Below are 288,358 nucleotides of genomic sequence, written 5' to 3' on the forward strand. Positions count from 1 at the left end.
GCACCGTGCATCTGCTTAATAGGCATGAATCGTTTTTGTCAGATGCCATCGGCGTTCTCTTGGGTTTCTTACCAGAATGATAAGCTGCACGTAAGCCGGAGTGTCTCATAAAACGTTTCCATTTCAGCTCATTTATAGGGATTATTGGGACAGCACCCATCAGGTCACTTGCATGTTAAGGATGCCCTACTTCAGCTGGGTCAGTTCGTCGGTGACATACAGCACAGGTGTCTGTATTACAACAGGGTCAACAGTTTGTGCCAACAGAGGGGAGAGCGTGGGCCACCTTGTTCAAAATGTCGTAGGTCAGCATGATCAGTGTGAGGCGTAGAACCAAAGAGACCGTTCCCACCTTCCTACCGCTCTAACTTCACACCTCTCGGCTACAGGGATTTATGACAAGTCAGAAGGGGTAGCATGCAAAGCGGTTTTTTCAAACCGTTTGCAGAAAAACTGAGGTTTTTTACTAAGACTTAAACTATGCAGAAGAGACATTTAGAAATGTCAACTAGCCGAGCGTTTTGGGAATGGAAACTTCGATGAACCCCGTGTTAATATGAATTTTCACATGGGCTAAAAAATCACATTTCTAAATAGCCCGAATAATGCAAAATGTAGTTTTGTCCTCAGAACATGCTCTCATAACACCTGCTGCTTGGAATGTTTTGTGTGTTTTTTTTTTTTTAAGGTAATAATGACTTTTAGGCAAGATGACTTTCATGGAGACTGACATCATTACCTTACTGAAAAATTCATTTAAAAAAACAAACATGAGTAAATAAATAATTGCACCATCTTCTGGACAGAAAGGTTCAACAGGAGGAAAGAGGTCAATGATTTCCAGATGTTCCCATAAATTTAATAGAATTCCAATCAATATCCCAACAGAGTATTCTCTGGAGTTCAACAAGTTGAGTCTAAAATTCACGATGAAGAATAAAACTACGAATAGCCGAGACAGCTTTGAGTCAGAAGAAGATGGGCAGATTTCCCTTTCTGAGTATGAAGAATTATTATAAAGCCCTAATACTTAGTGTGGCAATGACATCGGGATGGACAAACAGACCAATGAAACACAATATGGGGCCAGACACAGACCCACATGTACACGTAAACGCTACAAGTGACGCAGATCGGAATGGCAGGTCTGTGGGAAAAGGAGAAAATCCTCAGCAGATAGAACAGGGTCATTTGATGGTCTGACTCCTTCCCTGACCGTACCGTTCCCACACTCCTCGGACCGGCAATAACCACAAACTCTGCCAAGCCCTGGTGAGGACTTCGTGCAGGTGTGATGCTCGTATGGCAGGAGTGTGAACTGGTATCACCTCTCTGGATAATACGGGAAACACCAAGATCCCCCCCACCCCAAAATATTCTGGAGGGGCTGGAAACAGTAACACTTTTAAAGGAAAATAAAAGAGACCACCTGAACGTCTTCCAAGTAGCAACGGGTTCTTCAACAAGAGAATAAGAGCAAGAACCCTAACGGAAAAGGTTGCTATATTGAAGTATATTAAAATAAACACCTCTCTGAACGACAAAGGACAAAGTCAAGTGACGAGAGGAAAACAAAGTGGACCAATTTACAGTGCAGACAACTGACAGGGGATTAACCTCAAGGCGTCATTTTATGAAACGCTTAGAAATCAGCAAGAGGAAGAAGCGGGGGAGGGAGAGAGAATGAGAATGTGTGGTTACGAGCAGACGATTCGCAAGAAAGACAGGAATGGCCAAAGACGCTCGAGGTCACTAGTCATTACAGAAGCGCAAATGGAAACTCTCTGGAGTTACCACGTCTATGCTCGTCGGATTAGCAATGACTAGGAGTTCGGCCAAGGACGGGCAGGGGTGTGGGGCCAGGGTGGCTCCCACATCCCCGGCAGGACTGCAGACTGGGACCCCCTGCGACGCCACTGGTGACATCCAGCAAAGCGGAGAAGAGGCACAGCCCATGACCCACAAGTCCACCTTTAGAGACGGCCCAGAGACACCGCAGCACGTGTGCATAATAAAAACTGTACGAGAATGTTTGGTACAGCAGAAACACTGAGGTCCAAGAGTAGGAGGATGGAGAAGGAAACTGTCTTACATTCAGTGGAATTCATGCAACAGTGAAAAGAAATGAATCAGAGAAACATTAATATGCGTGACTCTCACAAAGAGGATATTGAGCAAAAACAGCAAACTGCACTCTGAGGCGTGCAGCCTGATAACACTCGCTAAAATAGTGAGATCCCATAAAACAGAAGCACGGGTCATTATGATTACATACAAATGCAGTCAGAATATAGAAATACCACCTACAATTGGAGCACGCCAAAGTCAGAACTGTGGTCACCTCTGGGATGCGAGGGAGGGAAACAGAACCAGGGAGGAGATAAAAGGGGTTTCGACTCCACCTGTAAGATTTTATAAAATACATAAATCTGAAGCAAATATGGCAAAACAGTCATATTTGTCAAAGCTGAGTGAGTGGCACACAAACATTTGTTATGATGAATTACCTCAACATTTATTGAAGCTTTCTTTTTTAAATTTTTTTTAATGTTTTTATTTTTACTTTTAAGACAGAGAGAGACAGAGCATGAGCGGGGAAGGGGCAGAGAGAGAGGGAGACACAGAATTTGAAGCGGGCTCCAGGCTCCCAGCTGTCAGCACAGAGCCCGATGCAGGGCTCGAACTCATGAACCGTGAGATCATGACCTGAGCTGAAGCCGGACGCTTAACCAACTGAGCCACCCAGGTGCCCCGTACATGTATCGAAGCTTTAAAAAATATTAGAGACATAAAAATATTAACTCCACCCCAGAGAGCATGATTACAAAATAAACTGACGAGCAATTTTTAAGTGACATAAACTTGATTTCAATATTGTGTTATAAATACATACGTGGGAAGTGCGGTAACGTGGTAACTAGATGTAGTGAGAGAATAAATTTAATGGCTGCCCTCTACTTTCAATTTTTTCTAAGTTTATTTATTTCAAGAGAGAGAAGAGAGCATGAGCCGGGGTAAGGGGTAGAGAGGGGGCGGGGGGGGGGGGAGAGAGGGAATCCCAAGCAGGTTCTGCACTGTCAGCACAGAGCCCAACGTAGGGTTCAAACTCATGAACCATGAGATCATGACCTGGGCCGATATCAAGAGTTGGACGCTTAACCGACTGAGCCACCCATGCATCCCACCTTTCCAAATTTTCTGTAATACACACATATTACTTTAATAACCAGAAAGAGCATTTTTAATTTGAACCTCCAACCCATGTCTTAAAGCAATCCAAAAAGGATTCATGTTACGATGAGCGTTCTCAATGGCACAAGGCTTGTACGTTTTCCAGGCTCCAGATGATGGCTGGATTACACCAGAATATTTCACCACTATTATTTGTACAGTGCATATACAAATAAAATAATAACTGCCTCCTGCCTCCGGCTAGTCCCCTGGAAAATAGATCCTGAAGATAAGTTTATAAGCTGAAGCTTTACTGGTGGACTCCCAGGCTGAGGGGAGGAAGGCACGGAAGGGTGAACACATCGTAGTGCACTGTGTTGCTGGCCAGGATTTCACGACAAGGCACGAGTGGTTGTTCAGACGTGTGGGAGGTCTCTGGGCAGATGTCCAGAGAAAGTCCATCTGGGGGAGGACGGCAGAGGAATTTACCTGCTGGTCACCTCCTGTCTCTCACTGATTAACGTTTGCCCATGGGACATGAACCCCTGGCACTTCCAGGATCAGGTTCCGGATTCCAGTTCCGCCACTGGGGAGAAGCCACCGTCCACACGGCCCAGTGCTTCTCCTGGGTGCAGAGACGGAAGGCGTGGAAGTCTGGATGGGTCTGGTACAATGGGCTCTGGGAGCCACAGTGCACGCGGCTGCCTGCGTGGCGGTGTGGGCCGGGCCTCAAGGGGCAGAGGAGCGGATGTGACTGCACGTGGTGTTGGGGGCGGGGGGAAGTACTGGCCGCAGAGTCTGGGGCTGTGCATCAAGGAGGCACAGGTCCGGGAGTCAGTGGGGTGCTGAGCACATCCAGGAAAGTGCATTCACTGACCCAACACCGCCAACCGGTGGTGCCCCTCGTATACTCTCTCCCTTGACGACCAACTCTCGCGTGCTCAGAACAAGATGCCCCACTGTCTTTCCAAGACAGAAAGTACAAGTTCAATGTGCCTGAAAGCTCTATTCTAAAAAAAAGCAGGAGCATCGGCCTACTCCTGTTTTACAGAGTGGATCCATCGTCCGACCAGCCTTCTGACTTCTTCCTCAATACTGCAAAGAGAATGTTCTGGCATTTCCATCATGTTTACTATAGGCCAACCTCTGGGAACCATCTCAGGTAAGCATTAGACTGGCTCCAAGCTGTCCTTACGAGGATGCTAAATCCCAAGTCCCAGGTAAATGCCCAACATCCAGTCTCTTAGCCAGTGCTTGGTCTAGCTTCCTTATCTACTTCTGCCTAAGCACCCCCAGCTTCTGCTGGTACATTAGCCACTTCCCGCAACTCCTGCGGTGTGTGGACAGATCCTTCCAGGATCAGGGTTTGTAATTCCTAGCGTGGGCTGTCCTGAGCCCCATCTGGTTATCATGGAAGCAACGACATGCAGGGAGATTGTGATACCCATCTCGAGAATACAGTAAAACTTTGGATTGTAACCTGTTCTGCGAGTATCCCATAAGACAAGCAAATACTTCTAATAAATTTTAACTTGTTAAATGAGTGACGTCTTGCAATACGAGCAGTACGTGCTGCCGAACGTCACTCGATCACAACTGAGCCAACGGTTCTTGAAACTCGCTTTGATATACGAGCTCTTTGGATTAGAAGCCGGGTTCTGGACCAAATTATGTCCTCAAACCAAGGTTGTACGGTCATTTTGCATTCTGTCCTCAGGCAAGGGGAAGGCCTGCCAGCTAGGAGGGGTCAGGGCAACGTAGGGTTCAGGATTCTTGGCTTATGTACTCCGTGACCCTATCCCAGCTTTCGGAAGCTCTCTCGTAGACGATCAGAAAAAGTCACCATCTGATTTTGCGGAAGGAAGCCTGTCAAGGTTGCACGCTTCATATCCTTGGCAGCGATGTTATCCTCATAATCAGATCCCGGGCCTGATTTTTCGGTAGGTCTTCCCCGCGGCTGTGTCAGATGAGACTTGTCTCTGAAAGCTGCCTTGGATGCACCCAAGCTGAAAAAATTGCTTTCCTGTCACTTTCCTTTCCAAGGCCACCATGGCCAAGTGCACCCGCCCCCTCTGTAGTCTTTACTGATATCATCGCCCCTGCCCATAACCTTGCCTTCCACCTGCGGTTCATCCTCGTCAATCACAGGCCAGAGCTTGAGTGATGTTGAGGCCACTGCTGGGATCTGTTATCCCAGAGGTGTTCTTATTGGCAAAAGGGTTCCTATTGGTTTTGGATGGGTGGCAATCCTATTCTAAATCCCATCCGGAGGGTCTATTTTCTAGAAGACTCTGGCACCAAGTGTCGAATTTGGGGTTCCAAAGATAACAGAGTCTGAGGCAAAGCTTCTATGCTAGTGTGTGGTTGTGGGATTAAATAACCCAGCAACAGAAAGGAGGGAAAATGGAAATTAAAGCAGGGGAGGAAGGAGAGAAAATACAAGGTGATGTGCTGAGTTGGCCTCTGCTTAAGAAAGCAACGGTGGTAGGGGGCGCCTGGGGGGCTCGGTCAGTTAAGGGTCCAGCTTCGGCTCAGGTCATGATCTCACTGTTTATGAATTCGAGCCCCGCGTCAGGCTCTGTGCTGACAGCTCAGAGCCTGGAGCCCGCTTTGGATTCTGTGTCTCCCTCTCTCTCTGCCCCTCCCCCGCTCACACTCTGTCTCTCGCTCTCAAAAATAAAGAAACATCTAAAAAAAAAAATAACAACACAAGAAGACTTTTCTGTGAGTCCACTGAATAGGACACTTCCAGACGGCAAATGAGCTAGTCCGGGGTGGGGCTGACGTCACAAAACGCCCTGATAAAATTAGTCCCTAGTCCGTCACTGTGGCCCATCTACTATTCTGATGTGGTATTTTCAGCTCGCTGATTAAACAAACGTCCCGTCTTTCCACTGGAGCCACCCAAGGTCATGTCCATGCAAGCAGCCTTTTTTTTTTGTTTGTTTTTAATGTGGTCTTTGAACCTCCAGTAAGCATGACGCCGTCCCACAGCCTTGAAATGAAATGGTGGCAGTCCAAATGCCAGAAGGATGGGGAGTAGCTTCTAGGGAACGGAAGGTTGTGAACAGCCCTGCCAGAGAACGGAAACATTAAAAATAGAATTGGTTTTTGGTGGCAAGATAGAAATGTAAGGTTTTTTTCTCCCCCCTCTCTTTTTTTGCCTTAATTCATTCCATTGAGAAGTCCGGAAACGTGTTCAGCTTGCACTTTATCCTGTTATATATTCAGTCTTTACGTGTCTTTGCCACCAAAGATCTTCAGGCACAAATAGAAATGCAATAATCGTATTTACTCAGCCACACAACCTTTGACTTCTTTGCGTCTAGTGTATTTTGAGAAAGTGAACAAAAGCTTCCCACTTTTGTCTCCCATCTTAGGCTTTGTTTTTGGTAGTGGAGAAAAGCTGAGAGAAAACGCTCCCGTGATTCAAAACAAAACACCCATTTTTTTTTAATGTTTATTTATTTTTGAGAGAGAGACAGAACATGGGCAGGAGTGGGGTGGAGAGAGAGGGAGACAGAATCTGAAGCGGGCTCCAGGCTCCCAGCTGTCAGCACAGAGCCCCACGAGGGGCTCGAACTCTCGAGCAGTGAGATCACGACCTGAGCCGAAGTTGGACGCTTAACCGACTGAGCCACCCTGGCACCCCAAAACACACCTCTCTATATACAGAACCTGATTGTCAGTAGGGGCAAAATAGCGTATTTGAAGAGAAGCTGGCTGGTTCAGATGGGCTGGGGTTGGAAGAAAGGGAAGTTGTTTAGGGTTCCTTCACCACCTTCCCCTAAATGCCCCTGTCCCCTTCGCCTGAGCTCTGCCCTCAGTAATGCCTTCTGGCGTGGGCAGTGGCAGAGGGATAGGTACGTGCTCCACCGGTGACGCAGACCGCTCACAGGGCAGGGGCGCAAGGGGACCTCTTTTGTTCCAACGGAGATGCCAGACACTCACTGGTGACACGTTCACGGGACGGCCACACGTGTAAACACGGTCAAGTACTATTCTCCCAGACACAGTCCTCCCCGTCCTCCTCCGAACGCACCAGATCACGGAGGAACTGCAAAAACTGAAAACGGAAAGACTGCACGTGACTGTGTAGGACGTATTGTAGTATTTTAATAAAAAGGATAGGCACAAGCACCTTGAACAGAAAGTTCCAAAGCTAGCAGGTGAGTCTGAAAGCTATCACGTGGGACTTTCAGAGCCACAGTTATTAAAACCCTATAAACGTATGCTTTCGTGCCAAGCTGGAAAAAAGAAAAAAAAAAAAAACCCAGAACAAAACGCAAACCCTAAAACTAACATTCAGTAACCTTAAATACGAAGACATCAACACCACTGTAGAACTTATTTGTACTTTATTAACAATGTGGCTTACAATTTTTTTCAAGTAAAAAGGGTCTTTTTTTTCATTTAGAATAAAAATTAAAATATAACTCTGATATAGATTCTCATTTATTTACATGAAAACATATATACAGAATTCAATCTTACAGCAAACCAAACAACATGCCCTTTGTCCTGCAAATTTCCAAAGTGAAAACACGAATTTTTCCTTGGGACACACCAGAACGGCACACGAGATATGAATCGAATTTCAGTACAAACTTCTCAAACTGGAATGTAAAACAGCGAAAGAACTTTGGACTTTCACGACTAGGAACAGTTTATGCTTCCAGATAGCATGCTACCTCCCATTCTAAACAACAAATGAGATGATTTTGTTCTCTTCTGTCGTTTCAAAAAAAAAAAAATCGTCTCCAATTCCCCATCGCGAGCAGATTTTTCAGCAAACGTTGGTCCCAGGACGCTCCTTTTCCTTCGGGGTAGCCTTTAGGTCCACCTGCAGCACTGCCCTGGCTTCCGGGCTGGTTCACAAGAGACCTACGTGCTCGCCGGCGCACTGAGAACAGATCAGTAAGATGGAAAGACTACCCGCCCGGGAAACTGCTTGGGTTCTTTTTATCACCTGAACCACAGGTGGCTTTTAAACGAACACCCAAGCAGCGCCACGTGTCAGCAATGACAATGTCTTGGGTAAATTCTGTGGGTCAGATATAGCACGATTCGATTCTATCGCATCCATGTGTGGGGATACCTGTAAGCCAATTCTGGGGATAAAAGCCAGGAGAACCAGATTAAATATTCAACCGAGTTGAAGGGGATAAAGCAATTTCCAGAAGACTTTGAAACGGAAAAGAACGGTAGACGATTAAGAGAATCATGACAACATTGGGCTGCAAACAGAACTTTTCCTTGCGATTAGTTATTGCACCAAAAGACACGGGCCGTTATGTACACGTCTTCAACGACTTCTTCCTTAAAAACTACAGACACCTTAATTTATTACTCTTCCCTTCAAATCATTGCACACTCGATCACAGCGTTCTAAAGACAGTAGAGTACGTGGACCCTCGGGTCGCCACCTTCACCAAAAAATGACAATGATGCTCAAACCACAGCAAAGGTTTCAACGCTACTGTTTTTATAGTTCTATGTACAGCAAAGAAACAGAAATGGGCGTTCTACAAAAGAAGTATGAAAACCCCCAGTGCTTGCAAAACGAAAGGAGAACGGCTCTTTAGAAAGGTGTTTGGTGGAAGATAAAAGGCAGCTCTCAGAACTTGCCTGATAACAACGCTCAAAATTCTGAGAGACAAGTTAGGGCACTCAGACCAAGCTTCAAAGACGGAGCCAAATCAAGTCTCCAGAGATCACGGGAAGGGTCAGAGGGGGCGGCGGCAAAGGCTTGGGTCATTTGAACTTACCGAGGAACCAATCAAAGCAAACACAGGAAACGCTCTTTCGGATACGATCAAATAAGGAAAAGCAACCGCAGTAGCCGTGCAGCTCAAACACTGCGTGCGAGTCAAACTTTGATCAGAGGAACTTACTTTTAAAAGTGACGGGTGAGTTCTCTGTACTATGCAACTTCGTGGTGAAGGAAACTGGTTTCCGGTTTTTGTTGTTGTTTTTTGGTGGTTTTTAATTTTTTTTTTTTTTTTTTTGAAAAGCAAAGAGGTTCATCCACTGTGCCAGCCTGCCCTTTTCAGGTTCACATTGTCGTGGGGGGTGGACAGCTTCCCAGCACAGTCCAAATGCGGTCGGCAAGGCGGGGGGCTGAACAAACTCCATTCGTCTTTGGATGGGACCGCGTGGTGCCTCTCGCCGCGAAAGGCGAGGTGGCATTTCTGCTTCTCAAGTTACACACGCTGTGCAGACTGCAAAGTGTCCGTGTGGCCGGGAGGGGAACACGCTTCTCGGCCCGCTCCAGGAGGTAATGCAGGACCCCGGCACACAGCGGGCGGGCCTTTGGTCCCAAAGTATTACCAAAGAGACAGAGCATCGACTGTAGCATCTGGGGAGGGAGAAGGGAGGGAGGCGTATCGCCCGTTGGGGTTTCAACCAAGCAACGTCAGGCTTGGGGCTGTGGCGGCACGTGGGGAAGAGGTGTAAAATCGGCATTTCCTGCCGTAAGGGGCACGGTAACGACACGGTGTAAAATGTTCCTCGCAAATTGGCCCGCGGTATGAGACAGAAGCTGGTGTGGGTAAATCCTACGGAGAAACGGAAGCCTTAGCATTCCGGAACCGAACCGCTACTGATGTGGGCCACACCCACCACTGGCAATCCCCAGAGCAGCCAAGTTCAGGAGCGCGTGGGCAACGCTCCGGCAAAAGCATCTTCTTGGTCCTAAAATGTTTCCTGGCTCTCGACGGGCCAGCGGGCGGCCCGGACACGACCTTCGTGAAGGTTCCCCCAGGGCTGGGTCTTCTGCCTCTGGCCCCAGCCCCGTCGTCCTTACGGCTCACTCGCAAAACCGTGGTGGGTGAAGCGACTGGTCGCCGCACAGAGGCTGAGGACGAGGAGCGTGTTGGGCCTCTGGCCCCTCGGGGAGCAGGAGGCCCCCCGCAGTGGCGGCCGTGACCTGCCCGGGCCACCAGCGGAAGGACCTTCCAGCTCTGGCGGGGGGGAGGGGGGGGCTCCAGAGACGCCCGGAAGGAGCTGCTTGTTCCCATGTTGCCCTTACTTGAAAGGGCACGAGAAGGTCACATTCGTCCCGAAAGTACAAAGACGCGTTGCAGCCACTACATGCCTTCGTGGTTCCAAGCGCAATGGGAGCAGCTCGGCTTGAAAAGGCCACGGTGAAGGGTCCTAAGCGAGTCAGCGCGGCGAAAACGCCAAACACCTCGCAACGGACACCCTTTCCAGCGGGCGCCCCAGGCTGAGCCACGGTTAAGGCCGCGAGCATGTGGCTGAGAAGGCAGGGGCGGGGGACCGAGAGGAGGGGGACACTTCAGCTCAGGAGAGAGAAGCCTGGCTGCAGGCCGAGCGCCGGTCAGCGCGGACGCTTCCGTCCCGACAACGCGGCCAGCGGCACCGGGTTGGGACGCGGGGGGGCCCTTCCGTCCCGGGGCCCCGGGCAGAGCCACTTGCCAAATGTTTAAAACTTGGTGGCAAAAATCAGCTACGGGGAGACAGTAAAGAGTCACCTGCAAAATATGTTTCCATCTGCATCGGTAGCCAGGACAGAATGTTCGTAACAAAGGTCGGCATCAGTCACCACACTCGGCGAAATCCGACAGAGAATCATGCCTTAAAAACGTAGCCGACATATGACGGCTGAGAAGCCCACCGCATGGGGTCACCCCCGCTGCTGAGACTCTCATCAAGGAGAAAAGATGGAGGGTGGACGGTAAAAAGGAGTAACCGAAGGGCGGGCAGCCTCTGCTCTCGGTGTCGGCCTCCGGACACGTCTAAAGGTTTAGTTTTCCTCACGCACGTTCCGAAAGGCATCTGGACACCTGCTGCAGCGTGTGGGGGTGGGGGGGGGAGGGCAGGGGGGAGCAGTCCATTTGGGTTTGAGTGACCATACTGGGTCCCTCGCGGGCACACACACAGAGGGGGTGCTGGTCACCAAAACCCAGCCAATTCTCAGAGCCAGAGATCTCTCTTCCAGGGACTGAACCGATTGAACGGAAACTGCCCCAGAAATCAGCAACCTCCCAGCCAGGGCGGGCTGCAGGGAGCACTCCACGCTGTGGAGACCACGCTTCTTTTTCACCTACTGTGTGTCTCGTGCCGGCAGATCGGGACTCTCAGCAGGAGCAGGATGGGGACAAGGGGTCCCAGAGTGATCTGGTCACCCAAGATCGCAGTTGGTGGCCAGGCGTGCCAGCGGAAGAAGAGCGGGGCTGGGCCGGGTCACTGCCGGGCTTCCTGTCGGGAACGCCCGCCTCCTGGGACGTCCCAGGGCCGGGCGCATCGGAGGGGCGCTCGAAGCCAGTCTCATCAAGGGATTCAGGACAGGATCCTTCTGAGGGGATGGTTTATTCAAAGCCTCCCGAAGCCTCTTCCCGTTCCTGCCATTAAGCTCTGCCTTCAGTCCCCAGCTCAGCATTTCCCACCAGACTAAAGGAGTCACTCCCCGACGTGGTCGCAATTAAATCAGAACGTTAGCAGCACGTGAAGTTCTACAGAAGGCTGCAAACGGAACCCTCTACAGGCTCCGGATGTCCGTCGCTCAGGGAGAACCACTTCATCGCCTCTCCTTCCTAAAAGGCACCTCTGCCGGGCGATGACGGTCTAGCCCATCCTCCTGTAACCACATCCTGAAACATCGCCTGCAAGTGCGTCTGAGAACTGAGCCGCCACCAAGATCAGACCGCGGGGACATTCATGCCGCGAAAGCCACGTGTGCGTTGCCGTGGAAGAAGCATCCGTAATGACTGCAGAAAACCTCCCAGCCAGGCGCCCTCCTCGGGCACATCCAAAAAAGACATCAGCTACGCCTTGGTTTTCAAAGCAAAGCGGGGCCGTGGTTTAGGAAATGCATCTGCAGGGAGCTGCCTGGATTTGGGCGGGAGAAATGGGAGACGCGGACGTACAAAGAAGCTCTTCGGTGCCCTCCAGCGCCTGACACTGTCCAGAAGCCACCGCTGTGGTAGCGGGCGGGCCTGAAATCGCGGCAACGTCAAACAGGCTGGGGGGTGAAGAGATCCGCCACGCTCCTTGCTTTTCGGCCCTGTCTTGTATACGCACCATCGCGCGTCGCCCAGCAAAGTAAAGCTTCAGTCTCGAAACCTTCCCAGGACGCCGCGTCCCAAGAGAATGGGTCACCTCCCAAGAGGGCAGCGTCAGTTGGCGTACTGGGCGTAGAAGGCCACTTTAACTCTCTCGATCTGGTGGCACAGCTTGATGGCGGGCCCCAGCTTCAACTCCATGCATTCTTGCACCGTGGGAAGAGTCAGCAACAGGAGCGCTTGACCGTCGATGTCCTGCCAGGAAACAAAGCCACGTTAGAGCCGAGACACCGGGCACCAAGGGAAGGTATCTGCCATGGCGGGCTTGGTTCTGGGGGCCCAAGGGCGTGAGGGGTGGCTGGTGGGGGTGAAGAGGCGGAAGAGGAAAACCACTGCAGGATCTCGTCCTTCTCAAGGAGATGGCCCCCTGCTGGGAGAGCACCCCCCCCCCGGGCCCTCCCGTGTTCTGCCATGACTTGACATGAGCACTAGAAAAGAACTCTCTCCGAAAAGAAGCAGCTCTCTCTTTCTTACCCAGGTCTGAACTTTCACCATCGGGATGGGCAAGAAGACGCCGTAGAGGTGAGCGGCCCCCCAGAACAGTTTTCCCTTGAGGAAAACTCAGGTACGTAGATGCACACCATGGCACACGTCTCCGTCTGCACGACCACATCCCCCAGAGTGAGGCGTACAAGGTCCCCCTCCCAGCTTTGTGTTAGTTAGCTCTCTACAGCCATACATGGGGTCTACACAAGGAAGATGTTCATTAGAGCCTGTGAAGTCGTGTTCACCGCAGGAGGAGGGCACCGAGGCTCACCCCAACACTTCACGATCACCCTGACGGACATCTCTGCCCCTACTGTCACAACTGGGTTTATTTATGGAGACGCTGTTTGACTGGGGTACTGAGTTGAAGTGCAATCCCTTCTTCCTATCCGCCAAGGCAGTCTTCATGTTCCAGAAGAAGTAAGAGGCTTCTCATGTTCCAGGGGAAGTAAGACAAAGTAACGACAAAGACCCATGGTAGAAGGAGAGCATAATATGAACTCCGCGCCAAAATTTCTGCCGTCTGGAGAAGCAGTGAACCCAAGGCGCCGTAAGCCACAGAGACTGAACAGTCATGCGACTGCACACGCGCTTGTGAGGTCTCGGACATCGTGGGTCATGAGCTACACAGAAGCTTATTTTCTTAAAATGATGGTGTCTTCAGCGGTCTTAAAAATATCAGAAGCGAAGAAACGGAAAGCGTTGACCTTGGGAAGACCAACATGATCAGTTTCAAAAGCCACCTCCGTGTGCTAATAATCCCTGCGGAGTGCGGAGGCCGTAAAAATTAAGCGTTAATTTTAGAAGTATCAATGCGAGTGCAGCTTCTGATGTCTCAATTACACAAGCCTCCTCTCAACCAAGACTCAAACTGGACCTTATCGAACCCCGAAGTAAACCTATCAGTCTTGAATTTACACTGAAAGTAGGAGATGAAGGAAAGTGTCCGTGAGTTTTTGGTGCTCTATTTATACCACTTTCCCCTTTTTCTATCGTACTCTTGGATGTTACTTTGTCTCTTCAGACGCTACTCTGACTGGAGTTAAGAGCAAACTCAAAGTACCGGAAAGCAGTGTCTTGCTCAAGGTCATGAACTAAATAAACAGTGGTAGCCGCTGACCTGGGACCGGTATAGCCAACTCCGTTTTCAGAGGCAAAGCCACATACATTCCATCAAAACTCGACAGAGAGGGCGTAGGCCTCGGGATACAAAGTCTCGTGAGTATCACGGGCCTCGTAAAAACACACCGTGAGGAGGAACCAGGATGATGTTACAAAACCACGTGAGGTGGCGTAACCATTACGTTCAATGAAGAACAGAACAGAAACTTGTTTCAGGAGATGGGAAGTTTTTTTAGGTGGAAATTAACGCCAAAAAAAGCTGGCTGATATACCTAAGATCACATTGTTAGAGACCAAGTTGGAACTGGGACCCATGGTTTTCGGATATTAAATTCCGGAGGGAAAACTGTGCTCTAAACATGCCCACTTAGTATAATGGCCATCGCTGGACGTACAGATTCAATTATAATTGAAAGTCAGCCCTAAGATGCTTCTGTAACTCTCTACAGACCAAGTCGGTGAAGGTGGCTGCCATATGCACGCACACATTTGAGTGGAGGATGTCACTTATCTATGGACTCAACAAGCAAGTGTTTCCTGAGCACCTACTCAGGGCCAGGCACTCTGACGACCTCTGCGATTACCACATAAACAAAACAAAGACTCCCTTCCAGGAGAGTAGGAATCTCAAGGGAGGCCATTACGTTGAACAGACCACCACAATACAGAGAGATTAAAGCGTGGGCACAGCTATTTGCACTAACGGACGGGGACGTGACCAGCCTTACAGGAGTCAGGAAATGTCTCAGGGATCAGTGATGCCTGAACTTATACCAAAGGGGCCGAGGAGACGCATGAAAAGGAGGAGGGACCCAAGGAAGACCAGTAGTTCGAGGAAGCATGTATTCAGGGAAGGCGCAGCGACGCGGAAGGTAAAGCTGAGATGGGCCCAGAGAAGAAACTGGGACTTCCTCTAAGGTGTGCGACCAGAAGTCGCCAAAGGGTGTTAGGCACAGAGGTCACATTGTAGGATTCGAACACCTGCCCGCTGATTTTGGCCACAACGTATTGGCACGGATTAGCAGGCAGGGAAGCTATGAGGGGCTGAAAGGGAGGCCCCACCTCCTGACACCATCACCTTGGAAGACAGGATTTCAACACATGCGTTTGGTGGCGGGGGGAGGCGGTTTGCAACGTTCAGGTTAAAGCACAGGTGCTGTGAACAGAGCCATGTGGCTCCTATCCCGAGCGACGTGCCGTCCGCCGGGTGAGCCGGGACGCACACTTCCGGTGTTTCTGGACGTGCCTCCACCAGGCTGTCCTCAGCTCCCCAAAGACTCCGCATTCTTTTGTGGAGACCTCACGTGGGAAGAAATAAGGCAGGTGAGGGTCAACTGCAGTGAGCCGCAAATATCCTCAAAATGAAAACTCACAGCTAGCGGGGAGGGCGAGCTGAGGTCTGTAATCCCCAAATAGAACTCTCACGATGGCCCCTCACTTCGCCTGTTCTAAGCCTAGCAGGGCTTCTGCTGACGGAGGGCGGACACCGGGAATGAATGCAGTGCTTACATTAGAGGCCACACTCCAGATTCCTTCCGATACGGCCAAAGCGTTTATCCTGGGGGAGCTACAGCGCCTTTCACCCGCCGGTTCCGTTCTGGAGAGTCGCATCCGCCTCAGTAAACTACTCCTCGAACACCACCCACCTGCCTGTTGGGATAACCGTGCTCGATCCTGAGATCCTAGAATGAACTGTGCCACCACCGTCAGGGTGATCGCCATCGGTCAAATTCGAAGGTCACTGGAAGGGTGAACAAGGACACAAGGCGTCTGCTACGGCATTCAGCACGCGATCCACACGCGAATATTTCCTGCGCGAACAGACATCACAGAATATGCCTGACGTGAAGGTCAGGCTTCGAGATGAGGGCTGACCCTGCCCAATTATTTTACAGAGCTGGACAGAGGACGCGGTCTCTTTCCTGGGACATCTCGTGGGAAAATCTGCCGGTGGGATCACTTACCAGCCACCAGGCACGCCCAAGCCTGCTCTCTCGGGCCCCCGTGAGACCCCCGCACCCACCAGCTGCTACAGGGCCGCGGCCTGAACCGTGTCGCTCCCTGTCCTGCCCTTGTGGGTGCTCTTCTTTGGCTGAACAAACCTCAGGAGCACCCCGTATACATCCCCCGTCTCCTTCCGGAGATGTCGGATCGCCTGGTGCTGTGCAATCCCTCCCCCAGCCTCCCTGCTCTGACCACACCGGTCCCTGCTCTTACTGCTGCTGACCGTTGATGAGCCCATCGGCCCCGGGGGGCCGGAAGCCTCTAGAATCGGGGGCCGTATCGCCTGTTCTCCTGCCCCAGCCGGCAGGCCTCCGGGGCCCGTGCGGCAAGGGGAAGTTGCACAGAGCTGCTCCGGCAGAAGAAAACCAAACGAGAATGATGGGCAAGTTCATAATGATGGCCTCTGGGCCTTTATCGGATCCCGGCCCCTTCCACCCTCACCCCAACACACGTTCGCTCGTCCCGCAGACGGGCAGAGCCAACGGGAGAGTGCTTTCCAGGCCCTCCCTCCTTCTGCCCGGTGTCGTGCCCGAGGAGGAGGAGGAGGAGGAGTTGGTTTGGAGCGCCTGGGTGGCTCAGCTGGTTAAGCACCCGGCTCCTGATTTCAGCTGAGGTCATCCTCTCACGGTTTGTGAGCTCGAGCCCCGAGCGGGGCTCTGTGCTGACAGCGTGGAGCCCGCCTGGGATTCCGTCTCACTCTCTCTCTCCCTCTGCTCCTCCCCTGCTTGCACTTTCACTCTCCCTCAAATTAAATGAATAAACTTAAAAAAAAAAAAGTAATAAATGAGAGGTCTCAGCTTTGAGGCTGCGGTTGAGGGGTGGAGAGTTCACGCTCTGAGTGTGAGCTTCGTAAGCGTGGGCAGCTGGACTGGACGGACCCTCCTACGGGCCGGTGCGCTTGACCCGTGTTCTCTGGTGCCCCGCGCACAGCCCCGGTGCACCGGGCATCGCGGAGCGAGGAGAAACACCCGGCCGAATGCGTCTGCACACACGTGAGTGTGCAGGAGGACCAAGGTCACGGGAGGGCCGGGGTGAGGCGGTCTGACTGATTGCAGAGACCTTGCGCCCTGCGTGTCACCTGGAAGCCGGCTGGTATCTCGGGCGGGGCGGGCGTTCTGTGCAGCCTGTTTGCTCTGAGCCGCCTCGGGGCCTCTGGCTGTCGTCCTCGGTTCTCGTTTTCCATCCTCCCTGACGCCGTGCGACCCGTCTCCTGCCCTGCATGTTCTCATCTTCAGACGGATGCGTGATCAAGCGTTAGAAGGCGCCCCTGCTTTCCGAACACCAAAGCGTCCGGCTGCAAGGGGCTGGATTTAGCCACCCGACCATCAGATGGTCGCGGGAGGGGAAGAGGCCGCGGTGGCGGCTCAGGGGCATCGAAGCTGCGGGGGCCCCCCGACGCTCTCCCGTGCGCAGATGGCCCCACGGCTCGGGGGACGGCGGGGGGACGGAAGCCAGCCCGGGCCCGAGGCTCACCGACCCGGCGTGAGCGCCGGGGAAGGAAGCCCACCCCACATCCCGAGGGCGGCTTCCTGTGTGTTCGTCTGAAAGAAGTGAGCTCTTCCTTGCTGATCGTGTAGTTACGGACTCCGCCGTGGATTTCATTTTTATAGCTCCGCTCTTGCATACTTCCGAGCTGCCGGCAAGTCACTCGTATGTGAAACACGGAAAAGGACCCTAAACAGACTACTGATTTTTGAGAAAGGAGCCCTGGTAAAACACTCAACAGGAAAGAGAAGGCCCAGCACACACAAAATTAAATTTGTTTGGGTACGGAGCAGGTCCTCAGCAGGGACATTCAGGTCTGCGGAACCAGAGAGCAGACAGTATGGTCCAGAAGCCGTCAACGACGCCGAGTTTCTTTCATCGAAGTGAATCACTTGTTGGGGGAGTCTGCTTATTATACGTGTCTCTGCTTCAGAAGAGGTGTATAAAGAGGCAATATTTTATTTAAGAGTTTTGTGGGGTTTTTTTTTCTCTCAGTTACAGACGTGTGGAGTTTTACTGTGTGACGTACATGTTCGCGGCACGAAATTACAGAGCGTAGATGTTTTAAGCTGTTGCCGTAACATTTCAGAATGAAAGGTGGGCCTTCCAGTAATGGGAAGTTTATACTTTGTGTCAGCGGGTTGTGACGGCTTCCGAATGCAGCGATCACCATTCCGCCCTGTGATTTTTCTCCCACGCTGCTGAAGAGCCGCCTGCTGGCTCCTTGGGGCCGTCTAAAAGCTCGTGGCTGGCCACGAGGCCTTGGCTGGCCTGACCCACTGGAGGCCTCACCGAATCATGACCATGGCACTTGGGCTCAAAGATGATAGAACAAATACACAAAAATTCGTAATTACGGGCCTGATCGAACAGAAAAGGACTCGAATCCCACACACTTCAGATAGCACAGAGGGCAACAGCGTATTATGGTGACGGGGGTGGGGGTGGAAGGCCTAATGAGAAATCTGAAATAAGAACAAGGATATTATCAATTAAAAGCTTACCTATTTTTCTGCCTATAAGAGTTAAATAAGTAGGTATGTACGACCAAGCTTTTAACCAACGTAAGAAAAGAAATTGGAGACAGGGCCCTGCCCACTGCCTGGTTCTAGAAGTGCTAACGTACCAGGCATGCTTCATTTCTTAGACATGTTAGCTTGGGAAGACCGGAAACTTCCTGAGATAACCGTAATAAGCTGGGCTCAGAAGGACAATTAAGGATAACTCAGCATCTGTACTATTTGAACCTTTTTCCCAAGTCAGCTTTGTTTTCACTTTCTTGCTTAGTATTAGAAAGCTGTAGGGACACCTGGGTGGCTCAGTCGGGTAAGCGTCTGACTCTTGGTTTCAGCTCAGGTCATCATCCGACGGTTCGTGGGATCGAGCCCTGTATCAGGCTCTTCACGGACAATGTGGAACCTGCTTGGGGTTCTCTCTCTCTCTCTCTCTCTCTCTGCCCCTCCTCTGCTTGTTCCCTGTCTCAAAACAAAAACTTAAAAAAAAAAAAGAAACCTGTAAAGACAATCCCACTCGAGCCTGGTGGCCTCTCACAGTGCTGCTCAGCCGTAACTGAGCAGGGGAGCTCTGTGCTCTGCTCTGCCCACAGCCCAGGTGAAAAGCGTTTCTCAGTCAAAACTGGGCATTTGGGTCTACAGATGAAATAAAGCAAAAAAAAAAAAAAAAAAACCCACAACTGCAGATAATCTAGAATACCACCTTCTACACCTACTTTTTGAATATCTTAAGACCCATAAACAGATGCCCTGTCGATGTACACGGAACGAACACACGAGCAAAGAGATCCACACGTTAAACTTTGGGTCATCAGCACGCGGCACGCACTCCAATGCAATGCCTTGTTCGCGGCGTCACTACGGGCCAACAGCAGCCTGGGAAAACGCTGCATTAGGCAACGCTCTTAGCAGGGGTTCAACCCACTGCTTTATTCTTGTTTTCAGGGTTGAGATGCTCCAAATCGTGCCAGCCCTCGTGGTGGCTGTAACTGTCCCCCTGTTCGTGTGTTTTGAACGAAGGGACACACTCATGGCCCAGATGCCTACATGTGATGCAGCTTTTTCCTCTTTTCTGCTTTTCTGGTCCCTCAGAGAGGAAGTGCTGATAATGTCACACAGCAAGGTGACCCTCCCCTGTGGCCGCCGCTCCCTCCTTCACGTGCACTTGCTGGGTGTCTACAGGGAGACTCTGGTGGTCGACCAGTCGGCAACCTTTGAATGTTTGAAGTGCTACCCTCTCCCAGGAGGAGCTGGGAACCACATTAATTTGCTTTTTACACAGCAGGCCTGGAAGAAAATCTGGGGGATACACTGGGTGCATGCAGAATCAGAGGCCTTTCTTTTCTCTTCCTGATTTAATGCCTGAGTCACTTTCTTTCCAGAGCATCCGTCTGCATAATCTAAAAAAGCACTGGATAGACACATCTTTAATTGATTAGATGGTAAACAGTTATTTTTTTTTTAAATGCCAGGTCCTGAAAGACGGTATTTATACATGGCGAGACAACGTGAGACATGCAGGGAACACGGCGGCATAAGTCGCGGGCTCCACCTGGCGCTTCCGTAGGAGGCCAGGGGGCAGCCTGGTGGCACAGGTCCAGAGGGGCAACCTGTTTCCATACCCATTTAAGGGGCAATGGAACCCAATCCCTCCTTTCCCGAGGCTCACAGCACGTCTTACGTTTCGGCTAATTACGATCGTCTCACCTGCAGAGTCAAAATGCCATTAAAGGATAGATGTTATCCGGGGCGCCTGGGTGGCTCAGTTGGTTTAGCATCCAATTTCGGCTCAGGTCATGATCTCGCGGTTCATGAGTTCGAGCCCTGTGTGAAGCTCTGTGCTGACAGCTCAGAGCCTGGAGCCTGCTTCACATTCTGTGTCTCCTTCTCTCTCTGTCCCCGCCCCCCCGCCCCGCTCATGCTCTCTCTCTCTCTCTCTGTCTCAAAAATAAACATTAAAAAAATTAAAACTAAAGAAAAAAAGGATTGATGCTATCCTTCGTCTTGCAATCATCCATCATCCTTTGGCACAGCACCTAACATACCCTGGGTTGTTGACATTTTTACAAATGCAAGAGTGAAAAAAATATGAAAACATCACGCGAAACACAGCAGGACAAGGGCTCCCACCTCTGGGAAGATGAGCACACATCCTTTCCCTGTTTCTCCCACTAAATGTAACAAAAGCCCGGAATGTTATGAATCAAACGTATGGCAGAGAGAAGGTAGCAGACCAGCAGGGACTTGGGGACCTGAGTTGGGGCACGGTGGGGCGTGCCCTCGTCGTGCGTCTGCCTTCTGCAGCCAAGACCGATTGCTAAAGAAGCTTGCAACCCCCGAAATGCCAATGTGCATGAGGGAAAGGGGCCCCACGGAAGCCTGCTCTTTTCAGCCAAAGGACTGAGGAAAAGGGAGCCTCGGCAGACAGAAACCTTTTAGACAAGAATGGCCTTCCTGGAGGACAGAGAACCCCCGCCTCCAAGAGCAGCAAAGGCCGGGCGAGTGGCCCTGATGTCCAGTCTGCCCAGATGACCCCAGGCCCCCAGCGCCCCCACAAGGGATTATCAGGGAAAACCAAGTGGGGACTTCCTCGACAGCAAGGAGCCCCCCGCAGAGGTGTCAGGGAGGGATCACGTGTGCACCTGGGTTGGCACCTACCTCTTCCCTCACAGTAACAGGGAGGCACCCTCTCCCCTGCCAGAGCCGGGTCCCAGAAAGCCAGCTCAATCGGAAGAGCAAACAAAACGTCACCAATGCAGCAGGAGGGCAAGCGCACCTGTTCCTGAAAGATCTTGGCCAGGGGGGCGCAGTCCGTCAGCTTAATGAACCTCACCACGTCGGTCACCGTCCACTCCAGAGGGTTGCTCTCCAGAACCAGCCTCTCCTCCTCCTCTTGCTTTGTTTCCTGACGGGAGAAGGGGTAAGGAGGTCATTTCATCCCTGCACGGATGCTCAGGAAACCCCGTGGGCCCGAGCCGGACTTTCCTCCTCCCTCTGGCCTCTCCCCGGGCACCCGGATGGCCCACAGAAACTGCCGGTCTCTAGGGACTTTCTTAGCAATTCATCTGGGTTGTGACTTTGCCTCCAATGACTTGTGTGCCTTTAGAGGTTAGACAAACAAACAAACAAAGGCACAGTGGGAGCAGTTGCTGAAAACCAAGTTCATCGGGACATCTTGGGCCTGCTTAGCAAGGATGCGTCTCCGACTGAGGAGAGATGGTGTGGGGCATATGAGAACGCACAGGAGACAGCCAGGTTTTCCCCATTTATTCTGGGGACGATGGTGCGGATGGCCCTCCAGCTTAGCGGGTGTGGGGAAGACCGGATACGCTGATTTCACATTTTACAGCATCACAGAGGCCCCTCCGTGAAGGGAAAGCCTGCTGTTCAGGGGACCTTGAGGACTTATTCTGTCTGTCCTCCTGACGAGAATCCTTCGAGGCTGTGAAACCTTCCAGAGAAAAAGGTGCCACGACTTCCCTCTGAACTCCACTCCAGACGTCACCAGGCCTTGTGCCCGGATGTGGGAACCATGCTGGAGCTGCTGCCACTGCTTTTAGTATTTTAGTTTAAAAATTTCTTTAATGTTTATTTGTTTATTTAGAGAGACACGTGAGCAGGGAAGGGCTAGAGAGAGAGGAGGAGAGAGAATCCCAAGCAGGCTCTGCACGTCCTTCGAGGGGCCCGATGCGGGGTTTGAACTCAGGACTCGTGAGCCGTGAGATCACGACTTGAGCCGAAGTCGGACACTTAACCGACTGAGCCACCCAGGCGCCCCACTTTTGGTATTTTTACAGGGACCCCCGAATCAAGGCCTTGACCTTCAACACGCTGTGGCAGCCCCCCACCCCCCAACAAGCCGGGGGGGGGGGCCCGTGGGTCTCACCTCTGCGGGGTCCTGGCCACCGGCCGCGCCCTGCTCCCCGCCCTCGGCACAGGAGGCGGCCTGTGCCCTCCGGCCCCTTCGCGGCCTCTCCACAGGCGGCCGGCGCTCGGGCTCCGAGCTGCTCCTCAGGGTGACGGCCCTCCGGGGCCGCGTGGAGGGGACGTCGGCGGAAGAGGTGTCTGTCTGGTCGTCGCGGAGCTCGGAGCCGGTTTCCTCGCTCCCCGTGTCCTCGTCCATGGCGTCCGCGTCCTCCTCCTCGCTCTCCTGGGGCCAAGGGCAGGCGCTGAAGGGAGGCTTCTCCCCTCCACCCCCTGGCTGACCCACCCCGCCGTCCCCGCCTCGGTCCCCGTCGCAGCCCCCTCCCAGGCCGCGTGGCTGAGTGGCTGCACCTGCTTTCCGCGAGGAAGAGGCAGGGCTCCCGGTATACTCGGAGCCGCGGCCTTGGCCGTGAGCAGCCGCAGGGGCCGGCCGGGGCCGTGAGCTCCGGCAAACGCAGGGAGGTGCTTTGAGTAGGACGTACCTCCCCCGAGCCGGCGGCAAAGTCCACGGCAGAAGACCTGCGCTTCTTCTGCACAAAGATGGATTTTCGCCGTTTCCTGCGTCTGGCTGGCTTTGGAGGTCCGCTCTCGACGCTGGCTTCCCCAATGGGGGGTTTCACGATCTTCTTCCTCTTCCCGTAATAATAGGCTGCAAGGGGTCAGAGGATCAAAAACGTTTTTTAAAGGTCCCGCATGCGTACGAATGTGGACAGAGACAGTAGAGAGACAACAGGAAGATGGGGAGGAGAGAAAGAAGAGAAGGATCATTCTTTCATTGGGAACAATAAAATCCGACATCTCACGTACACCTCAGGTTTCCCTGTTTCCTCCACAGGAGGAATGTTCCTCCAATGCCCTCATATCCTGAGGGTGTTACTGACAGTCTTGAAAATTCAAACGTTAGAGCCCTAACCCCCCATGTGACTGTATTTGGAGAGGAGACCTTTAAGGAGGAGATTAAGGTAAATGAGGCCAGAAGAAAGGGGTCTTAATCCACAGGACCAGTGTGCTTACAAGAAGAGGAACAGACACTCAGAATGCGCACACAGAGGGAAGGCCACGTGGGGACAGAGACGACAGCCGTTGGCAAGCCCAAAGAGAGAGGCCGCAGCAGAAACTGACCCCGGTCTTGGTGTGTGTCTGCATTAACGCTTAGAGCACCCGTTAGAAAATTATCTACCAACTTTCAATAATGATTGATATATTTTATAAATTCAATGTGCAATCAACTCATTAAAACCACTGTTAAGGATCCAGTTTTCAATTACAATCCCAATCAAGACTCACTGCTGAAAATCTCAAGTGTCTCCCAAGATCACCCCCCATTATTCCATAAAGAACCAAATGCAGACGGGCACCTGGGGGTGGGGGGCTCAATCGGTTAAGCATCCGACTCTTGATCTCAGCTCAGGTCACGATCTCATGGATCATGGGGTCGAACCCTATGACGGGTTCTGTGCTGACAGGGTGGAGCCTGCTTGGGATTCTCTCTCCTCTCTCTCTCTCTCTCTCTCTCTCTCTCTCTCTGTCCCTCCCCCTTTTCTCAAAATTAATACATAAGCATTAAAAAAAAAAAACAAATGCAGAAAAGGAACTTTTATCTATGGTTGGAAGGAGCTAAGAACACCAAAACACACAGCTCCTGGGTTACGGTGAAGCACGTGATCTTTGACGGAGCCGTGGTTTCCATACGTGCCCACGCTGCTGTATTCCTACGGAAAAGTCTGGCCCCGGGCCTCAGTTTCCTCACATGCAACACGAGACCAATGGGACCAAGTGGCGAGATCGCTGCCTCATGGTTACTCCTAGATACCGGTTACAGGTGGGTAAGCATTTGTTCGCACCCAAGAACCCTATGCGCGCAAGACAAGCCTGGTGCAGTCTGGCTTTCTAGAAGCCAGATGCTAGGAATCAGAGCAGTTTTACCAGACATAAACGCAAGTGTGGCACACTTTGGGAGCCGTGAGGTCACACTGGGTGACCACAGACCTTTCTGCTCTCAGTTCTCCCTGAGCCTCAGTTTATCACTTCCCCCTGGAGCATCGGTTCAGCCTATAGCAGGCTTTACTCTAAGTTGCCCCAGCGATCTTAGAATTTTGACGTCCTATCATACCGGACCCAGAAAAATCTGTAAGTCATTTTGGTCGTGCTTAATTTGAGCTGTAGTAACCCGCTTCTTGCCTCGTTCCCCTGATCCAGAAGTGCACAGAAGCCCATTTTTTAAGGTAAACATTCAAGGCCAGGTTTAGCTCTCAGTCAGGTCCTTTCTGATCCGGAAACTTCTGCTAATGAGAAGCCTGCTTCAGGGAGTCCCTCCCCCTTTGCCCCCTCCCGCCAAAGGTAACATGAGGCGTCTCCGGACAGGACGGTGACCTCACCAGGCCCTACAAACATGCCTTCGCCTCCCCATGCACGAGGGTGGAGGCTGTGTGCTCCAAGCGGACGGAGGAGGGCGCTGACTTATAGCAGGGATGGAGTGGACAACAGGATTTAGAATATACACGCACATACAGAGAGAACACTACAAGGAAATTCACACTCAGAGCGGTGTCTCAAGGATGTGCAAATTCCTGGTTCGGACACACAAGCCGATCAGTCCCAACTGGCTGGGGCTCCCGGAGCACTGACCACACTCCAGAGGGCCCGGTGTGGGATCCTGGCAGCTGGAACGTGGGCTGGCGGTGGAACAGAGCTCCAGGCCACCGTGACGGGGATGCAGCCACTCCCGGGTCAGAGATAACCCAGGGGAGACGTTGCAAGAGCAGAAGCGGGGATGCGGGAGTCATCAGAGCTCGAGATAATCCGAGGTGCAGGTGTCTGGGAGCGGCTACAGTGCATGCAGACAAAGGTCAGAGCTGAGGCCTTTCTCCAGCCCTCCTTCCAGCCAGAGCACTTCCAAACCCAGCCGATCGCCTGAAAGTCATGGCACACGCACTCTCACTTCTTCCTGGGCAATGCCTGCCGCTGCGAATTCGTTCTGGGGTCAATCAGCCCGTCCCTGCCTTCCCCTGGGCTGGAGACACGCGAGGACGTACCACGGCGAATCTTAAGTCTTCCGTGGCAATTCCCGTGGAAAAGCACCCCGCAGTGTGTTGTTGTTAAAAAACAAACAAACAAACAAACAAACAAACAAACAAAAAAGACCAACTCCCTTACCCCACGGTTTAAGCCCAGACACCCGTGTTGGTTTCGTAGTTTGTACTTACTGTACTTGGTTTTGGTGTGAATGGAGCAGTTCTCTGGGCAGTTTTCGGAAACCAGCACGGGACTGAACAAATTTGGACAGCACTCCAGCTTGGCACAGACCCGCCGGCAGAAATCCGCTACTTGGTCGGACGTCCGCACGATCTTGGCCACGGCCCTGTAGGTTTTGCCTCTGTATCTGGAAGGAAGAAAGGAAAAGCAACGGCGAGGCCGCACAGTTACTCAGACCTGTTCCGTACGGCGGGTTCCAAAAGCAGCCCCTTTATTTCCTAACAACAAATCGCACGGCGTGTGGGACTTGCGGGCCATTTGTTTTTATGTTTCCTTCCGAGCTCACCACGGCATTTTTAAGGAAGCCCAGCATCGTGCCCAGCGCACGTGACTGAGGGCTGTAACAGAATCCCCTCCACAAAGATGTCTGCTTAGCACCTTCTCTCTGTGGGATACGTGATGGAACGTTCCAGAATGCTTCTGGAATCCAGACATGGTCTCGTGTTGCTCATCGCTTTTGAGGAAAAAGAACTTTATCCTGCCCAAGGAAAACCACAGGCGGTGAAGCCACTGCCCAGAGTAGAGACCGTTTCTTCTAGAAAGCAGGGTGGATGGATTATTCTTCAAAAATGGGCACCAAAGCCCTGGTCCAAATGTTTACGGTAGTGATGACGTAAGTAATGCCTGGCTCTTCCGAGCACTTGGATGCATCACCTGTCAGCACGTTTTTTAAAATATCCCTGGTTCAAAACAAGTATAAACTTCTCAGCTGGCAGCGTCTTAGCTGACGTATCGCGGAACTCAAGAGTCCACCTACACGAAGAAGTCATCAAAACCGTGGGGCCTCTTCAAGGGCGCCCTTCATGCACACCCTAACTTTCAAGCTGAAATCTCGCACAACAATTTCTTTTCCGGGAGAACAGCAGGCTCTCTGGCAGGTGACACTCGCGTTAGTCTTTGGAAACAAGGCCAAAATCCAGAGGCACGAACCACCGAGTAGGCCAATGCTGCCCTTGCACTTGGGATGGACCGAACCTCGCCAAACCTGCAGAGCCCATTTGTGTTTCGGGGTTTCCAAAAGTCTGCCACAAAACAGCGGGAATACCACGCAGTTCATGCAAGCAGCGTGACGTAAGGAGAGCATCGCTTTTGTAATTTGTGAATAAAATACTGCGTTCGGTGGGCACCCGGGGGCTCAGTCGGTTGAGCGTCCGACTTCGGCTCAGGTCACGATCTCGCGGCTCGTGAGTTCGAGCCCCGCGTCGGGCTCTGTGCTGACAGCTCGGAGCCTGGAGCCTGCTTCCGATTCCGTGTCTCCCTCTCTCTGCCCCTCCCCCACTCACACTCTGTCTTTCAAAATGAAATAAATGTGAAAAAAAATTTTTTTTTAAATATTACACTCAAAACCTAGATCTGGTTCCCTGAGAATAATGCAGTGATAGAAATAAACAGGATAAACTGATTCTAGGTTTATTTCAGCTTGGTTTTCTTTCTACGCTTCTGAAGGCCGGGAGAATACTACCCCCTCGCAATATCGTTTCTTTTACAGTATCCATAGCCAAAAAAATTAAATTCTAACTCAAAAAATCTGGCCTTTGTGTTCATTCTCTGGTCTTTCTAATCCCAGCCCTTCTGTACTGATTGCTGTTATATTTCTCTGAAGTGCCAAGCATGGCTTTCCATGTAGGAAGAACTAAAAAGCAATTCTTTGTAGATAAGATCATGCTTTAAATCACACAGCCCTGAACAACTGTTGATCCTTCTAGGCCCTCTCTTGACCCTCGATGTAGGAAGGCAGCCCCAGCCCTGAGGAGGGCTCTGTGAGTCACCTGTGGCTAGTTCTTGCTCATGGCTTTCGTCACGCTTCATAATAAACCCAGCACAGTTCTGTGGACACAGCATACCGCTAAGGTTCTGGGGGAGGCAGAATAAAACTATGCCATGGATGTGACGTCCCTGGAAGTTTTCTCCCACTATGATTTTTAACACTTTTTAAATGTTTATTTATTTTTGAGAGAGAGACAGAGCCCGTGCACGAGCAGGTTCCAGGCTCTGAGCTGTCAGCACAGAGCTCAACGTGGGGCTCGAACCCACGAACTTCGAGATCGTGATCTGAGCTGAAGTCGGATGCTTAACCGACTGAGTCCCCCAGCACCCCTCCCACCACAATTTTGGTAGCCCTAGGGTGCTCTCCTTTAAAGAGCTCAATATCAAGATTCTTGAAGCCTCTTAAAAAAATAAAATGATACATTGGGGCACCTGCTTGGGATCCTCTCCGTCCACCCCCTCTGCCCCTCCCCTGTGCCCGTGCACATGCTGTCTCTCTCTCAAAAATAAATAAACTTCAGAACAGCAAAAAAAAAAAAAAAAGTGAAAATAAGTAAAATGATTTTAAAGTAAAACAAGCAGGACAAATGTGAAAACCGGGGTCCGAATTCACACCGTGTAAGTAGGGCCCAAAGACAGAGGTTCCCAGGCCTCCAAATTCCAAAGCAGAGGCTTCCAGAAACACGTTAGAGGGATGTTAAGGGGACAAGAACAAGTGTCCATGGGAAATGGCGAAGGGGCGGCTTTTTCTTCCCTTCTAGTTCGGGACGACTCCGGGGAAGCAGGCGTGTCCGCAAACCTTTCGCGGTTAGGGAACGCGAATCTAAATTTGCGAAAACAGAATCACAGGATGGTTTGCCAGCAAAGGGATGCTCTCCCCTCCCTGCCCTTCTGGAACAGCTCTATTGAAAAGCCACGACGGAGGGGGGGAGGGGGGGGAGCCGGTGGGGGGGAAGGTGCGCGGGCTGGGGAGGCCAGGTGGGGCCACCGTGTCCTGGCATAGGGCGGACGCCGTGATGCCCCCGCCGCTGGCAGAGCTGCTCACAGCTGGCCCGCACCGCTGGCCCCCAGAGGGTCCCCCCAGCTGCAGGAGCTGCGGCCCTCTCCGCTCCCGGGGAGTGACTGCAGTGGGGCAGAAGCGTCCATCCACTCGGCCCAATGCGGAACCACCACGGGGGCCGTTCTGACTCCAGAGACACCGGGGGCCACGGTCCCTCCCCCGCCCCATCCTGCTCCCTCCCTCTCCCTCAGCCGTGGTCTCGAGGGTCCTCCTTCGTTAAAAGGATCCCGGTCTGCGGCAGGTGGAGAGGGAGAGGCAGGGCGGAGGCAGCCCTGTGCTGGCGGCTGCTGAGCTCTGAGCGGGACGCAGAGGACGTGTGCACGGGGGGACTGGTTCCGTAGCGGGGCCTGAAGGCCGCGAGGGCCAGCTGTGCCCGCTGTGTGTTGGCCGGCGTGCAAATACGGGAAAGCAAAAGGCGAGAGCGAGCCCTGCAGAGCGGGGCGCGAACTCACGAACTGCGAGACCACGACCTGAGCAGAAGCCAAGAGTCGGACACTTAACGGGCTGAGCCGCCCAGGCGCCCCGTCCGGTGGGATTTTTGGGGTGATGTGGAAAACAAGCTGTCTGGACCTCACAGCCCCAGCCCGGACCAAGATCCTGGCTTGTCTGGAGTCGGTCCACACGTGAGGGCGATTGTTCACACGACTCTTTTTTCACAAGGACGCACTCAACACGCAGAGATACCGGCCTACCGAAGACAGAGGCAAAAGGCGGCCCTAAGATGTGACGCGATGGCTGGGGTCTAGTGGGACACCTGCGTTTGTGGGGTGCTGTCGTTTCTATTTCCTCCGAGACTCCGCACCACGTGACCATCCCTCTGATCCTTAGGGCCTCCCGGGACGGACAGACAGGTGCCAGTAGGTCCGAAAGACGTGGAGAGGCAGGAGGGCAGCACGCAGGGCACCAGGGGGGCTCCACCGCCACGTCCTGGCCCCCTCACCAGTCTTGACCGCAGGAGAAAGCGGAGCCCGCTTTGAAGCTCTCCCCGCCACGAAAGGTATAAGAACAGTAGGCCAACGACAGGCCTTCGTGGGGAGACGTGTGAGGAGAGCAGCTCAAGGGCACAGGAGGAAGCTCTCTGCTATAGCCTGGCAGTGCGTGTCTGGAGGGAAGGACACTCGGCCGCATAATTTATTAAATGGCCCAGCAGACCTGTCCTAAACCCAACACAAGGTAAGGTTTTTAAAGCACAGAGTACAAGTTCTGTGAAGAAACAGAGGAGAATACTGAAAGAGACCATCAGGCTAGTAGCGCACAGAAGGGAACTCCTGGCGTTATGATCAATCTTGGAAGGAAGAAGGGAGGGAGGGAGGCAGGTGGGAGGGAGGGGAGGAAGGAGGGAGGGAGGGGAGGAAGGGAGGAAGGAGGAAAAGGAAGAAGGGAGGGCGGAAGGGAGCAAGGAGGGAAAGAAGGAAGGGAGGGAGGAAGGGAGGAAGGAGGAAAAGGAGGAGGGAGGGAGGAAGGAGGGAGGAAAGAAGGAAGGAGAAAAAGGAGGGAGGGAGGGAGGAAGGAAGGAAGGAAGGGAGGAAGGAGGAAAAGGAGGAAGGAAGGAAGGAAGGAAGGAAGGAAGGAAGGAAGGAAGAAAAGGAGGGAGGGAGGCAGGAAGGAAAAAGGAAGTAGAAGATCAGCGGGTCGGAAGTGACGAAGGTGATAAAGGTGGGGAAGGAGGGAGCCACAGGAAGATGTGTGGTGAGCAAAAGTCCACGGAGGAGCTTCGACTCCGTCATTTTTAAGACTCCTTCACCCCGTTCCCTTAGCACCTCCGCATTACTGGAGGGACCCCTGAGGGACACACTTCCTGGCCGTCACCGCGGGGACGCACTCAGAAGCCCGGAGTCCAGAGATTATTTTTAGATAAAGACGTTTGGGATTCAACGGACGCAGAAAGCAGCTTTCTCACAGCTCCCGTTATCTGACTAAAAGCAGACACCTCTGAGAAATGAGGACTACCGTTAAATTCCCTCTTTGGAGTGGCTTCTAACCCCAGGGGAGAGACCAGAGTAAACCTACCGTAAACCCCTTCTCAGGAGTTTCATGACCATGAAGAAGACACAAAGACTGCTTTATGCCTGCGTAAGGCAACATTTTCACAAACTTTCTTTTCCCCCATTCGCTCTCCTAAAAACTCATTTGTCTTTCATAAAGAAACCTATTTGTTCTAACTGCCCCTTCAAGTTACTCATCCCGAAGTACCTTGCCTGCTGTGTGTTCACTGCTCCTTAAGTAAATGGTCTTTCCTCTTGATAATCTGTCTTTTGTCAGTTTAATTTGCAGGCTCCCAGGGACTGAACATAACAGGGTAGAAAAAATGTTTTTCCTCCTTGACATCAATAAGGAAGTATGAATGGCCTTCTGGTATCTTCCTACCCATTAGAGCAGGGATTTATTTCCACATGGGAGTGCAATATGGTAGGGCCCAGAAAGACAGAAACCCAAGGAAGGGTACTAGGAAAAGTCTCTTTCAATAGTCAGGAGTTGAGGAAAACCAAAATGGATTTTGAGTCAACAGGAAATACAGACTGAAAACAACCCACAATCCTGTAATGATCCATGTAAAAATATCAGTACGGTCCAAGGGGGATGACTTCAATTTGTCATGAGTTCTAGTATTCACTTTCAAACGGACCCAGAGTGGGACCTTTTAGCAAACTCTTGGGAGGGAGCGACAGGCGAGTGAGAATAGAAAACGAGGTTCTACTCCGTCAAACTGAATTCACATCCTCGAGTACTGGAGGGGGAATTTAACTCCGCAGAAACAGAAAAGCTTCAGATGTTGTGGGGAAATCACTCTTGTCGTTAGCACCAATAAGATACGATCCTGATCTCCAGAAGACAGCCTCTCCTTCACGGTCACGTCTCGATCGCCAAAACTATGGTCGACACACCGGGTCACTGGTTTTCGGTCTTATGAAACTCAACCCCTCAGACACCTCTCCCTTCTTTCTCGATTCCTGCATTTCAATTAATGAGAACTCTAATCATTACGAGCAACACATTGGGGAGAGGGGTGATTATTTTCAGAAACACCCGATCCAATTCCGAACATCCTCAACTGATCTGTGTTTGAACCAGAAACACCACGCCCATAACCTCATGAACTCAATTAGGCACACGCAGAACTCCAGGCTTACGCTCCACAAACCGGTTCAGCCACCTGCTTCCTGTACTGTTTACGGTATACATTTTCAGGACAGCAAGTGCCCAACGTGAAAATGAACAAATGAGCGAGCTACATTTTTTATTCAGTGAGAAGTTTCTGTTTTGGGAATCCTTTTTCCCACAAATCACTTTATAGCCAAATAGTACATCTTGCTATTCACAAAATATGAGCATGAGTAGAAGACAAAAAAAAAAAGGTGAAATCAAAACATATAAAAATTAGTAATTGCTGATGGAAAAGAAACAAAATACCAATTCCAGAGAGCCAAGCATGACTCACCTCAAAGATGTGACTTTCTTTGCTTCTGCCTAAGTGATAAGGAAGTCTAACTCACTCCAAATTAAAGAGGCCATTTCCTCTTTAAATATTCTGAGTAACTGTAACAGAAGACTGGGAAAATCTATGAAGCCTGCACCTGGATTTTATGAAGATTATCACAAAAGCCACTCAAAGCAGAGTTAACGGTCTTCTCCCCCCAAGAAGATTCTATAACGTGTCGGAAAACATTTAAGTGTCTCTAGATTTAATCCCCCTGAGGCAGAGCCTAAATTCCTCCTCCTGAAATTCAAAATAATGTAGGTCAATTCAGTACACCCGAGTTCATCGGAAAGAGAATTCTCTCCTCCAGGACTGCCGAAACGAGCGATGTTAGAAGCTACTGCTCCTCTGGTACCTCTCAATATGTGCTGCAGACTCACGACAGCACCCCTCACGCGGTGTTCAATACTGCGATATTTTGTTTCCGTAGGAAAGGTACCGCCGTTGGACAAATAGGAAAAAAATCACTAAGGGGCAATGTTCCTTTTCCTCCCACGTACGGGTCAAACCTTTTCAATGGAACCTCCATCCGGTCAAGTAAGTGGGTTTTTTACTCTTCACAAGAGGAAAAACCCAGAAAGCCCAGGGGCGCCTGGGTGGCTCAGTCGGCTAAGCGTCCGGCCTTGGCTCGGGTCATGATCTCGCCGTTCGTGGGTTCGAGCCCCACATCGGGCTCTGTGCTGACAGCTCGGGGCCTGGAGCCTGCTTCGGATTCTGGGACTCGCTCGCTCTCTTCCCCTCCCCCGCTCGTGCTCGGTCTCTCCCTCAAAAATAAATAAACATTAAAAAAAGAGAAAGAGGGGCGCCTGGGTGGCGCAGTCGGTTAAGCGTCCGACTTCAGCCAGGTCACGATCTCGCGGTCCGTGAGTTCGAGCCCCACGTCGGGCTCTGGGCTGATGGCTCAGAGCCTGGAGCCTGTTTCCGATTCTGTGTCTCCCTCTCTCTCTGCCCCTCCCCCGTTCATGCTCTGTCTCTCTCTGTCCCAAAAATAAATAAATGTTGAAAAAAAAAATTAAAAAATTAAAAAAAAAAAAAAAAAAGAGAAAGAAAGCCCAGATGCTAGCAGGCAGCACTCGCAAGCCCCATGCCTGGACGATCTCACGTCCTCTCTTCCTGAAACCTCTCCTTGTAATATTGTCCTTCGAGGACCACCAGAAGACAACCCAGAGCCTGAAATGCGGGTCCCCCCTCCACTGGGTTAATTTATTCGTGACAGAACGCAAAACGGGAAGACGCCAGCGCCCTCTCCTCTCATTTGTACCGAAGGAAACGGCAAAGTTGTCAAGATCTGAAAAGTTGTCGTTTTACGTCAGAAGCATCAGAAGCAACACGGAGCGTCATGACGGAACGCTCCCCCGCACCCCCCTCCGCCCCCCTGTAAATCTGTCCTCATTAGCAGCTGCTCTGAGAGGCTGCCGTGATCCCGGCACAGACAGACACTTTCTCATTATAAGTTGCTATGTAAGATCCGGCTAAGGAAGTCACTGTCGTATCTGATAGAACAGGAACACGCTGCCTTTCCAATCCAGCTGGGCTGACTGTTTTGATTGTATCAGGGCTGGACTTAATAAAACTCTGAAAACCGGCGAAAACACCGCAAAATTAACGCCCCCTGTCATTTTGGTACCTGGGGCAAGTTTCCGGCTTATTTAGGGACAGGGGAGATTTTAATAGGATTTAAGATTTTTGTATTTTTCCTATTTTCTTATCCATCAGGTATATCTGGGATGCACTGAATTTTACAGAAGAGTGTCTCGGGATAAACACTCGTTCGGGTTTTTGGCCACCACTGTTCCTATGAATTAGCCTTACGAGAAAATGTTCTACCTTAGACGGTGTCTCCCTTAGATAAAGCAGAAAGCTATGGAATGTTACACTGGAAAAAAACTTGATTTTCTTCTGCACTACAGGGGAAGCTCATTTAAATATTTCTCGGGAAGGACGAGATATGTGCCTCTTCGTATAAATAAATGTTCTCCCTGTTAACACGTACTTCCTCTAACTTCTGTGAGTTGGCAGAACATCATCAGACCCCAGACGACTTGTGCCGAATCTGAAATTGCAGACGTGCTCAGCACGCCTGGGGGGGCTCAGTCGGTTGAGCGTCAGACTCTTGACTTCGGCTCAGGTCATGATCTCCCAGTTCGGGAGTTCAAGCCCCACGTCGGGCTCTGTGCTGGCAGCACAGAGCCTGCTTGGGATTCTCTCTCTCTGCCCCTCCCCTGCTTGCACTGTCTGTGTCTCTCTCAAATAAGTAAGCAAAACTTAAAAAAGTATCATTTCCCCAATGTCGCACATCTAAACGCTATTTTATTTAGGACACCGTTAGACAAGAAGTCGATCGGGGAATTCTACTCCACTGCAGAGCTAAATGAATATGAAGGGCCAAAAGTCAAAACAATTAAACAAAATTATGTTGACAAACGGATCTTCTTCCGTCTGCCTCCTGAACGGACAACCGTGTTCAACCGTATCTATCCCGTGGGTGCCGTCAATTTCAGAGTTCGAGAAACCTACAGCAAAGCCAAAATATCACCTTTCCCATTAGTCTATCTGCAAATAAAGGAAGTGCCCAACCACATGTCAACCCCCAGGCCACTGGCCAAAACCAATGGTTATCTTTTAACGCGACCAGCAACCAGGCCAAAGAGCACGTGTGTCTGGCGTTAACTCCCCACGGCATCAAACAGGAAGCGCTGTGAGTGAATCACGTACGATAAAGGCAAGGGACATCCTCTCTTTTACAGTTCTTCCCCTTCTGATCAAATCATCTACTGGCCTTAAAACATAGTGAGTTCCGATTCGGAATGCTTAACACGATAAAGTATTAGCTAAACAAATCTCTCCTTTGTTTCTGGAGTCCCCAGGCTTAAGGCGGCTCTGGGCCACAAAAACGCCAGTAAGTCTACGTAGAGGATGACAGCCTTCCATTCGTTCCCATTTCTTTGGGCCGGGTCACAAGGCACAGGGGCAACGCTGGCAAGCGGCAGGCTAACCATCGCCAAGAGCACGGTTTTGCAGAACGGAAAACACATACTTTGCCTTCAGCGTCTCCTCCTGGAAATTCCAGTGTGGATCTTCCACCAGCTGTAGTTCCCGCAATACCCTTCCGGGCTTGTAAGCTGCATTGATGATCATGCTGAGAACCTGTCGGGGGAGAAAAAAAAAGACAGAACCGCAATGAACTTCAGTGGCATCGCTGCTGAAACAAGAGCACCGCGAGGACCGCCCGCCCGAGGAGGAGATGCGGCTGCTGACACGTCCGTTAAGTTGGGTGGAACGTTCTCCGTGGGCTGACACGGATTCGGCTCCGCACCAACGGGATGAAAAGGGTGGTGAAATCCCGTCGCTCGGGCGGGCGTGTGAACCGCCTGCCAGAGAGGACGGCAGACTGTCCTTAGCATTTCTGGTTGTAGAAACACAGCTCTGTTCCCTCCAAAGGGCCGCCAGTTAGCATCAACGGGATTACCCTTCAGTAAGATCAGCTACCGAGAACTTCATTTGGTTTTTGAAAATCAGTTTCGAAGGGAACCAACAAGAGAGAGGCAGCCGATTGGCGCCAACAACCCTGAACAGACTGCAGGGTTGAAGTCTGGAACTCACCTGGTGCTGGCATTTGAAACTCACCTGGTGCTGGCGATTTACGGACATTTCATACGAAGACGACGCTCTCAGAGACGCGAGCGTTTCAAAAGACAGTCTGGGGTATCTAGTACCATCCGATGGCGTATTTCCTCAAACCTCCCCCTTATTCCCAATTCCCAAGTCCACGAAAACACACATGTGGTCGCTGTCTCCCGTGGCACCCCAGAAAGACCGGACGCCGCCCTCTGCGAGCCCCAGCTCTGGGAAGGTAACACGCTCCTGTTTAACCTTGAGTGCCAAGAGCAAGGAATTCGGCTCCCTTGGGGGCATTCCCCTCTCCGTAAGCAGATCCTGGTTAACCATGAACGTTTTATGAGTTCCGGCACATTCAACGGCGGCTGTCACTCGGTCAGGATGCTTACCGGATGTGAAGGTGCAGCACAGCCTATGAGGGACCACAAGACCCACGGGGTTTAGTTCCACAACATGCACCCGGGTGACGACCTGCCGGGTGCCAGCCCCAGGAGCACAGGTAGGTACGGGACGGTCCCCTCCCTCCCTGCCCCCCTTCCAGGGAAGGAACAAGGCAGGCACTGGGCTCACATTGCACGTAGCAGAGCGAAACACCTCTGAGAGGGGGAGGAAAACACCTTGCTGAGATGAGACTCTGGCACCATTGCCAAAGTGCCCACTGTTTACAGAGGAGACAGCACAGTACCCATGAGAGGCTGGAGACAAAGGTATGTCGCTGGGCTTTGCGTGGTCATGGCATTCACGTATGTGACGTGTTCCTGAACACAACTGGCATGGCGGGCACCCTGATTTCATTCTGGGAAACAACGATGCTCTCTCATATGGTAACAGAAGAATCGATCTTAAAATGTGCATTTTTTAAAGTTTATTTTGAGAGAGAGAGAGAGAGAGAGAGAGAGTGCAAGCAGGCAAGGAGCAGAGAGAGAGGGGGACAGAGGATCAGATGCGGGCTCTGTGCTGGCAGCACAGAACCTGATCCGGGGCTCGAACTCATGAACCGTGAGATCACGATCTGAGCTGAAGTCAGACGCTTCAGCGACTGAGCCGCCCAGGTGTCCCTCAAGATATTTTATACCATGCAGTCCTCGTGGCAAGCGTCTTTTCTTAGCCGGGGTCATGCTCTACTCCGAGGGCCCCCTAAGTCCCCGTCAAGAGCACCTGGTTCAGCCAAGGCACTAAAGGGCCAGGACGAGGCCGTACGAGCAGTTTTGGTGTGCTTATGTTTTCGGTATTAGAATAACCGCCTGATTTTACTGTTTGCTGTCAGTACAATTTACAGAGATCGAATTTAAAAAATAAATCCAATTAGAACTGGCTGAAATAATGCACGGACTATTATTTATCAACAGACAATAAAATTTAAACCGATTCCTTCCATTGTGTTTGGTGAGGAAGGCCCAGAGCTACATGTTATTTGCTGCAGAGTGAAATGCATTTTGAGACAGTGAAAAGAAAATGCCTTCCAGAATTCAATTCAGCCCGGGAACGGGCAGCCATTAAATTGTCAAAAGCGTCCAATATTGAATAATTTTCCCACGGCATCTCCAATGCCGCATCATGCACTGCCACATTCAACAGGCTCTCCATAAAACTTTGGGACTGTGAGCGGAATAATTCTGGTGCACATGACATCTTAGGGCATCACAGTTACCTCCAAGAAAATAACTGAGTTGGCGGCTGGTAACACCACGCAGAGTCAGACTGAATTACTGTTCCTGGCAAAACATCGGAACTCAGTGTGCCGTATTATGCCCTTGATCAGGAAGGGTCGTGTGCAAGCTGCCCCCAATTAACTAAGAGGATGTGAGGTGTGAAGTTAATAAACAGTATGCCCAATAAACAGGCAGAAGGGAGTCTGAGTAACTCCAGGAACGCCTCCCGGGATCTCTTGTAGTTCATGAAGTGTCTGTGCAGAACCTACTTTACACGTAAGTCTCAGTCGATGTGCGATCAAATCCCAGCTCCGTCCCGTAGAAGCCATGAGTCCTTTACGCTCACTACTCCTTTTGCTGTTAGTTACAAAAATGTGAACGACAGAAGTAATAACCAGACATATTTTACCAAGTGAAGAACTCTGTTGCTTTGGCCGAAACCGACCTCTCGCTTTATACGGATCCTCTACGGAAGGCTGGCCCCTCCTGGCTGCCCACCACCCTGGGGGGGAGGTGCCCCCTTCGTCCCAGCAGCAAGGCCAGGGAGCCTCCGTGCTCTCCTGGTGGGCAGTCTCTCCCCCAACTCAACCCCCCAACAATGAACCCCAGGCTTGGTCGCTTCAACTTGACAGAAGACCACTCCCCAAAAGAGGCTAGAATTTTCCAGAATTTCCTACCTCCCCCTGGAAGACCAAAAGGAGAATCCCACCATACCCTGAATCTTCGTTCACCTCAGTCACCCGAAACTCAACACTTCCAGAACATTCCTTGCCCCTGGAATCCGATTCCCAAATGGCTCTGCATTTTCCCCTTGTCTGGTCCAATCTCAAGTTCCTCCGTGCACCCTGAACCCACCCCTTCCGCCCTCTGGGTTCATGGTCCACCATCAGCAATGTATCTTACAGCTCACAACACTTTCTAGAATATTCTTGTTCACCGTGTGGTGCTCTGGACTGAACTGTGTCCCTCACCTTCACCCCCATTTACGTGTTGAAACGCTAGCCTCTGCGGGATGGCTTTAGGGATGGAGTCTTTGGGAGGAGAGTAAGGCGTTCCGTGAGGCCATGCGATGTGGGCCCTCATGATGGAGTGTACCCTTGTGAGAGCTCTTGCTCGCTCTCCCTCTCTCCCCCTCCGTGTGAGGACACAGCGAGGAGGCAGCCATGGGCAAAGCAGGCAGAGAGTCCCCGTGAGCACCCACCTCTGCAGGCACCTGGTCCCAGCCTCCAGACCCACGAGGCACACACGTCCGTGGTCTGAGCAGAACCCGGTCGGCAGGCCCATCCTGTAAGACGACAACTCTCTCTTCATCTGTCATCCACCTGCAGCCGCCTCGTTCGTTCTCTGTTCTCTTGTGGAAGCCTCCGGAGCTGTCTGCACTTGCTGGCTCCCCTGTCCCCTTCAGGGCTCTCTGGGGCTCACCCAGGGGCCCTTCCAAGCCCACAACTTGCCCGCATCGCCAAAGAACGGCAATCCTTGGTTGTCTTCTTGGCCCACCCTGTCTGTGGCTCCACACAGCAGGGACGCTTTCTCCTCTACCTCCAAGACTCCGGCCTGTCCAGGCCCTCGTGCATCCCAGCTCGCTTTTCCTGGGTCCTCCTGTGCGTCTCCCGCAAACGACGGTGAGGCTCGGCGCTCAAGTTCTCAGACTGGCTACGTTCACTCCACGGCACACCTGGCTTTAAACGCTCTCCGCGCATCAGCAAACTCGCGGTTCCCAAATTTGTATTTCCACCCTAGACCTTTCCCCAACTCCAGACACATATAACCGTCTCCACTTGGATGTTTCACGGGCATTGTGTTCGAATCAGACAGATTTCATCTGCCCTATAGCTTTTTCTTCTCGGCAACTTTCCTCTTCTGACGGCGACTTTCCAGGCCTCCGTGAGCTCTGCTATTCTCACAGTCCACAACTGTTCACCAAGAAACCCTCCCTGTATCCAGAGTGCGTGGCTTATGGCTTACTGTCCACCCCACTAGATCATGAGCACCAAGAAATCAGCGGCTTCATTTTGTCTGCTGCTGTATCCGTAACAGCTACAATTACACCTGGCAATAGCAGGGGTTCAATCAATCATTTTTGGCGTTTGTTCAATGAATTTCAACATGAGCACTGAAATTAGTTAAAATTCTTCCGTACGTCTAGAAATTAAGGACTAATTCACGGCAAGAATTTACCTGGGGCCGTATAATATATAAAATATATGTGGATGAAGGCTTAGGAAGTAACATTTGCTGCTGAGGCCCTTTCCTAGAAAATCCTGTCCCACAGCGTGATAAGAGAGTTCCAGAGAGGTATCCTACCTTCTTTACAGGCAAGTGATACTGAACAACAAAAAGTGCCTCACTTCTCCTCTGCCAACCTTCCCAGACATTGCCCGGCAATCTGCTAAGTCTTGCTTCACAGGTTATGATCGTGTTACGGCCCACAAGCCTGGTGCATTGTTCTTTATGGGCTGGTGTTCAGCATAAGCATAAAACGATAGCAACGAGGGGGGCCTGGGTGGCTCAGTCGGTTAAGCAGCCGACTTCGGCTCAGGGCACGATCTCGCTGTCCGTGAGTTTGAGCCCTGCATCGGGCTCTGGGCTGACGGCTCAGAGCCTGGAGCCTGTTTCCGATTCTGTGTCTCCCTCTCTCTCTGCCCCTCCCCCGTTCATGCTCTGTCTCTCTCTGTCTCAAAAATAAATAAACGTTAAGAAAAAAATTTAAAAAAAAACAATAGCAACGAAACACCAGAGAGGATCGCCAAGAGGCCTGTCCCCATCTTAGACTTTGTTGACTGACTTGACTAGATGTCACCCAGGCAAGATGCCATCCCCCCCCCCCCCACACACATACCATCTTCTCAACTCAATTATACCGATAAACACACGGCTGCTGTGGAGAAGTTACCTTCGTGCACCGTATGGCATCATTATGTCAACAGTTAAGACTGCTTTGGATTTCTTATTTTCTGGGTTCCTACATGAAGGCTTTAGAGTTTGTAAGTAGAAGTCTGTCATGACGGGTAGCCAAGAAGAAATGCCCAAAGATCTATAACGATGGGCAAATTCAAAGAAGTCATCACAGAGCCCCCCGAATGTGGAAAATAAACACTGTAATCAAAACCCAGAGGCTGAAGGAAATAGCCTAACGGGTCGACCATGTGGCGGAAATATGAACTGCAGGCAACAAGTGAAGCCAAATTCCAAACTGCCAGGCCCCACCGGAAACTTCGGAGTTCCTTTGCAAAGGGGGTACGGGGGGGGGGGGGGTAGGGGCGCTCACGTTGCTATTTGCAGCCCAGCCTCTCTGGCAGGGCCGCGGAGGACGGGCCGGTGCAGTGTGGGGACTGAAGAACTATAGGATTCTTCGGGATCCTCTTGCTCGAACCCATTCCGCATGTCGGGGAAGCAGTGTAGGCAGCACGCGGCCCAGATCCCTCAGTCACGGCGTGTCTCCAAACACGCCTTCTGCTTTAGACGCAACGTTCGGTATTTTTCTTTTAATGCTTATTTACTTATTTTGAGAGAGAGAGAGAGAACACGAGCAGGGGAGGGGCAGAGAGAGGGGGATTTGACTTGACCTGACTGGCTTACATTTGGTGCACTTCCCGGAAGTCTCAAAGTCAGAGACGGCTGTTAGGAAGACGTCCGCCATTCCTGCCAGCCAGGGAGAAGGGGTTTGGGGTATCGGGTCCTGAGCCAGACCACAGGAAGCACAGTGAAAGCGAGACCAGGAGGGACACCCAGGGGGACTCAGAAAAGGGGTCTCTTCCTGTCCTCTTACCGCCCAAGCAACGCACAGCACTGCTGCCAGATTGAAACACCGCACGCCCACTACTCCTACTGCCCTAGAGAACACAGAGCTGGGGTGTGATTCCACCGGCACCAGGCACAGACTTCTGCAGTGTGTGTGCCCCTGGGTAGGTCTGTTAGGGTGAGACAGGCCGAGGCGGGGGAGGGGAAGACAAAGCCCCTCCTCCGTCTTCAGGGAGACTGTCGCCTCACTAAGAAAGGGGCCACGTCTCTTGCTCATCACGACCCCCAGCTCCAAGGACAGTGCCCACCTGGCACAAGGGGATGACTCCCGAGTTCTCAGGGCCCGAAGGAATGAACGAGGATGGCTCCCAGCGCTGGAAGGGTTATCTGGTGTAGCACATGCTCGGTAAATATCTGGTGCGTGTTGCACAGCCGAACACCCCTGTCCCCGAGAGACCCCGGAAGGGCTTAGGGTAGGTGAAAAGAAATACACACGGACCACGGTGGCACCCTGCCGTCTCCCGGTCGCGCTCTTCCGCACGTTCTGAAGCCAGAGAGCAAGGCCACAGAAGCAGACGGAAGGGAAGAGAAATCTCATTCAGTGCAGGTGGATGCCGCAATCTCCTCTGTGACTCTTCTGCAGCCCGGTGGCCGGCCAGCGAGCGGCCCCAGACTCCGGCACCACCGGGCCAGCACTCACGGCCCCCAATCATTTCCACGGTCACTTTCTGCAGCGTTACACTTGTCACAACCTAGTCTCTTAAAAATCCAGGGGGCCTGGGTGGCGCAGTCGGTTAAGCGTCCGACTTCAGCCAGGTCACGATCTCGCGGTCCGTGAGTTCGAGCCCCGCGTCAGGCTCTGGGCTGATGGCTCGGAGCCTGGAGCCTGTTTCCGATTCTGTGTCTCCCTCTCTCTCTGCCCCTCCCCCATTCATGCTCTGTCTCTCTCTGTCCCAAAAATAAATAAACGTTGAAAAAAAAAATTAAAAAAAAAAAAAATCCAGGAAGGCTTGACTGATCATGCCTACACCTTTGCATCCCCTGACCGGCTGTCATAAAGAGCACCAAAGTGACTGTTTTAGATAGACAGTAGACGAACAGACTAGAAAATGATAAACAGGGGCGCCTGGGTGGCTCAGTGGGTTAAGCGTCCGACTTCGGCTCGGGTCGTGATCTCACGGCTTATGAGTTCGAGCCCCGCGTCGGGCTCTGCGCTGACGGCTCAGAGCCTGGAGCCTCTTCAGATTCTGTGTGTGTCTCTCTCTCTCTCTGTGCCCCTCCCCTGCTCACATTCTGTCTCTCCCTGTCTCTCAAAAAGAAATAAAAACATTAAAAAATTAACAAAGAAAAGAAAATGATAAATAGATGATAGATGACATTGATGGATGGATAGATGAAAATGATGGACAGGTGGGTGAATGGATGGATAGGTACATGATAGAGATGATGACGGACAGATACAGGATAGGAAGATGGCTGGATGGGTGGGTGGATGGGTGGATAGACGGGCGGGTGGTTGGATGGCTGGATGGGTGGGTGGATGGGTGGATAGACGGGCGGGTGGTTGGATGGCTGGATGGGTGGGTGGATGGGTGGATAGACGGGCGGGTGGTTGGATGGCTGGATGGGTGGGTGGACGGGTGGGTGGATGGACAGACAGGTAGGCGGGTGGGGTGTCTGTGTGCACACATGTGCGTCTCTACCCCACTCATCAGGAACACCTTCCCTGCCTTGGTAGAGCTCAGTCTTACGTATTTTATCTTACAAGCGTACCCCACTGCATTCTACCTGATCTCGAGGTCAGATCCAGGTCGGGACGAGCACACAGGTTGCAAGGAAAGAAAAAGCCACGGAAGCTTATCACTTCGGAAAGTCTCCTTAGTGTCCAGCATTCTGGATGCTTTCTCCTCAGCCTTCTATTAAGCATGAGGAAGAAGAAAAAAGGGAAGAGAGAGTCAAGGGCCACATCTGTACCTTTTCACAGGAAGCGCACTGATAAATGTTCATCGCTCTTTTTTTTTAATGTTTATTTTTGAGAGAGAGACAGAGAGAGAGAGAGAGAGAAAGAGAGAGAGCATGAGTGGGGGAGGAGCAGAGAGAGAGGGAGACACAGAATCCGAAGCAGCTCCTAGGGTCTAAGCTGTCAGCACAGAGCCTGACGTGGGGCTCAGACCCACAAACCGTGAGATCATGACCTGAGCCCAAGTCAGACACTTAACTGAGTCCCCCAGGCGTCCCTACATGTTCACTAAAGGACTGAACGCACGCACACTGCCAAAACGCGGCACGTGAAGTGTTTTTACGTTGCTGAGCCAACACACATCCCAAAGATATGTGGAAAACATAAAAAAAGATTCCTAGAGATTCCCCACTGGACGGACGTTTCTATCCTTTATTGCTAAAAACAGAGGTTACGTGTGGGCAAGTAATTTAAGCCAAATAACGTTTCAGAAAACCACACGTGCTCCCGAAATGTCTGTAAGCCACCCTGGGATGGCACCTCTACACCCGTGCCTGTGACAGTCATCAAAGAAGCAAGAGAATCTAACTTGTGAGCTGGTGTTCTCAGAGTCACTTCTGCCGGCAGGGCCTGGTCGGTGTCGTCCCGTGTCATCACTTGTCCATTTCAGAAGCCGTGCTTGTCATCGCTGGACACACGGACACGAGTAAATGCACCAGGTGGCCCTCTCTCCTCCTCCTCGTGTGCTCGTGCGGGCTCTCTCCCTCACACACGGACACAAGCACACAGCACCCCCCTTACTACACTGCCCTGCACAGGCCTGGCCACTCAGGAAGGAGATTGCACTTAAAGAAGGAGTAAGCAGAACTTTCCCCAGCACCTTTGCAGCATGCTCGGAGGAGCGGGAGCACGGTGACGCACAACCTCGTAAACCGACCGAGGGCACACAGACCTGCAGCGGACGGGTCTTGGGGACACCCTGGGGTACTTCGGCAGGCGTGGGGGAGGAAGCATCCGGGACAGGAAAGGATGACCCTGGGTGACAACGAGCACACTGAGCATGAAGGTTTGATTTATGACAAACACAGCCCCCCGGGGGGGCTCGTACTTATAGGTCCCACCCCCACGGGTCTGGGCCCAGGGCTCCCACAAGATGGCCCAGGCTGAGGGGCCATCCACAGGCTCGACCCGTCCCCTCCCTGCAAGACCTGCTCTCCTGGGTCCCTCGTGGGGAGGACGGACCTGGCTGGGCCGCTCACCGGCTGTGGCTCCAGCTTCTCGGAGGTAGCTACCCACTCTGCTCCCGCCTTTCTGGAATCGAGACCGGGGGTCTGCGCTGAGTCCTCGAATCCTCACTCGAGTCTGATGCCCAGGAGGTGAGCGGACAGGCGCCGACCCTCCCCCCTCTGGCGGTCCGTGCTCCGGGAGCTGCCTCGTGCCACGTCCACGGCCGCTCCGTCCACACCCGCACGCGTCTGCTCTCTCTGAGCAGCGTGGACGAGGAGAACGGCCACGGCCCGGCCATTTCCCAAAGACGAAAACGCCTGCGACCGCTCACACCGCCGATGGCCCGAAGAGCAAACGCGCTCCGTCTCTGCTCCAGTGACCTCGTTCTCTTTAAGTAAAACGGAATCTGAAACCACGGAGGTTCTGGTGCTAGAAGGAAGCGCATCAGCATGAATATTGGCTTGCTGGAACTTGACAATTTTTCTGGAGCTCACAGAACTGAAGAGCTGGCTTTTTCCCCTTCTTCTTCTCTTCCTGACTCATGCAGTTTCTGAACGTCAGCGAAAAACTGGTTCCGTCATCAGAGAACTGCTCGGCCCGGCTTTCACGTTTGGCTGCTGTCACCTGTCGCAGAACTGATCGGGGGGAACCGCCGTGGACTCCGAAACCTCGTGCGGGACAAACGGCCAGCCCCCCGAGGAGGCCACCGCGTCTGCTAACGGAGCCGGCAGGCGAGCCGGGACCTCGTGTTCATCGCTGGAACGTTCCGTGACAAACGGTTTTGCCGGCAGCTTCAAAGGCTCCCGCCGGGTCACCGTTACTTTTGCCGGCCTCCCTGTTCCTTTCTGATCCGTCCTGAAAATAACAGGCCCAGACACAGGCAGGCCCCACCGTACCAACACCCCGTCACGGGCTGGACGGCGGAGGGTCAATGATCGGTCCAAGCGTGTGATTCGCATCGTGACACAGATCCTGACACGGAATCCCGCTTCGGTGTCTCCTTCGATCCAGTCCAGCATCTGGAGGGATCCGAGGTCAGTGCCACCTGACACATGGCTGACCGGCGGTCCTTCCGTTTATGCACCACCATGGCCTTTCAGGGGCGTCCCCTCCGCCTCAGCACAGTCTTTCTGTAGCGACAAACGTCTCATCTGTGAGACAGGCCCACCTGCCAGGCAGGCTGGGCCCGACCTGCACCGGTCTCTCTCGGGATGCGCCTGCCTGCTGGAGGGGAGCGGCTTCCCACGAAAGCGGGTCCAAACTGCTGAGGACAGCAGGGCCCACGGGGACTCTCGATACAGGTCTGTGCCCAGTGTCCGTCCCTCGAGGTCCTTACACCTGTGCCGGAAGCCCGCTTTCCCGATCTTGCCTGCCTCCGTCCCAGGGCACCACCCCCAGCGCTTCTGGGTGCAGGCTTCCCACTCCTCTGTCCCCACAGACTGCGGGGACATCTGTGTGGCCTCCAAGCACCCGTCCCAGCCCCGTCACGGCACCCGAGATGCCCCCCCACTCCGCCGTCTTCACTCGCCCGCTTGTCTCTCCCACTTGACCGGAAGCACATTTAAGGACAGGAACCCCCTTCCGAACATTTTCTCTGTGACACGCTTCTGAATAAATGACCACGACAGCGGCCTGATCGGAGTTTCTTCACAGCGTTTCTGCTCAGCCACAACCTCCGTCTTCCCTCTACAATGGATTTCTCTTTTCTAAACGTATAAAGTCTCTCGCTGCTGGTTCCGCAGGCGGCCTGGAGAAGCAGACACGCTCTGACTCCACGAAAACTAGCTCGTTCTCTTGAAGTGGAAGGGAGTCCGAAACCACACGGAGGTTCTCGCAGTGAGGAGGCCGGCTCTGGCACAGTGTCACCCGGGGGGATGCGGGGGGGTCCCCGTCCTCCGGAGTAGGAAGTCTACATCCCTCGGGACACCAGAGGTCTCCACGTGCGGACCGCCAGCTACTCCGTCCCGCCTCACGCTTCAGGCCCGCCCGATTTCTCTCTTTCGATCTTTTCAAAATGGGACGTCCTCTTGTACACCTACGGGTTGTCCCCAGCCTGAGGGTCCACGCTCCCGCCACGCGGGACCACCTGCCTTTCCTGGACGCCGCCCCGAACATCCACCCGTGCATCCGAGGCTCTACTCACTCTGCCCAAGCCACATCAAGTGTCACTTGGCATTTCCTTGTCACTGCCTCCCTCCCCTGTGCTCCTGGAGCGCTCCGCTCCCGCCTTGACCGAGCACCCCCTTAACTGCACCTCTAGACTCACACCATCCCCCCCGTCAGGGCCACGAAGCCCAAACAGGCCGAGGGCAGACAGTGCTGCTGTTCTCCCCAGGGCGTCGTGCGGTGCCTGGCTCCAAGAGGCTGCCTAACGCACTTGGATGGAAACACGTTCTTCGTGCTACAGTAGCAATAAAGAAGATAAGTGTGGGGTCCTCTTTCTTAAGACAAAGCACTGATATGCACGAAAAAAGCAGAGATGGCGTTCCAAAATTCCAACCCCTCTCCGCACCGGGTCCACGGCGAGGCCGTAAACACAGACCAGAGAGGAAACCCTCCATCGACGTAATTAGGATGCACCTCTTTATCTGCAGGTGGATTCCCAGAGGCAGGAAGAGAAATGGGAAACAATACCGTCAAGATGATACGTGGCCAGGGCTCCGCCCGGGACACAAACGTCACGCGAGCGCCTGGAGCCCATGGTGCATTCAGCAGGCACCTCTTACATGCAGGCACCCCGCTAAGTACGGCCGAGGGAGGGGAGAGACGTCACCACTCCTGGCTCCGCTGGGGAGTGTCCGTCCTCACGGCACTTCCTTCCGTCCACCAAAGTTTACTCACCTCTCCAGAGAACCTCCGGCCTGCACTCCCAGGCCCTCCCCGCCCCCCAACACAGCCCACCTCCCCTGAGTTCCCGAAGCTCTTGATTCAAACCCACCGCGACGTTTCCCGGCACTCAGGGGAGGAAGGTCTATCCCTCCCGCCGGCCTGTTGAGTCTCTGACTCACCCATCCTCCATCCTCATCTGACCAGCTTGGGCCCAAGGACTCCAGAGCCGGGGCTTGGAAAATGTCACCTCAACGGATTCACATTTCCGTTCTCTCCTTCAGAGAGTCCGCCCACATCTTCGACACCCCGTGGAAATAAGCCAACTCTGACCACTGTCGAACATGCTTTACCTCTTTCAGAACCAGCACGCATTTGCCGGGTCCCACGGACTGAGGTAGCTCTGCGATTCTCCCTTTGTTCAGGTAAGGGCCCGAGAAACACCTGTGGTTGATAAAAAGCTGAGGACAGCAGTATTTCCCGTTAACAGTACCTGCAGGGAAGAGAAACACAGCGGATGCCTTAGGATCCAACAAAAAACCGGCTTCCTCCACTTAGTTGTCAAAATTACCAGAGGCACGTGGCGTCTTGACATCGGAATGTTTTACACCCACACCAGCTTGGAAGTTCTGGTTATATTTTTTCTACCACATACGTGAACTTTTCTGTGTATTATGCAGGATTCGAGACACAGCAAAAGGTGCTACAACCAACACAGTGACAACGAACGTATCACTAGGCAGCTAAGAAAAAAACAATACCGGCTACACAGCTAAGTTCCCCTGGGCTTTCCACCCCAGAACCGCACCCCCTCAACCTTGTGCTCCCCTTCCCCGAGTCTGGCGTTTGTCATTCCCATGCACGTCTATAAACTTTACCACACATACGGGTGTTTGTGTGTCAACACACAATGGCTCGTATTTCGGATATTTTTAAAATGCAGCAAAATCTTGTTTGCGAACATAATTCGTTCTGGAAACGTGCTTGTAATCCAAAGCACTCGTACGTGAAAGCAAATTTCAAGAACCATTGGCTCAGTTGTGATCACGTGACGTTCGGCATCACATACGACTCGTACGGCAAGACATCACTCGTCTATCAAGTCAAAATTTATTAGAAATCTTGGCTCGTCTTGCCCGTCACTTGCAATCCAAGGCTTTACTGTATTCCCTAAGTGGTTTTCTGCAGCATTTGGTTTGTTTAATGTGAAGGTTCTAAGATCCATCCAAGTTGATAAACGTTTATCCAGAAGGTTCATCCATTTTCTGTGCGTGACTCCATTACAGCAATACAGCACAAGCGAGTTTTCCATTCTCTTACTGATGGACGTTGAATCGTTTCCACTCTCTCGGTATTACCGACAGGGCTTCAGTGAACACGGCTGTGAAAATCTGCTCCTGCTTATGGGCAAGAGAGTTTTCCAAGTACGTAACAAGGAGGGGATCTGTTCGGCCCTGGGGTCTGCAGTCTTCCGTTTTATTACACGTGGTCAAATCGATCTCCACGCGGACTATCCCAACTTACACTCCTCTCAGTGCTGTGTAGGAGTTCCTGCTGTCCCACGTCCAAGCCCATACTAGGTATGGCTGCCTCAGTCCCACGTCCAAGCCCACACTAGGTATGGCTGCCTCATTCTGCCGCTCGGATGGATGTGAAATGTGCCTCCCAGAGGATTAAATCTGCATTTCCTTCATTATGCTTTTGACTTAGCCAAGTTGTTGGTCTAGTTGTGTCTCCAAGGGCCACGGGGAAAAGTGGAATAACCACACAGTAAGGTATTACCCTACAGCCTCCAGATGTCCGGAAACGCAGAAAGGGGGTTCGCTGTCAGCCAAGACGCGCCCTCCCCCACGCCGCTCCAAGCTAAACCACGCTAACAGTGGTATTTCTGCCTAACAACGGTTCTGAGTTTGGGATGGTAACTGAATGGTCCAGGAAGGTCTGTCCTAACAGGACTTCAACTAAGAACCAACAGGGAAAGAGCACGAAGTGTTATTTTTGTGAGTAAAAGACAAAAGGAGTAAAATAACAATTACAGATGCTGAAGGAAGAGCTGACATTTTAAAACCATTCTGAAGTTTGAATTCTATACAACAAAATTAGACCAAAGAAAATTATGCCCACAGCTGCACACACGTGGAAGTTTCTTGGTAGGATTACCCTACCCAGACCTCGAGAAAAAAAGTTTTAGTGAGTCTACTCATAAAAATGCTCTCCTCACTACACCCTGGACGGATAGGGTTCCTCCATGGCGTATAGCTTTTAATCCTGGAAGAACTCAGAGTGGGTTTCGTTCTGGCTACAATACAGGATTCTTAATCAGATATATTATTCAATGTACAAACATGTCTATAATCAGCTTTGTTTGTCAAAGGGGAATTCCCATGTGTGTTTTCAAAGGTTATTTAGAAGATGTAGGACTTTACACGTTAAAAGACACGTACTATTCGTGCTCAGGTTTCAAACACAGAGGGTTTTAAGGAACAACTCAAGAGCCCACGGGGACTTAAGTATTAACCGCTAGTAGAAAATGCAGGTGGGATGGCATAAAATGTCAAAAGAAGGAGTGCGTGCTGAGGATATTTTCAACGCTTTTTCTTTCCACGTGACCACTCACAGCATACAACCTTAACTGGCTCCTCATTTCCAAGTAGCACTTGGACTCTTCTCCTGTGGACCGAAAGAATTATCTAGAGCTACTGACCAAGAAACAGAAGAGGCACAGAGAATTTGGTTTAGAAATTGTTTTTTAAAGGTGCGCCCGGGGGGCTCGGTCAGTTATGCACCCGACTTCGGCTCAGATCACGATCTCACAGTTTGTGAGTTCGAGCCCTGCGTCGGGCTCCGTGCTGATAGCTCGGAGCCTGGAACCTGCTTCGGATTCTGTGTCTCCCTCTCTCTCTCTGCCCCTCCCCCACTCACGCTCTGTGTGTCTCTCTCAAAAATAAACAAACATTAAAGAAAAATCAGAAAAAGGAGAAAAATGTTTTAAAGTAGCTGTATGTGAATAAGTAGCAACGGAGACAAGGAAAAAGAACCCAGAGTTGAGGCATTCTTATATTGACCTGAGAATACGTGAAATGTCCCCCTCACAGACTGGGAAGGGTCAGACAGCCGCAAAGGGGCTCACTTACCTGTGGTGTCCAAGGGAGAGAATAAACAAAGGTCATGAGGTATTTTCTCAACAGGCACTGTGGATGGCAATCTGCAGATCAAGAAAACGAAATGATCATGGGTCGCACCCTTTAGAAGACACTAGTCCATTCCAAAGTCCTTTCACAACTGAAAGGGGCTGTTCCAGAAACCCTAGGACACATGCATGTAGCGGCAACACCAATACCCACGGGGAAGATCATTTCACACAAGTCGCTCCCCAGTTCTTACCATAACCCTAAGAAGCCAGTGGAACATCTCCCCCTCGAGTGGACATCACTAGTCAGTGATGTCCTTCTAGGTCGTTCCAGGCTTTGCCTCTTGCTACAGAATTACAATAACATCCTTAATTATGTTCTTAGACCCGAAGAAGTATTAGCTTGCAGAGACTTGAATGCGAATCAGACTTGTCTTCACTGCCTAACTGGGAACTACCACTGTCTGGTGGCCTTTGATCTCTGGCATCTGGGCCGGTGTGGGTCACGGCTACACGAAAAGGATCTTCACACAAAGCCTGTGAATGGATGGGTCTTGAAACGTCAGGTGGGCCTAGCCTACGACAGAGCTTTGTGGTATGGTTCAGGAACCGCTTGCTGAATAAATATTTTCTAAAAAATGTAGCCGGGGGAAAAAGAGGCGTGTCGGGTCTCACAGGGTATCCACGCTGGCTGTGCGGAAGAAACCACACCGTCGAAGAGTGACATGAGCTCAAAGTAAACCATGACGAGACCTCAGTTGGGGCAGCTACAGCACCGGTTCTCAAAGTGGGGTCTCCGGAACCAGCAGACCGGCATCACCTGGGAACTTGTGAGACGTACAGACGGTCAGGCCCCACCGAAGACCCGCTCAGCCGGAAAGTTTGGACACGGGGGTCCGGCAGCGTGTGTGTTTTATCGAGCTGCCCCGGTGACCACGGGTCCACGGACCGCAAACCGGGGAGTTAACGAATTCAGATTTGGGTTCCGTGGTGGGATGGTTGATTATTACTTCCTCTCTATTTCAGCCTCCTCCGGACACACCTGGAGTCGCATTAACCTGATACACTGTGTTTCGAAACGAAGGTACGAGAAATGCCCCCCAAACTGTTACTTGCATTCAAGTGACAATACAGCTATTATTACATCTCATTTTATTTCGACGTGAGCCTGGGGAGATGCAAAAATGCTGGTCTTAAATTCCTTTCCCTCAGTGTATTTTTATGAAGAAAACGGAGCCAGCTGGCAAAGGCAGAGAAGAAACGCGGCTTCCTCGAGCGCACCCTGCTGGGACCGGGCAGAGCTGGCGTCAGGCCGAGGGCCGCCTGGCAGGCCGGCCGCGACCAGGGACGCCCGCGTGCTGCGTGCGGGGCAGGGGCAGCTGTGCGTGACCGTGGGGGCATCGTACATTGCTGTCACCTTTAGGGTGCCAAGTGCTAGCTAAGTCCCTAAGGAAAACAGCGACGCCTCCTGCCCTCCACAAAGACAACGCTGTAGAGTTGATCGCACAGTTCGGGGGAAAACAGAAACAAAAACTTACTGTTTTTCCGGCTGCACGACTGCGATCTTTCTCTTTTTTTGTGCTGGAAAACAGGCAAGACAGGGCAAAAGGACAATCAGCTTTGCTCACCAGTTGGGCAAAAGCTTTCTTTAAAAAATGCCTTCAAGTAAAAACTGTGTCAGTTTTAAAGTAACGGTTTGAACACTGAAAAGTTATTCTATTCATGCCACAATTTTACCTTAGTTTCTTCTAGCATTAGACCGTGACTCATCAGAAATGAAGTCTAAACAGAATTTAGTGCATTTAATCGTACCACTACACTAGCTACGTTATTCTAAAATGTGCTTTTAATAAGAAAGAAAGAGCACACATATCATACTCACCTAATCCACCTGGTAGGACAAATTGTTGCGAGCAAGATTATCCAGAGGGATTGTTTGTTTTTTCCCCACGGAAAGCGTGGGAAGTCCAATAATATTACCATACGGCATACTCCCAAATTAGGATTAGAGGTATGTTTTTGCACTAAAGTATTATTACTGGAAGGAGGATTAGTACCCCGTAAATATGTCTGACGAATATCGACATAACCCAGCCAATAATTATTTTTCAGACAAGAAGATTTACAGTTTATATAACGTATTTGGAGCACCTTACCAAAGATAGACCTAAGACCGTGGCATCACTTAATGCTGGCATAGACAATCCCACATCTTCCAGCATATGTGTAATTTCAAGAAAAAAGTTTTAAGTTTATTTTTTGAGAGTGAGAGAGAGAGAGAGCGAGAGAGCCAGAATCCCAAGCAGGCTCTGAGCTGTCAACGCAGAGCCCAACGTGGGGCTTGATCCCATGAACCTCGAGATCACGATCTGAGCCAAAATCAAGAGTCAGACGCTTCACCACCTGAGCCACTCAGGCACCCCTGAACAGAATTTCTAAAGCTACCGGAGTTTAGATTATTTAGATTTATAGTTTGCCTCTTCAGAACAAATGCGTGACTGAATCCGGTCATGCCTGGCTCTCTGGCCAGTGGAGTCAAGAGTCTGTGGCACTTTAAGTGAGAAGAAAAAATGAGAATGCCTTTGATAATGACAAAGTTATTCTATGCTCAAAATTTTAGGAATAGCTTAAAGTGAGGGCCAAGATACTACCCTCGTTGGATGATTCATCGAGCAATACTGTGTATGGGGGAGAATAATCCCTTAAAATCCACCTGTGTGTAATCTGGGCTACTTACTTTGTGGCACACAGGTAATGTATCATCCCACTTTTTTTGAGCGAGTGAGGGGGGGGGGCACAAGTGGGGTAGGGGCAGAGAGAGGAGACACAGAATCTGAAGCAGGTCCAGGCTCTGAGCTGTCAGCACAGAGCCCCACGTGGGGTTCGAACTCACAAACTGCGAAGTCAGATGCTCAACGGACCGAGCCACCCAGGTGCCCCACTGTCCCACTCTTAATGAATATCGACTAGGACTCAAGTGTCCTTCAAAATCTGACATCAAGGAACAGAACTGATATAGGATGGAAGCTTCCTTTCTAGCAATACTCTGAGCATCTACATACGGGAACCATGTCGTAGGACGTTAGAAAGTAAAGCTAGCATATAAATTAATAAAGGAAATACTAGCAATATCTATTTCGCAAAAATTAAAACCCCTTATCTTTAAGGGCTCATAATTTTAAATAATACTCTTGATAAACATTAGGGTGGAAAAAAATGCCATGATTTATTAGTCTTGAAGATTTTTAAAGGTCCCATTTCAGGATAATGATCTACAACAGCAGATGTTAAAACACACACTGCTATATATATCCAAGAGACAGAACTGTTGTATTTAAGAACACAGAGTTAGTTCTGGGTTAACTATTAATATTGTTTTAATTCGGCATTTTTGTGATCAGAAGGACATTATACTCTTCAAACTACAGTTGAAATCTCACTGGTTGGTTAGTGCTAACAGTAGCTGTTTGTATGTTATGTCAGTAAATTATGATGGTCAATTAGGATTCTTTCAGGGTAAATCTCATGAGAAAAACTAGTTCTCTCTCAGACATGCTGATACAAAAACACAGTATTTAGCTTAAATGTTCTCTAATCAAAATAACGAATTGTATACCAAACTGGCAGTCAAGATTTCTTTCATATTTTATTTATTCTACATATGTTATATATTATTTTATACAACATACATATATTATTGTATTTATTTTGAATTTTATCTCTGCCACTCTGTGACCTTCAACTGCCTTAACATTCTGAATTCGTTTGTCGACCTGTGAGATGCTTGCAAATATTCATCTCACAAAGACACTGAAAGCATACATGAGGCAAAAATATCGGCACTCCACAGAACATCTAACAGCAGCTCTGTGTTTTACAACTTAGCTACACTATTTACAAAACTGTCTATTCATAAAAATAAACAAATAAATAGATAGATAAATAAATAGATAAATAAATAAATAAATAAATAAATATAAAATTTTGAAAAGGGGGTGTCTGGGTGGCTCAGTCGGTTCAGTGCCCAACTCTTGATCTCAGCCCAGGTCATGATCCCAGGGTCATGGGATAGAGCCTAGCACTAGAGCTTAAGATTCTCTCTCTCTTTCTTTCTCTCTTCCTCTGCCCCTCTCCCCTGCTCATGTACTCTCTCCCTAAAAAACAAAACAAAACAAAACAAAAAAAAAACAGGGAGACCTGGGTAGCTCAGTTGGTTGAGCGACCGACTTCAGCTCAGGTCACGATCTCACGGTTTGTGAGTTCGAGCCCCGCGTCGGGTTCTGTGCTGACAGCTCAGAGCCTGGAGCCTGCTTTGGATTCTGTGTCTCCCTCTCTCTCTGCCCTGTCCCCACTCGCACTCTGTCTCAAAAATAAAAACTGAAGAGTCTCATAAACATGGAGAACAAACTGAGGGTTGCTGGAGGGGGGATGGGCGACATGGGTCAGGGGCACTAAGGAATCTACTCCTGAAATCATTGTTGCACTAGATGCTAACTAATTGGGATGTAAATTTAAAAAAAAATAAAAATAAAAATAAAAAATTAAAAAATAAAATTAAAAAATAAATAAATAAACATTAAAAAAACTTTCAAAGAAAATAAAATAAACAAAAGACACACAAAAAAATGGTCTATTTACTCCCCCAAGCTGCAGATGCCGTCCACATCGGACGATACTTACAGACTGTTTTGTGCGGTGTGGTCAAAGGGTACGAATTCGCCTCACACCAGCCCACCGGGAAGATGTCCATGGATTCTACATCAACAATAAACTCCGGAGCAGGAGTCTGTAGGCCTGCATTGGACAAGTCAAGACAACAGGCACAGATGTTACCAGAAAGAGCCAGAAGAAAGGAAAATACAAGCATCCCTGAGATGAGGAAAACATTTCCCGGAACACGGAACAGAAAACTTGGAACAGTCTTAACGACAGATACCGATACCTGGAACAGAGTACAAGGGGTTCAAGTAAAGTAGAGACTCCAAAAGTCTAAGACACTTCCTACTGTAAATGGCGGAGGGAAGGGCGGAGAAAGGAATCTGGGAACAACGGCACTGGAGCCTTTAAACCTAAGGGAATGCACCTGAGCTCGCGGTCGGGGCCACAGCACACGTTTAAGCCAGCAGACACACTTCCTGCTTAGCCAAGGTCAACCTTCAGCCAAGGGAAGTTCGCATCACGGTTAAAAGGAAGTAGTGAGGCACAGCAAGCCGGGTTTTGAGCACTGGAGACAGACGATACAATTTCTCTAGGGAACTCATTCACTGATCAGTTTGACTGGGGTTGCTTGTTTCGAGCTCCTTGGGGGACCGCGGACTGCCGCCACGTTGCACAAAACCGTTTATGCCAGAGTGTGTTTTCCAGTGGGGTCGGCCTGTCACCCCGTTTCATGGTCCTACGAATGCCTCGTGACAAATCAGCACCACAGCTACGAGACTCGGAAAGACGGAACACATCTGCATGTAACATGAGCCAAGGTTTCACGGAGCTCTGGCTACAGGGGTCAATATGGAACCCGGCAAGCTAGTGAGAAGAAGAAACTTCTACACAGACTCAGCAATTCTTTGAGAAAGAAAAAGAAAACACTGAAGGAAGACACTTGTGAACTAAGAATCAAAAGCGAAGAACTCTTAATAGACACGGGCTCACCGGCTCTGAGCACCTACCCTTGCTTTGCTCTGGTGTCTTCACTGAGAATCAAGGCGAAAACCACACAGTAGAACCCCCTCACACATCCGCGTCGCCACACCATATCTGATGAATTTTAAGTCGGATCCCCCCCCAAAACTTAGCTTCATGAAGCGTGATTCCAGCAGATGTAGGACGGTCCCACCCGTTGTAACTCTGACATTCGCTGCACTGGCTCCTACCCCTTACTTCTCATCATAAAGTAGATACTGCAGTAAAGAAGCACGTTATTTGATACACGTGGGGTCCTGATTCAGCGCTAACCCAGCAAACACTCTGACAGCACATTCTTACACACACACACACACACACACACACACACACACGATCATCGCCATTAGTCACGTTCGACGCTCGATCCCTTCTCAAAAAAAGCGGTACTATGATTACCGATCCCAAATGCCCTTTTGCCCAATTCTCCCATAACGTGAAGAATATATGAGTTAAAGGAAGGCAAACAGGTTGACAGAGGTTATTTCTCGACACAGTCGAGTGAATGGAAATCATCTCCGTCTCATAGGGTGACTCAACCACTACTGACCCTACTTGCCAAAGAGACCCTCAAATAAACACGACCACATGCAAGACAGAGAAGTAAAGAAACTTGCCAGGGAGCTTCCAAAGTGGAAGTTATCGTCCCTGTCCCGAAGGGCACACGAGTCTCAGGAGGGTCGAACGAAGAGGGTCACTGAGCTGTTCCCTCATTAACTACAGGGCACGTTCTCACGCTCAGATTCCCTAAAATAGCACGGGTTTCTGAGCTACTCAACACCTGTGCTAAGGGAATGAATTCATCTACGATAGACATTTGTATTTCTGGACTTAACGTTTAGATGCAAACCTGATTTTCGAGGTCAAAGGAGTGCTTCCAAAAGAAGCAGAAGGTGAATTTTATAGCCTATTCCTTCCTGAACTGTGACCTTCATCTTCCAATATTCTGCTGGTTCAAACGTCTCTTGGTATTAATGCTTTAATATATACACTTCTGTAATAGTGTTTACATTAATATATTGATATGGCTGTCTTTACCATACCTTAGAATTCTTTGATCATGCTCTCCATTCAAAACAAATATTTATAAGCTACACTGTGTCAGCTACTAAGCCTTCCAGGAAGTTACCGCCCTGTCTTCCTCGTACTTTGAAATCTAACCCACTAAGGCATCTATTAAATATGAACTGGTGGAAACGTGGATTATTTATCACCCAGAGACGTTTTCCTGACCCTGAAACTTTTCCAACCCTCCTCTGAATGATGGACACCAATTCCTTATTTCTCTTTATCAATCTTATGCAATATCTAGATATATCTGGCTGGACTCGGAATAATCTTTTTAAAAAATAACGTACTATTTTTCAAGAGCAGGGACCCACGAGCTTTTATAAAAAGCAATCCATTAAAAACATTAGGCGATTCTCCTTATTCTGGAGTCTCCAAACCTGCCAATGCAAAAGCTTAGTGGCTCACTTCAGTAGTCTGACCATTTCCCGGGAAACCCTCTTGTGAACAACACAAGGTCAGGTCCAACCCCGGACCTCACTGCAGCTGTATCAGTCGATATGGAGTCCGCTCATTCATTCTTCCCCAGAACTTTCATCTGAAAAACCATCGGGAAGCCTCGATCTCTATCTGCCTAAATAAATTATGGTATATCGTATGATGGGATATTCTGCCATTTGTAAGAAAAGATCGAGAAACCACTTCATACACTTACATGTAGAGACGTGTCCATGTTTTGTTGAATAAAAGAAAAGCACAGGGCAGAACACAACGTGTGTGTATAGTAGGTTATCATCTGTTTAAAAGGGAGAAATAACATATATTTATACGTGCGTACGACAGACCTGGAAGGAAGTACAAAACGCTAACAGTGGCTGTTTTGCTGGGAAAGGAGCTTAGACACTGAGGAATGGGGCAGGAGGGGGAGAGAAACTTTTACGCATTTTGGCCCTTGCGAATGAATCGACTAGTTCACAATCGCAACCTCACTTTCACCACAATAACAACGCAACACAAAACGCTCTGGGAAGAAAGGAGTCACGTGCCTGAAGAGTACTGCCACAGAGGCCGGAGTCATGAAGGACAAGTGACCTTCACAGAAAATAAAACCAGACCGCGATGAATCCACGCTCACAAAGCAAACGTGAGGCGTATAAACTTCTCAGAGCCACTTTGGAGCCTGCGAAGACTTCCGCGATTCGCTATACCCCGCGACCGTGACGTCGGATCCGTGGATGGCCGGCCCCTTCCACGAAGTCCCACTGTCCTTCCTACCGCACGGGCTTCAGGAAGAACGAGCCCCACACCTCAGTTCAAAGGCAGGAAGGGAAGAAAGGCACGAGGTGTTTAAGGAAGGAAGTCAACCTTGCTCAGAACCCTCAGGAAGAGGGGCCGCAGCAAATCGTGACAGGCTCACGCGTGCGATGCAAAGACGGGGCGTCAGAGGGAAGAAAGCTGCTTGGCGATCTGGGAGCCGGCAAGACAGGGGGCCGGAAACCCCGTGTGCTGGCCGCCAGCCTCCTCTCGTCTGCAGGAGCCCCTCTACGAAGCCAGACAGCCACGCCCCCCCCCCCCCCAGCTGTGCAGCCAAATTCCTAAGGAACGAGGGACGGGCAATGCTGTGGATGGCAAGACCAGGATGGGACGGGAAGCAGGCCACCTGGAGGAAAGCGACAGAAAGGGGATCCGGGGTGCGTGTGCGTGTGGAGAGGGACACTCACGGGTCCGCAAACGCTCGCCGCACTGCCCGCGGGCCCGACACTTAGCAGGTGCGCGATCTTCACCAACAACCCAAAGCGACGGGGACTGGGTCTGTCCCCGTTTTCCAGATGGGTAAACCGAGGCACAGAAAAAAGGCCACAGAGGAGAATCTGACCGTAAACAATCGAACGCTGGGGGCCTTAGGAGAAAGCATTTCGGGTGGGCGCTTTTCTTCCTTTGTCCCGTGTTTGTTTCTGGGTTTGGGTTTGGTTTAGTTTGGTCGGTTTAGCGCCTGTCCCGTTCCTATTTGGGCCCCCATATCCCTCCTGCACGGTCCCCACAGTGAGGTGGCCCCTGCCGCCCCCCACAGGCAGACGACGACGGGCTGGGGCCTCTGAAACAGGAAGGCGGCCCGACAGCAGTCCCGTCCATGCTCACGGCAGCTCAAAAGCCCAAGTTAGGTGTGGGTCCTGTAAGCAAAGCCCCTGGAGAGGCGATCCACCAGCCGCCCACCAAAAGCCTTCCCCCCAGCTACACATTTCGCCCAAGACTTGGCCTAAAACAGGCAGTTCTGTCGCCGGCCACCAAGGCCCTGTCTCATCGAGCATCAGCTTTAGGGACAGAACAGACCGGGGAGGATGCAAAGCCTGTGCCCGCAGACCATGCCCACTGTCCGACCGGCCTCTTTAACTTTCGGGAAACCCTGCTCCGGGCCCCTGATCTGCCGACACAGCTTCTCCCAAAATTGTCTCAAGCAGGCCGTCCCTCCTTTTCAAGATTTTAAAACCACCCACGCTGGCTTGAAATATAATTACTTTCACATTTGCATTTTCCCTTGTTTGGTTTTTGCAAGCCTCGGCGAAATGCTTATTAACCACCTGACTCTTCCACAAATTACAGAAAGGCTTAAGGGGCACTTTCCTGCACCTGCTCTCCTATATATGAGAGGTGGCCTCGACGGGAGCTCCTTTAGACCACGCCACACCTTGCCCGTTAGATCTCAGCATCCTTCACAAACCCTAGCACCCAGAACAACCATCTGGGGAGGGTGCCTTTATTTACTTTTTTAAATGTTTGTTTACGTTTGAGAGAAAGACAAAGTGAGAGAGCGCAAGGAGGAGAGAGAAAGAGGGAGACAGGGGAACGGAAGTGGGCTCTGTGCTGATAGCAGAGAGCCCCACGTGGGGCTTGAACCCACAAACCGTGAGATCGCGACCTGAGCTGAAGTCAGACGCTTAACCGACTGAGCCACCCAGGGGCCCCTGGGGAAGGGGATTTTAAAATGCAGATTCCTAGACCCTGCTTGGGATTCAGATACACTAGGTCTGTGGTGGCCCCGGGAATCTGCATTTTAAACTTCTTTTTAATGTTTATTTTATTTTTTAAAGAGAGACACGCAGAGCGAGCTGGGGAGGGGCAGAGAGAGAGAGAGAGAGGGAGGGAGAATCCCAAGCAGGCTGTCAGCACAGAGCCCGATGCGGGGCTCGAACCCACAAACCGTGAGATCATAACCTGAGCCGAAGTCACGGACTGAGCCACCCGGGCGCCCCAGGGATCTGCACTTTAACAGACTCCTCCCGTAGATTGGGAGATGGAAGGAGTTTACTGGAACTGAACCGAGCATAGGGAAACACTGACCAAAGAGTTCTTGAATGTTGGTTTTATCCCACTGGCTCAAAAATTCAGTTGGCAAGATAGAAGTTGTTAAGGGACCGCTGTATCTTAGATCACTTTCTCGTTCGGAAACACGGGTTTTACGGATTCCTCCTTACATATGCAGCGAGCATTTAGCGAGCCAAGTGCACACGAACTCTTGTGCGGACACTGTGCTCTGTGACAGGCAGAGACAGTACGGCCCTGGGTCACAGAGCGCCAGCAACAGCATTAAGTTGTGCACAGACACGGGAGTTCACTGTTCTGATGGACCTCAGGCTCTGTGCAGGGAGGCGGGGCCGAAGTGAGAAGGGGCCGCCTGTCTTCCTGCTCGCCGGCCACCCCTCTTCCTGAGCCGTCACCGTCAGGTGCAAACACGACGAGGAGCACTTCCCTCCGCCAATCTCCACAACCATCCTACGAGGTACAGACCCCCATTCTACACATTTTATGCAGCTGCACCAATAAGAAAGGGGGTTTTAAACTCAGGAAGCACCCGAGGCCACACGTCTAGGAGGCGGATGTGCTCTGGGGAGGCGTGCAGACGCACAGGGTATCAGGAGGAAGGCGATGGCTGTTACGGTGCAAAGCCAAGTCTCAGGGCCCCACGAAGGCAGCAGGGCCCAGGGAACAACGGCAGGAGTAGGGGACGAAGATCCGGACCAAAGAGTGGCGGTGAGCCGCGAAGATGGAGATGCACGGGGACACGGGGCACTGAGGGGACTCCTTGGGCACGGGGGCGGGCACACAGATGTGAGTTACCCTACGCCTGCTGGCTTGGATGGTTTTCTAGTTTCTAACGTGGGTCAGAGGGGAGACTCGAGGAGAAGAGCCAACGGGAGGGGGGACGACAGTGACGCCCGACTCGGGAACGCGGGCATCCACACGGGGGACGCTGTGCAGGCGGGTAAACAGGGCACCGGGGAAAAAGACTGTGCTGAGCTCTGACCTTTACGCGTGAAGGCAGATGAACAAAGCAACGCCTAGAACACTCATCTAAGGAGGAGTCCGTGGAGAAGAGAAACCTGCCTGGCCTGGGGTTCTGGAAAAGATGCAGGGGAAGGCTTTGAAGGAAGGGTCAACGTAGGTCAAATACTGCAAACAGGAAAAGGGACAGAAACAACCTAGAGATGGAGAATCGTAAGCGACTGCAGGGAGCTTCTGTAAACAAACAAAGAAACAAAAAACACAACCAATCAAAGCAAGAGACAGAGAGCATATCTCAACCTTCTGATCAAGAAAGAGACAAAACTGAGCGTGAGGACAACTGGAGGCAGGAAAGGTGATTACTAGTAACAGGAAAGGGCACGATATCTGCCACAGGAGGGGGGAAAATGCACCCCGTCTCCCCACAGATGCTGGGGTGCTGGCCCAACTGTGAGCAGAGTGAACTAGGCATGCCTTGTAATGCTGGTTTTCTTATTTTATCTTTTTAGGTGTTTATTTATTTATTTTGGGTTGAGAGAGCACAAGCAGGGGAGGGGCAGAGACAGAGAGGGAGACAGAGAATCCAAAGCAGCCTCTAGGCTCCGAACTGTCAGCACAGAGCCTGACGTGGGGCTCGAACTCACGAACCGCGAGACCGTGACCTGAGCAGAAGTCGGACACGGCGCTACTTTGTTTAAAAGTGCTGAACTGTTGACCAGCTACCTCCACGAAAAGAATACGCTTTCACCATTTCATTAGGTGATCTAAGATCTTGCACGTTCTATTTGCCACACAGCCAGGTTTTCTTTGGTGATGAGGTAGAGAAAGGGAATGCCGGTTACCGCTAACGGGACCTGGGCACCCATTCCCGCCTTCCTGTCTTCAGGGGATACAGAGCTGGGAAACAAACTCCCAGGCTCCCCTGCACGATGATCCTGAGGACAGAGCACGCTCCACCGATGCTTATCTACTCGTGGGAGGTGCGGAGGGCAGCGTGAGGCCGGGGCGGTCCTCCTGCCGGCAAGCAAAGGCCACGAAGGCTGCAGCAGCCGGCTCCACACTTCTGTTTCTGTTCATGAACTTCAACGGTCCCTGGAGACACTGCAGGGGTGCCACTGTGTCCTCACACGCTTTGCAGCTGAAGCCGGTGGCGGGCCAGCGATTGAGGCTTCCTGCCCTTGGGACTCTAAAGTGCTCTTGAAATGAAGCGTCCCCCAGTGGCCTCCTGACTTCGTGTCTGCAGCTCTCTCAGTGATCGTAGAGGCACCTTGTTTCCAGGCACAATCCCGTCTTGCTTGAAACATTGACTCTCGGGGGCGCCTGGGTGGCTCAGTCGGTTAAGCCTCCGACTTTGACTCAGGTCATGATCTCACGGTTCGTGGGTTCAAGCCCCGCCTCGGGCTCTGTGCTGACAGCTCAGAGCCTGGAGCCTGCTTCTGATTCTGTGTCTCCCTCTCTCTCTCTCTGCCCCTCCCCCACTTGCACTTTTTTTCTCTCTCTCTCTCTCTCTCTAAGAATATATAAACACTTTAAAATTAAAAAAAAAATAAAAGAAAAAAAAGAAACACTGACTCTGTTTCTTGACTGACATCAGGGCGCACAGACTGTCCCTCCAGTGTCTAAGCTCCCGAGTCTGGAAACCTTATTTCCCCTTGGTAATAAGTGAAGCGTTTAGCCTGCCACTGAGCTACTTAACAGAGTGGATTGCACTTTACTGCCCCACACTTCTAGAAAATCTGAATTCTGGGCCTCGACAGGCCCGAGAGGCTCACTTTTTACTGGAGTGGAGCTTCTAGAACCGTGCTGTCCCACAGAGTCTCCTGCAAGGATGCAGACTTCTAGATCCGTGCTGTCCAAATCAGCAGCCGCCAGCCTCCCGTGACCACTGAGCACTTGACTGCAGGTGGTGCTACTGAGGAGCTGAAATTATAACTTGATTTCACTGAAAACAAAGCAGCCACCTGTGTCTAGAAGCCACGCGGGGGACAACGCAGAACTAACATCTATTCGCAGCTCCTGAGACGGTCTCCTGAGGGAATTCTCATCTGGGATCCGTGAAATTCCGAGGAGGTCTATCCACGAGCTGTTCTGAGAGGGTCCATGGATCGTCTGAAATGGCACCCAAAATTGTGTATGTGTGCAAGTGTATCTTCCAGAGTGGCAACGGCTTTCAGGAGAATCTCAAAGGGGTCTGTCCCATCCCAAATGTAAAAATCTGCTCTGGGATGGGGACCATCCTGGGGGTGTCAGCACATTCTCGGTTCCAGTAAGGTCACTTGATTCAAGATAGAGTGAATTTTCCAGGACTCTGGTATAGGAACAACCTAAACCCTCCATTAAATACTTCTTCACTCCCCCCCTGGTCTGAGCCCTCACCCCTATGCCGCATGGAATCAATTTCGCCATGAGGGGCTCAAGTGGGAAACTCCATTACCCTTGCTTAGTATGTTATCCCATCCATTCATTCATTCATTCATTCATTCATCAGATTTGAAAGTGAACAAAGTAAGAAGGCAAGGAAGGCAAGAAGCAAGCCAATTCAGCCTCTGGGCCCCATGCAGATGAGGAGAGGACAGCCTAGGAGCCTTTGAGAGGCTGGAACTGAGGAGAGGCGCCTGGTTCCAAGTCTAGGAATCAGTCAGGCCTCGAATCCCCTTGTCGATTCCACACAGTCGGGTAGACGCCTCCGCCGGGCAGGCGACTGGAGGTTCACATGCTAGAAAACGTGCACCAGAGCGACTTAGAGTCAGAAGCACCAGGTCAGGGAAACGACCAGGCCAGGAAATGGCGTTATGTGAGAGTCCGTGCACTGAGCGTGAAAGGTCTGCCCCTTCCTGCTGTCACCCCCAACCACCCAGGTGACCCGACTCAGGACACTGGCAGTAGCGGGTGTCCGAGTGAGGACCCTGCAAGCCTGGCCCGGTCGGGGACATGCCCCGTGCCAACGCTGAAGGGTGCGTGCCACCTGGAGCCAGTGGCGGAGAGGAAACCAGCAGAGGCAGGCCTGTCGCTCGCCGCAGCCAAGAAGCCGAGAGAAGATTAGACGGCTCAGGCAGTGTCACTGGACAGTTCCAAAGTGCGTGCATTTGTCAAGAGGGGAAAAGGAGAGCTCACATCCGTCCCTGAACCGTCAGAGTGTCTTACGTTTAACTCCCTCCGCCGAAATCCTACACGAGGCCCCGGCTTCAAGAGTCCGCCGGCTGTTCCTGAGGGCGCTCGTCTGCGGAACTCGGGGACCACGGGGCGCGCAGCCCTGCGTGTTCGGTGCTTGCTGATGGGGGATGTGAAGCTCGCGGTGACAGGATGTGAGTCCTGAACGCCAGGAAGCTACTGCCCGAAGCTATACCCGGCGAAGACTTCACAGACTGACACTCACACAGTACGTTCTCCAGGACTGAGTGTGGAAAAATTTCATTTTCTCTAGGTTTCATTTCAGAGGGCAGCAAAAACTAAAGATTAGGAGATGTCGGTAATACCCAAGCTTCCCTGTTCTTAAGATTTTCATACGTCTCCGCAGACCTGAAGACTCTAGGTCGTCTTCGTGTTTCTGTCCTTGTGTGTTTGTTTTTATGACAGATCAGCACCGAAAGCAGCCGGCACCAACTCCCCCAGGACGTCATTCCCTCCCTGCGCTCAAAGCACAACGAACACCAGCCGAGAGAGTCCCCCTGCCTGTTTTTCACGTGCAACAGCGCTCCCCAGGTCAAAACCGGGTTTCAGTGTCCCCTTCCAGAGCTCTCTTCAAACATTTCTGTAGTGGTGGCAACAAAAAGGGCCACATAACTTTGCAGAAATGAAGCCTGCCGGTGGCCGTACCTTTTATGGCATCAGAGGAATGTTAGCGCAAAGGCTAAGAGTCATGTATTCAGGAACATGGAGCTTCCCACATCTCTTCTGAACCGGAGGACAGGACTAATAACGAGGGGGTAAGAGAAGCCAAGGAAGGCACTGCAAAGCTGTAAGCCCTCTCAGGGAGCTAAAGCATCATGAGGACGGGTGAAGACCCTTCTCGTCCCCGAGGGAAGCATCTGGAACGCACGTAGAAGGACCTGGTGTGGGGCGGGGGCAGACGCGTGAATGCAGGGCCGTGACGCTAAGACATCACCACGGACAGCAACCTCTACTGTACGGGTCACGCTTATAACTGTCGACCTGACCGCCTCGAGCAGAGTACTGACTCAGGAGAAACACTGCAACGTCCTCTCTAAATCAAAGAAACCCCATCATCCTTGCGCTCACCGTCCGCGGTTCCGGAGAGCTCCCAATTCTTTCCAAATGTGCACCCAAAGCAATACTACCTTCGTCTCCCATATCTCATCCATGGCCCCCCCTCTTCAACATCGGCTCTTTTATAGACACTTAAAGAACCGACCTCCAGAGACGTCACGTATTAAGTAGAAAATGATCACTTTAATTACCTAAAAGTGGTCAATTAGCCATGTGCTGAAAATACTTCAAATCAACTTAATGCATAAAAATAACTAATGAGTTGTTATGAAGTATTTGATCTGTTTCAAGTGTCAAGTAAACGGTCTATAACCAGAATCACCATCATCATAAAAATAATTTAACAGCCACAAAGTGACCATAGCGAACCTCTAACATGCGTTCCCAGGACAAAGGAAAGAGAACAGTATATACATAAAACTGAGGAATAACAAGAAATAAATGCCATCAAGTTCACTGGCACTTTAAAAGGTAATATTCAGTGGGGGCCCAAAACAAACCCCCCCCAAAAAACCCAAAATACAATCGAGAGCCAAGAGACAAAATGGGATTTTACTTTATTCGATCCAACAAACACAGGATTTCGATCGAGAATTCCACGTGGATAATATGCAACAAACTGTTCATAAAAAATTTTTTTCTCAATGAGTAAGGGCTGGGAAAAAATGGACGATCTACTTATTTTCTGCTCTGCTTCCTAACGCTAACTGATCTCGCTGCTACAGGATAAAAAAGCACTCTGGAGAATAACAGCTGACATGAGCTGCCTCACATTGCTTTGCTATAAAAATGGAAATTTATATCCCAGAGAAAGACAATATTAAGGAGAAAAGCCTGTCAGAAATGTTAACTCTACCCTGTTGCCGCTCACCCCTGTTTTTAAGAATTGGGACTCTGTAGGGTTGGGTGAATTAAGCAACGGAGATGTCAAGGAGAAGGAAACTGACCCCAGGCATATCGTAACGTTCTTTCAACTATAAAAATCAGGACACGCTTTGCCTGCGTGTCTGTGTTAGGTAATTAACAGCTGTAGAGCACTCTGGAACTACAAACCGCTAAATAAATAATGACTGCCAAAGAATTTTAACGATGATGTGCTAAATAATAATGATGAAACACGGGCTTTGAACTTTACCGCGTCTGCTTTCGAACGAATCACGCAAGCAAGGTCCCGATCTCGCAACATGGCTTAGGCCAGTATGAGGTGGCAAGTCTGATGGAGCGATGGGAAGTCACGGAAGGGATCCTGTGTTTCCAAGAGCAGGTGACTCAACTTTACACGTAGTGACGGAAGTAAGGTCGCGTTCTCTTCCCGCGGCTGCAGAAAGAGCCCCGTTCTGCCTGTGTCTGCCTGCACTGTGGCTGATTCCTACCAGAGGCCATTTTACTCGAAGAGCCACCAAGCAATCAACCTTTTGAGAATTTTCTTTTAGTTCAAGTTGATTTTGAAATCCTAAACCACGGTAACATTTTAAACTGTTTTCCTGGGAATTGAGGACACAGGCGACGCTCACCTGCCGTCACTGTTCTCTCCCCTTTTCACTCCCTTGGACTCTACTATTTAGGAGATCGTCAGCCTCAGAACTTCTGGTGCTTTTTAGATGTGCTCTTCCTAAAGAGATAGGAGGAAGATACGAGCACCACTTCCGTGGCCTTCCAAACTTTCCATTCCAGTGGCGGTAGGGGATGCCATGGCAGTTAAAATATGGGCCAAGAGAGCTACCATGATTTTCTCATTCGCGACTAGTCTTGTTTTTCCATATACGTTTAAAATAATTAATGTCATGAGACTGAGATACAAATAAACCCAAAGAATTCAGATCACGGAAAAGTGGGAAAAACCTTACAGATCAGACTCATCTGAATTCATCATCACTGGAAACAAAACATATAAAACGTAGTCTTTCCAAATCTAAAATCTGATCAAGGTTCCGCTTATAAAATAGAATGTTCTGTGAATTATCTGCACAATTATAAACAAACTATAGCTATAAACAACAGTTTAAACATCATTAAACACGTAAGGCTAAATCTTATTACATATTTAGGGAGAAAGTCATCTCTAGTTACTATTTCGAGGTACAACTAAAGATCCATGGAAGAAACCAACGTACAGAGTGTTATTCACAGTAAATTGCAAATATATAATTTTATCCTCATAATAACCAAGACCTCAAATACCAGTTTTAGTGGCTCGTATTAATTTAATTGTGACACTAGCTTTTGTAATCACAGATGCAAAAAGACCACTGTGTTGCAAACATAATTATCACACCAGTGTCTCCTTTCATGAAATCATGAGTCAAGACGAGAGACTCTGAACAAATCTGTGTTTGATGAGTTTGACTCATTTAAGAACACTGAATAATTTAAGATCTGTTTAAGTAAAAGGAAGGCAAAAGGCGTGGTTTCTGAGAAGTACTACGTGCACCCTGCCACTTCCAGACGCGCCCTAAGTTCCCCAGAACGACCGCCAACGGTGCGTACCTTCCAGATGAAGCCACATCAACCGCCCCTTCACGCTGACCACAGAGGCCACGCAGAGCTCTCCTGGGTTCCTGGGGTTGACGGCTTCCAGTTTCATGTTCTTTGTGAAACCCCGACTGAATGACGTCTGAAAGAGAAAAGAGGGACACTCAGCCAGAGGACACCACAGCAGGGGATCGCGCAACAGAGGGGCCCGCGGGGGACGCGCACACGCACGCGATGCACACGGACCTCCTCCATAAAACAAACGTTTCTCCTGCCATTCGCGAGAAAAGAACCATGCCCAGTTTGTTTTCATCCCAGAGCTAGAACTCCGCGGGCAAACAGCAGGCGCCTAATAATATCTGTCCAGTGAGAGGGTGGATATGGTCTCTTTCTAGGCCCATGCATGCCCTTATTTCCACGCGACCACGGACATGCAAATCATTTCTTTTCCTTCCCTATGCTTCTCACTCACATCACGCCTGGGCATATTCGAGGATGTGAGGAGACAGCCTGAGTCTCCATGTGGCCTGAAGAACACCCACTAGTGTTGTTTATAGTGGTCTACTGGTGACGAATCCCCATGGTTTTATCTGAAATAGTCTTTGTGTTACATGTATGCCTTGGGCTTACTTTTATTTACGTTCTAAATTCACTTCTTTTTAAAAGTTTGCACACAGGAGGGGCGCATGGGTGGCTCAGTCGGTTGAGTGTCCCATTCTTAGTTTCAGCTCAGGTCGTGATCTCACAGTGGTGGGATCGAGCCCCACATCGGGCTCTGAGCTTGGGAGTCTCTCTCTCCCTCCCCCTCTCTCTCTCCAAATAAATAAATAAACAAACATTAAAAAATAAAAATAAAAATAAAAATAAAAAGTAAAAATTTACACGTAGGAAAATTCGCTCTTTTTGGTGCCCTGTTCCTGAGGCTCCCGTCCAGTCGTACGGTCATGACGTCAGTCAACACGCAGAGGAGTCCCTTCACCTCCGAAATGCTTTTGCACTGGCCCTTCGGTGATCAGTCCCTCCCAGACTCCCAATTCCTGCACCACGGGCCTGTCTTCTGTTCCCAGAGTTGTGCCTTTTCCATACTATCACAGAAACGGAACCATACACGGTGCAGTCCGGCTTCTTCCACTTAAGCAAAACGCATCTGACATTTCATCCATGCTACCGCACGAACGGAAAGTTCATTCTGTTGTGCTGCTGAGTAGTTTCTGTAGATGTGCCACAGTCCATCCCTTAACCACCTGAAGGACATCCGAGCTGTGTCCAATTGCTGGCGGTCGCGAATAAAGCCGCTGTAAACAGTCAAGCGCAAGTTTCTGTGTGAACAGGGTGTATCAGTCTGCTTGCGATGCCCGAACGCAATACCACAGACTGGGTGGCTTTACCGACAGAAATTCACCTCTCAGTTCCAGAGCCTGCAAGTCGGAGATCAACGTGTCAGTAGGGCCGCTTTCTTCTGAGGACTATCTCTGGCTCGTAGACAGCCACCTTCTCCCTGTATCTCCGAACGTTCCTTCCTCCCCGCATGCTGTCTGCATCCTAACTTCCACTTCTTGTATGGACACCAGTCATTTTGGATTAAGGTCTACCCGTAGGGTTTCATGCTCCCTTAATGGTGTCTTCAGAAACTCTAACTCCAGGGGCGCCTGGGTGGCTCAGTCAGTTAAGCGTCCAACTTCGAATCTTGCGGTTCATGGGTTTGAGCCCCGCATCGGGCTCTGTGCTGACAGCTTGGAGCCTGAAGCCTGCTTCTTCTGGGTCTCTCTCTCTCTCCCTCTCTGCCCCTCCCCGTGCTCATACTCTGTCTCTGTCTCTGTCTCTCACTCAAAAATAAACAAACATTAAAAAACATTCTAACTCTACACACTTCTCACGTTCTAAGGTACTACGGGTTAGGACTTCATCATATGAATTTTGGGGAATACAACGTAGCCTATGACACAGTTTCATTTCTCTAGAAATGGAATTGCTGGACCACATGGGAAACGTACGTTTAACTTTCTAAGAAACCACCAAACTAACCGCCAAATGTTGCGTTCCCATCAGCAGTGTGTGGCGTTCCCGCTGCTAAACATCTTCACCAGCACTTGGTATCGGCACTTTTGCAAATTTTAACCCAATAGGTGTCCAGTGCCAGCTGATCATGGCTTGAACTTGCATCTTCCCTACGACGAATGATGTTGAGCATTTTTTCACGTTTCTTCGTCATTTGTGTATCTTCCTTGGTGAAGTGTCAGGTTTTTTTTAAAAACGTTTATTTATATATTGGGAGGGGAGGGTAGTGTGAGCAGGGGAGGGGCAGAGAGAGAGGGGGCGAGAGAGAATCCCAAGCAGGCTCTGCACTGTCAGTGCAGAGTCCGATGCGGGGCTTGATCTCACGAACCACAAGATCATGACCTGAGCTGAAACCAAGAGTCAGACACTTAACTGACTAAGCCACCAGGCGCCCCGAACTGTCTGTTACCTTCATTCAGGAAATGTTACCTTTGGTGCATGTAGAATTGTGTGTTTTTTCTTTTAGTACCCCACAAACATTGGTTCACTGTCATCTGGCACCCCTTGTCTCTGATGAGAAGTTCGCTATTTACGTTGTTGTTCCTCTATTTGAAACGTATCATTTTTTTCTCTGGATGCTTTCAAGATTTTTCTCTTTACGTTTGGTTGTCAGCAGTTCGACTATGTTGGGTGTCTTTGTATTTATGTTGCTTGGGGCCCACAGAGATTCCAGAACTTTTTCATTTATAATTTCAGCTGCTTTGGTACACTCTGGCCCTTGTTTCTTCAACACAGAGGAGCTCTCCTGCTCTCATTCCCAACAATGAGGAAAATTCTGAGCCACGTGTAGAATGTCAAGTAGCAAAGACCTTTCTTGTTAAGAGTCTGCACAAATACTGGCCAAGGTTTTTTTTTTTTAATATTTTTTTAATGTTTGTTTATTTTTGAGAGAGAATGTGTGAGCTGGGGAAGGACGGGGGGGGAGACACAGAACCCCAACTTTCTACCTTCTCATTCATATTTTCCCTTCTCAAACTTTAGCAAGCATCTGAATCATCTGGAGAACCTTTAAAAAAAAAAAGACAGACTGCTGAGCCTTAGCCCAAAGTTCACGATTCATGTGATCTGCAGTGAGGCTACAGATTTTGTATTTCCAACAGGCTCCCAGGTGGTGCTGGAGGCGGGCCTCCGGACTGCACTTTGGGAACCACTACTTTACGACTCTGAGCTGAGTTTTAACGGGAGTTTTCGAACACACGTCTGCTAATTCCAACATCTGGATCATGCTGGGTTTGGCCTCTACTGATTAGCCTTTCTACAGAAAACGTGTCCGATTTTTCTGCGGCTTCGTGTGCTGACCAATTCGGAAGTCTGGACGTTTTCAGTGTCGTGTCACAGAGACTCTGGATTGTGTTATGTTCTTCCCGAGAGTGCTGGTTTTCTGTGTTAGCAAGCAGTTAACTTGTTTAGACTCAAACTACATGCTCTGTCTCTTGAGAAGGAGCTCAGAGTCTTTTGTCTTTAGCTAGGCTGCATGGAGAAGACACGCTCCGCGGATCAGCCGAAGACTTAGGCAGAGCGTATACACGGAATGTGCGGTTCCCTCTCCTGACTCTTCCCTCTCTGAGACTCCTCTCGCTTTCCAACAGGTGTGGTTGCTCACATTCTGTTATCTGCTTCATCAGGCCAGAAAGACCGTGAGTTTTATATCACTGCTTTTGTCGTCTCCTACGTCGTCCACTGCGGCTGACCTCAGGCCAGAAGTCTGAAAAGAATCACACGGTCACCCCAGAGTGTTCCTTCCTTCCAAGCACCTGCTCCCCTCCAGATCTGCCCGTTTTGTTCACTCCCCACATCCCTCGGCTAGTTGCACAGGAGCCGACAGTTGCTACCTGCCGGAGGGTCAATTCAGCAGGAGCTCAGCCGACACTCCAAGCAAAACTCCCTTCTCGCACTATTTTAAAATAAGCGTTAAGATTTTCCCAAAGCATCCGCTGCTATAAATTTTAATCAGATATTACAATACTGCACGTGTCTATTTTGAAATACATAAATTGAAGTAAACGGGCTCCTGCAAGTACCAAGAGATTACATCCTTACTTGACCCGTGGGAGGAGGCCAAGCTAATTTGCATTCACGTATCTATTTATATACGTTACGTCGCAAGTCAATTATATCTTTACGTAACCAGAACAAAATGACCCAGCATATGCGATAAGAAAGCGATTTGTTCTTCTCCTTTATGTCTCTTTGGAAATAGGAACCAAGGAAAATTCTAGGCAGGCTGTTTTCCTACAAGTCATCCTGCCTATCCGTGCATATTATGTATTGAGCTTTTTGATAATATGACTCGATAGGCTGCCTGAAAAACCTCTAAGTAAGTTAAAATGCATTTGATCCTCCTTAATAAGGGAAAGCTACAACCGCATAACCTATTTTCGTTTCAACTCGCTGCTTGAGGGTAATTTATAAAGATCAATGGCAAACCTGTTACCCGTGAGTTTATTTTACTAAGCATTTCGCTGTGTCAATCCATCTCAGAACCGTCTCTGATTGTTAAACATCCCCGGGGAAATGTCTCCCATGCAGCCACTTCCACACCCCCTCTCCTCTAGTGCACACAAGACGCGTGATTAAAAAATGAATTCACGATAAGCATCCCCTTAAAGAGCACTCGAGGCAAGCTAACAAAATTCAGCAGAGCACCAGGAATGCAACACCTATGCCAACAGGCAGATGACAATCCCGTCGATTACATAAACGCGGAGCCGGGAACAAAGAGGGCATATTTGTAACAAGTGCATTCCTAATGAATACGCCGGCACAGTCATTAAAACAGATTTCATCCTGGTAGCTAAAGCCTGGGAGCTCAGAGGCCACCTGGGGATGTGGCTACTTCCTCTACTAAATCCCATTTGGCGAGCTGCTGGCTGAACGGGAGCAGAGGACAGTGGAACCGTATTTTGCAGAGGAAACGCCTCCTTACGCACGAAACCAGGGGACACGTCAGGATCTTCCTCCCAAGGGTGAAGAGGTAGGGAACGAATATGTCTTTGGTCGGGTAGAAAGCACAACTTCGAAGGGGTCTGGGGACGTGCTAAGTGTCTCCAGGATCCTAACTGCAAGGCAACGAGGCCAGGGCTCTGCGACAGCACTATCACTGTAAAAGGGTTAGTAAGACTGCACCGGACTTGATAAGCCCCGGGAGCTAACCAGCGGCTACCCTCTCGGTGGCACCTCCGAGCGCCTACACGCATGGGGGAGGGGCCCCACCGCACATACCACCGCGCCTCACCACGCAGATCTTCCCGTGCGCCGCAGAAGAACCAGCTTTGTGCAAAAGCAGCATCAGCCGGCAGAAAGTCCCTTTGTTGGTTTCAGGAGCCCCGATTTCCGACTCTGCCACGGACGTGTTTCTGCATTTAGTTTCTGCATTTATGGGGTCAAGCTGACCCAGTGACCGACCTACTTAATTCTTCAAAATCCACCTTGGACTTACGCTCGGTACTGAGCTTCTCGATTGAGCCAGCCCCTTCCGCCTCTCAGCTGTCATGTGCCATGATCCCCGTAGTACGAGTTATCGGTGGGGTAGCAAGGAATCAGCGGCTGGAGGAGGACGCGTCCAGAAAAGGTCTCTGATTTGGGAGCACTCTGCACTGTGATGCCTGCCGTCCCCAACTGGAGGACTGAGTCTTTTTTTTTCTTTAGTATAAAGAATTAACTTTCATAGCTAAATGCACGTTCAACACACTAGGTTGTATACATCGGTGCCTCATTCTGAATACAGACGTAATAATCCATGTGCCTTTTCATAGTTCCCAGGGTTGATCCAGTCTAAATGAGTACTTGATAAGCCACGTGATACAACCAACTCCTATAACAAGTACACCCGTGTGAACACACACACACACACACACACACACACACTGCTATTTGATCTGCTCACTAGACTCAGGGGATGAAGCCAGAGGCTCTCCTGAGGCCCAGGCTCACCGTAGTAAGAAGCCTGTGCTAATCTAGAACACACCGGACCCTTCCATAAGTGAGACATGAACTTATACCGGGCCACCATACACGTAGCAGTGGCTGTGCTCCAACACCCCAGAGTCACCCTAACACACAACCTGAAGGAGGCCTTTGCAAAAACTACGAAAGCCTAGTAAGGATCCTGTGGTCCACGGCAGCACACTCGTCTTGCTCACGAACGGGAAGCAACTTACAAAGTTCACGGTGAACAACATCTAGGAACAAAGCAGTAGCAAGCACCAAGCTCCTTACATTCCTGAAGCCGAAAGGAGGCGCTTCCTCGGTCCCATGCTGCTTGTGATAATCTGCCCAGTCGAAGTCCTGGCCAGAGTAACCTGCACGGGGCGAAAACACAGACAGAACAGCATTAACCAAATAAATAGCTTCAGAGGGTGTCACTAGTTAAATCAGTAAGCAGTGCAAATACAGGACCCCGGAGGGTGAAGTCCCTTCTTGTGCCTGACGGCACATCAGATTTCACGGGGAACGCGTGGAAAAACACAAAGTACGAAATACAGGGCGGGTGTTCCATCGTGACCGCGATGTGGGGTCTGAAACCGCGTGAAGGGTGGCGCTGACCCACATCGGCACCCGCCGGTGGACGGACGTGCTCTGGGGCAGCAGCATCGAGACAGGATGTTATACACAACGCATTCGCACAATGCGTTTTGCGGAAATACACAGTGATACCTCCCTGCACGTGAAGCCTGAGAGTTCCTGTGAACTTCTCGATATCTTTGTGGAAACCGTGAGATTTTATTGGAAAACACTACCTCGGGGGAGGGTTTTTAAAGAGTAACAGAAAGTAAAACAAACAGCAAATGAGGAGTTGAGGTGTTCGTGAGAAAGAAAGCCTCCAGAGGCCGGGGGGGGGCGGGCGGGCAGCCCGTCCTCGGACAGCACCCAGGGAGAGGAAGGAAATGAGCATCGGGAAAGGTGGGCCCCTTTGGGGGAAGCGCTGGGGGGGGGCACCTGTGAGACACGGTGGGGGCGGGGGGTGTTTGGAGAAACAGCCCTTCACTCGTGTTAACAAGCGTAATGAATAGCGATGTTGCCAAAGTGGGTTCTTCTCTTTCTTCATTTCATTTGGCAGGAGGGGACGCAATTCAAGTACATCCATCATGCCCACCATGACAAGCCATGGGAGAAGGTCTTGGGAAGGTCGTGGGAAGAGGAAACAGTTCTAAATCAGAACATAAGCACAGCATTGGGTGTGCGCTCTAACCCAGATAGGGGGACGGCTCTTCCTACGGGTGTTATTTGTGCTTCTTGTGAACCAAGGACGGTGATGAGGACGAACAGCGTTCTACCCATCAGGATTCGTCAGGACGGCGGACAACGTCACCCTAACCCTCACTTGGGCGTTCTCCCTTGATGGGTTTGAAGTGCATGGAAAATAAACCCACGAGGGATTTCTTAACTATGTTCTCAAGCCAAGACCTGCCAAGTCCTGCCAAGTCCTCATTTTCTCTTCCCCGTATCATCGTAAATTCCACACCTGCGAATTCACATCACACGGGGACCCATAGTTACTAAACCCCACGGCTACAAGGAGAGTACAGAAGATCTTCATTGAAGAAAGTCAAGGTACTGTTGCCTCCTACCTCCGTCTGTACCTCCGAGTACAAGATAGTATTCTTTTCATTGAGGAAGCTCAATTTACACAGTTTTCATTAGAAGACGGGATGGGGTTAGCAAAGAAGGACTGGTACTCCTCTGGCCCCCCTCTGGCCCAGGGGCTGATCCTTGAACCCCCCTACCCTGCTGACCATCCATGGCCGAAGCACCCCTTTTCTTCCTACGACCTCCCTGTCATTCTACAAAGGCTGACAACGCCTCATTTCTTTCCAACAAGGGGGCAAAACGTCTTACAGCTCTGAGATGCTGTTACTCCCGGTAGTTAGTTTCAAAGAGATTCTGAAAGTTTTCCTACCTGCCCTTGTCCCCAACACCTCTCTCCAGAGCCAGATGGCTCTTGCATCAGAGGTTTCTGGAAGGAACCAAGCCAACTTTTTTTTTTTCTGAACGCTTATCCACAAAACAGAATAAAACAAAATATGCTTTAAATAAGGTACTGCAAGTTTCTTTACAATGAACAGAACCCTGCACTTTGAGAATAGTTCATCTGGAGCTATTCTGGATCAAATCTTTGCCTTAAACGTGTAAGAACAGAAGAGTTTGCCGAAAGACTACTCAAACTGCCGAGAAGCTACCCAACCATATGAAAGGAGGGCATTTGGGTTTTTAGAGCCGGCTCTACTAGGAACTGGATGAAACCAGGAAGAAGCAAAAAATCTTCCGTGTCTGACTTTCCGTATTCACAAAATAAAGAGGAGACCTTCAAGGCCCCTCCAGCTGTCGCATTCCATAATTCAGAGCCATCGTTAGTGACTAAGTAACTGCTGCTGCTTAAGAATTGTGCCCGTCCTTGTGTGTGGTTAATTCCTTCCTCTTCTCCTCCGAGAAAAGTGCGGCAGGGTTGATGAAGAGAGGTTATGTGACAGGACGCTCCCCAGAGGAGCTCGCCATAGACTAGCTGAAGGCAAGATGGTTCCGAGGCACAAGGACCCCATTTCTCAGGGTTGTGGCAGACTGACTTCGCTAAAGCCAAGATCGCACTGTGTCGCAATGTCTCTTCCCCTCGACCTCTGCTGATTCCTTAGTTCGTTTGGTGAGCTGAGGAAAATCTCATGAAGATCATGGGGGCAAAGAAGAAATGGTGGGGCAGGGGGGAACTACATAAATGAAAAACAAGCCATCTTCTGATAGAACATGGAAATCTGGATATTCTTTATGGTCAACATCTGTTCAGATAAAACCTTCCAACTTACAAGCCACCTCTACTCCCCCTCCAGAGGAATTTAGCTGGGATTTCTATAATCGTGTTCGTAACCGTGAACTTCCCATAGGCTGCAACCCACTCCATCCAACGTCATGCTCTATGGTTTCTCAGACCTACATTCCATGCTTCTGTATCAGTCTTCAAGACTGTCTCTATGGGGAGCCATTTTTAATCTAGCAATTTCAAGATCTAACCAAGTCTGGCCCGGTACCTAAGCAACAATGGATTATTTTGCCCCCACTGTTCCTTGAACATCTGAATAGCCTACACTTCTCCTCCTCCTTCTCATAGGGACCTTTATTCACTTCATCACTTAAAATTCCTTTCCTTCAGGCAGATAATGAGCTCTCTCTTTGTAAGGCAGTTTTGTGACAGCTCAGAAAATATCTGCTACATAAAAACAAATTGCTGTGGCTTGTATAATAGAGACAACAGGGGTCAATTATACTCATTAATCAACAAAGACAGAACAAGAAGTACTAAGGCTTAACTGTAGCTACGAAAACATGTTTTAAACCCAGGAGGGAGGAAAATAGCAGAGGGGAAAAGAAAATAAAAGGAAATCAAAACCCCTTGGGCTGTTAAAATCCTCAACAAGCTGCCACAGGGGACTGTTGAACCATGGCCACTGGAGTTATTTAAAGCTTTTATTAGTGTTTATTCTGAACGAAGTTCCAACTGCTACAGGTCCAAAAGAGAACAGGTCGATGACCCATTTCCTTATGATACAAATTAATTGGCAAAAAACAGCCCCACTTGAAAACATTACTATTGGGACTGCAAGTGGGTAATTCTCTGGGAAAACAATTTGGCAGGAAAATGTTCATGGACTTTGACACAACAATTTCACAACAGTCCTAAAAACTGAAAAAGTGTTACACATTAAGGTACAATGGCATTATTATCGGTGGGACAACCTTACATCCCAAAATAGGAAACGATATATGACTTATCTAAGGTCCACAGAAAATCACACAGGCACGAAACTGCACAGTTTGTGGAAAAAAAAAATTATGAGAACATTATTGCTATAGGTCTAGATGGAAAGACTTCCTGGCACAAGCATATACAGAATTAACAGATTTTTATGAAAGTATCCAAAGAAAAAGACCAGAGGAAATGCAAGGAAAATGTCGTAGTGGTAACGATCCACATAGTTATCTGGATGGTGGGACTCGTGGATGTGTTCTTCTTCCATCTCTTTGTTATTTTCCAAGTGTTCAATAATGATCATATATTATTTTAATAAAAATTACTTGAGGGGCTCTTGGGGGCTCAGTCGGTTGAGCGTCCGACTTCGGCTCAGGTCATGATCTCGCGGTCTGTGAGTTGGAGCCCCGCGTCGGGCTCTGTGCTGACGGCTCGGAACCCGGAGCCTGCTTTGGATTCTGTGTCTCCCCTCTCTCTCTGCCCCTCCCCCACTCATGCTCTATCTCTCTCTCTGTCAAAAATAAAAACATTAAAAAAAATTATTTGAAAGTGCAGACCTTTGCCCTATTTTAAAGGATAGTCAATCAAGGCACTAGTCAATCAATCAAGAGCTAATTCAGCATGTGGAATACGCCATGACTGCCTCCCAGGAGCCAACGTCCAGCTTTTCAACTGCTAACAGAATCCTGATTTTAGCCAGTTCCTGTAGGAAGTTGGGACTCTCCTCAGCACCAGGAAGTGAATCGGGACAACCTCAGAAAATCATGGTGGTCTATTTGCCTTTGCAGCAGGAAGTGAATCGTGACACCCTCCCACCCCGCTAACCACGGTGTTCTCATGCCTTTTGCACCAGGAAGTGAACCACGACATCCCAGAGACCGTCATGGGAGGATGGAGGGAAGGGAAGGATGTAAAAAAAGACACACTTTTGTAATAAAATAGACACAGAGTAAGAGCTGCCCTTCTACAGTAGGTGAATATGGAAAACATACAAACAAGCAAACTTCTACAACCTTCAAAAACAGTATCAGCAAAAGAGTTTCACCTCTGCCGTCTACCTGACTGTCAAAATGAAAAATAAGAATAAAAACCCACCACTGCAAAGACTGTTGGGAAACAGGTGCTTTTATGCATTTCTGGTTGGCATATAATCTCAAAAATCCACCACAGATGCCAATTTCGCAATGTGTCAAAATCTTTAAGAAGGGGTCTCCTCTCCACTCTACCCATTTGTTCATTCACATATGGTATCATTGAAAGCATTTATTAGGTGCATGCTACATGCCAGGCATGGTTCTAGTTCTAAGCATACAGAAAGGACCAAAGACAAAAACCTTTACGCAGGCAAGCTTACGCTGCAGTGGGAGGAGACACATAATACACAAATAGAAAAAAATCAGACAATCAGTGCTATAGGCAAAGGGAGGGCTGAAGTCTTGACGAAACGCTGAAAAACCTAGGAACTGAGGAAGCAAGTCTTGCGGCCACCTCGGGGAAGGGGATGCCAGTGGAAGGGGCCAACAACTGCAAAAGGCCAGAAGCAGGTCCAGAATGCTCTAGAAAGAACAAGGGGGACTGTGGGGTGGGCAGAGTGAGCTGGGGTGTGAACAGAGCAGGAACTCCATTATGAAGTATCCTACAAAAATAACAGGATGCCGTGCAAACATTTTATGCATAAAAGCAGATGAGAACAATACAGACAAACAACAGGGGCGTGTTTCAATCAATTTTTTCAAGTTTATGTATTTATTTTGAGGGTGGGCGGGGAAGGACAAACAGAGAGGGAGAGAGAGAATCCCAAGCACGGATTGATGTGGTGTCCCAAAATCATAACCCAACTGAAATCAGAATCAGATGCTTAACCAACTGAGCCACCCAGGTGTCCCTAAGTCAATTATTTACCTGCCAATCATGGAACTTTCCAGTCATTTAAAGTAGAAGACGTTTTGGCATGTAGGTGGCAAATTCGTGTGTGTAAAATAATTAAACCGATATACAAAGTTACATATTCTAGGAAACAGAAATCTGAGAGAATATATACCAAACGTTGTTTCTTCAGGATAGGAAACTTCTCTCCTTTTGTTTTCAAAATTTTAAAGAATGGATGCGTATTAAAACTATAATTAAAGCATAGTCTTTAACCCAATAAAATGAAGTTCTAATAAGTTAGTAACACTTTCCCCAACAGGGAAATGCATTTCATTCGATGATTTTTGCCTCAGTCTCCAGGTTGCTGGACTCAGGTTCATCGCTGTTAAGATGTGAATGAGACAGGGACCGGTTCCGTGTCACCTGCTCCAGCAGGTCCTGAGGGACACACACACCGTGCGGGAACTGTGACTCCAGGATGGAGGCCGACATGGAGAAGCAGGAAAGAAAGTTCTGGACATGCCCCCCTCCCCCGCAACTGACTGAAGAACACACAGCCCCATAAGGACATCTCCACCTCGGAGCACCTTTAGAGCACTGAGGTGCTCGACATCTGGTGTGAACAGAGGACTCATTTAGCTTTCAGTTCAACGTCTCTTTGAAAGGGAAAACGACATGACCATCGCCAAAGATCGGCACGTACCAGACCTGAGATACAAGAACGCAAGAGGACACAAAAGAAGCCATGTTGTAAGAACAGGTTCCTCATCCTTCCTCAGAAAATCTCATGGACCGTTGGGACAACTTTACTGGACTCTCACTCACGGCACCGGTCTTCCTGAAAGGTGGTCTCCCTCCAGGCTTCTACTGAGTTCCTGGGACTCGCTAAGGCTAAGCGCGTGATGGCCTCCCCTCAGGTGACCCTCGCCGCCATCTTGTCAGGGAAGCGGGATGAACGGGTGAGGAAGCTAGGCCACACTCCTCAGGGGGCACACGCAGCCCCTAGAACCAGTCCGTCTCTTCCTGGGCAAGATTTCTCAATAGTCTCTCCATTCAGTTCCTGGAGAAGTCTTCGTACAGGCTCCCAGGCAAGAAGGCTGACTTCTGGCACACCAGTAACTACGCCAAGTACTTCTTTCCCCTGTGCTGTTCGCTAAAGGGCACGTGCCCTCCCTTGAAGCCTGCCATGTTAGGAGACGTGGACGTGTCCCCGGGAGAGAGTCCAACGTCACATAAATATCGGCTGTCAATGGCAAAGCCATGGTAAGAATCCTCAACCACAAAGTGAGGAGTAAGTAAGCCAGAGAGATGTAAGTTCCCAACAATCGGAAATATTTTCAGATACAAAAAATCACCCAAAGAGTTTTACTCCCCCAGCTCTTTTCAATCAAAAGCAGGTTTTTGCTCAAGAATCAATCAGAGAGCTACAAACGAGAATAAACTTCCAAATCCAGTAACAAGAGGGACCCTCTCAGGTGCCAGATGAACTACGGTAGTAATAAAAAGAATGACACAGCCAAACCCGAAAGAGAAGAGAATCTCCAGATGCCAAAACACCAAGAGGCCCACAGAGGCAGAGCCGGCCAGTCCGGGAACGTCTGGCGCTCACACGGGGCAGAAGGTGACCACGGGCTTGAGAGAGGAGAGCAGCGGGAGCAGAGACCATCATAAAACGCCCGGCCCCGGTCAGCTGCCCAGTCTGCGAGAACGGGTCCGGACGACGTCAGCTCACCGAAAGGGACAAGGAGCAGACACGGCCGCTCCCTGCCCAGCCCAGGGCTCCGCTCAAAGGAGGACAGAGAGGAGTCCCGAGCTCCTCCGAGCCAGGGGCATCTGTGGGGAGGCTGGGCAAATTTACAACGTGTATCGTACAGGCTGACAAATGCACGTGGCATTCGTCCATTCGTTCCTCCCTCCAATAACCAGGGACACAGGCACGTACCAGGCACTGTTTCAGGTGCCGGGGATGCGGAAGTGAGTAACACCGATTTTAAAAATCGGAGGAGATAAAGACGGTAATAAATAAATACTCTAGGACCTGCAAAATTCTTAGAACACTGGGCAGACTCTAATGCAAAACCAGATGGAAGGAATTACTTCACTCTAAGGATGAGGGAACTCGCACAGAAATAACAAGCACCACTGAAACTCAGTTCACCACGAGAAATCACAACCCACAGAAAGAAACAGAAGAGGTTGTAAAGCAAAATGAATGACTAGGGATACAGAGAACCAACACCAGCAAGCTCTAGCGGTCCTGAACCTGAATGCTTCACACACACACACACACACACACACACACACACAAGCGGACAGATCTCCAGTCTCACGATATTTTGATGCACTTTCTAGAAAATCATAGAACAAACAAAAATAGAGAATATGTAACGGTTGAACAGTTCAGTTAATAAGGTTGGTCAAACGGAACACTCGGACGGTAAATGGGAAAGCACTGCTAAAACAGATACTATATAATTATACGAATATCTAAATATGTATTATATGAATATATAATATTCGTCTGCAAATATATAGACATTACCAAAACTGTCTCCAACAGAAGTGGTAACCATGGCTAAACTTAACAACCTTTCACAGAAATAAGTTCATACACAACACAACACAAACTAAAACAGCACCAGCTCCAGATGGTTTTACAAGCTAGTGTTACCAGACCTTCAGCAATCGGCTTACCCGTTATCTTACACTAACTGTTCTGGAGCCACACTGCCTAGGAGAGCGACTGGATAAAAAACAAACAAAAACCAGGGGTATATTCCATTAGACTGGCCACAGCCGATAAAAAAAATCAAATGAATAAAAAAAAAACACCCATTCACAACAGCAAGCGAACAGGAAGTATCTAGGAAAATTACTAGCAAAACAAGTTGTAAAAAGATAACACAATAAAACGTCCATTTTTCTAAATTAATTAATTAAGTCCAATGCACGGTCAGTCAAAATCCAATGGGTTTTTTTCACAGTGTCTTACAAACTGGTTCTAAAATTCACATACGATAACCTGCAAAAAACAACTAAGACAATTTTGAAAAGGAAGAAAAGGTCGAGGGAGTCACCGGATGGATATCGAGACACAGAGTAAAATCGGTTTTTAAAAGTGAGGTATTTATGCAGAGACGGACAAACAGCAATGAAGCATAAGAACTAAGAACAGATAAGGTTCTCAGCCCTCGAAGGGACCGGATGCGTGTTAGTGGGGGCATCACCCATCAGCGAGGAAACTGCACACTATTCAATGAATGATGCTGAGGCAATGGCTGAATCTGAAAATCCAATTCAACCTAAGTGAGAAAATAAAAGCAACCTCTTTTCATCCCTCGTGCCGTGCAAAACTTAACTCCGAGAGTACACTAAAAAGCTAACTACAGAAAATGAAACCGCAGGATTGTCAAAGGAAACATAGAACATCAATAAAACAAAGTTTATCTAAAGCCATAGACAAATCATAATGGAAAAGGCTCGTTTGACCACATTATCGTCTCGTATTCCAATATAACACAAAATACCATTAGAAAGTGAAGCAACGAGCCACAGGCTAGACTATTACATATTGTGACGCGCATGGCGAGAGAAGAAATTCATCCTCAAACATATAAATACTTCTACGATCAAAAGAAAAAGGAGAGCAATATAATAAGCAAAGCAAAGGCAACACAAACTGTGAACAAGCGTATGATGAACCGCTCCACGGCACTAGCAGGTTAGGGACACCAAAATGAAACCGGAGACCCATTTCCCAGGCGTCAGGATGGCACTTGTTCACGCCCCAGCGTATCACAGAATGGTGAGGAGGACGCCAAATAGGATCTCCAGCAACTCCACTCTCTGGGTATATCCCTGGAGAGATCTCTCACTTTGGGCACATGTACAAAGATGCTCTGAGTACCATTCCCAACGCAGAAAAGAGTTAATGCCTCGAATGTCTTTAAACGGGAAATGGATTTCCAGAATTAACGTATATTCATAAAACAGGCAAAATGAGTAAGGAATCTATATGCATCAACACGGAGGAAAATCTGCAAAATGTTACAGGAGGAAAGTTACATAAGGGTGGGCATAGCGGGATACTCTTTACATGCCTATCAAAAAGATCTGCTGCAGGGGCTGCCTGAGGGGGCTCAGGCGGTTGAGCGTCCAACTTCCGCTCAGGGCATGACCTCACGGTTCATAGGTTCGAGCCCCGCGTCCGGCTCTGTGCTCAGAGCCTGGAGTGTGCTTTGGATGAGGAAAGTGGTTATGGGGGGGTGGGGGGAGACGGGTGGGGCGGCTGGAGACCCGACAGAGAGGCAGGGGAGGGAAGGGGAGGAATACAGGCAGAACTTCAACATTCAACGCTTAACAAATACGGACCGAGAGCCGCACTGCTTTAGCCACTGAGGATAAGCAGAGAACGCGACAAAAATCCCTGCCGTCGGTGAACTTTCACATCGCTGGAGAGACACATAAAAACCAGGGCAAAGAAGGAAAATATACAGCAATTGTACCTCCCATGATAATAAGTTCTGTGCAGCAAAGCCATGCAGGGAAGGAGATAAAAACATCGAGGGTAGAGATTTGTAATCGACACTAAACAGGCCAGAGAAGAACGCCCGCCCCAGCCAGGCGGCACCTCAGTCAGATGGAAGGACAGACAACCTAAGCGGGGGTGGGGATGAGGGCCAGGTCCCGGGAATGGCAAGGAGGAAGGCGGGACTGGACAGACTGGAGTGGGGGGCATCTTAGGAGACGAGGCCAGACAGGGAACTAGTGGGCGCTGTAGGCTGGGACCATGAGCTGGAATTTCCACTGACTTGATACTTGAGGTACCAAGGCCGCGGACAGTCCGAACAGAGGAGGGACGTGTGCGATGTCCACCTTAGCACAACCAGCCCGAGCATCTCATCGAAGAACGCGTGCAACGCCGGAGGCCACTGCAGTAACCCAGGAGACGTCTGACGGTGGCCTGGACCAGGGTGGTCGTGATGACACACGGTCAGATCCTGAAAACACTGACGGGATTCGCCGATGCAATAGTTAGGTGAGAAACACAGTCAGCGGTGACTCGGTCTTCTATTATATTCTATGATGCTTTATTTCATTTTTTAAAAATCTGACTCCAATGTGGCCAAATGCCAGCATCTGTTCCCTCAAGGCAGGGGGTCCAGGAGATTATGTGCATTTATTATTTTCTGTACCCTGTGGTACGTCCGAAACATAACAGATTACCGAATGGGGTACGCTCATCGGTCAGTGTCTGAGGTTTGTCTTCAGGAAAAGAGGACACCAGTTAGGGTTCACTACTCTGAGTCTTGATAATAATAAAACAACACCTTCACTTCTTAAATCGTCTTAACGGTTCACGTGCCTACTATTAAGATGGCCAAACAGCGGGGACAGAGAGCTAAAGGAAGTGATTCACTTTTAGCCTCTGCATACCCATTTTACAACCGATTTACAATAAATGCAAAAGCTTAATATTTTCTACTAAGATCCCCCCCGGGTAGGATGTTCACTCCTCTTTTTCTACGACTAATCCTTGATGTTACACGCCAAGGAGGTTAATGAAATAGTTTAAAAATCGTAAGTCATGGTTGATAACCTATATACACACTTTTGCTTCACAGGTTTATTTACTTGTTTCATCACTTTTTATAGCGTCTATAATTGTGAATGGCTGTTTGCTAGTTTTAAACTAATGGAATAAAACTTCCAAGGATCTGTCCTTTGCTTACCAGGAAAGCACTTTCTCTCACAGACATCCTGAAACCTTCCTATCCATTCTAGCTTACACCCTACTTGTCTCTAAAGTCTGGAGACAGATTTTTGTTTTCTGAATTCTTTAACGTTTTATTTTATTTTTTGAGAGACAGAGAGGGACAGAGCACAAACAGGGGAGGGGCGGAGAGAGAGGGAGACACAGAATCTGAAGCAGGCTCCAGGCTCTGAGCTGTCAGCACAGAGTCCGATGTGGGGCTCGAACCCATGAATACGAGACCATGACCTGAGCCGAAGTTGGATCCTCAACCGAATGAGCCACCCAGGCGCCCCATGGAGACAAATTTTTTTTTTAACTTAAGAAACAGATTCAAAACAACCTAAGTATGGGTCTCTGTTCTCTGCAAATCTCCCACACCATCAGATATGTTTTGTTTCATCAGCTCCTTCCCACTGGGGAGTGAGCGGGGATAATATCTTTTGTTTAGGGATCAGGCAGCATGTAATTGTAAGTGGTGTTTACCGTTCGAACGGAAATCTTTTTTTTTTTTTTTTAATTTTTTTTTTCAACGTTTATTTATTTTTGGGACAGAGAGAGACAGAGCATGAACGGGGGAGGGGCAGAGAGAGAGGGAGACACAGAACCGGAAACAGGCTCCGAGCCATCAGCACAGAGCCCGACGCGGGGCTCGAACTCCCGGACCGCGAGATCGTGACCTGGCTGAAGTCGGACGCTTAACCGACTGCGCCACCCAGGCGCCCCGTTCGAACGGAAATCTAAACGACGTAACACATTCGTGAAAGCATACACACAAGAAACCATCTAAAGTCACTTCCCAACATGAGTAATAAATCCGACGTACTGTACATACAAAGTTCAGAACTTGAGTTAAAAGCAACTTTGATAAGAAGAGCACATACGTTCGCAGGTTAATAAAGAGTGGTGTTTGAAAAAATTCTACGGCATGATCCCCGGCCTCGCTGTTGACATTTAAGACCCATAGCAAATTAGCTCACAAGCAAACCATAAAATCACATCTACCAAAAACCCTACCACCGCCCTCTCAATTTTAATGCACTTGAATTACAAAAATAGGTTTTACTATGTGCGTAATATATGCTCAACATATTCTCCCAAAATGGTGAGAGCTCAGCAAATAAATTAGCCAAGACTTTGTTATAATCGCAGGCCCCGGGACAGTTATTCCCTAGAATTCTAATTCTCCAACTGTATTTCTCCAAACATCATGAAATGCAATTATCCAAAGAGGCACACCTACTTTCCAAATAAATACCCAAATTATGCCAACAGTCTCTTTTCTAAAATGCATTTCTAACAGTGTAATATGTTTATAAGAAATATATTTTAAAAAATCTAGAGATAGTGTTAAACATGAAAACCCTGCTTAATGGAATAATCCAGCAGCCAAAATGCATACCCAGATATTTTCCCTTTTTTCACCACGTGAGGAAATACCCGAGTAATTTTTTTTCTTTAAATTCTTCAACAGATCTTATTACTACCTAGGAATTTTATAATTTCCAACCAAGCAGCATTTTAGATATCCAGGAGGAAGTCTTTCTTCAACGACCTGGACCCATCCGCACAAACGCTCAGATCACAGAAGTCAGGAAGGAGTAGAGATCGTGCGTGGGACTGACTGGGAGATTCAACAAGTGACCTGTTGCTAGATGTCACGCAGGAAAGGACTGCGACCTTTCTCTGATCTGCTACCGCTCGATCGTTCGTGGTAAGAAACCTATCATGCTAGAGGATTACAAAGATATCCAGCCTTGTGTCACTGGTTTGACGCGGCAGAGCGCCCGTGGAATCCAGCAGGTGTCCCGTCTGATTGACAGTCCCGATCTGGCCAGGGTCCCCTGCGAGGACCCTCGGGAACTGGCGTCCTCGCCGCCGCGGAGCACAGAATCGGGGAGGGCGTCTCTCCCCGTTAGTCACCACCCGCGTGGCCTCGGACGGGTCACACGGGCTCTGTGACTCCGCCTCGTGCCAGGGCAAGGCCCATTTCCAGGACGCCGTTGGCCCAGGCACTCGGAACGGTTCGGGGAGTGGTCTGCACCAGCCTACCGTGCTCTAACGAGACCACATTCTGCTGCTGCACGACTTTAAGGAGAAGAACCGGCAGCTGACGTGGGGGTACCTTCGCCCGGTGGGGATGAGCACAGGGAGCGTGGGGGGGCGGGGGACAGTGAGCGGTCAGCGGAGCACGGCACAGACGGGCCAGGCAGGTGCAGCTGGGGCAAAGGCTGCCTCTGGGACACGACGACCCCCAGGTATCTGGAACTTAACCTGTGGCTATTCATTAACCTCCCAGCGTGAGGACTGCTAGAAATAATCCAGGCCCTGGGGATCTGGAAAGGGCAGCACAGAACCCCTGCATTTTTTGTGATCTGTTAAATTCCTGCAGGAAGTTTATTCGTCTCATCTCTTCCTGCAATTATTCTATCACCCCCTCTGTTTTCCCTCCCACCCCCTCTCTCTCCATCCAGCTGCTCTCTTCGCTGCAGGAGCGTCAGATCTGCAAGGGGCAGCAAACCACACGTCACCCCACGACACGCGAGGTACTTACCAAGAATGTGGTTCGTGGGTTCCAGTGTGACATGGTTTTAGTGCGACCCGGCTCCCGACTTAATTATTTTAATGTGTTACGGCATCACACTGTTGGCTACCAGACAGTGAGCTTGGGGGAAAATGAACTTCACGGAAATCAAAACGGAGAGAAATGTTTCTTCCGCATGATGCTGCGTTTCTAACGCCACTTCTCGAACACCTTCAAGCGTTCAGCCTCGATCGCTTAGCTGTGCCCTCGATGGCTTAGCTGTGCCCTCTGTCACCACACCCCAGCACCCCCGCACACCACGGCGGATGGGGAGCCACGGCGGACAGAGTGGACTTCTCCGGAAGCCCGAAGTCACGCACCTCGCCACGGGAAGGAGCTGTGACAGAGTCCAGTGTCAAGCCACCTGTGAGGTGCGCTGTTTTCCCACAATCTAAATCGTTTACAACATAAACTTCTCGAGATCATCGGAGGCACGCTTCGGTGACGCCACCTTCCTCAGCCACCCAAACCCTGCACGTTTTCACGGAATACAGACCTTTGGGAGGTGTGAGATTGACTCCATTTTTAAGGCACCATTGTACTGGTAAAATCCCCAAAGAATCCGCATGGCACAGCATTGAGAGTTTACTAGGTTCTGGTCTTAGGTCGTCAATAGTCACTTGGAAAAAGTGGTTGTTAAAAACCTGGAAGAGAAAACAACCACAGAGCCAAGGGTTAATTCCTCGGGATTATCACACGATGCCGGTATGAAACGCTGGCACAGCTTCCAAATGCAACAAATAGGTTTCATCGAAAGGATTCCGACACAGCCCGGCACCTCAGTGGAAATCGCCAAAATGATCCGGTTCAAGAGTCGATCACTGTGGCCGCTTTAATGGAAAGATAAGCGGGTGAGTCGTGTACATACGAAAGCACAAAACGACGTCAGTGACTTTAGAGAAGTAAAGGGACGGTCAGTGCCGGAAGAAAAACACTCATGAAGGAAGACAAACCCAAAAGCCAGGATGGGCCCTGGAAGGTCAGTGGTTTCTCCACGTCCACGGCAGGGACCCACGGCCTCACAGCAGATCATTTAAGAACCCCACTGTCTGGCTTGGAACACTCTTCCTAAGCTAGGATTCCTGGCTCCCTCATGTACAGAATATTTTTCTGGAGACAGCCTAATTAAAATCAAAGCAGAAACGCACACTCACTCTTGTTCTTCTTCAAGTTACTTCTGGTAAATAGCCCTAATTCTGCTGCCTGAGATCTGCGTCTGAAAGGAGACTTTATGGAGCAAAGGATCAAACTTCGCCCTCCCGGCAAGCTCTTCCCTCTGGAGCCCGATTCAAAACCACACCTTCCCTCCCACACTCTGGCCTTCCAGCCTCCTCTGGTCCCTTCCCTGCTGTGTCTTTCTCCTTAGCATTTGACATGTAACTTTCTATTGATTTACTTCCTTCTTCTCTACCATCACCCATTAAAACATAAGCTCTGTAAAAGCAGGGACTTTTGTCCACGTTCCCACTGTCCAGAATAGTGCCTACATTAAATGCCAGTGGGATCTAATCTCACATGCACGTGCACACACACCACACACACACACACACACACACACACACACAGATGTATATATTAAAAACCTGGAATTCTGATGGCAGAATTTGTTAGCACCACTAGACCCTGTGAGCATGGGCACTGAGGAATCTCCAAAACCTATTAAAACGCATATTCGTGTGCACATACTTCAGAAGAAAAGCTGAATCAGTTTCCTCAACTCCATCAGGGTTCATGTCCCACATGGTATAGAAACACTGAGCAATCTGGTCCAAAACCTGTAGGTCTCAGAACTAAAACCTAGAGCAGTTAACCTGCTGGCCCAAGGCTGTGCAGCTCAGAGCCAGCCTTGAAAGAAATAGAACCAAGATTCTTTATCTAAACAATACAATATAATTCACAGACACAGATGACAGTCATTGTCATCAGTGGATCCCCAAACACACAATCTGTAATCTCACCGTCCTGCTAAAGGTTGGGCATTTAAAACACAGTTACTTGCTTCATCTGTTGGCTTTAATGTTATTTATTTATGTCTTTAATAGTTGTGCCATGAAGGAAAGCCCCGAGGAAAATGAAAATGAAGTTTTCATTATCATGAGCAGTTATGTTCTCAAACATAATATTCTAAAGCCTTCTCCGATGTTAAGACAATCATGTCTAATTATATAAATACCTACCACCTTAGAACATCCTGAAATCTCACTACATGCGGGGGGACCTTGAACCTGCCCATCTAAGTCCTAAGAGGTCAAAGCATACAGTCCAATCCACGTGTGTTCTACACCACAGGGCCAAAAAGGGTTTGTGCGGAACAGAAAGACTGAGCGTTTTATCCTTCGTAGAAAGGGTAAGAAGAAACAAAATGAAAAAGAAACTGTAGCCTAAAAAAATCAGAGAACATATCCTCCCCGCCCCCACCCCCAATAAGACTTATTTAGTGTGAAACCAAGCTACTGTCACTGGAAATCTATCCCACAAGACACCGGTATCTGGGCTGAGACTCTCCGTAATTAGTATGTCACATTCTAACGGTACAGATTACGATTATTTGCAGGCATAAAAATGTGAGTCCTCTGTGGAGACACTGAGCACACCGGCATCTCTCTTTCGTTTACTGTATAAATACCAGGGGAAGGGGACACCGTTGCCTCTCAGAATGACGACAGGGTAACATTTATGCAGATAAATGGGCAGCTGGCATTACCACATCAGCTGCTGCTGGGACAAAGGGAAATTCTGGCCAGCGTGCAGCAAGGTAACACTTATCAGTTTTGGGAAAATGTGCAATTACCAGAATGCACGAGGAAAACCCCCAAAGGTCAACTTAAATAAAAAAGCCTTTTAACGGATGGTGTTATGACCGAGAACATAAATCGCAACCCTAGAAACCACCGTGGAAAGCATCACTCTGTATTTTTTTTTCTCACGGGCCAGTTGTTCTCCAAATAAATCAGCAGTGATGTAAAAGTAATTTACGTTCTGAAGAAAACCCATGTAGAAGAAAAGAAACACCGCGATCACAACCGTCTTCCATAATGTGACGTACATCTTATCAAATCGTGAATTAAAAAAAGACCACGCCGAATGACTCTGAAACGCCCACCCCTGTATTAACAAATCCAGGCTTCCTTAGTTTAAGAAATGAAAATGGAATTGACTTTTGAACCGTTAATTAAGTTCCCTCACAAAAGGCCATTAACTAAAACATACACTGGGCAAGAAGGTGGCTTTGGTCTCTCCCGCCATCTGTAAGAGGACACTCAAGGTAGAAACACGTGCCTCAGGTGTGACTTCCACAGGTGACTTCCTCGACGGGGAAGGGACATTACAATCTGAAAAGCCCCTCGGGCCGTAATGACAGTGACTTTACATTAAAAGGCAATTTCGTCTTAAATTCGCGAATCGGAGAAGCAGGCTCCTCCCTTCGTGGATGAAAGCCAGTGACAAAACGCAAGCGGACGGGGTGGGGGGACACACCGGAGATGGGAATCGGCTTTCCGCCTTTTTCTCGGGTGTTCGAACTATAAACACATCACTCTAACGCCTGCCAGCGGGAGAGGACCAGGCTGCCATTGCAACGCTGACGATGCGTGACTCACGAGCATGTTGTGTCAAAGATAACGGGAACCAACAGGGACACTGAGGTGGCCACGGCCAACAGCGCAAGGTGGATCAGAGTCGCGGCAGAGGTCGCTGCTGCAGACCCAGCGGGCGTCTGGACCTTCTTCCCGGCCACTCGGGGACACCAGCGTCTACATTCTGCGCTCCCCGAATCTCTGCTGCAACGGGAGGCAGGTGACTGGCCTCGTTCTCTACGACCAGTGACAGCGGGGCTGGCGAGAAGGTGCCCTCCGCCGGGCGCAGGGGTGCCGCGGCACGCCCCTGCAACCGCGTATTTCATCCGGTCGGCTGTGAACAGCAACACGGGGGCTGAGGTGGAAAGCAAAGCGGGAGGCTCACCTTGGTCACTGATGCGGGACAGATATGGGAGGGCTCGCTCAAATTCACTGTTTCTAGCTTCATCCCGACCGTGAAGAAATGGCTTCTCAGATCTGCGTGATCCTGCAGGGGAAGCGACAGAAAGGCTGAAAAAGCGGCCGTGTTGTGCATGAACTCGGGCACTGTCTGGACGCCCTCCTTAGACATTTTATTGGGCAACTAAAATCGGATTGAAACAATTAACCCTCCCCCGTTGCAAATTTCTCATTATTGCAAGATACTGCGGATTTAATTATTTTCTGTGGGCTAAATTGCTTTTCCGAGGGAAGGAAACAAGCCTTTGTGGCCATGCTTGAATTTACACTAAGCCAAAAAAAAAAAAAGGAAAAGAAAAAGGAAAAGAAAAAAATCACACGGCACTGCTTTGATCTTCCCAGGCGCTAGAACGGAAGCTCGGCCGAGTAATGGGGGCCATCAGTCATCTGAAACACACAGCAGGCACATCTTCAGCAAACGTGGCCTCGTGCTTCTGGAGGTAACTCCCCAGGGCTTCAGGGAGACCCTGTGGGTGACACGGCCTGTCCCCGCGTCCTGTGCCTGAGAGCTCACAGCTTATCAGTTCCTGGTGGTCAGCCGCCCATCTGGGGAATGTGTGCCTGTAGAGGTCCGAACAGCTCTGCCCGCGATCGGAACCCGACTCCGGCTCCATCAGGATGAGCCACAGCCCCTGTTTAATAGGCGGCTGGCAGTTTTAAAACCCGCTCACGGCAACCTTCTGTGTGCGAGACGGAGCTCCCCTGCCTTCTCGAGCAAAGAAATTTCAGTGCCCGCTTTCCCTCCACGGCAACAGAGGAGGCTGGCTGGACTTGGGATGCCAGGATTTATCTGGCCGAGACGCAGGTCACCTCCTAACTCACAGTCCGTGCAAATGGTAGCAGATAAAGAAACGTATCCGCAGCCCGTCCCTGGGGGAAATAATAGCTACAAATAAATCCTACCATTTCTAAATTCATCAACTGGGTGAGAAGCACCAAACCTATCTAGGGATCTACTACTTGCTTCTATCTGAAGACCTTCAGGGGGTTTTTAGTTAATTCAGAGGTGCCATTCCTCGTGCAGCCCCGAGGATCGGGCAGAGCCCCGCGGGGCTGGGGCTGCTCCCCCTGCAAAAGCCGGTCAGTGCCGTCGGTGGAGGGCACGAGACCAGAGAACCGCTTACAAACCCCCGCCAAGCCACTGCTCTACCAACGAAGGTGCAGGCTTTGAACACCCAGAGACCACAAGGACCCCGTCTCCTGTCGTCACCGCAGTCTGCAAAGGTATCCGTACCCGGTGGGGGCTCAAGAAATGCTAGGTCTGGAGGAAGCAAGCAGTGTCACATCTGGCGGCGGCAGGGGTGAGGGGTTGGTCCACAGGCAGGGATGTGTCCAAAGTGCAACGGCGTAGGACAAAAACTCAGTGCATGAACTAGCCCGTCCCCAGCCTTTATCAATTCCTCCAGAACTCAACGATCACGCTGTGCAGAGATTAGATGCATATAAGGAAAAACACAAGGAAACACCCCTCACGTGCAGGAGGTGATTTTTATGTTTTTATGTTGAAAATATGGCGTTTATTTTTAATGGTGGCTGGGAAACTGGCTCAGGGGGGAAAAAACCTCAAAAGACACCGTATAGAGTTAATGCATATTAACACATAATAATGCAGATCGACCACAGTGCCAGGGCAGAGCCAGAAAGCACGGGGGATGACAGAAAAGCAGTAACCCTGAACCACAAAGGACGCGCTGACACCTGAATTACAAGATTAAAAGTTAACATTCCTGTCGGACATCCGTATCACCCCCACCCCCAGCATCTCACTACCAGTAGGAACGCACACACATTAGTGAACTGTGCAGATAAACACTTTTCCCCTTTTAAGTTCAAAAACCCTTTCCCCTTTTGAAAAAAAGGAATTATTCCAAAACCGTAATATAACACAACTTTACCTGAATATAGTCAACAAGTTGAAGCAGTCATTCTTACACGGCTTGACGATACAGAACTTTCCTCAGGAACTAATGACACATTGGTACCTTGAACAATGCGGGGGGACAGGGGAGACAACGTCCTGAACAGTTGAGAACGGGCGCGTAACTTCTGACTCCCCACCAAAACTTAACTAAGAGCCTCACGTTGACCAGGAGAACCCTTACCAATCCCATAAACAATCGATGAGCACATATTTTGTACGTTGTGTGCATGACATATGGTATTCTCGCAACAGAGTAAGCTAGAGAAAAGAAAATGTTAGGAAGAAAATCTTAAGAGAAAATACATTTACGGCACTCTCCTGTATCTATCGGAAAAAAAAAAAATCTGCGTGTAGATGGAGTTCAGGTCAATGCTGTTCAAGGGTCGACTGTTTAATAAATGGCCCAGACGAATATAGTATTTTCACAGACGTTCTGCTTCTCTCTGCTATCAGATGTCCCTCCCTGTTGCACCGTTCCCTCTCATTACTAGAGATGTGACTCACCAATAATAGAACATTTATAACTTGTGGCAGCCTCCACCACCAGATCTGCTCTCTTTGCAATTTCCCTCTATCACCTGTTTTCGCTTCCCCTCTGTTTCTGCTGCGAGGTTCCTGAAGACATTCTGGGCTTCTGGTCTACCTGCCATCTTCAGCCTTTCTTGACTTCAGCTGTGTGCCCACGCTTTGCCCCATATACTTCTGTCCCTACCTCTGCTCTGAGTAGAGGCAGCTTTCTCAGGCAGGGTCAACACGGGACTGCCAGAACCCTTCTACATCCCAGGCTCTCCGTTTGACCTTGACCATGGACTTGAAGTCTTTAGCCAAGTTTACACTCACCCTATATCTACCGGGAGGTCTCTCCATCACAACTCCCGATGCTGAAAAGTCTATGGGACCAGTCACCCTACACTGCTAGATGTCCCTTAACAGGTGCCTTATGTTACACCCAGTTGTCGGGTGGGACCAGGCAATGGCCGCTTTTCCTTAGAAATAAAGCATCAAGGCTTAGGGCAAGAATTTGCTCCTCAGATAACCTTCTCCTTTGGCACCTGCGGCTGGTGTTATAAATGTTCGTCGTTCATGATTTCTGTGTCTACCTCATCCAACCGTATCTCCAGGTAAAGAGGGGATCATTTTGTGCAGATATCACACACTCTGTTCCCTCTTTCCTGGAGTGGCCAAGCGCTGGTCAACCACCGAGTGGTGTCATCCGTAAAAAATACCATTCACATCACAATCACACATGGCCAAACGGGGGACAAAAATAAAATGTTAATGACATTAGTATTTTTTAAAATAATCAAAATGGCGTTCTGTCTCAATGATATGAAAATATTTCTTTAAATGTTTATCTGTTTTTGGGAAAGAGAGAGTGAGCAGGGGAGGGGCAGAAAAAAAAAAAGAGGGGGACAGAGTATCCAAAACCCAATGTGGGGCTGGAACTCACAAACTCTAAGTGAGACCATGACCTGAGCTGAAGTCGGATGCTCAACTGACTGAGCCATACAGGCACCCTGCCATTAAAATATTTTTAAACAATTTAAAAATGATGCTTAGTGAGCAAAGGTTTACAAAGAAGTCTTTCATGGTCATCTAGGGCTTGGATTTCCTACATCGTAAACTATTTTGACTAGCTTTCAATTACATGCAAGCACACAAAATTCTTACTTGGGAAATGCATCTGTTTTTGTCCCAAACTATGTGAAAATCCTTCAACCCTCTCATTTAATATACTGGAAAAGGAACCCAGATATTGTGATGGGTACCTGTATTCGAACACAGATGTTTATATTCTGGTCTCGAATATCCACATCTATCCAGAAGAGCCTCTTAAACTTGAAGTCTAAATTTCAGAAACAAGCCCAGAAATTATACAACACATTTCTGTAGCCACAGCCCTACCCTTCACTTTCTTAAAGTCACTTTTAATCAGTAGCTAATCAGTATTAAAAAAACAAAAACAAAAACAAAAAAAGAGGGATGCCTGGGTGGCTCAGTTGGTTAAGCCTCCGACTTCGGCTCAGGTCATGATCTCACAGTTTGTGAATTCGAGGCCCACATCAGGCTCTGTGCTGACAGCTCAGGGCCCAGAGCCTGCTTTGGATTCTGTGTCTTCCTCTCTCTCTGCCCCTCCCCTGCTCACACTCTGTCTCTCTCTCTCTCTCTCAAAACTGAATAAATGTTAAAAAAAATTTTTTAAAGGAAGGACAAATCTTCCAATGTATACAATCCCACCCATTTCGAAGGTGAGTCAACACAACAAAGTCTTTTACATCCAGAAGCAAAGACACATAAGGATTATGAGTTTGATTAGGACCATATATACACCGCTCTAATGTTTATGTTCTTCATGAACCGTGATGTCATAAACTTTATACTACAAGAGGCAGAACAGTGTCTTCTCAAAGACTGAAACCTCCCGCGGGCCCCTGGAGACCTTGAAACGAACATGACACGAGGCCATGTGTTACGTGCAATACTTCCCCGTCAATGCATAACTCTCTCATTTATGTTCTGCGGTTCACCCAATTAGGACCCCAACAAGCATTTATTGAATTAGGCTGAGGAATGTCCAAAACTAGATGACTTTTTGATATTCATTCCAATTTCAAAGTGTAGCATTCGCTCAATAAGCGTGCATTAGACAATGCCAAAGTACCACACATGCAGAGATGCAGAGCGCACACACACACACACACACACACATATTATCAGAGGGAGAAGGAAAAAGACAAAGAACAGCTATGGAATATCCAGGCTTAGAAGAAGTTCCAGAATAAACATTTTTTCCTGCAGCATATAAAAATCACTACTGCTATGATGATGGCAATCTGAGGGTTTCCAGGAGTGAATCTTAATTTGGAATATGAATATGACTCAGGAGAGTAAAGAAAAAATTATGGGAAAGTGGCTTGGTAAATTTAGCTCAGGAGGCTGGGCCTTAAAATCCCAGATTGAGGCATGTCAGTTTGATCCAAAAAGGCAAAAGAGTCATTGATACTCCTAAAAAATACTGAGTTATTTTTAAGATAATTAAAGAATTCAACGGCAGTAAATTTCCAAAATAAGACAACACAGACCTTCCGAGCTCTGTGTGTATGTGCGTATATAGATACATTCATATTGGTATATGAGGAAAGGTACTGATACTCTCATTGAAAACCAAATTTAATCGCCCCCAGACCATTTACTTGAGGCTGCTAATGCAGTCAGCGTACATGCATTCATTTTCGCAAACACAAGCTAATCATTCTCGGTGTTAAAAAGAGGGAGAGCTCCTGGCCCCTGAAGATGATTCACAAAACCGATTATCTACCGAGAGATAATGGAAAATTCACTGTGGTTTGAGAGATGCATTCTGGCCTCTGCAAAGCTCTAGAGAATCATTCACACCTCACAATTATTGGATCAAGAATGATGTTATTCCTGAAATCAGGAGGGATTACTAAATGCTCAGTACATTCACAAATATGCCTGTCACAGTCAAGAAATACTGTTTATTTAAATGTACTGGAGTCCGCTGAAATTGCTTACAGAAAAACTTTTCATTCGAAGAAATGCTGGTAATGTCACTCCCATTTACACTCATCGCTACACATTTTATTCTCGCCCTAAAGTAGTTTTCTATTGATCAGAGATAAAATGCCATTCATTTCATTGGAGGACTGTCTTACCAGCCTACCTTAACAATCGCTCTTCAGGGAACCTTATTTTCAGCCGCACGACAATGTAACAGAGATTATATATACATCAACTCCTGTTCCCCATCAGTTTCCTTGTCTCTAGAACCCAAGAGCTTCATGCTTTCCTACTAAAGATGCAAGGACTCTACACCGAAAATCATGGTTTGGCACATAATATCAATCAGGGAAACAGGAACAAGGCAATATATTGTAAATGCCCCTAAGCACCTCCTCGTATTATCATTTCCCCCCTCACAAGAGATGATGGGATAGTAGCCATCTTACAGGGAGGAAATTAAGACACAGAGAGGTTAGTTACGTCAGCAAGGGCACAGAGCTAACAAGAGAAGCCACATTCAAATTCAAATGGTCTGACTACATCCACGATTAGCTTCAGGTGATACAACGGATTGGGAAGCAAAGGCCAAACAGGATCTTTTATTTTCTTTATTGTTAATTAAGTAAACAAATAAAAAAAATCCGTTAGAGCCTAGAGGCTCCTAAAATTTTATCTCAAAGACAGATATTGCCAGGTTTTATTTCTGTTCTTGATTTTTTTTTTAATCTTTATTTTTGAGAGAGGCGGAGCACAAGCAGGGGAGGGGCAGAGAGAGAGGGAAACACAAAACCCCAAGCGGTCTGAGCTGTCAGCACAGAGCCCGATGTGGGGTTCGAAGAACCTTGAGATCATGACCTGAGCTGAAGTCGGACGCTTAACCACCCAGGCGCCCCTTTTTTTGGTTTTAAAGTTTATTTATGTATTTTGAGAAAGGGGCAGAGAGAGAGGGAGAAAGAAAATCCCAAACAGGCTTTGCGCTGTCAGCGCACAGTCCGATGTGGGGCTCGATCCCACAAACTGCGAGATCATGACCTAAGCCGAAATCAACAGTCTGACGCTTAAACCGCTTAACCCGCTGAGCCATCCAGGAGCCCCAGACATCTTGCCAGGTTAAAAGGTAACAGCTCTTAATACTGATCATTTCCTTAACCTCCCAATTTTCACTGTTAATTCATCACACTCTTTCAGCGGCTTATGAAAAACGTGTGTCAGAGGCTTCGGACACTAAAAATTGCCCTCGAAATGTTTATATACACTCAGCCTTCATCCAAAATTAGCAAATGATTTTTACTAACTGCTTTCGTGTGTGCTTTAAGCAATGAGGATTGAAGAAGCGTGTGCTGCAAAATGCCTGTGGTGCTTTCCAAGGAAGCCATCCTTCGTCGATGCCTCTTTTATCGCGACATTATCAACGCTAACCCAGACAGGTTGGTCTGATAAACTTGGTTAACCCGGCAAACGTTCCTGGCTGATGAATCTCAATCAGTCAGTAGTATTTTAAATACTACGTGTTACGCGTGAATCTATACAGAATGAAGAGACAGCGGATGAGGTGGTTCCTGACAAAGTGTAACGCTGGGGGTGGGGGGGCGCCTCGGTGACTCGGTCGGTTAAGCGTCTGACTTCGGCTCAGGTCATGATCTCACAGTCTGTGAGTTCGAGCCCCATGTCGGGCTCTGGGCTGACAGCTCGGAGCCTGGAGCCTGTTTCGGATTCTGTGTCTTCCTCTCTCTCTGCCCCTCCCCCGTTCACGCTCTGTCTCTCTCTGTCTCAAAAATAAATAAACGTTAAAAAAAAATTTTTTTTTTTTTAAAAAAGGTGTAACGCTGGGGAAAAAAGAGTGGACAAACCACCAGTGCATTTGGTTGTTTGGATTTATGGTTCGGGCTTATGTCTCATGTTTTTCACCCGACACACTGAGGTCAGAGCATCCCGACCTCGAGCCAGCTCAGAGCCTTCCCCGAGGGGCGGCAGGTCCACGCCGGCCAGCCACCTCTTCCGACGTCAGCCTCTGACACAGTCCCTGCCTGGGAACGATCGCTACGCCTGGAGAAAGGCACGACCTGCTCCCGAAGAATCAAACACAGCTAGTTAAGAAACACCACCGCACGGAGCGGTCTTAGTATTGGCCATCCGTGAGTAAGCACCAGCCCAAACTTCTCTGGCATAGTGATAAAGCTTCAGGGCGAACCCCGGCGCTCTTTATAAAACAGACAAACGATTCTAAGTATTGATCTACGCAAGGAGACGGAGCATACGGGAAGCAGGAGACAGAGGAAAGAGAAGACGCGAAAGACGGAAACTGCCACCCTTTCAGGTCCCACTCGTGGGTCACATTCCTGCTTGAACCTGACTCCTCTCTCTGCAGTTATGTCAGGGGCCTGAAGAGCTGCAGGTTATGTGGGGACCACCGACTCCCTAAAATAGCCGATGCTTCCCCCCCCCACCCCCACTTCGTTAGATAAATACACCACCCGCGAGACAACAATACGAAGAATGCGGCAGCGGGGAGAGCGAGTTCAAACTAATTAACACAATGCAATTAAAATGCACTTGGTGAGGATCTCCACGCAAGAAAAGCGGTAAACTGCTCCCCGTGCGGAAACCAAACTCCTAACCCAAGTCCCGCGGTCAAACGCCACGGGAAATTTTCTAGTGGCGGCAACGTGGGCCTCAATCGTTAATTCTAGGGTGCTTCCTTTTTCGCTTACGTTGGATAGGACATAAAATGGACAAAAAGCAGCCCTGCAGTATGGCCCTGCCACATTTTTTTGAGCATCCACATCTCTTAGTGTATATCGTACCTACACAAAAAATACCGCACGGCGTCATTTTCCCGGTGCCGACATGCCAGCATTTGGGGTCCTCGGGGAACTCAAACATTGCATATGCCCGTTTTCAAAGGCCTGGGTTAATTTACATAATTTCTAAAAATAGGCTTCAGTGAAGTCAAAGGAAGGTTTTAATTAGTATTACATTCAAATTGATATATAATGAACTACGCTTTAATTCCTTTCCTCGTATCAGCATGATACGCCATGCCGGAAGAAAAAAAAAAAGATCCAGTCCAATTTATCATACTGTTCCCCCTTTTTGTTTTACCGGTGATCCGGTGCTCGTGTGTTCATTAGGAAATTACTCTCATTATATTAGTTTCATCTAAAAATGGACAGGAGAATGCCAACATTTATTAAATCAATAGCATTATTACATTTTAATTCCACTGCACTGAATTAAATTTGGCCAATGAAATATTTATGACAAAAATGTAATAAAAAATCTGGGTGCGGAACACTAATAAGCATTTCCATTCTTTACTTACAGCTGTAAGCAGCAGCTTTATCTACTATCCATGCAGTAAATCAAGCTGAAAAATAGTAGTGATGAAACGCAGTATTATATACTTCAACCTGAACCACAGGATTTACACCACGTAACTAGGGCAGACCTGGTTTCTCACGAAGTCCAAAAACTGGCACACTAGGTTGTTTAAAATAAACAAACAAGCAAGCAAACAAAAAAACCAGAACATTAAGGATGCCTTTCACTGGGGCGCCTGGGTGGCTCAGTCGGTTAAGCGGCCGACTCCGGCTCAGGTCACGATCTCACGGTTCATGAGTTCGAGCCCCGCGTCGGGCTCTGTGCTGACAGCTCAGAGCCTGGACCCTGCTTCGGATTCTGTGTCTCCCTCTCTTCCTGCCCCTCCCCTGCTCATGCTGTCTCTCTCCGTCTCTCAAAAAAATAATAAATGTAAAAAAAAAAAAAAATGCCTTTCACTGATTAACATTTAGCACCAGAAGAGCATCTGCAAGAAATTCAACCTCACGTAACAGCAAACCGTGGCTGATTCTGGGTGAAGGTCACCAGTGACGACAGCGTCTCTTCTCACACAGAGTTCATTCTCTCCTGGTAAGCAGGGGCGTCTCTTCCCGTTTCCACAGCAACGCCCGGGACAACCTTAGTGCCCTGGACGGAGGAAGAGTGTGATGGCCACTCTGGGCGGGGGTCCAAGCTTGGCACCCCACTGACGGAATGCGGCTGACAAAAACACTGTGGGAAGCCCCCACATGCAACCAAACCGTTGTCATGGAAATACGACCGTGGCCCTCGATGGTCCCCACTTGGGTAGGCACCACCCTTCAGAGAGAGGAAGGACAGCCAGTCACAAGCAGAACTTTCCCTCAAGGAGGGCTGACTTTGTGTCCCGACTCTTCTAGACCCGGAGAGCAGCTCCTGGAACACGGGGAGGGGGGAGGACCCCCAAATTTTTAAAAATTTTTTTTTACGTCTATTTATTTTTGAGACAGAGAGAGACAGAGCATGAACGGGGGAGGGGCAGAGAGAGAGGGAGACACAGAATCGGAAGCAGGCTCCAGGCTCTGAGCCATCAGCCCAGAGCCCGACGCGGGGCTCAAACTCACAGATCGCAAGATCGTGACCTGAGCTGAAGTCGGACGCTTAACCGACGGAGCCACCCAGGCGCCCCGACCCCCAAATTTTTACGTGCTCGTTTGCCAGGCAGCCTGGCACGGGCCTCGTAACAGTTAAAGTCTCAAGTACCCTCCTCAAATCCCGACTGTTCTCGACTTCTGCTGGTCAACCTGTTTCCCAAAAGTATCTGTTCTCTAGGCTAGGGCTTCTCCACCTCAGCACTGTTGCCATTCGGGGACCAGACAGTTCTTTATTGGGGGTGCCGTCCTGTGCACCACAGGCTGTTCACCTTCATCTCTGACCTCTACCCTCTGGACACTGGCAGCGCCCTCCCAGATGTGACCATCAAGATGCCTCCGGACCCTGCCAAGTGCCCCCTGGCGGGCGAATTCTCCCCGGTCGAGAACCACCAGTTCAGACACAGTCGCGAGAGAAGCCGGGTATGGGGGAGGGGACACCTGCATGTGTGGGCTCCTCCCTCTTCACCTTCCATGAGCCCCCCCAAAGCCCCTTGGTTCTCTCTGCCTCTGTCTCCAACATTAAGCCATCCCGGGAGCTTTTCAGTCTCTCGGTCTGATGAGCCATACAGACCATCCCTCTTGGTTCGGATTCACTCGATGCTGGAAATCCCAACGTGGCATCTATACCAGTCTACACGGCAAATCCAGCATCATTACTTACCCTCCCAAGGCCACCACTCTTAACCTGCTTCCCTTCCTCCACGGCAACACCGGGTTTGTTACTTTTAAGGAGCACGCTATCATCTCACACCCACAGACAAGCGGACCAAGTCACCCAGCGGGTGCTGTTCCCTGAGGAAAGCTTTACCCACTCGGCTGCCTTCACATGCAAAGACCAGGAAGCCCTACTTAAGATGAAATGAACCGTAAGGAAACCCATCCTGTCCCTAGTTAGGGAGCTCCCGGGGATCGGCCACTCGGCCTGGGTTAAGGGAGCAGCAACACCCTCCTACGAGGCCCAGGTTCCTTCCATCCCTCTCAACACTGTGTGAGTCCCAGGACCCTCGGCCAGAGGGGATAAAGTGCAGGGGAAGAAGAGACAGCCACCTCCTCCCCACGTCTCTTCTAGAAACCACGCGGCTGGCTTCCCCGTGGATTGTTGACCCAAACCGGCCATGTGCCTCCTCCCAAGCCAATCACTGTCAAGAAAAATGGGGCCACTCCTCCTGGTCCACACCAGCGGTGGTTCTTCCACACGGGGAGCACCGCCACACTCTGGAGTACCAGCATCTGAAAGACGTGGGGGCACTTGCTAATCGTGACAATAAAGAATCATCCTGCCCCAAGAGCCTCCGTCCAAGGTGACGAGTCACTCGACGCATTCCAGTTCACCTAGGATACTTGACAGGCAATCCTCAATGCCCTCGGGATTTATCTTCTCGTTCTCTGCTGCAATAATACTCACTGGGCTCAGCCTGTAAATACCCTTGTTGACTTCTTAAAGACTGTCCGAAAGCAAAAGGAAAAAATATCTTGGCCCCAGGATTCAGACAGGTCTGTGTTTGCGTCCTGGAGGCACCACGGGGTCCCGGCCCAGGGTAGGACGAGAGATCAGCGTGTCTGAGCCTGGAGTCTCCCCGAGTGCACGGACCAAAGGTGCCCGCCAGCGAGCTGCGAAGACACTGAGTGGGCACGTGGAGAGTGGCCGGTATCGTCCCTCCCACCCTGCGGGGCTCCGTAACCAGAAGCCACCATCAACACGGCAGCCAGCTGTCACGGGAGAATGACAGCGCAGTTCCTGTCAAGTATCCACAGTCTCACTTGCGCTTTTGACCCTGTGCTGTCCGTACCCCACCCTGCCGGGTCTGAAAGGAGTACCGTGTATTCCAGAGATGCTCCAGAGGTGTGCGCGTCCCCGCCCAAGACCGAGGGTTTGTAACGCTTGGGCCTTCCTCGTTCAGCAGCCCCCCGCCCCCCACCGATGGCCCTGCGGCCGGCTCAGAAACAACGGAGGCCCAGGGAACGGACCCATCTGTACAAAATCACAACCGGAATGACTAAATTTTCTGAACTCCTTGCAGACTGGAGTTGAGTATGCATGAATTTTCCTTTAGGAACACGGAGATGCTAGGGGCAAGAATCAGTCCTGCTGGGACCCAGAAATCGCACCAGCAACAACACCGGGACATGCTGATAGACGTTAAGAAGCTTTAAGTCAGGCTTCTACTCTTCCAAACTTATTCGTTCCTTTTTTAAAAAAAAATTTTTTTTTAAGGTTTATTTTATTTCTGAGAGAGAGACAGAGTGTGAGCAGGGGAGAGCCAGAGAGAGAGGCAGACACAGCATCCGAAGCAGGCTCCAGGCTCTGAGCTGTCAGCACAGAGCCCAACGCGGGGCTTGGACCCGCGCACCGTGAGATCATGACCTTGAGTTGAAGTCGGATGCTTACCCGACCGAGCCACCCAGGCACCCCATTCGTTCCTGTTTTTAAATGTGAAACACAACATGGCCTATTCTGGAAAAGTGAATCTGATTTGTTTATCCTACTGGTTCTAAGTGGGGCTGGAGACAACACTGGAGGCAGATTTTCATCTCACCCTTGACTTTGTGCCATCCAGACAAGGAAACTCGGAGTCAGACGGCTGTCCCAGGAAATAAAAGGAAGCCGAAAGATCCCCACACTTTTATTTACACCCACAATACACACGAACCCCTCAGGGCAGGTGTTCAACTTATTGAAAGTTGGGGCTCCGAAGCATGGTGTGCTGGGGCCCTCCTGTTCCAGGGACTGTAAACCCCTGACTGCAAGGACGCCTCCTCCTATCCGACTCCCTTTCTTGAGACACTGCGATTCATACGTGCTGTTCGCAAAAGGCACGTGGAGATGAAAAGTTCAACCTAACCTACAAAGGATCTCTGTGTATATTTAGAGGGGAAAAAAAACAATCCATACGATCTGATTGTGGCTGATTACCAAATCGTCTGCAGAACCAAAACGCAGAAACCACTTCTCACTGATTCTTAACGGGGAGTGGCACGGAAAATCTGAAGAAATGAAACTACGACATGACAGTCGCTTTGAAATGCTTCTGTTTTAGAGATGCGTGCGCCACCCCCGCCCCGTATCCCGCCACCAATTCCCAGAGTCGGTGCTAATATTACCCTGCCCTGCCCGAAAGTGCCGTTAAGCGGCGCGAGCGCGCATCATCGGCGGCGAACAGAAGCCATTTGGGAATGACAACTCACGGAGCAGAGAACGGAAAGTTGACTCGGTTCTTAAGTTCTTCTTGTTTCGAATTAAAAGCGAGCCACTATCTAGCAGACTGCAGGCAGCAGCTCTGGGGCCCTGGTGACGGAGCAACCGTTAGAGCGAACTCTGTCCCGGCCTTGCGATTTTTCCGGTTACAATATTGTTTGACCCAAGTTGCCTTCCTTAGGGCATCTCTCCCAAGACTTTCTCTGACGCTCAGTGGAGCGAGATGGCCCCCATCATCCTCTTCCCGTTGTGTAAGTCTTGGGCTGCGGTTCACGAGCCTGGGGCGCAGGAGGAACGACAGAGAGCAGGCCCTCCTTTCTGTTTCTATACGTCAGACAGGACCGCACTTCTCTGCCATCTAGCACCCCAGAGAGGCTCTGCTTCCAGAATCCCTCTAAGTCTTTAAAGAAATGAGAACGGCAAAGGAGGGATACTGCACAAGGCTTGCAGAAGCCTGTGCCTTCACGCCCAGGGGTGCGGCGAGGGAGCCCCAAGGTAGGACAGCCTGGAACAGGGCGCCCAGCGACGCCCTCGAAAGCGGAGTCAACCGCACTGACAGGATCCCAGGGGGCAAGCCATCATCAGTCTGATAACGAAATGACCCTGCGTCTAAGACAGCCAAAGGGACATTTGGGCTTAACTGGATGAGAACACGTTCGGTATCACGACACTCACTCTGCCGTGTGGGACAAGGGACGTCAAGCCAAAGGAATTAGTGCTGGCCCTACACAGGGGGCTTAAAGCAGATTCTGGGAGAATAAAAGTAACCCACCTGAAGGGCAAACTCAGCCATGAGATTTTGGTTTGTTTTATTGTTGGTGGGTTTTTTTGTTTTTTTGTTTTTTTTTTTGGTTATTGCTGCATTTAGCTGCCGAACAAGAGAAAAAGAAATCAGTCACCATAGAAACCACCACATCACAATCCAACCTAACAGAACAGCTCACTTCCTTTCTTACCCTTTCGGCTGTAGCCGATGGAATGAGAAAGAGAAGCTCTTCTCTCTTTGCCACACTTCATCTTCTCTCTCCGGCCTTTAACCTGGGTCTCAGACGCTAAAATACAGAAAGAGATGCCCTCCGATGGGTTAAATCTACAAGCACACCGACGGGTACATAATTCAAAGCCGAGAAGAGCTCAAGAAGTAACAGGCTGTGGGGACTTCAGTGTATTATGAGCACGGCCTGAACCCTCTTTACAGAGAAGAAATACGTGCGTGGAATGTCTACCTGTCGTCGTTAGGGCGCTTGTGCTGAAAAACAATAATAATCCTTAGGGATCTTCTTTTACCAACTAGCTTTCCCTCAGCGGCTCCTTCCCCTTGTTTGTGAAACACCACGCTCTGGAGAGAGTGAGCCTCACTACAGACACAAGGACAGGCATAGCTTGGGACCGGACCCAACAACACCTAGCTTATTGCTTGGCCGTTACGAAAGCCCTTTATCTACAGATTTCAAGAGCACCCTTGAACCCGAATCAGTTGTAAACAGTTTGGGATTCTTCTAACACACACTTATGTCGAAGAAGACCAAAACATGAGTTGTATGAGGGGCACCAAGAGACTGAGTATTTCCTCCAAGTACTAGCCCAAGTATTCTCTTTTGACGCACCGTGAGTCCTGAGGATGTAAAAGCACGGGTCCCATTAACCTCATTAGCCACAGATACGGATCAAGAATTGGCAAGGATGGAATGGGTCGTGGCTAGAGTGTCTGGGTGTGTATATCCCATCGAAAAACACATCTCTCCTCAGCTTCCAATAAAACGGGAATAACCTGCAAACATCGGCTGTCACCAACCAAACGCCTCTCATCTACGCAGCTACTGTGCGTATTCGAGGAACTTGGGTATGACGCTAGAAAAGGGAAGGCAACAGGCTAGAAATCCAGATGCCCAGAAGGCAGAAGCCACTCACTCAGAGCCAGCGACTGCCCGACAGAAGTGTCCTCTCCAGGACATTCCTCAAGCTCCTTGTATGTCCACGGATCGGTTTCGTGAGTCAATGACACATCAGCCACAGCGCCTTACGATGCATTACTGGAAACATCTGGACAGCTAATGAGCGCCCCACACTGAAAAGGAAACTAACCCACACAACACTGGCGAGGCAATATTAAGTTGACTCCGATCATTTTCTTTTTTTTTTTTTTTTTGACATTTATTTATTTTTGAGAGAGAGAGACACAGCGTGAACAGGGGAGGGGCCGAGGAGGCAGAGTGGCAGGGCAGAGGAGACACAGAATCCAAAGCAGGCTCCAGGCTCTGAGCTGTCAGCACAGAACCCGACGCGGGGCTCGGACTCATGAACTGTGAGGTCATGACCCGAGCTGAAGTCGGATGCTTAAGCGACTGAGCCACCCAGGCACCACGACTCTGATCATTTTCAACGAGAAGGCACAGGGACAATGCAACTTCACCAGCAACGGAATTTCACAGAACGTGACTTTTTTTTTTATGCCGAGACGTTTCCTCAATTTCAATCCATCCCTAGTGTCCTTCCCAGGGCCCTCAACTGCCTCCTCTTAGCCTCAAACTGACAGGGTGTTGTTTCAGCTGCTCACGGAAACACCAGCTCAGCTGCCAATCCACCACCGCAACAGAGCCCCCGGTCCCCTCTCTATACGTGGTCACGGTGTCATTTAGAACCGCTCCCAGGAGATTCGCCTCCCTGACCCAACACTTAATGACCTCTCCTGAGTTTTCATTCCTCTGAGTTGATTCCTGTACTGGACTTCTTCACCAATCCGTTCAAGGATTTTTATGGCACGCTTCCAAAGTGCCAGGCGCTGCTCCAGGCCCCGGGAATGGAGCCGCTATCTGCTCTATGGAGTTTATTACGTTCTAGCGAGGGGAAACGGATCAGATGCAGAAAAAGCAAATTAACAGAGACCATGTGTGGGGATCAGTGCTACGATGGGCAAGAGGAGGAGAAGGTTGGTGCTGGAGAGTATGGCTCCTCCTTGTAAGCAAAGACCTGAATAAAGCGAAGGAAGGTGCCATGCAGGCCTCAGTTTGCGGGGGGGGGGGGGGGGGTCACTTTCCAGGGCGCCAGGGCATTACTGCAAAGGCCTGAGCAGGGGTATCTCAGGTTTGGAGGGACAGCAGGTCTCCATGGCGTGGGGAGGGACCGGCGAGGGCCTCAGGCCGCAGATAGGCTCAGAGAGCCCGCAGGGAGCTGGACCATGCAGGAGCCTGGACGGCCCTCCCTCAGCAGGAGATGCCACCTGGGGGGTTACAAGCAACAGAGCGAAGGGATCTGGATCTTGTTTCAAAAGAATCGCTGGGTGGCTCGGTCGGCTGAGCGTCCGACTTCGGCTCAGGTCACGATCTCGAGGTGTGTGAGTTCCAGCCCCACATCTCGAGGTGTGTGAGTTCCAGTTCCAGCCCCTCGCCGCTGATGGCACAGAACCCGTTTTTGGATCTTCCCTCCCCCGCTCGCTCTCTCCCCAAAATAAGTATTTTCTCAAACATCGCTCTGGCCGCCCTCTGAAGGACAGACCGCAGGGAAGCAATGATTAGCAGCCGGGAATATAGTTCTGAAACTAACACAGCGGTCCAGGAGAGAAGGAGGGCAGACCCAGTCTTGGGGCCGTGGTGGTGGGCCAAGAGAAAAGTGACGACTCTGGGACAAGACTGTGAGGACAGAGCCCGGTTCTGTCGATAGATGGGACGGAGGTGCCCGGAAGAGGATTACTATGCACAGCAGGCCAGAGATCGCAGTCCTTGGAAAGGGCCCGCTTGCGGGGTTTAGCCCTGGGCTGTCGTCTGGAAATACATCACCAACAGCACCCGTCACGGATACAAAGCTCCCCCTACACAGAAGAGTAGACCGCCGTGCCAAGATTATTTGTACAAACGGTACGATTTAAGTTGCCTTCTGGGAGTCTAAGACGGGGCCACACGCTAGGCATGGGATACCCACGGTGGCCAGCCCCCCATTAAGCCCCTGGACACTGGGCCTCTAATGATCCCCTCTTGAAGACAAAAGCACGTGCTGTCACACTTAAGAGTGTCCGGGAGCCACTCCGGAGAGGGCCCTCGGAGGCTTGGGCGTGAGTTTCCAGAGTCCACACCACGTTCTTCTTCCCACTGCCGATGTTGCTTTACACCCTTTTGCTCTCTCTAATTAACAACCCGCGAGCGTACCCACAGCTGAGTCCCGCCATCCTGGTGTTCCCCAAACCCGGGGGCAGAGCGGGGGACCCGACACAGGCATGAGAAAGAGCAAGCCTTCGGGGCCGACGCCAAGGTTCTGGCCTCAAGTCTCAGCGGCTTGCACCTGCTTTCGCTCTCCCGACGATCCCTAAACAGCGCACTTGGAATTTCAACCACACTGAGATTTTGAGCGTTTTTTTAATGTTTTCAGTGCGATGAAAAACAATATTCAAACAAGTTCACTTCTTTAAGGGATAAAAATGGATAAAGGGTTTCAGTGACATTTCAAAGAACACTACCTCCTTACAATTACGAGGCGTGGTCGTGAGTGAAGCAAGGAGGACAGTGTGCATTCCCTGGGCCACACATCTGTATTCCTCTAAGGGAGAAATGCCTTACTTCGATTAACTGGAAAATTAGGGACTTGGCTTCCTACTTGTAGATCTCTTTGATGTATGTGGGAGTTGTCACTGAAGTGTCCACAGCTTAACATTCTCAGATCAGTGGGGTCACAAATGTAGATTACAACTCACGAGCATTGCAGAGAATGAAAAGTAGCAGTAATTAGAGAAGGCTTATGAACATCTGACACATGAAATATCATGTTAATTATAGCTACGCTCTTATTTTCGCATCTCCCTTCGCCCTTTTCTTAAAATTCAGCTGTATTTCCCCAAATCCATGCCTTGGGTACTTAGGAAAACTGAAAACTTAAACGGTACAGAAAGGGGCACCTGGGTGGCTCAGTCGGTTAGGTGTCCGACTTCAGCTCAGGTTAAGATCTCATAGTTCACGGGTTCAGGCCCCGCACTGGGCTCTGTGCTGCCACCTTGGAGCCTGGAGCTTGCTTCAGATTCTGTGTTTCCCTCTCTCTCTCTCTCTCTCTCTCTCTCTCTCTGCCCTTCCCCTGCTCATGGGCTCTCTCTTTTTGTCTCTCTCAAAAATAAACACTGAATTTTTAAAAATGGTGCAGAAAACGCTGGCCATTTTCTTCTGTTCTCATCACTTTGATCGTGGGACTTGTCATAGGTCAATCAGATGATGGGTTGAAAAGTTTGCCTAATAAGTAAAACGGAAAGCTATGAGGCACCAGTCTGACGTGCAGGGCAATCACCTCCACATACTTACCATTTTTCAGGAGTTAAATTGGTAGTAATATATGGACTACTTTGGTAAATCTATTAAGTCTTTCAATAGTGAGTCTAGCTTTCAGGAAAAAAAATGTTTTTCCTTATTTATTGTTCAATGTAATGAATTTTTTATCCCCTTCCCTTCGGTACCCAATTCATTAGGTACTTAAATTTCAAATGAATGTACCTGTTTGCGGATCATCTGTGTTTTCTAAATAAGGGAAATCAGAATTGCCACTAAAATATGGCACCCGAAAGCCATTCTAAGCGTTCCTTCAAATCAAGGGTAAATGACAGCAGGAAGACTAATTCTGTGCTCGTTTTTTACGACGTTGCTGTCCATACTGATATTCGTACGAGATGGGGAATTCTGTACGTTAACACTAGCGGACTGAACTTATAGACATAGGCACACAGATACCAAGGCACGTATGTGAACACATCCCCAGAATGACAATCACCGCCACATAATGAGAGTCATTCCGTCAAAATACCCATTTTGTCTCCAGTGTAACGGCGGTAATGAAAAAAAGAACTGCTTTGAAACACTGCTCGTTTCCAGCCATTAAATGTGCATTGCTTTGACTTCTCTTAACAGTGGAACACGATGGCAATTTTCCTCAACAACAGGCATCTAGGATGACTCATGACTGAATCCAAACATATACACCTTTTACCATAATGAGAAGAATAGAAGTAAGTTTGCCTGCTGAGAAAGTGATGATCAAACAGTGGTAACAGGGGGAAAAACACAAAGTTCTCTTTTTACACCTGCAGGAGAATACTGCTCACCGAAACATCCAAAAACTTAAGAGGGCAAAAAACAAAACAAAACAAAAACTCTCCTGTTTTTGTTAAGGCGAAGCAACGATTAAGACAGTCTGAACCTCAGGCGCCTGGGTGGCTCAGTCAGTTAAGCGTCAGACTTTGGCTCAGGTCACGGTCTCACGGTCCGTGGGTTCGAGCCCTGCATCCGGCTCCGTAATGCTGGTGTGGAGCCTGCTTGGGAGTCTCTCTCTCTCTCTCTCTCTCTCTCTCTCTCTGCCCCCGTCTCTCTTCCCCTCCCCCACTTGCTCTGTCTCTCTCTCAAAATAAATAAACCTAAAAACTGTTTTTTAACAAAAATACACATAATTTCAATTTAACCCATTTTTATTTACGCAACGCCCATTCCGTATGTCCTGCCTGATGGGAGGCCCTGTGAAAAATGGGAAATATTCAGTCTCTACTCTTAAAGTCACTATTCATCATGAACAAGACACTTAGTGCATACAATAATAACTCTCAAGGAGTCCATCAAAATAGTCTGAATTCTCAGCGAAAAACATGAAAGTGACAGAAGAAGGTCACTGTATTTTGAAAAACGTAGAAAAATTATGAAACCCTGGGATCAGGTCAATAGCATTTTTCAGAGAGTAGCTCCTCCAATAAAAGTTTAACGAATTAAAAAACATACTAGGATAATTAATGTTTCTACCTTTTGAGCCTTAGTATTCATAGTCCTGAATAAGAAGTCTGCATATCCAATTAACCAACAATAGTATTAACTCAAAATATTTTTTTTAATTTTTTTTTAAACTTTATTTATTTTTGAGAGAGAAAGACAGCAACCAGGGAGGGGCAGAGAGAGAGAGACAGAGTCAAAGAATCTGAAGCAGGCTCGAGGCTCTGAGCTGTCAGCACAGAGCCCGACGCGGGGCTCAAACCCACAAACTATGAGATCATGACCTGAGTCAAAGTCGGGCACTTAACTGACTGAGCCACCCAGGCGCCCCACCTCAAAATATTTTATTTATTTTTTATTTTTTTATTTACACTTATTTATTTTTGATAGAGTCAGAGCACAAGTGGGGGAGGGGCAGAGATAGAAGGAGACACAGAATCCAAAGCAGGCTCCAGGCTCCGAGCTGTCAGCACAGAGCCCGACACAGGGCTCGAACCCACAAGCCACAAGATCATGACCTGAGGCAAAGTTGGACGCTTAACCCACTGAGCCACCCAGGCGCCCCTTTTTCTTTTTTAATTTTTTTTATTTACTCAACTCAAAATATTTTAAATCCGTGAGTTAAATACGTCTGTCTCTTCAAGAATTTGTTCATCCATTTGACAGTATTTACTGAGTCTGCCTACAGTCTGGTTGAACGGATTCAACACTGAACAAGAAAGACGTGGTCCTTGCCTTCCGGAAGCTTCAGTTAAGCAAAAAGACATGGATGTTACACCAAGAACCACACAAATGGCCAAGTCTAATTGTGAGCTGGGCAACAAGGCAGAAGAGAGGGCACGGAATGTAGGACAAGGACAGAAGCCAAGGGCCCAGGCAAGACTTCTTTAAGACGATTCATATTTGCAGCTGAACCCTTCTGCAGCATCTAACAGACAAAAGGTACGTGAAGAACAGAGAAGAGGCCGGTGGCGGGCACACAGGGGAGGCCCCGCACATGAGCCATGGAGGGAAGCATGGCTGAGTCACCAGCAGGCTCAGCGCCATCTTGGAGGGCTGTCAGGGAGCTTTACCTACAGCCCAAGCCACAAGATGGTTTGTGCGGGGGTGTCAGATTCTGATGGCGGACTAAAACTCCCATTAATTTCCCTAAACCAAAATTCCAGTGAAGAATTTTTAAGACCCAAATCCACTCAGTAGCAGCAAAGTTTTGGAAGGTAACAACACAGATGAGTAAAAAGTGACTGATTTAACACAACCAACAGAACCCATCTCAAGCCTTCAGCAGCAAAGCTGAGAACCAATGCAGGGCAGACAGCAGAATCTTCGAGAGACTCAGCAAATGGTCACACCACATATGCCTAAAACTGGGGGTGGATGGGAACCGATGAGGGAAGAAGCTCCCTCCTCCACTCCCAAAGACCAACCGTGCTCCCCACTCACCTCTGAAGCCGGTGATACAGCTGGCCGCGGGGCTGTGGGTGCAGTGCCGAAAGGCCGGCCCCCCTCTCCCCACTCACCCAACAACACCGACAGCCGGCTTTGAGCCCTGGGCTGGAAGTCGAAGAACCCTGTGGAAAATCAGCTGAAGAGGAAAAACCACTGCACAAAGAAGTAGCCTTCCAGGGTCACCCACACCCACACAGCTCTCCCTCAGCTTTCTAACCCCCTTCTTACTCAAGAGCAGAAGGTCAAGGATTTGCAGCTATCTTTGTAAAGCCTCCAACAAGAAGACAGGAAACAATCCAAAAGCAACATGGAGGAACTAAATTATTCAGGGAGGGGAAAAAAAAAAAACAAACTTCTAAAAGTCAGTAATTTCAACAAGATAAACTCATGTGTCCATGCTGTGAGAACAGGAGGCTATAAACACAGCATTCAGCGAAGACACACCAAACAAGTGCTCGCAGAAACAGGACGGCATAAGCAAGTTTCAGGAAACTTCTCACAGTGGAGCAAACAGACAAGGAAATGAAAAATAGAACTGAAAGGAAAAGAAGCGGGGGGTGGAGGGTAGAGGGAGAAAGAGAGGAGGAGGAGGAGGAGGAAAAAAACCAGTCCAGGAGAACCACATCCACGTGCTCACAGATCAAGGGAGCAAAAGAGAGGTGGGAGACATCATTTTAAAAAAGAAACATCCCCCAATTAAAGGCCTGAGTTCCAGCCAGCATACTGGAAGGAAACAGATGCCCACCAAGGCATTCCTCTGTGAAATGGCAGAAAAGTGGAGGAAAATAGAAGATTCCGGAGAAGGGAGGAAAAAAATGGAGCAAGACGTCCAAATTCTTGAGAAAACTGATAGTGAGGAGCCTAGAATTCTCTACCCAAACAGACCGCCGGTGAAGCATGAGGACAGAACAAAGACATTCTCACTCACTCAGGGAGAAGGGTCCTGTCGGCTGCCATCACGATGACGGCTGCCATGTTGCATTCACCTTCAGAATCTGAGGAGAGAACGTCCAAGCAAGCCAGACCAAGACCGTTGACGGTATCTGGCTCATGCCGACTGCATACGAAACACGCTCCCAGTGCCTGCTCTAGGCCCAGCTGCCTGCAGCCGATGAGACCATTCCATTGAATTCCCAGAGAAGCCGTGTTTGGGCTTCCTCCTGGAACAGCAGTAAGCTACAACGGCAGAAACTACAAACCCACTGGTTCCCGTCCATGTTTCTAAAGGATGTCCGGCACGTGAAGTTCATGCTACAGCCCTGGAAGATGACCCGGCCGAGAGGAACCCTAATTCTCTGACGATCGGCTCGTGCCTTTGCTGACTCAACTCTCTTGTAAGCTGAGGAAAAGCAAAGCCAACTTACCAACCAAACGCCATCCGGCTATTTCCCCCCAGGAAAGGGCCTCTTCTAAAACAGGGAGGCTTAGACCTGCTTCTGACTTTGTCAAGGCAAATCACGTAACAGTTAGGAAAACAGACAGAGGCAGTAACACTGCAAAGAGAAAGCGAGGAAGTGATCCCCACAAAACGAGGCAGAGCCCCGAGAGTGCGTGGGGGAGGGACGCGCCCAAGGGCTCCCGGTGGTGACTTCTCGTATTCTGCGTTCACCCCTGACTCTGAGCTCCTCACAGATGTATGATGTATTTCAAAACAAAATCTAGTTTGAACACAACCCAATTTATACGTTTAAAATATTCCTAAGGCCACCGCGAAGACAGTGGACATCACCTGCACGGGTCGACAGAGGGCCGCAAAGAGACCGTGGAGCCAGAAAGGAAAGGGAAAAGCTGTTCTTCTTTACTGTCATCATCTTTTCCAGGGGAGAATGTTATCAGGAAAGCAAGAAAGGAAGGAAGGAAGGGAGGGAGGGAGGGAGGGAGGGAGGGAGGGAGGCAGAGGTGAGGAAAGAAGTATTTGATCAGTTTAAAAAAAAAAAAAAAAAGAATGCCCAAGATATTGCTTCATTGCCAACAATCACTACTGCTAACAACCAATTCTTTTTTTTTAATTAATTAATAAATTTATTTTGAGAGACAGAGAGCAAGCAGGGGAGGGGCCGAGAGGGAGAGGGAGAATCCCAAGCAGGCTCCACGCTGTCGGCACAGAGCCCGACTCGGGGCTCAAACTCACAAACCACAAGACCACGACCTGAGCCGAAATCAAGAGTCGGACGCTCCAGGGACTGAGCCCCCCAGGCGCCCCCCCCCCAATATCCCGTTCTATTTACGCGGTTCGTCTAGCGCAACAGGATCAAAACGCTGTAAAAGTCATCGCTCAATTAAACTGCGGAACGTAATTCTATCCCTGGTTTCAAAAGCGGTCTTTTAAAGTTAAAACTGGTGTTACAAACCAGGAAAAGCGCGGCTCGAGAAGGCACGTGATCTGCTGTGACGGGTTAAAATCCTGAGCTACGACTTGGGCGTACATAAAATTCAGGAAGCCGATGCCTGCGCCCAGGCCCTAAACTCCTCCTGCCCCTGGCACCTAAACGCCTTCCTCATGTCATTCCCCACATGGGACGTGAAAGGTACTGCAGACAGGTGTCCCCTCGGGACCAGGAAGCCAGTTTCTGCCAGCCGGCTGCGACCACGTTTAGAACCGCCCAAGACTCAGGGTCCGCATAAAAACAGCCGCTGGAGGCCTTCCTCTGGCCCGAATGGGTCATCCCTGCCCACGGCTTCATATTAAGTGGTGGGCATAATTTCAAAGCGTTAAGAACCCGGCGATCCTTTCCCGCTATGATGTCATTCCCCTTCCGTTAGCACCTACAAGGCCTCGCGCCCAGCAGGTACTCGCACAAATTTCTCGGGCCATCCAGAAAACCGAACCACCAAGAGGCGCATCACTGTCGATTCTTTTTGCCCAACAAATACCCAACGAGGCCTGCTGCGTCTTCTTCAGTCCCTTTGGTAAAGGGCGAAGGAGGGCAAAGGAGGTGACGTGACTCTATACCAGCCCATTATGGAGAAAAACAGTAAAGCCACGGCAGTTCCATGAGTGTTTCGTAAGACGAGAATTTGTGAGGATTACAAAGCGTGGTCAAAGCACACAGATAAACACTTGGAACGTCGCGAATGCAGAGCGGCCGAGCTTTTCGAAACTAGCTTTTGCAACCGTGGGGAGCGCTTCGACGTTAAGGAACCTCTCACTCCAGAACTCGCACGGTCTGAGAAAGAATAAACAAGTCGCTACGAACCGACATCTTACCTTAAACACTTCCATCGGCAGAGGAAACTTTGTGGCGTCAATAAGGGATTTTTCCAGAGAACACTTCCACTCAGAGGCCATCTTCAAAGGATAGATTTCTGTATCAACAGCAAACCACAGAAGCGTGTAAGGACTCACATATTCTACTGGGTGGTTCTTCCTGGAATTTTACTTTCCAGGTTTTCAGAGTCACTGGCACACTCAGCAACCGTGAGCACTCACACCCTGCCCCCATAAAAGGCCACCTGCCGAGGGGATTTTCTGACGCTCTGAGCCGCTGCGATCAGACATGAAGAATAAACTTAATAGGGCCCTTCAGGGGACACTGGCGTGCATTCTGTAAGTGATTTAATGGCATAAATCACCCCAGCGCCATCTTCAATCACCTGCTGCCCCAAATTCCATGTGAACACCTGGGAAGTCACATCCGCTGATGAAGAACTTAGGACCCGATAAATTTCTAAACTAGACACGACGCTCGTCTGGCATTTTCGGTTATTACGGCCCATTTTTCACTAAACCTCTAAGCCCGCATCTGCTAAAAAATAGCCCACGTGAGCCAGGAAATTATTAAAAGGTGAATTAAAATTTACCAACCAAGTTTAATATTTACACTTGAAATGTTGCTAACACACCCCACGTGGCCCATATTCCCCCTCCCCCCCCTGCCCCAGGGGGTGGGGGTGGGGGACAGAGGGATTTACGAATGGAGGTTACTCTGGCTGAATGCAAAACTGAAAGAAAAAAAAAAATGTGTTGAGCCCTGTTTCCACCGATTGCTGAAACTGCAGGGGAATTTTATGATCTGATCTCCACGGATTTAAGACCTTATCAAAATAGGATTTGCAGAAGCACTCACTTGAAGGAGATATGTTTATACCTTCCCTATATCAACCCAGGCTACTCCAGACAGACCGTTAGGACATGAATATGAATTTAAGCACAGTTAAAAGGCAACATTAAACCTTTGGGGCTATATTTTTAATTTCTTGCATGTCTGTTTTTCAGCATGCAGCCATATATTTTGGCCCCCACAGCTTCTGAACTCACCTTGAGCCTGAGTGCCTGTGTTTTAGCAGTTTATCGAGTCTTTTCAGGCTACCAGAATTACGAGAGGATAAAGATGCTGCCGGAGGGAGTCAAGTTATCAAGGTTCAGCCCACCGTCATTCACTGTCCGTTACGCAAAGTCACGTCAAGGGCTATGAGTGACCAGACGGGCTCTGCTGTGCACACTGTATAATCCTCCTTAACATTTTATTTATACTCTTCTACCTCTAGGGAATCTTTTTTCCCCAATTTGGCATTTCTATATCGGAACACAAGAAGAAAGTGATTCTCCTTCACAGTATCTGACATACTCGGGCGGACACAGTGGGGCCCCAGAAAATGAACCAACGGTCCCTCCACCATGCACAGGTGAGGAGGGGGGCACAGGGTCCCACAAAGGAGGAAGAGGGACCAGTTCACAGCCTTATAAACTGCCCCACGAGGAGAAGGATTCCCTGAAACGCACCAATGGTTCAGCTCCAGGGGCACTGCATTAAAACCTCGGTGAAAGGGAGACAATTGCCCCAGGAAGCAAAGCCTGACACCACGTGCAGCAGGTCAAGAGCCTCAGGAGGGAAAGGACACACAGGAGCCCAGATTTCCTGAGCAGACAGGAACAAATTCACCGTCCCAGATATCTGGATGCTGGTCAATAGGGAGTTCAACCTTGGCACAGTAGTAAAAAGAGAGCCCAGGTCACGAGAAAGGACGGTGCCGGTCAAAGACAAGACAAGAGGCAAGAGACAAAGACAAGACAAGAGACAAGACGAGAGACAAAGACAAGACGAGAAAAGGCAAGAGAAGCTCCCCTGCGCTGGTGCCTGAACCCCTGCAGTCTGCAACTGAGGCACCTGGGGGCTGGGGAGCCCCAGAGATAGAGAAGAGGGGAAGAGAAGAGGGGTTCATGAAAAGTATGCAAGACCAGAGCAAAAGCCCCACCTGGCCAGGGCTGGACCCAGGCCACCAGAACAGAGCACGGTGATGTGCAGACCCCAGCAGGGATGCTCACAGCCCTTCCCGGCCCTGGCAGGTGTCCCCACACGCTGGCGGGGCACCACTCTGTCCACCACGCCATCTCAGAAGGTGTCCCCCCAAAAAGTCATGTTGAAATCCTTCCCCAAAAGTGATGGTTAGGAGGTGGGGCCTTTGGGAGGTCACAAGGGGGAGAGCCCCCACGAACGGGATTAGTGCCCTTATAAAAGAGACCCCAGAGAGCCTCTTCGCCCCTCCCACCATGTGAGGATGCTGAAGGACGGCTGCCCATGACCCAGGAAGCGGACACCAAATCTGTGGGTGCCCTGATCTCGGACCTGCAGCCTCCAGAACTGGGAGAAATAATAATAAATGCCCAGTCTGTGGTATTTATTCTCCTAGAACAGCCTGGATGGACTAAGAAACCCTGGCTCCATGCGATTTTTGTCTCTGTCCTACAACCTACGATCCTTTGTCTTCTTTCTGAGGATATTAAGCCCTGATATGGAATTTAACCCCATGGCAAGGCACACTTCTCTTAGAAGGTGAAAATCAAATGTGGTTTTTTCCGGAATGCTCAACCACCTGCAAAAGCTAAACACCTCACGGTTCCAATAAACAGAGAACAATATTCCGTGTGTGTGTTTCATTAGGACAGAGAGGCGCTTGGTTACACCAGCAAGTTTATGGACGATAAATAGCGCCATTAAAAGAACATAAACCATTTTCTTAAAATGATTGTGATGCAGGTAATTTAATAGAGTGTATCATGTCGATTTCTGTTTGCGGGGAAGTAATAAGCAATTAAAATCTGGCCTGACCCATCTTTAACTAGAAGCCTAAGTGGAAATGAGGCGCTCGCCCTCTGAGCGTTTGGCCGGCTCTTGCGAGGCGAGGGCTAGAGAAAACAGGAGGGGAGCAGAGGACCACCAGCTCACAGCCTCCGACTGAAGGAAAGCCTGGAGGGGTGACCCCCCCTTTTCATGCACCCTGCAACGACCACCCCTTCCTGTCTCACCAGTGAGCAAAGACTGGTCTATGCTTGCTTCCAGACACTGGGAAGCTGCAGACGGAATGTTGGCGTCTCCCCAAAATTAATACGCTGAAGTTCTAACCCCCAATGGGATGGTGTTTGGAGATGGGGCCTTCAGGAGGTAATCAGGGTTAGATGCGGTCATGAAGGTAGGGTCCTCATGACGGGAGGAGCACCGAGCTCTCTGTCTCTCTCTCTTTCCGTGTGCACATAAAGAAGAGGGTATCCACAGAGGAGGAAGTGGGCTGTCCCCAGAACTCAACCCTACCAACACCCGCATCTCGGACTCACATCCTCCAACACCACGAGAAAATCATCTGTGTCATTTAAGCCCTCCGCGCGTTTTGTGTGGCCGCCTGGGCTAACTAATACGGAAAGCGACAACCATCTTTGGATGGGGAAATAGTTCAGAAATTTCCAGACTCAGGAAGACAAAGAAAAAAAAATGGTTGCCATAAAGGTGGTGAGGGCAAAAAAAAATATGGAAAAACATCGAGAGACAGAGATGCAAAAGGCCTCAGAAGGTTTCTTGTCCTTAGTTTTCGCAACAACACGTAAGACTCTACCTCGCTCTCCGAACATCCAGAAACACGAGAGCGGGGGGGGGGGGGGGCCTCTAAGAGACCACTGACCTCAACAACCTTCTCAAATTTGCTAGAAACCCGAATAGAACCACACAACCCTGATCACAGAACGAGTATCTCGAAAACGTCCACCACTTGCGGTATCTTGTCAACGCTCCACGGCACGGCAAATGTACAACGACCCCCATTTTGCAGAGGAGGAAAGTAGAGGGGCTGCCCAGGGCTCTGTAGCGAGGGACGGAAGTGCAAGAAGAAGCTGGAACTCAGACCCCGGCTCCAAGTCCACGTTCTTCCAGCTCCGCCCGCTTCTTCGAGCTGGAGCCACACGTGAACTCTTCTGGAGGAACGAAAAACACCGTGAACCCCACAGAGCCATATTCCTGCCCACGGAGTGGGTCCTGGAGCCACGCCGGGTGCTCAACAACAGATCCCATCAACAGAGAGCATCTCCCTCATCAGGGAAATGCAAATCAAAACCACACCCAGATACCACCTCACGCCAGTCGGAGTGGCCAAAATGAACAAATCAGGAGACTATAGATGCTGGAGAGGATGCGAAGAAACGGGAACCCTCTTGCACTGTTGGTGGGAATGCAAACTGGTGCAGCCGCTCTGGAAAACAGTGTGGAGGTTCCTCAAAAAATTAAAAATAGACCTACCCTATGACCCAGCAGTAGCACTGCTAGGAATTTACCCAAGGGATACAGGAGTACTGATGCATAGGGGCACTTGTACCCCGATGTTTATAGCAGCACTCTCAACAATAGCCAAATTATGGAAAGAGCCTAAATGTCCATCCACTGATGAATGGATAAAGAAATTGTGGTTTACATACACAATGGAGTACTATGTGGCAATGAGAAAGAATGAAATCTGGCCCTTTGTAGCAACGTGGATGGAACTGGAGAGAGTGATGCTAAGTGAAATAAGCCATACAGAGAGAGACAGATACCGTATGTTTTCACTCGTATATGGATCCTGAGAAACTTAACGGAAACCCATGGGGGAGGGGAAGGAAAAAAAAAAGAGGTTAGAGTGGGAGAGAGCCAAAGCACAAGACTCTTCAAAACTGAGAACAAACTGAGGGTTGATGGGGGGGTGGGAGGGAGGGGAGGGTGGGTGATGGGTATTGAGGAGGGCACCTTTTGGGATGAGCACTGGGTGTTGTATGGAAACCAACTTGACAATAAATTTCAAAAAAAAAAAACAACAACAACAACAACAAAGAGCATCTCTGCTTGATCCGACCCTGTTTTCAAACGCTCCCCTTACTCATCAGGGGCAAAAAGGCTAGCACAGCTCTTGCCATTCTGGGGGAGGTCTCCCCCTCCAGATTGGCGTCCGCAGCCCCAATAATTATTTGGCTCTTGAAAGCTGGACTCGGCTGGTTCCCTCCCTCCCTAGAGACATCCCCAGCTTTTTATTCAGTCAGTTCACCGGACAAATATTCACTGAGCACCCACGATGCGCCAGGCACCGGGGACGCAGCACAGAATCAGACACAGATGTTCGGTTAGAGGGGTACTGAAATGCCCTCATGACGGGACCGTCTGAACGAAGCGAGGGGACGGTCAATGTCACATCTGGAAGAATGGCCCCCCGAGGACAGGACGTGCCTAGCAAGCCTGTGGAACACAGAGGAAGCGGAGGTGCAGGGAGAGCACTCAGAGTGCAGGGCTCCAGGGCTGCGTGGCTGGAGAAGGAGCTCGGGTCTGATCGCAGACTGCCTTCCGTTCAGCACAGAAGGGAAGCCGCTACTGGGAGGATTTCCGGTCCTCTCCCGATAAAGCCTGAACCGCTAAGGACTTCAGGAAGTGGCTGCCCTCTTCCTCGACCCCCTGGCGTTTCATCATTTTCCGTTCCCTCACCCAGTCTTCACCGAAGCTGGATTCAACCTCCTCCGTCAGCACCCACGTGCCCCCCGGACCGCCCTGGGTGTGACACGGTGGGGGGGGGGCTTCTTCCCCTCTTTCTGTCCTCCCCCGACCTGTCTTCTCCAGTTTGAGCCAGAGATGGGAAGACACAGGGAATGTAGCTTTCTCTCTGCTAGACGGTCTACGAGCAGCCCCCTTTCCTAGCGTTTTTGAAAACTATCCAGCCACTTTCTACTACTCCTTACTTCTGCCTTGATTTGTACTGAACGGTTGAGAAATCTCATGCCCTTTAACAAGTAAAAACAGTAAGTAAAACTGAAGGATGGGCCACGCTTCGTGTTGGCGAAGGGGGCAGTTAGTGGGGACACAGCAAGGCAGGCGTGGGGGGGGGGGTCCGCAGGGCTTACTCTCAGGTGCACCCTGAGCCATCTCTCCTCTCCCCTCCGCCCCACACCTCCAAATCCCCTTCCTATTGAACAGTCAACACTTTTCATCTAGCTAAGGGTGTCTGGCGATAAGAACAATAGCTAATATTTTTATGCAAGCCGGAAATTTTCTTCCCACCTATATTTCCGTTAAGGAAAGAGCACGACCGTGTAAGTTTCGAGTCCCTCTGGGTCTTGAAATTGATTTACACAGGCCCAAAGTACTGGGTTCTGTTCGCGTGTATAAGACACGGGTACCCTACATTTATAGCAGCATGATCCACGACGGCCAAAGGATGGAGGCAGCCCAAGTGTCCATCAATAGGTGAACGGATAAAGAAGATGTGGTTTCTATATGCAACGGAGTCTTACTCAGCCGTAAAAAAGGATGAGACCTTGACATTTGCAACAACATAGATGGAGCTGGGCAGTATTATCCTCAGTGAAATAAGCCAGTCAGAGAAAGGCAAACACCATACAATTTCACTCATATGTGGGATTTAAGAAACAAAACAAATGAGCGGGGGGTGGGGGGGAAGGGGAGAGGCGGGGGAAGCCAAGAAACAGACTCTTAACTATAGAGAGCACAGTGCTGGTCACCAGAGGGGAGGCGGGTGGGGGATGGGGGAACTAGGTGATGGGGATCAAGGACACACTTGTGATGAGCACTGGGTGATGCAAGGAACGGATGGATCACGAAACTGTACACCTGAAACTAATATTACGCTGTATGCTAACTAACTGGAATTTAAGTAAACACTTAAAAAAAATAAAATAAAACTCAGCTACTATAATCGCCACCTCGCGTGTTGTTCTGCTGCATGAGGCAAGGGAACCCAGCTTTCATCTTGCATGAAGAACCTCATCTGAAGAACTAAAAGCCACACTTGAGTGTCCTTTTGCCTTTTATTTTCCTCTCCCCATACAAAACCTCTCTTGCCAACAATTTAAATGTCGAGAAAATAAACTTCTTCACGACGAAGGCGTCCTCCAAATTCTTTAAGGACACCCACGAACTCTTCAGTGGAATGGACAATTCGTGTCCAGAAATTCACTAAGACCGGTAAACACAATTTATTCTTGTCTTATAAAGACATTAAATTATCTAAAAGAGACAGAAAGAGAGAGAGAGAGAGAGAGAGAGAGAGAGAGAGAGCTCTCCTGTGCAAGTATCTCCTAAGTTTCTATGGTGACACTTTCCATTATTCTTGCTTTGGAGTATGAGTCCCCAGACTTCACAGCAAAGAACACTGCACAGAACCTAAGAGGCAAGTAATAATCCTTTGCTATAAATGTTCACACTGGCAAATATAGGGATCTCCTAAAATTTATAAAGCAATTAGATACTAAGCTAAGATTTATACACCCGACTTCCCACACAAAGTAAATTTCTCCTGCCAGGTTATGAATCCCAAGGCAAATGTGAGCTTAGATCTTTTCTCAACACTGACAGGCCCTTTGTTTGTCATCAGAGTCCAAAATTACTCAGGGTATAAATGGATTTCCTGGCTGCTTCTCAAAACGTTGACAACAATAATACTAATAAAATACCATGTTATGGGTCTATATGCCTGTCAAACTCAACATAAATGCAAATACATGACATACAGAACCAGGAACTTTTTTTTTTTTTTTTCAATTAAAGCCCTTGAGTGACAGAAGGGAGGAATGTTAACTCCTTCGCTTCACGGACTCAAGACGGGCACCGGCACCTAATATGGCAGGAAAAAAGATCTCCGGCAATTTTAATAAAATACTTGGCTCTCTGCTTCCAGTATATCTGGTGAAACGGACCAGGATGAAAAACAGAAATCTCTGGAAGACAATAATATTTCTACCTTGTCATCTTTAATCCCACGTCCAACATTTTTTTGTTCTGAGGATACCCATTAAAAAAACTGGTAAGGCCAGTATGGGCAGCAGGGGGAACGGGAAGAAATGGGGGGCAAGGGGCCATCGCCCTTCAAACTAGATGACCTTGGACAAGTAGCTTACTCTCAGTCTCAAATTTTCTCTGCTGGAAAAGGAAATATTCACACCAAACATGCAGCACTTTTTTGCAATCAAAACAAATACCACACCAGATGTAAAATCACCTGGCACACACTGAACGTTCAAGAATGGTCAGCTTGTGAACAGTGAGATTCTCGCCCGGTGAGGTACGTATGGAAGCATAATGCACTATTTTGTCCCAGTAAGTCTGCGTAAAGTCATTTGACGGTGCTTTTGAAGCGAATTAATATCCCTGATGTGCCAGGAAAAAACGTATGACGATTTTCTCTTTGCCATTTCCAGGTCAGGACAGATTATATAAACAAGCATTTGGTTTGGATATTTGGATGGATGGATGGATGGATGGATGGATGGATGGATGGACGGACGTGGGTAGATGGATGGATGGCAAATGGGTGGGAGGTTGGGAGGGTGAAGGGTGAATGGATGGATAGGTAGGTAAGTGGATGGACAGATAGATGGACCAATGGATGGAGGGGTATGGATGAGGGGCAGGGTACAGACGAACAGAGGTGGATGAATGAACGAACGGATGAGAGGGTGAATGGATGAGTGGGTGGGTGGGTGGATGGATGGATAGATGGATGGATGAAGGATGGATGGACAGACAGAGATTTTGGAACTTACTTCCAAGACCGTCAAAATTCCTAAAGAAAAAGGGAGAATATGACCAAGCCCCAGTCCACTGGGCCTTTCATTTGCGAACCAGGGATTCCAAAGGAACTAGATGAAACTTCACCGCAGCCTCCGCTGCTTTCCCCTCGTAAAGTATTATTACCTGAGGCCTTGAGTTCCGTTTTCTACAGAAAGTATTCTTAAGTTAAAAGGCTCAAGATGCACGTACACGGACCTGAACAAAGTCTCCAGAGGCGTATCCGGGAAAATACCACACGTTTTTCCCAAGTACTTCCCAGCAGCCTTAGCCTCGGCCCTTACCTGAAGGTGGGTCCATTCTGTACTTATTCTCTTGACACCAACCAACTGGTCGAAGTCTGTAATCCAAGTAAAACAACCACTGGTCATAGGATTCAGTGTCCTCCAATCCCACATAGCGAAGGCGTAATCTTCCTCCAACATTTTCAATCACACTAACTATCCAGTACTGAAAAGGGTTGTGAGAGTCCTGAAGTTCTATTAAGGAATCAACTGTAATGAGGTCTATAGGGCCTTTCCCTCGCAGAGGCTGTTTAAACAGAAGCAAAACTCCTTATTTTAAACTTTATGTTGAGGTTCTCATGGAAACAGATGACAGCAGAAGATAATATTTTCTCACACCATCATCCAAGCTATTGGCAGACAGTCTAGCGTTTCCCTCCTCCCCCCTCCTTTCCGCGCCCACGGCCCCGCCCCTGCCCGCTTCCCCCCCACACACACTTGCACATTTCACCCAGCCCTCTGCCCGACGACACTCGCAAGTTAACAGAACATAACAGTTTGCGCTCTCGTTCTCACCAAACAAATCACCCTTCCCAGATAAAACCGGGTTTGCTCGAAATAAGCATGCTTTTAAGGAGAGTTGCACCCAATTTGCCTCGAGCTGGAAAACATGTGGTAGCGAAATGTCTACTTTTCCCATAGACAGATGTATCCGCTATGGGGCTATCACTTCGTACTGTGACCCAACAGACATTTGTCTTAAAGTGGCTACCACTCTAAGGATTAAGACTCTCTCATACTTGTGTGAAGAGGTGTAGATGGCATGTTTATTCCACGTTTAATGATCGGCTGCATTTGACAATTAATGTGAAGTTATTTCTACACCTGACCCGACAGTTAGTTTAGAGACGATATATAATTACGGCCCCGTATAAGCAACCCTCTCAGCGTAAGTTAGGACGTGAAAAGGGTGTTTGTTCAGTCAGCCGTGAGGGCAAATACATTTAAAAAAAAAAAAAAAAAAAAAAAAAGAATGAACAGAGAAAGACAATTTGTCCTTCTGAAAGGGTGAAGAACCATCATTTTGATTTGTTAACCAAACAATTGAATTAAGAGCCATTAAGATAAGCAAATACATTAGGCAAAATCTTCACAAAACAACACTGGATAACTATATATCACACAGCAGGGCTCCAAAAGTCAATGTCATTGATGAGAAGAGGGAAATTTACGGTTAACGTTAAGAGAATAATGAGTGTCAAAATCCACACCGTATTCCTTGTTATTTACTATGTGTTTCCCCGTTTGGGGCGGGGGGGGGGGGCATTTTTCAAACAGATTTGGTAACTCAGTAATTATTTTTGACAGTGCACTGTCCCTCCTATTATATATGGTAAATATTTAAATGCTTTATCACGAAATTATTGTTAAATGAACCATCAAGGTTGCAGATTAAACTTTTTCCTCAGTACCTTAAAAATACCTTAACCGCACTGAAATATGATTAGCCAATTCTCCCCTTGTTTTCATAAGGGGAAGCTAATTCAATTATTATGTAACACCCGTGTGTTATCATCATGAGGGTATACATCCAAGAACGGAGTAGTCAATGGAACCACTTATCGGTATACCCCAAGACTACACCAGAGCACGTATATTTAGTGGTCACCTCCATAAGATCAGTTATTCCATGGGACTTTAAATTCACTAATATAGGATGGAGACTTAAATGTACAGGAGAGTGGAAAGATATCCTAACGTTGTTATTGAAAGACGTGAGGCAAATTTTCCACTTATTGACTGGAACACAGGTGAAGTGTCTTGAGTGCCATAAGATTAACCAAAGCAACTCATGAAACAAACAGGAAGTGAGGCCATTTGGGTGGAGACATCCGCACATACACATGCACCTGCCGAAGGATATATGCAAAGGCGCTCATGTAACTGTCATGCTTCAGACACAGAATAGCTGAATAACAACAATACATACACCTTCCAGGAGGCTGGCAGGGGCCGTCCGGGAACCAGTCAAATCACGAATGAGGAATTCTGTCCAGTCTGTGTACTTCTCTTTGATTGCTGGCAAGACAAAAGAAGAAAAAAACAACAACAACAACACTTCAACACAGCAGGGGAGTGTCCGAGAAGTGTAACATCGCAGCACTTCCCAGGACACGCGTGTGGTTTTCGATACTTTTCTTAATTTTAAGCACCAGGCTTCAGTTCTAAAACGAAGACAAGAAATCTGTCATCAGCGGGTGACTTCATGACTCCGGTGGGCCTCGATTTTGCTGGGTATCCAGGGGGCTGAAGAATACGGGGCCCTGCTGTCTTAGCATCTATTCAGAAACTTCCGTGGGCAAAAAGAAGATACTGTCGAGCACAAAACTGGGGAGGTTCCAAGAAGAAAGGGATCCGTGAGGGGCAGAAGACTCAGGTGGAAAAACAGCCACAGGCTCTGAAGGACAGGAAAGGTTTCACAGGTGGAGAAGAGGAAGAAGGGATTTTTGGACTGAGAGAAGGAGCTGAGGGGAGGCACAGGGAGGGAGACGTGGAGGAGGAGGCAGCGTCCAGTCCGGGGGGGAGGGGGGGAACGGTGACACACGCCACGCGGCCGCCCAGAAAGCCAGCATGAACACTGAATAAACGGGAAGTCGCTGTATAAACTGAATCTGAAAACAGCATAAAGGCTCGGATGGAAACAGAAGAGGCTAATGGCAGAGAAACCCAAGAGGAAGCTAGTGCAGGTCTCTAAGTACCAAAGTGACGGCGCCCCAAGCAGCGGGGACCACACCCAGGACAAGGAAGGACTTGGCCGAGACATCTCTGAACAAAGGAATAGCAGACGCGGAAGTCAACAATCAACAAGCGCTTAGAACCCGAGACTTAAGGAACACAGCATTCCTGGCCTAGCTCCCAAATCGCAGATGTCCAAAGGCTTCGCCAGGTTACGTCCACACCCAGGAGAGGCCCTGGACCTTCCCCGGGGCATCACAGGATTCACAACGCCAGGAACAGACGGCAGCGAGCCTCAGATCCCCATCCGGCCACTCTGTGGATCCCACGGAGAGCCAGCCGGCCCTGGAGCCCGGCCGAGGATACATTCGCTACTTAGCTTTCGTGAGTTGCTTGTGCTCTGCAAAGGCATGAGACAACCATTTCTTGCTCAAGGGGCGCCTGGGTGGCTCAGTGGGTTGAGTGTCCGCCTTCGGCTCAGGTCATGATCTCCGCGGTCTGTGAGTTCGAGCCCCGCGTCGGGCTCTGTGCTGACAGCTCGGAGCCTGGAGCCTGTTTCGGATTCTGTGTCTCCCTCTATCTGCCCCTCCCCAACTCATGCTCTGTCTCTCAAAAATAAATAAACATTAAAAAAAAAGTTTAACAGTTTCTTGCTCAAACCGAAAGGAACAGAGTCGTAACAGAAGGCAACTAGGGCGTAAAGGTATGGAGGGAAAAGGTTACGTCATGGCCTGAGGGGGACTCTGGACTCCGCGGCTGGCTCTGCCATCACTGGCTGTAACTTTGAGTAAGTTACCCAACGTATCTCATGGTCTTTCCTCGTCAGTATAACGGTGCTAACGACATTTCTGCTCAGGGGATGCTATAAGGAGTAATGGAGAAACATATGTCAATAAAACATAACCTTACCAGGCACGTACCAGGCAATTAATAAATCAGAGCTATTGTTTCATTATAAGTGTATATGAAATTATTAAACACGCTCACCAAATATTTATTGCTTATCCCCACAAATTTCAGATCAAAACCATGAGCATGCTTTGCGTGGCTACCAACAGGAGGGGAAAATGGTAGCACCTGCCACTTCAGTCTCTAACCTGCATCTCGGCCAGGATCCCCCACCTGCACCTGTTCATGATGGTGAGACCAAGAGAACAATCAAAGTGGAAGAATCCAGGCAAAATAAAACGGATCCAGACAAGGCTGAAAAGTCCAGCTTTAAGCCATACAGTGTCCTAACCCTGGCCCTGATTAAACAAACAACAACTCACCCGTTCATCAACTTTCGCCACTAGATTTTTATCTCAAATAAAACACCATCTTCCTTATTTTATACATACACACTCGTAAGGAAATGCAACCATTTGGGGCAAAACCTGTACTGTGTCCTTCTCCATCATTAGAAAGTGCAGCAATCGGGGCGGGGCGCCTGGGTGGCTCAGTCACTTAAGCATCCGACTTCAGCTCAGGTCACGATCTCACAGTTCGTGGGTTTGAGCCCCACGTTGGGCTCTGTGCTGACAGCTTAGAGCCTGGAGCCTGCTTCACATTCTGTGTCTCCCTCTCTTTCTCTCTCCACCCCTCCCCTGCTCACACGCTGTCTCTCTCTCCCTCAAAAATAAATAAACGTTAAAAAAAAAAGTGCAACAATCATTTTTCAGTGCTATACCCATTTCTAACTTAGCCCCTTGCTATATACAAAATGGGTTGTGTCCCCCCAAATTCATATTGAATCCCAACACCCAAGATGACTGCGTTAGAAGGTAGGACCCTCAGGAGGTAACTGGGTTTAGAATAGGATTAGTGCCCTTATAAATGAGAACCCAGAGAGTTTCCTGGCCCCTCCCACCACGTGAAATTACTACAAAAGACACCAACTATGAACCAAGAAGTAGAATCTGTTGCCGGCTTATCTGGGTCTTCCAGCGTCCAGAACTGTGAGAAATACATTTCTGTTGTCTATAAGCCACCCACTGTGTGGTATTTTTGTTACAGCAGCCTGCATGGATGGAGACAGCCCTCCTACACGCCTGCAGTTACTGACAAGACCAACGAGCAGTGGCGTACGGGACAAATGGATTAAAAACTGTATTCACCTTATGTTTTACAAAGCCCTTTAAGTTACTCTGTATCTTTCGATCATCATAACAAGGCTCTGAGGAGGATGTTCTTAAACTAACTTTTTCCCAAGTTCACAGAAAAAAACAAACGTCAGACTCAACCTCAAACTCAAGCACGCAGATGCCGATCTTACTAGGAATCTTTCCGTGAGACTCTGTGATGCACAAAGCTTGTGCACAGGGATAGGTCAGTACTCTAAATTGCAGGCATGATAAGAAATAATATGCAAATGACTGTCTAAACAAAAGTTTCGAGATCAGGACAATATACAAACGCACGCGGTCAAGATGTATTTCCTTACAAAAGAAGGACAAGCAGCGTAGTTGAGTGAAAAATGGTCCTGTACTTGACAGAATTTATGTCCGTATCCACTACAAGAAGAAAGTGCAGTTTTTCATGTAAGGGTTGATTCTGACTTCCACACAATCAAAGTTAACATTTCAGTTAAAATGTTTTAAATATGCCATCACTCTATGAAGACATCATAAGAGGCTGAAATTTAAGGGGGCTGAGTCATCAACAAGAGAACACTAGGGACGGCTCTGAAATTTACACCTTGTGAACCGTCTACTCCAGAAGCCCTACGGCTAGCCGTTAATGTTTCTACACGAGGCTCCGAAGCAATCTTTTATGCGCCACGGAACATCCGGACAAATTACTCTCCGTGAAAAATGTATCTTAGCTGTAAAGATACGCCGACAATTTTTTATTAAAAAGCAGTAAGGAAACAGTTCTCAGGAATACCGTTACTTTTCAAAGAAAACCTGTTTCGGTCAACATTTAGTTCTCCAAATTCTAAATGCTCCAATGGAAAATCTATTCCAGAAAATACTGCCATATATAAAAACACTATGCATACCCGGCTACAATTCTCAGTCAATAGATTTATTTTAAGTAATCTTCAAGTCCGTTAAATTCTAGTACAATAAAAACGGCCCAGAAATTCGTTAGAATTCATTGCAATAGAAATTGATCTGTATTTTCCTATGTGTCCATGTAAGTTTCTAATTAGAAATTTTAAGACTGTAAAAGACTTGCATATTTTCATTTCCTACAGAACATCTCTCTGCAAAGACTCAAAATCAACTAGCATGGACGTAAGAACAATCTTTCTCAAACGGAATAACGAATTTCTGGCCCCACGGTCATTACCTTTTCCTTCAGATGCTCTACACTTTAAAGTTCACAAAACCTACAACCTGCCCCACACCCAATGACATCAAATGTGGACTCTACAGAGAGAAAGAAATGATTAATAAAGTAAGTGGATCAAAGTCTGTCCACAACACTGGAATCATTTCCCCACGTTTTTTAACTTACACAGACACACTCCTAAAAGTTCATAAGAAGACGCTTTATTCATAAGAAGACTAAAATCAGGATCTTTTGACAACCTTCTCATGAACGTGTATTCAAGATTCTATTCAGTTTTAATATTACCTAAACTTAGTATATATAAAATATATATATGAATATGTATATACGTGTGCGTATATACACACACATATAGATTATCCAACACTGCTTTTTTAAAAATCCAAGTTACACCTCATGTTAACACCTCACTCTGGGGAGGAACCCACATCTCACTGAAGGAAACAACCATGAACATGAGTTTCAGAAAAAGAAAACACGTGCGCACACGCACACGGACATCTTTTGTGAAGACATTTAGAGACCGCCCCAGATCCCAGAACGGCGAGTTCCAAATAGGGACATCTGGCCAGCTCAGTCGGTAGAGCATATGACTCTTGATCTCTGGGTCGTGAGTTCAAGCCCCACATTGGGTGTAGAGACTACGTTAAAAAAAAAAAAAAAAAAAGGTGCCAAATAAAAGGCAGAAGATTACCATCATTTTTTTCCCCAGGATTTGGGAAAACACCACACGTGTTGGACTCCCAGGCCCATCAAGCACATGTAAACAGAGAGAATTCAATGATCCATGACTCCTCGAGGAAGCTGCCTGTTGTGGACACTGGCTTGTGGGCACAAGCTGCCCATTCAGGCAGATGCTGAGCACTGAGACCCAGGCTGAAGTCAGATGGACACGCCTCACCTTTCCGTCCGTGTCACCAGCTTCAACACACAGGTCCACAGAGAAGGCAGACCGGCTACCGTCCTACCTTTCCGCTCCCCGGAAAGATGAGAATAACTACCAAGGAGCAGCAGGGCCGCATTCACTCATATATACTCCTTTGTCTTAGGGTTTAAACACACACAGGCTTCTTTTGTTCTTTCTGGCGATTTTCTCAGTTCGCTTTTAACCAAAGCTTCTTTGGATTTCTTTCGTCGGCCATACTTATAATTTGCAATGGCTCTGTCCTGCCCTTTGAGCGTTCCCTTCTTGCAGAGCTTTTCTTGGTTTTTACCCTTTTCAAACCCTCTCGATACAGTAATGAGAGGATTTTCTCCTCCTGTATACCCTGCAACCTCTGATGCGGGGGTGTTCTGTTGTTTCCTTTTCTCCCTCCTTCTCTCTATCAGAGGTTCTCCTGGAGTGCCTGCTGGCCCCTGGTCACGCATCACCCTTGGACCGTGGACCACACAAACCCCTGCAGGTGAGATTTTGTCCCGGAGCAGGGGCTTCTGACTCAGAGTGGGTGTTGCGTATCTCCTGTCATTGAAGCAAACCCCCAAACTAGCCTCTCTGGTTCCCCCGAGACACTTCTGTCCGTTTCTTCAGAGATGAGCCTGGGGGACAGACACGGATTCTGGTCCTCGGTTGTCCCACTAGGGTGGGGACGTAGAGCCTGGGAAGTGTTCTGACTGCAGGCACCCCATTACACCTGGTGAGTCCCAGCCCCACCCAGCGCTGCAGGGACTCCGAGGGCCCCCCGCCAAGGATGTCCAGGGTGGTGGCAGCCCCCACCGAGTTTTGGCCGTCACCAAGCCTTCATCACCTTTCGAGCTGCTAGGAACATTCTGAAATTTCTTTTCTGCACTGGTCTCTCTTCCAATCCTTTCTGTTGTGGGTTTATGCATTTTTTATTCCTTTACTATCATTTTAATGGGGTCTCTGGAGGAAGAAGAGAGAAATAACGGTGTTCAATCCACAGAAACTCCAGGCTCACAACAGAACTGGGGCTTCACAATAAGATGTCAGGCGCCGCCTTGGACTTACCAGGAAACTGTTCTTTAATGCTGACTTCACTAAGGCAAGGAGGCAACAGCAGATCTTGAATTATGAATGGAAGTGCTTCTACTTACTATTAAGAGTAAAAGACTATAAAGTTCTGCCCTTGGAGGTTTTTAAAGGAAAGAATCCACATTAATTTTGCATAAAGGGTTAAATTAAATTGTTCCCACAACCAGAAGAATAGATTAAAATGACTCCACAGGTCAACAGGATTGATAGACTCCTACCGTGTTCAACGGACCACATTACATACAACTGGGCTTCGGACATGCGGATAAAAGTATTCCTGTCTTCAGAAATAAACACGACGTAGATGAAGACATAACTCGTGAAAAATATCGAAACATTATCTTTACACACACACACACACACACACACACACACACACATTCTTTGGTACTCGCCGTCTATGGGTAGGAGGAAAAGTTTCAATTCAACCTTCCAGGGCTCTTTCAGTTGTATAAATATAGTTGAACAATTACAAAATGGAATATCCTTATTTTGCTCTGAAGATCAGGATTTCACAAAGACATAATCTAAGAGCTGTTGGAAGAAACCAACAAGAGAGTCGTGACTGTAGGTCGAAACAGAAACCACGAGTGGTACAAGGCTCAGAATATTCTACATAATTAAAACATGGAACATTTAGGCCATGATAATCATTAAAGCCTTGGACAGTATTGGGGCGCCTGGATGACTCAGCCAGGTAAGCGTCTGACTTGGGCTCAGGTCATGATCTCACGATTCGTGGGTTCGGGCCCCGCGTCGGGCTCTGTGCTGACAGCTTCGAGCCTGGAACCTGCTTCGGGTTCTGTGTCTTCCTCTCTCTCTCTGTCTCTCTCTCTGTCCTTCCCCAGCTCGCACTCTCTCTCTCAAAAATAAACATTAAAAAAATATTAAAAAAAAAAAAACCTTGGCCAGTATTTATGCAGACTCTTAACAAGAAAGGTCTTTGCTACTTAACATTCTACACGTTGCTCAGAATTTTCCTCAATATTGGGAATGAGAGCAGGAGAGCTCCTCTGTGTTGAAATTAGCTTATTACGGGGTCATATGTGACTTCATGGGAGCTACTCCACTGGGCGGCTGTAAGCATTTAATGAGAAAAAGCTTCCTTGCAGTTACGACTCTGGTGGCACAGTATCAGCCCTGGGGAAAAGGGAAGTATTCTTTGATAATGCTGTCCATCATTCCCTCTTTAATGCATTAAAATGTTTATATAACATACTATGTTTTCCTCTAGAAAAACGTATATGAAACATCTCAAAATGGTGGGGTTTTTGTTTTGTTTTGTTTTTTGAGCTAGACCAGGGGTGCAAATGGGGGAGGGGCAGAGGGAGAGAGGAGAGAGAAAGAGAGAGAGAGAGAGAGAAAGAATATCCCATGTGTGGGGCCCAATCCCACAACCCTGGGATCATGACCTGAGCCAAAATCAAGAGTCGATGCTCCACTGACTGAGCCACACAGGCGCCCCTCCAAATGATGTTTTAATTATACATGAACAGATTTCCGGCAATCCAAATTTAACTTTTAATAAACCTGCACATCAGATCATGGATATAAAATGACAACCATGGGGGAAAAAAAAAAAGACACATGGTTGCTATTTTATTAATTTCAAACATTATCATTAGAATAAAATCTTTCTTCCAGAGCATGATGATACTTTTTAGCCTTCTCATCCCTTAATTGCCTCTCCCCACGTTGGATATTAACGCTAATTCATGCTAACGATCGCATCTTCAAACACTGACAAAGTGGTCCCGGAGAAGAGAATCAAAATCTGCCTTATGGAAAGTAGTTCCTAATGTAAACCGATCACCTGCTACCTAGCGGTAACATGCAATCGCTCTTAGTTACACTCTGCAGTCACAGCCTTAACACAATAGGATACGCCATGCGCGAAGACAGGCACTGGCTCAAGTTTGAGAACGAGACCAACAGTGAATAGGTTACACGATGCTTCCGTCATGAATGCCGACGCACGGCTACTTAATTTGTAGTGGACGCCACCGAGAGGGCGACCGATCCCGTGGTCTGCGGGTCGTCCACACCCAAACCAAACCCCTGCTCTCCGTGGCACGCACGAAGGCACATACACGCAAGAAGTCGAGCACGCGTGAGATAATCCTAACACCCAGAATTCCAGCCAGATCTCTTCCCGTCGACACTACAATCCGGCTGAAGCAACAGCTGTGCAACCTCACTTCCCTTGTAGTGACGTTACTCCTACGATGCACTCCGGTCACAGCTCCCTGGAAGATGAATGCATTCTAATCAGCTCTTATGGTATTTTATTCCCCTGTTTCAATGAGGCGAGGACTTCAGGACGTCTCGATGTGCAGCCATGCATTGTTGAGGGGATGGGGGGAACTGCACGATACTAGAGGACAGGCCGTGCCATCCAGGGCGGGGGCAGCAGGGAGCGCCTTGAACCGGCGACACGCAGAGGGAAGGGACGCTTGTCCGAAGGGGCCACCGCCACCGTCATGTTTGTTCTCCTTACTTAACAACCACCCACTTCCAATCCTGTCACCCACGTCATTCACCTACCCCACCGTCCCCATCCCTGCCTCCCTCTGACTCCCCGTCTGTGCCCCTCCGAAACCAAAGACTCAACTCTGCAGCATAAAGAAAACCACTGAGCCCAGCTGCCCCCTGCAAGTTCTCGAATGACCCATCCCACAAAAACCGCCCTTGAACTCTAACCAGTCAATACCCTAATTCCTCTGCTCCCCTCCAAAACCAAACCTCAGCAAAGACCTGACTCTTCACTCACCATTCCATCCATTCAATTTCCGCCCCCACGACGACCAAGCCACCCACTGGACCGCACGGCTGACAACGTCCTCTCTAAAACAAAGTCCTCTCTGGGCTTCTAAGTCATCACTTGGATTTTGTTTTTCTTGCTTCCTTCTCCAGCCACACCTTCTCAGTCCCCTTTCACTTTCAACGATTCAGGATGACTCAGAATCTCGTCCTGGGCTGGCTCGATTTTCTTCTCACTCGGTGGTCCTTCCGTGGACAATTTTTATCCACCCACGTGACTTCAACCACAGCCGTGCCCCAAACCGCCAAATTTATCTCTACAAACCACACCTCTTTTCTTTTTATTAGAGTTTATTTATTTTGAGAGAGAGAAAAAGCACGAGTAGGGGAGGGGCAGAGAGAGAGGGAGACGCAGAATCCAAACCAGGCTCCAGGCTCCGAGCTGTCAGCACAGAGCCCAACATAGGGCTCAAACCCACGAACCGCGAGATCATGACCTGAGCCGAAATCGAGTCGGACCCTTAACTGACTGAGCCACCCAGGCGCCCCCAGACCTCTTTTCTGAGCCTTAGAATCTCAGATTCCACTGCCTGCTTCACAGATTTCCATGGGTTTCTGGAAGGCATCTCATACCTGTCATCCATCAAATCAAGCTTTGATCTTTTAGAGAAATATATTGATTTGTAAGAGCTCTTTATTTATGTCAGATATTAATTCTTTGTTAGATACGGCAGAGCTTTTGACTTTGAATATTATGTTCAACATGAGCCTTTTAAAACAAGGCATGTGGGGCGCCTGGGTGGCGCAGTCGGTTAAGCGTCCGACTTCAGCCAGGTCACGATCTCGCGGTCCGTGAGTTCGAGCCCCGCGTCGGGCTCTGGGCTGATGGCTCAGAGCCTGGAGCCTGTTTCCGATTCTGTGTCTCCCTCTCTCTGCCCCTCGCCCGTTCATGCTCTGTCTCTCTCTGTCCCAAAAATAAATAAACGTTGAAAAAAAAAAAAAAAAAAACAAGGCATGAGATCCTTTCATGCAGCCACTAAATCTTAGAGTAAATTTCAAACTCCCAAACCTGGCCCGATGTCCTGCCTGACTGGCCCTCTCTTCCCCTCGCTCTCCACACTGGTATCCTCTCAACTCTTCCAGTCACCTCATTACTGGCCTCAACACCCTCCTCCGTTGGTGCAAAAACGCCTTCCCCCTCATGTGTCCCCAGCAAACTCCTGCCCTCAACCATAACTCTCTCATGGGTCCTCCCTAACTTCCAGGATCAGCTGTCCTGCCTCCTGGAGTCCCAGAGCCTTTCCATTCACAGCCTGAACACAATGTACAATGACACGTCTGTACTCAATTGCCTAATGACAGTCCCTATCTGCCTGCCCACTCCATCCGCGCTCAACACACCCAGTAACAAATGCATACAGCAGGTGTTTCATAAAATCCGTCACGGGAAGTAAGGGCGGACAGATCCGATGGCTTCGGAAACCGTGTCCGTTTTCCTAATCTCGTGTGGAAATACAACTTGTCGGATTCCGACGAAGAACCACCGTTTCCATGGATATTACACAGACCTTTCACTAAAATACGATTTAACGCCATAGCACGCCACAAGCGTGCACAAATGAGCTGCCGTTTCCTTCATTTGCCTGGCTTGCAACGGCTCACGTGTGATATTAAGTAATCATTTTAGTTTTCAGTTGTGGCACATACAACCCAGAAAGCCAGAGATCCGTCCTTTTAATTAAGCTGGCATCATAAACATCTGAGGAGGTAGGGCAGACATTCGGCATGTCTCTGGAGTTCTTCCGAAGGAGCACACGCTACGGCCCCATCAGGCAGCACTGAACCTGCTCATTCCAGGCAAAGGCATCACCCAGAAGTCAAAAACAGACAAGGTAGTGCGCATCCAGGCCTCAACTGCTTCCCTGAAGTTCCCAACAGCCTCCCAGCGCCACAGACAACCAAGATTTCCAAAGCAAAAGCCAGACAGATAAGAATCATTTATGACATTCTCAAGGTAGAACTCAAATTACTCCACACCGTATCTTTAAGAGCCTAGAAGGCAAAGACATTTCAAACGCAATCACTGTTCCCTGCTTAGAGACTTTTTTATCCAATAAAACGTGGAATTTCTCCGATTCTAGCACATTCTCTCCAATTCTTCTCTAGCTGCCAATATCTCACTCTACAGGCATTTCGCGATCGCTTCAAACGCGTTCCTGCCTTTAAAGAATATTCCTCCAAAGAGTCACTTTTTTTTCTCTCTCTCCACTAAGAAAAAACTTCCTACGGGTCTTTTATTAGCTCATGCTGCAGAGAAAGTGTCGGGACTGAACTGACATATCACAAAGGGCCAGGGCTCCAAGTTCAATGGAATAAGACACTTTTTTGTTAAAGACTTTTTTTCACAGGTATCTCTCTCCCACACATACTTGACTTATTTCTTTCTGTAAAGTTACTTTCTTTGCTGCAGCAAAATAGCTTCCGTTGAAAATTTTCCCAAAGCTTCCCTTAGGTGTAAGCTTTTAAAAGAAAGGGAAAAAAAACAAGCTTGCATAAAATTTACATTAACGTGCCCTCTGCATATATCTCATTACATGAGCCGGGGAATCTTTAGACGATTTGCACAATTGCTATCTGTAATGGTTTTATTTCACGTGTGAACGTGCCTGGGACACAAGTGCCCAGATACCTGGTCAAACATTAGCCTGGATTTTTCTGTGAGGATGATGTGGGATGAGATTTACACTGAAATCAATGGACTCTGAGTGAAACAGACTGCTCTCCCTCATGTGGGTGGGCTTCACCGAATCAGGTGAAGGTTTGAATAGCACAAGAGACTGACCTCTCCAGAGCACGAAAGAATCATGATGAACCGAAAGAACTGAATAAAGAGATAGTTCATGTTCATGGATAGGAAGACTGGATATTGTCAAGATGTCAGTTCTTCTGGAGTTCCTGGGTGGCTCAGTCGGTTGAGCGTCCGACTTCAGCTCAGGGCATGATCTTGCAGTTCGTGAGTTTGAGCCCCGCGTTGGGCTCTGTGCTGACAGCTCAGGGCCTGGAGCCTGCTTTGGATTCTGTGTGTGTGTCTCTCTCTGACCCTACCCGACTTGTGTGCGTGTGCACATGTGCATCCTCTCTCTCCCTCTCTCTCTCTCTGTCTCTCTCTCTCTCTGTCTCTCTGTCTCTCTCTCTCAAAAATAAAGAGGTAAACATTAAAAAACAAAAAAAGGTGTGGGGAGCCTGGGTGGCTCAGTCGGTTGAGCATCCAACTTTGGCTCAGGTCCTGATCTCACGGCTCAGTTTGTGAGTTCGAGCCCCGTGTCGGGCTGTGTGCTGACAGCTCAGAGCCTGGAACCTGCTTCAGAGTTTGCGTCTCCCTCTCTCTCTGCCCCTCCCCTGCTCAGGCTCTGTCTCTCTCTCAAAAAGTAAACATTAAATTTTTTTTTTTTTAAAGATGTCAGTTCTTTCAAGATTGGCTCTACAGATCCCACACGACCCATATATTGGACTGCTAGGAACGTCTCTTAACCAAGACCCCAACAGTGAGGTCAGTTTCCTCATCCCAGACAGGCCCGTTACTACAGTTCCAATTTGACCAGTTACTATATCCCCTAAAGCAAAGATTCTTAACCTGTGCCCATACAATTGAAAACACAACTGTTCCTTTCAAAGGAATCAACGTGGCATCTTTCCCCAACCCAGCAGATAGGAGACCCTGCAACTCTGATTACAAAACAGCTACAGAGAGTTCGCTGTGTACCAAACACTAAGCCAAACGCTTTCGCACGCAGCGCCTCAGGGAGTGCTCCCCAAAAATCCAATGGACGAACTATTCTAGTCCCCGTTCAACCAGTGAGACTCAAAGCGATGAGGCAGGCCTATGATCGGTCACAAATACACCAAAAAATGCATTTCCAACAGACAGACGTCTCTTAATTTACATGATATGTATAAAATGTCAATTTTAGAAAAACCCCTCCAAACATACGTATTGCGTAATCATGAGAATAAAACAGATGCGCAACACAAATTATTTCAGGAATCTAGGACATAAACACAATTACTCAACAAAACTTTAGATTCTGGGTCAGATTCCTCAAAACTCTTTCTGTGGGTCCACTTTAAAAGATTCATAAGGCCGGGTGAGTCAATTTTAAATGATTTAAAACAGAAGTTCCTGGGGCACCTAGGTGGCTCAGTTGGTTAAGCGTCCGACTTCGGCTCAGGTCATGATCTCGTGGTCCGTGAGTTCGAGCCCCACATCGGGCTCTGTGCTGACAGCTCGGAGCCTGGAGGCTGCTTCAGATTCTGTGTCTCCGTCTCTCTCTAGGAGTTAGTATTTTTTCATTAGTATTTTTCAATAGTATTTTTCTGAATACTAATGAAACTCAAACTCTCCTCTACCGACAAGTCCTAGGAAAACACTGAGATACTCTGAATTATCCCAAAGCGGAACGTCTTGGCAAAACAGAGACCTTGGAAAACATGCGCTTAACAACAGGATTGGGGCACCCGGGTGGCTCAGTCAGTTAAGCGTCCAGCCCTTGATTTCAGCTCAGGTCACGATCTCACAGTTCGTCAGTTCAATCCCCACTTCGGGTTCTGAGCCGACAGGGCAGAGCCTGCTTCGGACTCTCTCTCTCCCCCTCTCTTCCACTAGCACTCTGTCTCTGTCTCAAAAATAGATAAGTATTTAAAAAAAAAAGATACTTAAAGAAAGCCAAAACTAAAACTAAAACAGAAGTCCCTGTTTACCCCAACCACCACACCTCATGAAATGTTATTTCCGTTAGAATGAAATATTTAAAAAGAGTAATACTTCGTGAAAACACCTCACTGAAGATTACTTTCTTAATGTACAGATCTGATTAACATGCTAATTACAATAATTAAAGGCATCTTTAATTACCCCTCACTGAGAGTGTGTCAGCGCTGAATGTGAACCGTAACACGAGAAAAGCAACGCAACGATTCTATCTGTAAGCACCTGACTTGAGATCTGACATACTTACGATGCACAACGAAATCCCTCTCACTACAGCAAAGGTGAAGAAGATTCAGAGTATGTTCTTCGAGAGAAGAGGCATGATTCATACCTAATCAGTTAGGTCCAAACGTAAGCGCCAATAGCTTGCAGGCATTCTGTCGGCTGACCCAGCAGTCATGCCTCACCGTAAAACATGGCCCCAGATGTGGGTCAATTCTTTCAATCTGCCATTTTTCTGAATACTAATGAAACTCAAACTCTCCTCTACCGACAAATCCTATGAAAACATTTGAGATACTCTGAATTATCCCAAAACAGAACGTCTTGGCAAAACAGAGACCGTAGAAAACATGCGCTGAACAACAGGATTGGGGCGCCCGGGTGGCTCAGTCGGTTCAGCGTCCAACCCTTGATTTCAGCTCAGGTCATGATCTCACAGTTGGTGAGTTCAAGCCCCATAATCAGGCTCTTTGCCAAGAGGGCAGAGCCTGCTTGGGATTCTCTCTCTCCCTCTCTCTCTGTCTCTCTCCCCCTCCCCGGCTCTGTCGTGCTCTCTCTCTCTCTCTCTCTCTCAAAATAAATAAGCTTTAAAAAATAGGATTTATTATCCAGTTATCATAGAATTAAATGCTTTCCATTACTACATTACATGAGAACATTTTTACCGATGGTACATTTCTTAAGCACGCTAGTGAAAAAATATTAGTGACATAGTTTCTTTTTTTTTTTCTCAAAAAATCAAAACACATTTTGCATGTCTACATTACAATAATCAGTAGTGATCCAAAATTACGGGATGGAATACTGTCTACATTACAGGTCTGCAAGCCGGAGAATAGTCTCAACATAACCTCACTCTTTTACGCGTTTCTTCTCTTAGGGAATTTGTGCTCCGACAACTCCATACGGCGAAATTCGCAGATCGATTTCTCACCTGGCGAAACCAAGGGCAAGGGCCACAACAGATGCCAGGGTCCAACTATCGGGAAGCGACCTAGCCAAGCACCATGAACCAGGTGGGGCCAGCCCCGCAGAGCACAGCGCAGAATGGGAGAGACTGAGTAGGCAGAAGGGGAAGCTCACCAAGGACTTCCGGGTTGCCAGAGGCAGCGGTCGGTTCTCAGTCTTACGCTTACTTGACATTGTGGACAGCGTCCCGAATGTCTCATCACTCCCTCCTCCTTACAAAACGTTCCTCTGTCAGTGGAGTACATGTTTGTGTGCCTCCCCAAACTTCTTAGGTTGAAGTCCCAACCCCCAAGGTGCCAGGATCTGACACCCTTTGGGAGGCGATTAGGTCACAAAGGGACAGCCCTTATGAATGAGATTAGTGCCCTTACGGAGGAGGCCCCGAGGGCTCCCCCACCCGTCTACCCAGCGAGGTGGCCACGAGGGGAAGCTGGCAGTCTGCGGCCCCGCAAGAGGGCCCTCCCCAGAGGCACCCACACCGGCCCCCTCATCTCAGAAGTCCAGCCTCCAGAACTGGGAGGAAGCAAGCCCCGTCGCCTCTAAGCCAGTCTGCGGTGCTTTGCTGCAGCTGTCCCAGCTGATCAGGACACCTGGCTTCCGGGCCATCAAGCCCTCTCGGTGCACCTCGCCGGGCATCACGCCTCCCCTCATCGGCCAACCTCAAAACACTGGCGTGTCCCACAGCACAGTCCTAGGACGTCCTCTCTCCCTCCACCCGCCTCCCCCCCCCCCCACCGACCGCTCTCATCCAGTCTCGCGGCTTCCAACACCATGCGCCGACAGCACCCGGCTCCAGCACCCAACAGCACCGCCCTCTGCGCCCTAGACCCACACGGGCACCTTCCTCCGTGACATCTCCACCGACACCTCGCCTCGACACGGCCAAGCACAAGCGGCTGGTTCCCACCCCCGGCACGCTCTCCCCACACGACGTCCGGACCCCGCGACGAGCGAGCTTCCCCAGGTGCTCAGACCAAAGGCCCTGGAGCCAGCCCTGGCTCTAATGCTCTCTCTCCCGCCTTCCCACCACATCCCCCAACCCCCAGACGCAAGCACCCTGACACGAGCCACCAGCATTTCTCACCTGGATTATTCCTGCTGCCTCCCCAGAGCAGCCAGAATGATCTGCCTAGGACACAGGCCGTTCAAAACCCACTGATGGAGAGAGGCCGGTCTTTACCACGGCCCACTGGGCCCTGCCGGCGCCGGCTCCGATCCTCCCCCGACGCTCTCCCCAGCGCGCACTCCCGCCCCGCTCCGCTGGCCTCCCGGGTGCTCCTCTTACACATCAAGGATGGTCCCGCCTCAGGACGCTTACGCTTACTGTTCCCTCCGCCCAGAACACTCTTCCCCCAGATACGTCCCAGGCTCGGTCCCGCACTTCACGCAGGCCTCTGCTCAGATGGCATTCTATTCGGGAGAACTGAATAAATATGTTATCGTTCATCGCTTCCGAGCAGGGAGCCTGGGTGGCCAGCCAGTTAAACATCCGACCGTGGCTCAGGTCTTGATCTCACGGTTCATGAGTTCTAGCCCCACGTCGGGCTCTGCTCGGAGAGCACGGAGCCTGCTTGGGATTCTCTCTCTTTCCCTCTCTCTCTCTCTCTCTCTCTCAAAATAAATAAATACATTTAAAAAAAATAACTGTTACTAGGAAAGCTTCATTTTTAGGATCATCATTTGATCTCACATAACCGGAAGCAGAGAATTCAGGCAGTTTGTCCAAAGGTAACTCAGGGCGCGTGGGGGGCTCAGCTGGTTAAGCGTCTGACTCTTGATGGCAACTCAGGTCATGATCTCATGTTCGTGAGATCGAGCCACACAGAGCCTGCTTGCGATTCTCCCTCCCTCTCTGCCCCTCCCCCACTCTCGTTTATTTATTAAATAAATAAACTTAAAAAAAAAAAAAGTTGGCGTCTCCGTCATGCCTCCCTCCTTCAAGGGTCCTCACCCCTGCTTCTTTCCGAGGTCGCCCACTGACAGGGGAATCTATCTCAACAGCCCTACGCTACCAAAGCGGCAAAAACACAGTGGTTCCAAATTGCTTTCAGAATCTGGCCCAGGGTGGAGTTCTCAAGAACCAATCTGCTATAGTTATGTGGACTAGAACTTCCACTGAACTTCCACAGGGACTCGGGGGATGGAACACGGGTCGGGGGAGCAGGGGGAGAGCCTGGTCCCAGAGAGACAGCTCCCACTGAGACAAGAGATGGTCTACCCCCAAAACAAGGACTCCAGACACCCTCCCTCTTCTACTCATGCGGGAGAAACACTTCAGTAATGAGCTCAGTTTGTATCAATCTTGACTCACTAGGGATGCTGGGGGAACTGATTACTATTCATTAGCTTAACCACAGCTGAGTAAGAGCTCACAGCTCCAAAGCGGGCAGTGACGTGGAACCCTGACCCTTGGGTGTCACCCGGGTGAAGTTCCCGCACATGACAAGCAGGAGTTGCAATGACTATTCCAAAAACAGAGACACTCAGGCAATTAGCTGGCTCGATTTTTGTAGCTATGACCAAAAAAAAGTCTAATGAAGGTGATTAATTGCAAGGAACATTCCATAATGCTAGAATCGTGAATCAAAACCATAAATCAGCTCGTAATTAAAAGGAAACTGTCCGGAAAGAACCAAAATTATGGCACGGCTCTCCCTCCCCAGTGAAGAAAGAGCTGAGCAGTTTCGGTACCTGAAACAATAGCCGTGCTGGTCTGCAGGCAGGAGCCGCCCTAAACGTAGGAATATTTCAGCATCTATTTCTCCCCACTCTCTGGCAAGACCTTCAGTAACTGAACAGGAAATTTCAAATAAGCCCCTAAGGTTTTGTCTTCTGGGATTTTTAAAACAAACCAACCCCCCAAAAATGCTATGATAGCCTATCGCAAAATATTTCAATTTTGCAAAAGGATCAGAATAGGTATAAAAAAAAAATGCTGCTTCTGTAACTGCCGGTAATTCATTCTGAGAGCTCACTATCAACTCTGGCCTCTTTATTACACAAACAGAATTCGTTTGGATCACTGCATGTGGTAGTTTTTGAAAAAATCAGCTGTAAACAGAGCCTGGACAGGTTCCCCAAATTTTCTTCTATCAATTATGCGAGATCAAATTATGTTTGTAAAAATGGAGTTTTACCAGTAACAGTTATTTTTAAGCAATGAAACATAACAGATATTAACCTACGGTTTTCTTCCTGTTATGGCAGAGACCGTATTAGATGAGATTTATAGCTGTTTAACAACACAAAAACTATCACATCAGCCTTGGAAGCAGTAATTCTTCAACGTATGTGGGGCAAACAATTTATGCCAGATGAGTAGAGAGGAATAAATTTCCTGCTCATTTTGCAACCATTATTCCTTCCACGGGGAGAAGATCGGATAATTTGAGATCTGAAAAGAAGGGAGTAGATAATGCAACAGGACCTTATTTAAACATTTACTCTCACGACAGCCTGGAATTGACTTGTCAAAAACTCAAAAGCTCTTGCTGATTTTTTGTCACTTTACCCAGCAGTTCAATAGCCCTGACACAGTGAACCGCTGAGATTTAAAACCAGCCCCAAATGGCATTCATCTGGAAATGTGTGTGCCTCTTCGAGTAACCTTTCCTAGTTACAACTCTTCCAGTTTTAGACTATTTCTTCACGGATACAAAGAGAAATGGAATCTTTTCATTGCCATCACCTCAGGGTGATTTTTACGAGTGGTGATATAAGCACAGGCCCGGGGAAGAGCTGGACAGGAACCCGTCTCGTCTGGCCACGGTAGGAGTAAGACGGCACGGGAATGCAGAAAGTCAGTATCGTTCCCTTCTTCCCTCATCGCTGTTCCTTCTTCTGCCCGTTCGTGAGGATCCTGCCTGGGCCGACAGAAAGTGCCAGGATATCACAGACCCAAGAGCATCAGCGATATCTGCTGTCACAGAGGAGCAGGGGCCACAGAGAGGCTCTCTGCCGCCGTGGTCCTCGAGCAGGGGCAGGAACAAATCACTCGTTACACGACTTGGTTTTCTTGTGACAGTTACAGGGAGCCCCCAACTCGCACACCAGCTTTTTAATGTTTATTTGTTTTTGAGAGAGAGAGACAGAGTGTGAGCAGGGGAGGGGCAGAGAGAGAGAGGGAGACACAGAATCTGAAGCAGGCTCCAGGCTCTGAGCTGTCAGCGCAGTCGGATGTGGGGCTCGAACTCACGAACTGCGAGAACATGACCTGAGCTGAAGGCAGGCACTTAACCACAGGTGTCCCACAAACCGGTTTTACATCAAGGGTCTATTAATAAATCGCTAACGTGTTCTGAGCAATAGCAAAGTCGCCAAGAGGCCTGGCCTGCCAGGGCAACATAAAAGCCTACATATGTAAAATACACTGAAAAGCTTTTGAACTATGCCTAAATATCATAGAAGTGCCATCTACCATTAAGAACATTTCAATTTTTTAAGTTTCTTTATTTATTTTTAAGAGACAGAGAGAGAGAGAGAGAGAGAGAGAGAGAGACGGAGCAGGGGAGGGGTGGAGAGTGGGGGAGAGAGAGAATTCCAAACAGGCTCCATGCTCTCAGCACGGAGCCTGACACGGGGCTCGATCTCACCAACGATGAGATCATGACCTGAGCTGAGATCAAGAGTCAGACACTTAACCAACTGAGCCACCCAGGCGCCCCCAAGAACACTTTTAATTCCATTTATCTATGTCGAAAAGAAATTCCAGAAAGGAGAGAGTATGGAGAAACCAAAGGCAACAGTTGCTAAGGGCTGCCCGGTTACCAACACACATGATTCTGAGTAGGGTGTGAAAGAAAATAGCCTTTGCTATTATTTACATTTGACGTATTTCATTTGTTTACTCGTCTGTATGTATTGCAGATAAGTTACAACTGATGCATTTCCCAACTGACTTAGAAACCCCGTGTACGTTGATTAAAAATCGGTATTTCATGATGGGCACTAGAACGTTTATTGAAACATACCTGTATCTTAACGTTACGAAGATGCAAAGTGTGACCGATGGGGTCAAAAAGAAGCCACTGAAAGGACCTGAGCCGCCGACAATGTCACAGAGCACGTCTAAGGTGACAGGTAGATAGGGCTCCGGGTCACATCCTTCCCACCACCCGTGTTTTTACCACCCACAAGCCAAGAATGATTTTTATACCTTTAAATGGCTGGAAGAATCAGCAGCGCGTGACATGAAAATTATGTGAAATTCAAACGTGCGTGTCCCATCAATAAGGTGCGGTGTGCTGGACAGGGCCGCGCTCGTTCGGAAGCCTCTGGCTGTTCTCGGGGCGTGACAGTGAGCAGCGTGACGCAGACCAGATGGCCCACGGAGCCTAACTACTGCCTGTAACAGAGACCTTGGGCTGGTTCCTGCGGCGGAGCTCCGGAGGAAGCAGGTAGCAGAGGGGTGGGCGAGCGGCGGTCCAAAAAAGCTTGTGCTTCATTACGTTAAGAAATGCTTTAAAGCAAGTATTATCATAATGAACGATGACCCTCCACTCATACAGGCCAACAGTCGTGACAAACAGAAAAAAAATCCATAAGAAAAGGTCCAAAGAGTGAAGCAGGAAGGGAAAAAGAAAAGGAGGAGGAAGAGAAAATAATGGAAAATTAATGACAGGGAGCCTGGGTGGCTCAGTCGGTTAAGCATCGATCGGACTCTTGGTTTCGGCTCAGGTCACGATCTCACGGTTGCTGAGTCCGAGCCCCACGTGGGCTCTGCCCTGCTTGAGATTCTGTCTCTCCCTCTCTGCCCCTCCCCTACTCATGAGCATGCACGTGAGCGCTCTCTCTCTCTCTCTCTCACTCTCAAAATAAATAAACTTTCATGAGCACGACACGTGAGCTCTCTCTCTCAAAATAAATTAAAAAAATAAATAAAAACAATGACAAAGAAGGGAAAAAGAGAACAACGTGACCACTTGGGGACATCGTGTGCAATGTTCTCAACTGGCAGATGATCATGGAGAGTGTTGTTACCCTAGTTCCAGCTAAAGGAGCCCGCCATTTTTATTGGGGGGGGCGGGGTAAGGGGCCACCAACAGAAATCACCAGCCCTGTCTCCTCATCCAGAAGCCCCCTCCCACTGAGTAGTAAAGACAGCACACTCCAGGGCGACATTTCCTTGTGCTCTCACGAGTTCTACTCAAAATATCCAAGGAAACCTCGCTTGCTACTTCGCCGCAGGTCTGTATCTGCTTTAACACAACATAAAAAGAATGCTTTACATTGTTTATCATCGTTCAAAGCAAAGCTCCAAAAGATGCACCACATCCGTAGCACGGCTTTGAGCATGACTGTCACCCAGGTCTGCCCAGTGAGAGGAATTCGGCAACATAAAAAGAGCCGGCGGCCCTCAGTTAAAGACGAGTCACACATTCAAAAAATAGTCCTAAACATCTATCTGCAGTGGTTTGGGGAAGATAACCCGACTCTTGCACGGAAAATAACTAACAAATGTTTGTTTTTTAAAGTGTGAGTCAAATGGATTAATGAGCTGGCAAAAGGTAAAGAACGCTCAGAACCCAAACATCTGCTGAAAGCAAAAATCTAGATGAAAGCTTGCAGCGGGGAGACCATCACTTCCCGGCAGGGCATTTGCCCGACTCACTGCAACAGCTTTGTGGTGGAACCAGACAGCCGACAGGCACCAAGGCCCATGCGCTGCACAGCGTCCACAGCCGACTCTCCCCCGGAAGCCAAGCCCCAAGGCGCACACCTCCAGGGGCTACATCCTGGGCGGGAGGAGGAACCGGAAATGACCAGAAATAACCACCTCGCGCCAGGGGCCTGCGGGAAGCCATCTTGGGCAAAACCTTGGCGCTGACTTTGATGGCGGGTGTGAGTGGGAGGAAAAGGAAACATCCCCTGAGAATTCATAACCACAAACCAGCCCGTGCAACCCAGTCGTCCAAAACACCCGCAGGCCGAACATTTAATTAAAGTGGGTTATTGTCTGACAGAAGCAAACACAAATCTGTTCCGTCTGCAGCCCAACATTTGAAGACCTCTCAAAGTGTGAGAAGATATGAGCTCACCATCAATCATCACTCAACAGTAACGATCGTTGCTATTATGAGCACTATTGTTACATTGGGTAACATCTCTTAAGAGCTCACTAGGAACCACTCCCCAGAATTTAGGCCACGTATTTATCTGGTGAGTCCTGACAATAATATTATAAGGAAGTACCCCTCATTGCTTCTATTTGACCGATCAGAAAAGGGCCAAAACATACAATGTTCATTAACAAGATAAAAAGAAAAAAATCAGACCTTAAAGATTTCAGATGTTGGTATTACAGCTGAGTCCCGAACAACACAGGTTCAAGATGCACAAGCTCGCTTACACACAGGTATTTTTTCCAGCATATAATGCATAAAACATACAAAATATGTGTTCGTCAACTTTATGTTTATCAGTAAGACTTCTGGCCAACCCTAAGCTATCAGTAGTTAGGCTCTGGGGAGCCTGTATGTATTTTCAACTAAATGGGAAGTCAGTGCCCCTAACTGGGGGTTGGTGCCCCAAACTCTTGTGTCATGCAAGGCACAGGACCCTATAAAAATGACCAAGAACATGTGCAGCAGAGGCTGATGAAAATATGGGAGAAAAATTAACCAATGTGGAGGATATGGTCTATGAGAAATCTGTCTGGAATGCTAAGAAGAAAAGAAAAAGAGGGAATGGGGAAGAGGCAATATCTGAAGATAAAATAATGGAGAATTTTTCAGAACTGATAACAAGTAAGAATCCACAACATCAGTAAACCCAATTAAGCCCAACAAAAATAAATAATACATTTAATAAAAAGTAATAAAAAGAAAACTTTGAGAAACATTATAGTGGAACCACAAAACACCAGAAATAAGGAGAATTTTATAAGGAGCTAGAGGGGAAAAGATTGATTGTCATGAAAAGAATGATAATTAGTCTGACAACCGATGTCTCAGCAACCATTAAAAAGCCAAAGACAACAGAATCACACTGTCAATGTGCTACTAGAAAATACCTGTCCGTTCGGCACTATATACACAGCAGAAATACTTCTTGGTGGTATGAGAGAAACGAAAACATTTTGTGACAAAGAAATACGGAGTTTATCAACAACGGCCCCGCCCCCACCAACTACAGGAAATTCTGAAGAACATACCTTTTTCAAAAGGAAAGGGATCCCAGAAGGAAGATCTAAGATGTAAAACTGAATTACAAGAAAATAAAGTGGTAAAGATAGGAATAAATCTAAATGAACATTGACTACACACAACAATCACACCAAAAATTAAAAAATACCTGGAATGTCAGGATAATGAATAGAACTCTCATATTAAAATGTGAGAAATTAAGGGAAATTTTATAACCTGAAAGCAGTTATGTAAAAAGACAAGGTTGAAAATTAATGAGCTAAGACTCAATCTTAGAAATCAGAAAAATAAGAAATAGATTAAAGCACCCAAAAACAAAACAAAACAGGAACCACAGAGAGCATTCACAAGGCTAAAACTGGTTTTTGAAAGCTAATAAAATTGACAAACGCCTGCAAAGATTGCTTTTTAAAAAACGAAGAATGTCAAGAATAAAAAATGTTACACCTACAAATGACAAAGAACTTAAATAAGGTAATATGACAATATGGGCAACTTCTGCCAACATTCTTAAAATACAGATGAAATGCACAGATTCCTAAAAAAACCAATGTGTGCGCAAAACTGGCTCAAGAAGAAATCGAAAACCAGAATACTTCTATATTCTCTAAAGAAGCTGAGTACCTAGAGAAACTTACCCCTTTGTACTATGTTTCCTCCTTCATTAATCCTGATTTTTGTATACAAAATAATAAATAATAATAGAAAATTTCATCATCCGATATCTTACTCTAGGAATAAATAAAGCCATCAGCTCAACATTTAATGACACTCTTTTTCACAAAGGGGAAAAAAAAAACAAAGGCGTTCTAAAAGTATTGGGAAGAAGCAACTGTATGCGATCCATCGAAAAATCTAAAGAGACTTCATAAATAATCGTTGACCGATCAGCACCTATTATTAACGTATTACAGGTCTGGTCCTGTTCTAGAGAATCACGATCTCATCAGCTGCCTAATATTCGATACACACTTAACTGCAACAGAATTCGGTTCCCTGGGGAATCCAGGAACCTGGATGCAATGTGACCCAGATGCCTGCATGCAATGTGCAGCCACCACTGTTCCCTGAGGTCCACGGCTAGTCCTCAGCAGCTCTGCCCCTCTTCTTAGTGGGTCCCCTGCATCTGGAGGGTTGCATGACTCATTGTACTCGACCTAAAGTGAGGCTGTGCCTCCTCTAGGCTCTTTCTTTCCCTTCCGCCCACAGAATGCAGCGAGGACATGACCTTATGAAAACAGCAGGGCCACCTGACGGAAAATGCCTGGGTCCACGAAGGAAGCACACAGCAAAGGCTGCCTGCCAACCCACACTGGCCTGTGAGGAGAGAAATACAATTACACTGGATCATACCAACTCCCGGACCGCGAGATCACGACCTGGCTGAAGTCGGACGCTTAACCGACTGCGCCACCCAGGCGCCCCAATTCCCTAATATATTTTATAAAAGAAAATAGATTCTCACTTTATTCTCAGATTACAATAATAATTCCTTAAACTTCCTGCAGCTTCTTCCATCCACAGTCATCATTTCAACAAAGGGGACAGGTCTGTAACGATGAAGAACCAACGGTAATTCAGCTAGGAAAATGAGTAAACGCCCAAAGGCCTAAATATGCTGTTGGTAAGAGGAGAGATATTGACAGTTTACACCAGGGTTTCTCAACTTCAGGGATAATGACATTTGGGAACAGATCATTCTTTGTCGTGGGGAACCGTTCTACACAATGTAGGATATTCAGCAGTATCCCCGGACCTTACCAACGAATGCCAATAATACCCAAGAGGTATTGGGTTGTGGCAACAAAAAATTTATGTCCCGCCATCGTGACAATAAAAATTTTCTCCAGGTATTGCCAAATGTTCCCAAGGGGGGGAATCTTCCCCAGTTAAGAATCATTGGTTTCGACAGAGCAACTGGTAAATAGTTTCAATCAAATTTATTTAACGATGTCACTGCTGTCTAGCCAAATACCAGAGGTTCATTTGAGGCACGGAAAGCACATCGTGCTATTCCAGACCAGAGAGAAATTCCCAAGGAGGGACAAGTTCAAGATCTGCTACAAATGCCAGGAGGTGAGAACTCAAATGCCACAAGATGCCTACTCCAACTGCTGGCCATCCTGCGCCCACACCGACGGCGTGCCATTTTGCAGTGCGCCTTACCTTTCCAACTGGAAAGGAGAATATCCTCACTGTCCAGTTTCCCCAAGCAACAAATGGGGTAGAAAGTTACAAAGGGTAATCTACTGGCGTAACATTTTACGCGCTCGATACTGTAATGAGGTAGCCCGCTCGCAATCTGTCCTCATGAAGAAAAAGTGGTGCAAAGGATGGAAAGGAAGGATAACCCAGGAATCGCTGGCATTTAATCTGGGCAGACTCGGTCTTACTTTTTTTTCATAAATGCACCTTCCTTGGATTTATTAAGTTGCTGTGCACTTCCTGACGACATACTACTAACCCTGGAGAGGAAAACGGTAGGCCACAGGCAGCTTTGGTGTAAGAAGGATGTCAGCCTGGGTTACAAAGTGCTCCGTGGCGGGGGAGCAAAAGGTAAACCCCCCTGACACTATCCGTGTGGTTCCTCGCAGGGCGAACATCTCCTTCTTGGCCTACCAAACACTTGAATCACCAAGAATTACATAACTGCCCTCTTTGCCCTTAACAAGAGGAATCCCGAGCTAAACACTTCCAGCCGCTATTACTGTGACATAAAGACGGGCCGTTTATTGTGACATTTCAGCCGGCTACACTCGACTTTGCAAACTCACAGACTCTCCCATCGACGGTGACTCGGAATGTTTCTATTTGCAAATCCACCTGCTGAGAATGGGAAGTGATTTTTAAAAGAGAATTCGACTAATAAATCCATCACATCATCCGCCGTCATCCAAGAGTGACTAACCCACCTGGGTTTATCCTGATTGACTCACAGCTCTGCCAGGAGTAGCTCAGCCACACAGAGCAATAAACGATCTCTCCGCAAGCTGTTATGATTAATCACCACCCTTCAGTTAAAGCCAATATCCCACTCACGTCATGTTGACAACAAGAAAAATCTGGTAATAAGAAATGGCTGTGCTTTATCTGGGCTGCAGATATATAAATTACAATCAGATTATGTAGATAAAATACGGGAGCTAAATTTATCCACAGTAACTACACTTGTCATAGCACTTTTTAATGCCTTTAAAAAAGGATTTATGTTAAGTGCTGGAGTGAGCGGACAGTCCAAGAAAGGCTTTAGCGGCTTACCCATTCAAATTACTTCTTTTCATGGTAGAAATCATTCGCAAAAATCTTTTCATTTCCCTGGCCCAGAATTGGTTTATGAAATCACTTAACGAAAGTTGGACTAACCTGAAGGCATAAACCGTGAAGCAAACTATACTCTTTCCTTCAGGCCGCCGACACATTCACCACAAACATGGGGCGCTGGTCATCTAAAGGAGCTGTGACCACTTTCCAAAGCAGCCAGCCTGCTCCTGGAGCTGGAAACAAGTCCTTGAGGAACTCAGAAGACCGTGGCCCACTCTGTCGTAAGATACAAAGGACAATGGAGCAGCAAAGATTGGGATGAATGGGAGTGTTCAAGCTGGAAGTGAAACAGATCAAATAAAGGAAAGAAGAATGTGGGCACCTGGGAACTCTGCCCTAGGTCCTATATCCTGGACAAGAGGCCAAAAATAGCCTCACACTTCAGCTGTATAGCCTTACATAAATACCCATCGATAATTAGCAAATGAGTACAGAGGAATTGCTGTGATACTTCTGTTCGAAGCTTAACGGTCTGTTGAGTTTATAGCTGGTAGCTGTCTCCATACGGGGCTGTCAGCATATCAAAATGATATTTACTGAACCTCACAGAGTAGAAAGTCAGACTGGGGTTATTTTTTTCCCCATGGCTAATTATAAAGCCCTGAAACGGAGATTTTAATTACTTACTAAACGTGCTACATAACCTAATTTCAGAAGAAGAAAGACAGCATTCAAAGGACTGGAGAGCAAACGGCATAGACACGCCAAAATTCTGGGGTCGGTTCAGGGTTGGCCACATCGAATGGCAGAAAACGGGACGATGAAGAGCATTTGGTCCACCCTGGAGAACTGACCTGCACAGAGCAGTGCATTCTGTCCCCAAAAATAACCCGAAGCCAGTAAACCTGAGAGAATCACCCTGCAATCAACCATTCACACCACAACCCTGCCGAGCGCAGAAACTTTGTGTCTTAGAAGTCATCAAGAAAATGAAATTTTACGAGGCAGGGAGGATAATACAGCTGTTCTCACTGCAGCACCGTGGATGATACAGACAAACTCAGAGGAGACACCACACGCTCACTAAATAAATTAGGCCACCCACCCACAAGGAGCTCGATCTGCAAGGCGTGAAGGTGGCCACGATTCAGCAGAATGAAGCAAGTCTCGGAAGTAAAACCACAGTGCTGAGACTTTGGTTTCTACCTTAAAATATCTCCAGAAACATAGCTGAATCAAAACAGAGCAATATTTAGAAAAATGTACATGTCTCAGCAGCTATTTCTGACAAGTGAGTTCTAAAGCAGAAGAAGAACGTTAATTTTTCCTCTATGTATTTATCGATTGTCTTAATTTTTATTATTTTGTTATTAAAAAAAAATGAGGGTGACCTGGGTGGCTCAGTCAGTTAAGTGTCCGACTCTTGGTTTCAGCTCAGGTCATGATCTCATGGTTCATGGGATCAAGCCCCAAGCTGGGCTCTGTGCTGACAGTGCAGAGCCTGCTTGGGATTCTCTCTCTCTCTCTCTCTCTCTCTCTCTCTCTCTCTCTCTCCCTCTCACTCCACCCCTCCCCCGCTCTCTCTCAGTCTCTCTCAAAAATAAATACATAAACTTTAAAAAATCGGGACGCCCGGGTGGCTCAGTCGGTTAAGCGGCCAACTTCGGCTCGGTCATGATCTCGCAGTCGTGAGTTGGAGCCCCGCATCGGGCTCCGTGCTGACAGCTCAGAGCCTGGACCCTGTTTCAGATTCTGTGTCTCCTTCTCTCTGACCCTCCCCCATTCATGCTCTGTCTCTCTCTGTCTCAAAAATAAATAAACATTAAAAAAATTTTAAAAAAAAAAGAAAAAAAAGAAAAATTCCCCTGAACCCCATTAAAATTACTATGGGATTCAAACAGACATACGACAGAACATTTAGTAAAAGCCTAATACAGAATCGCTGTCTATCCATTAGGTTTTACTCTTTATTCCAAACTAGCATTGACCTTCAACAGAAAAAAAAACAGAGATAGGTCCTTAAGCGAAAGGTAGATACACAGAACTACCCAAAGATACTAACATGGAGCAATTTCTAGCAGTTTTCACTTGCCCGGTTGCAGAATAACTTTAGCTGCCAGCCTGTGTATGGCTAAAGAAAAATCTGCCAAACGCTAACAGCCACAAGTCTGCCCCACTGCATTATCGCCACGTAGTGCAAACGCATGAAGCTTACGCTCCAGGCAACTATACAAACAAAATGAGAGATCCTTCTTAAAAATGTGCACGCCCTACCCGCTGGATTTCTTTAATGATTATAGGATCTCAGGGATTTATGTCTCAAGGACACTTGCTGTAAGATGTGAGTTTATTGTCCCAGCCTTCCTGTGATGAGAGCTCTTTGAAAAGGCAGGGGCATTTTACCTAAATAACGCATAAAGAACCAGACCCAATTCTCCGGCACAGAAGAGTAAAATGTCACGATACATTGTGATGGTTCATCTGACTGGGCCCAGGGTGCCCGTTTGAGCAAACATTATTCTGGGTGTATCTGTGAGGCTGTTTCTACATGAGATTAATGTAAAGCTTTTTTTTTTTTAAGTTTATTTATGTTGAGAGAGACAGAGAGAGAGAGAGAGAGAGAGAGAGAGAGAGACTGTACTAATGGGGTAGGGGCAGAGAGAGAGGGAGAGAATCTCCAGCAGGCTCTGAGCCGTCAGCACAGAGCCCGACTTGGGGCTTGATCCCACGAACCACGAGATCATGACCTGAGCCAAAATCAAGAGTCGGATGCTTAACCAACTGAGCTCCACAGGTGCCCCTACAGGAGGTTCACATTTAAATCAGTGCTTTAGGAATAAAGCAGATTGCCCTCCCCAGTGTGTGGTGGGCTTCATCCAATCAATTAAAGATCTTAATGGAATGAAAGGGCTGAGTAAGAGGAAACCCCCTCTGCCTGGCAGCCAGAAGTGGGATAGACTTGAATTGAAACACCTTCTCTTGAGCTCTTAAGATAATGCAATGAACTATTTGTGTTGTGAAATATTTGTGTTGTGAGCGAGTGACTGAGTGAGGGTGGCTGTGTGCCGAGTCACAGTCAAAAAAGTCTAACAGTCATCAATCTTCTAGATTAGCCATCCATTTGACATTGACTTCTGATAACCCAATGTCCATCTCAACAATCGAAGTAACTGGAAATTTACTGCTCTTATTCCCCTAACTACTAAAAAGTTCTTACTTACATTGTCCCCAAAGTAACTTCTACTCATTGGTCCGAACTGTAGCCTTTAAGGTCATATAGATGCCCAGGCAGTTACGACACCTTCACCTAATCTTTGCATTCTCACACGATTAGATATCCACATTCTGATTATTATGACCTGGCTGTGTGTATTTCGGGGGGGGGGGGTGCTGTTGTTTGGGGTATCTTTGAGGCAACCGTCATCTGGAAGGGAGTATGTCTCATACATGATTCTAAAACCCTCCCGCCCTTCCTCGAAGACTGCTGCCTTAGGACCTATCACTCCTACTGCTAAGAGTACGTAGTGTTTCAACCTTTGTCCTTAATACACAGCCATTCAGCAGAGCTCTGCCGATTCTTCGGAATATGAATGCTGCTCTCCCAGAGAAGTTAGCCATTTCAAACTCCAAGGGGATGAGAACCTGAACACGACTGAATAGCAGTTCCTGGAAGCCTTGTCACCACAAAGCAGCCTCACGCTGCTTAAAGTGGAAGAAACGGCATTCGCTCCCCAGTAATCTGGAAGCACAAGAAATTCCAGAGCCTACGTGCTGTGACTGTGCAGAGTCTCGGCTGACGGACCGGGCAGTCCCAGAGCAGTGCTGTCACCACAGAACATCAGGGCAGAGTTGAAACAAATGTGTGTACGGGGACGGTCTCGTGACCCCAAGTTGAAACAAATGTGTGTACGGGGACGGTCTCGTGACCCCATCGCCAGAAACCAAAATAAAAATGTACGTATCAGCAATCCACTATCAACGGGGGGGGGGGGGGGGGGGGGGTAGAATGTAAAAGATCAGAGTCAGATCCTCGTGGAAACTAACCTGCATAAGAAAAATACTTAATTTACAAATCGAAACTACGCCAAATATTAAGTTCCAAATGCTGTTAAATTCACAAGAAGATGCATGAAGGACCCTGGTGAGAATGAAGCAGAAGACAAAAATGTATCTGTGGCCGAAAAGATACTTGATTTTGGTATAAAATCCCTGAGGATCAACAACTAAGTCAAAGGACACCACAGTGCGATATTATCTTCGTGGAATTTTAAAACAAGCACACTACAGATCTATTTAGGTATTTATAAGTGTTATCTGTGCTTCCCACAATGTTGAAAAAAAATTTTTTTTCCCACTTAGAAATGTCTGAATCCTCTCCCACCAAAAAAAAAAAAAAAAAAAAATGCCTGAACCCTCAACAGCCAAATCGTCAGATTTTAGGCAGGTACTCTGGCTCAGGCATGAATTTTAGGACCTGAATGAGCTAAATATTTACCTTCCATTAGCAAAAGTTTAACACAAAGACTCCGTTAAACATGGTCTTGAGCCATAATACGACACACCAATCGGAGAATGTCTAGTCAATCTTTCTTCTAGTAAATACACAGCGTAGACGCTGAGGGAATCACAGCGAGCAAACCAGCGAATGCTCTCGTTCTCACACTCTCGCATTCTGGGCTGGGCGAGAGGAACTTCAGCTGGCAAATATGCTGTGTGTCAGGCAGTGATAAATGCTAAAAATCTGCCGGGGCGGGCCAGGTTATACTTGTCCACTGTGAGGAAGGGCCCGCCGAGAGAGTGACATTTCAGCAGAGACGTAAAGGCAGTGAGAGTGAGCAATCATCCGGGGGAAGAGTGTTCCAGGCAGAAGGCACAGGCCGTGCGAACGCTCTGGAACGTAAATGGAAACCTGGCGCATTTACAGGATGGTGAGGAAGCCCAATCAACCAAAGCGGAGTCATAAAGATGCGTGGTTAGAAGACAAAATCGGAGGAAGCCGGAAGAAGAGTGCCCCTTGCGGACTCATGAACCGCGTGCACAGAAGACATTTTTAAACCCCACACGTCACTGAAATCTACAGATGGCTTTGGGTAACACAGACATTTTAACAATATCATTCTCCCAATCCATAAACATGGGGTAGCTTTCCATTTGTGTCTCTTTGGTTTCTTCCATCAAGGTCTTGCAGCTGTCGGGGTACAAGGTCGTTCACCTCCTTCGTCAGAGTCATTCCTGAGTGTCTTGTTTTGGACACTATTGTGAATGGGATGGTTTTATTTATTTATTTTTTTTTTCAGACGTTTGGTTGGCGCTGTATAGAAACACAACTGATCTGGGTGTGCTGGTTTCATATCCTGAAACTTTACTGAATCCACAGATTATGTGCAGCAGCTTTTGGGGGGAGTTTTTCGGGTCTTCTATGGATATAATCATATTCTCTATAAACAACAACAGCGTCACTTCTTCTTTTCATATCTGGATGCTTTTTATTTCTTTTTCCTTGCCCGACTGCTCTGGCTAGGACTTCCAATGCCTTTCCTAATCTTAAAAGAAGATTCCATCCTCGCGCTATTGAGTACAATGTTGGCCGTGGGCTTGTCCTCTGTGGCCTTTAATTCAGGTTGAGGTGCATTCCTTCTCCGCCCAATTTGCCGAGTATTTAGGATGCTCTATTCTGCATCTACTGAGATAATTACATGATATTTATCTTTCAACCTATGAATGTGGCATATCATCCATTGATTCGCATACATTGAACCATCCTGGTAACTGTGTGCCACAGAATTTTGAGACAAAGTAATCAACATGTGAATGAAAAATATAAGTCGGCTTGTAAAAAAAAGGTACCAAGCCAAAATCATCAATTTCAGTAGCCCCGATATAAGAACGCAGAACTAAGAACTGTCCAAATAATCGTTCATCAAAATCTAGCAGCAACTATGTCCTCCGTGTCTGTAAATGCGCTATCTTTGCTCGTTCGGGGGGGCTAAATACAAAACGCAAAACTCAACGCCGTTACAATTTGCCAACAGGGGGGTCCCAGAGAGAACTTGCACGGAGGCACGGCTGTTCTTTAGTCAACCTTGACCTTGGGGAAAAGAACATTCTCAATGAAGGGAAACTTGTGCCTGGATGTCTTAAGAAATCCTAAGAGTGACAAGTATCTGGCTTAGGTATGTCCTGAAATTCTGTGTTGTTTATCGTTGGTGGTGTATTTTTTGTAATATATGAAGCGTAGGAATTAGACGAGGTGCCGAGAGAGACAGAGAGAGAGACTAGCGCTTGACAACCCCAAGTTGGCAAGATGAATTGCCCTCATTACTTTAATATGCTATCATACATGTCAGGCAATTTCAACTCACTGAATTTGTTTTCCTTTCCTATCAAACCAGATGCCTAAGTGTAGAGCTGCTGACTCTTAACAATTAATTAATGGCTCACTTTTTTTTTTATACTTCTTCCTCAAAAGACTTGAAATACTTTCCGTAAATATTCTCTGGTGTCTTGCCCCATGGTATAAATGAAACACACTGATGAGCCAGAGGGCTAAAGACACTTGGTCCCCAATTCAGACCACACATCAAGAGAGAACTAGTCTTCAATGATGGAAGAGAAGAGCTTACACTCTGAAACCTTCTTTGCTTGGATTTTTTTTTTCCAGGACAATCTCTCTAAGGAACCATCTCGTTACCAGAAGTCAGAGAAACGATCCCAGAGAAAAGGAGAGGCCGTGACTGCTGGAGCCAGGCCCATCACGATGCGGGGATTTCTTTTCATTGTCACCACCAGATTCGGAAGTGTAAATATCAGCCCCGGTTCTTTGGATGAGGAAACTGAAGCTCCAAGAGTCTGTCCTGAAGTCCACTCGGTCTGGGGTGAGGGGCTGAGGCAGGGTCCAAATCGACATTCTTTACTATGTCATGCTAGTTCCAAATGCCGGTCTTCATCGGGAGGCGACAATCGCGGACTTCGTAAACACAAACTGCCCTGTAATTCGAGTCTGCCATCCCCATTTGCGGGCATAACAGACCCGCCAGGCGCCCACATCCTCTACTGGCTGCAACAGTCCAGAGGATGGGTAAGTTGCCCAAAAGACACTCCTGTTCAAAACTTCACAATACACTCTTCTCCATCAAACTGATTTCCCTCGGGACCCAGCATGTGTTCTTTTTAATTAATGATATGACAAGTTTTATTACAGGATTACTCACATATAAAACAAATTAACAATCTCTCCGGAAGGAAAGGGAAGGGAAGCTCTCGTCTGAAAAGGAAAATGTGTTCCCTCTCCTGTTAAAACCCGAAGTTTGCGTTACAGCGTTTGGAGGCATCACAATAGTGACCGAGGGTAAAACAACGTCTGGCACAAAAGCTGTGATCATAAGGGGCACAGTGGCCGTACGGTCTCTTCTCCTCTTGAGTTGTTTAACCCAAGGGTCTGTCTATCCCTTGGGATAATCACAGTATTCTACCTTCCATATTTTGTTGCCCTGTTCTGTCCACTTCCAAAGATGTCAGCCGCTTGAGGGTAGGGTTTTAGCACTCATCTGGACGCTCTGTGACGCTTGGGACCAAGTCTTCGTCAACTAAAAGAAAAGTGCTTACACTTGCAATGCATTTGTTTGGAAAACGCAAACTGAACTCACTCCCTCAATGAACACTGAACTCTGCGCCACTCCGATCAAAATTCCAATAAGAGTTTTCAGAGAACTTGACAAACACGACCTCCAAACTGAGGTGCAATGTCGAAGAACTATGGACAGCGAGGACTAGTACTTCCCACGCATTTTCGCCTCATGGGCCACGTGGAAGAAGGTCCGACTTGTGCTCACAATGTGCTACAGGCCGCGAGCAAACCGCCCCGCATGCTGACTGCCCTATATGCCCTCAGCGTTCCCAACAGCTGAGTGGATCATCAGCTTGCTTGCAACAAGACTGAGCAGGTGCCTGCTGAGACGGCTACGAAGAGGAAAAGGTCGGGGGCACGCTGGGAAGGACTCTGTCCACAAAGCAGCAGTACTTATAACGGGGGGACGGGTGCAGGGAAAGGAAAACAGACCAATGGAACAGAAGAGGCCTCCTAAAGCCACCTCCATGCACACAGGGAAACTATGACAGAAAGCACTGCACCCCTGGGGAAAGGAGTATGAAATAGTGCATGGTCCCGAGAACACTGGTTACCATCACACAAAGAAGTACCAGAATACCACCTCCCACCTTACCCAGGCATCAATTCTAAACGGACAGACCCTTCACACTTAAGAAATCCTACAAAAAAACATACAAGAACCATTTAGAATGAAGAAAGAAGGCTTACAGAAGACACAAAAAAAAACATAAACAACAAAGGAAATGCCTGGCACATAGACCATTAAAATGGCGGAGAGGGGTCAGTGGAAAATGGTGGAAAGAAACCCTAATGGCCAATGTACGTATGAAGAGACACAAAACCTTTCTAGTAATCAGGGAAACACAGACAAAAACCACAAAAATATAGCATTTCACATCTACCGGACGAGCAAAAATTAAAACTGGGGGGAAAACTGGAATTTTCGCGTGCTGCCATTACCGTGTAACCACAATGGTAATCTTTTCATCATCATCAGAGAAATTCTCACATGGGAACCCGAACACTCGGCCAAGACTATCCTTTGCAGGACTGTTGTTCATCATAGTGAAAATTTGGGGGAAACGAAATGTCTGCCACGAAGAAAACTGATAGGTTGTGGCAGAAGGCATGAAAAGCAAATTGAAGGACTATCTGTATTGACGCCATTTGGTCAAGTCTGAAAACATGTAAGAACATTGTACGTTACTGATGGAGAAATACACATGCAATATAAAACACGTGTGGAAAAATGAGCACCAAATTCAGGAGAGTGGTTATCAGCGAAGAGAAAGGGAATGTATATACGGGGGGGTGGGGGGCACCATTTTTCCATTCTTTTTTCCATCCGAAGTACGTCAAATGTGAGAATCTGACAGAGCTATCTCGGGACTGTGTGGGTCTTTTTTATTTTAATCTCTGTACTTTTTCTGTACCTTCAGTGTGGCCCAAAAACAGTTTTTTAAAAGGAAAGCACAGATTGATGAAAAGATCCCCAAAAAAGAGACAGAGATGTGTACCAAGAACTCTGCATGGGAATGCTATTTCTTTTTAGCGAAAGTATATGCATTGTATTTGGAGATATATATATATCCTGAAAGTCCATCAGGTACGGACCAGTTACATCCATCATAATGCAGACATACAATGGAATTCTATGCAGCTATTTAAAATGTTATATATCCATCCATATTTACTGCCAAAGACATCCATGAAAAACGATTAAAAAGCAATTTACAGAGCAGCAGATCGGCAGGCCCCCAAAAGTGTAAAATTATATGCCTGTGTAAATACGGCATGCACGGGTAGGTGGTCTGGGCATTCACAGATAACCCCAAATGTTATGGAAAGATAACCCCAAAATGTTAATAGTGGCTATCTTTCTATAGTGGTATTTCATGAACGTTTTCGTTTCTTTTCGTCCTTTCCTAAACCGACTGAACGTTTCATGGTTACGTATGAATTATTATTACAGTCACACACACAAAAATATAAAGCTGGTTTTTGTGTGTTTGTGGGGAAAATTCTCTCTACAGCATATTCAGTTGATTAGAAGGTGAAGGTTTGTGGGGTGTCTGGGTGGCTCAGTGGTTGGGCATCCGAACTTCAGCTCAGGTCATGATCTCACGGTCTGTGAGTTCGAGCCCCGCGAACTCAACAGAGTCTGTTGTTGGTGCAGAGCCCGCTTCTGATCCTCTGTCTCCCTCTCTCTCACCCCTCCCCGCTCCCCTTCTCAAAAATAAGTATCTTTCTTTTAAAGTGAAGCTTCGCCAAGCACTGCAGTTCAGTTATCAATGCTATGTTGACAAGCAGCAGGACAGTAAGAGGCGATGGTGGAGAGGAAGCCAGGGGTGTAACAGAGGAGTCCATGCGGGAAGAAACTCCTGTACCCAACAGGCTGAGCTCAGACCTCTGGTCTGGACTCTCGTGGTCGTGGGTTCCTTCTCTCACATTCAATGCCGAGAGCACCCAGAGGCAGGTAACAGCCATGCTCGCTGTCACTAACACCCCCGGAAGCGCCGATTTATATCAGCTAGAAGACAGCCAGACTGTGTGATTCTGTTCAGGCTGCCCTGGCAAAATAGTAGACTGAGCGGTGAAACCCACGGTCATTTATTTCTCCTACTTTCGGAGGCTGGACATCCAGGATCGAGGTGCCCACCAGGGGGTCTCACTGGGCCTCCTCTCTCAGCTTGTAAGAGCCCCCTTGCCGTTGTGTGCTCACACATCTCTTTGAGTAAGAAGAGAGAGCCAGCACACTCTCCGTTGTCTCTTCCCATAGGGACAGGAAGGCTATCGGATCAGGGCCCACGCTTAGGACCTCACTTAACCTCAGTCCCTTCCTTAGAGGCCCCATCTCCAAATGCACCCCTATAAGGGGGTTAGGGCTTCAACCTATGAATTGGGGGGAACACGAACATCCCACCGATCACCTATATTTAAACATAGGGAGTGAATGAAAGAATAAAGTGACACTTGGAGAAGTATAAAGACTCACATTAATTATCTCAAGGTATCAGTGCTTAAGCATTGGCTCTATAATACAGAACCTCCCTTCATATAAACCTCTGCAACACTCCCTTTACTATCCTGAAATGAGGTCCATAGATAACAAATATATTCATGTATAATATTTTTTTAAAAAATTTTAAAAAGCCCTAATTTTGACAAAATAAATGGAAAGCAACTTGCACTAAAATGAAGTATGTTTCAGTGTGTAAGCACTCAGGTACAGTACTTCCAGAAGGTAGAATGTGGCAGTCAAAGCTTTCACCTACTTGCAATAAATCAGCTGGGAGTGAAAAGAACATGGCATTAAATGGAGTACTCCTGGCACTCCTTTCTAGGTGATACCCCAGACAAAGAACAGGTATATTCTTCTGTGTTCTTGTATGCAGAACCACCTGAACACAACCAGCACAAATGTGCACTGATTCCTGTGCGTTGTATGTCACTCAAGCATCACCAGGGCCACCGTAGCCAGGGAAGTCGGCTTCCTAAGGGCGAACAACTCTTGTTAAGGTTCCAGACGACACAACTATAAATGTGCCCCAAGATACGTGCCTGAAACCTTCAGACTATTTCAAAACTGTACAAAGCATACAAAAACAACTGGGGGGCTGAAATCACGTTCCAGGCTCCGTGAATTACAGACAGGTTTTTCCCCTTCACTGGCTAGCAGGACATTCTATGACATGGACTTCGGACTGCCATCCTTAGCCCCGCCCCCTCCGTAAGGGCCCCGCTGATTCCCAAAGGTCCCCAAGCTGTAAGGCAGCACTCCTGGGAATCACTGATCCCTCTCGTTCAGGAACTTCAGCTCCGAATTCTTATCTGAAATCAGCTTCGGCAGCTACGTACAGAACGCTTCTGACATCCCACGTTAAGTATCATTAGCAGTATAAATACCAATGATAAGTCTTCACGCTGTCTCGAGATAAATCTTTCTGCAAATCACACAAGAGTATCAAGTTTACGCTTTAATTTTCTAAGCAGGGCATACTAACTTAATTAGCCCCAATTTTGAATCCTGCGGTGAAATCTCTGTCCAGCGCGCTGAAATCCGAAAATTTCAAATCTCTGGTACTCCATCATCACTTTAAGCCAAGCCTTTGTTTCCTGGTCCCAAAGCAATTTCTCTTTCCCTTCCAAATTTGCTCTTGAAACCAAATCAAATTCCATTTTTTATGCCTGTGGAGGCGGGGACATTCTAATTTCTCCGTGCATTTTTTTTGTATAATATTTCAGGAGACAAGCTTGGGATGTCACCATGCCCTGGCGACTACCATAAAGAGAAGTGTCTCCTTGCTGGGACCCTTTACACCAGTTCTTTTCCTCACCTCTTTCACTTCGGCCACCAGCTGCCACAGGTTTTCCTTGCAGGGAGCTGTTCGCATGCCTCTCTCACATCAACAAAAGAAGTTAGAAGACTTGTTTCTTTCACTTTCCTTTTTTTTTTTTCCAATCATCTGGACCAACTTTGACCTTTATTGGGTACACAGTTCCAGGAATTTTAGCACAGGAATAGATTCACCTTACCACCACCACAATCAGGATACAGGGCAGTTCCGTCATCCGCTCCCAAAAGTTCGTTCCTTTATCCCTTTACATCACACCTCCCCTTCGCCCTGACCCCCTGGCATGTACCGACGCTCTCCGTCACTGTGGTTTGCCTTTTAAAGAATGTCATGTAAATGGAATCAAACAGAACATACCCTTTGCGACCTACTGTTTTTCACCAAGCTGAATGCCTCTGAGATTGTTCCAAGTGGCTGCGTGGGTCAATCTATAGTTCTTTCCATTTACTGCTGAACAATATTCCATCACATGGGTGTACCGGTCTGTTTACTCATTCACTTCCTGAGAGACATCCGGGCTGTTTCCAGCCTGGGCCACCACGAACGGAGCAGCCATGAACACGCATACACACGTGTCATGCGAACAGGGGTTTTCACTTCTGCAGGGTAAATACCCACGAGCAGGACAGCTGGGTCATTATGGTTCGCGTACGTTTACATTTATTTTATTTTTTCAAACTGCCAACCTGTTTCCGGAATGGCTTTCCCATTTCCCATTCCCACCAACCACGGACGAGAGTTCCAGTGACTCCACATCCTTGCCAACGCTCAGCCCCGTCGGTAATGTTTCCAGTTGAGTAAGTCCAACAGGAGGACTGCGGCGGCTCGGCTTGTGGTTTTAATGTGCATTTTCTTACCGACTGCGGGTGCTGCACATCTTCTTCCATCTCGGCACCTGCCTGCCCGCCGTCCCTGTGTCTCTTCGGCGAAACGTCTCCTTACGTCTTTTGCCCGTTTTCTAACTGGGTTATTCTCCATGTTGAACAGTGACAGTCCTTGTGATTCCGAACACAAATCCGTCGCCAGATAGGTGATTTGCAACTATCCTCTCTGCAGGTCGCCCCTTGTCTCTGTATTCTTCCAACAGTGCCATTCGTCCGTTACCTTTCGTGAACCCAAATTCTCCCATCTGTTTTCCGGGTCTCGCGTCTACAAACTCTTTGCCTAACCTCAGGTCGTGAAGATTTCCTCTCGTGTTTTTGTCTAGAAGCTTTACAGTGTTACATCTCACATCTAGACCTATAATGTGTTTTGAGGGACTTTTACACAATTTTTGTGTGTGGTTTACACCCACTTTCAAAGCTTTGCCTGTGGCTGTCCTATTGTCTTTTCTTTTTTAAGTTTACTTATTTATTTTGAGAGAGAATGAGAGTACAAGCAGGGGAGAGGCAGAGAGAGAGAGGGAGAGAGAATCCCAAGCAGGTTCCACGCTGTCAGCACGGAGCCGGACTCGAGGCTCAAACTCACGAAGAATCGTGAGGTCACGACCTGAGCCGAAATCAAGAGTCGGACGCTCAACCGACTGAGCCACCCCGGCGCCCCTGTTGTCGGACTCTGAACAAAACGACTTCCTCTTTGGTAAAGTGAAATCCTAAGACAGAAGTCGCTTCCAGAAGTCTTTCTTTCATGCTTACGACACAAAAGCTTCTCCTTGTACAAAGACATGCGTATCTTTAAAAGAAGGTTTGTTTATCAGAGCAAGAGGACCGTCACCAGTTCAGACGTGCAGCCCTCAAATCTTGTAACCGTTTTTGCTAAAGAGGAGCCCAAGGTTACCTTCTCCGATGGTCTGAACCCAGGAATCACCTCTCCTTGTTTGTTTATAACCTATCACGCAGTTTCTTTCCAAGTCTACGATGGCAGGTACCGCCCTTCTGGATGATTTCCCAAGTATCTCTACCGTCAGGCACATCTGCCTGTTTGGGAAACACCCGTGGGCCTCGGAACCCTGGCCTCACCCCTCCTGTCTCTCCCGAACTCAGCCTTCCCGGGAACACACGTGAGGCTAACGGACCTCTCACATTCACTGCCGTTCTGTGAACGCGTGGCTCTTCGTATCAGCAACGTTCGCAGCTCGTCCTGGTTTCCCCACATCACACGGCAGGATCATAAAGTCCATGAGGCCACTTCAAACGCTAGAGCCATCACAGCGGCCTCCCACCGACCAGCAAGCGTAACGGCTGAGGTCAAAATGGCGGCGGACGGACGTCGGGCCGTCGCGCTGCGCTCCCACCCGAGTCCGCGAACAGAAAAAGGAGCCTCTGCTCTGATCCCAGGTGTCCCGGCTGCGGGGTGCCTCCCGTGGGCCGTCCTGTGCGGCCACCGCACAGAAGGGGCGGAGAGGGAGCTGGAGGGCGTGCGTGGGGGGGGTCCCAGTGAGCGCGACCCCGAGAAGCGCTCGGGGAGGCACCGCTACAGCTGCGCGGGCGTAACAAACGAGCCCGGCGCCCGGTGGCCTCAAACACGGTTGCTGGCGCTCACGGATTCTGCGGCCGGGAATTCGGACAGGCACAGAGGGCTGGTTGGCCTCTGCTCCACGAACACCAGGGCCTCGGCTGGGAGACTCCGAGGCTGGGGTGACCCCCCTGGGGTGACCCCCCCCGGCTGGCATCCTCACAGCAAGGGGGGACCCGGTCCACGGTGGCTCAGGCTTCCAAGGGCTCGCGTTGCAGCCAATATGGTGGTGGCCGCGTTAGCCTTTTACGACTCAGCCCTGGAAGAGGAGACCAGACCCCACCCTCAAAGGGAAGGACGCCAATGAAACATGAAATTACTGTATATTTCAAACCACCGTAGCTGCCAAACCCTCGGGGGTCTGAGAAGCCCTTGACGACACACTTCTCAGGGCTTCTGGGAAACGAGGCAGACTCCCTAAGACTGTCTTGGCCCCAGGGACCACCCTGAACATCTAGAAATCGCTTCTTTTTCTGCTCAAGGAACAGGTGGTGAAGGCTTTTTAATGAGGGAAGCTCTCTCTATTATCTCCCTTACAACCCATTACAGCCTACTTCTCCAGATTCTGCTTTTGAAAGGGAGATCAGTACCCTTAGCTAGCTTTACAGCAGTGCTCCCTGCTTTCAAGAGTAACCGGGCCAGCCGGTTCCCAGGCTGCTATTGCGAGACTCCCACTGAATCGCCCATGCGGGCCTCCCCTCGCTTCAGCTTGCCCCATAATTCCTCTGAATCACATCATCTGATCAAACGTCATTAATCTCTTCTGTCGCGTACGGAGGGAGCATGTCGGCAGAGGAAATCGGCACCCAGCGGCCTCAGGGACGGAGGGCGCCCACCTTTTCGTTGGTTCCTCCAGCAGCCACAGCCAGGCTCCCCCCCAGGAGGTGTGTCAGCTACAAGGAGGCCTTAATAATTGATAATCGGCGTAATTACCTAATCAAGAAAAACTCCATCAAGCTACACCACCTCCGTCAAAGTCCCTCTATCTCTCCCGCTCCCTTGCTCTCCCCTCCTCTCTCCCTTCCTCTCTCCCTCCCTCCTCTCCTTCTCTCTCTCATTTCCCATACAGCGTGCTCTTTCCCGCATTCAGACACGCTTCTTTAATTTTGGCTGTTCCACAAAACCAGTCTCTGATCGACGCGTCTTCTTTTTTTTTTTTTTTTTTTTTTTTTTTTTTTGCTGCAGGAAACAGAGGAAAAGAGACTTCTGATGCCTCTTTCCTCTCTCTGATTCATTTTGGTGGAGGGTGACTGTCAGCAGTTTGACATCATTTTCAAACCCAGCGGCATCCGACTGGGGTGCAGCGAGCCCTGGAGACAGCAGAGCACATCCCTCCTTCGCTCGCCACACCCGGGCTCAGCACAAGGGGAAGTGTCTTTTTTTAGAAAAAAAAAGAAAAAACCACGTCATTCTGCCGTGTCACATCTTCCTTCTCCACCACGCTGCCGTAGAGAAATAAGAATTATATCACGAGTGGTATCTACTAAACGCCCCCCCCATGCTAAGATTCTCACCGCCCCTTCTATCACTCCACAGCACACGTAACTTGTCCTGACACACCGTCTAACCATGAGCCTGTAAGTTTCCTTCGAAAGGAAAAGAACCGGGGCGCCTGCGTGGCTCGGTGGGTTGAGCGCCGACTCTTGATTTCGGCTCAGGTCGTGCTCCCCGCGTCGTGCGACAGAGCCCTGCGTCGGGCTCCACGCCCAGGGCAGAGGCTTAAGATTCTTTCTCTCTCTGTCTCTCCTGTCTCTCTCTCTGCCCCTCTCCCCCGCTGGCGCCTTATCTCTCTCCAGTTAAAAACTAAACAAAACAAACCAAAAACAAAAGGAAAAGAATTCTCATCCTGCATTTGGACAAGGAAACCAGGTCAAAACTGACGGTTACAATAATCTGGAGTAACAACCCTTACAGGGACGTAGCCAAGTACGCTCCTGAATTGAACGGTCATCGCCTTATAAACACAGAATGTCATCTTCCCAGGAGACACGGCGACCCGAGTGAGTTCCCACGTGGAGAGCGTTTCTAGAACAGCACCAGTCTCTCACACCCACCCTCCTGTGCTCCATCCACTTCGGGAGTACGTGTCTAAAAGGTCACCCGTCTGTCCCGGGCCCCCATCGTGCAGCCAACACAGAGAGCTCGCGATCCAGCCGATGCTCCCACTTGGCAGAGGAAGTGACCAAGACCCGGAGAAGCATGGCTTCTGCACCACGTCCAGCCCCCACACATTCTGGACCAATAAGAACACAGAATAGTTACAGCCCCTCTGGGAACTACAGGCTGATACTTTAGTCCGTGTCTTTCAAGTTTTTCCAATGAATGCCCTTCACTAAGGGCAAACACGAGGCAAACACGAGGAGCCAAGAAGGCATCCTCAGGTGAGAAGGTGCTACAAATATTCCTGCCAGTGAGACAACAGGGGTGTTAGCTTCCCTCCACGAAGGGACACCAGCCAGCCGCAAAACATGGCTTCTGGGTGTGTGCGAGCCGGTTTCCAGAAGAGATTGGCATCGGACTCAACTCGGAACGGAGTAAAGAAGATCCCTTCACGAGTGTGGGTGGGGGGACATCATCCCATCCACTTAGGGCCTAAACAGAACAAAACCGCAGAGTGAGAGCAAATCTCCCTGCGTGAGCGGAAACACCCACCATCTTCTCTGCCCTCTGACATCAGCACGTCCGGTCCCTGGACCTCCAGACTCAGGGCCAGGGCTTACATCATCAGTCCCCGGTCCTCAGGCCTCTGGGCTGGGGCTGAACCACACTGCGGGCTCTCCTGGTCGCCGGCCTGCACACGCGGGTCATGGGACTTCTCAGCCACTATTACCCTGTGAGCCGATCTCCAAAGGAAATCCACTTTTCAAGCTCTCTCTCCATCTACATCCGTCCTATCGGCTTGGCTCTCCAGAGAACCCGAGAGTTCACCCAATGGCGTGACAAGATTAAAAAATGTAGAAGAGCGCTATTCGCATTAACAGCAAATAAGAGAGCAACCATGTGTGTTTATTCTTCAACAGTGTATTTTAACTGGGGAAGAAAAGTATGGAAAAAGCTAGGAATCCTTCGGTAAGTCCCTTTCTGAAATTCAACCGACATATTTATTTGTTCTCATACATGAACAAGCGTTTGATGAATTTTAGCAACTTTCACTTCCCTCCGCTCATAAAATGCTTTATGAAAAGCCCAACCAAAAACAAGTCTACTGGGCCATTTGCTTGAATTCCCTTCGGGGGGGAAAAGAAGGAGTGTTTCATTAAAACACGGACATTTCCAGGGCACCTGGGTGGCTCAGTCGGTTAAGCGTCCGACTTTGGCTCAGGTCATGATCGCACGGTTCGTGAGTTCGAGCCCCACATCAGGCTCTGTGCTGACGGCCTGGAGCCTGGAGCCTGCTTTGGATTCTGTGTCTCCCTCTCTCTGCCCCTCTCTGCACCCCCCACAAATATAAAATAAAACATTTAAAAAAAACCCACGGACATTTCCATGAAGGTATGTCCTACAAATGCAGAAACAAACACACAAATGGGGAACCGAGGGACCCTGGTGTCACCACTCACAACTCTGCATCCTACGTCGGCCCCTCGGAAGCCTCAGTAAAGCGTCAGCCCAGAACAGGCCAGAGAGAAAAACAGGCAGTTACTCTGAGAGGAATAACTTTGGCCGTACATTAGCTTTGTGACAATGTTATCCACTTGCGACAGGGAAAAATGGAAGCCAGGCACAGTCAGACTCTGGAGAGAACAAACCAAATGTCTTTCAAGCCTAAAAACTGCTCCAGAGAAAGCTTACAGGGCTTCCTGTGAGGCCCAGCTCACGGCTGCACCCAGCCAGTCACCGGCCAGATGAAGAGAACTCTGGAGGGGTTCCAGGTTCCCTGGGGCTGTCCCTAGAAGCTTGTAGAACATCCTGAACCTCTCTGCCAAGGGGGACACTGACAAACTGCATGCCACGGGAGTATCACATACAGCCCCTTCCGCTTCTAGAAACTTCTCCACAGGAACTTAATTTCCCCTGCGATGCAGCAGGAGAAAAGGATATGTCCTCTCCCTTCCCCCGACCTTCTTTCCTTCTTTCTTTCCCTCCAGTCTTTTTTTTTTTTTTCTTTCTCTCTTTTGCTTTAACCTCATCTTTCTTTAAGACTGACAATATAAGGCACCGGTCAGGGAAACACATGGAGAAGGGAAAAATAGAAAAAGCTGTAGAACAAATAAGGAAGTAAAATCTGGGAAAGCACTGACCTACAGGACTCTGCACGCTTCACAGATTATTTGGGAAAGCCTCGTATCTAAACTGCATTTTGCAGAGCACCTGGGTGGCTCAGTCGGTTGAGCGTCTGACTTCAGCTCATGTCATGATCTCCCAGTTTGTGGGTTTGAGCCCTGCGTCAGGCTCTGTGCTGACAGCTGGGAGCCTGGAGCCCACTTCAGATTCTGTGTCTCCCTCTCTCTCTCTGCCGCTCCCCCACTCTCTCTCTCTCTCCCTCTCAAAAATGAATATTTAAAAAAAAAATGTTTTTTAAATCAAAAACTAAAGTACATGTTGCTGGGTGGTCCGGACAAAGGAGAAACTCTCAGTGCATCCTACCACTTTGCCCCCAGAGCCCGAGGGCATGCGGTTTACTTCTGGCGACAATACCTTTACAATTGCTCAGATGCCATCGAATAATGACCTATAAGGAGAGGAAAGTCAAGTGCATCTCCGCCACTCAATACAGCTCAATGTCACATCCGCTAAGCCAGATGACGGAGGACGGCAGACTCCATGTGACATCTCAGGGCCTCCCCGCGACCCGAAACAAAGACAAAACCGGACCACGGCCAGAAACCGGGCCCTTGGTCACACCCCAGGGCTCGCTAGGGGCTGCCTCACATTTCGAGAGTAGCTGCAGTTTTCCTAAGCTCCTTCCCATCCCCCAAAATAACTTCTGTTTGGAATTACTGCCCTATCTTCACTGCGCCAAAGCGGAATCAGAGAAGGACACCGGAGTGCCATTAAAACGACATGCCCGGGAGTGGCAGTGTGTCCCTAAGGGTCCCCAACCACGCGCAGACCATAAAATCGCACTGCTAAGGATACCAACCCCAAGTTAAAGCATTGCTCTGCGGGTGGCAGGATAAAAGGATTTCCACGGCTCTTCGTGAATACAGCCATCCCGATCCAGCCAGGCCTAAAAAGTACTGTCCCTTCTCCCTACCGTTTTCCAGCAACCGAAATCCTCAGGCAAGTGCTTCTGGGCTGACCCGCGAAAATTCAGTTTCATTTGCAGACCGCCCCACTGAGCCCCGCGCCGCGCGCCGGGAGAGCAGAAGCAGGATCTAGAACCTGCCGTCAAGGCATCTGCCGGCGGAAAGCAGCAGCACACAGATATCCCCTGAATCGTGTACCAGTCTTACTCTGAGCTATGGTGGTCACGGGGTTGGGGGCGGAAAGGGGGACCTGGGGTTGAATGGGGACAGAGCTCCATTCCGGGAAGACGAAAACGTTCTGGAGGCAGATGGTGGTGACGGCTGCACAGCAGCGTAAATGTACTGGATGCCAGCAAATTGGACACTTAAGAGGGCTCAAAGCGTAACTTTTATGTTGCGGGTATTTTCCGATGAAAAAAACTCAGGAAAAATAAAAACATGACCCAACCCCATCACGTAAAACCTCGGATCGCGAGTGTTCTTCAAGATGAGCAAACACTTCCAATAAAATTTAACTTGATAAACGAGCGACATCTTGCAATCCGGGTATTACGTGCCGCCGAACGTCACACGATCACAACTGAGCCAACGGTTCTTGAAATTTGCTTTGATATACGAGCGCTCTGGACGACAAGCGTGTTTCTGGAACGAATTATGCTTGCAAACCAAGGTTTTACGGCGTATTACTGTTGCCTCAGACGCATGAAAGTACAACCTAGCTCAGGGATGAAACCTGTGGCATTACCTGTGACCCCAACTGCCTCGTGCTTCTGGAGTAAGCGTGAGCGCCTGGGTGCTACGAAGAATCTGCGGCCCACTCCGCTAACCCTTCAAACAAACACCTTCTCTGTCTCAAAAAAGGAACAGCCTTAAAAGCATATTCAGGAATATACAGATATATATAAACTGCACAGAACAGTTCACAATAGCTTAGAAAGGGAATCCATCCACTCTGCTGTGTGGGAGTTGTGGGATCCTACAAATGAGCTAAATTTTGATCCAAATCACAAGTGACACTTGTGGCGTATGAGGCAAAAGATACTACATTCTTCCTACTAGAAAGTAACAAAAGGATTAAACCTGAAAGCAACTGGCCAGCGATTCTGTGCTTACAACCCTCTAACATGATTATTTTAGTTACTATATCTGTACTCAAAACATTTTCGGCTATAATGCCTTATGGCATGATGCATAACCAAGGCTTTTTTCCAAAAGGCTCTCAGCTACTAAAAAGAAAACAAAGAAAACACCTCACAGGGAAAACAAACACTTCCTTAAAGAGGAATGCACCTGCTGGTGTGAACTATCAGGCAAACAGATAGAAAAACTGAAGTATTTAACTCAACCCATCTTAATCCATTCAGTTCCAACAGTTTTAAAAAATCCTACATCACTCACAAATGAAATATTGCCTTGAAATAATAAAAGTGTAAAATATGTTCACAGAGTCATTAAGGCCTATTTTCCCACATAATTAGGTTTCGCTTTTCTGCTCGCTAATTTCTCCACGCTGGAATTAGCCAGATTTCTATTTGAATACAACAGCAGTTCCTGGCTCATTACAAGAGTTTTACAAACAGTAAAAGCCCAGAGCTGAACATAAGCGTAGCCAGCCTGGCCAAGGCAAGAATAATCGACGCTTGTGGGCCATCAAGGCAGAGCCGCATTCCCAATCTTCACAGCTACTCTGGGCGAGTGTTGTGTTTTATTCTACCTTATGTGACACCGACAAATTAAAATGGTGGTGTCATCAGGCAGGCAAGGGAGGAGTAACTGGAAATGGACGTAAAGAACGGACAGGAGAGTGACGACTGGGTGAGGGCGGGCAGCCGGGAAGAGAAAGAGCCACAGAAGGGCAAATGGCAATCATTCATGAGAAGGCTCAAGAAGAGACCACTGAATTAGGGGCTAAGAGGCTTTCCGGCGACCCCAAAGTGCACTGTTACAAGGGACAGAAGACTGAGCCTCAGGATAGAACGGGTAAAGAGGACACGGACACAGAGAATATCAGAGGAGAAAACCTCCAGGCATTAAGACAGACCGCACACAGTTGGCTCCAACTGTTTGCAGTACAATTTGCTAGGGTGCTTTCTCTAACCGGTTAGATGAACCCAACAAAGGAAGTAGGGGTTCATTTCCTTTCCCCGCGAAGATGCACCACGACAATACATGTGATGATGTAATATGTGCCTTGATTTAGAGATGAAGCTTCTCTGTTTTTCATTAACATCGTGCTTATTGGAAAGCGTGTACATCTGCAAAATGACACGTTACTCAAGAGTCCTTTCGTGTGGGTATCTGTTCAAAACTGCAATTAAGACAGAAAACGTGGACTGCTGGGTTTCAGGAGAAAAGGCTTCTTTTCCAGGGCACCTTTTCTTCCATTTCAATTTCAAGGTCCAGGCTCCGGGGCCATCAGAACCCCACCACCCCTTCCAGCATGTCTGGGGCCCCGTGTCTATCCTGAGGACACTGAAGGACAAGGGATGGTGACTCCAGACTTTCACACCGAGGATCCCAATTACTAGGGTTTTCAGTTCACTCAAGGTCTATCTCGTAATGCTTTCTTTTTTTTTCTAATTTATTTTTTAATCTTTATTTTTGAGAGAGAGAGACAGAGAGAGACAGAGTGTGAGGGGGGGGCGAAGCAGGGAGAGAGGGAGACACAGAATCCGAAGCAGATTCCAGGCTCTGAGCTGTCAGCAACAGAGCCCGACGCGGGGCTCGAACTCACAGACCACGAGATCATGACCTGAGCCGAAGTCGGACACTTAACCGACTAAGCCACCCAGGCGCCCCGTAATACTCTCTGTAATACAAATCTTTGCCAGCCTAGAACCCCACACCGTGGCTATTCCTCATAACACGGGTTTAAGACCACAGCAAAGTCTGCTGCGCTGTCCCTTGCTCACTCCAGAGTTTTCCACCGATTTTTTGATACGTTCCTGTTTCCGTCACCTTGCCAGCCCGAGTCCCCAACACATACACAGTCCTAAACCAATCCAGGTCTTCCCATGGTCTCCCGCAGTCTGGCAGTGATAATAGCTAATAAAAAAAATGGCAGCAATAAAAATTTGAAAAAATAAAATAAAATTTTTAAAACCTGGCTTATCCTGCTCAGGACTAACCAGAGAGGAAATCTACCAAGTGGGAAAATTAACTCACAAAGATGACACTCACCACAAAAGGGTCATTTTGGCAGTACTGCAAAAATGATCAAGGCGTACATGAGTTTCACTGGAATTACCTGTTCTTAGTATATTGACATTTTCTGACTTTCTACTCTATGGCAATCTCCCAGCTGACACACCTTCACTGTGAATTCTTCACCAGTTACCCTGTCCCTCGGTAATACAAGCAAGGGGACAGTCAGGGTTTTGTTCAATTTCTGTTCAAGTTTAGGGACATTTGCACAATTTAAAATTTTCTGTAGGGGTGCCCTCGAGGGGCTGGCTCAGGCAGTAGAACGTGTGACTTTTGATCACAGGGTCGTGAGTTTGAGCCCCACACTGGACACAGGGATTACTTAAACAAAAAGATTAAAATAAAATAAAATAAAATAAAATGAAATGAAATGAAAACCTCAATACCAACACATAATCAGTTCATTCTAGACATTGGAAGTTCATCCCAAGACAATGATCAAACTTCTTCAGGGTTCTGCTACCCCTGCTCACTCCAGGAAGAGCTAAAAGGCTCCCATTACATGCACGAGGATTAGTGTTAACTTGCTTGGACATTTGAAAATACAAAACATGGAAAAACTCCACAGCTGTGCCAGGAAGGCAAAGCCATTTTCACCACAAAAGCCTAACCCAGAGCCACCACATGAATCTGACATTCATTCTGGGGTCTACCAATGCAAGAAAAATGCAAATTCTGTTCTTAACTCCTCATTTACAATACAATAAAACCAGTGTTCCTTTTGTTTTTAGTTTTTTGTTTTTATTTTGATGGGAGGAGGTGATGATCTGATTTTAATTTTTATTAATTCAGAAAATTTCAAGGAGATACACTCCATTTCACTTCCAACAGAGGAATAGCGTTTAAATCAATCTTTGGCTCTCCTTTGTAAAAACCGTTTCGGAAACAAACGAAGACGTCTTTAAATCCTACAGCTTCTCAATTTTTCTGTACAAGCTTGAACAGAATTACCCTTTAGAGACACTTACTTAAGTAGTCACAGATGACAATATGAAGTCTAGGGAAATGGGTGGGAGTGCTGATTATGTAAGGTTGGCCTTGAGTTGATCACGATCAAAGTCAAGTAACAGGCAGATGGGGGTCACCATACATTCCGTCTACTTTGGGATATGATGAAATCTCCCATAATAAAGGAGTTTTAAAAGCAGAACAGGAGGGGCATTTTGCACTCATTAGGAAAAAGGACAGCTGCAAACCATGGCAAGTAACAACCAAGGCTCCAGATTTGAGCCAAATGTGCCAACAAAGAGTTGAGAAGTTGAAGGGCACCTGGTTGGTTCAGCGTCCAACTTCGGCTCAGGTCATGATCTCGCCGTTTGTGGGTTCAAGCCCCGCGTCGGGCTCAGTGCTGACAGCTCAGAGTCTGGTGCCTGCTTCGGATTCTGTGTCTCCCTCTCTCTCTGCCCCTCCCCCACTCACGTGCTGTCTGTCTGTCTCTCTCTCTCTCTCTCTCTCTCAGAAATAAACATTAAAAAAAAAAAAAAAGAGTTGAGAAGTTGATTAGTTGTGGCCTTCATTCTCTTTGTCTTCTTAAACCCTACCTGGTCGGCAACTCACTGCCTCATTAAAATGGATTTGCCTTGTGTTCACTGAGGGGGCACCGAGGCCTCCCAGCAGAAAAACCTCAGAAACCAACAGCCAGTTGGTACTAATCTAAAGGGGACTCCCGTGCAGATCAGTTTATGACAAGAAAACTGTGAAATCATGTGCTCGGATCACTATGATGGGCACACACTTAAATGTGCACGCCTGAGCAAATTTCATCTGCCTACTGAGTGGAATGGGGAAATCAGAAGAATACCCTTCTAGAATATTCTGAATGGGAATGAGAGTCCACAAGATTAAGTTATCAGACAGGAATGAGTCTTCTGTGATGAATAATTCTTTCAATGTATGGTTGGTTCCGGTTTGCTAATATCTCGTTGAGAATTTCTGCATCTATGTCTATCAGGGAAATTGGTCTGTCGTTCTCCTTTTTAGCGGGGGTCTCTGTCTGGTTTTGAAATCAAGGTAATGCTGGCCTCACAGAATGAGTTTGGAAGTTTTCCTTCCACTTCTATTTTTTGGAATAGCTAGGAATGAGTCTTCCGATCAAAAAAAAAAAAAAATAGAAATGTATGTGCCTAACTTCAATTAAAAAAAAAAAAAGTAATCACCACAGTCCTATTTCCCTTGTTTTATCCCAAACTATGACGAAACAATTGCTTAAAAGACCCAAAACAAACTGCTTTGACACAGATTTAAAAAAAAACCAATATTACTACTAATAAAATGTCTTCTGAAGAATTATACTAGCTTTGTTGGGGGAAAGGAGGAGACACCTGGGTCAGAGGGGTAGAAAAAGAACACAGTGCCAGGAACCTTCCTGTACAAGCAAACCAACACTGATTTAGGCAGAATGAGCTGATAATTCTGACTTAGGAACATACCGCTAAGACCACGGGGACATGAAGGGGGCGGAAAATGTGACCTTACCTCCACAACTCCTCCAAGTTCCCGGCAGGGTTTGTCAGAATCTCCCAAAAATTCAGCAGGATTAAAGGAGACAATGTTCACTCTTAATGTTAGTCTCATCCACTGACCCAGGGATCGTCTACCAATTCACAACTATTCACGCGCTTCTGACAAGAAGCCAAGCTGTGCTTTCATTTGACCCAGTTCGTCCGGGGCTCCTGGTGAAACCCCCATGCTGTCGGTGCACGCACGGATCTGCGGCATGCGCAAGAGGAGGGGAGGGGAGGGGAAACGTTTTGTCACCTTACCTCCCTACTGCTCGAGTCTTAGGCGTCTTTGCCTTTTAAGGGTCAGGAGCATGAGATCGATGTGTGGGTGTGATATCTCGAAAGAAAAGAGGGAACAAAGAAAGGTTTTAGTGGCTGTTTCATCTGTAATTCGTAATTTTTTATGAGCACATGGAGAAAGACGATGAAAGGATGTGGAGGGATCTCAGGCAATGAGTAGCAAAAGGGGATCCACAGGGAAGGAGAAGGAAGACAGGAGAGGGCTGGACAGAGAGACACAGCCAGGAGGCTACCAGGGAACAAAACCACCCGAGCGAGAGCCGGAAAGCGGGCAGTCCCACTTCTCAGTCCACGAAGACTGGGCCACCTTACAAAAGGCAAATCCCAGATGCCACGGTTTCCAGGCTCAAAAGACCTTTCTTAAGTCGCGGAGTCCCTTCAGGACCACTCCTAAATAGACAAAGGTAAGAAACTCAAAGTTGAACGTAATAATTCCAACACCCGTCATTCTGCGGCCAAGTCCACACCCACAAAATGAATGAATATCAACAGGGACCTGGTAATGAATCCCAAAGACACGGGGGTCCGCATGCGCCCTCTCCCCTCGTCCACAATGCACACCATCCCAACGTGGTGTTCGGTCACTGCAGAAAGGACACTCACGCTCGCTCAGTTTCTTACCAGGAAACACATACAGCTGGAACGTAAACCCGACCGGGGTGGAGGCTTCATCTACACAGTTTCCCATTCTGCTTCTAGTACCAAGAAATGGTATCATTAGAACTATTGACACTATTGAAAATGGAATGAATCACCACTACCTACCTGAGCGTTAAACTCCTACCACGTTCAAGGCGAGAGTAAAGGCATCAGACACCTGAACTCTGCTGTCTTCACATCCCAAATGCCCTCATTCTTCTTCAACGCCAAGGTCCAAAATGGCAAGAACTACTAGCCTGATTTTGAGCCTCACATTTGACTGTAAATGTCACAGAACACGCATCGTATAACCCTTGCTTTTATCTCTTTGTACAAAGTCATTGGATCAAAATATTGTAATCAACGTTCTGTATATAACCTGGGGTTTTTTTGTTTTTTTGTTTTTTGTCTCTCAAGACCCGTGCAGGACTTTTCTGCCCGCGGTATACTCTAGAATTGTACAATGCAAATAAAACTTAAAAAAAATTTTTTTTTAAATTGGGGGGGGGGACACCTATGATCTCATTGTTCCAAAATTCGAGCTCCGCGTCGGGCTCTGGACTGACAGCTCAGAGCCTGAAGCCTGTTTCAGATTCTGTGTGTGCGTGTGCATGTGTGTGTGTGTGCGTATGTGTGTGTGTGTGTGTGTGTCCGCCCCTCCCCCACTCATGCTCGCTCGCTCTCCCAAAAATAAATAAAACATGAAAAAAAATTAAAATCGCACAATGCTATGCTTGGGGTGGGGAGGCTTCTTTTCTCCTGTACACTCATCTTAAAACAGTTAAAAACAATGACCTTGAGAGAGAGGGTGTTTTGTAGGACATAATAAGACACCACTAATTCTTAAAACAAGCCTTGAGAGCTGCGGGTCTCTTGAAAATATCGTACACATATTAACTGATAAGCGCAAGCCTAAGAAAAATGGGATCTGAAAATTTAAAACAAAAAATGAATCTAGGCCCAATATGGTATGTTTAGGCACACAGAGATGCGGAAGTAGTAAATAATTTCATGCACCGTTCCCACTGTGCTCCACCTTACGAGCACAGGGAGAGCGTGGCTGGCGCCCCCAACTATGAGAAAGGCAATCCTGCTGGGCCATGAAGCTCTTTAAAGGCTAACACAGGGGGAAAGTACAGATCACACTAACTCAAGAGCAAATGCCACCAGCTAGAAATTTAAAAGCGCTTCATCAACTACAGAGAATAAATTTTGACTCCCAAATGAAAAAAAAAACAAAGTAGTCTGGTCCCAGGTTTTTGTATTTCAAGCACTCCTACGTTTTCCTCGAGATGTTTGGAAAGATGAAGTAGTCGTCCTAAAAACAAAAACGTTTGTTAGCTGAATGAGCTGTAGCAGACACTGCTAATGGTCCCTACGGACCACTTCTTTTAGTAAGAGAATCTCCCACACCCCGGGAGTTTAGGCGACGCAGTGGGGCCCTACAGCTACGCGGCGTTATTTCGCTCCCTCGTGTGCAATGAGAGATGGCCGGGTGCTAAGTTTCGGCCCATGGAAAGTGGGCGGCTGGCCCTCGACTCCCTCTCTCTCCCTCCTTCTTGCTGGGAATGCAAAGCAGAATCAAGCTTCCACCATCCAGTGGTGAGAGCGGAATGGAGAGAACCCAGTGCCACAAGGACCCAAGAGAACAGAGGTCTGCCATCCCGAACCACTCCCCACCGGCCTGTTGTAGGAAAGGGCAGTGAACTTCTAAATGACTGCGAGCCCCAGTGTTTGAGGGGTTTTTTTGTAACAGAAGTTTACGCTGTACCCTAATACATAAACCATGCGATCAAGGACCTCGGATGAACTGTAAGGGAAGAATCTCCAGACGAGAAACATTTTGGAAAAGAAAGAGGGAAGGAGGGTCTAGAAAAAAAAAAAGAAGAAAGGGTACCATAGAAATCGGAAGAGAAAATCATGACCAAATCTCTGTACTTCTAAAACCCCCCCTAAAAATCTTTATAATACAGTTGATTCTTGCACAACGCGGAGGTTAGGCGGCTATGCATGCTGATCAATCAAAATCCACATATAACTTCTGACTCCCCCGAACTTAAATACTAACAGCCTACTGTTGACCGGAAGCCTTACCGATAACATCAACAGTCAACCCATCCTTTGTATATGTACATATGTTATATGTATTGCACACCGTCTTCTTAAAAGGAAGCCATTAAGAAAATTAGCGGGAAAATACAGCTACCGTATCATACTGTATTTATTGAAAACAGCCTGCACAGAAGTGGACGGTCACAGTTCAAACCCAACAAGTTCAAGGGTCAAGTATACTTTAGCAAACAGAATCAAACATTCTTCTGATACCAGTAGGATGAGCTAAATTGGGAAACTAAGTAGGCAAGCATTTCCAAGAAAAATCAAATGTAATCTAATATACTGCACTTAAATATTTGTTAAGAAACTGCTGCCAGCTACGTTAATAGAATGTTTAATGGACATTTATTTGCCAGTGGTTATTTATGTGAACATCCTCCCTGCATAAATGCTTTGCAGAAATCCAGCCTACAAGGGCACATAAATACAGAGGCTTTACTGAAAGAACCATTAACAGGACTTATAAATCCAGAGCTCCATGTACATTAGGGATCTAAAATTAATTTTGATGGGCTAACAAATTACACATTAGATGTACAGATGAAGAATGTAAAAAACGTTGCTTTATTCGTTTCAAAAAACAAACGTGTGATTGACTATCACTCCAAATAACACTAAGCAAGGCATATAAATCATCCCTTAATCTCTAAAGGACGATAAAACATTTAAACCAGAAAGTAGGTTTTAAATAAATTGTATTCTCTTTGGAGATGTTTCAAAGAGTTTTGTTTTGGTGATGCTTGAGGGTGGTGGGAAGCTGGTGGGGGCTGGCACGTTAATATGCCTTATGACAGTCTCAGGAGATATTCATCATATAATTTTCTAAGAAATAAGCTGAGAAGATACTAATGACTTGACCTAACTGTCTAGTGTGAAAAAAATAAGTAAAGATGATTTTAATGGTGATAACTCCTTTCTATAACCCACAATGGGCTTTGGGGGGCTATTAGTCACTACTGTATAAATTTATCAAATGGGCTTTTAAAAAAAAAAATTGCATGGTTTGATCAACAATGCCAAACAGCTCTGTCAATCGGTAAGAGATAACCAGAAAAATAATAATTATGAAAAGCCCTAAAATCGTATTTCTTTTCAATTCAATAGCACTTCCTGCTGGTTACATCTCTTCAGAAATACGAAATTTCTAGCGGCTGACTACTGTGAATTCTTGCTACAATCCCCCCGGAACTTTTTAGAAGATGAAGAGTTGGGCCTCGTTTTGTGCAATCTTTCTGTCCTCAAAGCTGTTGGACCTAACTAGATTCGGGCTCATCTTTGACAATTAAGCATCTGACTTCGGTTCAGGTCATGAGCGCAGCACCGTTCGTGAGTTCGAGTCCCACATCGGGTGAGCACGAGCCCTGCTTCAGGTACAACATGAGTCCCCAGGTGAGCCCCACTTCCCTCTCTCTCTGTCTCTCTCTCGCCCCTTGTGGGATCCTCTCTCGCTCTCAAAAACACAAAACACAAAAAACACCTCTTTGGGTCCAGGACCTAAAGCAGACAGAACGAAGGGCAGGCCGGCACAGGACGCCGTGTGGGGGCTCACTGGTTTCAGGCCTGCCGCCTCTGTGCACCTGTGCTTTTCCCAGACCCTCAGGCTGCATATGCAGATTGCCACCCTGCCTATCACCCATCTTAGACACAACACTTGGAGGATTAGGTGCTGTGAGAGCAGAAATCAGTTTCTAGGATGCCCCTATGTGGAGGCACTTCTCCAACAGGCGGGAAGGCTCGGGCTCAGAAGCCCTCTCTCATGGGGACATCCCGAAATTAACCTGCCACTCGGCCAGGGGGCCGCCGGGAGCCCAGCCGCCCTCCTAGAACACACACACAGCCCCATCCAACCTTCCTTCACTCAAGGCATCCACGCAGGGCCCCAGAGGGGTCACCTACGGCTCCATCCCGCAGCTCCCTCCCCCTGCCTCCGTCTACCCTGTTGATGAGGTCGGGCCAGCCCTGATCCCTCCGTAAGTTTCCCAGCCCAGCGCCCAATCCTGCTGTAGGTTCTAGATTTTTCCCATGGGCCCCGTCCTACTGATAGGGGGGCTTGCTCTGTTCTGGCCAGTCCTCGTCCCCGGGCCCGGACCACGTGACCTGGACTTCCCACCTGGATTCACCACGCCTCCCAATACAAAAATCATTAGAATTATTTGTGTACCAGGTCAATGCCCCCAGGCTGCTGTCTTAGGGCTTTATCATGTTAAAGGAGACAGACTAGAGACTGTTTTACACTGTAGATGTGACTCTGGCAGAATTCTAAGGTAGTGAGGACCCACTCAACTCATAAAGCACCTGTCTATCAGAGTAGCAGTTCTTTTTTTCTTAAATAAATGCTTATTTATTTATCCTGAGAAAGAGAGAGAGAGAGCGTGCATGAACAGGGAAGGGGCAGAGAGAGAGGAGAGAAAGAATCCCAAGCAGACTCCACACGGTCAGCACAAACCCTGAGATCACGACCTGAGCCAAAACCAAGAGTCAGACGCTCAACCAACTGAGCCGCCGGGGCGCCCCAAAGAGTAGCTATTCTTTACAGCCTTTATTTCTCCACGCCATATCCCCTCTGTTGCCACCTGTTTGGTAGATACAGAATAACGAAAACTTTTTCGAGGCTTGAGAGTCCTATAAATCAGTTATTCGCCTTTCCCTTAGAATGGCTGACACCTGGCTGTACAGAAGCCCATACCCTCCAGTCCCACCGACAGGGCTATTTGCTCCTACAATAAATGGCATTAGATTGTTCTGCCATCGACACCCACTTTCCCCAGATTTCCCTTCTCCTCCCTTGCAGTCGGGCTGTCTGTCGTCATTCATCTTCAATACAAGCGTCCGCGACTAACGCTCTCCTCCCTGCTTCTAAGCACCGTGTCCAACATGCACGGGGCTTCTGCGCCCAGGAGCGGGAACTGGTGTGTGTGGGTGCGGTAAGATTTAAGAGGCCCTTCGATAAATAATGTGCATACGCCACTACCAATTAGTTCTTGCCGGTGGCTGCTGTGATTTTTAATTAGTGCAGAGGCTCCGTTCCTTATCCACTTAACCAAACACTGAGCTTTAACTACGGGCAAGGCATAACAAATAAAAGTGTTATAATTCCAACTATACGGCCGTGTTGGAAAAAGAAAACCATGGAGACAGTAACAGATCGACGGTTGCCTGGGGCGGGGCGGGGAGGAAGGATGGACACGTGGAGCACAGGGGACTTTTAGGCTCTGAAACGACTCTGTGTGACAGTATGATGGTGGCACATGTCATTATACATCTGTCCAAACCACAGACAGTGCAACACCTAATGTAAACTATGGACTCGGTGATGCTGACGAGTCAACGTAGCTTCATCAACTGTAACAAATGTACCATCTGGTGGGGGATGCTGATGGGGGGAGGCCGTGTATGTGGGGGGCAGGAGGCTTAAGAGAAGTCTCTGTACCTTCCCCCCCAGTTCTGCTGTGAACCTAAAACCGCTCTAAATAGTAAAGTCTTTAAAGTAATCAATCTCGATAAATAAATAAAATTTAAAAGTGAATAAAACACCATCCGTAGCCAGAGGATAAAGGAAGAAAAAGAGAGTATTTCTAGATTTCCTCCTACATTCTTAGCACAGGCTCTAAGGAGTTTATACAAATCCCACGTTAGATGCCAGGACTTCCTCACGGACGCCTCCCTAGAAGGGAGACCATTAGGGCCTCTGACATTTAAAAAAAAGAAGGAGGTGGGCACCTGGGTGGCTCAGTCGGTGAAGCATCCCACTCTTGATTTCGGCTCAGGTCATGATCTCAGTCTTGCCATCAAAACCCACGTCGGGGTCTGCACTGACAGCACGGAGCCTGCTTGGGATGCTCTCTCTATCTCTCTCCCTCTCTCTCTGCCCTTCCCCTGTGCGCGTGCTCTCTCTCTCTCTCTCTCAAAATAAACATTAAAAAAAAAAAAAGAAGGAATGCCGTGACACTACATGTTCTTCCCACTTTACTGTCAGGTTCCAGAGAGCTTCCATATCTGCTGTCAACGGAGATGCAGACAGTATGATGGAAACAGGTTAAGTGACTTCGTGCCGAGGTAACGACCAGCGAGAGGCAGAGCTGAGCCACCAGCCAGACCACCAGACTCAGGCGGGCACCCCCCTCCTCCATATGGCGGAGGCACACTCTTCAATGCACAAGAAGCCGCTTCAAAAACACCCATTTATTTGATGTTAGGTACCAACAGGGTCCAGCGCAGACGGACCTTTCCCGTCGGCCTCTGGCAGACCACCAGAGAAGTCAGGGGTCGCACTTCCGTGCCCAATCAGGTCAACCTCCGGCTCTTGTAAATGTCCATGACAGCTAACCACGCTCTAAAAAGGCTTAGTAAAAACAAAGACAAATTTTTAAAACACGGGAAGAGTGCAGTCTCAGAGAAGTTACCACCCGGACGAAAAGGAAGATGCAACCCAAGTTTCCAGAGATCAGAATTTCAAATTAATTTCCAGGACATCTTAGCAACACAAGAGTGAGGTTTTCGAGAAGGAAAGGCCAAAGCAGGAAACACCGACAAATAAATCCGTACGCTAGCAGGTGTCATATAAAACACCGACTTCCAAAAGCAAGACCATCATCTGTGTACCTGTCATTGGCCAAAAGTTGACTACAGTACAAATGAGCTTCATATAAAACGCTTCATAATAAGCCTATCATATATTCCCACCAAAAAAGCCACTGGGCAAAGAGTAGAACCTCAATAAATAACCCTTGGTAGATTGGTGTAAAATTTTTTCCACTTCCACAGCAATAGTAATACAGCTTGTGGACCAAGAGAGCGGCCGGGAGGCAATGTCAGGGCTCTTCACCATCAAGCCAAGGTCCTCTCTCTACCAGTTCTGGTGCTCCCATCAGCAAAGGACCCCAGAGGGAGACTTGAAAGGAATCCACGACTGAATATAAATTCTACAAAAGCCCAATGATGAGAAATCCTTCCAGAGCCCTAAAAGGCTTCTAAACCCTTGAATTACAAGTCTAAGATGGACATGGGAGGACATTCAGAATACTGAGACACCTAGGCTCAGGCAGTCACCCCTTGGGATAAAAGTACACCTTCCAGATCATACAGGCCAAATATGTGCCCAGGAAAGCAGGAGGGACTAGTCGGCTTTTTGGGATGGCCTTTTTTTTATTTAAACTTTTTTCTTTTTTAGCGTTTATTTATTTTTGAGAGACAGAGACAGAGCACAAGCAGGGGAGGGGCAGAGAGAGCGGGAGATACAGAATGTGAAGCAGGCTCCAGACTGTGAGCGGTCAGCACAGAGTCCAACACGGGGCTTGAACCCACGAACTGCGAGATCATGACCTGAGCCAACGTTGGATGCTTAACTGACTGAGCCACCCAGGCGCCCCAAGAATGGCCTTTTTTCTGACACAGTTATGGAAGACGGCTCTCCAAACTCTATTACTCACATACCCCCTCCAAAGAATTCTGAAAAAACTAATGTTTCCCCCTGGTGTATTTTCTCTTTTTTTAATTTTTTTTAATGTTTATTTATTTTTGAGAGAGAGACAGAGATAGAGACAGAACATGAGCGGGGGAGGGGCAGAGAGAGAGACACAGAATCTGAAGCAGGCTCCAGGCTCTGAGTTGTCAGCACAGAGCCTGACGTGGGGCTCGAGCTCACAAACGGTGAGTGACATCATGACATGAGCCGAAGTCGGATGCTTAACCAACTGAACCACCCAGGCACCCCTTCCTTGCATATTTTCGATTAGGCATTCTAAAATCTTTCATTCATTTCAGTAGTTACAAAGGATGTCGTTTCCTATAACTGCATTTTTGACACTTTGAATAAAATGCCGTATCGCTCCCATAACTATATCCGATAGAATGATCTGACCCTCTCCACCATGCATTTTTTTAATTTTTAAAAAAATTTTTTAAAGTCTATTCATTTATTTTGGGGGGGGGGAGAGAGCACGACCAGAGGAGGGGCAGAGAGAGAGAGAGAGGAAGAGAGAGAGAATCCCAAGCAGACTCCATCCACACTGTCAGTGTGGAGCCCGACGTGGGGCTCGAACTCACAAACCATGAGATCATGACCGGAGTGGAAACCAAGAGTTGGACACTTAACCAACTGAGCCACCCGGGCGCCCCCACAACCATGCATTTTTAATTATTTTTTTTTTCAACGTTTATTTATTTTTGGGACAGAGAGAGACAGAGCATGAACGGGGGAGGGGCAGAGAGAGAGGGAGACACAGAATCGGAAACTGGCTCCAGGCTCTGAGCCATCAGCCCAGAGCCCGACGCGGGGCTCGAACTCACGGACCGCAAGATCGTGACCTGGCTGAAGTCGGACGCTTAACCGACTGTGCCACCCAGGCGCCCCAACCATGCATTTTTAAATGCGTGTAATTAAGTGCAACTTCAACCCTTTGCATGGAACTCCTCTTTCTCCTGAATTCAAGCCCACCCCACACCCCTCCGACTCCTACTACACGTAATATCTTCACCTTTTTTTCATTCCCATTTCATTTCATTTCATTCTTTTATTGCTCACCCTACCTGACTCCTCTGAGACCACAACAAAAAATATAACATATAATTTTAAAAATTACCCTTTTAAAAATCCCTCCAACCGTAAAATGAAACTTTTCTTTAGGCTCAGGGTACTAAAATTACTTCTGGTCCAGATCAAAACATAAGTAACATTACAAAATTTGATGATTAACCGTAAAAGTGTTGTACCTTGATATGATGCCTTGAGTAAAGAAGGTTTCACTTAACACACCGAGATTTTGTGTTCGGTGCCCCAAAGGCTATGCGTGAGATGACGTTCTTCTCTGGCTGACTGGGGAGGCAGGAACAGACACTTCAGTGGTCTTCCCAGGCGGATGGGTGTCACGAAAGATACAGAACGCAAGGGTCCGGAAATTGGCTCCCAAAATGGACCCATACCAAGTAACCCCCGCCCAGGTCACAGGGGCCGTGAGAAACCCAGGGTGGAAAGTTTGAACAGGCCACCCTTCCCCGTACAGGGCCCAGCAGAGCTCAAATGTGAGCCCACATACCACACTGGAAATATTCTCAAGTCATTAATCAAGCAAACAGGCTGTGAAGTAAAGTATGCCCCATCTTCCTACGTGGACAAACACATCTTCACAATAACAGAGTCACATAGTACGTAAAAAGCTATGGTATATAGACAACTGCAAGTTGGTCAAATGCCAAAGATAAATAAATTTAATAATGACGGTGTATCCGGCTGTTGATGGGCTAGCGATGTTTGGATGAGTAATAAATTAAAGACTTAAATAATTCATAAATCATTCTGTATCTATTCCATAAAAAATTATTTTCCTTATATTTTTCCAGCAAAATCATTAGCCATCTAGTTAAAAAAAAAGCAAGATTTTCACATAATTTCTTTCTATTCACAGAAATCATTCAAGGCATTAAAAGATAAAATATAATTATCTCCAGTCTGTACAATGTTAATATTTTCGATGAAAACAATGTAAATCAAAATGCAAACATCACAATTTTAAGTATATCTTATTATATGTCTTCAAAAAAAAGCTACTTTCCTGCTGAATATTCTAAATCATCTACTGAAATTAGTAGGAAAATTACAGGGGCGCCTGGCTGGCTCAGTCAGTTAAGCGTCCAACTTCGACTTGGGTCATGAGCTCACGGTTCGTGGGCTCGAGTCCCGCGTCGGGCTCTGTGCGGTCTTCATGGAGCCTGCTTGGGATTCTCTCTCTCCCTCTCTTTCTGCCTCTCCCTGACCAGTGCTTTCTCTCTCTCTCAAAATAAATAAACTTTAGAAAAAAAAAAAACTAAAGCCACGATGAAGTCACATTAGCTACTGTCTTTCTAAACACGTCGTAGACCCTTGTACCCAGACGTATATCTGCATTAGCCATATGTCTGGGAGGTAAGCCCAGGGGCAGGTACTCTCAGAGAGCAGCACAGGGCTGAGGAAGAGATACTCCCATGGCTGGGTCCTGTCAACCTCTCAGATAAATGCAGAGGGCATGACCCTGGAACAGAGGCATGCTTGGAACAGAGGCATGCTTGGAATGGCTCTGGAATGGAGGCGTGGTCCTGGAATGGAGGCAAGACCCTGGAAACTCGAGCCTGGATGGGGAACTTAACAAGAAGCAGCAGGAAGTCAGAGTCTTGTTCAGGAGCCCAGAGCAGGAAAAGGGGTGGGAGAAACTCACCAGTCCAACAAGCTAGAAGGCAGTCGGAGGCATGAAGGAGGGGACCAGATGACGCCAGGGCTCCTGGCTCTGGGCGGGAAAACAAAGGCACGTCGGGCTGGGGACAGGCAGAGGTCCCAGGAGGCCGTGCTGCGCTGCGAGAGCCCTGTCTGCTCAAAGGTGACCAGAAGGTTCTCTCAGCACTACCTGGGCCCCGCTGAGAGCAGTCCAGGGCCGGGACCCTCAACAGGGGAGAGGGGACCAAGAAGACAGGCCCTGACAAGGAGACGAAGGACCAAAAATAGCCAACAAGAGGCCACAGGGACCCACAGAACTAGCCCACCCACATCCCACACAGAATCAGACACGAGCCTGACTTAAAGTATATGCTGCTGGATTAAGCAGCACGAGAAAGTAAATTCACTTACGACTAACACCGAGACGGAAAATCTTACGGTGCCGCTTTGTGCTTACAGTTTTCACGTTGCAGAAAAACCCAAATAGCATCTGATACGATTTACATAACTTTACATAATCTCATGATTACCATTTGGCAAGGAAGTTCCAGACCGAATCGCTTCCATTTATTTGCCTCCAAAAATGACAAGACGGAAAACATTCTGGACAAGTTAGCGTTCTACCTTCTTCTTAAAAATCGCAAGAAGCCAATTCCACCACTTTTCTTAGTAGTACGTTTCCAAGATTTCGAGTCTAAAGATTCAACAGTCTGATTGACACAACTTAATCAATAAACAAATATTTACTAACCTCCTCCTATTTTCAAAGCACCGATTTCAGACGTGGAGGGTGGGGGCGGGTAATCCTTACTTCAAACTCGACTTCAAACTGTCTGACCTGGGGATAAGGTATTCCCACTCACCAAGCCACGATTTTCAAATGTAATATAAGAATTATACCACCCAGGGGGCGCCTGGGTGGCTCAGTCGGTTAAGCGTCTGACTTTTGATTTCGGCTCAGGTCACGATCTCACAGTTCGTGAGATCGGGCCCCACATCGGGCTCTGTGCTGACAACACAGAGACTGCTTGGGTTTCTGTGTCTCCCTCTCTCTCTTTCCCTCCCCTCTTCTTTCTCTCTCTGGAAATAAATAAATAAACATAAAAAAAAATCATACCAGCCAGTTTACAAAGCATTCTTCAGATAGGGTTAGACTTAGTTAGCTGGTGCACAGCAGGCACCAAATAAAATTATTTTGTGGGTGCAAGTGTTTTTAACTGAAAAGCCATGATGCAAACAGAATAAAATCCGTGATCACACTTCGAGAAACCAAAGACGGGGATGTGTGATGTACAGTGAGTTTCAAAAGACAAGTACGAACACCAAGCAGGAATTATAGGAGAAGAGACTACTGTTCTACTCATAAGCTAACAGTTGTTCACCACTATCTATGCAAAGGGTTTTAATTTATAGGACAGGACCACCATTCGGTCTTTGCTTTTCCTTCCACAGGCTAAAACGAACAGTTTCATCGGTATCTAATCATGGGGCCTATTTATTGACTTCAGAGCCCCTTTATAAATCTCATTCATTGCTCTTTGAATTCTCACATTCAGAACATTTCTGAGCTGAAGGAAACCTGAGCGACCATCTGGGCCAACGCGGTGTGTTGTAAGACAGAGCCTCGGAAACGCGAGGTCACACGCTCAGAGGCCGCACGAGGCCACGTGTGGCTGTCCTGTCCTGTGCCCGACACTCGGGGCCCAGCCGCCTACAGGACCCAGGCAAATGAGAACCAACAAGCAGGGGCCAGAAGATGTGAAGAGCAGACACAGGACCGCCTGAAGAGGCAGGTACTCCCAGGATACCGAAGGCGGCCAGTGAAAACCACGTTGACTGTGTACGATCCATTCGTGTTACGAAAATGTCGTTCAGGTCATAAACCTCAACACTGTCGCATTCTGCTTCTCAGAGTCCGCGGTGACATAACTGGAAGGCCCGTGGTCCCGCGATTTCACAGCCCTACACACCAACTGCCCCCCTCACCTCTTACGTTATAACCAACTGCGGGGAAAAACAAAATTCCCCCAAACAGTCCTAAGACCAGGCTTCAGAACCTGGCTGCCTCTACGTGCGTAACATAAGGCCATATTCACACTTGCTGCTAACGCTTCATGAATAAACATCCCTTTATTCAAATAAGTTATATATTAACTAACTCCCAGTAATTTTCCTTCAACTTTGAATGGTAAATAGAGTCATTCTGGCAAGACTGCAGAGTTTGCAATTCAAATTACAGAAATGTTAATAACGGGGAAAATAAAAATTAGAGGCATGATTCCTAAGGCACCGTAATTCCAATACTTTTACTGCAACAGTAGAAAGGGCGCATAAATATTTCTCAATTTATAAGCCGAGGGGTCTCATTCGGGCAGGCTTCGTACTCACCTGCAATCTCACAGGAGCATTTCTTTCAGGCACTCGGTAGGCACCTGCTAGAAAGTCAAAGCTCCCCGACCCCACACGTTAGGAGGTAGTTGCTACTTCTCAATAAATAACAGTGAAACAGTCACTGGATTAAATGATTTCCTTACATTATCACCATAAACAATAATTATTTGGCAGTTGCCCTTTGCGAGCTTTGCGTGTGCTTATGAATAAATCAAGCCTTATTGATTTAGTAAGCTAAAACGTTTTCCATCTAGCTCCTCTACTAAGAGCTCTAATCCTCCACTGCACTTACCGATGCTTTAATGTGGTATTTTGTTAATACTTTTAATATGAGAGATTAGCGCCGATGAGCTCACGAGCAGGAACACTGCTCTTTGGACGGCCAATTGGCCACTACGCCCAGGCCTCTCTGAACACGTCCTTATTAATGGAGTTCTCTGCCTGTGGATTGGAACCCCTTCTTACTGAAACGGGGAGAGCAGCCGCCACGCTGTTTCCTTCTTTGTAACGTTTAGTGTAATAATGACGGCTCGCAGTGATTCAGGTATCTCGTCCATTTCAGATGGCAAGGCGAGAAAAATACGGGACTGTAAAAAATATGGGACTGTGCTCGGTGGTTGGTAAAACTATCATCTAAAATCAGGGGGCGCCTGGGTGGCTCAGTCGGTTAAGTGTCCAACTTTGGCTCAGGTCACGATCTCAGTTTCATCAGTTCGAGCCCCACATTGGGCTCTGTGCTCACAGCTCGGAGCCTGGAGCCTGCTTCGGATTCTGTGTCTCCTGCTCTCTCTCTGCCCTTCACCGGCTCACACTCCTTCTCTCTCTCTCTCTCTCTCTCTCTCCCTCAAAACTACACATTAAAATAAATAAAAAAATAAAACAAAATCATAAAATGAGTGTCTTAATGCGGTGACCTCAGAAGATGAAAGGCTACTTGGGGCAACCCCAGAATGTCCTCCCAGGCATCGAGCGCTATTAACCCCAGTCTGAGCAGGAAAGCCGGCCCTCTCCTTCCTCCCTCCCGGGGGGGGGGGGGAGCACAATCGCCCACACCCTCACCCCCTTGCTTCCCCCGCCTGTATTCTGGAGCTGTCCTGCACACAGTGACGGACTCAACTCCACTTCTGCTGTCACTCGGGGGGGAATGATTCCCGGTTCCCTGGGCTCCAACAGGGAACCGGCATCTTTGATTCTTTGGATTCTCTATCGAGCAAAATTCTGTCCGTTGCAGGCGACAAAGGACCCAGGCACTCACAAGAATTTCCCAGCCCCGTCTGTCCCCCAATCCACTGAGACGGGATCACCCCCACGGTGACACAGAAACTTCTGTGCTTCGTACACACTTCCACAGGTCTCAGCTCCAAAACAAATCCACTCCTCACGTATACGGTGGGCAAACCAGCACCCTTCTTCCTCCTCTCCTTCACGAGGACCACAAACCGAGGCACGTCAGGCTGGAACGGCCTTTAGGGACGATACAACCTCCTCTCAAAGATGAGAAAATGGAGAGGAATCTCACCCAGGTAGCTAAATTCGCGGCAGAGGCAAAGTGAGAACCAGACCCCCAGGCTCCAGCCGCGATGTTCCTCCCGTCAAAACACCCCCTGACTCCCTTTAAAACATCCCGACTCCTGAGATCGGTAAGAAGATCCATCACACTGGAGCATCTCAAACAAAAGCGTCACGTGTCGCCGACTTTAACTTGTGTTAACACCCTGCGACGCCTTTCAAGTTGAGCCGCGACGCAGACCGACCAGGTACGGTTCCAGAATTTACAATGATATTAGCTCTCTGCGGCAGAAAACCACACAAACAAGAATCCTTGTTCGAAAATAGATTCCCCCCGATTCCCTGCGGGGCACCCGCCGCCTCTGGCTACAAAGCAGTAATTATCCTGTACTGCAGCAATCAATAAAACCTTTTGCCCCCCTGAACCTGCTATTCCCTGACTTTGTTCTCCGCGGAAGATTTCCAAGTCATATTGATCACCTACTAAATTTTTTCTCAAGTTCCTTAGGAGCCACGAAGACATTCTCAAATTAGCATAACTTGTTATTGTTTGAGCGGGCTTCGGATCACTCAGGCACATTAATGCTTCCCCCCCTTGACTGGGTGTTCCCATTTTTCATCGGGAATTTGTCATTTTAAGTGTCTCTCTGTCTTGCCTAATAGCGCAAAGTCAGTAGGATACAAATTTGATGGTGTTTCCGAAACTGTGGCTGCTGCCACATTTTTCAGCCAAGCGAGGAGGAAGAATTGATTGATAAACTATGCCCTCTCTCTCTCTCTCTTTTTCTCTCGAGCAACAGCATGCATTTCTACCAAATGAACCCATTAGCTCCAAGAGTGTTAAAATTCAGCACCCTGGAACTTGTCTCCAGAACGATTCACTAGAGAATCTATTATATAAAGTGAAACCATCGTAGTACAGCCTTTCCAAGGGCATTTAACTGCTAACACGTCAAACTTTAAGAGCGAGTCATAAAGGAGATGAGAAAGGACGGCGAGGGGGCGAGGTAGGCACCCTCCCGAGGGTGTGTGGGCACGACCACGGGGCCTGTGTGCAGAGCGGGGCGGGCAGAAAGACCTCTGGTCCCCTAAACAGCACTGACGCCTTCCCAACATTCCATCAGCGCGAAGCATCCATCGCGACTGGTTTGCTTCATGAGCCGACAGAGACCACGGGGAAATTAAATAATCGTGCATTACACCGTTATCTTTTCACCTCGGCAGCTGTCTTAATTCAAAGCAAAGGGAATAGTATTTGGTCTTAAAAAAGAAGGAACCTATCTTACACCACTCACAAAAATTCACTCAAAATGAGCTACAGACCTAAGTGTAAGACCAAAAACCATAAAACTCCTAGAAGAAAACAGGTGGGGGGAGCACCTGGACATCAATCTTGGCGGGGTTTTTTTTTTTTTTTTTTTTTGGATAGGATGCCTAAAGCACAATCAATAAAACAAAAAATAAACAAGTGAGACTACGTGAAGCTACAAAGCTTCTGCGCAGCAAAAGAAACCATCATCAAAATGAAAAGATAACCTGGGGCACCTGGGTGGCTCGATGGGCTAAGCGTCCGACTCTTGGGTTTCGGCTCAGGTCGTGAACACGTGGTTTGTGAGTTCAAGCCCCACGTCAGGCTCTGCGCTGATGGTGCGGAGCCTGCTTGGGATTCTCTCTCTCCCTGTCCTTCTGCCCCTTCCCCCCCCCCCCCTCGGTCTCTCTCTCAAAAAGAAATAAATAAACTTAAAAAACTTTTTTAAAAAATGAAAAGATAACCTACGGAACGGGGAAAAATATTTGCAGCCACATACTGATAAGGGGTTAATATCCAAAATACATATAGAACCCATACAAGTCAATAGCTGAAAACAATCCAATTTAAACATGGGCAGAAGAGTCACTCGTTTCCCTTCATGTGTTTGGTGAAGGGGACTGGAGGTACGAGCTTCCAGTTATGACGTGAATACACTGCGGGGATGAAAAATACAGCCAATGAGACCGTCACAGCGTTGCATGGGGACGGATGTTAGCCACACTTGTGGGGAGCAGACCTCACGATACAGAGAAGGTGAATCACTTTGTTGCATACCCGAAACTGCTGTAACATCGCATGTCCACTGTATTCAATTTAACGAGAAAGCAAGAAAAAGTGAGAAGCTCTGAATAGACATTTCTCCAAAGAGCGCATCCTGGTACACGAAAAGACACTCGCCATCACTCATCATCAGGAAAACGCAAATCCAGACCACAGGGAGGTGTCGCTTCACACGTGCAGGATGGCTATCGTCACAGAGACCAGAGAGAACATGCGGGCGAGGATGTGGAGAAGCGGGAGCCCCCGAGCACTGCTGGTGGGAATGCCAACCGGTGCAGCCGCGGTGGAAAACAATACAGAAGTTGGTCAAAAACTTAGAACTAGAACTACCCTGTGACCCAGCAATTCCATGACTGGGAGTCTATCCAAAGGAAACAAAAACACTATGCTAAAGAGAGTTCTGCGCCCCATGTCCATCGCAGCATTATTTACAACAGCCAAGACATTAAAACCACCTACATGTTTACGGGCAGATGAACAGATAAAGAAAATGTGGGGGGCGCCTGGGTGGCCCAGTCGGTGAAGCGTCTGACTTCGGCTCAGGTCATGACCTCACGGTTCATGGGTTCAAGTTCCATGTCAGGCTCTGGGCTGATGGCTCAGAGCCTGGAGCCTGCTTCAGATTCTGTGTCTCCCTCTCTCTCTGCCCCTCCCCTGTTCATTCTCCCTCTCTCTCTCTCTCTCTCTTTCTCTCAAAAATAAATAAAACATTTAAAAAAAGGCAATGACAGTGGTTGCACAGCCTTGTGACCACATCAAAAATCAGTGAACCGCACACTTAAAGGGATGAAATCTTACAGTATGTGGATCATAACTCAGGTTTTTTTCAAGTATAGATGTTGGGGAGGGGCACACTCACAAATGTCATCGCCTCTAAGGGCGCCAGGGGCTTTGTGAGCAAAGACGGGGTTTGACCCTGGTTGCCTGAGAAGTGACCGGTGAGCTAACCGCTGGGGGAGGAAGGGGTAACGCGGGCAGAGGAGCAGAAAGAGGTCCACGGGGGAGAAGAGACGCAAAGGGCCCGTCTCTCTTTCTTCCGAGGCAATAAGGAGCCACGAGTCAGCTGAGGCCCGGGCAGTGCAGTCGGTCCTTACAAGTGTCACAGAAATGCAACTCAAACTCCAAGTGTCTACCGTGACTGCCTCTTAGCAGGCTCTCAATTAGGCACAACCCAGACCATTCCCACCAATCGGAAGAACGATCTATCGGAACTCGGAACAGAAGACAGTATCGGAAAGTTCCGGGAAAAAGCCACCGCCCATAACGGTGGACAAGAAGAAGCTCGGAATTCAGCTCTGACACGTTACGTGTCGGTTCGAAATGAAAACATCGAGTCGGAATTGAAACAGGCAGGCAGTCCTACGGACACGTTCCAGGTGCCTGAGGATCAGCGCGGAAATTCTTCAAGCATCACCCTGTCATCAAACACGGAAAACAAGGTGTTGAGGTTCAAGTATTTGGTAACGCAGCTTTTCTCATGTACACGATCGCATGGGCTCCTTCCGTGCCTGCGTGACACGCGGGGTTTTCTCCAACTCCGCACCACGGCCAGTTTGAGCCCGCGATTCCCTGTGTGGGGACCGTCCTGTCCAAGCAAGGGTGTCTGTCTGCCAGCACCCGGCCTTCCCACCCGATGGCAGCAGCATCCCCTACCCCCTGTCGTAACCAAAACAGGCGTTGCCAAAAGTCCCCTGGGGGGGTACAGTCACCCCAATGGAGTACCCCGTCTTCCAGCAACGAAATGGATCTCAACTACACAAGCTCTGGCCATTCCCTCGAGAGTAATGTCATTTCTCCACATGAGTTTGGCTTTCTACGTGCCTCACACCCTGACGGTCTCCCTGCAAGAAGGCAGGTTAAACCTTCTAGAGAAGCCTGTTCCAGATGCTCGATGCCACTGTTCAAAACGCCCCGTCTCTAAGGCGGAAGAAAAGCCACACAACCCAAAGAGGAAACAAGACGTCAGTCATGGGCGTCCCTCAGCCCCCCTTCCCCACCCCCAACACCCGTGTGATGATCAGGCTCCAAAGCTTTAAGTCTGCGGAAGGCCACGGTCGGCTGGGCGGACGTCCAAAAACACACCCAGGTCCCCCCTCACTCTGGAGCCCCTCCAGCCACTGAAACTCAAGACACGTCGCGTCAAGCACCAGACCCCCCTCCTACGTCGGTTTTCGAATCTCTGCCAGGCTTGTCTACAAGCGTCACGGACGGCGATCGCTCGGGGACCAAAAGGCTTCGGGACGCGGGCCAGCTTGGCGTCCGGATGCCGGGAGCTTACCATCCGGGGGCATCAAGGCCTTGTTATTCTGCGTGCACCACCCCACGGGGTGGAGGTCCGCTGTCACCACATCACACCAGAAGTCGGCCCGGCGGTCCTCGCCGTAGCCGCAGTAGCGCAGAAGCAGCAGCTGGCCGCAGGTGGTGATGACGGTGGCCACCCAGTACGTGTCCGGGTTGTTCTTATTGGCCACTTCTAATTTCATCCCCGGCTGGAAGTTGCTTTGAAGGCTGATCTCCACCTGCAGGAAAGAGAAGCACAGGGACGACGTCACTATGCCTGACACATCCGGAAGACGACAAGAGCTGCTAAGACAACGGCACGTAAGGGGCATCCGGGTGGCTCAGTCGGTTAAGCGTCCGAATCTGGATTTCAGCTCGGGTCAGGATCTCACAGTTTGTGGGTTCAAGCCCCGCACCGGGCTCTGTGCTGACGGTGCGGAGCCTGCTTGGGACTCTCTCTCTCCCTCTCTCTGTTCCTCCCCAACTTGTGCGCTCTCCCTCTCTCTCTCTCTCTCTCCCCACCCCAAATAAATAACTTAAAAAAAAACACACAGCACTTAAAAACAACATTCCTGGGGTGCCTGGGTGGTTCAGTCGGTTAAGCGTCCAACTTCAGCTCAGGTCATGATCTCGCGATTCACGAGTTCGAGCCCCGCGTCGGGCTCTGTGCTGACAGCTCGGAGCCTGGAGCCTGCTTCGGATTCTGTGTCTCCCCCTCTCTCTGCCCCTCCCCCGCTTGTGCTCTGTCTCTCTCTGTCTCTCTCAAAAATAAAAAATAAAAATAAAAACAACATTCCTATTGGCTTAGAACAGCGCTAAGAGGAATAGAACCGGACGTTCCGCTTTCTAGTAACCATGTTAAAAAAGCAAGATAAAACAGATGTAATTAATTTTAATAACGGATTTTACTTGACCCAACATATCCCAAATATCATCATTTCAAGACGGTCTTCATAATCCACAGAAGACCTATTGATGACTTGTTCTACGTCCTTCCTTCCCAAGGAAGCCTGCGAAATCTGGTGTGCGTTCTACCTCGACAGCATCTGTCTGGATGGTATACGTCTCAAGGGCTCAGGAGCTCCGTGTGGCTAACGGCCACTGCGGGGATAGCACAGCCTTAGAGAATGGGTCTCCTTTTTTTTCTTTTAATTAACGGTTACAGTCCATTAGGATCTACCAGCCCTCCCCTGAAAAGAAAGCTTTGGAGCCTGGCGGGCCGTACGTTCGAAAGCTAACAAACACATCTGATATCCGTGAGTAGCAGCTGCTTAAGAGATGATGGAATTATCCATAGCTTGTCCGCGGGTCCACGCCACTTTTCCTTTAAACCCTGCACACGTGCATCCGGGAGAGTACACTGGGGTTAAAGGGGAGGTGGGAGAAATGACAGGATTAAAGAGAACAGAGTGGCTCCGTGTGGGGGGATATTGGTAACTTCCTGGTCCAGAAAGGAAGAAAAAGTTTGTGGGTCAGTACCTCTTTCCTACACCACCTGAAGGGATCTAGCTGAGTCATTCCACAATCTGAAGGGGCAAAACAGCCCAAAGCAAAAACAGGCTGGAAACGTGCCCCCAGTTTGCTCACCACCCTCGGGCTAAGAGTCTTTGCCCCGGAGAGCCCAGTGAGAAGGAAAAAAAAAAAAATGTTTCTTGGAATTAAATTTTCATTTCCAGCAAAGAAACTGTAATGCCTCAGAACTCCAGTCCTGGACATTCAGTCTTTCCCTTGCTAATGGCATATTACCAAAAATCTCACCCATAAGCAAAAATCTGATAAAAACCTTGATCTTTTACTTCCTGGGACTTCCCCTCGGCTGGGCACACTATTTGCATTGCTCAAAGAATATTATTGCGAAAATGATTTTTTGGTTTGATACAAATGTGCCCTGAATATTTACGGGGGATTTCCTCTAATTTCACTCCTCTGCCCCCAAATGGCTACAAGACTTTTAGGTGTCCTGTCAAAATAAAAATATCATTTCCAACTAAGAGAATACACAGCCATTACATCTCCTGAGATACTATTACTTATCACATGTACTTGCCTAGTTTGCTGGCTCTTTATTCGCATCAATCAATCTTTCCTGTCTCGGGCCGTGTCTACTCGGGCTGTTTAGGGTACAGAACAAGGATAAGGTACACGCTGAGCTCCCCCTCCCCAGGCCCAGCCCCCCGTTATCAGAAGAGATAACGTACAAGGATAAGGCCCATCTTCCCCACAGCTCTCTGCGAAAAGCAAACAGACATGTGTCCGTATCTCCTCCTGATTTCTAAGAAATCCTGGCTCAATTTCCCTTTTCTTCCCCAAGGTTCAGCATCTTCCTGCAGATGCCCCTCCCACCCTCCAAATGCAGAAAGAGAAGGCGTGTTACATACATGTTTGAACGACGTGTGAGGAGCCGCGCTGGCTCCCGTTTCTTCCAGATACTCTCCCCAGTTAAAGCCAATTTCCTCCAGGCTTGAACCTTCTTCTGTTGAAAAGACAAAAAAATAAATACATAAAGTCAGAATATCAATACCAGAGCGAAGAATGGAACGGCACCGGCCCTCAGTGAAAAGCAGGAAATCCGTGATGCAGGAGACAAGCAAATTCAACGGGTTAGGAGAACACTATTACATGCACAGCATCGTGGGCTGACTGCAGAATGTTGACTAAGGAAAGGAAACACTGGAGAAATTCTACGTGAGCTACCCCGGCAAAATCCAGGGTAAAATTAAGTGTGCTCTCAGGCAAACGAAATGAGATTTGTTTCGGGGCACAGTTGCCGCGTGTTAGCGTATTCACTTGGAATTAGCCACTATCACTGTGGGCACTTCATGCTTCTGGGAGGTCGGACGACCAGGTAAAGGAAACCACTGGGCATTGAGGAGGCACCTTAATGTACAGATGAACACCTCTGACTACTGGTCACTTACCACAGCTGGAGGTTACAAAACAACAGCACAGATTGTTGGTGTTGTAAGGGACCTTATTAGGAAGCACGAGCCCTGACGTGATTCCAAGGAAAAAACTATTTGAGGTCCAGAAGGATCGCTCCAGGATGTGAGGTCACCTAGCAAGTTAGTGACAGAAGCCGACCAGCTGTCAATCAAACAATTCTCCAGGCATTGAAGACTGTGCGTAAGATACAATCTGTATCGTCAAAAGGCACCAGATAACTCCTCTTGAAGCACAGGTAACGACATTATGGCGTAGTTTCAAATGGAAAGAACTAATAAGCTGTAAACGTTACTTTCACCTATCTGCAGGGCTATCATAAGGAACACAGAGCAGTCGGGGGTACCCACGCATGCAGATAGGCAAGAGCTTCAAAAGTTTAGATTCTCTTTTCTTGCAAAACCGAGCAACGGGTGTGGATGTTCAGCCTGTGTGTCTTCTACAGGCAAGAAGCCTATGGGGCGCCTGGGTGGCACAGTCGGTTAAGCGTCCGACTTCAGCCAGGTCACGATCTCGCGGTCCGTGAGTTCGAGCCCCGCGTCAGGCTCTGGGCTGATGGCTCAGAGCCTGGAGCCTGTTTCCGATTCTGTGTCTCACTCTCTCTCTGCCCCTCCCCCATTCATGCTCTGTCTCTCTCTGTCCCAAAAATAAATAAACGTTGAAAAAAAAATTAAAAAAAAAAAAAAAGAAGAAGCCTATGTCACTGGCCAAGAATAAACACTGCTTTTGGTCACGTTGCTGATGGAGAAGTGGTATATCCTGGCAGGGAGGCGAGCCGGATCGACAACAAGGGACTCTAAGAAAGGAAGCCTTGTTCTTGCGGGCTATCGCTGCCCTTCTTTCCACGAGAGGTTTCTTTCGTTGTCAGTAGGAAAAGTCATTTTCTTGGGAGGCTCCGCGGCGTCTCAGAAATCGACAGAAGGTAATTTTTGTAAAGCCGGATGACGCGAGGCTAAACGCAGTCACCTTGCGTTTTGTCTTCTAAATCAAAGTTGCTTAAGCACGGCCTCCGCAGATCCTACCCCCGTCAAGTGGCTTGCAATTAAACGTCCAAGGAAAACAAAAGCCATCTGAAGAGCAAACCTTTTTCCCTTGTCGTTCTCCCAACATCCTGCTGCATCAAGGGACGTAAGTCCTTCCACTGGAAACACGCTCCCCGAAAAAAGTCAGCGGGTCCTCTAGCCGCCAGCCAACGAGAGATACTGCTGAGACACAGTTATGTTCTGGAAAGTACCTCGGGGGGGTGGGGGTGGCGGGGGTCACCCAGTGGGTGGTCTGACCCACAGTTCTTCTCTCCAAAAGGCCGCAAGCATCGATTACCAAGTCTGTTTCCTGAGGCACCAGCCAGAGGCATCCCCGCACAGCACTTACATGCTCAGGGGGGCTGGCGAGGTGCCTGTTTGGCGGCTAACTTGTGGCAAAGCAGGTCTGGAACTGCTGCACCCCCTACTCGTCCAGCTCAGCTCAGCCCACGCCACCGGCAGGCCTCGCCCGCTCCAGCTGTGGGTCACGCACGGAGCCCCACAGAGACACCACACGGTCACGGCAGTGTCCTAAGAGCCACGCTGTCCTGGGCCGGCGGCTCTCTGCTCATTGCTCCGCAGGCATCACCGCGTTTCGTCCTTCCAAGAACCCTGACAGACGCTTACTACCATCCCCACCTCACGGAAGAGAAGTCGGGAGCCCCGCAAGGCGAGGGAGCCACCGGGACCACGCAACTGTCTGGCCGCAGAGGCCGGAGCCGGCCCAGGCTGTCTGCTTTCGAGCCGGAACGCCTCCCAGGCGCCTTCCTGGTCACCCTTCTGCCCGATCTCACGTGGGGCACGTCCACTCCACCACCACGACCCGTTCGTCCTCCGGGAGGGTCCAAGGCGGACTCCAGGGCCGGCTTCTGTGTTGGCGAGCATTAGAACATTCCAGAGCCAAGCCAGGAGGCGGGAAGATGCAGGCGACCCGGCAAGGCGGGAGGCAGCAGCCAGGCTCGGCGAGAACAGAGGGCGCAGAGCCCCTGGAGTCCTTCTGCAGGAGGACACAGCGAGGGGAAGACGTGGGCATAATACTCAGTCTTGGGCCTTCAGAACCAGAAGGTCCTGGCAGAGCCCCTGGGTGAATGAACAGCTCCCGAAGGTGGAAGGGCCCTCCTGGGGGGTGATCGCTTCTGTGACGTCAGAAACATCTGCCTGGAGACGGGGCCCCCAGGAGCTGCCCGCCGCAGCCAGTGCCTGGGCCTACAGAGCTCCGATGGGCCCCATCACCGCGCCTGGAAGGACCTGGGGACTCGGTCACTTGGAATCAGCCGTGAGGGCGAGACCGTGGGTCACATTTCTCAGCTTTGGGGCGGCTCCCCGCAATGCTTCCTGCTTCAGACAGCCCCCACCTAGGCTGCGAACATCCTACCCCACATTTTGTTCTCGCCGAACCTTAATTCATCACAAACCGTGTTTCTCTTCCCGCGATACACAGGCCGTAGATGCTTTCATGCTCCCTCGGGTGCTCGTTCAAGTTCCCAAGAGATGGAGAGGTCCCCCCTGTGACTCCCAAGTGAGCCCCTGAGAACATGCTTCAGGGGCGTCTGGGTGGCTCAGCCAGCTGGGCGTCCAACTCACCGCTCGTGAGTTCAAGCCCCACAGCGGGTTCTGGGCTGACAGTGCAGAGCCTGCTTCAGATCCTCTGTCCCATCTCTCTCTCTCTCTCTGCCCCTCCCCCCATTCACTCTCTCTCTCTCTCTCTCTCAAAAATAATACACTTGGGGGAAAAAAAAAAGAACACCACTTCGGAGAGTTGATGCCTCCTGCAGTCCAGAGAAAATACTTTAAATTTTTTTTTACTTTTTTTAACGTTTATTCATTTTTGGTAGAGAAAGACAGAGCATGAGCGGGGGAGGGGCAGAGAGAGAGGGAGACACAGAATCCGAAGCAGGCTCTAGGCTCCGAGCTGTCAGCTCAGAGCTCAACGCGGGGCTGGAACCCACGAACTGTGAGATCCTGACCTGAACGGAAGTCAGACACTCAACCGACTGAACCACCCAGGTGCCCCCAAACAAAATACTTTTAAAAAGAACCCAGAAGTCAGATCTGGAATGGGATTTTAAAAAATAAAGCTTTTATGTCCCGCACTGGTAGTTTTGACAATAAAACCGCACAGCAAACTTAGGGTCCCCTACAAGAAGTCTTTCCCAGTCTGTGACTCCTGGCACATCCCCCGGCACACACACCCCAACAGCCGATTCTCTAAAGACGTTTCAATGAGCAACAGATAAACACACACGCTGTTTATGAGCGGAGGTCTCATAAACCCAGAGCAAATATTTACAGCTGATTCATAAACCTCTTAAGCCTATAAACATTTTATCAGGGAAACCCTGACAACCTCCCTCCTCTGCGAAGGCACCAGTGGGAAGCATTTTTCCCCACGATGTCATGAAAACAGACCATGAAACGCCACCAAGGAAATTTCACAACTTAAAAGAAAACAGGCATATGCTCATTAGCGGCCATCCAGTTCTACAAAACAGAAGGCTACTTACGCGACCAACATATTTATTTCATAACAGCTAGAAAAGGAACACTGATCGTTGAGGTGCAAGCCACTTGACGGTGAAAAATGGAATGAACGAACGGCTCACACACCTTTTTTGAGGTAATCAAGTCCTGGTTTTGATTTCACTGTCTGAAATAAGGCTGCCTTTGCAAGGCTGACTATTAAAAGTCCCTGACTGCTAACTACCCAAATAAAGGAGTATCGGCAGGTTTGAAGTGAATAAAATCTTAACAGAACACGTTCTCATGTGCTAGGTGTTCTTCATAAATAAGGGAAGAGAAAGGGAGGCATTAAGTCTTTGCTATTTCACCTGCTGATAGTCTGGTCACACCATCACAAGGTGTAAAAAATAGTTCCACAGAGTACATTAAATAGACACACAGGACGAACGAAACTCGGCTGGCCAACACCAATCCGAGGGCTGAGTTCACGGCTGCAGGACGACCCCAGGGAAGCGGGGACAGTCACTGAGCACAGAGGTCCTCACCCCCGTCTGACCACCCAGGCGGCCAGAGAGATTTTTTTCAGAAGAAAGAAAACACATAAAAATTATCCAATCACCCAGCTTGGTTGGGAAGGACAGTAACTATTCTAGAGAGAGGGGTTTTTTGGTCTTTTCTTTGTTTTAATTTTTTTAATATTTATTCATTTTTGAGAAAGAGAGAGAGAGAGAGAGACAGTGTGAGTGGGGGAGGAGCAGAGAGAGAGGGAGACACAGACTCTGAAGCAGGCTCCAGGCTCTGAGCCGTCAGCACAGAGCCCGACGCGGGGCTCGAACTCACAAACCGTGAGATCATGACCTGAGCCGAAGTCGGACGCTTCACCGACTGAGCCACCCAGGCGCCCCGCTTTTTTGTTGTTTTTTTTTTTAACAGGGAACATTATTGAGTCACACAGCACCTGTTCCCAGCACCAGGCATAAGAGAGCTCTATTTTTCTAATAAGAATGTTGAAAAGCCTGTGGGACTCCACTCAATGTATTCCTAACACCAAAATTAAAAAAAAAAAAAAAAAAAAAAAAGCCAGCCCCCATTTCCAGCCTAATTCTCTTTACTCTGAGGCCTGCCCGTTCTAAATGCACAACACCGCTTTATCTACAGACCTCATCAGGAAATTACATTTGGCCAGCCTGGAAAACTAACGTCAAGGGGTCTATTTATCACCACGCCAGCATACTGCTCTGCTTAATTTTATCGTGGCAGAAGCCTAGAGTTCCAGAAATCCAATTCTGGTCCACGACCTTCTCTATGCAGCCCGTGCCGATGCCGTCCGTTCCGTCCGCTGGCGAGGCCCTTCGGTTCACCTCCCTGCGCTCATCCCGCTGACGTCCTCAGTGTTCCTGAAAGGAGGAGGACTTTTACACTGTGCCTGTTTCATTTACAGGACTCGAGTGCCAGTCGGAGTATTGTTTGGAGCTTTCCTTAGGAAAAGAGGCAACGTGGAAGATGACAAAGCTGTTCGTGAGATTCAGAGTCCACTGGTTGGCGCTCGAGTTCTCAGTTCAGAGGGATGGACCGTCCGGACGAGGAATGGCATCCCCTCGGCGTCGGGCGGGCAAACACGAAATCAAAACCCCCGGCAGCAGCCCGCGGAGGCTTCTGTGGTTCGGCCCCGTCGCGCGGGCAGAGAGGAGCTGTGGGCACCTACGGGTAGTCACGTGCTGGGGAGGTACAGGCATGTGTCACACCACACGTGGGGAGAGGGGCCAGCAGACAAGAAGCTGGGTGGTGCCGGCACCCCAGAAAGTGTGTGCGCGCGAGGAGAGGGGGTACGCACGTCACATTTACGTACCAAGGGTGACTTCCCCCTGCACGGAAAGCAGCTCTTTCGCTGGGTCATGGAAGGGTAAACTGAGTCAACGTACAGAAGGACCTGAAGTGAGTGCCTGCCATACAGTTCGAACTCAGGATCACGTCCCCAGCCGTCCCAGGTCAACGTAGAACCAGCTGAGGAGCACTGAACGAGCCTTCTCCTGTTCTGACCCGTAAGTCTCGTCTGAAACGCCTCTGGGCAGAAGAGCCTTGTCACCAAAAGGATGTGCTGTCCCTAGCGTGTCACGCCCGATACCAGATACGCCAGACACCCTCCAACGAGGCCACCACCGAAAATCAACAGCTCAGAGGGGCCCCGCTTGAGAAAATCCACTTCCTGACGACTCATACCGGAGTAGGTTCTGTGCAGTCGAAGTGTGAGTTTCTTCCCCAAGTCGGCCTCTGCTCGCCACAGAGAGTTCTATTAGACCGTGCTTTAAACTGATTTCTCGGGGCGCCTGGGTGGCGCAGTCGGTTAAGCGTCCGACTTCAGCCAGGTCACGATCTCGCGGTCCGTGAGTTCGAGCCCCGCGTCGGGCTCTGGGCTGATGGCTCGGAGCCTGGAGCCTGTTTCCGATTCTGTGTCTCCCTCTCTCTCTGCCCCTCCCCCGTTCATGCTCTGTCTCTCTCTGTCCCAAAAAAAATAAATAAACGTTGAAAAAAAAATTTTTTAAACAAAATAAACTGATTTCTCCCCCCCCAAAAAAGAATCAACACATGCAAAAAATAAAAAAATTAAAAAAAATAAATATATAAACTGATTTCTCCTTTAGGGGTCCACCTTTGTGGCACCACCTGTAAGTCTCCCCCATGCATAAGAGCTTATGGGAACCCCAAGGAGAAAGGACAGATGGGTCAGATACGAGGGGAAAAAAAAACTCTGGAACCACAATCTGCAAATGCTGACATAATTCAGAGCCACTCAGAACTCCTACTTCTTTTTTTTTTTTTTAAGTTTAGGTATTTATTTTGAGAGGGAGAGAGTGTGCATGAGCAGGGGAGGGGCAGAGAGAGAGAGACAGAGGAGGAGAGAGAAGCCCAAGCAGGCTTCACGCTGTCAGCGCACAGCCCAACGTGGGGCTTGAACTCACGAAACCGTGAGATCATGACCTGAGCCAAGGTCAAGAGTCGGGACGCTTAACCGAATGTGCCACCCAGGCGCCCCAGAGCTACTGTTCGTTTTAAACATCTTGACGTCTTATACAATTCAGGCCGCGTATGGCACACGAGCAAGGAAGCCCCCATGCAGTGAGTGCCGTGTGACGGGCTCGGCCCAAGCACACCGCGGCCAATGACAGAATGAATCTCGCGCTTCCCTTTCATGGAATCACCCCAAAGGAAACGTAGGATGAGTAATTTTCCTGACACCGTATTATTATTACCGCTGGGTTTCAAAATCTACTTCAGCTAGAGAGATCTACTGCAGCTACAAGAAAACGAAAAGCCAACACACGGTTGGTTTTTAAACAGTTTTGAAAACACACCTTTAGAAATGATGCAGGGACAGACATCAGATGTGCATCCAACGAAGTCACAGTGAAAGCCCAGGGAACCGTAAGTGGAAAAGTAACCCCTTTCAGGAAACGTAAGACAGACTTTTCTACAAAGCGTATTTGTACTTAAAGAACATCAAGCCTATAGGACGGAGTTTCCTCAGGAAGGAGTTTCCATACTTCCGCTGTGGGACAAGGACTCAACTATGCCTCTGGAAGTTTCCTCACTCTGGCTTTCATACAGAAAAATCACAAGGGGTGGGGGTGGAGGACTGGGCTGATTCTGAAGGAGACGCTAACATCTTTCAACATATTTAGGCAATAATCTCAGGGGGGTTCCAGATTTTTTGCAGATAAAGATACAACTTGAGAAATGTAATGTAATCAATTCGATGATACCAAGCAATCTGTAATTCTGTCATTGACCGCAGTCATCAAAACATGGAGACGAACTTCGTGACTTTTCTGGATAACGGTCAAATCTCCCACTGAATTCAGGATCAACATTTTGTACATGAATTCACCAGAGCAAACGTTCGGGATCCAGACAGCTGAGTTGCCCTTATTTAAGCTGCTGTAATGCAAATACAGCAATCCTTTGAAAAAAAACAAAAAACAAAAAACCACTAGTGTCTTTTTAAAACGGATTCCTGTGTAAGTATTTAGAAAAACATGCTTTCTAATAAATTCACTGATTAAATATTAAAATTCAATCAAAGACTGGCTTGGTGTGCTTTGGTTTTAGTTTCCTTTTTTTTTTTTTAATCTTATTTTTTTAATTTTTAAAATTTACATCCATGGGGCACCCAGGTGGCTCAGTCGGTGAAGCGCCCGACTTCGGCTCAGTTCATGATCTCACGGTTCATTGGTTCGAGCCCCACGTCGGGCTCTGTGCTGACAGCTCAGAGCCTGGAGCCTGTTTCAGATTCTGTGTCTCCCTGTCTCTCTGCCCCCCCCACTCGTGCTCTGTCTCCCTCTGTCTCAAAAATAAACAAACATTAAAAAAAATTTTTTTTTAAATTTACATCCAAATTACTTAGCATCTAGTGCAACAGTGATTTCAGGAGTAGATTCCCTGGTGCCCCTTACCCATGTAGCCCATCCCCCCTCCCCCAACGCCCTCCGGTTACCCTCAGTTTGTTCTCCGTATTTATGAGTCTCCTCTGTTTTGTCCCCCTGGTTTTAGTTTCCTTAAAGGGAGACAGACCTCACCACGCACTCACAAGACCTAAGTTCCTTTCCCGTTAGGGAGTCCTCGGAGAGACATGCTGAGGTTCTGGAGAGGGGAGAGAAGGCAGGGACACCCAGAGCTGGGGCGGACCCGCTCTCCTGCCTCTCTGGGCACGTGGGAGACAAGGATGGCTTTCTCACCTCCCTTGCAGTGGTGGCCACACGTGACAGGTTCCGGTCCAGAAGTTCTGAGCGAAAGTGAGCTGCGTCTTCTGAGTCGGAGCATTTCACTGTTGACTCGGGAGCCCCCAGCCCCGCCTCCCCCGGAACAAAAACCACCACCCGCACGTGGCGCACCGTAAGACCGTGTGCAATGAGTCAGCGAGGGAATGCCCGCTACCGCGTCTGAAATGCCACGAACGTAACGTCGACATTTACGGGGTTACCCACTGAGATTCTGAAGCGATCCGTCACTCCGGTGTCACCTGCCCCTCTCTGTCCAGCATCGGGAATACTGATTCTGCACTAACTTTCAAGAGGCCGCAGGCTGACGAACAGGACAGCAAATCCTAGCAGCGGGCAACGTGAGAGACCTAGGAACGTCTGCCCCGCTGTGCCCCGAACATCTTCGGGGAGACACGGGTCACGAAATCGAAGGGGTCAGACAGATCCAGAAAAGAAACTCCTACCTGAGTCGAGCCCTCCATTACCGTTCGCTGAGCTCTGCTGTCTCTCCAAGGGCGAAGACAGTGGGTCTGGCATGTTGGAAACTGACAAACCGCTCTCCATGCCTAACGAGTAAGGGTCCCTCTTCTCTTAACGCATCCTGCAGGAAGGATCACCTAAGGGCAACCAACAAAGGAAAAAAAAAATCAGAGGCCCTTGATTATCCTCGGTTTATAAAGGCTCCAAAAATAACAGTATCTGATCAGCGCTGTTGCCCTGTCATTATCACACGCAGGCTCAACGGAATGTTGATGATAGAAAATACCAGAAATAAAGACTGAGGAGCACGCATCTACATGCAGTCCACACACAGGTCCCAGCTTAGTGAAACCCACCGGTTTTCCATAGGGCACGATCGTCACTGAGACGAACACACTTCTCACCAACACCATCTACACAGGGAGCCCCAATCTACCTCGGCACGGCTGGCAAGACGGTCCGCCACCCACCCCTGTGCTCCCCTCTCACTATGCCGTGAAGCGGCAAACCTCCGAGACGTCTGCTGTGTCCCAAGCACGGAACTTCCAAACCCACTTAAAGTGCCAACGTTCGCAAATGCGCTTTTTGACCGATTAGACTTTTCCTCCAAGAGCACGGCTCGCCTTCACTTACTCGCATGCCGCGACGACAGGTGGGAAAACAGGGAGAACTACAGGCGCCTCTCGCAGAACCTACAACTGAGCTCATTTCCGTTACAGCCCATGGAAGGGCCAGACACGACACCCCTCGGGGTCGGCCACCGACCCCGCTGACGGTTAGACACAGCCGTGTGGGGCTTCTAAATCTTTCACTCACTCAGCATCTGCTTTTATCTCACGGCTAGATGGAAGTTCAAATCAGCAAAAGGGCAAGGATGGATGAAGAAAAGGATAGCGCCCCTATACCTATAAGCAGACTATTTTGTCACTCCCATACAGTAAAATACCTTTTAAGGATACCACACGCACACACACACAAACACACACACGCACACACGAATACACGCATCCCTTTTGGTGCTCTTCAGTTTACCTTCCTGTAACATTATTTTGAGGTTTTGTCAAAATTACAGGTCCAGGAAAGGGTACCAGCCATCTGTGCAAAGGCGGGGAAAAGGCAGAAAGCTCTCACAGGAGGAGACGGGAAACGCACTAGGTACGTGGTGCTGGAATTTAATCCCGCTGTATTTGATTATCCACCTGTTTATATAAAATACTACGCCAGACACTGTGAGGGGAGGGGACTCCAGAGCCACCTCTCAATCAAAATACAAAGAAAAGAAAATACCTAACGTAGAGTAGGAACCTAAAAACTGTCTAGGCTGGGTCTCAAGTGGCAATCTGTGCATCTTGCTAGTGCAAAGGTAAGGACACGAATAGGAAATGACAAATTACCAGGCAAATGTAAACCACTAGGAGATTATCTCTTACTCGTTCCATACTCTCCGAGCAAGGGTGCTTATCGTATTTTCTGGAGCAAAATGAGAGGGGACGTGGTCTGAGGGGCAGACGTCAGGACCAGCGATACAATGTAAGCCGGGCCTGTCCGGGAAAACAGGACAGCCCTGGTCAAAAGGCGGGGTACCAGACCCAAAATGGTTTCTGTGGTTTGTTTACAAATCACATAAAGGACAGGTAAATACCACGCCCTCACTGCAGCGCTGTGTGGGGCAGAGAACACAAGGCAAAGCAGTCTTAATCCTGCCCTCCAGCACAACTAAGACAGACGGTGCAAGAAACTTGGGTGCATACGGGAACAGCTTAAACCTAAGTAGAAACTGGATGTGTTTTTCTTTAAATAATCTTTTTAAATGAAGGATTAAATAAAGGAATCCGTTCAACAGATAGATGGGTGCCAAGATTATTTAAAATGGAGGGCATTGGCAAAGCCAGCACTTTAACATTGAGGCTGGCTAATTTTACCCCACCGACATCAGGTTGCTAAAATAACCTCACGATGAGAGGCAGAACTGCATTCTCCTATGAGAGTTCTTTTCCAATCGCCATTACAACACAGATTCACGAATTTATGGGGAGCCACAGTCCTGGGTATTTCGTCCCCCTTGCGCTGCACCCAACAGACCAGAGAGTGGAAGAAGAGGCCACCAGGGCGACTCACAAGCTCTCGTGACTGGATCTTACAGTGGATGGCAGTAGTCACCGGTCTATCTCTAATGTCACTGGAATGAAGGAGCAATCGCCGGTGCAATCTGCAGAAAATTCAGGTGTTGAAAAGAAAGCGCGGCCATCCCACCGGGTGCCCAACTGCCAACGATGACGTCAACAAGCAAGCGCAGCCATCCCACCGGGTGCCCAACTGCCAACGATGACGTCAACAAGCAAGCGCGGCCATCCGACCGGGTGCCCAACCGCCAACGATGACGTCAACAAGCAAGCGCGGCCATCCCACCGAGTGCCCAAGTGCCAACAATGTCAACAAGCAAGCGCGGCCATCCCACCGGGTGCCCAATTGCCAACAATGACGTCAACAAGCAAGCGCGGCCATCCCACCGGGTGCCCAACCGCCAACGATGACGTCAACAAGCAAGTGTGGTCATCCCACCAGGTGCCCAAGTGCCAACGATGACGTCAACAAGCAAGCGCGGCCATCCCACCGGGTGCCCAACCGTCAATGATGACGTCAACAAGCAAGCGCGGCCATCCCACCGGGTGCCCAACTGTCAATGATGACGTCAACAAGCAAGCGCGGCCATCCCACCGGGTGCCCAAGTGCCAACAATGTCAACAAGCAAGCGCGGCCATCCCACCGGGTGCCCAAGTGCCAACGATGACGTCAACAAGCAAGCGCGGCCATCCCACTGGGTGCCCAAGTGCCAACGATGACGTCAACAAGCAAGCGCAGCCATCCCACCGGGTGCCCAAGTGCCAACAATGACGTCAACAAGCAAGCGCGGCCATCCCACCGGGTGCCCAAGTGCCAACGATGACATCAACAAGCAAGCGTGGCCATCCCACTGGGTACCCAACTGCCAACGACATCAACAAGCAAGCGTGGCCATCCCACCGGGTACCCAACTGCCAATGATGACGTCAACAAGCAAGCGCGGCCATCCCACCGGGTGCCCAACTGCCAACGATGACGTCAACAAGCAAGCATGGTCATCCCACCAGGTGCCCAACTGCCAACGACATCAACAAGCAAGCGTGGCCATCCCACCGGGTACCCAACTGCCAATGATGACGTCAACAAGCAAGCGTGGCCATCCCACCGGGTGCCCAACTGCCAACGACATCAACAAGCAAGCGTGGCCATCCCACCGGGTGCCCAACTGCCAACGACGTCAACAAGCAAGTGCGGCCATCCCACCGGGTGCCCAAGTGCCAACGATGACATCAACAAGCAAGCGTGGCCATCCCACCGGGTGCCCAAGTGCCAACGATGACATCAACAAGCAAGCGCGGCCATCCCACTGGGTGCCCAACTGCCAACGACGTCAACAAGCAAGCGTGGCCATCCCACCGGGTGCCCAACTGCCAACGATGATGTCAACAAGCAAGCATGGTCATCCCACCAGGTGCCCAACTGCCAATGACATCAACAAGCAAGCGTGGCCATCCCACCGGGTGCCCAAGTGCCAATGATGACGTCAACAAGCAAGCGTGGCCATCCCACCGGGTGCCCAACTGCCAACGATGACGTCAACAAGCAAGCGCGGCCATCCCACCGGGTGCCCAACTGCCAACGACGTCAACAAGCAAGCGCGGCCATCCCACCGGGTGCCCAAGTGCCAACGATGACATCAACAAGCAAGCGTGGCCATCCCACCGGGTGCCCAAGTGCCAACGATGACATCAACAAGCAAGCGCGGCCATCCCACCGGGTGCCCAACTGCCAACGACGTCAACAAGCAAGCGTGGCCATCCCACCGGGTGCCCAACTGCCAACGACGTCAACAAGCAAGCGTGGCCATCCCACCGGGTGCCCAACTGCCAACGACGTCAACAAGCAAGCGCGGCCATCCCACCGGGTGCCCAACTGCCAACGATGTCAACAAGCAAGCGCGGCCATCCCACCGGGTGCCCAACTGCCAACGATGACGTCAACAAGCAAGCGCGGCCATCCCACCTCGTGCCCAACTGCCAACACGCCCCCACTTCAAGAACACATGCAGGGAGCCCACAGGGTTAAAACACACACCCGCTAGCAACGATGGAAGTTTGTGTGTGAGTTTACAGACCACCGGATCACCTACACAGGGACACAATGCCCACCGACTCCAGGGGCATCCAGACGGCACAAAGAGAGGGGCAGATGGGGCACGCTCTGGAAAACACTGCCTCCCTCACAGCGATCCACTGGAGTCCGTCAGGGGACCACCAAGAACTGGGAAGGCAGAAGGATGAGCCCCTGAAGGTATCGGGGGTGGGACACTCGGAGCAAACAGAGTACCACAAACCGCCCGCACAGAGCGCACCGCCAGGGTAAGCTGGTAAGTGACAGGAAACACCACGGACGCAGAGAAGCACAGAGAGCAAGACGTGGGAGCCGGGATCACCGAGATGATGGTCAGGCAGGACCTGAGCAGGTGCTGCCTGAACAAACTCAGGGCCGCACCCCAGCGAGAGGAGAAGGTTCTGCCTGAGCGAGGACCCGAACCCCTGCGCTCCACTCTGTGGTCAGGATTTCATTCCAGGGGGTGAAAAGATCAGACGTGTTCCAGGAAAGTCGCTCTGGCAGCTGGATGCCAGGCAGACGGACAGACGGGGACAGGACTGAAAAGAAAACACAACGCGGGCGCAGGTCTGAACTGAGACAGCAAGGGAGAAGAGAAGGAAGGAAGCTCAGGGCGTATCTGACAGATGCAGCCCAGGAAGCCCCAACACTAACAAAACACAACCTTGTCACAGCTGGAAGGCAGGTTCTTAGAAGAAATCACTTCATTTGCCACAGCCAGTGCTCCGCAACTAACGGGACCGAGGCAGTGCCCGTGGAAATAAAAATTAGGGGGGAAAATACGCCGACTATGAGAATGACAGACCATTTCACAGAAATTTACTTCCAGTGGAGTCTGTCGGGGGAGCCAATCTGACTGGTGACAGCTGGCCCAGAAGATCTGCCAAATGAAAACAGGATTGTGAAAAGCAAATCCTTTTCCTGACTACAACACCCGAACCCCCCCAAGAGGCTATTTTTAAAAGGAAGTGTATTGCATTCTGATCTTAAAATATATATAACTTCAACACCAACGGTAAAACTTTCTATTAATGAAAGAACTTTTTTTTTTTTTTTTAGACGTGAAAAGAAGGCTGAGAAAACCGGGTTTTTAAAGGGTAACTTCCTGTTTTTATAATACACCTGTGATCCAGTGCAAAGCTATTAATCCTATCATAATTGGCTCTTCTTGTCTCTAAAGTTGTTGAACGACGGAATTATAGTAACGGGAGCATCTCACAAAAGTTGTCTTGGCTCAGTGATAAGAACAGTGAACTTGGAGAGGAATAAGGTCACTATCGAGCTGTGTGACCTAAGCAAATTACTTAACCTCTCTGTTCCTCAAACTTCTCATGGAGGCATGATTAGATTAAATCAATGGCCCTTTGAAACCTAAAGTTCTGGGGTGCCTGGGTGACTCCGTCGGTTAAGCGTCCAACTCTGGATATCAGCTCAGGTTGTGATCTCGTGGTTCATGAGATCGAGCCCCACGTGGGGCTCTGTGCTGACAGAGTAGAGCCTGCTTGGGATTCTCTGTCTCCCCTCTCTCTGCCCCTCCCCTACACATGTGAGGATTTCATTCCAGGGAATTCACTCCTTCTCTCCCCCAAAATTAATTAATTGAACTTCAAATCTAAAGTTCTATGAATCTATCAAGGCTTTTTTTTTTTTTAAGTGGTAATGGTTTATTTGCTGCACTCATATTACCCGTTTATCTGAAAGAAATTTAATATAATCAGCATCCTCCCCCGTAAATTCTTTTCTGCCTCCTCCAATCATTTGGAGAGTATTCAGAGAAGGTTAACTAATTTTAGCATAAGGCAAGCAAAGTCTTGTTAGGACGAAGATGGGCAGGGAAGGACACTCACTAGGTACTATCCTAAAGCTAACCAGAATTTATTAGGGGCTTTTACCTAATTTGAATTAGTTGCAGACCAGCAAGATCCAATAGAATTTTCCATACCTTACGCGGTCCAACACAGTAACCACCAGCCACACGTGGATCTCAATCTTAATTTTAATTAATTTATAAGCCCTATTGGCTGTCGTCTTACAGAGTACAGCTAGCCCACAGCACAGACAGGCCAAAGTTGACTATATCTGAATTTGGAGCATGTCCTATATACCCATCAATTCTTGGCTCCCTTAAAAAAGTTTTTTTGTTTTTTTTTTTAGTTTTATTTATTTTTGAGAGAGAGAGAGAGAAAGAGGGAGGGAGGGAGTGCCAGCAGGGGAGGAGCAAAGAGAGAGGGAGACACAGAATCCGAAGCAGGTTCCAGGCTCCCAGCTGTCAGCACAGAGCCCGACACGGGGCTCGAACTCACGAGCTGCGAGATCATGACCTGAGCCGAAGTAGGATGGTCAACCGACTGAGCCACCCTGGCGCCCCTGTCTTAAAAACGTTTTAATTTAACGCCAGCAGGGGCGCCTGGGTGGCGCAGTCGGTTAAGCGTCCGACTTCAGCCAGGTCACCATCTCGCGGTCCGTGAGTTCGAGCCCCGCGTCGCGCTCTGGGCTGATGGCTCAGAGCCTGGAGCCTGTTTCCGATTCTGTGTCTCCCTCTCTCTCTGCCCCTCCCCTGTTCATGCTCTGTCTCTCTCTGTCCCAAAAATAAATAAACGTTGAAAAAAAAAAATTTAACGCCAGCAAGCTAGTTAAAAGAGAACACAGGAATTTTAAAACCTAGGGAATTTCACAAAGAGACTTAACAGCTTCCCCATGAGCCTGCACAGATACTTTATAACAAACGCTGTGATGTAGCAGGTTTGTATAGAATATGCGGCATTTCTGTATCGATCTAATTTCAAAGAAGCAGCGATCTAATAAGCTAAGTTATGTGCATCGCACTAAAATCACTTCTTGTTTTCTTTCATCTATACATTCAGGGAAATCATTCCAACTCAAAAAGGTAGTCAGACATCAAGTGTTTCTGGGAAGGGAAGAGGAAAAAAGTCCACAAAACTGACTGTTAACACATGAGTCAAGTATCAATGGCTTATCTGATACTTATTAAAGGGGGAAAAGTTTGCTAAAGTTTTTTATGACTTCGTGGGGATTTAGCTCCACGCATTCTCCCGACCAGGGAGAATCAAAAGGTCACCGAGGACTGTCAAATAAGGCATCGATTTAAACGCACCGAATCCATCACTTCAAATAGAACTCAAGGGTAACATTATAAATGTCAAAAAGAAAGCCACCTGGATGAGTGGCAGATTTAAACCTTACTTTAGAAAGACAGGTAACAAGCCTTTTTTAACCCAGGCGACTACAAAACGTATTTATTTTGGCGAATGACACATCCCATTTGCCCTTTTCCAACAACGTTTACTTTTTCCTTCCCACAAAAGGTACACGCACACTCTGCAGAAATCTAGGAAAGTAAAATTATAAAGGAACAAATTAGAATCACTCGTAATTCTAACACCCAGGCACAACCATTTCTGCGTGTATAGTATCCCCTCCTGACGGCTTCTCGGTGGCGTTTGAGTGCAGGCAGAATTTAGAAACTCACGTTTCGTTGACCATTCCGCAGAGAGCACATGTCCCCACGTCATTAAACTTCTTTGAAAACATGACTTGAAATGGTTGTACAATCTTTACTATAACAATCTATTTACCGTTCCCCTCCTACTGACCGTGAAGCTGTTTTTTATTTTTCCCCGTCATCAACGGCGCTGTGCTAGTCATCCTGGGCCCCAAACCCTACTGCGTCTCTGCGCCTTCCTTCACACGGAATCCCAGAAGTTAGATCAGGGGCCAAACTCAGGAACACATCTAAGCCTCACGATCCACGCTGCTAAAACACCATCCAGCCTGCCAGGCCCCCTTCTTCGCTTCCAGAGAGCCTCGCAGTGACGACAGAATGAATCTGAGATGGGGCGTCTGGCAGCCTCAGGAATTCGAGCGTGCGACTCCTGATCTTGGGTTGTGAGTTTGAGCCCCCTGTTGGGTACAGAGGTTACCAAAAAAATTAAATGAACTTTGAAAAAAAAATAATCACTTAAGAAACAAAAGGGAATGTATCTGAACCCAACCTCCTCCGGGTCCATCAGGGGTGTTTTGTTTCCCCTTTTTCAATGTGACATCAACCAACAGCATCATGCCATTGCAACATACGGTCCTCATGTGAAAACACCGTTCATATCCTTCCCACATTTCAATTCTGTTGGTATTTCATATAATTTTTAAAAATTTTTTAATGTGTATTTATTTTTGACAGAGAGAGAGAGAGAGAGAGCGCGAGCAGGGGAAGGACAGAGAGAGAGGGAGACACAGAATGGGAAGGAGGCTCCAGGCTCCCGGCTGTCAGCACAGAGCGCGACGCGGGGCTCGAACTCTCGAGCCGTGAGATCATGACCTGAGCCGAAGTCGCACGCTCAACCGACTGAGCCACCCGGGCGCCCGTAGAGCACCCACTCTTGATCTCAGCGTCATGAGTTCAAGCCCCACACTGGACGTGGAGCCTATTTAAGAAAAAAAGAAGAGGAAAAGGAAGAAGAAGAAGAGGAAATCGTCTTGCATTGTAAGTAGTGTTCCTTAAAGAATTCCAGTTATCTCAATTTCATTTTACAAAGTCAAGCTTTGCTACACCCTCTGCCTAAGTCAGGCCAGGCTGTTGTCCAGCAAAGTGTAGCAAGAGTGACGATTTTATGAAGAACTCATCCCGTTGACTCTTCCTAGGGGAGCCATTCTCCTAACGGATCTATGTATCTGGACACACCTTTTTTCCCAGGTCTCTTTTCTCAAATAGCAAGAGCGGAATGGATCGTGCAAGCTCCAGGGACTCCTCCCATGGTGTCCCTCATTCCTAGCAACGCCCTTGTCCTTCAAATCCCTCGGGTGACCGCTTTGGTGTTCATCTCCGCGCCTCTGATAACACCTCGCTTATTAACGTCTCAGTTTCCGTCATTATCGGGTAAGGCGCTGGCACGCCGCCCGCTCTCCCTCCCTCCCGCCTGCCCTTCCCCTCCTGACAGGCGTGATTCAGAGCAGCAAGGCTCTAAGGAGATGCCCCAGCCGACCCCACAGCACCTTAGGATGCCTCCCCTTCCTCAGACAGCTCTGCCTCTGCTCTGCCCCGATCCAGACTAACTGCCTTCTCTGCCGGGCTGGCAGGTGCCATCCTGAGACCTGGCCTCTGTCTCTTTTGTAGCACATCCTGCCTTCTGGGTCCCACACCTTCCCCGTTACCGGTTTTCTCTCTTGGGATGAGGCACGTTCCCCACCACGTTCCTAGGAAAGGATTTAGGCGGGAAACATTGAGGTCTTGCGTGGTTGAAAATGTCCTTACCTACCCTCCCATTTTAACCAACAGCGTAGGCGGGTAAAAAAAAAATCCCAAGCTGGAAAAGCATCCTCTCTCAGACTTTCGAGGGCTTCCTTCCACATCCTGAAGCTTCCACGGGAGAAGTCGGGCAGCAGCCCAGTCGCCGGGGCTTCTGAGGTTCTGAGATTTCACAGTGGCGTGTCTATGGCAATCCGCTTGTGGTTTCGGGGCACACGGGCTTCTTTCGAGTTTGAAATTCATGTATTTCGGTGCTAGGATATTTTCCTGAATTACTGCTAAGTTCTTCCTCTCTGTTTTCTGTTCTTTCGTTCAAAGTCATTCAAATGTCGGACCTCCTCGATCTCAATTTTCTTTTATTTTTTTTAATATTTGTTTTAGAGAGAGAGAGAGAGAGAGACAGACTGCGAGCGGGGGAGGGGCAGAGAGAGAGGGAGACACAGAATCCGGGAGCAGACTCCAGGCTCCGAACTGTCAGCACAGAGCCCGACGCGGGGCTCGAACCCACGAACCGCGAGATCATGACCTGAGCCGAAGTCGGACGCTCAACCGACTGAGCCACCCAGGCGCCCCATCTTTTATGTTCTTCTAATGTACCACCCCAACTAGAATGTACCATCAGCTACTTCTCCCTGCTCTTCTGTGGAGCTTCCCAGTTTAATTTCAGAAAGGTCTTTTGAGGGGCGCCTGGGTGGCTCAGTCGGCTGAGCTTCTGACTTCAGCTCGGGTCACGATCCTACGGGTTCGTGAGTTCGAGCCCCACCTCGGGCTGTCTGCCGTCAGCACAGAGCCTGCTTCAGGTCCCCTGTCCCCTGACCCACGCGCCCTCGGTCTCCAATAAATAAACATGAAAAACATAAATAAACAAACTCCTTTTAAATCCTCGTAATCCTCCCCATTCCCATCCTGTCCCGGTTCTGTTGCCTCTATTCCATCCCTGTGCTGATCAACGATCTTTCTTTAAAGACCTCTCTTCTCGCCTCCGTGAGAGAAGTTCTTTTTCTCTCCGTGGGTTCCTGGTCTCTGCATTTGCCTGTTAGGCGCCTTGCTCAGAAGGGACGTGACACTTCGGGGTTCCTCCCGTTCGAGAGGCAAACCGGAGGGGCTGGCTGGCGCCTCCGGGCGCAGGTGAGGGTGGGACCCGGGGACCCGTCTGGAGGCCTGCGGGGGTCGTTCCCGGAGGAAACCCCCGCGTGTCCGCTCGCAGGTTGGCCGACACACTGGAACGAGTCTCCCGTATCCCGCTACGGCGGGGCTGGACTCTCTGCCTGCTGTCGCTGCTGGGCAACGGAGCCTCGCACACCCGCTGTCTCCCTTCCCCGCGAGGAGGCAGGTGTGGGCTCCACGAGAGCCCTGCCTCCTAAATCCGAAGTCACAGAGGCGTCCGGCCCCAGCGTTAGATTTCCGCCGACGAGAGCCCGTCAATCCCCGTCCTCCCTTCCTCGCCCACGACTGACCCATACACGAGTTGTTCGTCTTGATTTTGTTTTCTTAGACACGATCGGTGTCACACTCTCGCCGTGCCCCGATGGAAACCATAATTATCCAAACGCAGGTGAAAACGTGAAGCTGTTCTCCGCCGCCACGGGGCTGCCTCACCATCCGCCACCCCTCGCGTCTCCTTCGCCCACGGGCAGGGGCCAAAGGCTCGCTGCTCCCACGGGCTCGCTTTCGAGAACCGCGTCGTGTTAACAATAAAAGAAACGGCGCGTTTCTTTTCAAGTTACCCGCTTAGCCACAGACCTTTCGAACCGACCGGCCCTGGAGTAGAGTTCAAGAAACTCGCGGTGTCCCCAGCTGGCAGACTCAGAATGTCAAGCTTGCTACTCTGAAACGGGAAAAGGTTTGCGGTTGCTTGTTCTCGTCTCGTGACTCAGAAAAGAGAACCTCCGCCCGATAGGAAAGAACACGTGAAGGCCTAAACTCAAAGCCTACGAAATTCCAGACCCGCGCTAGCTGCCCGTGCATATGTAGCACGGCGAAATCACAGCGGAACACGGCCTCATTTCACGCTCCGGGAATCTGAAGATGAGCTCAGGATACCTCACCTAAGCTTAAGATCTTTCCAAATATTTCCATAAGAAATTCCAGGGCCGACGGCAGCCAACGGTTCCCACAGTAACATCCCGTGTCTTCTAAGCCACGGTTGTGACCGTCACCTCTGAACCTCCCAATCCAACGGCACACGTCACTCGAGGGCAGAAGAGCGAACGCAATCTGGGGTTACAAACGGGCTGGGGCAACGCAGAAACACAGCAGCCTTCCGTGCTACCTGCTCAAGAGAGGAGAAAACCCAACGAAAGGGCACACGAGCCGTGCACCATCTCAGGGGTTCACTTACTGGCTGTTTACCTACAAATTATTTCGGTAGCGTTAGCCACTTATTTACCATAAAGAAGGACGAGGCCTCGAAATACGCAGCAGAATCGATGATGCAACAACACGTCTTTGCATCAAGGCAGCGACGAAGGGTTTTGTGCACCCCAAATCTGCCTCCACGCCACGAACGTGCAACACCGTCCCTGGGTTGGCATACGACTGACACCAAATACTTCACACAGAAGAGCCTGGTAGAGGCCTTCCTGAAAAAGCAGGCGTCTCAGAACGAGCACAGACATCATCCCACTCGGCCCTGACCTCTTCAACAAACCCCGGGGTTTCCCTGTCACCTGCGAAGACTGGAATGACTGAGAGCATCAACCCGAGTTTCTAACAAAGCCGAGCAGCCTCCTACTTTACGGGAGATTTGTATCTCACAGCATACATCCACGCGTAGAAGGCATTTTCGGTAAATTAGCCCACGCGTCGTACGCATGATCCTTAAGAACTCAAAAAGTAAAGAACTCTGACAAGGGATCCTTGTGTCGGCTAGACACGCATAGATAATGTCTAATAATCAGTGCCTAATTTTCTGAGGGGGTTTTAGGTATTCATTACTCCAAGCCGCACAGATGTATGGCAACGATGCTTGAGAGATACCGCACACTCGTAAGCGTGTAAAGAAGCACCTCCTGGAAGGCAGCCTGGAGAGCTGCGCAAGCTCCCTGGGGATACACAAAGCAACTAAAGAGCATTTCAGGTGTTTACTTGAAGCCATGGATATAACCATAAAATTGGGCATAAAGCAAATTTTATAAATCACATCGTCTAAATGCATGAAGGAGGTTTCCTCCAGTGGAGGAATATCATGATGCAACGCCAGCAGAAACACCCTAATTTACCTTGATTAGGACACAACATGGGAAACGTAACGAACCCTGCAGGGATCGCAGGAGACCTGGGCTTTGCACCCGAGTGTATGCCTGGCCTTCAAAACACAGCCAGCAACCCTGTTCTCATCTGCAAAACGCAGGGACAATTCCAAAAAGTCTCCTCTCCCAGGCAAACATTTCAGGCAGCCTGGGCCTTCACCCACCTTCCTTATTAAAACTAAGAGTACGCGGGAGGAGAAAATAATACAGCATCCCCTTCAAGGGAACAGAGACTCCAAAAAGGACACACTACTCCCATGGTCTGAGCTGGATCCCAAAAGCTTCCATAAAAAGAGAGGAGTCAGGACCTAAATGCCCAACTGAAGTTCGTAGCAACACAGGGATGAACGGGAAAGGTGTCCTGTGTTCTCCGGCTGGCCGGGAAGAGAAAAGCACACTCAGTTCAAGGGGTTTTTTTAATGTTTGTTTATTTTTGAGAGAAGACAGAGACAGCACGAGATGGGGAGGGGCAGAGAGACAGAGAGGGAGACAGAGAATCCGAAGCAGGCTCCCGGCTCCGAGCCGTCAGCACAGAGCCCGACGCGGGGCTCGAACTCACGGGCCGTGAGATCATGACCTGAACCGAAGTCGGACGCTTCACCGACTGAGCCCCCCAGGCGCCCCGGACTTTCAAAGCCCCTTCTTAACTAGACCACATGGCAAATGAAGGTTGACAAGTACAAGTGACAGGAATAAAGACAAACGTGTGGGATGACAGTGCAGCGCTGAGTGACCACGGGTCGACACGTCCGTGCCAGTCGTGGCAAATCGGGGTGAGCAAAACAGGATCCACCTCCAGCGATCAACACACAGCCAGAGGCTAGAGTGGTGATTTCACATCTGGTGTTCGTCCGTGTGCAAATAAAAGAGTTAAGTGTGATGAAAGCAGAGGAAGTCTAACTTCGTGAGTTGGGATCAAGAAGGATATTAATGCATAAACAAGTGGGCTGCCTGGAAAAGTACACGCTTGCACTCAGGGCCTCCTGTCACGCTGATGACGTCTGTCCTCCCGTTCAGACTGTACGGGCTAACTACCTCCAAACGCTCATCCTCCTCCCCAGGGGCCTCCAACCTGAGGCTCCTCCTTCCCTGTTTCCCACTTCTCCACCCTTCGAAAGGCAAATCCGGTCTCCCCCCCGGCAGGAGTGAGGGCAAACACCACACTGATCCAAGCGAAATGTTGGCGGCGTGCTTGGTCCTCCGACCCCCTCGACTTTTTCTGTCCCTTATCCCCACTCGTCTTATGCAGCGTTTCCGCAAGGTCTCCACGGGGCTGGAGAAGCGGCGTATCTCCTTCAGAAAGAGCCCCCACGGAAGCCTGTTTGGCACAGTCCCTTAGGGATCGCTAACCTACGTCCTGCACCACTGGCCACTTATCAAGTGCTAGATCCCCTCTTCTGCTGCCCAGGGAGCGTCTGTGCTTAGCACACACCCAAGACGATTATGACTGGATACTCAAGATGACCTCTACTGAAGAGTGTTTGTTTTTTTCTAACCCACCCAGAGGGAAACATCCTTTCCAACGTGGAGGTGAGAACAGAACGATGGCGACAAGGGCCAACCCGTCCTTTGCAAGGGTGAGGTATGCGTATGCACCTTAGGAAAGAGTCAGAGACGTGTTGTCTTCTCTAACAAAAAGATAGGGCGTTTGTCACAAAACCATAAAAGTAAACGTGGCTTTTACTTGTTTTTTTAAGTTTTGCTTATTTAAGTAATCTCTACACCCTACACGGGGCTTGAACTCACAGCCCCAGAATCAAGAGTCGCATGCTCTTCGGATTCTGTCTCCCTCTCTCTCTGCCCCACCCCAGTTGTGCTCTGTCTCTCTCTCTCTCTCTCTCTCTCTGTCTTTCTCTCTCTCTCAAAAATAAATAGGCACTAAAAAAATAATAAAAAATAAAAGAGTTGCATTCTCTTCTGACTGAGCCAGCCAGGTGCCCCACATGGCCTTTGCCTTTTTTTTTATTTTTAAGTTTATTTTATTTTTGAGAGACAGAGAGAGACAGAGCCCGAGCAGGGGAGGGGCAGAGAGAGAGGGAGACACAGAACCTGAGGCAGGCTCCAGGCTCCGAGCTGTCAGCACAGGGCCTGACGCAGGGCTCGAACCCACAAACCGCGAGATCATGACCTGAGCCGAAGTCAGACGCTTAACCAACTGAGCCACCCAGGTGCCCCGGCCTTTACCTTTTAAAGCCGGTTGTACCTAGCAAGAATTCTATCTGCCATCCACTACAGGAAAAAAATCAAAAATTCAAAATGGAGGATTAAAGGAAAGTGACTTAGCCAAGGTCACACACAAAAAACTCTGAGCCAGATCAAGGGTTCTGAATTCCCTAGACTGGTTCGCTGTACCCGTCAGACTGTAGGCTATCTACATTTAGTGCACTTCCTAAAAACTATATATACATATACATATACGCCAAGAGCCAATTTCCATTAAAATCCTGCTACTTTGATTTGGTGCAAAACTTGACTTTTTCTCCTGAGCTTTAGAGGAAGTGAAATTAGTTTCTACTGGTAAACAGTAAAGAAGCTTTGATGGCCAGCTTCAAGCCTGAGGTCAAGCTCACCGCGTGACGTGCACATCAGCCGACCTGGCCAGAGTGAGCACAGTGCTTCCCAGGCCTCACACAAAGAGCCGCTCTGAATTCAGCGTTCTATGGCAGAAAACAGGAACGTCCTAAAAGACCAAAATGCTACGGTGCATCTAGAAGACGATGCTCATTGGTGGCCAGCACTACTTAGAAAGGAAAATTCTAGCTCTCTTCCCCGGCTTCCAATTTATTCTCACTTACGTTAGAGCGGGAAGGTCTTTCAGAAAGGAGAGAAAAAAAGGAAACCGGTGGATATGAAAGCCAATTATTTTTTGAATTAAGCCGAAATTTCGGAAGTGCAGCACCTTCCCAAACTTTTAGTGGTTGATTGACAAGTCAGGGAGCCGCACGCTATCCCAACCCAGAAACACTGAGTAGTTTCACTTCTCCATTTTAAAGACGGGGATTCAGCTTCGTTTAAAGGCTTTCCTCTTTCACGAGGATCCAAAATAAATACAAACAGAAATGCTCTGGTCTTACCTGCATTTCAAATCAAGCACATTAAAAAAAAAACAAACCTATTTATACGATCCTGTATAACCTTTCCAAAGACTCGATCTCCGATCTCCGTATCAGTAAAACAAAGATAAGAGCACTCCCCTATACAGATTAAGGGGGCTAAAGCATTTAAAGTGCTAGGCACAGCGTGTCACAGTAATTTCAGTTTCAAGACAACGTAATACCAGGATTCAATTCCTCAATCTCTCTCACTCCACCTTGCTAGCAAGTTACTCAAGCTCCCTAAAGCCTCAGTCTCATCTGTAAAGTGGGGTGATATTTCCATAACCTAGATGAAACAGAAACACAAAACTGAGAAGCACAGTGGCCGGAACACAGTTCAGGCTTACAAAGGCAAGTGCTTTTATTTTCAACATTATCTGGAATAAACCGCTAATTCCAAATCTTATTAATTCCTCCATCCTTCCGTCCTTAGTCCCTGGACCTACAGATCCACATGTCCGGTTTTTAAACGAGCACCTACTGAAATTATACTTAAAATGACACTGTGTGAGAACTTGCACTCGGCATTTCAGACTCTTGCATTATACCTTATAGTGATGCGGGATTCATACTTCACTTTTAACTGAAATGGAATGGAAAAAAAAAAAGCCTGCCGAATTTAGGAGAAAGTAGACAAGGTACACCTTAATAATTTTTTTTAAGATCATTTTTTTCAGGGGCGCCTGGGTGGCTCAGTCGATTGGGCGTCTGACTTCGGCTCAGGTCATGATCTCACGGTTCGTGAGTTCGAGCCCCGCGTCAGGCTCTGTGCAATCTGAAGCTTGTTTCGGATTCTGTGTCTCGTTTTCTCTCTGCCCGTCCCCCACTTGTGCTCTGTCTCTGTCTCTCAAAAATAAATAAATGTAAAAAGAAAATTAAAAAAAAAAAAAAGATTATTTTTTTCAGGGCACCTGGCTGACTCAGTTGGTGGAGAACGTGTGACCCTTGATGTCAGTCAGGGTCATGAGTATGAGTCCCAGGCCGGATGTAGAGATTACTTTAAACAAAAAGTTTTTTTACTAATAAGAAAAAAGATGATTTTTTTTTTTCTCAGCCAATAAAACTTCAGGGGGAAAAAACAAAAATCCCAGGATAAAAATCTCTTCCACCTCTCCCAGTCCCACCAGCTCCAAACTGGTCTTGTACAGTCAGGGCTGCTAACATTATTTGCCCTACAGAATTCACCCTATGCTTTAACAAGCGCCGTTATCTACCGAAATGTGTCATTTTTGTTTTTAAGAAAATCAAAAAGAATGAAACAGAAAGGCACAATGGATTCTTCGCTTATTCAGTGTCAAAGACATCTATCTTATCACAAGAATGGAAACCTAAGTGACAGAAAGTAAAACTTTTTGATTAGTGAATGTCATCTTGTCAAAACACAAGGGGCCCTAACTATCAGTATATGGTGAAATATAATCACGTTCTGAAATTCACCAGGGTCGCCTGGGTGGCTCAGTGTGTTAAGCATCTGACTTCGGCTCAGGTCATGATCTCAACGCTTGAGTTCAAGCCCCGAGTCGGGCTCTGTGCTGACGGCTCAGAGCCTCGAGCCTGTTTCGGATTCTGTGTCTCCCTCTCTCTGCCCCTCCCCCCCCCTCAAAAATAAACAGTAAAAAATAAAATAAAATAGATAAAATTCACTAGGGTGCTAACCAGATGGGGAGTGTGATGCTAGCATATTTAAATCAGAATACCACTGAAATGATCATGCAAAACCGATCCTTAAGAATTTTATTTGAGGGCCACTTGGGTGGCTCAATGGGTTGTGTCCAACTCTTGATTTTGTCTCATGTCATGATCCCAGGGTCATGGGATCGAGCCACATGTCAGGCTCTGCAATGACAGCTCGGAGTCTGCTTGGGATTCTCCCTCTTTCTCCCTCTCTCTGTACCTCTTCCCCTCTCCCCCGAACTCTAAAATAAAAAAAAATAAAAAAAAATTTTTTTTTTAAAGAATTTCATTTGGGGGCACCTGGGTGGCTCAGTAGGTTAAGCTTCCAACTTTGGCTCAGGTCATGATCTCACGGTTCATGGGTTCGAGCCCCTCATCAGGCTCTGTGCTGATAGCTCAGAGCCTGGAGCCTGCTTTGAATTCTGTGTCTCTCTCTCTCTCTCTGCCCTCTTCTACTTGTTCTCTCTCTCTCTCTCTCTCTCTCTCTCTCTCCCTCCCTCTCAAAAATAAAACATTAAAAAAAAGAATTTTATTTGGTAACTTCATATCCTTGTTATGCAAGTTCTAAATTGAATACCTTCCCTTATTTATAATATACAGTCCTGTCTTGTTTACACTGACTTCAGCCAATGTTTGCTTTAGCCAATAAGATCATTTGTCTTCTCTGCTGTCCAAGACACTTCTGGTTTTACAAAGAGAGGAAATACAGTTGACTCTTAAATACTGTAGCTAAGACCAGAGTTTTCATTTCTTTGTGTGTGTGTGTTTATTTATCTTTGAAAGAGAGGGAGAGAGCCTAAGCAGAGGAGGGCCAAAGAGAAAGGGAGACAGAGAATCTAAAGCAGGCTCCGAGCTGTGAGCGCAAAGCCCGACGTGAGGCTTGAACCCGCGAACCTTGAGCTCATAACCGGGGGCCAAAGTCAGAGGCTCAAGCGACTGAGCCACTCAGGCCCCCAGAGAGGAAGTACAGTTGACTCTTGAACAGCACAGGTTTGAGCTGTAGGTCCACTGACACGCAGATTTTTTTTTTTTATAAGACATACCACTCTAAATGTATTTTCTCTGGGGCACCTGGGTGGCTGAGTCGGTTAAGCCTCCGACTTCGGCTCACGTCATGATCCCGTGGTTTACGGGTTTGAGCCCCGCGTCGGGCTCTGTGCTGACAAATCAGAGCCTGGAGCCCGCTTTGGATTCTTTGTCTGCCTCTCTCTCTGCTCCCCTCCCACGCTCACGCTGTGTCTCTCTCTCCTTCAAAAATAAATAAGCATCAAAAAAAATTTTTAATGTATTTTCTCTGCCTTATGATTTTCTTAATAACTATTTTCTTTTCCCCAGCTTTCTGTATTGTGAGAATACCGCGTATAACACAGAAAATACATATTCATCAACCGTTCATGTTACTGGTAAGGCTTCTTCTGGTCAACGGCAGGCTTTTAGTACTTAAGTTTTTGAGGCGTCCAGTTACCCAAGGCTTTTCAACTGGGACTGGGGGGAGTTGTTGCCCCTAACCCCCACGTTGTTCAGGGCTAATCGTACTGCCTAGTGGCCCAACGTAAAGAGCAGGGATGGAAAATGCAGCATCGGATTGGGTTCCTCCACTCACTAGGGTACCAGCAGGCTGCCGTCACCCACCCACGCTATAAAGACTACTGGATGAGGTCCCTGTACTCACTCTGTCTGCAATGGCGGGTACAGAGGGCTATCTGAGACGGCCCCTCATAGTCCGAGGAATTACTAAAACATACTCGAACCAGGTACTTCTTTGTGACTTCTATTCAAAACCACAATGACCCAGCCCAGCCCATGCTATCATAGGGATTATATGCAAAGGCCGCACTGGCGTGTTCCTCGATGTCTACACCACACCTTTTCCAGGGCATGAATGAGACGTGCCCCCACGTGGAGCCTGTGTCACTCAACAGCGACAGCACTTTAACCCTGAACAGTGAACTACAACCCAACTACCTTCGCAGACCTCTTCTGGAGCCACCGTCACCAAGGCCAGGGTAACGTTTTCACCATCCTTCGCGGACATGGGTCTGACAGATGAATCGCTTGGGCATGCCTACAGAGATGTGCTGAATCACCAATTTCCCCCCCAAACAGAAGCATGGAGATCTCTGAGTGAAACCCAAGTCCAAAGCACTTATTTCATCAACAAGGAAGATGAGGCTCAGAAAAATACAGTAAGTGGTCCAAGGTCACACAGCTAGGCAGAAACATCTCTGAAATAGATCCCCGGCCTCCTGGTTCTGTGTTCTCCTCAACGCAATCAGGCGGTTAGATCCTGGGTCACCAATGAATGCACAGCTTGGTTTGTTATGACAAGTATAACTTCCCTAATTTTTTTTCCTAATTGCAGAATGGGGACAATAAGTTGTTATTGGTGCAATATAGACAAGAACGGCTAAAACAAAACAAAACCAAAAAACACAAAATGAGTCTTGAATTACACATGTTAATTTCGTTTGGAACCGAGGACCTTTCACAAGTTCTTATGACCACTATACTGTTAAGTGAACTCCACAAGTTCCAAATAGTGACATTCTAACAGAGAAATGTCCAAACCTAGAACAATAGAACTGGAAGTAATTCAAATCCCAAAGTAGACCATTTTTCTTCAAATCACTAATGAGAAGAAAGAGGAGGAGGGGACCTTTTACTTCCATATCCCGACAAAAACTTTTAGGCAGAAATACAGACCCTGGAGAGCCCCACGCTTCCCCTGCACGGGCTTCTTAAACTCCAAAGGCAGCCCGTCCCAATGAAGGGGAACCCTCATTCACTTACTGTTCAGAGCAATGTTTCCATCACTCAGCACTTCTCAGATTTGGCAAGCCCTTTGTGGGCACTGGCTGTAAAGGAAGGTGAAAAATGCCACCTCAGCTAGAACAGGCAGAAATGGGATTTGATAAACATTCAACACTCCCAGGACAGCAAAGGAAGGTCTTAGGATAAAAAGGGACTAGAGAGGCCAATCCTCTCCCAAGCCTCTCACCAAGGCTCTCCCCTTTCTTCAAGAACCTATTCTGGGGGGTTGGATTTTTTTTGTTGTTGTTGCTTTTATTAAAGCAAGAATCATGAATCTAGGCATTTATACCTAGCTAGAGCAGGATTTAAAAAAAAAAAAAGTCCATGATTTTTGCCAAAAAAACAAAAAAACAAAAACATGAGTTGAAAAGCTCTCACACATCAATTACTCCCATCATTAGTGAAATTCAGGTCCCAGCGGGATGGCCTGTTTGAGACTCAAGCGCCTGTACCCAAATGGGAAATAGTCAGTTCTCACCCCTGAAGGTCTAGGCTGGCGCTTCTAGAAGACCGCACATCAGAACAGCAGGGGGTGGGGGGCACTCCTCTCCAGGGGAGGGGCTGCTGAACCACCCAGCCACCGGGCGGTGGTTTACACGGCCAGGGGAATGGGTCCTTCGCACAGTAAGAACTTTGATAGGGGAGTGGAGGGTTTCTGGGGTACATGGGTGTACCCTCGCAGGCAGGCTCGATCCCAGCGCAGAGCGAAGATAAGGATTGGAGACAACGTTTATTTACGGAAGGGAGGAAGCACGGGGTGTGCCAGTTTAAGGCGTGCTAGGGAGAAAGTAGCAGATCTCCTACCTCAAAGGAGAGCCTGGCAACAATTCCTCTGGCCACCAAGGCCTCTCCCCTCCCCCCTCCGTACCCGCTCAATCTCCCTCCCCACCCCCACTTGCCTCCCCAGCATCTGGGGCCGAATTTAAGCCTGTTTTTGCGTTTTCTCCGACCTGGTGAAACCTGGATCCACTTGCTCGGTGCAGACACGCCAATCGGCCCCCCGGGTCCCCTGGCCTCGGTGGGAGGGTGGCGGGGCGACGGAAAGCGGAGGGCAGCGGCGATGGATCCGGATTCAGGCAGGGTCTGCCCTGGTCGAAAGCGGTTTCCCACCGGTGGGCTCGGAGCCGCCGCGGCCGCGCCGCTGGAGCCGACCGAACGCCGTGCCGGGCGGAAGCTCTCCGGGGCGGGGGCTGCGGGCGGCGTGGGAGCCCTGGCCCCTCGAGCGCGCCCGCGGGGTCCGGGGGCGCGAAGGACGGGACGCCGGGCTGGTGAGAAGTCGGACTACTGCGCCGAAAGGGGCGCGAGCATCCGCACGACCAGCCCGTGGCGCCGGGCTCTTCCCGGAATCCCACCCCACTCTGCAAACCCAAAGATCCCGAAAATTCCGAAAGCGAAACTGCAAGCGGGTCTCCAGAAGTTTGGGAACGGTCTCGCAGGCTTGCCTGCGTCGTCTCCGCACTCGGACACCAGAGTTGCCGTCAAGGCCGAGCGCCCCAGGCGGTGGCGATCGCTCCGCCCGGCCACCAGCCGCGTCCCCGGGCCACCTCCCTCGGTTTTTTACGCGGAAAGGGCCCCAGCCCGGAGCCGCAGCCCTGGCCCCGGTTCCGGGGCGGTGGTCGGCCGGGCTCTCGCCGCGCGTCTCGGTTCCTCCCTCCTCCCGCTGCTTCCCCCAAGAAAGGGAAACTTGGGCCCTGCGAGAATCCTGAGGAATGTTCTTTGTAATCGGTTATGTATTGGCGTCCACGGCACAGCTCGGTGCAAAATCGCGGGTTTCGGGGCGTTAGAGTGAATTGTGCGCTTGTCAGCGGCGACGTCAGGAGGACGAGGGGAGGGGTTCCCGGCTGAAACTGCAGTTTACAAGCACAGAGCCATTTTAGGCTGGTTTCCACCCCAGCGAAGCCCACGGGAGAGCTGTCCCCGGAGGACGCGCTGCCAGCGCACGCTGGAAGGGCCGGGGACGCGCCGCGCGCTCAGCCCCGGGGGGCCGAACGAGTCTCCGCCCGAGTGTCGCCGATCTCTCAGCCCCGCCGACCAGGTGGGAGGGAATATCTGCCGCGGGGTCCCCACCCACGGGGCACTGCGAGGGACGGGCCTCTCCGACAGCGCGGCGTCCGTCTAAGTGGGGAGCACGAGCTGACCCTATGGCTCCCCCCTCTAGGCCCCTGCAAATGCCCAGAAACCGCGGTACTGCGCTAACTGCAGACCTAGCCACCACTATCTTTTTAACCCCAAGATTTAAACACGTCTCGGCACACGTGGCCATTCCACCATCAGGTCCGCTGGCCTAGATAAGGTCCCCAGGACCTGCCCTCGCCAGGCCCCGGGGACGCGCACAGCCGCCTCACAGCCCCCCACCCCCCCGGGTCCCTCGCGCGCGACCTCCGCTCGGCAGCCGCGTCCTGGCCACTGGCGACCCCTGTTGGAGATCTGGTCCCTAGCTTAGCGAGCTCCGGTTTGCTTGCTTCCCCCTCGGACTCCCCTTACAGCCTCCGACTTTGCCCCCAAACTCCAGTCTCAGACCCTCCCGGCCCCAGAAGCCGGCCTTTCCAGGGCGCCACTCAAACCCCAAAGCGACAGCGCCGCCCGCTGGCCTGCCACGGCCCAGGGCGCCCCTCTCAGATCCAGCCTTCTCGCGCAGGACCTGAGCAAGGGACACTTTCATCCGAGAACACTGCTCCCATCCCCCACCTTCCCTAGAGCTCAACTCCAAAAGCAACTCCTCGCTTCGACCCTACACACTTTTCCGCCGAGATCCGCGCGCGGACACCTCTCTGCGCCGCCATTTCCATCCTCCCCGCGCCTCGGTCGTGGGGCCCCCCGCCGCCAAGTGCGGCGTGCCCCCAGCACACACAAAACCCCACAGGCGTCTGCAGCCAGACTGCACCCAATACCCTGGACAGTCAGTCCTTTGAATGAGCACCTCCTCACTCCGCCTACCCCCGTAGGGCTTCACGCGCGCAGAATCCAGCAACAGGGAGAGCTCGTCTCCAAGAAAGCCGAAATAAATCATTGCCTCTGCCCTCATGTATTTTGCACCACGTGTCAGCAGTTTGTCACGTCAAATCATGGCAGGGTCTGGCTCCAAGACGCACACACACATTCGGGGCGTATGTCTTTGACACTCCCCCCCAACTGCACACACCGGTATGCCCACTGATCCAAAGGCACACACTGCAGTCGTGCTTGGATACCCTGGTCTGGACCAGCGGCACCCATCCCCCCCCCCCCAGCAATGGACTGGACACGCACACTCTTAACACGGAAAAAACTAGGGCAGCTCATTCTGGCTCTTTTTTCCCACTTAATTCGCTAAAACAGCTCCCGGAGTAGCCAAAGAGAGTCGAAACTAAGGGATGGCAACTCCGGTTGGGTTTTTTCCCACCTCAAAACCTTTATTTTCAGTTTTTAAAAGCCACCTTAGCCCGCCATATTGAAACTGGCACGGTTTCTAAATACTCCTTCTCCGCAGTCGCTGCGCTTTTGCAAGAAAACACAAGTACAAACCCGGCTCTGGACGTGCGTCCGGCCGCCGCGAACCGACCACTTCCCACCCCCACGGTTCCCCCGTCCCCGGTGCACCCTCTCCCGCCGCCCCGGCTCAAAATCAATAAATACATCTAGCAGTTCCTACAGTTGTTTCTTTTCTTTCTCTTTCTTTCTTTCTTTTTTTGGCGGATTTTTACCAACACACACATTTTAAAAATACACTTCAAAGCCAGATCAGATTAGCAATTTTGAAAGGAGGTCATATGAGAGCAGACAACAGGAAAGCCCCAAGTGACAGGATATTACTTTAAAGCAAAAAAAAAAAAAAAAAAAAAAGAGCATCCATGCCGGAGCACGCTCCGAAACTACTACTACTGACAATCTCATTTCAAGCTACACAGGCAAATGTTTCCAAGAGGGCGACTCGAATGTGTAAACGATTTTGAACACCCTTGACGGCTGGTCTCCAGTCCTCACCCTACGGTTTTCCCCCTCCCCGCCCCCAACACACACACACCAAAAAAAAAAAAAAAAAGAAAAAGAAAAAGAAAGAAAAGAAAGACAGAAAAGAAAAAAAAAAAAGAAGAAGACGAAGAAAGGGACCCCAGCAAGGAAGCGACCGGGGAGCGCGGGGCAGCAAGGGCGGCTGCGTCGCTAAAATGAGCGCACGAATGAGGAAGGTGGGCGGCGGGAGGGGACAGCTTGCACCCGGGGAGGAGGACGCTTTGCAACTACAGACGGCCTCCCGCAAGGCCGGGCTTTTCAAAGCCCAGGGACGAGGTTGGAGGGGGGGACGGGAAAAGCCAAAAAATGACAACCCGGAGCGCAGAGCGGAGTTTGGGGCTCTGCTCCCGTGCTGTCGCTCTCCCCTCCGGCTCTCCTCTTTTGCTTCTCTCCCGCAGCACCCCCTTCCCCAAGCCTCCCACGCCCGGGCTTGCTCAAGCTTCCCTTCCCCCCCCCCCCCGAAGCTGGAAAAAAAGAAGAAGAAGAAGCTGGGCGGCTCACACTCAACCTGCGGGCCGGAGGTCTGCTGGCGGGGCGGGCTGGGCGCGGGGACGGCGGCCGGCGCGGCGTCCTACCTGGTGAAGTTCGTCCTCCCCTCGGAGTGGACCCAGGCCCCGGGCGCCGCCGGGGGGACGCCGGCCTCGCCCGCTCGCTCCGCCTCGCCCCTGCTCGCCGCGCCTGGCTCGCGCCCCGCCCGCCGCCTCCCTCGCGCGCCCGCTCGGGTCCTCCGACTCCCACTACAGCCTCATTCCAATATGGCATCCTCTCTGTGCGCATGCCCGGCACTCTTTTTTAAGATGATTATTTTGTGTGTGTGCAGCGAACTCCTTCAACGACCTTTCCCAGCGCTCGCAGAACGCCTCGCACCCGTTAGCCTGCGGGGCGCCCCCGACTCCCTCCCCGGCCCCGCAGTGCCGCCCCCGCCCCCGGGCACACAACGACCCCCCCCCAACACACTCACACGGGCACACTTCACGCTCACGCTGCGCCCTCCCCGCCCCGCTCCCCTTCCTCCTTTCCTTTAGCTCACTCCGTACACGATCTGCAGAAAGTTCACATCACAGGCGTTTCCGCACAGCCATCCGCAGGGAAATCTGGGCAAACTCCGCATCTCCCTGGACACTTTTGTCTTCTGGGTTTGCAAGCCTTTGGTCGACCAAGTGCACAAACTTGCGCTTTATCCGCCGAGGGCCGGTTTGGAGCGGAGAGAAATTCAATCCTCTCCGCCACCTCTGCCCCGCCCACTGCGCCCCCCCCCCACCCTCCCCAGGGCACTTACGGGGAGCCTTTTCTATGGAGATTCGGACTTTTCCCGGTCCCTTGGGGAAGGCGGGAGGGAGCGGCAGAGAGGTTTTTTTCAGGGAAACGTGCCCCTAGGGGGAGGAAATTAAGTTGGGGCCGTTGCTCGGGCCAGCTTGCAGCTGCTCTCTGCCGGGCCGGGGCCGGACGCGAGTAACCGGGGTCGCCACGGCGTCTCCTGGAGCAGCACCCGGGCCCGAAGACGGCACCTGGCCCGGGCCGACTGGTGTAGGGCGGGAAAAGAATCCTGCCCGGGGCGGGGGGGGGGGGGGTGGGAATCGTGGCCCTCGGCGACTGCTGGAGCGCAAGGGAGGCGGCGCAGCCGGGTGCAAAGCGGAGTTACCAGCCGGCGGGTGCGGGTACCTCGGCGCTGTGCCCAGGGCGTGGGGGGTGGGAGGAAGGACGGAGAGGACCTGCCGGGGCCTAAGGCGCAATGGCTTCGCAGGGACTGAACGAAACGTCCCCACTTCGGAAAAGCTGGCGACGCCCTAGTGGGAAAGACCGAGAACTCACAAAGGTGGACCTCGCTGTACTGAAGAGCGAGGAGAAGCTGGTTGGGGACAGCAATTTATTTCCCAGGAAATCAGAGATAGGGACACGTTTGGTCCGGGGGGGGGGGTTGTTCTATGGCCGCAGGGGGTAAAATTCTCCAATGTCTCCCAATTTTGTGTTCATCTCTTTCCTAGGAAACCCTCTTGCCCTCCCCCAACGCTGGCTCAGGGGTCAGAAGGACCCCGGGGTCTCCAGCGTCCTGCGCGCTCGCAACTCCACCCACCTTCCCTCGGCCTGCTGCCCCCCGTGCGTCCTCCAGGCCCGGGGAGCTCTGGTGAGTGAGTTACCCGAAGGAGGGTGGACGCTTTGAAGGGCTGGGGACAGTGCAGGGACCCGGGGATGGAGTCCGGGGGTCAGAGACTGGTCGTGCGCCGGATCGGCGGGGTCCTGCCCAGCTGGGTCCTCCCCCGACGGCGGGCCCCGAGCTTGCCTAGAAGAGCCGGAGGAGGGACGTGCCGGGAAAAGGCTCTCTCCAAGCCACGAGGTAGGGAATGCCTTCCAGGGACGCGGTCCCAGAGCTCGGAGATGCTGGGCGGGCGTTGGCCCCAGTGAGACCCCGCGCACGTCTAGTCTGGGGAAGCGGGACCGCCTTACATCTTGGGGAGCGCTTTGCGAGGCATGAAACGACTTCCTCAGTCCCGTCACACCTCTTTAAGGTGCCACCTGAGACCGAGAAAGGTCAAACGACTCACACGGTTCAAACTCCAGCCGGAGTCGGCATCCCCTCCGGTCCCCTCCTCTTGGGGACACCATGCTGGAGCCCCTAGCTTTTTCGGCTGCGTGTCGCTGGAGGCAGAGACACTTCAAACCAACTGCACCCCGTTCCTGCACATTAACCCTTTCACCCGCACCCCGGACTGCCTCCCTCTGTGCCCTGAAACAGCTCCACTGGGAGTCGGACGGACGCACTGAGGCTCGGAGGAATCCACAATGTGGACGCCACAGACAGTCTCCTGGGCCCCACCCTAAGTGTCGTGCACCCAACTCACCTGGCTCCTTCAACACAGTCTGGACGGGAAGGAAGCGAGGGAGGCCGCGGACCGTCCCAGGCAGCGCTGGAGACCCAACCCGCGCGCCCTTCCCCTGGACGGGGTCACCAGGTCGGGCACTGCCCAAACGCTGAGCGCGCCACAGCAGAAGGGCCCCGGGAATGGGCGATCCCTTCCTACAGCCAGCCCGGCTGCTGCGGGGGGCGGGCGGCTGCGCCCCTCCCCTGAGCCTCCCAGACCCCGCGGCCTCGCTCGGTCCCGGGGAGCCCGCGGAGATCGCTCGCTACGCAGGACTTCCGGACCGCCCCTGTTTACGCGGAGAAAGCGGGTTCCCTCTCCACGAGCAGTGGCCACCGGAGCTGCAGCCAGCCATTGGCGTCTCTAGGCTTGTTTACCAGTTTGAAGTCATTATCATGCTCCGAACGTTGTTTCATCAAAACAAAAAGCAAATGCAAAAGAACCCTTAGCCCCTAACTCGATGGCCTGTGCGTGCATTATCCCACGATTCCTCTAGAATGGTCGAGTCTCTCTGTCTTTGATGCTCACACCCCCGGGTAGCTTGGCCTTGCTGACTAGTAAACGGTGCGGGAGGGCCATTGTCTGTACCTACCGCGACGAAGAAGTAAAATCATGAAGCCGGGTACACAATGGTTACCACGTTGTTATCACAAAGACAACGTGGTCTTTGGTGGCGTTGCTTCAAGTTCGGTGCGCTACGTGCCTACTGCTTTTTCCAGGGACTTCTTGAACATTCCTTGGCTTCCTACTCCGCATCCAGCCTCCATTCTCCTTTCTCCAAGGACACCACCGAGGCAAATGAAAACTGGGTAGAAGACCCCCTGAGGCAATTCAAGTGGCCCCTTCGTCCAGTGCCCTCCAGCTTCCGATTTTATTTCAGATCCAGACACTTCAGGTATATGGGCATCCAGATGTAGAGCCACTCTAAATCAAGTAAAGATTTTGGCGGGGTGGGGGGATCCAGCATCGTCAGCTGAGGATAAAACCTGGCAAGAATTGTGAATGTTTCAAAGTCAAGAAGGCAAGGCATGATGGTTTCCGATTCAGAGACGTGTAGCCATGTAAAACCTCATGATTAACACCACAAGCTGTCTCTATATATTGTTAACGTTTTCGAAAAACCTTGTTAAAAAAATCTTCGATCACACCAACTGACTATAATTATTATTTTATTCCTAAGCAATGGCTCAACCGTGAATTACGTCACTTTTATTTTTATCAAGATTTTATTTTAATGTTTCTAATGCTTCTTTATTTTGAGAGAGAGAGAGAGTTGGGGAGGGGCAGAGAGAGAGGGGACAGAGAAGCCCAAGCAGGTGGCTACTAGCAAGGAGCCAGATGCGGGGCTCAAATCCTCCAACCCTTGAGATGGTGTCCTGAGCCGAAATCGAGTCCGAAGCGTAACCAACTGAGCCACCCAGTGCCCCAAGATTTTGTTTTTAAGCAATCTCTACATCCTGCCCGGGTCTCAAACCCACAACCCCAGAGATCAAGAGTCCTTGGGATTCTTTCATATGAATGAGGCTTATATTATGTAAAATATTAAAATTACATTTGTTAATTGGAAATATATATAGATGTTATTTCCACTTGTTTGATGATCCGCCACAAATTAGGAATGAAGAATAACAGTTGAAAAGTTTCATTCTCGTATACGGTACGTTCCTAAGTATTACCCCACAAAAATGATTGCTGAGGAGTTAAAAGTTACATGCACATTTTTAAATTTTATGGGGCGCCTGGGTGGCTCAGTCGGTTAAGCGTCGGACTTTGGCTTAGGCCGTGTTATCACAGTTGGTGGGTTCAGGCCCCGCGTCGGGCTCTGTGCTGTCAGCTCAGAGCCTGGCGCCTGCTTCGGATTCTGTGTCTCCCTCTCTCTCTGCTCCTCTCCTGCTTGCCCTCTGTCTCTCTCTCCCAAAAATAAATAAGCATTAAACAAATTATTTATGCTGTCTATAATTACTGGAATCTCGCTTCAGTCTTCCCACCAAAAAAAAAGTTGGTCAATTTTCTCATAATTATTTCATGATTAAGTTATCATTTCCCCCTGAGAAAAGGCAATGCCCTAAAAAAGACAACCATCATGCTTTCTTAATATAGTGAATCTCTAATGAGATAATAGACTTACCATCTACTTACTTCACGCTGCCACCCTGGACCCCGACGCAGGGCTCGAACACGCGAACCGTGAGATCATGACCGGAGCCGAAACCTAGAGTCGGATGCCTAACCAACTGAGCCACCCAGGGGACCCAAGATTTTATATTTTTTTAACAGGAGGGGGAAAAGGTCTCTCAAAAATCCCCTAAAATAATCAAATATTTGGAGAATTTGTGCAGTCTTCCCTTTCCTGGAGGCTTACAAGCTAAATGTGTAAGATAGTGTTTTCCATCACTTTCCTACAGTCACGAAGTGTGAAATCTAAAGACACTGGTGCCCTTACGTTTTCACCTTTTCCCTTATGCCTAGTTCAAGCACTGAGCTCCTATATCAGGATTCAAGTGACCTCATCGCTAATTTCCTGCGTTTCCTTTATAAGTCGAGTGACCTCTCTGAGCCATCTCATGGGTAACGTAAGGGATTGGACTAGATGTTCTATAAGGTCCTTTCAAACTCTAAAGAGTGCTTGTCAGTCTCCCCCAGGCCAAAGCCACAAATTACTTTCTATAATACACTAACACCATCTCCGCCAGTTTGAAATTGCCAAGGTGCATATTCCGGGGTCACAAAGAGGGGGAAACAAATGAAGAAAACATATAGGAGAAGGGAGAGAGGGCCTTCTTGGCTCCACTGCCCTGAAGTAAAAGTACTGTTTGGTCCAGTCCTGCCTCATTTAGATTGCTGTCATGCTTTATATTTGCTGTGTGGGTTTTTTTCGGTTGCCCATGATAGTGACAGGGCCGATGTAAACGTACCTATGAGAGTCATTCTGGGGAAAGTGGGGTGATGGAGATCACTATTTAAATTGGTGGGGGCGCCTGGGTGGCTCAGTCGGTTAAGCCTAAGACGCCGGCTCAGGTCATGATGTCACGGTTCCAGGAGTTCGAGCCCCGCGTCAGGCTCCGCGGTGTGAGCACTGAGGCTGCTTCGGATCCTCTGTCTCCCTCTTTCTCGGCCCCTCCCCTGCTCGCATGCGCGCTCTCTCTCTCGAAAATAAATAAACGTTTAAAAAATACTTTCGAGGGGCGCCTGGGTGGCGCAGTCGGTTAAGCGTCCGACTTCGGCTCAGGTCACGAGCTCGCGGTCCGTGAGTTCGAGCCCCGCGTCGGGCTCTGTGCTGACAGCTCAGAGCCTGGAGCCTGTTTCGGATTCTGTGTCTCCCTCTCTCTCTGACCCTCCCCTGTTCATGCTCTGTCTCTCCCTGTCTCAAAAATAAACATAAAAAAAAATTAAAAAAAAAATACTTTCGAATAGTAAAAGACTTAAAAACAATTTTTTTTTTTTACATAAATGGGTGAAGAGTACTAAATGAGTGTGGTGATGAGTAGTGGTCCACGCAGATATCGCCCACCGAGCACTTTCTCGTACGTCTCTAGGGAGTTCAGGAACCCAGTATTGCCTCTCCTGTGGTTTGAAGGAGTTTCGGGCTTTCTTGGCAGTAAACGAAGAGACTTCTAGTAGACAGTCCGTATTACACGCTGCATGATGTCTGAATTCTCCTATGACATTTATTTAAAAATTTTTTTTTTCAACGTTTATTTATTTTTTTGGGACAGAGAGAGACAGAGCATGAACGGGGGAGGGGCAGAGAGAGAGGGAGACACAGAATCGGAAACAGGCTCCAGGCTCTGAGCCATCAGCCCAGAGCCCGACGCCGGGCTCAAACTCCCGGACCGCGAGATCGTGACCTGGCTGAAGTCGGACGCTTAACCGACTGCGCCACCCAGGCGCCCCTCCTATGACATTTATTTAAAGAGCAGACACAGTTTATTTGTCGGAGAGCCAGTTTGGACTGACGGCTTCTTTCTCCACCGAGGAAGAGCGGCCTGGCAAAAGTCACGCCCAACTGGTGAGGCTGCTTGTGTAGTGGGGTGCCTGGTATCACACACTTCACTTGGGGGATCTTAGTTTATATTGGGTAGAACGTTCTACATCCCGCAGCCTGGCTTCCAGCCGTTTCCGGAAGCAGCCAGGAAGCGGGAGTCCGGAGAGGCAAGGTCTGATACATAGTTGCACAGCGGGGCCTGACTCTCCATAAAAGGCTAAGGCCTCTTCTGCCTCTATCGCAAGAGAAAGGGGAAGAAGGGATTTATCTGGCACCTACTTTGTGCCAGACGCTGTTCGAGGTGTTCTTACATACCTGACAGCACTTAATATGGTCTAGTCTTTAAATGGATTTAGAATGTGTTTTAAACATGTATTTCTTTACATACAAAGCTAGATTCTGATCCGCTGTTACTGGAACAGATGCGTGTGTCCTTTTTGGTCACGCTGCTGGAGTTGTCTGGAATCATTTACATCCTCTCCGAGCAAGGACATTTATTGACCAAATATTGACCAAACACTCACACATGTGGGTACGCACACACACACACACACACACACACCAAGAAACAGCACAGGTCAGAGATGTGGTTTATGACCCTGGGACAGTTTTGCCCGTGTACATTAACTGCCCTGAATGAGACTAAATCCAACACTGCAAAATTATAAAAAGTCCCATTGGACTTGTAACATCATATAGACTAAACAAATTAAAACAGGCCACCGAAATCCCACATCAAGCAGTGAGGTTCACGGATAAGCAAGTGGATGGTCTTGGTTACGTGCACTCACTGCCTTAATAAATAAATATCCAACTATAATACAGAGAAGAAAGGCCAGGGGTTCGGACACTGTCAATGCAATGTTATTGTGGCTTCAAAATCCCCAGCCTCTTTGTTTTTACCGCCTAAGTCCCTTCAGATGATCTTACTACAGAATAAATAATTATGATCATGATCAAAGAAGGAAGTTAATGGAGCTGTAAAGACTTGATTCGCAGTGCCATCTACTGGAAACAAATATTGACTCACTTTCAGATTTTTTTATATAGTTTTTTTGGTTGGTTTTTAATAGAGTGTTGGGAATAACAGATAGCAGGTAAGAGAAGGATTGGGTCCTTACTTTATTTGATTACCGGATGAGCCAGAAGCTGTACTTTTAAATACACTGAAATATATTCATTTCAAGTCACATATTCTTTGAACGGCGTGTGAAGTACGTAGGTGTTTTCTCTGAAAACTAAAATCTTTTCCATCTCTTAAAAATGAGTCATTACAAGTAGATTTTTAATAGAGCACGATAATTTTTTCTTATCCCTCTGAGATTGATTTTTATCCTTGTAAACGCCTCTAAAATAGAAACAGTTGATGAATTCTTGGAGGTTATCATTTTAATTTCGTATTTTGTGGGGGGGAGGGGGGACGCGAAGATTTTTCACCATCTCCCAAACCAGTTTCTCGAAGAGGGAATTGTTTGAAAAGTTAGTGTAGAAGAAAATTAACTAATGATACATAAAAACAAACCTCTGCTTACACTGATTGATTCAACAAATATTTACCGAGTACTTCCTATGTGCCAGGCTCTGTTCTAGCATCTGAAATACCGTGAACCCAGCAGACATTCTAGGCTCCATGGGGACTTAGTTTTCATCAAAGAGAGCTCAACAGCAAACAAAGAAATACAGAACATGTCGTGTGGGGGTTAGTACCAGCAAAAAGAAAAAAGCAGGGGAAGCTATAGAAAGTGACATCAAGGTCAAGTAGGGAGGACGCTTTGCATGGGAGGGGTCGAAGGAGCCCTTCTACAATAAGGTGGCATTGGAACTTGGGCTTGCACGGAAGAAGCCAGAAGGCTTCCCTCTTCTTTTTTTCTCACTGTGCAAGTGGCCTCTTGAAGCAGGAATTTTGCGTATGTTCTAGGACCTGTGGGCTACACTGACCGCCTTAGTGGATGTACAGCGAGTGCCGTATCTAGAAAGGAATTCGTTCGTCGTCATGAAAGTGACCTCACTTTTTCATAAAAACTCCTCAGGCACAGGGTGGTTTCTAAGCCTCGTCCTCACAACAAGGGAACCGCATATCCCTCTCAAAGTCTTTCAACCAATGGAAATGGAGTGGTGCAGCCAACCGAAAGCCCTCAATGTCTTAGGGCTCCTTCCACCTCTCCTTCCTTACTTGGTTGGCAGTTACGCTGAATCAAAATCAATTGCTTAGGGACAACATAAAGGAAAACAAATCTGGACCACATAATCAGTAACAAGTGGATCTGAATAAACAATACGGTGCACTTGCCGAGGGCAAATCTCATTTGGCTGGAGAATGAATACCAGCAGCTAACCTTTTCTGAGTACGTGCTCTGTGCCTAACGCTGTTCCTGGTGCTGTGCATCTAGTAACTCCTTTAACCCCACAGAGAATCCATGGGGTGGGCAGGGCTACCCCCACTGTGTGGATGAAGAAACTGAGAACTGGGAACAAGGAGGCAACCAGGTCACAGATAAGCAGCTAGGCAGTGGGGGAGACAGAATTTGAGCTCGGGCAATCTGGCCCCAGAGTCAGCGTTTTCATCCCCAAACTACCCTCCCGCTATTTGTAGGAATAGATGTCCTAGGGGGGCGCCTGGGGGGCTCAGTCGGTGGAGCCTCCAACTTCAGCTCAGGTCATGATCTCGCGGTGGGTGTGTTCCAGCCCCGCCTCAGGCTGGCTGCTGTCAGCACAGAGCCCGCTTCGGATCCTCTGTCCTCCTCTCTCTCTTTGTCCCTCCCCCAGTTGCACTGTCTCTCTCAAAAATAAATAATTTTAAAAATTAAAAAAAACAAGCAAACAATGGCACCAATAGCATGTTCTTAGACTGTACTATTTATTTTTTAATTATACTTTTTAAGAGAGAGAGAGAGAGAGAGAGAGAGAATCTTAAGCAGGCTCCGTCCTCAATGCAGACCCCAACGCGGGGCTCGTTCTCGTGATTGTGAGATAGTGACCTGAGCTGAAATCTACAGTGAGACGCTCAACCAACGAGCCACCCAAACACGCCTAGACTGTTTTAAATTCACGTGAGATGGGCAATCGCAGAATAATACTTTAGCCCCCCACCAAAAAAAAGTTACAAGGAATGAATAGACTTGAATTCAAATCTCAATGCTGCCCCTCAGTAGATTCTTTTTTTTTTTTTTAATCTTTATTTTTGAGAGAGTGTGAGCAGGGCAGGGGCAGAGAGAGGGGGACAGAGGATAGAAAATGGGCTCTGCACTGACAGCCAAGAGCCCTATTCGAAGCTGGAAGTCAGGAACACTGAGATGGCCACCTGAGCAGCTGAATGGATTGTGCCACCCAGGCGCCCCCCTCAGGAGATTCTTGATAAGTCATTGAATTTCTCTGAGCCTCAGATTTACCAGCTGTGAAATGGACGTAATAATGTCTTCATTGGATTGAGAGAATTTAGGGAAAAACAATACACCCAGTGGCTGGTACAGAGCTTTCACTTGGGTGCTAACCAAAACAAAACAACACATTTCCTTTAGTCCTCCTTTGATTGCTTAACAATAAACTAAGTATCCAGTTGGGGCACCTGGGTGGCTCAGTCGGTTGAGCATTAAGCATCCCACTTCAACTCAGGTCATGATCTCACGGTTCCTGAGTTCAAGCCCTGCCTCGGGCTCTGTGCTGACAGCTCAGAGCCTGGAGCCTGCTTTGGATTCTGTGTCTCCCCTCTCTCTCTCTCTCTCTCTGCCCCTCCCCCACTCATGCTCTGTCTCTCTCTCTCAAAAATAAAAATAAACACTAAAAAATTTTTAATTAAAAAAACAAAATCTGTAAAACCAGGAAATTCTTCAAGACCAGTTTCTTTTGACCCTGATTCGCATAAGTCACGTTGAATGAGCCAATATTTTCTTGTTCAAAAAAAAAAAAAAACACCAGATTTTTTCCCTTCATTCTACTTGTCAGCTAAAGGAAAGCTTTTGACAAATTTTTTGTAGTGAAAAAACCAGTATCTAAAGATCAGAACCTGAAGCTGACACTTGCCAGGGTAATTTGTACACGGAGGGAGTTCATGGGTGTTTGACGAATTCGGTCTCGGCTTTGGCATTGACCAGAGTGTAAACTGTGAAGTGATGGGCCTCCTTTTTCCCTTCTGTAAAATGAGTATGATATTATCACGCGCCCTCTTTTGGAAAGATTGTATGAAAGTCATGACAATTTTGTCATCTATTTAGCTTCTTCAAGAAAAGGTAACAATCAGGATTTTGGTTTTGTTTTTTTTTTTTAACGTTTATTTTTATTTTTGAGACAGAGAGAGACAGAGCATGAACGGGGGAGGGTCAGAGAGAGAGAGGGAGACACAGAATCTGAAACAGGCTCCAGGCTCTGAGCTGTCAGCACAGAGCCCGACGTGGGGCTCGAACTCACGGACCGTGAGATCGTGACCTGAGCCGAAGTCGGACGCTTAACCGACTGAGCCACCCAGGCGCCCCATGGGATTTTGGTTTTTGAAGGCAAAGGTAGTTTATGTAACTTCCGAGTGACCAATGTGTCCCACAACCCCCCTGTTTGCACTCTTGGTGTTTATTTATTTTCTGTTTGTCATTCTGGAGCAGGAGAAGAGATCCTTCTGGGTGGAAATCCCAGCAACAGGCTACTGATACTTTTAATAAGAAAGCTATTTTTATAAACGGAATTTTAGCTGCCCATCTCATTTTTTATAACCATGGGTGGGGAGATGCCGAGGGCTGCAAGGCAGGCTGTCCTTGAATAAAAAACTCTTGAATAAAAAACTCTTTTATAAAACTCTTGAATAAAAAAATTAGTAAAGAAAAATTTTTTTAATATACAAAAAATACATAAAAGGCTATCAGTGATGCGACAGTCAAACAACGGAAGCCTAGAAGTAGGACGAGGACCTCAGAGTCTTTCTCATCGCCAAGGCTGGGCCAGCGCGCGGCCAGCTTCCAAAAACGATACCAGTGTGAACCGTTATTTGTAGTATCGTTCTTCTATCTGGAACCTCAGTCCTGGGCTCCTGAGAGACTTCTCGCTCCCACACCGGCAATTTTGCTTCCAAGCCATCCTGATGGTGCAGCCTTCAAAAGTGTGGTGTTGACCTTCATCGGCACTTTGGACAAGAGCAAATCATCCGGCAGCGTGGGCCTTTTCTCCACCAAAAGTATAAAAAGTAATTTTGTGTTTTCTCTAGAGGAGGGGATGAGAGGTAAACTTCTCGTTTTCATGTTTGTGTTTTTATAGATTCTTTCCCTTTCGCCTGGCATTCGGTGTCATGGCCTCGGGCCAGGAATTTTAATGGTAAAATACGCAATCGTGGCGGGGAGTAGGGAAGGTGAACTTTACCAGCTGTCATGGGAGAAGTACACACATTCATCTATTCTCTTATGAAGAAAAAAAAGGTATAGCGTCAGACCACCAGTTTGGGGGTACCCTCAGGGTGCAAATAAATGGCACCAGCACTGTTATTCCTAAGCCCCTCTTCCTCCTTCCCTCTTTTTTTTTTTTTGCAAAAGTAGGAGCGTGTGGAGTTTAGGCATGGGCGAGGTGTGATGGTTAATTTTTTACGTGTCAACTTGGCTGGCCCATGGTGCCCAGATATTTAGTCAGACATCATTCTGGATGTTTCTGTGAAGGTAGTTTTGACATCAGATTAACATTTACATCGTAAAGTAGATTTTCCTCCGGAATGTGAATTGACTCATCTAATCAGTCAATGGCCTTAGTAGACAAGGGGCTGACCTCTCCCAAGCAAGGAGAATTTTGCAGTGGACAGCCTTTGGATTTAAACTCCAGCTTGGCCCAGGGGGTTCCCTCCTGCCAGTCTACTCTGTAGACTTTGGACTGGCTAGGCCTCCACAATCATGTGAGCCAATTTCTTAAAACACACACACACACACACACACACACACACACACACAAAATTGACTCTATTTCCCTGGAGAACCCTATCCATGATTCCGTTTCTCTGGGGAACCCCGACTAATAACAGTTTGTTATCAGGGATACTTTGTAAATGTCACCTTCCTCTGGTTCTTTTGCGGCTGTGAACACAGTCCACTGTTCCCGTTTCTATGCACCTATTCTGGGTTCACACTGCTCTATGCATTGGCCTCCCTCACCACAGAAGGGATACGGGCATCAGACAGAGGTCAGGAGAAGTTGAAACAACGCAATCTCGATGATTTGGGCTTGGTGCTGTTGCCACGGCCATGATCAGACATCCCACGGCCACGTAATGACCTATAGTCTTTCAGGGCCAGTTACCACTCACGGGGATGACCCCCTGGGGATGGTTTACAGCCTGTGGCCCTGCTGACCCCGCTTTTCTGCTCTGGTATTTCTTGATCTCATTTTACCACACCACGTTATTTCATTAGTAATCACTAGAGACAGATGGCTATCAAAAACTCACTCCGTATAGTTAAAAACTGACACGCTGGTGGCAGCTATAACTTAGCAACAATTTCTGGCACTTCATATTGTACCGAGTATCTTTCAGTTTTGTTTCTGTAAACATAGAGCAGTGCCCTACTCAATAGATAGCCCCACCTTCAAGATGGGTTCTGTGCGTGACCTTCTCCTCTCTCCCTCCCTGGTCCAAGCCACCAGGCTCATCTACCTCCAGGTGGGCTCACTGCCGTATCCCACACCCCCCCCCACCCCGCGCTGGGCTCCCCAATTCTCTTCTTACACTCTGCTGTCCGGCCTCTCCACAGAAGCACAAGTGTGAGCTCTTGGTTTTTTAATATTTATTTATTTTCAAGAGAGAGAGAGAGAGAGAGAGACACCATGAGTTAGGGAGGGGCAGAGAGAGCAGGAGACACAGAATCCCAAGCAGGGTCCAGGCTCCAAGCTGTCAGCACAGAGCCCAACGTGGGGCTCGAACTCATGAACCGTGAGATCGTGACCTGAGCCAAAGTCCGACACTTAACCGACTGAGCCACCCAGATGCCCCACAAGTGTGAGCTCTTAAGGAGTCAATCAAATCACACCATTCCCTGCTTCAAATCCTCCAGTGGATTCCATTCTGACCAGTGAGAATCTGAAGTCCTCACACAGCCTATTTGCTTCCTGTTAGAAATAAGCCCATCAGCCCAATCAAAGGAGGGACTCGGAGACTCGGAGCACAGTGAAGCGAGGCTTTAATCAACATTCTTGCAAGAGCGCGTGTCTGATGGACAGGCACACTGGGGGCAGTTACAGCAGACCATTTATCTCCTAGCACACAAGTCCCTCCCCTGGCTCCTCATTGGCTGATACTACAGAGGTTACAGCCTTACCCAGATGTCGCCCGTGCCCATGCAAGGCAAACAGTAGTCTGATTGGAACAAACGTACCTTCCCTGAGGTGACACAGAGACTTTCAGTCCCTCCTCCCTTTGTTCTTTGGAGCCTGCTCATTGTAAAACCCACAAAACAGAGAGGGAAGAACCAGGAAGTGAAGTGTCTAAGGGTTTGAGACTCCATTGTCGGGGAGGAGGGATGGGGGTTCATATATTTTCCAATAGGTCGTAAACCTACTGGTGCAGCTTTTATTGGGTATTTCTGAAAATGAATCATCTCCCTACTTCTCACACTTCCTGCACCCCCTTCCTGGGGGTTTTGAGTCCCCTTTCCTCCCTTTGCTTTGCTAAGTGTTCAGTCAACTGTTGCTTGAACAGGCTGCCGAACTCCTTTCTTAGCGTTGGCTTTTTTCTCTGCCTGGAAGACGCTTGCTCAAGTACTGGCTAAGTTGTTCCTTTATTTCTCATGTTTCTGTCTCCTTCCCTGACCACTCTACTATTTACAAACACTCCATCCCCCTGCAGCTCTCTATGCTGCTTTTTTTCTTCGTGTTACTCACCATCACCAATATCATTTTTTTTTTTTTTAAAGACAGACAGAGAGCAAATGAACAGAGGAGGGGCAGGGGGGAGAGAGAGAGAGAGAGAGAGAGAGAGAGAATCTTAAGTAGGCTCCACGGTCAGCATGATCCTGGCGTGGGGCTCGATCCCAAGACCTTGGGATCGTGACATGAGCCAAAATCAACTGACTGAGCCACCTGGGTGCCCCCAATACCATATTATTATTTTTAAGAAACTATATTATCCCTGTCCCCCACTATCATAGCATGATGAGAGTAGGGACTTTCTCTTACCCACAGCTGTATCCCCCACTCCTAGAACAGAGCCAGGCACACAGTAGGTGCTTTATAAGTATTTGTTGAAGAAAAGATGAAAGAAATGACACAAACACCAAGTCTGTCTCTGAAAAAGGCTGAAATGAATACGTCTTACATAAATTCTAGATTTCACATAATCTGCACTTACAGATCAAGCGAGAATATATTCACGTGGGGCACGTTTTCTGACCACCTGAGTGAGAACGGCAAGGTGCTTGCTGTAGTGCAGGAAGGTTCTTGCACGAGAGACACGGAGAGATCCCTTGCCATTGGGCACTTTGCCTTATGAAAAAGACACCTCCATTATTTTGATCCTTGCCATGGTTCCAAAATAGGATTGGAGGCTGGGGCTGCAAATTATCTTCCTTTCCTCTGTGAAGCTCCCACACCTCCAAGAAAAGAAAAGAAAAGGAAAGAAAAGAAAAGAAAAGAAAAGAAAAAAGAAAAAAAATAAAAGACAGAAAGAAGGATGTTTAAAACATGTTTTGCTAGTAAACTTTTTTTTCTCTCCAATTTAAAGTAGATTGCAGGCATTCCTTAAGCCTAATTTCATTAGTTGCCTTGGTAGTCTGACTACAATGCCAGGTTCCCCATTGCAGAGGGTCCGTTAAAAATAACCCATTAGGATGACTCAAGTACCCAGCACATGGCAGAAACAAGGGTTGCTGTTGGGTATTAGCTCCTGCCCCGTTAACTCTGTCCTCCTAGAAGCTGACCACTGGGCAGCAGGGAATATGTGACCCCCAATTGTTGCACCATTCAGCAAGGCAAGACCCGAGATGAAAGGTTTGCAAACTGCGATCTAGTCTTTAATGGCCCTACATTATCATGATTAGGCTCAAGTGGTGTAATGCAAATGACTTTGACCCACAATTTAGGTGTAACTTCCACTTCCGGTCAACCTTTCACCCGCTCCGTGATGTGCAATGAGGGAATTAACCTCCTTCAGCCTGAGTGCCCTTGGGTTAAAAGAGAGAGAGAGAGAGATCTAAAGTTCCCATTGGGTCTTCTAAATCTAATGTTTTCCATTTCTCTCCTCTACTTAGGTGCGAGTTTTCGCCGTCTGAAGAGTGATTCTTTTATTTATTTATTTTTTAACGTTTTTATTTATTTTTGACAGAGAGAGAGAGCATGAGCAGGGGAGGGGCAGAGAGAGAGGGAGACACAGAATCTGAAGCAGGATCCAGGCTCCGAGCTGTCAGCACAGAGCCCCACGCAGGGCTCAAACTCACAGACCCAGGAGATCATGACCTGAGCTGAAGTCAGACACTCAACCGAGTGAGCCCCCCAGGCGCCCCTGAAGACTGATTCTTGATTCCCTTCAAATTCTATCCCCATCCCCATGAAGGAAATTATTAACCACAACATTAACATTAACTGCTTGTAAGTCCATTAGCAGAAATAAATCTACTGCTCTTTCAAAAATGAAGCGAGGAATTTCCCTTGAGAAACAGAGACAAGAACAAAATTCTGCCTCTGTTTTTTCAATCTCAACTTTACACGCAGATCTTTTGCCCCACAACTGAGCTTCTAAAAGTATATTTTGAGAAAACAAGTACACAAATATGTATATACAAAGACGTTCATCACAGAACTGTTGAAAATACTCATCTGTAGGTGGTCAATTAAACCATGTAAAGTATCAGAAAACAACAGACATTAAAACATATGTTGTAAATTTCTATTTGTTGGCCTGGAAAACGTTTCAAAAACATCATGTGTACTATGATCTCATTTTTGTTAAAAAAAAAAAAATACATGTATGTATGCCCAAAGAAGGAATCAAATAATGATACCAAAATGTTTAGTTCACGGGTGGCATCATGCATACTTCTTTTTCCACTTTGTAACTTTCTATATCACGTGATGTATATTACAACATGCATTTAATTCAGAAAAATATTTTTTAAAAGATAACACTAGGGGCGCCTGGGTGGCTCAGTCGGTTAAGCGTCCGACTTCGGCTCAGGTCATGATCTCACAATCTGTGAGTTCGAGCCCCACATCGGGCTCTGTGCTGACCTCTCAGAGCCTGGAGCCTGTTTCTGATTCTGTGTCTCCCTCTCTCTCTGACCCTCCCCCGTTCATGCTCTGTCTCTCTCTGTCTCAAAAATACATAAAAACATTAAAAAAATTTTTTTAAAGATAACACTAGCATATGGTACAAAATTGAAAGGCTACAAAAGAGTCAGCAATAAAAATTAAGGCTCCCTCCCTCCCATGTGCCCTTCCAGAAGGCAATTATTCCTGCCTCTGTCTTCCTCAACCTTCCTGAGATGCTCTATGCTTTTCCGTATATTATTTTATCATCAGAAAACCAATAGCACTAATTCCATTTTGGAAAAATAATTTTCTTGATAGTGAAATGAAGTCTTTGGGGGTTAAATAAAATGGAGAAACTAAAGCGGTGATGCAATTACTTGGGTTTTCTTTTTCGTTTCGCAATATAGCCACGGACCGGAAATACTGAACGCTTACCGACTCTGAGTGGGTAACAGGCCTTCTTCGTTATATTAGACTTACTTAAGTACTTGTCTTTCTCCCCCATAATCTGTACATTCTCGGAGCACAGAACTGGTGTCATGCAATTTTTGTGTCCTGCACTGTCACCTACATACAATAAAATAAAATAATCTTGGAATCATAATATTTACAAATTACCAGGATTTTAGAAGTTGTAAGGTTTTATTAACACTCGGGATTATCATGCCTGCTAAGTGATAGTTTGTATACAGCAAACAGGAAATATATATCTCCTTAAGAGATAAATAAGTGCAGGGGCGCCTGGGTGGCGCAGTCGGTTAAGCGTCCGACTTCAGCCAGGTCACGATCTCGCGGTCCGTGAGTTCGAGCCCCGCGTCGGGCTCTGGGCTGATGGCTCAGAGCCTGGAGCCTGCTTCCGATTCTGTGTCTCCCTCTCTCTCTGCCCCTCCCCCATTCATGCTCTGTCTCTCTCTGTCCCCAAAATAAATAAACATTTAAAAAAATTAAAATAAAGAGAGATAAATAAATGCATATGGTCTGAAACAAGATTTAGCATCATCGATGTTGAGCGGTGATGTCAGCAAATACTTATATTGTTTTTACTATGTGCCAAGGACAGTTCTAAATATGTGACAGGCATGAACTCACGTAATCGTCTTAACGATGCTGTGAAAAAGCTCCCCTGTTTTACAGATAAGGAAAAGAAGGCACGCTAACTCACCCAAGATCGTCAGATGGGCTTCGGGGGCAGCGGGGGTGGGTCACTTATGTTAAGAAGCCAGTCTTTTTCCACCTAGGCATCTTCACGTTTTTTATAGTAGATAGATAGAAATACACCCCGTGCCTTAATAAGACACTTAGCATTGCCGTTTGTTGTTATGTCTAGGATAAATATCTCACCGTCACCGATGGAACTAAGGACTCCGAATCTGGACCCCTTGCTCTAGCCTCTAGACCTGTCTCCCTCACCTGGAAACTCTGAGAGATCCCTCATTTGTGGTGGTGGCGGACCACAGTCCAAGGAACTGAAAGGAAATACAGTGAGTATTTGTCATTTAACGGGGTGTTAATTGAGTACTCAAAGAACATTAGAAGTTACCCAAGGTAAGGTGGCTGGAGAGTGAGGTCATTGTATCAATGCCAGCGTCTGTGCTCTTAAATTTGGGGGAATCGAATGTACTCATTTCCTGGCTTTGGTTTTTATTAAACTGACTACATCCAGCCTCTGATAGAGACTCCAAAGAAACAGTTAAAGTGAAAACGAAGCTGTACCTTTCCCAGGGTGCGGAGAGAAGGCAGGGTACCAAGTTACTTTCAAGCCCTGTGACACCAGAAACAGGAATCTTCGCTCATCGAAAGAAATATCTCAGAGAGAGGAAAAGAAATGTGTGAATTGTCATCATTATCCAAAACACCGTGCCCAGACCAGTGCCATGGGCATCATTTTGGAGCTGGCAGACTCTCAGGGGCCACCCCAGAAACCTCCCCAAATTCAGATCTCTCAAATTTAACAAGACCCCCAGATGGTTCAAGTGCACGTCAGTGTTTGAGAAACACTGACCTAATTCAATCTCATTATTTTACGTATAAAAATGCAGAGTGTTATGAAGGAGCCCAACTCAAATGGCTCAATCTTGATGGAGACGAGGGTCAAACTGGAAAATATGGGGGAGTAACACAAAATTGTTCTACATGCTGAGTTATAAAATGACCACTATGTGTATAAATAATTTCTGTGGTTATGAGTGGGAGTGACAGGTGATGCTGAAATAGGAAGTCATCCAGCTTCTATGTAACCAGTTGAACTCTATAATCAATACACCCCTAGCCACCCTGAGCCCTGAGAAGTCTTACCGTTTATTGGGCAAAATGTATTTCCTTATTGAGGGGAAGTTTCCTAACATCAGTTTTTCCACCCAGTCCACAGGTGCAACTGCAAAAAAAAAAAGAAATCTTTTTAGGCTGACTTGTCTACGATATGGTAATTAGTGCCACATTTAAAATGTAATCCTCTTCTAAAAATACAAACGTTAAATGCAGCATATTAGCTGTGCACTGTGATTATCCCCATCATTGCAATTTCTCAATTGATTTTCCAAACAGTACCAAATCAGCTCAGGATTTATTAGAAGAATTTTTCTCTCTTTTTTTTTTTTTTTTTTTTTTTGGAGGAGAGAAGCATTTGTATGTTCATTCATGGGAAAGATAAAGCAAGTGTAGATTATTTAAACACGGTTGGTCTCAATTTTAATTTCTTGGGAGGGGTTCATGATTGATTGGTGTTTAGATGCAGATGGAAAATTGAGTTAGCTCCCTGATTACTTTAAAATAGTAATAGTGTGTGATACATGGTCTTTAAAAGGTGACACTTAGTAGGTTTTTTTATGTTTATTTATTTTTTTTAGATTTTTTATGTTTATTTATTTTTTTAGATTTTTTTAGATTTTTTAGGTTTTTTTACTTATTTTTTTAGATTTTTTATTTTTAATTTTTTTTATTGTTTTACTTTTGAGACAGAGAGAGACAGAGCATGAGTGGGGGAGGGGCAGAGAGAGAGAGGGAGACACAGAATCCGAAGCAAGCTCCAGGCTCTGAGCTGTCAGCACAGAGCCCGATGCGGGGCTCGAACTCACAGACTGGGCGGGGCTCGAACTCACAGAATGGGAGATCATGACCTGAGCTGAAGTCGGACGCTTAACTGACGGAGCCACCCAGGCGCTCTGACACTTACTAGTTTTTATCAAAGCTGAATTAAATAATCGTAGTTGACATCCATCTGAGTCCGTTCGAGCCGCTATAACAAAATATATCACAGTCTGGGTGGCTTAATCACTTGTTTCTCACTGTTCTGGAGGCTGAAGTCCAAGATCAAGGTGCCCGCAGACCCAGTAGTATCTGATGAGGGCCCTCTTTCTGGTTTGCAGGCCCAGAGAGGGCAGGGAGAGGAGAGCAAGCTAATGCCATTCGAGCAGGTCCACCTTCATGACTTACCACCTCCCAAGAGCCCCTCCCCTTCCAGCACCATCACAGTAGGCTTCCAGTATGACTCCGGGGACACAATGGGTCCACAGCAACATCCAGTTCATGTGTCCCGAATTCATATCCATGCTACATGCAATCATCCTGTTGGATTTGTCCATATCACCTTCAGTAGGTACCAGTGCCTTTCTCGACACATTCCCTTCTGTGCAAGAGAGTCAACCGGGGTATTTTAAGCTCTTACTGTGTACCTGGCACTCACATTATCACACTGGCTGATCAGCGTGGGTCTATCTCTTAAATTGGCCGTGAGTTTCAAGTTTCTAAAAACGATGATGCTCTTCTGGGATTTATTCCAAAGAAACTTCTTTTTTCTCGTTCCAATGACTTATTATTTGAGAATTCCTGATTGCCTATGGCAAAAGAATGATTAGCACCGCTGGGGAAAACGCAAGACAGGAGGCAATCCTAGGAACTAGGAGGCTCCTCCCTTGCCAATGGATCGGTGTGCTCGTCTCTGCGGGGAGGGTCGTGGGCCCCGGCTAGGAAATGACCCTCAAAGCTGCCGTTCGTGTCCCGGAGCCAAACTCTCAAGGTCCTCCTGAGAAAGAGTCTTTGGGCTTCGGTTCCTTGTCCTTGACAAAAAGAAACATGATAGTTCTTAATATTTTGCCAAAGTTTGACGCTTTCTGCGCAGAACGGACTTTTTATTTACAAGAATGCCAAGCCACGTTTTGAGCGAGAGCTCACACGCACAAAGCGACGTGAAGGCACGGAGTTCTCCCTAAACCTGAATTCCTCGGACCATGTGTGGAGCGTTCCTCTCTCACCGTCCGGCCCATAGGCAGAGAGGCAAAGCGGGAAGGAAGGAGGGAGAGCTGGACAGAGACACTCAACTGCTATCCCTCAATCATCTGGCTCTTCAGGTCTGTGCAGAAGGATGGAGAGGCTTCTCTGAATCAATAATGAAGCATCAATTATAGCATGTGGAACAGGCATGAGAGGCCCTGAGGGGTCAGGAAGGGTTTTTGAGGTGTTTGCTAGAAACCCCACAGTTAGGTTTTGATGCCACCAATCTCCTGTCATTCAGGCTTCGGGGTCCTATTTGATTTAGAGTTTTTACAATAGGAGTCTCGGTAGTCTCGCCGATGACATGGTGTCTAATTCCCTGAAGGCTTCATCAAACTCCTTTTTAATATAGCTTTCATCACTGTATTGTAGTCCGTCTGGTGATGTATGTCTTTCTGAAGATAATTACATCCCTCTGGTATTTTTTTATTCTTCAATAACTGCCACGGTGTTTGAAATCTACGGTCTGTTCTCTTTTATCTCACAGGGGAGAACGTTTCCCCTCATGAAGAGCTCTTTCATAAAGAGATCTTAAAGTCCCTTGCAGATGTTAATTAATTCTCTCGCCAGGAAGTTACCTGTGTTCGCATCCTTGGGAAGTTGAGGCAGGAAGGCAAAGCAACATCTTGAAGCGATGCAAAAACACTTGGCACTGGACCTGGAATGATTCTCTGGCAGATATGTTCTCAGCGTTCTCTCCAGATCGAAATTGGATGCTGAACGGGAACCAAAGAATGAAGATCGAAAAATCAAGTCATGAAGTCCAGGGACCTGCGTCGTTTCACTTCACCGACACACAGACCCCAAGAGCCACTCATTCTTAATGAAGATTTAGCCCCTCCGACTCACAGTGGAACTCATGTTACCGAGATTTTATTACCACACACATACACACGCCCAGCAGGACTTTTAGTATCCTACTACGAAGTGTTATTTGAAATCGTTAAGACAAAACTGCACCTGTCCAAATAAATCAACCAATACATTTAGCGATTCAGAATCATTGCCTTTTTATCCCTTCTGTACACTCGTTAATTCTTAATATTCTTTCCCGTCATTAGTGTTGAATTTCCAAGGACTGCTGTCCTATAAAAATAGCGAGTTAAAATGAAATTGGGGATTTAAGGCACGATTCCGTCTCCGGATTCATCTCGGGTTGAGCTCTGTCACACGGCTTGTGCTTACAGTGCTGCGGTATGGGTTTCCCTCCTATAAAATGTTTTTACAGCTTTACGCTGTAAAAGTCAATCCAGCTGACAAATCTTGGCTGTTGCCTTTATGTATGTCTGTTTGATTTAACATGCTTCTGATTAACCGTGGGGCTTCCTGATGCTGTCCAAATACGTAACGCACGAAACGCCTGGCCAGCAATGACTTGTTGTTAAAGGAGAGATTAAGTACACAAGCCATTCCTGCTGGTAAAATAATTGATTATGTGGCTGACTATTTAATACTATGTTTAGCCAGAGCTCCCTAGGGACAGTTTATGACATGAGCGGGAACAAAGAGAGGACTGAAAAGACCGAGGTGCCAGCCCTGTGTGAGGGAAGCATTGGAAGACAGGCTGCAGAGATCTGTGTCTGAAAGGAGCAGGACGCTTTCTTTGCTTGTCCAAGTAATCAACGTAGACCCCCGGCTTGCGCGCTGCAAGTTTAGCCACGCTGTATTAACACGGGGAGCGAAATGTTTTGTAAATAACCCTAGCCGTCCTCCAATGAAAAATGCAGTTTAAAAAAAAATGGGTTTGGTGAACACAGTTGAAAACTCTTGAACGTAGCAGGCAGGACGTTCCCCCCCCCCGCCCCGGTTTTAGGTTTTATTTGGCTTCCTGACCCCCCGGTTTGGTTTCCAACATTCCAGGGACACTCGGGGAAACTCTATTAACCGAACCTCCCTGGACTCCCCCAGGAGGAGCGTCAGAAAGAGAAATGGACCCGCTTTCCCAGGCACGCTTGCTGAGTTAGGCGTAAAATATATTATGAGGGGACACTGGGCTGGCCGCGACACAGAGTTTCACTTACATCTGCGTGATCTGTGATGGTGTTATAGCTTTTGGAGCACGTGTTTCCATTTTTCGATGAGGAACCATTCGTTTCTCCCGCTAGGCTGGGTTTCGCAAAGAGGAAAGAAGAAAACAAACGTACCCGGTCCAAATCTGTTATGTCCTCCTTTTCTATGGGTGAAAGCTAGGAGTTCCTACAAACATTCTTGAATTCTTTTCTGAACCGTGCGAAGTGGTGATTATGTGCCTTCTTTTTTTAAATTTTTTAAACGTGTATTTATTATTGAGAGACAGAGAGAGATAGACCGTGAGCAGGGGAAGGGCAGAGAGAGAGGGAGACACAGAACCCGAGGCAGGCTCCAGGTTCCGAGCTGTCAGCACAGAGCCCGACGCGGGGCTCGCTCGAACTCACGAACCGCGAGATCATGACCTGAGCCGAAGTCGGACGCCCAAATGACTGAGCCACCCAGGCGCCCCTTATCTGCCTTTTTATAGTGGAAGAAGCCAAGACTCACAGCCACACGGCTAGAAAAAGGCAGAGTCTCCTTGGTGGCAAAACGCAGAGTATTTCTGAGCACGGAAGGTGCCAGCGTGATGGCAGACCGTCCCTGGGTGGGAGGTGAGAGAGAGAGAGGTCCTCCCTCTCCATCACACTGTTCCCTCCACACTCCATTCAGATTCTTTTCTAATATTTACTGCAGCACGAATACTACCGGATCCCTCCCATCTTCGGGGGGCAGAGCGGAATAAAAAAGCATCAAGAGAATCCTCTCTACGTAAGGGCCTCAGTAGATCAACTTGAAAACGGAAATGTCAGTGTAAGTGTTGGAGAAACAACACTAGTGGACAGAGGGACGGATACGGACGGTTTCTCTCTTTTGGCTATCCAACGCGTAGCTTTATCATTTAAGGATAAATGAAAGTCAAACATTTCCCCCCTGTTCCTTATTGACGGTGTATTTTGGTCTGTTGTATATTTGCCAATAGAAGTGTTTTCTCCCCGCAATTGTAACTCACAGGAGTTCCTACCCCGAGTGTGATCTCACACCTTTGAGCCCCTGTCTCAGCACCTGCCGTGGCCCCAAGCACATGTGAAGAGTTGATGATGTGGAGGCCCTGGGCCGGAATTATCACGGGAGATTCAACAAGAACATCTTGTCATCTGTGCTCTGCGGAGGATAGCTTTAAAAGCACGAGTTTTGAGATACGAAAGACTTGAATTTATGTGTCAGTTAAGTAATTCATGGGTCGGACACGTGAATTCAAGGTTCAGATTCTGGCTCCAAACTAGCTGTATTACCTTGAACTTCACCTTTTTTTTTTTTTTTCTAATTCCCCTGAACTTCACTTTCCTCATCTGTAAAATGGGGAGAGTATTTCTCACTTGCCTGGGTTGTGGCGGTGTTTTCCAGGTTGTGATTCCAAGACTGACAAAGTGCAGGCACTAGTGGGACCCATAGAGCGTCTCCTGATTGGGAGAAGAAGATACGGCTGGAAGTGTGGGAGGTGAGGAGGAAGTCAGAAGTAAAATTTCGGATGAGGGATAAATGGGGTGGAAAATCTGTGAAGAGCCAGGCATACATCTGTGAAGACAACAGCAGAGGTGAGATCCACAAGCACAAGGCATGCTCTGAGAGATGAGCCTAGGTAGAGAAACAAGAACAGAACCGAGGTATGAAATTGCTAGGACTAGTGCAGTGGCTTAAGGGGTTGTCGGCAGTCCAGGCTGTTGGGAGAATTAACTGACACAATGTGAAGGAATCTGGCTTGGAGCTTTATGGTAGTCTCCCAATCCTTCCATTTTTTCCTCCCCCTTTCCCTTCCCTGTCCATTTCCTATGGAATAGAGAGGGTCAACTGCTTATAAAGCTGCTAAAAACCTATCTGACCCAACTACAGTGATTTCCAATGGTGAGTCATTAAGTCAGTGATGTTGCTAAATAGGGATGCTCTAAATTCACACATTGCCAGATGTCCCTTCTGTTCAGAATGATTTGATGTTCATTTGTGCACATTTTGAATTTTTTTCAACTGATCTCTTCCATAACGATCTATTTCAGGGATAGAAATCAAAGTTCAGTTAATTTTTTGACTCAGGAAACCTACCTGTTAAGGAGATGGAAGTTAACATGATTTTAAATCCCTACCGCATTTTCTGAAGCTCAGCTCATACTATGAAAAAGCAGAACTGAGTTGTGTGATTGAAGTTGGCCCAAACGGTATATTTTGCCCTATTTCTAGCTTGCGTGCAATCATTCATATCTATGTCATGCTATTGGCCTTCTGTCATTAATTCATCCCCTGTCTTCCCCTAGGACTGAAAGTTACCCAAGACCTGAGAGTCTTTCTCTTAGAAGGTAGCACCCAGTTTCTTTAATTTAATCACCAATAAACGGTTCTCATTGGGATGAGCCTCTCTCATTACTCAGGCAATGGGACACCCATGGGACAGCTCTACTCCATCACTGGGAAGGTGCTTGGGAACTCACATGGTGGCCACTAGACAGTAGAGGGGGGAAGTGACCAGATATTTATAGCACAGGCTCCAATTCCTTCCAAACCCCACACACACCTCCAAGGCATTGGAGACGGATGGCCCTAGGTCCCAGGGCCAGTTCTGAAACACTAGCAATTTATTTTATCTAGCCAGTGTCCCCAGTAGTAATGGGGGGGAGGTAATAATGACAACTATTCAGAATTTTGCGAGGATTAATTAAGATAGCACATAAAAGCGCCCATCACATAATAGTTACCCACTAAGTGGTGAGTGCAGACATAATGGTTAATATTTATGGAGCATTTAATATACTCCAGGCACAGCAATAAGTGTTTTTTATGGGCCTTATTTTTTTTTTTTTGTTCTTCTCAACAGCCCTAAGAACTAAATGCTATTGTATTCATTTTACTGGCAAGGAGACAGGACTGTGGTGAACCTCCAGGACCTACCGAGGGTCGCACCGTTGGTGAAAGCCCATGAGGTGTTTCTTTAAATATATCTTCAGTAGACACACAGAAACCGTGCTATTTGTAAGTGGTTTAGAACTTCACGGAGAAAGTCGCCAGTTGATGATTATTAATAAGAGGGCAATTTATATTCTATATGAGCGAAGCAACCTTAACTTGGATTCTTCAGAATCTATTTTTCTAGAGCCTATTAATTCCAATTTTCGTCAGTTGCAGCTAAGTATCAAAGTAACGTCATGATGTGCACGGTAGAATTCAACCCTGAGAAAGGTAGAGGTGGCTTGGCGGGATAAATGCCCGGACACGGTTTGGGACTGAAATCTCTATTTGGGTTATGACAGAATCATTGACTGTCATCCAAAAATAGTCATTACTTGCATACAGCAGTGGAATTCAATCTCAGACTAAATTCCTAGTGTTTCTTCTCAGCTTGTTTCTCGAGAGATTACACTTAATGATGAGACAAACGTGGTGAGTGTTTTTCTGTGTGTGTGTTGTTTTGTGTTTTGTTTTTTGTTTTTAAGGAAAAATCTTTTACCCTAACCGAATGGGGCCTGTATCACAGCCCAAGAAGGAGACAGCGTGTCGAATAAAAGAGGGAGAGCATCCTATGACAAATGTGAAGTTGAGTGAGAGTAAAGTGGAATAAATGTGACGAAAAATAGCCTGAGCTGAGGGATTAGGGGAAGAGAGCGTCTTCCTTTTCTGGATGTTTGAGGACGTTAAGTATTATCATTAATTGCGTTCCTATAATGTACTGGCTACCAGGGCCTTAATGCCCACTTTAAGCACCATCTCAAGCTAGAGCAATTGAAAGATAATAAGAGGAAAATGAGTAATGAATCCTTTTTATTGTGCACCATAAATGGCCTCCATTGAAACAGTCTGTGTTTAGACTGCTAATAAAAATGAGTGATGAAGGCAGACATTTAACATGGGAATTGGTTCAAGCAAGGAACATATTTTCTATTAAAAAAAAAAAACACCTCGCAAATAATTTAGGTTATGGAGAAATTCCTTGCTTGGAAACTTTCTGCTTTGACTGTGTGGTTTTTATAAGCCTACGTAAGGTGTTTTCATTGTTTCTTTCTTTTTCTTTTTCTTTTTCTTTTTCTTTCCTTCTTTTTGTGGCTTGAAACATTGGCAAGGAGTATAACGGTAGCTGAGGAACACAGGACTTTGTTAATTTGTCAGGTCTATAGACCTCTGGGCAGACACAGGAGCATTAGGAAGAATCACATTTGTTTTTTATTTTAAATTTTTTTTTCAACGTTTTTATTTATTTTTGAGACAGAGAGAGACAGAGCATGAACGGGGGAGGTGCAGAGAGAGAGGGAGACACAGAATCGGAAACAGGCTCCAGGCTCCGAGCCATCAGCCCAGAGCCCGACTCGGGGCTCGAACTCACGGACCGCGAGATCGTGACCTGGCTGAAGTCGGACGCTTAACCGACTGCGCCACCCAGGCGCCCCAGGAAGAATCACATTTGTAAAACACGCGGCATTTCTTACGTATCAGGGACACCACTAAGGTGCATATCTCTTATTCAGATATGCTAACAGTAGCCTTATCAAGACCCCGAAATCATGAATCCCAAAATGTATCCGCTCTTCCTCCTTGTGTACATTTCTCCTAAAAGAAAATGAATCTGATTTACTGTTTTCTTACCCATCACAGTATAAGAGTCTGAACGCTGGGATGGCTATTTTTTTTTTTTTTAATAATTTCTGTGTCTCATACCCCAAACACAATCTGTATAGCAGCCAAGCAAGAGGAGAACTTAATCCTCATTTCAGGGGTCAGGAAATTAAGGCTTGGAGAAGCCTAATGACTTGTCCACTAATAAGTGATGGAGCCTGGAATTTAAAGCTGAGTTGGGTGACCAGCCTGGAGGCCATGCCTCCCCCTGTAGGGTTCCTCCCTCCGTGTCCCCTTGCTGGGAAGCGATCTGTCAGGGGTGTACCGGTGGGGTGTAGAAAGCTCTCCGGCCATAGACGCAATGCACTTCACGTTGGCCTTTGCCACAGAAAAGCAGATGTGATGGCAGGGGGAAAACAGTGATTCCTTACCACCCCCACGTTGCTCCCGCCTTAAGACCATGTATGCAACGCCCTTGAATCTCCTGTGCTTCTTAGAATATTTAGCAACTGCTGGGGGACAAGACAGGGTGGTTGTAGGAGATTCTGGTCAAGGGTTGCATTATTTTTGAAACCAAAGAAACAGGTAGCAGATGCTTTAAACCAAGAGTTAAAAAAAAAAAAAATGGATTCCCACTTCAAAGGAAAACTCAAAACAAAACAAAACCAAAAACTCCTCGCTTTTTTTGGGCACGTAAGCACGTTGGAACCCAGAGGATCCCAAAGTCACTCAAGCATCTCCTACACACTGCGTGTGGCTCCCTCGCGTGCTGGAAATGCCCCTCCCTCCGGGGATTCCTGTAACGTGCCAAATAGGACTGTGCCGTAACTGGAAATGACATAGGACTGCTTCTGGGGACAATGACGTCATCCGGGACACCCAAAGGCTAACCCTGAAAGGAGATAAGGAGGGGAGTGTCATCGAAGGAATTTAAGAAGCAGCCGCAGAAAACCAGAACCCTCGATCCGGGGGAGCTGGCTCGTTAACTGTCGGGAGGAGAGCCTCGGGACTGTCTGGGGACCGAACGTCGTGAGTGCCACACGTCCAGGAACCACCCTGTGCGGCAGCTGGTTCGATCAGTACCCCGCTTCATGTGCATCTGGTGATTGTGTCGCTCATCGACTTTTGCTCACCAGTCCCCCTGCCCCGGGAGTGACAGCAGCTCCATTTTCTTACCCAGATTTTGTAAAAGAAACATGTTTGGGTTCGCACACACGGGTTTGGTTTTCTACCGGAGGCTCTGCCCCGGGAAGGGTTCCTTGCACTACTGGGTTAGGGGGCAGCCCGGGCTATGCCCAGACTGGGGAGGTGACGGGGGGGGGGGGGGGAACGCCGTGGGCAATTGAGAAGGTCACAGCTGAGCGCGTCTGGTGGTGGGGAGCCCGGCCTGAGATTCAAAACTTGTTGCAGGAAATTCCACAAGTCCAAACGGTGCTATTGGACCGGAGAGGATTTGGTATCATGACACAAGGTGAAGAAAGATATGGGTCTTTTCCTGTGCTCTCGGAGTGAAGTTGAATCATGCTGTGTAGACAGCCGGCTCTGCTGTGGGGCCATCCACTGCCTCTTTGTGCCCACGATTTCAAAGCCCACCATTTATTCTCCCTACGTAGCCGAGGGAGACTCCGGTATTAAAATACCCCGTTCAACAAACAAGTCAGATGACTTCCAGGTAAGATGAATGGAAGGTCCAGGACCTCAGTGGGCTGGTCAAGGTATGTGCAAGCTTCCCCGTCCCCGGGCTCCATCCTCCACGGGCTTGCGAGACTTCCACGGGTCTTGCTCCACGGCCGGAGGAAGAAGGGGTAGAGAAGCGGGGTCCATAATCCGAGGTCCCCTCCGTGCCAGAACACGGATCATTTGCTTTAACATTTTGTAAGTGGTTATACAGTTATGTCGCTGAGAATGTACAATTGCTTTCACTGCCAACCTTACTCTAAGTGTTCATACTCCTAACTCGCTCTGAATCTCTCTTTTCACTCCCTTTGTACCCTTATTGTAGTTCATCACCTCGGAGTGGGTTAGAGAGATACTCGGCTATCACAACAGCCTGTGTTTCCGTGCAATGCGGTCACTTTTTTAAGCAGGGAGGAGGGAGTTGCAGACCCGTGACTTAAACTCCAGAGTCTCAAGTAGTGGCCTCCAAAACTGTGCATTGCGTCACAACCCTGCCTGTAAAAAGGAAATAAATAAGAAAGAATTGAGTCTACACTCTATTAAGTGCACGACGATTGTTAGGCATAATTTATAGAATTGTTTATACACTGACATATTATATTTCTACTACTACTAATATGTTACTAATAAATTAGATATAGTATAAGACAACAAAAGGGGGGAGAAGAATTTAAAGAATGAGAGAAAAATAAATTTAATTGGAAGCTCGGCACACCTGGCTGGCTCAGTCGGTTAAGAGTCTGACTTTGACTCAGGTCATGATCTCATCGTCCGTGAGTTCGAGCCCCGCGTCGGGCTCTGTGCTCACAGCTCAGAGGCTGGAGCCTGCTTTGGATTCTGCGTCTCCCTTTCTCTCTGCTCCTACCCCGCTTGCGCTCTCTCTCTCTCTCTCTCTCTCAAAAATAAATAAACGTTAAGAAAAGAAGCTCTCAATTTTCCTCCCATACACCATTAAAAAAAATTTTTTTTAATGTTTATTTTTATTTTTGAGAGAGAGGCAGAGCATGAGCGGAGGAGGGGCAGAGAGAGAGGGAGACACAGAATCCGAAGCGGGCTCCAGGCTCCGAGCTGTCAGCACAGAGCCCAACATGGGCTCAAACTCACGAACTGTGAGATCATGACCTGAAGTCGGACGCTTAACCGACTGAGCCACCCAGGCGCCCCCTCCCATACACCATTTTTTAAGAAGATTTTATTTTTTTAGGTCATCGCTACACCCGATGTGGGGCTTGAACTCACAACCCCAAGGTGAACAGTCCTGTGCTCCACGGACCGAGCCAGCCAGGGGCCCCTCCCACACACCATTATATTGTGTCCACCACCCCATTTTTTGGAAACCATTGATCTAATGAAAAAGAAAGACGATTTGGTAAAACCGTTCCTGGTGAAAAGAATGGCTTTTTTTTTTTAAACTGTATTTATTGCAAATAAATATAGGACCCGAGAAACCATAACTGCTCTCTAAGAAGCCGGCTGCAGCATTTCTGTCCTAAGGTATATGCAGCCCTGCAATGTTGCTACAAGTTGATTTTCTCCAGGAGACAGAAGTGTCTTAGATTACACAGGCTTTGTCCTCAATGGCTTCCCTGGGATGGGGTTGGGGGCACAGGTTTAGCCACGTGTCGACCGCGGTGGCCTCGCACCAGCCGTTTCTAAGGAGACTCCGCCAGTGTTTAAATGCAGACCCCCCTTTTCTCCCCGGATCTGTCTCTGCTTAATTGAACTCCCGTTGGCTCTGTTCCAGCACAGGTCTGTCTCACCTGCTGATAGATAGTCTTCGGTTTTCTAGTTTTAGAGCTAAATGAGCCCCTGGAATGAGCCATTGTTCATCTTAACTGTGTCCCCGGTGCAGGGACCTGAGCATCAGGCAATCGAGGTGACTACACAGCAAATTGGCAGAGTTCGGCACGTCAGAAACCCAGCTATGGAATGGCTTTTCCCAGAGTCACTGGGGAACCTTGTTTGAAGGTTTAAGAAAAAAACCTGGGGCTTTACTCTAGCTTCCAGCTGAAGTTTGGAAGTTCCAAAGGATGGTGAGAGTAAACTCAACAGGTAAATATTCCTTCACCGGGGTGAATGAGAAAAAACTCAGCACTAAATAGGTCTACACATCTATCTATCCATAGATAATCTAGGAAACCAGAAACGTGTTTGATGCACGTCTCTGAGCTTATACAGCCCCCGAAATCAAAGTAACCAAGTTTCGAGAGCCGAGGTGTCCACGGATAATCAAAACCTAGCCCCAGATCGATAAGGAGTAAAGTCCACAGACTGGGTTGGGTCTCTCCAGGAAAGTGAATTAACATCAGGATAGTTACACAGAAACAGAAATTTTAGAAAATATAAATGTGGGGTGTGCTGCTTATGTTTTTTCGGTTTTGCTTTTGTTTTTTAATTTTAGAGGGATAGGCCACCTTAGCCGTGAGCCAACATTTCACAAATGGAGCCCAGATAGGAAAAGTAACTCACTTCAGGTTACGGGCTAGTTGCTACTCGAGCAAAGACGACAGTACCCAGGCTCCTGACTCCCTGACCCGTGTGTCCCTGATTTCCGAAATGCTGTTACAGTTCATACAAGACGAGAAAAGATCCTTTTTCCTTCTGTCACGACAGCTCAGCCCCTCCCAAAGGCAAAAGTTCATTTGTGTGTTTTTTTAAAGCCTTGGTGACAGGTAACCCTGACTTCCGGGCAGCAAAGTAAGTCATGATCTGGACACCCAAAGAGGAGGTTTGCTACTTTCACAGGCATTTTGAAGGCGTCAGTAGCTTCTTCAGATTTGCATATGCCGCATGCGTTGTCAATAAACTCACGTTTTCCTTTGTGCATACATTCCCCCGTCTGGGAGGCTCTGGTCTGGACTCTGAGAATATTCGAAAGAGAATGTGACGCAGTCTGTGATAGGTCAGTTCGTCACAAACCTTAGTGTGAAATGCCCTGCTTCATAGCATAGGGATACCTTCCTTTACTTTAGCAAAATGTTTTAAAACTCGATGTCTTAAACTTCAAATAATAATATGGTTCACAATGAAACACAAACCTCCTTCCATCCCAGAGGCCCGGTTTCTGTCCTCAACAATTCCTTGCGTACCTTCCAGATATCATCTGGAGACACATCTCTACGGAGCTCTTTTTTATTTTTTTAATACAGAGGAGGACATATAGATCATATTAACCTGCATCTTGATTTTTATACTTGGCAGGGAACCTGGGCAATCTTTCTGTATCAGTACATACCTCTCTACTAATTTCCTCCTGGCTGTGGAGTATTCCACGGAGATGATATACTGTAAATTTTTAACCAGCCCCCTATTACGGACATCGATGTTATTTTCTGGGTTTTTTGTTTTCGTTTGGTTTGTTTAGTTTGGTTTTTGCCTTTGCAAACAACGTAGCAATTACACTTTTGGATATGTCCTTATGTGCATTTTCAGCATCCTTTAGACTACTTTTCTGGAACTGAAATCGCTGGGTCGTAGGGTGTCCAATTTCGTTAGATATTAGCAACACTCTGAGCTAACACGAAACAAACACCTCTAAGGATGCGGTGCTAGTTTCCAGCCCCATCCACAGAGTGTGCGAGGCTGGTTTCCCAAACCCTTGCTAGCACCGAGTTCTGTTAAGATTTGGGACAAAATTCGGGTCTCAGGTCCCACTCGCACTTCTTAATGCTCAGTGAGTGTGGGCATCTGTCCAGGTCGATACTCTATGTACGCTGATTTTTATTGTAACTACCCCCCTTTTCCATTTTCTTCTTAAAATTTATCTATTAAGAAAAAACCCTTCATATGGTTTTTTTGACACAATCTTTATCTCATGTGTTCCAAAGATTTCTGTTTGTCGTCTGCCTTTGGTATATCTTACTATACTGAAGTTGAAAAGATCTATAGATCCATCTATAAATACAGATGTAGATCTCCATATCTATGTCTCTGTGTATATATACATCTATATATGTTATGCACATGACGGAGAAAGGTAGAGATTAAATCATTTTCCTTCTGACTTCTGAGATTCTAAGGTTTGGCTCTGGCCTTGAAAGCACTTTCTCCACTCCACACTGTGAAATAAATTTGCCCATATATTCCCCTTGTGCCTTTATGGTTTCATTTTCTCAAATTCAGACGTTTGACTCCGACCTCTACTTCAGCTTAGAACGTAGAAGGACATGAAGAACTTCATTCACATGGAAATAGCAAGAAAAACCCAGACATATAAAAATCACACTTTCCCATGAGGCTAACAAAGACCAGGCACAAAGAAAGTCTTAATGAACTGAATTGCAGAGAAATGAGCCCCAGGCTGGCCAAGGGAGCCAGGACAGCTGTGTTCCTGGGGAAGACTTTGTGGGCTGGTGTGGCAGGGTCCTGGGGAGACCCTGCAGAGAGGAGAAGACATCGCCTGAGCTTTGGGGGTACTGGAGGCTCCAGAACCTACTGTGGACGTGTCCCAGCTGCAAAAATAAATTGGCCCAGCCACTCTCACATGTCTACCCCTGCCCTCAAACCCTGGCAAAAAAAAAAAAAAAAAAAAAAAGACCTGGAAAGAACGGGCTAACATGCAGAGTAATACGGCAGAGACCTCGGAACAGGGCTCAGTTCCAGGGCTCCCGAGGGTTGAATCCAAAAGTAAATGAAAATATTACAAACGGAAGCCCATCAGCTCAAACGTCAATAATCTCCAAAAGTCAGCGGTAGTGTGGCGGTTTGAAGGACCTCATCCTCATCTAATTAAAACTTCAGCGGAGACCCAGGTCGATCCGACTCTAGAAGGAATCTGAATGGTGAGCCCTTCTCCTTGGTTCATGGAAGAGGACAGCCTACGTTGTCTAAGAAATAAAGTCAAGACATTGTTGCGTGTCTGGCTTCGTTGTCTTTGCAGGTCTTAGATACAATAAGGAAAATCACGAGGCATGCAAACAGACAGAAGACACTGACCAGTAATCAAGAAAAACCAGTCAATACAAGCAGACCTGCAATTAGCTCCAGTTATTGGAATTAGCGTCAAGAATTTTATTTCACCTTATTTTTTTAAGATTTTATTTTTCTTTATTTTTATTTTTATTGTATTTTATTTGAGAGAGAGAGTGTGTGTGTGCAAATAGGACACAGGGGCAGAAAGAGAGAGATTCTCAGGCAGGCTCAATGCTCAGCACAGAGCCCAGCTCAGGGCTTGGTACCATGACCCCGGGATCATGACCCAAGCCGAAATCAAGAGTTGGTCGCTCAGCTGCCACCCAGGAGCCCCCTCTAAGCATCAAGAATTTTAAGACAGGGGCACCTGGCTGGTTCAGTCAGTAAAGCATTTGACTCTTGATCTCGGGGTTGTGAGTTCAAGCCCCACATTGGGTGTAGAGATTACTTAAAAATAAAATGTTAAAAAAAAGAGTTTAAAAACAATTATTTATTTTGAACATGTAGAGAGAGGTGAATACAGTGGGTAAGAGATAGGGGTGTTTCAGGAGGGAAAAGGAACTCTTACAAAGGACAAAATGAAAATTCCAGGACTGAACTGTAATGCCTGAAACAAAATACTTACTAGATAATACTAACAGCGTTTGAATCTTCAAAAGAAAGTATTCGTGAACTTGACACAGGTTTAGCAAATTATCTGGCTAAGTCAGAAATTTAAAAAAAAAAAGAATTTCAGGGCGCCTGGGTGACTCAGTTAAGTGTTCGACTTTGGCTCAAGTCATGATCTCACGGTCTGTGGGTTCGAGCCCCACATTGGGCTCTGTGCTGAAGAGCCTGGAGCCTGCTTCTGATTCTGTGTCTCCCTCGCTCTCTGCCCCTCCCCCACTCATGCTCTCTCTCTCAGGAATAAATAAACATTAAAAAATATCAAATTAAAAACAGAAATTTTCAAAACTGGAAGTGTGGACAGCAGGCATGAGGACTGACTTGAGAAAACGATGTGAGCCAGAAGACCGTAAGGAGTAACTTTAAAATGCTAAAAGAAAAAGTGCTACCAACCGCAAATTCTATACACAGTGAAACTATCACAGGCAACAAAGGAGGGGACCAGATGGAAAAGAAACAAAGTCACAAGTGTGGCAATCCAAGTGGGGAGTGACAGGTGTCCAATTCTGAGGGCACGCAAAGATGTCTGGTCCCCAGAGTTCTTGTTGTCATTTATGCTGGGACTGTGTCCTAACTGATAAGAAGCCATTGGTCTTCTTTCTCTGGGGTAGTTGATGTCCAGTCACTGATGTATTTCCCCAATTCCTCTTTCTTCCTCTTTCTTTCTTTCTTTCTTTCTTTCTTTCTTTCTTTCTTTCTTTCTTTCTTCCTTTCTTCCTCTTTCTTTCTTTCTTTCTCTTTCTTTCTTTCTTTCTTTTTTTCTTTCTTTCTTTCTTTTTCTCCTCTCCTCTCCTCTCCTCCTTCCTTCCTTCTTTCTCTTTCTTTCTTTCTTTCTTTCTTTCCTTCCTTCCTTCCTTCCTTTCTTTTCCCTTTTTTTCTTCCTTTCTCTCTTTCCTTCCTTCTTTCTTCCTTAGGATTAAAGATGACAAGCCATCATTTAAAGTAAGAGAAAATTTTTATTCCTTGCAACCTGAAAGAGAAAAATGAGTATAATTTCTTGATGAGATGCTTTCTCATCTAAGTTTCTGGTACATTTCACAAATATTTTATATTAAAGCAAAGGGAAGGAGCCAGCAGAGAAAAAAGAACACAGGGCTGTTTCCAAGGTCCCAGGCTCCCCCCGGGCAATGGTTTCCTCATTATACATGAGGATGAAACATCTTTCAATTAAAATTATGTAAATTTTCACAACTGCTCTTCAGAGAGAATGCAATACTACCCATTGGTTTACCAAAAAAATGAAAACAGAGAACAGAAGTGCCTGGCTGGCTCTGTCAGTGGAGGGTACAGCTCTTGATCTCAGGGTTGTGAGTTCAAGCCCCATTTGGGGTGTAAAATAAAATGGAATTTTACTTAAAAATTACTTAAAATACTTAAAATTACTTAAAAATAAAATCTTTAGGGGCACCTGGGTGCTCAGCGGGTTAAGCATCAGACTCCTGGTTTTCGGCTCAGGTCATGATCTCACGGTTCATGAGATCGAGCCCAGCATCGGGCTCTGGGCTGACAGCCCCAAGCTTACTTGGGATTCTCTGTCTCCCTCTCTTTCTGCCTCTCTCTCGCTCTGTCCCCCTCACATAAATAAATACACATTTAAAATGCAATACAATATGATCAAATACAATAAAGAAAATCTTTAAAGAGAGAGAGAACAGATCATTGGCTTTGATGAGACAGTCCAAATTTTTAATGAAAAATAGAGACAAGTGTCGAGGGGAAAGTCTACATCCATCCATCAGGGGAGGAATAGAAAAGAATTTTTCACTGGTTTCTGCATTCTAAGCCAAAATGAATTGATGAGAGTCTTTTCTAATTACCATAATTGTAATAAACTCTCCCCTGGTAGTGATCATTTAGCAGTGTGTTTTATCTACAGCTTATATTCAACAAACAGCAGGTTAGCTATTACTGGGAACACTTATCGTAGGAAACGTTACCCACCGGTGCCTCCACCATGGTGAAATGTCATCAGGTATTTTTAGGACAATGTTTCTTTTTAAAATATTGTTTGGACTCTACCCTCTGCCAAGAGCTGGCTCAAAAATGGATGCCCTGCCACCGGCTGTTAAATTTTCATTTCGCATACACTTGGAAGGGCTTCCTAGTACCAACTTAGTAAAGAAATTAGCAGGATTAATACAATTTGGTTCTGACAAACTACCACCAGTTTTCAGCATTTATCAACAACTCTAGCTCAGAATTCTTCTGAAAAGCCTAAACTGCTCTTTAAGGGGCTTGTGAACTTCTGTCCCTAGTACACAATCACTCTAGGTGTGTCATTGTATCAGGAAGGTTCTGACAACAAATGACATAAATCCGACTCATGTGGCTTAAACCATAAGGGTATTCACTGTTCCATGTAACAGCAAGTCCAGGGTCATGGTAGCCCCACTTCTTTGGGTCTGTCTTGGCTCTTCTGCCCCCCACGCTTATGTCTCTCAAGGTTGCAAAGTAGGTGAAGCCTTTCCAGGCATTACATTTGGACACAGGCATGTCTAAAAAAGCCTGGTGACTTGCCAGTGCATAACCCAATCACCAGCAAGGAGAATTGGACTTCTGTAGGCAATCTAGAACCTACCATCTGCAGCTATGGATGGGCCAGCCTTGGCTCTCATGCTTGGCTGTGGAGAGGGGAACATATCCCTCAACAAATTCTGAGCTCCGTCAGGAAGGAGGAGGGATGAATGGATGTTAGGTGACTTAGGAAATTCTGCCCGAGTTAGAGTTTTCAATTGCTGGTATTGTCAGCTTTTAACCACAGTTATGGTATTATGAATTTAATGTGTTGTGTATTGCTTTGCTAAGCCTACAATCTTTTTCAACAGTGTTTTGGACTGCAAACTTCCCATATCTCAATTTAAAGGTGAACCTTGGGGACCAAGAATGAATTATCCATGGCCCGTTCCCAAAGCAGATAGATCCACAGTCCTCCCCACCATCATCGGTACCCCCAACTGGCTTCTCCAGTGGCCATCGCTGTTACCAGAGGTTTGCTTATAAAAAGAGGAAAAAGAAACGATGAGCTACGTGTGCTTATGTGGTATGTTATTCTGCCGACATGGACTTTGCTCAGAAAGGTTGGGGAGTCTCTGCTTCAGGTAGGAACCCCACGTTAGCCCCTTTCCATTCTTCTGTTCCACAGTGAATAGAAGAAAGGACTCTGTATCTTAGGATCATACATGTTTATCTCAGTCTTAGGGGGTGGGGACCCAAGGTCTCCTCATTAGTCTTCTATCTGGAAACGGCAGAAACAAGATCACCTTCTCCACTTCTTGGATAAAGCTCAGGGACTACAAATACAACTATTCTTGCTGGAGTAATTCCAAGTTAATTACTACCATTAGGCGTTAAATGAAAACATTGGCGCTTCAAGCGATACATGCTTCAAAGTTCAGGCCCTCATCACCTCGCACTTAGATTATCACAACTGCTTCCTGCTTGATCTCTCCAGCCCGTCCAATTCATCTTACACGCTATTCCCAAGGAAAATTTCAAAAACACAAATCGGATCATGTCCGTTCTCTGCTTAAGGTCCTTACAATGACACCTACAAGTGCTTTAGACCATCTGACTGCTAGAACAGGGTGTTGTTGGGTAGGTGGCTCATAACAGAAATTTACTTCTCACAGTTCTAGAGGCTGGAGGCCCAAGATCTAGGAGCCAGTAGATTCGGTGTCTCATGAGACCCATCTTCTTGCTGGGTCCTCACATGGTGGAAAGGGTGAGGGAGCCTCTTGGGGTCTCCTGTATAAGGGCACTAATCCATCCATGAGGGCTCACTTCCCAAAGGCCTCACCTCCCAATACCACCACACTGAGGGTTAGGATTTCAACATATGGATTTGACGGGGGGTGGGGGTGGTAACTGGAGGTAACTGGTATTTGGTAACATTCAGTCCACAGATAGAGACAAATGGGCACACTGACTATTCATGTTCTGGCCTCTGCCTGTCTTTCCAGCTTCGTTTCTTGCCTTATTTCCAGCAAAATTTCACAGGGAACTGGCAGCTGACAGCACCATTCTTTCAGTGTCTAGAACATACCAGATGCTTCCAAAGTGCACGAGTTGCTCTAGAGACCAGGAATGTTCTTTCTCCCTTATCTTCAGTTACATTCCCATTTATGCTTCAAAATGAATCTAAGCACCACATTCTCTTTTAAAAAAAAATCTGCCGTTACTTTCCTAGGAAAAATTAGTTACCTATCCTTGGTGCAGTGCTAGTGATGTTTAAGACTGTGGACCTCAGAACCGAACCATCCAGGCTCAGATTCAAAGTTCACCTCCACTATACGGGCTATGTGGCCTTGTCAAGCAGTGTGCAGAATTGGAGATTTTATCCTACTTATCGGCCATCAACCTTGCCTGTTAGTGTTTCATAGATGCGGGTAGAAGACACGACTCCTGGGTCAGAGACAAAAGCAGTAGATTGAGCTTCATGGTAGCTTGTGTTGATGCCCCATGACCCCCCAGTTTCACAATGGCCATGCAAAGGGCCCACGATGATGTCTGGGTATGCAGCGAGTTGCACTGCAGGAGAGGATCAGTGAGCTTGGGAGAATCATCACTTTTATAATAAGTGGAAGAAAAAAAACTTCTTATCCAGGAGGAGATGGTACCTTATCTCTCAAGGATTCTTACTGCAAACACAGCCCTAGGGAATCGGCCCAGGAAAAGAGGGCCTTGAGTTCTTGACCCCTCCAGCAAGATCATTTAGGAGTGCTCAGGGTCCACGGTGGGCCGTCTCTCCCAAAAGCCTGGTACTCGCTACTTGACCTCTTTGTACCTCACTTTTCTTGTCTCAAGTTGGGGAAAGAGTGGTACCTGCATCCTAGGGACATTGTAAGGGTTGAAAGACTTACTGTGTGTCCAGCTCTTAGACCAGCTCCCAGCCCAGAAGAAGTGGTCAGTAAGAACTTGTTATCAGTATTAATAAATCTTCAACCTTCCCCCTTCCCACTATCCACATGATTTATTTATAGCTTCATCTCACCTCGCGGTAGGTATTTGCTGACACATTTTCCTTGTTCACTGGTCTAAGTGCTTTTTTGAGCCAATTCATCTTTGGAGCCCAGAGGCCAGTCCAGGGTGGGTAATTATTCCATTTGTTGAATAAAGGAATGAATAGTCCTTCTATATATCAAACAAAGGAATGAATGAATAGTCCTTCTATATATCAAACGCCGTGATCTCTGTAGCATCCTCTCTATACGTTTGATCAAATTTGAAGACTCTAAACTCTTCAATCCTTTTTGGGGTCAGGGAAGGGGGAGGACATTTGCTCTTTTATTTAACTCTTCCTTCTTTTTTTTTTTTTAATTTATTTATTTTGAGAGAGAGAGAGCGAGCACACAAGCACCAGTGGGGTGGCGGGGGCAGAGAGAGAGGGAGAGAGGATCCCAAGCAGCCTCCATGCTGTCAGCACGGAGCCTAATGTGGGGATCAAACTCACGAACTGTGGGATCATGACCTGAGCCGCGATCAAGAGTCGGATGCCTAACCGACTGAGCCACCCTGGTGCCCCTCTGTAGCTCCTTTTGCTAACAGAATGACATAGCATGGCAACTGTGCCACCCACACAAGAAGATTCAATGGTTCCTCCAATCACTAAATGATGTCCCCCTTTTACTGTTCCCCGGACCCATCTTCTGTTATCCTCACCGAGTTGTAAGAAATCACGGCCAGAGGTATTTCAGTCACTCCTGATGCCAAAGAGAAAGGACAAATCTAGTTTCCGTTGTTACTGTTCCAAGTCAGAACACAGAACATCTGGGGACAGGGGGCAGATGGGCCATTGTCTCATCAACCACCACTCAGAAGCCAACCCATGGAAGCTGTTCTTTGGGCGCCAGCTGGGTCCTGACCCAGCACCTACCACAGGGTCCGCCTTGTGACTGCCACTCGATAAATAAAGGCGTGTGTGAATAAATTAGTAAAGGGAAAAGTCAACCCAAACTGTCTAACACGGTCATATTTTCACGCACCTGACAGAAAATCATCACCTAGTATTTTCTTCTGAAATAAAATGGGTTCTCACTGGATGACTGCCCTACAATAATATCGGGTCCTTTTAGCGGAGTTTCCCGAGATTACGGTCCTTCGTGCACAAATTGTTCAGACTGCACGAGACTCGCTGGAAAAAGACTTTTCCTGCCATTTGGTGCCAGGCACTGTTTTGTTAGCTAAAAAGTGTAGCTTTTTCACCGCTACATGCATTACTGGTCTCTGGTGTATCATAAACAGCAGAAGCCCCTCTCGCCTAGAAACACAAGAACCGAGAAAGGCGCAGGGCCCTGCGGGTGAGACCGATTGACTGCAGGTCTGAGCTTTCCTTAGGTTTCACAACAGGACCTGTGTTTCTTCCACCAACATCCACCCAGAACGGGATTTAACCCGCAGCCGCTGCCAGTATTGGCTCACGCCTGACCACACACACCTGCCTGGCGGGCCGGTGATCTGCAGAATAAACGCACTTCTTCTCAGAGGGGAGGCTAAGACTCTAAAAAGACGCGATGAATGGAAAAGGTAGTTCAACAAGCCTACAACATTCAAGAGTGGACGTTCTAGTCCCGGTTCTTACTCCACCTGGCCTCGTTATATATTGTGTTCGTCAGGGTTCTCCAAGTAAACAGAACCAGTAAGAGATGATACAGAGATAGAGGTGGGGATTGGGTTGGAGATGCGATAGAAAAAGAGAGGCACTTATCATAAGGGATTGGGTTACAGGATTACGGGAGCTGAGAAGTCTCACAGTCTGCCCTCTATGTGAGTCTAAAGGTCTGAAAACAGGAGCACTGATGGTGGAAATCCAAGTCCAAGGGCAGAAGACTGGAGTCCCAGCTCCGCACACAGGCAGGAAACAAACAGGGCAGATTTCCTTCTCCCACCTTTCTGTTCTATTCAGGCTTTGAACAGACTGGACGATGCCCACTCATGCAAATCCATTGATACAAATACTAATCTCGTCCAGAAACACTCTCAGAGATACACCCAGAAATAATGTTTCCTCTGGACACCCTGTGGGTCAGTTGAGCTGATACGTAAAATTAACCATCATAGATATGTATGGTTTTTTCCATGTGTATCATGCACGTTAATATATGCATAATGTGCACATATACATATATCTATACAGATATAAAATATATGCATGCATATGTAAAAATAAACATTCTTAAAAAATAAAGAAGCAGCTACTTAGCTTAAGCAATCACAGAATATTATAACTATAAAAGACTTATTAGCTTTCAGATCAAGACACGTGATTTACATCCAAAATCACATGCCCAGTCTAAAGCACTTGCCACACGCCGGACCATGATTTCCCTCTTTTTGGAAAAAGATTTTTTTCAATGTTTATTTCTTTTTGAGAGGGAAAGGAGAGACAGAGCACTAGCAAGAAAGGGGCAGAGAGAGAGGGAGACACAGAATCCGAAGCAGGTTCTAGGCTCTGAGCTGTCAGCACAGAGCCCGACACGGGGCTCGAACTCACAAGCCGTGAGATCATGACCTGAGTGGAAGTTGGAGGCTTAACTGACTGAGCCACCCAGATGCTCCCCGACCATGATTTCTCTTCTGTGCTCCTCGGTATTAACTTTTCCATGGAACCATTTGCATCTGAAAGAGCCCATATAAAGAACTCAAGTTCATTTTCCAAAAAATAATCATGTACAGTATCCAGCAAGCACCAGCCATTGAGAGGGGTACCTGGGTGGCTCAGTTGGTTAAGCATCTGACTCCCTTTTGTTTCTTTTTTCTTTTCTTTTCTTCTTCTTCTTTTTTTTTTTTGAGTGTCTGACTCTGGATCTCAGCTCAGGCTGTGATCTCACGGTTTGTAGGATCGCGCCCCGCATCGGGCTCCGTGCTGACAGCGTGGAGTCCGCTTGGGATTCTCTTGCTCTCCGTCTCTCCCCTGCTTGGTGCACATGCTGTCTCCCTGTCTCTGTCTCTCAAAATAAATAAATAAACAAAAACAAAAGTACCAGCTATTTAGAGAGCTCACAAGTTCAGCCTTGGAGATGAGAAGCATGTCAAGAAATTGCTAGCTGCTCACCAACCCTGCTGCCCTCTTCTTGGGCCTGTAGGACACGGCATTTCCACGCCTCCTGTGCAGTTAGGTGCAGACCACATGGCTAAGTTTTGGGAAAGGGCACCGGCCTAAGTGACATCTTCCACCATCGGCTTGGGCCACCCCACATCATGCAGCGTCTTCCACCGTCTCCGTCTTCCCCGTCCGTGTGGCCGTGGGGGCAGGGGGCTCGGAGACAGGGACCTGCAGAATGGACAGAGATATACCAGGAGAGCTGCCTGACCTGCGACGAAGTATATCTGAGCGAAAAGGGAAAGGGGGTTCTGTTACGCCATCGTGGTGTTAGAGCTGTCTGAGACACAAGTGGATCAGATTCTGTCATTACACCACCAGGTCCCCTGGGTCCATCCCAAAGGTCCCCTGCAGCTTCTTACTCAGGGCTCCGGGTCTCTATCAACCTTAGGGCTTTCTTGGGCCACGGGGGATCGCTTGCCTTCACATGGAGCGGGCAGGAAGTGCTCAACAGGAAGTGCTGTTGAGTGTTCCTGCCTCAACAGTAAGGGATGGGGGTTGGCGGGTAGACAGCTCTGCCTCCTTCCCTCTCTGGGGGAGGAGCTGTAAGGTACCTCTGCATATCCGGTCAGAGTTCTCATGCAGACGTGAGCCCCGGACACTCATAGGTCCTTCCACTGCTGCGGACGTTGTTAGTTTTCCTTCTTCCCACCTTGGTTCTCCGTCCCCTCACCGCGCTCCTGAGATCCCTTCCCGAGTAAACTAGTTTCACTCAAATCATGCCTCAGAACCCGACTTTGGGGGAAGGCCAAACTAATACAAGGCAGCTGGCGCCAATTTCCTTTGTAGGAAGAACACAGTTGAATGAGTAGAGAATGTGGCAAAAACGTTCTTAGGATTTGAAAAAATATATAATTTATTGGCAAGTTGGGTAACACACAGCGTATACAGTGTGCTTTTGGTTTTGGGGGTAGATTCCCATCAGACCGTGGATACAAACTGATACACTACTCTATTGGGTTTTAGTCTATCCCAAATACTTGGAACGCTAAAATAAAACTACTCCAAGATCGGGAAGAATTCCAATTTACTTAGCACACTCCATGAGAGATCAGAGAGTTTCTTGTTTTTATTTTGTTATCTCTGGAGTCTAGAAGGATGCTTGGCACAAAAAGCTTTCAATAAATGTCTACTGGATTAAAAAACGAATAAACAAAGGATGTGACACCCACACTGGATCAGAGCCAGAGTGTAGCTAGTATGAAGCAAAGGTCGGTGTTTAATGACAAGTATTTCATGAACATCAGTCTTCTGCGATAAATGCATATGTATCTGATCTATTTTATTCCTTTATTCCTTGTATCAAGACCCTGCTTTTCCATAACAAATCGAATGTTCCAGAAACAGAAGGGAGGTTTCCCACGGGCAAGATGCAACTCACGCCCAGAGTGAGAACAGTCCCTTTTCCACAATATGCCCTCGTAAATCGTTCACATATTTCATTTGTCAAGAAAATGGTTGAGAGCATTTCACGATGCTGTAACCTAGATTTTATCCCTGTGGCCAACGTGTGATCTTCCATGATGGGGTCACATGCCTGCCATTCAACAGAGGCCATGGACCCATTGTCAAAAAGCTTATGGCCAAAATGTCACTGACATTTAATACCCCGAAATCTTCAGAGGCACTGAAATCAGGCTTTTCATTGTCTCCCTCAAGTCCAGACAAGATCTTCATGATTTACGTTCATGGTCCTGCCTCTTGAGGGCTTATAGAGAGTTGAGAGCCATCGAAGTAGCTGTCGAGGCATAACTCCATGAGCACTTAAGTGTAGCTGCCACCCTTCTGGTTATTGGTGATCTCAGATGTCACTTGGTTGAGCAACATTGGAACTGGTCCTCCGAAAGGCACATCGGTTGCGTTGGCGAACTGGCTTCCCAGGTGCAGGGCTCCACGCCAGTCATGCGTTTCAAACCCTCACCTCTCCTCCTGCCGAGGGCGACATACCCCCAGAGTCTTGCCCGGCCCCCATTCCAGCCTTCTTGTGCCACAACGTACCATCCCATTTTCAGGTGGTGTCTACCATTTCCTTCCCAGAAAAAATTAGCTTCTTGGCATAAATGTAAAGGTGGCAATCCATAGGAGCAAGAGAGGGGAATCAGAGGGCCTTGGTCGGAGTGGACATCCATTCAAAGTGAACTAAATGGAACCAAGGAGAATACGCCATTGATTGTGTATCTTTACAGCTGGCTTTTTACTGTTTCGGGATAAACGAAACCCACTGCCACAACCCTGAAGAAACAAGAGGAAACAGTAATTGTTGTCTTACCTAATCAGGTCAGAACATGTGATGCGCTGGGGCGCCTGGTGGCTCAGTCGGTGAAGCGTCCGACTCCGGCTCAGGTCGTGATCTCGCGCTTCGTGAGTTCGAGCCCCTGATTGGGCTCTGTGCTGACAGCTCAGAGCCTGGAGCCCGGTTCAGATTCTGTGTCTCCCTCTGTCTCTGCCCCTCCCCCCGTGGCGCTCTGTCTCTCAAAAATGAATAAATGTTAAAAAAAATTTTTTTTAAAGAAAATGAGGTATGCTTAGCAATTAAGCATGTGGAGCTCACTGATAGAATCAGGCAGAATCTTCCATGCGGACTGCTCACCGGCAAGAGTTAGAACATAGCACCGCAGCAGCATGGGGGCAGGAGAAGCCGGGAAGGGGCTGATCGCAGAGAAATGCCGGTGGGCTGAGACCCGGCCCAGCAGTGAGGCCTCCTGTGCTCACGAGGAGTGAGTGACCTCGTCCGCAACGTGAAATGGCTATATTACATAGTGGTTGGACAACTTCCATGTTCTGAAATGGTTTGAGGAGCCTAAACACAGGAATATATTCGACACAGACATTTAAAGGTAGAGGACAAGTCAATCTTTAACGTCGCCTTTCATCAAAAATGCCTTATACGGGGGCGCCTGGGTTGGCTCAGTCAGTTAAGGGTCCCGATGTCGGTTTGGGCTCAGATCATGATCTCAACAGTTTGTGAGACGGGGCTCCGAGACAGGCTCTACACTAACAGCATGGAACCTGCTTGGGGTTCTCTCTCTCCCTTTTCTCTGCCCCTCCCCTGCTCACCTACTCTCTCTAAATAAAGAAATAAATAAACAGAAAAATAATACCATTACGTTTACATCACAACTTGGTGTATGCAGCTGACAGAGGTGAAATGCCAGAAATTAATGGTCTCCAGGATAAGAAAAAAAAAGAATAGCATTTAAAAAAATTTTTTTTCAATATTTATTTATTCTTGAGAGAGAGGGACAGACAGAGCTCGAGTGGGAGAGGGGCAGAGAGTGAGGGAGACGCAGAATCCGAAGCAGGCTCCAGGCTCCGAGCTGTCAGCACAGAGCCCGACTCGGGGCTCGAACTCACGAACCGCGAGATCGTGACCTGAGCCGGAGTCGGACGCTTAACTGACTGAGCCTAAACCTCTTTGCTTAAAAATTACCCAGCAGAAAGAAAGAACTATCTTAAAAGTACACTCTAAGCCCTGGCATAAAGGCAAGAGCACGGGGCTGGGAGGGCAGGAGGCCTGGACAAATCCCTCAACAAATACTGATTCAGGCACCAGGCACCCTGGGCAGCTCCCTGTCACGCAACTAAGGAAAGGAGTTCACAGTTGAGAGTGTAGGGCTCATGGGTACACCACCAAAAAATATCCGGTGCCCTGGTAGCTTCTGGGCTTAAGGATTTTCACAGAAACTTGCGGGAGAAGTGACGACCGGGCTGGTCACTCGCTACTTGAGGAGGTCAAGTAGAGAGTGTGGTTACTGTCGGGCATTTCCAAGCATTTCCAGGAAAAAATACTGTAAACATACAAAGAAGCCTAGAAGGCCGACAGGACATTCCTCCCAACGCATGTGCTACTTTGCACAGATTTTACCACATTCCTGGGCCCCGATTTTCTCATCTGTCAACTGAGTCAGATGAAAGAGACAATCCCTTTTAGATAGGAGCGTACGAGGAATTCTAACGGTGTATGCCTCCCCTTAGAGAATGCGTTCCTTAGAATGGTTTTGCCAGCTTTCACTCCATATATGATCATGTGCAGCATTTCCTTTAAAAACTAAAATTAGAATTGAAAGAGAAGGCTTAGGGTGGGAATCAAACGTCTATGTGAACCAGTAAACAGTTCTGAAGTGATGTATCGGGGTACGGAGCAGGTTGTTTACAGAAGCAAATTACATTTTGAAACCCCTGTGTAACTAGCTATGACCAGGGCAGCCTGCCAAATAACCAGTCAGAGTGTCGGTAAAGCAAAAAAAAAATTTTAAAAAAGCTCTGTACAAATTCCAGAGACATCCTGATACAAATTAGACATGTTATACCGTTGACTATCTGTTGGGGTGGATTGCTTTCGAAACTTGGGAAGATACAGCCTTGCCTTGAAAAACTCTTGACAATGTAGCAAAGGGGAGGCACGGCTGGAGCGGAGCCTGAAAGTTGACCCGTTTCTTTTCACCCTCCTTCTGCCTCCTTTCTGCTTGAGAACACCTCCTCCCATGCCCGTCGCCAGCCCCTGAGGAGGTGGAGGGAACCGGAGAGAAAGAGCGGGGAAGTGCGGAGAAGGAGGCTTGCGAGGTTGGCGAGGTGGAGGGCGGAAGGGGGAATTGAGTGAAAAGAGCAATTTAGAACGGAGAGGAGAGGGTCAAGACTGCCACGGGGACACCAAAATACCGAAGGCAAGACCACAGCCAACGTGGGTCTCGTGGGGTTTGGTTCGCAGATGTTTTTGTCTAAAAATAGAGCAGAAGTGTGCATAGGAGTGCCGGGATGGGGTCAAGGCAAGAACATGGCCAACAAACCTCTCCCTGCAGCTCATCCTCTGGGTCTGAGGACTCTATAGTCCAGAGCCCCGAGTTGACCAGGTGGCGGTTTTATTATTTATTATTATTTTTATTTATTTACTTTTTTTCGTTTTTAACTATTTATTCCTTTTTGAGAGACAGGGACAGAGACAGAGACAGAGAGTGAGCCGGGAGGGGCAGAGAGAGAGAAGGAGACACAGAATCCAAAGCAGGCTCCAGGCTCTGGGCTGTCGGCACACAGCCCGACGTGGGGCTCAAACTCATAAACCGTGAGATCGTGACCTGAACTGAAGTCGGACACTCAACCGACTGAGCCACCCAGGTACCCCTACTTATTATTATGTTTAGAGAGAGTGCGCACAAGTGAGAGAGAGGGAAAGAGAGGGAGAATCCCAAGCAGACTCCCCACTCAGCACGGAGCCCGATGTGGAGCTCGATCCCACGACCCTGGGATCGTGACCCGAGCTGATATCAAGAGTCAGTCACTGAACCCACTGAACCGCCCAGGCCCCCCCCCCTCCCGCAAGCTGGCATTTTTAATTCCTGGGTCTTGCGGGGCCTTTACACGAAGGTATAACAATAACTGAAAATCCCAGGGTTTCCCTCAGCAGACCCCGTCTGAAATGCACCTGTTTTGTACCCTTTATCAAACACAGAAATGCACTTCTGTTCCACGAGAGCTCTCTGCAGGGGAGTGGCCAGGGGGGTGGGGGTTGCTGAGCCTAGAACACCCACTTATGGGCACACTTGCTTTCTCAAACAACATCCTCACATCTTCTCAGAAACCTCCTCCTTTTTAATGGGAGTTAAACATGATTTCTTTTCCTCACTTCACCTTGACCTGCAGCAAACTCTGTTCAGCACCAGTGGTAAGTTTCAGTAAGTGCACGAAAACCCTCCCAGAAGCTCTTGAATGTGGCCCACGTGTCCTGTTTGACTTCCTGATCATTACTAGGAGGGTGTTTCCTTGCCTGAAGCTCTTTGTCGACTACGAAGCGGTGAAATCCTTCTCTCAGGCTCTGTTTGCCTTCCGCTCAAACGAGGAGGACCCTCTCTCAGTCCCAGAGCAATGTCACAAAATGGTTCAGGGTGGCGCTCGCAGCTTCCGGAGACGAGACACGCTCTTCTCTTTCTCTTCCCGGTGAACTTGTTCTGTTATTTCACCTTGGAAGAATTCCAACTTGGGGGGCTCCTGGGTGGGGCGGTCGGCTGAGCATCCGACTCTTGGTTTCAGCTCAGTTCATGACCTCATGGTTTGAGAGATCGAGCCCCACGTGGGGCTCTGCACTGACAGTGTGGAGCCTGCTTGGGATTCTCTCTCTCTCTCTCTCTCTCTCAAAATAAGAGAAGGCATTAATTTTTTTTTAAGATCCTGCCTCTTAGGCCTCTGAAGATCTACGACACAGTCCGTTGTTACTCTTGTTACCGAGCTCTAAATGCTACCTTTGAAATGCAGTTAATGGCAGAGCTGAATATATGCATGTTTGCTTAGGTAGCACACGTACATGTGCACACACACACGCACACACGTACAGAAAAGTTGTTCTTGCCACTCACCACGCCTGGATTAGTCTCTCCGAACTTGGGACTGCTAGAAATATTCCTACCCATGCCTCAGGTTACGTAGGGGAAGCAGGCCGTCCCTGTGAAGGGTGGTTTCTCTGGGTAAGCCGAGAGCCGTGTGGTCCGGCTGGACTCGAAACCCTTTTAAATATAGCCTGGAGTATTTTACACCTTCGTAAACAGAAACGAAACTGGGTTTGAAGAACTACCAAGACCAGCTGGCACAGATGTTCTGGTCGTCTCTACAGAGACCCCGAAAGAGGAACAAAAGAGAGAATCCTTCCCGAGGGAGCCCCTGAGCTGCTGGGGAACGTGGGGGGCTTTCCCTGGGCTCTGCAAACACGTCTCCACCTGCAGCCTCTGTTGCCCCTAAAAAAGCCCATCCTCTGGACCCGGCTGTGTCAGCAGCAGCCCTGCAGCGGCCACAGAGAGCCGGCAACACAATTCTGCCTCCGGACGTTTCTCCAAGGCTGATTCACAGGTGGCCAGCAAGCGGGTGACAAGATGCTCCACGTGAGCGGCCGTTAGTGAAAGACGAATCGAACCCCTGGTGAGATGCCGCTTCCGCCCACGAGACTCTGATCAAAGAAACAGAAAAGAACAAGTGTTGGGGCACCTGGGTGCCGGCTCAGTCGGCTGAACGTCCGACTCTCAGTATCGGCGCGGGTCGTGATCTCGCGGTTGCTGGACCCGGCCCCGCTTCGAGCGTGGAGCCTGCTTGGGATTCTGTCTCTCCCTCTGCTCCTCTCTCCACCTCTCTCTGTCTCTCTGTCAAAAAAAAAAAAAAAAAGACAATAACAAGTGTTGGCGAGGGTGTGTTGAAATCGGAGCCTTCCCACGCCGCTGGTGGGAATCTGAACGACACAGCCACCGTGCAGAAAAGTTGGACAGCTCCTCAGAGTTCAACTGATCTAATAATTCTACTCCTACCCCAGAGAACTGAAAACGTGTTCCTACGAAAGCCTGTCCACGCATGTCGACAATGGACAGATACGCGTGGTACACCCACCGGGGGGGGATGTTATTCACCCACGAGGAGAACGGTGTTATTCACACCGATCTGTGTGGTGACACGATGAGCCTTGAAAACTTCGGGCTCGGCCAAAGCAGGCCGGCACAAGAGGCTGCACGCTGTAGGGTTCTATTTCTGCGGTACGTCGGAACAGGCAGCTCCCCGGAGGCACATCAGTGGTCGCACGGGGCCGGGGAGGGAGGAATGGAGACTGACCCCCTTCCCACGGCAGAATCTCTTTTGGAGGGTGACGGACGTGTTCTGGTCCGGTGGCTACTGCCGTCCCTTTCTTTTTGCCCTAGAGCTGCAGTCCGTGCTCTCTGTCTCCCCAGCAGGTGCGGGGAGCGTCAACCAACAAAGGCTTGGAGTTCTCTTTCTACGCACCTGGCGGAACGTGAGTGGAGGTCACACGGTTCCAGCCGGGTGGCTTGTATAAGGAGCTGGCGTGTGAGTCCCCACGTGGCCTCTGGCCCGGCAGCGAGGGTCCACAGAGACTCAGCATCCCTCGCCGTGGGAGCCTGGGCATCTCAGGACGGTGACGAGGCCATCCTGCGATGGCCACCGACGTGAGCGAGAAGCAGACCCCGGCTGGTTTATGCCACCGACATGGGGGGTATTGCCCGTGATCGTGGTACCTGCCCTGCGTGGCCGAGGGTAGTGGGCCCCGCTAACCCCCAGGGCAGTCTCCCGAGATCCCAGAGGGACTGATCACTACTTACGGCTGCCCATCCTTCCTGTGTTCAGAAAATCGTGCCGCAAATTCTGTCAAATACTCTCAGGGCCGGTGACAGCTGACGGGGCCTGGTGAGCCGAGGGCGTCTGGCATTTGAATGGCCCCTCTTTCCCCCCTCCCCTAGGCTGGACGGGAAGACGTCCGGCTTGCCCGCTACACCGAATGTGCTGTGCAACGTACGCGTGGCAAATGGAAGCGGAGGGGGAGGAGGACCCTTTAAATACCGCAGGCTCGCAGGCAGCAAAATACGAGGACCGAAAATCTCAGTCGCAGCCAGACCGAAGTGATGTGTCCTACTGATGCATAGCAGAGAACACAGTCATTAACAGGCTGTTCCCTGGCTCCTCTGGGTCTAATTAGCCAAGGGCTCAGCTGGACGCTGAAGGCACTGCGGGAAAAATAACTGCGGACTCCACCTTCGTGGCAACAGGTCGGGAGTGCTGATTTACGGCCCTTGGCAGGAACAGCTGGCCCCGGGCCAGGGGACGTCACCGTGGTGGCCAGGGAGGCCGTCGGCGATCGCCCCCACCCGGCCCACCCCACCCACCGTGAGGACAGCGCTCGGGGTTCCCAACGGCGCTGGATTTGAATAGAGTGAGGCAGCCAGAAACCCCAGAGATCAACGCTAAAGATGAGAAGCACCTCCTGGGAGCGGCCAGGGCCAGCCCCGAGTTAAATCAACACTCGGCTGTTTGGCTCCGAACCTTCACTCCCCAGTCTCTCGCCTAGTCTAGCTTCCTGCCAAGTTGTCTGGTGCCTTCCTGCTGATCCCAGCTGTTTCTTCCTCGAGACAGCCTGGCAACCATTCAAGGCTCTGATTCTTGTCGTCTGAAGGCCACCAGCGTCCCCCCTTCCCCCCGGGGCCGCGGAAGGGGACGGACGGGAGAGCGTATCCTGATAAAGGTAATCACACTTAAGTGTGGATGGAGAATTGCATTTCCCTCCCAGGGAGGCTTGCGTCTGAGATGCTGGCTTCCGGACGCTGTCTGCACACAGAGAAGTGAATCTTTAACGGCCGTTTATTTTCTAGGCAGATTGGGGTGGAAGTGAACGCTTTAGGCATGTCTTCCAAATTCACTTTGAGGTAAGCGCTCTTAGAAAGTAAGGCCATTCTTGCTGGCCAACTGGGAAATGTGTTCTTACAGAGCTGGCCTTCAGGGCGGTGTGGTAACCAGGCACCAGGGCAAACAGACAAGGCGGGGTTGGGGGGGGGGGGTTGAGAAAAGCGTGTTTTTAAACAATAAACTTAGTTCCTGCGAGATGGAGTCCTGTCCCAACTACCGGGGCCTTTTAAGATTGTCCTTCTCTTTTAAAACTTCTCTGGTGTTTTGGGGGCAGCTGGGTGGCTCAGTCGGTTGAGCGTCCGACTTCGGCTCAGGTCATGAGCTCGCGGTTCGTGAGTTCGAGCCCCGCGTCGGGCTCTGTGCTGACAGCTCGGAGCCTGGAGCCTGCTTCGGCTTCTGTGTCTCCCTCTCTCTCTGCCCCTAACCCACTCTCATTCTGTCTCTGTCCCTCTCAAACATAAATAAACATTAAAAAAATTAAAATAAAATTTCTCGGTGTTTTTGGATGACTGACTTCCGTAGGTGCAGAAGAGTGTAACCCAACGGGAAGGCAACATGGCACGGCCACCTTGGAAGATACCAGAGCAGTTTCTTGCAAAACTAAACATACTCTCACCACATGATACAGCAGGTTTGTGCTCCTTGGCCTTTATCCGGAGGAGCTGAAAACATACCCCCACACACGGACCTGCGCGTGGGTGTTTAAAACACCTTGATTCACGTCGGCTACAACTTGGCCGCGGCCTGATGTCCTTCGGCGGGGGAGGGGCAAACGCGCCATGGTCCACACACACACGATGGGATGTTACACGGCGCTTGACAGAAATGAGCTCTCGAGCCATGAAAAGACGTAGACGAACCTTAAATGCATTTCACTAAGCAAAAGAAGCCCATCGGAAAAGGCTCTGTGCTCTGTGAGTCCAACCCTATGACATTCTGGAAGAGGCGAAACTGGGGAGACGGGAGAGAGATCCGTGGTTGCCAGGGGAGAAGGGAGGTTGCAAACAATAGGCAGAGCACAGAGTATTTTTAGGACAGCGGAGGGACTCCGGGTTCAAGCCCATGGAGTGCACACAACCCAAAGCACCCCCCGGTGTCAGCTGTGGACTCTGGGTGGTGATGACGGGTCAATGGGGCTTCATGGATGGTGACAAGTGTCCCACGCTGGTGAAGGATGCTGACAGTGGGGAGGCTGTGCACGTGTGGGGCAGGGCGGTGTGAGAAATCTCTGTACCTTCCACTCAATTTTGCTATGAAACTAAAACTGCTCTCAAAAAAGTGCTCTTTAAAAAACAAACATCAATATTGATCATTTTCCTGTAGATTAAATACATTGGCAAATGTTCACTGCCTACACCCATCAAGTAGAAACATGCCAAATTTCAGCGCAAAAGAACTTTCCTTGGTTGAGACACTCAGAACATTACCAACCAGGACACTATTGTCTGACAGGTTATAAATGGTGTCCCATTAATATAGATAATTATCTTTTCACAGGGGTTAATTTAGGATCCTAAGCTCTTTTTTTTTTTTCATTTAAAATTGTATGCCCTTATCCTATTTATTTTTCTTTATTAAAATGTAGAGTTTTTCCTCACTACTTACATCATAACTAGCTCATCACAGAGAATCTGGAGAATAGAAATCCTAAAAAAGGAAGTAAAAGTCCTCCATCATTCTACCACCATAATTTTTTCTATGCATATCTATTTTTAAAACTTGGGATCGTGCTATATTTAGTGCAACCTTTTTATATTTCATGGGTAGCCGCTTTCCATTTCTGGCTCCCACACGACGCCGCTGACCATCCCTTCTCCATTTTCACACGTTTGCTTGTTTTGATCTCTCAATATTTTGCCTCTTGACTTTGATCATTGAAGTCGACCTCCACAGAAGAGATTGAGACAATCTATAATGTCATTTTTAATAGCTGAATAGTTTTCTCCGGTATAGATACCTAATTCCATCAGTTAATTCCCTGTTGGTTATATAGTAACTCTCCATTTCTTAGCCATTTGAAAGAACACAATAATAAATA

At 48.4% G+C, this 288,358-nt stretch overlaps 1 protein-coding gene across 5 annotated transcripts; it reads right to left on the reverse strand.

Annotated features, from left to right (window-relative positions):
* Positions 1-7,512: 7,512 nt before the first annotated feature.
* SFMBT2 (Scm like with four mbt domains 2) lies at positions 7,513-235,065 on the reverse strand. 5 transcript variants are annotated; one of them, XM_047064867.1, is made up of 21 exons: positions 234,929-235,065; positions 209,598-209,750; positions 200,333-200,427; positions 197,953-198,193; positions 126,996-127,084; positions 125,066-125,312; positions 116,180-116,277; positions 91,631-91,732; positions 88,167-88,314; positions 73,946-74,028; positions 67,685-67,811; positions 54,683-54,796; positions 51,541-51,583; positions 50,007-50,077; positions 47,226-47,365; positions 34,886-34,995; positions 25,495-25,670; positions 22,771-22,937; positions 22,251-22,514; positions 21,141-21,269; positions 7,513-12,449 (listed from the first exon to the last, which is right to left on the reverse strand). In XM_047064867.1, exons 2-21 carry the CDS (start codon positions 209,695-209,697, stop codon positions 12,309-12,311), a joined length of 2,685 nt encoding a protein of 894 aa, XP_046920823.1. In that variant the 5' UTR covers positions 209,698-209,750; positions 234,929-235,065; the 3' UTR covers positions 7,513-12,308. The 5 variants fall into 5 exon arrangements, with proteins under 5 accessions (XP_046920823.1, XP_046920822.1, XP_046920825.1 ...); XM_047064866.1 differs by lacking the exon at positions 234,929-235,065 and adding an exon at positions 234,467-234,729; XM_047064869.1 differs by lacking the exon at positions 234,929-235,065 and adding an exon at positions 211,732-211,864.
* Positions 235,066-288,358: the final 53,293 nt, after the last annotated feature.

The sequence above is a fragment of the Lynx rufus genome, unplaced genomic scaffold (assembly GCF_022079265.1).
Source record: "Lynx rufus isolate CCGP_SWC_20201006 ecotype Redwood Valley unplaced genomic scaffold, mLynRuf1.p SCAF_7, whole genome shotgun sequence".
NCBI lineage: Eukaryota > Metazoa > Chordata > Mammalia > Carnivora > Felidae > Lynx > Lynx rufus.

What these genes read in the sequence shown, in the direction of transcription:
- SFMBT2 (XM_047064867.1), bottom strand. Translation starts at nt 209,697, where the DNA reads ATGGAGAGCGGTTTGTCAGTTTCCAACATGCCAGACCCACTGTCTTCG. An exon ending in TCACACCAAAACCAAGTACA is followed by an intron (nt 22,938 to 25,494) that starts GTAAGTACAAAC and finishes GACCCCTTGCAG; the next exon opens with CCTATTATTACGGGAAGAGG. An exon ending in CCAAGATCTTTCAGGAACAG is followed by an intron (nt 12,450 to 21,140) that starts GTGCGCTTGCCC and finishes GTTTCCTGGCAG; the next exon opens with GACATCGACGGTCAAGCGCT.